The 288,358-nt window shown below is 38.4% G+C and overlaps 3 protein-coding genes across 20 annotated transcripts; 1 reads left to right on the forward strand and 2 right to left on the reverse strand.

Moving 5' to 3' along the window:
* Positions 1-16,920: 16,920 nt before the first annotated feature.
* LOC130455950 (uncharacterized) lies at positions 16,921-19,908 on the reverse strand. The gene is made up of 4 exons (XM_056808484.1): positions 19,799-19,908; positions 18,775-19,687; positions 17,906-17,970; positions 16,921-17,789 (listed from the first exon to the last, which is right to left on the reverse strand). The coding sequence occupies exons 1-2, from the start codon at positions 19,906-19,908 to the stop codon at positions 19,015-19,017; spliced, it is 783 nt and encodes a 260-aa protein (XP_056664462.1). The 3' UTR covers positions 16,921-17,789; positions 17,906-17,970; positions 18,775-19,014.
* Positions 19,180-201,476, forward strand: TFDP2 (transcription factor Dp-2). 17 transcript variants are annotated; one of them, XM_056807240.1, is made up of 14 exons: positions 19,180-19,315; positions 61,106-61,199; positions 68,230-68,296; positions 141,029-141,132; positions 151,714-151,835; positions 154,899-154,946; positions 165,723-165,885; positions 168,923-169,069; positions 172,160-172,219; positions 179,445-179,513; positions 184,363-184,514; positions 188,403-188,569; positions 195,564-195,669; positions 195,915-201,476. In XM_056807240.1, exons 2-14 carry the CDS (start codon positions 61,185-61,187, stop codon positions 196,096-196,098), a joined length of 1,404 nt encoding a protein of 467 aa, XP_056663218.1. In that variant the 5' UTR covers positions 19,180-19,315; positions 61,106-61,184; the 3' UTR covers positions 196,099-201,476. The 17 variants fall into 17 exon arrangements, with proteins under 17 accessions (XP_056663218.1, XP_056663220.1, XP_007502170.2 ...); XM_056807242.1 differs by having other exon boundaries at positions 168,926-169,069; XM_056807241.1 differs by lacking the exon at positions 19,180-19,315 and adding an exon at positions 59,490-59,628.
* A 31,673-nt stretch (positions 201,477-233,149) lies between these two features.
* Positions 233,150-265,085, reverse strand: ATP1B3 (ATPase Na+/K+ transporting subunit beta 3). Of its 2 annotated transcripts, XM_003341871.4 has the most exons (7): positions 264,141-265,085; positions 239,188-239,316; positions 238,640-238,747; positions 236,992-237,176; positions 235,622-235,672; positions 234,183-234,266; positions 233,150-233,803 (listed from the first exon to the last, which is right to left on the reverse strand). In XM_003341871.4, the coding sequence occupies exons 1-7, from the start codon at positions 264,241-264,243 to the stop codon at positions 233,639-233,641; spliced, it is 825 nt and encodes a 274-aa protein (XP_003341919.4). In that variant the 5' UTR covers positions 264,244-265,085; the 3' UTR covers positions 233,150-233,638. The 2 variants fall into 2 exon arrangements, with proteins under 2 accessions (XP_003341919.4, XP_056663778.1); XM_056807800.1 differs by lacking the exon at positions 238,640-238,747 and having other exon boundaries at positions 264,141-264,589.
* Positions 265,086-288,358: the final 23,273 nt, after the last annotated feature.

Raw genomic sequence — 288,358 nt, forward strand, 5'->3', positions numbered from 1 at the left:
ATAAGAATAAATGCAAAAGAGATAAAAGAAACAGACTTCCATGCTTTCACAGACACATGATGGGCAGGTTGGCAAGGAGCTCCACCAATGAGCAATACACACCAGTTCTTGCCTTGCTCATCACCATAAAAGAAGGCAAGGGTCAATCTACACTTGTATCATTTTGTAATTATATAGTCCCAGCTCAAGTTCTTCCTGAGTCACAGTCCTTTGAGCTCTCTAGCCAGTTAGATTTTTCATCACACCAATTATTGCTCTGCAGGTGAATGGAATGTTCAGTGAGTACTAACACCTCTCCTGAGGGCTTGCTGAGCCCTTTTCAAGGGTTCTCATCCACCTTTGATTGGCACTTTTCATCCAACTTCACCTGTGGCTCCAAGAAGGTGTAGCATGCCCATGGGCACATCCCAGTAAAACACTCAGCAGACAGGCTAAACCATGTTGAGAGTAGTCCAACAGTCCTCAAATCCCTCTGTGAAATGGAGGAATATCTTCTCCAGGCATACGAAGACTTCTAGTGGAATAGGCAGATGAGAACATTTTATTCCAGTGGCCAAAAAGGCAGCTGAAGCAGGCACTGTGGAGCACTTAGAGCTTGGTCACACATGGAAGATGCCAAAGTCATCCTCTACACCCCTGGGCAGAGAAAGTCAGGCTGACCACTTTTTGTAGCTCTGACTTGTTTTAACCCAATTCACCCAAAAGTCAAGACTTGGCCCCTTGATGTCACTGATCCTCTCTGAAAATGAAAGTCAATAGAATCTATCACTCATAACCAGAAACTAGCTCCCCCAAATTCCACATGTTGAACTGTCAGCAGCCAAAGAAAATGTGTTCTGTATAACCCACCAAGGAGAGTAAATCTGAACAGGCTCTAAGGTCTAAACCCTACTACATTCTTTCCCATCCCATCCCACCCCTATTAAAAATTTCATCTCAGCAACTCTGTTACAGCCCTTTCTTCCCCAGTCCTTTTCCCAGGGAGACTCAATTTCCTGATAGAAGAAGAAGCAAGAAATTAGGACCAAAAGCTTGCCCACATTCCTTAGAGAGGGGATTCAAGGCCAGAATTATTTCTATATGCTCCCTTAAAAATAGAGTAGGGGGTAGAGTTTTCAAGTTCAAGACAAATTTCTGATCACTATTTCTTTAATGGAGAAATGAATACTCCAAGGTTTATATCCCAGGTTTAATTTCCTTCCCATCAAATACCAGTTCTACAATGAACACATATAGCAATTAGCAAGAAACCTATTGATCTGAGTCAATAGCAAAAAGAAAAAGCAAAAATTACACAGGAGAATGTATACCAGATGATAACAGAGTAGAGGAGCTCTCAGATTGGGAATGAAGTCAGCCCAACCAAGAAAGAGTCCTAGATCTTGCCCAAGAGGAAGTTCCCTGAAGTCTCTAGAGTAACAAACAGGAGACTCTGTGGAGACCTACCTGCTCTTCTTATGTCAGCTTTTTCCCAGGGTCTTAGCAACCTGACATGGGATGGCACCATCCATCTTCTCTCTCCAAGTTGGAAGTCATAAAGAGTAGACCCAAAAGAACCTAAAGAGACCTGAAGCCCTGGAACTCCACTATCTCCCTGCTCTCACCAATTCCACCTTACCCATCATGCAGAACATTGATCTTCACCAATGAGGAGATAATCCCATACAACAGGCTGTGGGACTTTAATTATTGGAATAAATTGAAAAAAAAAACTACAGAAGGGCACTAGAATTAAGAGGGATTGGGAGAGGTCTCCTATAGAAAGTAGGATTTTAGTTGAAATTTGAAGGAAGCTAGGAAGTGGAGATGAGGGGAGCAGGCATTCCAGGAATGGAGAGACAGTCAAATGAAAATTCTCAGAATCAGGTAATGATGTATCACATGCAAGGAACAATAAATAGACCAGAGTCACTTGATCAAAGAGGGCAGGGAGGGTGTAATGCATAAGAAGGCTAGAAAAGTAGGGAGAGGGATTCAAGGGCTTGGAAGCCAAACATGGGATCTTGAAAATGACAGGGAACCATTAGAGTTTAGAGAAAGGAGGTGACATGATCAGACCTGTGCTGTAAGAAGGCCACTTTGACAGCTGAGTGGAGGATGTATTTGGAATGGGAAGAGACTTGCGATAGAGAAGACAACCAGGAGAAGATTTTGATAGTTTATGTGTGAATGATGAGGGCTTGCAGCAGAGTGGTGGCAGTGTCAGAGGAGAGAAGGGAGAGTATACCTGAGATGCTGGAAAGCTAAAATCTATTGATTAATCTTGGCAGTAGACTGGATATGGGTAGGGTAGTAAGAGAGTGACGAGTTATGTATGATATTGAGGTTGTTAGAATGGATGACTGGGAGGGTGATCCTATAGGATATCCAATTTAAAACATCTAATAGACAGTTGGAGTTGTGAGATCCTAGGTCCAAAGAAAGGTTAGGACTGGATAAAAAGTTTTAAGAATCATCAGGATAGAGATAATAACTGAATCCATGGGAAATGAGATCACCGAGTGAAATAGGAGAGAGGAAGAAGAGAAGAGGGTCCCGGACAGAACCCTTTGACTAGTGGGCATTACCTAGATGGAGATCTAGCAAAGGAAACTGAGAAAGAATGATCAGACAGGTAAGGGGAAAAAACCATACAAGAAAACGTGTTGCAAAAACCTACAGAATCAGGGAGAATCAGGGAGAATGACAGGATCAAAGGCTGCAGAAATTGAGTAATTAACAGATTGTTAGTAATTTTGGAGAGAGCAGTTTCAGATGAATGATGTTTGGAACCCAGGTCATAGAGAATGAAGAGAATGAGAGGAAAGGAAGGGGAGGCACCTACTATAGGGAACCTTCTGAAGGAATTTAACCACAACCCCTTTTGACACATATGGGACAATTGTTAACAGGGATGGATGGATCAAATGAGGGTTTTTTGAAGATGTGGGGCATGTCTGTAGGCAGCAGGGAAAAAGACAATAGACTTTAGAGAGACTGAAGATAAATTTTGAGTGGGGATGATAGAGGGGGCAATCTGCTGGAAAAAACAGAATGGAACAGGATCACATGCATGTAGAAGGGGTTGCTATAGCAAGGATAAAGGCCACCTATTCATGTGAGTCAAGAGTAAAAAAGGAGACAGAGCAGAAAACATCATAGTGATGAGATAAGAAAGAGCTAAGAAGAGAGAACTCTAAAAAAATAGCCTCAATTTCTTTTGTCAGTCAATAAAGATTTGTTAAGTAAGTACCCTCTGTAGTAAGCACTGGTGATATAAATACAAATAAAAACAAAGATAATCCCTGCCCTCAAGGAGTTTACAATCTAACTGGGGAAGACATTATAAAAGGCAGTTGAAAAGTGGAGAAAGGAAAGAAGAGTAAGAAGAAAATGGGGAGAAAAACTGTTGAGCTCCCTCCTTAAATAAAGGTCCTGAAGCTCATTCAGAGGGGCAGAGAGTACCAATGAGAAGTGGGTTCCAGGAAGATTCAATCTTGTGGAAGGATGAGATTATCCAAAGATGAGGTTTGTTTTTTTTTGGAATGGAAGACATGATGAAGCCACAAAACAATGAAATAATCCCAGCTGTTGGGATTATTTAGGTAAAATATGAGGCAATTTTCTATCTGAGAGTGTGGGGAGAGTGGGAGTTGTATGAGATAGAATTGAGTTTGTTATTCTCATAATGATCATTCAGCTTACAAAGGCTTGATTAAGGACCCTGAGACCAGCTTCAGAGAGAGACTGATGAAGGACAGAAAGGGTTGTTCCCCTTACCTCACCTGAACTGGATTGGAAGAAGCTACAACTCAAGCACAAGTGTTTTGGATTGTAGCAGGAAGGATGACTGACGGGGAGGGAGAAGGAGGCTTGTGTTGGCACTTGTATATGTTACCTATTTGCTGCCTAGTCAGACAGCACTTCTTAGCCCATCATTGAAGTGTCCTCTTTCATGAAGGGGAATAAATAATTGCCTCTTTTTACTCCTACCTTCTGATTTCAGGTTTTGTTTATTTGAGTGAGCCATCATTTTCATCTGACACTGAGTCATGGGAATTTTGAGGAGGGGTCAAAAGATTTGGGAGAATTGCTTTAGTAATTAGGAAAATGTGTGCCCCCCCCAAAAAAAGAGGTGCCAAGGGCACTGCAAATACAAGGACCAAAAAAGGGTCCTTGTCCTCAGAAAGCTTAAATTCTAAAGGAAGATAGATATAATATGTACAAAACCAAATAAATACAAGGTAATTTGAGGACAAGGAAAACTCTGATAACTGGAGAATCAGAAAGAGGTATTACTTGAGCTAAATCTTAAAAAATAAGTTTTTATTGATATTATTTTTTCTTACATCCCGATAGTTATCCCAAGGATCTGTTCCCCTCCCCTTCAGAGATATCCCATATGAAAGAGAAGGGGAAAAAAGTCAACATAACTAATCATACATTGAAAAAGTCAGAAAATATGTTCAGTGTATACCTGTGGACCTTCCATCTCCACAAAAGGATAGGTTGGGAATATCCTCTCATATCTCTTCATTTGACTTTTTATTGAGCTTTATAACTTTGTTACAGTTATTTTTGCTTTTTTTGGGGGTACAGTTGTTCATTCTATTTACATTGTTGAAGTTATGTAAATAGTATTCCCTTCATGAAGGGGCATGTTGGGGTTGTCTTCTCATGTCTCTTCTTTTGAGTCAGCTTGAGCTTTATAATTTTGTTTCATATACTGTTGATTTTTCAGTGTGATATTCTTTCCACTTACATTGTTATAGTTGCTGTTTGTTGTTTTCTTGGCTCCATTTACTTCCCTCTACATCAGTTCATATATATCTTCACATACTTCTCTGTATTGATCACACACATCATTTCTTACAGTACTGTAATATTCTATGTATTCATGTACCACAATTTGTTTGTTTATCAGTGCCCTAATGGATGGGCATCTTAGATATCACAAAATAGTGATGATATAAATACTTTGGAGTATATGGGGACTTTATTCTTATCAATGGCTTCCTTGGGGTTGTTAGAAAGAATTTATTTAGTTTTCACTCTGTCTCCTTAGGAGCAGAATTCCCAGGTTAGAGGAAGTTACATAAATCTTATTCTGTCTCTTTAAGAGCAGAATGTATATGATTTCACTTTGGCTCTTTAAGAGGTGGATGATAAAACCAAGAAAATCAGTTAAGAAAAGATTCCATTTTCCTCTGGCTTCAGTGTGAGAGGAGTTTGAGGGTGCTGGGTCAGTTTTCTCTTTGTCAGAGAAACTGGCAGTTTAAGGTTTGGAAAGTTTGATCTGAGATACTGAAGTGAGGAGTTCTTGACTGAGAGGTTCTGTACTTCTCAGAACTCTGAGAGAGGAACACTGTCTGTATCCCTGTGACAGGCAGTTTATAACTGACAGTTATTAGAAGAATTACTTTAAGGAGTTTGTTATTGATTTACTGTTTGTCTATTAGTTAAGATAGATCATGAATTTTAATATTAGTTTAGACAGAATAGTGAAGTTAGGTCTGCTTTGTCAGACAAGAAAATTTCTTAGATATAGAGTTTTTAGAGATCTTAGTATAGTATTAAAATTTAAGACACAATAAAAGAATTAAGAGATATCCTATCCTATTTCCTACCTTCTGTTTCCTATCCCTACTTCTCCTCATAGAATAAAGAGTGTTGGTGGTATACCAAACTGATCTATGCAAGTTTTATCAACCTCTACCAATAATATATACCCATAATAGGATATAAACCTAAGAATAGAATCTCTGGTGGAAGGATACAGACATTTTAGTCACTTTATTTGCATAATTCCAAATTGCTTTCCAAAACAGACTCTAGCATTTCACTTTCTTATCTACTCTGTTATTCTTTTAAAATTTTTATTGGATAGTTTAAACCATTAGTTGAGTTTATGTTTTCCTCCATCTGTCTCTACTACTTTTTATGCTATTATCCCCCCTTCCCTTTGGGATTATACTCATTAGTTACTTTTTTCTCCTACTTTTATCTGGTTAGAGACTTCTTCCACCCCCCAGCCCCCAATTCATACATTCAAATGTGAATAAACAATCAAACAAAACCCATGGAAACTAACAAGATTACCAAGGGGAAAAGTACAGATATAGAAGAGGGTCAAGGGTAAAGTAATGAGGAATGATCATACTTTAGGTGATAAATTATAAATTAGTAGAAGAGACTCTATAAAGATGTTGGGTATATAGGAGAAAAACCAAGTGAGAGCAGTTACTTCAGTGATGAAATGGAAAAAAAAGAATATAATAGTATCTAATGATTCCAAAACATCTAATGGTGAAGAAGGAGGATTGAGAAAATGCTAATGGAGTGTATAGACAACAGATCATTGGTGTTAGCAAAGAGCTGGAAACAAACCAGATGTCCATTGACTGAGAAATGACTAATCAAATTATGGTACATGAATGAAATGACATTATTATGTCATAAGAAAAAACGACTACAAACTATTCAGAGAATGGGATGATATGAATTGATATAAAATGAAAACAAGATCAGGAAAACAACATACACAGTGACTATAACAATGTAAATGAAATAACGAAAAGTAACTATTTTAAACATTGTTTAATTATAATAGCCAAGCTTGGCTCTAGAGAAGAGTTGAGAAAATGTACCTCCTTCTCCTTTTTGCAGAAATGGGAGACTATGGTATTGGCTATAACACATACATCAATTGCAATAGATGTTTTGGCTAGTTTTACTTATTCTTTTTTCCCCTTTTCTACAAAGGATTGTTCACTGTATAGGAGAGTGTGACCGTGAAAATGTGGGTTTCAAGACTGTGAATTGCCAAAACTGTAAAGATAATTTTAGTGTCTTGATTTTTATCAAAAATAAGTGGTCACCATGGGAAAAATTCCCAAATATGAAATAACCAAGTCAACTGGGTTTTATGGAGATTTTAATTAATACAAATGAAGGAATTAAGGGAAAGGAGAGAGACAGAGTAAGAGGAAATAGTAGGAAAAGGCCTAGGCCAAATAGCCTAGGTCTTAGCCTTAAGAGAGACTAGTCAGTCTTTAATCACTCACCACAAGATCGTTCCAAGCAAAACTCTAGTGTTCAGAGAGACCCTCCAATTCAGCTTCCAAACTCAACTCCCTAAGTTCAGAGAGCCAGCTCCTTCACACTACCTCCAAAAACTCCAACCCCCTGAACTGGGTTCAGACAGCAACTTTTAAAGAGAAATTTATCTTATGTCACCTCCCCTAAATTGTCACATCTACCAATCACAGTAGATGTTTTTCACAGGATTGTCCATTCTTAATTCACATCTTCTTTTGTTAAGCCTTCCCTGAGTAAACTAAAACTTCACCCCTCTTGCTAAGCTTGCCCTTTGTAAGTTGCTTGACATTTTAGTGATTAATTTAACCTTTATAGGTACTTAGCACCCTTTTGTATTAGATCTAAAAATAGACTTAGCTTAAGGGCTTTTGCCTCACTATAAGTATGAGTTGGGGACTTTTCATTGTTCAGTAAGGAGTTTACAACTTTATCTTCCCCTAAGGTATGCCTAAGTATGGGTGGAGTAATATAAAGTTCTCAATACATTCCTGATTAAGTACTTTCATTTGTTACAATAAGGAAATAGCCTTAACCAAATCTTCTAAGGTAGAGTCTGAGCAGTTTTAAGATTCACAAGAGGAATATACTCAGAAATTAAGGTGATTTTTTAAATTAAAACATTAATTTATTTAATTAATTAAATTAGAATATTTTCTCATGGTTACATAATTAATATTCTTTCTCTCCCCTCCTTCCTCACTCCTCCCAGAGTTGATGAGCAATTCCACTGGGTTTTACATGTATCATTGTTCAAAACCTATTTCCATATTATTAATATTTGTAATAGAGTGATCATTTAAAGTCAACATCCCCAACACCCCCAATCCCCATCAAACTATGTGATTACAATCATATATTTTGCTTCTGCATTTCTGTTCCCAGTTTTTTCTCTGGAGGTAGATAACATTCTTTCTGTTAAGTCCCTCAGAATTATCCTGGATCATTGCATTGCTGCTAGTAGGGAAGTCCATTACATTTGATTGTGCCATAATGTATCAGTCTCTCTGTACAACATTCTCCTAGTTCTGCTCCTTTCACTCTGCATCAATTCCTGGAGGTCCTTCCAGTTCACATGGAATTCCTCCAGTTCATTATTCCTTTCTGTAAGATAGTATTCCATCACCAGCAGATAACACAATTTGTTCAGTCATTCCCCAATTGAGGGACACCCCCTCATTTTCCAGTTTTTTGCCACTACAAAGCGCATGATTATAAATATTTTTATACCTATATTTTCCCCTATTATCTCTTTGGGGTACAAACCCAGCAGTGGTATGCCTGGATCAAAGGGCAGGATTTTAAAGAAAAAGAAATAGTTTTAAAGTATCACTAGTAATATTGGAGACAGTAATTTAAGTACAGTGATGATGATGGAAGTCTAATTATAAAGGATGTGAGAAGTGAGTGGGTGGTAAAGTTGAGGTTGTGGTAGGACACCAGTCCTAGAAATTTTGCCTTAGAAGGGAGAAGACATATGGGATAATAGCATGAGGTAATGGTAGTTTCAAGTTAAAGTTATTTTTTAAAGATAGAGAAAATAGAAGCATGTTTGGTAAATAGCAGATCAAAGGCCAATAGAAGAGAAAACTTTGAAGATGAGAGGAAGAAATTGTTGGAACCAGATCTCAGAAGAGATATGAGGGGATGGAATCAATAATACAAACAGAAGGGTTGGAGAGTCATGGAATTAACAACATGGTGGTATAGATTTCTACATAATTTCCCAATCCCCAAACCTCAAAACAAGAAGAAATGCATTGAAACTATATTAAAACTGAATCAGTAGAGTAGTTAAAATACCTCTACCTCATAGAAAATCTTAAATGATGGTAGAAGCCTGAACTATTTTGAGCTCTCCACTCACTTTAGTCCCCCCAACCCACCTTGCATCCCAGCTATAGCCAATAACCTAAGGAGCACTCTTGAGTTTTAGATGAGAATTGTCATAGCTTCTAGCCTGTTCTTCATGGCAGTGACTTGGTCAGGACCCTTCATATCCCTTAATAGGTAGAAAGTATTGATTCTCCCCATCCCAGAAGAGGAAAACTGATAATGTAGAGTTGAGCTGGGGGAGAAAGGGACCTACACAACTAATTGTGATAAGTTTTTTCCTGGAGTTTACACAGGGAAGAGACCCATTTAGACTCACAAGAACTTCATGATCAAGGAAATGAGAGACAGCAAACTTGGGAAGTCTATGAAAGAGAAAAAAAAAGTCTTAGAAGGGGAGTGATCAGCCAACCAGTGAGGAGGAAAAGCTAAAACAAACTATTGGAAATAGAAAACAGGGTGAAAAACAAACAAAAAAAGCTGAGGGATAAAATTGGGGTATACAATTAACAAGAAAATATATTAGCTAAGGAAAAATAAGCAACATCTCAGAAAAGTCTAAAACACAAAAAGTATTATGCTTTAAACCAAAGTGAACAAAAACCCCGCAGTTAAAAGAAAAAGAAGATAATTACATAAATTTCTCAGAGGTAATGAAATACCAATAAATTATTTAATGAGTTAAAGGATAAATTAACTTCTAAGAAAATAATTTAAGATGGAAATTAGGTCAGAAATCATAACTCTCAAAGGAAAAAATAAGTAACACAACTGAAGTGAAAGCTTCTTCAAAATAACAGAATTTTAAAAGGAGAATGAAATTCAAAAAATAGAAGTAGAAGAAAATTTGGTAGAAGAAAAACAAAAGACAATTTTGAAGAAGCACATGAGTTCTATAAAATTCAGAGTTACTAACTTTGAAGACATGAGGCTTAGAGATAATTCAAGGTCACTGAGGAGAGTGATAAACCAAAAACCTTGAATCTATATTATAGGAAATAATAGAAGCAAATTGCTCAGCAGTTTTGAAAATAATGATTAATAGAATCTACATATCACAGACAGAAAAACAATAACAATCTGGTCTTGAATCTCCAGCACTAGAAAGGTATAAAAATACAATTAATAAGGAATAAAATGAAATCTCTTAAGCTTGTAAGGCAAGGGAAAGCTATTGTTTGACTCAAAAGATGAGAGAGCATGGTGAAGGGAACAATAGGAGTCTTATAACAAGGTTTGTTTTCAGAAGTCCACCTTTTTTGAGCAAGGCTTATATTTCCCAGTAATGTGGTAGTAGTCTCTCGGTAACCGAGGATGACGATTGTCTTTGTGCGTTTTTGTGCACAAAGACACCTGTGCGTGAAGATTTAAGTGGAAAAGTTGATGCACAGAGACAGTCCCACTCTCTCGGCCTTGGAAGCCTGGGTCCAGTGGCACGAAAAGTCGTTACACCTGGAGACTTCCTCAGCTGCATTGGATGGCCGTGTTGTCTTTTGTGCTCCAACGCGCCCTAAGCACTCCACAGTGCTTTGCTGCATCGCCATCTCAGCTGTTGAATCTTCTTGTTGGTTTCTTCCACCTGTTCCGCCGAAACAGTCTTCACATGCTGGGTGAGCAAAGCCCTAGTTCACCAGGGGTCCATGACGACCTGATGGCTACCCTCACAAGGTTTAGCCGACCTGTCGAAGCTGTTGCCCGGGGTGTGGCCGCTGCCCCATGCTAGCAGCTACTGGGAGCCACAAGTGAGAGCTGGGTGTCAGGTGGGGGTCAGAGGCTGGAGAGCTGCCCTAGGAGGGCACGACAAGCCCTCCATACCAGAGATACTACCCCTCCCTGAGCACCCTGTACACCCCTCCCAGTAATGTATTCAACACAATAGTGGGCAGGAATTTTTCTTGCCTTTCTTTGCTTTCCCAGACCTTGGGAATGACTGGCGCATAGTAAACAGTTAATAAATGCCTAGTGAACCCCTGAGGTTTTACCTTACACCCTGCAAATTGGCAATGATGACCAAAAAACATGGGAATAGTCAATGTTTGAGGGGTTATTGGAAGATAGGCACACTAGTGCATTGATCATTTTGGAAATCAATTTGCAATTTTCAAATAACATGACTAAAATTTCCATACCTTTTGACTCAGAGATTCCACTACTAGGCTTATACCCCAAGGAGACTGTTGATAAGAAATTCTCATAAATACCAAAATATTTATAGTAGCACTCTTTGTAATAACAATGAATTGGAAACAAAATAAATGACCTTAGATTGGAGAATGGCTAAATCAATTACACATGAGTGTATTATAAATATGATAAATATGTGGAAAGTGGCATGGGCATTGTACCCCCAAAACTCAGGCAAACTGTAAGCAGGGAAATTCCTTTGCTCCCTTCTGTCCTTGTGGCTCCTAACTCAATACCATCTGATAACTTCTATAAGACCCTGAGAGAATTATCATCCTTGGACTGTTCTTTAGATTTGAGATGGTCAAAGAGATGAGACACCTCGATACCATTAGACTATATCACAACTATGAGGGTCTTCAGGCAGACTCCAGTCCGATGACCAAACCCCCGTACTGCATGCCTGAGTGTTTGCCACTTTAGAACCATGACACAGCATCATGTCCCCACTGTTGTAAAGAGTATATAAGCCCCAAAATTGATGGATTCTGGGAGCAGCCTTTCATCTTGCTGTTCCACCTATACTATCCTCCTGGCCATTCTCAACATTACCTTCTAAATTAATAAATTTCTCCTTTTATTTTTAAGCTAAGTTTTGGAGTCTTGCATTCTTGCAAAAGATATCCTTCCTGAGCCCTGGGGGTTCAGCTTTATGTACCCCACAACAGAAGGAACCTCATTAATTGATGAAGAGTAAAGTAGGCAAGATAAAAAACCAATGACTACAACAATGTAAATGAAAAGTACAACCAAAAAAATCCAAAAGGGAATGTTGCAAAATTATAAAGAACAAATAGGGGGGCAGCTAGGTAGCTAAGTGAATAGAAAGCTAAGCTAGTTTTGGAGATGGGAGGCCCTAGGTTCAAATTTGTCCTCAGATACTTCCTAGCTGTGTAATCCTGGGCAAGTAATTTAACCCCAATTAACTAGCCCTTGTTGCTTGGAACTGATCATTAGTATTGATGCTGAGAGAGAAGCTGAGGGTTTTAAAAAATCAACAAGCAGGGGGGCAGCTGGGTAGCTCAGTGGATTGAGAACCAGGCCTAGAGATGGGAGGTCCTAGGTTCAAATCTGGCCTCAGACACTTCCTAGCTGTGTGACCCTGGGCAAGTCACTTGACCCCCATTGCCTAGCCCTTACCACTCTTCTGCCTTGGAGCCAATACACAGTATTGACTCCAAGACAGAAGGTAAGGGTTTAAAAAAAAAAATCAACAAGCAGGTCATAAAAGATTAGAGAATAAATTTTCAACTTAGCCCTTTGCAGCAGTAGAAGGTCCATCAGTGTTGTACTTTGCAGACAGTCTCAGATATTTTCAATGTATTGATCAATTATACTAATTTTTTCTCTTTTTATGTTTTTTAAAAATACTTTGTTCTATAGAATGGCTCTCTGGGCAGGGGAGAGGGAGGGATACTGGGGAAAATTTTGAGAACGTATTATCTCAAGATGTTAATAAAAACTTATTTAAAATAAATGCATGTTGACTTAACATATTTAATTATCTTTTATGTGCACAACACTATACTTATAGCAAAGGGAACTTTAATAAAAACTATATCCAAATGCCAACTAATGGTCCTATGATACTGGGTTGATATGTTAAAATGTGATTTTCTACAGGAAATAATCCACTAGTATCAATGTTGCTTCTTCTCTGAATCCCCACAGAAGAAGAACCCATGCAGCCTTGGTCACTGAGTAAAGAGGCAGCCCACGTAGCTCAGTAGATAGTGTACTGGGCTTGGAGTCAGAAAGAAGACCTGGCCTCAAATCTGGCCTCAAACACATACAAGCTGTGTTATGGCTGGGCAAGTTGCTTAACCTCTATTTGCCTTAACCTACTTACGAGGGAAATGACAAAAAACCTCCAGTATCTTTGCCAAGAAAGTCCCACGGACTGTATCCATAGCATCATGAAGAGTTACACATAATTGAACAACTTGTCTTTGAATAACAATGCAGTTTTGTCATTCAATAACATTCTACAAACATGTCAACAAATATTTGTATACTTACTACTGCCTTGGCAATGTCTAGGTGCTGTATGGTTTCTTATACAAATTCTATCTTCATTTCCAAATATGCTCCTTTCCATTCCCCTGCCCAAAGATCCATCTTTTATGATTAAAATATATATTTTCAAAAGAGTTTTGTGTTTTACAGAGAGGAGAAAGGATTTAGAGTCAAAAGAAAAGGTAGTCTTCGGCAAGTCATTAAATTTTTTACATTTAAAATATTTTAATATTCATTGTTTATTTAAAATTTTTTTAAACCCTTACCTTCCATCTTACAGTCAATACTGTGTATTGGCTCCAAGGCAGAAGAGTGGTAAGGGCTAGGCAATGGGGGTCAAGTGACTTGCCCAGGGTCACACAGCTAGGAAGTGTCTGAGGTCAGATTTGAACCTTGGACCTCCTGTTTCTAGGCCTGGCTCTCAATCTACTGAGCTACCCAGATGCCCCCTTAATTTTTTAAATTTAAATTTTTTTTAATTTAAAGTTTTTAAATGCCCCCTGTTTAAAAAAATCCAAGTTCCAAATTCTCTCCCTTCCTCTCTTGGATACCTTTTCCATCCATTAATCAATATATCAATTATACATGTGAAATAATGAAAAACTCATTTCTATATTAGTCATGTTGGAAAAAAAGGCAAGAAACATTATACTTCAATCTGCACTCAGACTTCATCACCTTTCTCTGGGGGTAGATAGCATTATTCATCATTGTGTTCTTTGGAATCGTCATGGACCATTGTACTGATTTGAGTAGCTAAGTCTTTCACAGATGATCATGATTATATTGCTGTTATCATATACAATGTTCTCCTGGCTCTGTTTCCCTAACATCAGTTCCTGTAAGTCCAGATTTTTCTGAAATCATCCTGCTCTTTATTCCTTATAGCAAATATAGTATTTCATCACAATCATATACCAAAACATGTTCAGCTATTCCCCAATTGATAGGCATCTTGATCTTGGTAAGTCACTTTATTTGCTCTAGCTGGATTCTTTATTTGAAAAATGACAATAGTCTGCTATTATCCATTTCACAGAATTAGGTTCAAATGAGGTAATATAATAATATATATAATAAAACTTAAAGGAACTATACAAATGTAAGTTTCCAGAGAAAACTTACATTATATGAAATAAATACAAAGCAGAATATAATAAAACTTCAGATTAAATATTATCATTGATAAGTTTCTTGCTAATCATTTTGGCACTCATTTTAGGCATTCTTATCATTTTGTGCCACCCTAAGATCTACTTTGCTACTGCTGAGAAGGATGAAGGTTCTCATTGTAAGGGAGAAAAGACTCCCCTGAGCAACTTTGTTTCTCAAGGCAGGCTATCTGTTATTTTCTCACTCTGTACCTCACTGAAGGTTATTGGATTGTAAATTGCAAGACTGAAAGACCATAAACAAAATAGCTCATAGCCATCTTTTCTTACCTCTTTTGTTTAGATATCAGCTTTTCAACAAATGTTTATTGAACTCTTTCTGTGTGCAAGTTACTGTCCTAGGAGCTGGAAAATATTTGTGAATCTGCGCCGTCCCTGAAGGCACTTGAGTTCTGATGGGAGAGATAATATCTAATTGCATGTATACACATAACTTCTACCAGACACTGAAGTACATGGTAGTTTTGTGAGGGAGTGAGAGCCTGAGCATCTGGTGAGAGCAGCAAATACTTCTTGTAGAAAGTGCTAATTGAGCCCTCATCAGTTCAGAGAAGTGGTGAATTGTGAAGGTGAATCCAGCAGAATTCTGTTTTGAACATAAGTTGGAAATATCCATGTAATGTCCTGTTTGAAATGTCCAGTAATCAATTGGTAATGTGGGACTAGAGGTTAGGAAGCAAAGAGGAAGGAAACAAGCATTTTAATCTCAAAAAGAACTGGGATACACATGGGTTGACTAGTAGAAAACATTACTATACTTTATTCAGTATAGGTACTATTGATGCCTATCTGATTAATTTTAAGTAGAACTGGTTAGATATGGATAATATATTTCCTATATTTATGAGGTATTTAATTTCTCATCTCTAGGATCACAGTTAAATGGACAAAATACTAAGCTCGGTCTGAGAAGTCAGGAATTTTTGTTAGTAGTCAGGCGAATTCAAATAAGTCATTCTCTCAGCCTATAATTGTTCTTCTATAAAATGAAAATACTTATTCCACTTAACTCAACAAGTTGTGAAAAGTGCAGTAAATAAACCACATAAAAATCTGAGCTATACTAAGGTTATAAAAAATCTCTTCTGTCTCAAAATATAATTGTTGATTGGAGGAATAAGGAGGAAATGAAAAAGGCTTTTAAGGTAAAAGGGAAAAATCCTTTTTGTCAAATCATGAAATTGGTTTTTGCCTTCACTGGGTCAAAATTGGCACTGTAGTACGTATTTAGAAATTTTAAAATATTTTTCTTGGAGGGTTTTTAGGGTCTTAAATTACATTAGTAAGTCATCCTTTACCTAGGAAAGATTGTTGTGAAACTAGCATCTACAGGTTTTTATGGAATACTCTCGTCAGGTCATGGAAATTTACAGTTAGATTATACCACTGATATACAGTGGATGGAAATTTTGCTACATAATACTATTCGTTTTGTGTTATGTCTGAGAATGTTATGCAGAAGATGTTTATGTTATTTTTATTGTCATTTTGCTTGAGTATTGGGTTTAACAGATTTTGAATGAGACTAAGGCACAAGCTTGAATATACTAATCATTAATTTCTCTTAGCCTACCTTCCCTTCCCTTCCCTATTCCCCCTTTTCCTTTTTTTCTGTTGAAGGTCCCATCATCCTCCCAATCATCTGTGTTGTAATTTCAGTCATCAGCCCTCATTTCTTTCTCTTTAGATACTGAGGATCTGACTTCCACATTTCTTCTTTCTATTCTTTTTCTCCATTCTAAGTATCTTTACTCTTGTTCAAATCTTTATCATAGGTCACGACACATTTATTAGTCTACTAATAAGTTTCTCTGCTGCCAGTCTTTCCCATCTCCAATCTATTTTCCACAAAAATATTAATATGGCCATATCACTTCTTTGCTCAAAACCCTTTAGTGGCTCCCCATTACATTTAGTACAGAATACAAACTTCTCTGCCTGGCATTTAAGGTCCTCAACAATCTGGTCCCACTCACCTTCTGTAGCTTTGTTTCACATTATTCTCCTTCCTGTTTTTGTAATCTATGTTCCAGATGAACTAGTCTATTTGCTGTTCTCCAAATGTATTTTTCTTTTGCCTGCCTTCCATGTAAGTACACAAGCTGTCATTCATATTTGGAATTCACTCCTTATCCAAACCTCTCAGAATCTTTATTTTCTTGCCATCTTCTCTGTGAAGGAAGTCTTTCCTAATTCTCTCAGTGATTAGAAGTCTCTTCCTCCCTAAATTCCCAATTTGTATACATGTTGTGTTTTCCTAGTGCAATGTTAGCTCTTTGAGGCTAGATCTGATAGCCTCTTCAGCATTTTGTACAATGCCTTTCACATAGGGAAATTAAAAGTGCTTGTTGTATTGAATTGCTTTATAGATGTTCAGCAAATTTTTGTTAATGAAACTAAAGAATGGTTATTTCAGTATTTGGGTATTTCAAACTTATTCAAAGTGGTATTAATTTGACATTATTTAGATTTCAATTCCCTTCACTTTACCTCTTCATTCTACTTCTTAATGTTTCGATCTGGGAACTGTTTTATGAAGTAGATTGATAAGCTAGAGCTGCCCACAGAGGGCATCCAGGATAGTAGGGGAAACTCAAAAACAAACTTTACCAAACAAAACCAACCAATCAAAAAACTCAACTGAAGCAACTGGTGGTATTTTAGTCTGAAGAAAAGAAAACATGATGGATGTGAACTATTTTCAAAGATCTTAAAGGCTGAGAACAAGGAATTACATTTATTCTTCTTGGCTCTGGAGGGCTGAACTAGGAAATGAGAGAGAGGTAGATTTCAGCTCAGTAGAAGGAAGAATTTTGTCATCTTTAGAGCTATTGAAAATGGAATGGGCTATCTCTGGCTGGGACTGAATTACCTACCACTAGAATGGTTCATTTAAGAGGCTGGAGGGCCCCTCCAGTAATAGAGTAGAATTTTTGTCTTAGATAGCTTCCAAGGTCTTGCCCATATTTGAAAGTCTCTGATTCAATTATTTAGGATGTTGTCTTCAAGCCCTTTCTCGGAGGAAATTTAGTGCAGTGAATGAAGACTAATTTTTTTAAACCGTTACCTTCTGTCTTAGAATCAATACTGGGTATTAGTTCCAAGGCAGAAGAGTGGTAAGGGCTAGGCAATGGGGGTTAAATGACTTGCCCAGGACCTTCTGGGCATGACTCTAAATCCACTGAGCCACCCAGCTGCTCCAGGACTAAATTCTGATTTTTTTTTTTAATATTGTCATTCCCATTAGAAAGTAAGCTCTTTGAGAGCAGGGATCCTGTTTTTTTGCCTTTCTTCGTATATCTATCTACTTAACACACAAGCAGAAACTTAAATGCTCCCTGGCAGCTAGGAGTGGGGCTGCAGTAGTGGATGGACTGCTGCAACTGGATTCAGGAAGACCCAAGTTTAAAATCTCACCTCAGAATTGCCCCTGGGCAAATTATTTAAACTTCTGTCGGTTTCAATTTCTTCATTTGTTAACCAGGAATAATAATAGCATTCCTCTCTTAACTGTTATGAGGAACAAATGAGATATTTGTAAAGCGCTTTGCAAACCTTAAAGTGCTTGATAAATGTTAGTTATTGCAATTAATATTGTTGATTAGATTCCCCAGCTTAAATATTACCTTTGAAGTTTACGAGTTGGGTGCCCCACAAATCTCGACGTCATCTGAGATGTCAGTTTCTTAATCTGAAAAATAAGGGAGGTTGGAGTAGGTTCCTTCCAGCTTTAAATCTGTGATTTTAGGATTTCTAAGTAAAATCTCCACGAGATCTTGGCTCCCTCCTGAGCATTATGACTAGCCTTCATCCTTAGTCCTGCCAGCTGTGTCACATCGTGAGGTTATTTAATTGCAAACTAGCATCTGTGCGGTGCTTTGAAGTTTGCAAAGCGCTTTACGAATATCTCATTTTACTACCCTGAGAAGTAGGTGCTAATAATTGTTCTCGTTTTACAAATGGGGAAATTGAGGTAGACGGGTTAATTCTCTTGACGAATATGTATACATAGAAGGGGTTTTCGGGGGGGTGATTTCTCTTGCCAGAGTAATACCCAGAGGGAATACTGGGGGTGAATTCTATTGCTCTGGCAATTTCCATAGCGAGTGCACACGAGGGTACAGGAGGTGCATTCTCCTGCTTCAGTAATTCACAAGGGGGTATCCACAATGGGATTAGAACTAGGGTCTTCTTGATTTCCTAACTCCAGGTCCAGAGCTCCGTCCACAGCGAGGTCCCTCCTCCTCCTTTCTTGGAAAGGGATGGAATTTCCAACAGGAAATCTGGTCAGAGCAAGTAAGAGCCGGCCTCCTTCAGGCCCCACCCACGGGCGGGGTTTACTGGCTCCAACCCCAGTGAGCTATACCGCAGGCTCCTCCCTCTCCTGCTGTCACCTCGTGGTTAAGGCTGGGCGGGACGCTCGGCCCCGCCCCACTACCCTCCCCGTTACCCCCCCGCCCTCATTGGGGAGAAAGGGGGCGGGGTTTGTTTATACCCTGCACGCATCGCCAGCCAGACCAATCGGCGGGCAGTGGCGCCTGACGTCACTCAGCCAGGCGTCCAACCAGAGCGGGCAGTGCCCAGCCCCCGCCAAAGCTCGCGCGGGGGAAGACTGAGAAAGAGAGGGAGAAGAGTCCAGGCAGGGCTGGGTGCGACAGTCGGCGAGGTTAGGGGAGCAGGTGGGCCTAAGCCGGCTCGGGCCGCAGCAGCTGTTCCCATCGCCTGGTTGGGGGGGCTAGGAGAGTTCGGGGCAGGGGCGGGGGCAGGGCCGCGCACAGGCGCGGGAGCGCACGCGCGCGCGGGCGGGCACGAGGCTCCTGGCGGCTGCGTGCGCACGGCCGGCCCGGTCTCGCAGGCTCTCGAGCTCCGGTGCCTTCGCCCCCGGCCCCGGGGGATGAGTCCGCAGACCGCCCCAGCCGCCCCAGTCCAGCCGAGCTGCTGCCGTTCCAGCCGCGTCTGGTCGTTTCCTTGCCCTCTTCCCATCGCGGGCCGGACGCATCACCCTCAGGCCATCTTCTCCATAGCTACGCCGGCAGGTAAAGTCCCCCTTCCCCCTCAGGACATGGACCTCGCGCGGCAGCGTCGTGGTGTCGCTGTGGGTGGGTCGGAGCCAGGGGCTGGGGGAACGAAGCGCCTGGCTCCTCTTACTCTTCCCTTCTCGCAGCGGTTGAGGAAGGGACGGTTCTGAAATCACCGCCCTCGAGGCTGGGGAGTCCCCGCGTGCCCTTCGTCCCCTCTTTATTGCCACGCGCGCTGCTCCTTCCTTACATTCCCGCAGCGGGACGCAGGGACCTACGTGTGCGCGCGCGCACGCGGGGGCTGAGAGCTGGCCCGGGACCCCCTTCCTTCGGTTGCTGGAGAGAGCGACTTTCCGGGCATTTCTCGCATAACAAAAGCAGTGATGCCTTCTGGAATGAAGGAACCCAGCCCTTAAGATTTTCCGGCTCCTTTTGCACTCTCTTGTGGTTCTCTTCCCCTCCCCCAATCATCTTCCTGTGAGGACACTTCTCCCCACCAGCGAATCTTGGAGCGATCCTCCTAGAAGTCTCTTGTATGTTCCCTTTTTTGTTAAGACCACCAGTTGTGGGCATTTATCCAAACTGAAGCCTTTCGGCGTGTTCCCATCCATGCTTTCCTTTTCAATTTATTCCTGTGTTCAGCCCTTTTCCCAACAATTCTAATTGTTCATTTTCTTTTCCTTGAAGTTTGATCTTAGAATTCAGAGCTTGAAGGGACCTTTAGATTATCATAAAATTAAGATCTTGAAGTCTTAAATCTTAGTCTGCCCCCACCCCATGGAAAAGAAATCAAATGTTATCAATTTTAAGACATTCTCTGAATTCTTTTTTCCTTTTGCTAGGCCATTCCAGATTCTCCCTAAATATCACTCAACCTTCAAAATATCTCAATCCTATGTTCCTGAAAAAGTTAACAGCTCATCGACCTCCCTTTAGTATTGTATTCATAAATCTAATCTCTTTTCAAATTATTTCCTGTACCAGTTGTCATTTTGACTGGTCTCAGTCATGAAGGGTGATATTCAGATCCATCCTCTTTTACAGATGAGGAAACTGAAGCCTTGAGAGATAAAACAACCTGCTTGCTCAAGGTCACATTGCTTAAATTACTGCTAGAATCTTCAGTCTTCTGATTTCAAATCTGGTACTCTCTTCATCTGAAAATAATTTTAAAGTTGTAAAAGATTTAGAGGTCATCTGTTCCATCCCTTTAGGGTACAGATAAGAAAACTTAGGACCAATGAGGTTCAGTGAATTGCCCAAGGTCACACAGGCAGAAAGTGTCAAAGCTGGCATTCAGGGTCTTTGAATCCAAATCTAGTGTACTTACCACTGTTACATACAATGTCTTAGATAGTATATCGGCTAAAAAAAAGAGTAAGCTTCCTATGAAGCTTAATCCTAGAATTTAGAGCTTGAAGATCACATCAGCTTTCTTCTTCATCATCATGGAAAATGAATTAAGTGTTATTTATCCATACTAAAATGCCATAAGGTCTTAGTGGTGTTCTCAGGTAGCAAAGCAAATGCCTAATATTGTTAGGAAAGGAAAATGCATATTTTTTAGAAGCAAACTGACTTTTCTTATACTTGATACGTATGATATGTATTTTCTGAATATATATGGCTTGTATTTTATGATTATGAAAGTTGGTATTATAAAGTGTTTTCACATTTGTGAATGAAACTTTAAGCTTGTAGATTCTTTTGTAGCCAAAATAAATAAGTTTTTGCCAGTTACTTCATGGTCTTATGTATGGAACCAGAGTTTGGCTTTATGTTTTTACAAACATAGCAACCTTTTCTCTGATTTAGCACTACTGTTTTTATTTAAAAATAAGTCCCTTGAGTCTTAAAGGCTCAGTAAATTCTTCCTTTATTTTCTCTATTGATGTTAGGAGCAAACATACATTTATTTGAAGGAAAGGAAATTATCTAGATGAAACCCCTTATTTTACAAATGAGGATGCTAGCCCAATTGGTTTTAATTGTTTAGAGTCAAACTGATAGTGTTATGTTATTGTAGCCATGTAATTTGTGTCTATTTTTAAACATGGCTATGGGCTCTTTGGACACCTGTAGATTTTTTCCTTTGTAGTCAGGATTTTAAACCCTTAGACAATGAACTCTCAAACACAATCAGAAATTGAGATACATAGATAAAATCTCTGTTGCCTTAATGAATGGAAAATGGTTGCATATTATTAAAATTAATAAACAGGGTAGGTCATGGTGATACAAATTCGATTAGTAGAAAGCATTTATAATTAATGCCAAAAGATTCTTTAATAAGTGTTGATTTTATAACATGCATTTGGAATTAGTTTTTTGTTTTTTTCATAAGATTGCATTTCCTTGGTTGGTGTTGATTTTGTAGAATGCTATCTGATTATACCAACCCTTAAGGAGTAAAGGCCGTAAGAATTTAGTATTAGGTTTTGAAAGTGTGAGTTCTAAGCAAACTTTAATTTAGACACTTACACTAATTTCTGATTGGGGTATTATCTTAAATATTTAGGTCTTAGAATATGTTTGGTGTTTTTGAAAACTGACACTTCCATTCATTTTTTGAGGCACATATATATATGTATATATATATATTTTTTTTCATTGAGAAGAATGATTTGAGTAATATAGATCAATTCTAGGTTATCCGTAGTTGTTTATGGCCAAATTATCTGCATGAGCAACAATTTCTTTGGGACATTATCACCTCTATTTAGCATATTTCTTGATACTATTTTTTTTTTTTTTGCATCTCATTTCAGTCTGAAGTTTAGGAGAAGTAAGGAAGGAAGGGATAGAGTTTTCAGAGTCTCCCCTTTGAAACCAATGTATTGCTTTCCCAATTCCAGGGAAAATGTATTTGTCGGACTACAAACTTAGAAAAATGACTTCTTTCTGTTGGCTTCGATTTTATACTTAGAAAATTCTGGGGAGCATCTTGGTGGTTCAGTGGAACCAGGCCCAGAGATGGGTTCAAATGTGGCCTCAGACACTTCCTAGCAATGTGATTAAGGGCAAATCACTTAACCCCCCATTGTCTAGTTCTTAACAACTCTCTTGCCTTGGAACCAATACACAGTATTGATTCTGAGACAGAAGATAAGGATTTTTATAGAAAAAGAAAAGAAAATACTAGCAGAATCTAAGATTGATTAATAAGAAGTTAAGCAGAAAAATTCAATTCTACAAGATTTTTAAAATTTAACAGACACTAAAAATTAGCATTTCTATTTTCAAAATCGAATAAGGGAATTATTATATACAGCTTGTTTTCCTTTGAACTATATAATAACTGCAACATGTAACTTTTAATGCTGTCATTGTTTCTGTTTCCTTCTGTTCTTGTCCCTGTGTTTTAAAATGCTTCACTGACTCTTTTTTCCTTTTTAACTTTCCTTGCCTTCCACTCTTTTTCTTCTCCTTCCCAAACTCCTCTCCCCAGTTGAAATAAAGAAAACTCATGTAACAAATATGCATCATGAAACAAAACACATTCCCACACTGACAGTTTCTAAACATCCATGTCTTATTTTGCATCTTGTGTCCATCACTTATCTTTCAGAAGGTGGATTATATGCTTCATTGTTGACCTTCTGGAATCCTGGTTGTTCATTGAATTCAACAAGTATTTATTAAGGATCCCTATGTGCTAGGGCACTAATGCATGGTGTTAGGAAGGAACTCATTTTCTAGTGGAGGAACATCATGTGCAGATAAGTAAAGGATCAGTAAATCCAAAATAAAATTTTTTTCCTCCCTAGAAGTATCACTAACACCTGGGGGAATCAGAAAAGGCCTTCTATAGGAAATGGTACTTCAAATGAATCTTGAAGAGAATTAGGGGGGGTTACATGAAGTTGAGGTTAGGACTTAGAGCTGTGATGGTGAACTTGAGGCATGTGTATCAGACAGGGCACACAGAGAGCTCTCTGTGATCACATATCATCACCATGTGGAGCTATTTCCTTCCCACTCTCCACTGCCTCCCTGCCACTCTGCCCAGCAGCCCCCTGGGAGTAGGAGTGTTTACTCCTCCTCCCCCTTTCTACATAGGCTGAGTCCATTCCTTACTTCACCTGCCCCCTTGCCAAGCAGCCCAGTGGAAGTGCTTCTTCCCTCCCCTGTTTGGGGTAAGGGGTGGCAGGGTGTGCCTAGCACTTGGTCTGGGGTGGGGCATGGCATGTGCAGTCTCCAAAAGGTTCTCTATCACTGACCTAGAGCATTGTAGGCATGTCAAACATGGGTAATGTTTGCTTGTATGTTTGGGTATAATATGGAATCAGCTTGAAGATAGGTTGAAAATCATCTGTTCCGTCAGAGGAGGTGAGAGGGATGAAGACCAGGGATGAAGACAATTGTGGTATGACTAGAGAGAAGGGATTTAGATGTGGAATTGAAAGGCTGGAAGCTGATTAGCAATGAGGTGGTGGTGAAGAAGAGGTCAAAAGCAACTGAGGATTCCAACTAGGAAAACTTGAAGAATAGCAGTCCTTTTATTTTATTATTATTTTTTAATAGCAGTTCTTTTAAAAAACTAGGTTAGTCAGGCAAGGGATGAAAGGAGGAAAGATAAATTCCGTTTTGGAAATGTTGAATTTGGGATGGCTTTGGGATGGCTAGTGGAGATGGGGGCTTGATATATAGATTTGGGAGTATAGAGATAATAGATGAACCCATGGAAGTGAGTGAGATCACCAAGGAAGAGTAGAGTGAGAGAAGAAGAGTTCAAGACAGACCTCAGAAAAACAGGTTAAAAGGGCTAAATATCATTATATTTCATCCTTGGTTATGTCATCAGTATAGCTGTTCTTGTCTTTTCATAAATTGTGATTTTGTCAGATGTCTATTAAAATGTAAAATATAAATAAATTCTGGATTATCTAATTTTGTTGTTCAGTCATTTTTCAGTTGTGCCAGATTCTACATGACCCGATTTAGAGATTTCTTGGCAAAGATACTGGAATGATATGGCATTTCCTTCTCCAGCTCAATTTATAGATGAGGAAACTGAGATAAACAGGCTTAAGTGACTTGCCCAGGGTCACAGTAAGTATCTGAGGCTGGGTTTGAACTCAGGTCTTCCTGACACCAGGCCATCTATCTACCCAGAATTTTCCAGAAAAAAATGAATTCTTTGTGCTTGTATCAAAAGCAATATTAGCTAATCATAATGTTTTTTTTAAAAGCTATTAACCTTGCATGTATTCATGTCTATAGGTATCCTGCTATAGCAGATAAAGTGCTAAACCTAGAACTGAGAAGACTCAAGTTTAAATTCCACCTCTGACATTGATTTAGGCCTGTGATTAAATTACTCTGAGCCTTAGTTTTCTCAGGAAAAATGGACATGGTGATAATTACTTACACCACAGGCTTGTTATTAAAATCAATTAAGAGGATATATGTAAAGCACTCTGTAAAGGCTAAAGTGCTCTGTCAGCTATTTTTAATAGGGCATATTTCAAGTTTAGCTATATTTTAGTAAATTGGTTGAATTATGACTTATGAGCTATATGACCTTAATGTATGTACAATGTTCAATAGGTGACAAATGGCCTACTTCACATGACTACTCTTAGGCTACTCAGACTAATAAGTATTGTGAGTATTAGGCACTAGTTGCCTCAATTTGCCAACAAACTACTATTACAGATCAGACATGTTAGATGCTGGGGATGCAAAGACAGAAATGAAAATCTTTGCCCTTAATGAACACATTTTATCAGAAACATACACACATGTGTATGTACATACATACATGTAAATAAATACTAATTAATTTTTGGAGAGGATCCAGAAAGGCCTCATGTGGGAAGTACCATTCAAACTGAACTTGGAAGAAAGGTAGAGATTCATTTGTATTATGTGGACAGAACAAATTCTGTGTTGTAGTCTGTTCTTTTGACTCTAAACTAGGTTAAAGGGAAAACATGTTCAACAAAATCTTGGTCAAACTTTAAACTGGAATGAAAAGATTTATCAGCTGGAACTGGGAAGAACAAAGTAGAGCATAAAAAAATGGGACAGTTAGATACTTAACCTATTGGACACAAGATGGAAAGATGCTGTTGCTGATAAGGTTTTTATCCATACCAGCAGGTATAACTGACTGGTGGAAATGTGAGCAACAAATTAAGATAAGCAGTAGTAGTATCTTTCATCTCATTTACTGTAGGAAATAGGATAGAAAGAAGACTTGGGATGAGGTGATCAGTAAGATGCAGGACTAGATATTTTTTCAGATCCTTACCACCTCTCCAAAATAGGAATTCTGTGCCAGAGATAAAAACAGTTTTTGCTATCTCCATAGTCTAGGACACCAAGAACCTGAACAAGGTAAAAATTTGATGAACTAATGGCAAAGAAGTCTAGTCCCTAACCTCCAACCCACTCGATCAGCTCTCTCTTAACAACTCAAAAGCCAATTCCCCAGTCCCCCAAATCCCCGATGTTGAAGAGATTCAAACAGCCAAAAATTGTTCCATTTGTGACAATAGAAATCAGTTGTCAAGGAGTGGTAGTTATCTGTGATACCTCAGAGCTCAGTCTGAGAACTTAGAAAGGAAAAAAAGGAAGCACTGACTATGTGTTAAGCATTTTGTAAATATTATCTCATTTGATCCTTAGAGCAACCCTGGAAATTAGGTACTGTTATCCCCATTTTACAGTTGAGCAAACTTGGGTGGACAGATTAAGTTCCTTGCCCAAGGCCATATAGCTATCAAGTGTCTGAGGCTGGATTTGAACTCAGGAGTCTTTATGAACCAAGTTCCACTGCTCTATTCACCGTACCAAGAAGAATTTATGACTTGCATAGCATAAATAATTTGCAGAATAAGAAATCTTCAATCCATGATAGCAAGTCTCACCAAAGAAACAAAAGAAGACAACTAATTGGGAATGCAAGTACATGAAAGTGAAGGACAATCTGGAAGAAGAGAAAAGCATATTGATCTTGAAAACAGGATGAATAGACTGAACATCATAATGTAAAGAAATACTACAAGAAAACTGCCCAGAACTTGTGAACACAGAATACAGTGCCAACCAAAATCCATAAATTACCATCAGAAAAAAAAAGGCATTAGCACTATGTTGCAAATTCCAAGACTGATAGTGGTTAAATTAAATTAACCGATTTTGTGCTAAACAACAAATCTGCAAGTGACCAGGAGAAATAGCTGCAAATATAAAGGAAAGAAAATGAATAACACGAGACCATTCTGTGTCTACCAGAAACCTACAAGAGGAAAATGGAGTAAGATGTTCTGAATAGCATAAGAACTCAGGATGCAGTTCAGAATAACCTACTCTGCAAATTTAAGACTAACTATAAATGAAGAAAAGATGGGCTTTCAAAAGAAAAAAAGGATATTCAAAAAATTCCTAGGGAAAAACCCAGAACTCCAGAAGAGGTAGAAGGGGACAGAAGTAGAAGATAGAGGGGAATCTGTGTTGTCCCCTACTCAAGGCAGAAACTAGCAATGAAGGGAAAATAACTCCTGTAGCTTCTCAGGAAGAAGAGAAACTGTAAGAGAGGGGTGAAGAGACAAAGGGGAGCCTAGGGTCAGGAAGGGGGCACCTTTTTTTAAACCCTCTTTTAGAGAAGAGAAATCTCTTATATAGAGGTAGGGGAAACTTATCATGGAAATCATCTGCAGGGGTTTGGTACTTAGATCAGATCTCTTACCTCATTAAATTCACAACTTCTAGGGACAGCTGACACCTAGAAGAATGGTAGGGCATGGCCCCAGGGAAGAGATTTTGAGGCAAATGGGAGAAAAATTGATCAAGGGGAGGGCAAAGATCAATATGAACTAATTGTACTTATCTGGGGCTTGGGAAGATGCATATCATGAGCAGTCAGCTTGCTGTCTGTCACCTGCAGAAATTCATTTTTTTTTAAACCCTTACCTTCCTACTTGGAGTCAATACTGTGTATTGGCTCCAAGGCAGAAGAGTGGTAAGGGCTAGGCAATGGGGGTCAATCTGTCTCTAGGCCTAGCTCTCAATCCACTGAGCTACCCAGCTGCCCCCAGAAATTCATATTTCTTAGAATGAGGTGCAACAAAAAAGGGAGTCAGGAAAAGATCTATAATTTCAAAACACCCCAAATTTGTTTAGAACAGGGAACCCCAGATAGATACCTCTAAGTGTCAATTCCATGAGGAATACAGAGTAAAGGACTAAGTTTTAAGAGCTATGAATTAAGAAGTAAAAGTCTAGAATAAACTGAAATGGAAGATAAAGATGAATAATAAAGAGAATGAGGGAAAGACATTCTTTTCAGAAAACAATTCACAAAAAAGTTTTTTTTTTAAACTAATAAACAAAAATTGAAAGGGAAAAGAGGTGGTGGTGGGGATTCTACTTCAATATTTAACTGAGAGGGAAAAGACCATGAAAAAATTAGCTAGATAAAAAAGAAAAAGGAAGAACTAATAAAATTTCAAAACTAAGGAGGGGGAGGATATCAGAGGATGAAGGGAAGAGAGCCTGTGGGTTGCCTTAAAATAGATTAAGATAACTGAAGAGATAGTCTGTGTTTACAGAGGAAGAGGTGCAAATATTTATTTGGGAAAAAAATTCCATTATAGGAAAGGAGAATATAAATCTAATTCTTATGACTTTAAATGTGAATTGGCTAATTAACATGAACAATATTGACTGATTAGATAAGAAAAGTAAACCACACAAACTGTTGCTTACAGGAAACACTTTAAAAAAAACAACAAAACTCTTACCTTCTTTCTTAGAATCAATACTGTGTATGGGTTCCAAGGCAGAAGAGCAGTAAGGGCTAGGCAATGGGGGTTAAATGACTTGCCCAGGGTCACACAGCTAGGAAGTGTCTGAGGTCAAATTTGAACTTAGGACCCCCTGCGCCTCCCTGACCCCCCCCTTCCCCCCTCCTCCATAGGCCTGGCTCTCAATTCATTGATCCACCCAGCTGCCCTCCAAGAAACACATTTAAAAACAAAGGTATATACAGAATTAAAAAAGAGGTTAGAAAACAGTTTACGATGCATTGTGAGTTCAGAAAAGCAGGAATTGCAATTAATACTTTCAGAGAAAGTAAAAGCAAACATTCAAAACATATAGAGGGATAGACAAGGAAAGAAACTACTTTATGCTGAAAGGAACCATAGAGAAATTAATATCAGTATTTAATTTACTTGCTCCAAATACCTTAAATATTGAAGTTCCTAAAAGAAACATTAACTGAGCTACAAAAAGACACAGTAACATAGTAGTGTTACTTATCAAAAGACTCTTTTAAGTTTTAGAGAAGCCTAATAGAAGGATAAACAAAAGAGAAAAATACAGTTGAATATATTGCTATAGAAACTAGAGCTTAAAGACGGATAGAATCTTTTAAATGAGACTGCTAAAGAATATATGTATTTCTCAAAACTATATAGAGCTTTTACAAAAATTGTCCATGATTGGATCATAGAATTATTGCAAATACAAAAGGTGAAAATTAAATACAGCTTTTTATAGACCATAGCACAACAAAAGGGAGTAATCAGTTCTCCAAGCACAAATAAAACACACAGACCCAAATGTAGATTTTAAAAATGAAATCTTAAATAATTAATTGGTCAAAGGATAAATCATAAAAACAATAATTATGTGAAAGAAAATTATGATGAAACAGAATACCAAAATTTCTGAGATCCAGCAAAAGCAGTCTCCTAGGGGAAAAATTATAAACCTAGAAGCAATTCTATTAGCAAAATAGAAAAAGTTAAATTAATTAACTGAATAAGTATTTAAAATAACTAGAAAGTTACAAAATAAGCCCACATAAATCATCAGGATTTTGATATATTACTTGACAAAGTCTAGTAAAAAAGAGATATACTTCATATCACAGATAGAATGAAATACTTGAGAGTATATCTGCTGAAACAAACCCAGAAACTATATGAATGTAATTCTAAAACACTTTTTATACAAGGTCAGATCTAAATAAATAGAGAAACATAAATTGTTCATAGATGGGCAGAGCCAGTATAATTAAAAAGACAATCGTACCTAAACTAATCTACTTCATGTGTGTCATCCCAATCAAATTACCTAAAAATTATTTAGAAAAAAATAAAATTCATTTGGTGGAAGATTAAGAGATCAAGAATATCAAAAGAATTAATGAAAAATGTAAAGGAAGGAGGGCTAGCAGTACTGGATTTTAAATTATTATAAAGCAGTAGTGGTTTTTTTTGCTTGATTTTTATTTTTTTAAATTCATTCATTTTTAACTCAAATGACATAAAAAACAATTTTTAACTTTCATTTTCTTTAAGTTTGAGCCATATTCTCTCCTTCCCTCCCTCTCTACCTCTTTCTTTTTTAGAGGCAAGAAATATGATATAGATTTTACATGTATAATGGTATAAAACTTCTTTCCATATTAGTCCTTTTGTAAAAAAAAGAACTTGAACAAATGAAAGAAAAGTGAAGAAATGAAATGAAATATTTTATGTCTTTCTGCATTCATATTCTTTTTTTCTGGAGGTAGATGGAATTTTTCATCATAAGTCTTGCGGATTTTCTTGGATTGCTATATTGCTAGGAATAATTAAGTCATTTGTAAATGTTACTGTGTAAATTGTTCTCCTGGTTAAAGCAGTAATTGTCAAAACTATCTTGTGCTGGCCAAGAAATAGAAAACTTGATCAGTTGAACAGAACAGACATACAGCAGATAGTAGTAATAGATTATGGCAACCTTGTATTTGACAAAAGTATAGATCCAGGCTATTGGGTTAAGAAATCATTAGTAAAAATTCCTGGAACAACTGGAAAGAAGTTTGGCAGAAACAAGCTATTGACCAGTATATTTTACCATTCACTAAGATTCACATCAGATTATGGAGAAGAATTTATTAGTCAAAAACAGTTGGGGAGCACTGTGAGATATAAAATGGATACTTTTGAATACATTAAAATGAACCATGTTTGTACAAATAAAACAAATGTTACTAAGATTAGAAGGAAAGCAGAAAATTGGGGGGAAATTTTCATAGACAACCTCTTAGATGAGGTCACATATCTAAAATATATAGAGAACTTTGTCAAACTTATAAGAATGAGTTATTTCCCAATTCATAAATGGGCAAGAGCTATTGGTATATGAAAAAATTCTCCAAATCACTACTGATTAGAGAAATGCAAACCAAAACAATTCTGAGATACCATCTCACACCTTCTGTTGGAGGGGATATGGAATAATGGGGACACTAATAGTATATTGTTTGTGGAACTGTGAACTAATCCAACCATTTAAAAGAGCAATTTGGAATTATAACTAGAGAGCTTTAAAACTATTTGTCTTAAGACCCAGCAATGGTATTGTTTCCCAAGGAGATCAGAGGAAAAAAGAAAAGAACCCATTTCTTCCAAAATATTTATAGCAATTCTCTTTGTGGTGGCATAGAGCTGGAAATCTAGGGGTTGCCCATAAATTGGAGGATGCCTAAACAAATTGTGGTATATGATTGTGATGGAATACTACTGTATTGTAAGAAATGAGCAAAAAAAATTTTTTTCAAACTTGGAAAGGACTAGGTTATTTCCAACTAGGCAGAGTGTTCTAAATTTTTGAGAGTAATTTGTATGGAATGCTTCTGTTTGTTTTTCAAAATTTTGATATCCTTCTATGACTCCATTAGGACCAGAAGTTTTTTCTTTGGTAATTCCTTCACAATTATTTCTATTTCCTTTTCTGAAGTTAGTTTTGATATTTTTTATTTTGAAGGTATTCCTCTATTTCTTTCAGAATAGGTTCTGAGTTTTTATTCTGATTTTGTTGTGATTTCACCTTGCTCATTTGCTGTTTTGTTGACTTTGTGCCCCTTTTTAATCAGATTGGCTAAAGGTTTATCAATTTTATTATTCTTTTTCAAGAACCAGGTTTTAGTTATATCATATCTTATAGTTTTTTGTTTCCAGTTTATTTCTACTATTTTTAATAAAATCTCTTTTGTCCATATTTTAGGTTTATTTGTTGAATTTTCTAAGGTTTAACAAAAAGTTAATAGAATTTATTTCTAGGTATCTCAGTTCCTCTTTCCATTTCCTGAACCATAGAAGACATTATCCAGCAAAAAGATATGTCTATATAGGTTATATCTTTCATGTTTCCATTTTTCAGTTCACTCTTGGGAAGTGAACATTCATAAGTTCTTCAAATATTAAATCTGTAGCTCAATGTAATGTTCTAAATAAAGAATAAAATTTTGCACAGTTCATTTATTATCATAAAATAAAATGAATTAATAAGCAACATGTTCTGTGTCAATTTCAGGTCTGGTTGTATTTTCCGTACCAGTCTTAAAAAAAAGATTGTTTTCATTCATCATTCACACTTTTATTAAGTGTGTATTATAGTGAGAGACTGCATTCAAGAAACTTATACTTTTTTGGGAATATAGTAATTATACAAATAAGCAAACACTTTAAGATAATTTGAGGAGAGAAGAGAACACTAACAAGGAGGGAATTCGGAAAAGACTTCTTCAGTGATTACTAGTTGAACTTTAAAAGAAGGTAAGGATTTTGAAAGACAGAGGTGAAATCGAGAGGGTAGGAGATAACTGAATTCAGGCCAGAGCTTGTAGATTGGTTTTACTGCAACAGAGATTATGGGAACAGAATTTATGTGAATTGAGTTTGGAAAGGTAGGCCAGAGTCAGATTGCTAAAGCTTTAAATCCCAAGCTGAGAAGTTTGCATTTTGTTCTTGTGTCAGTGGGAAGAGGACTGACATACTTTGGGAATATTAATTTGGCAACTGGAGAATGAATTGGACAAGGAAATACTTGAGGCAAGGGAACCATTGCAATAGTTCAGGGGAAAAGGGACTAAAACTTGAGGCTGCTATCAATAAGAGTTGAGAGAATGGGACAGCTGGATAGTATAGTGGATAGACTAAAGTATCTGAATTGACATCCTGCCTAGATACTTATTAGCTATGTTAGCCACTTAATCTGTTTGACCCTCTAAGCCCCATTTCAGATCTATGATATTATGAAGATAGAAGAGAGGGTTAGTATTAGAATTAATAAGACTTGGAAGTTGATTTGATTGTTTTAAGGGGTGGGGAAGAGTGAAGAGTTGAGTGATTCTTTGGTTATAGAACTGGGTAACTGGAAGTATGGTGGTACCCTAGATAAAAATAGAGAACTTTGGAGGAATAATGGTCAGAGTTTGGAATTCTGGTTTTGATATATTGAGTTTGAAGTGGTTTCCTCTTTGACATCTAGGTAGGAATGTCTAGTAAATATTTGGTCATGGGTAACTAGCATTCAGTAGAGAGAACAAGAACCATCTGCATTGAATGAAGTGCTAATTGGATTCATTGAAACTGAAGAGATCACTGGGATAGGGCAGGGGTTCTAATCTCTAGTCCAGAAGTTTGTGGGTAGATTTCAAGGGTGGGGTTTCATGAACTTGGATGAGAAAAAAATTATATCTTTATTTCAGTTGCTTTCTTTCCTGGTCTTTTAAAAATTGTTTACAAAAATTATTAACCTACACGTGGGATTCTGGAGGTAGATGATGAATGGGGAGCTGGGGAGTGTTTGAACAAGTAGGAGGAGAACCTGGAGAGTGGCAGTGCTAAGGAAGGTGTTAATTTATAGGATGTGGAAGGGGGTGATAACAATTTCAAAAGTTAGAGTTGTTAAGAAGGAGGAGGACTGAGAAATTACAACAGCATTAGCAGTTTGGAGATCCATAGGGGGTATTGAAAGGAAGCTCAGTGGATTGAGAACCAGGTATTGAGACAATAGATCCTGGGTATACATCTAGCTTCAGACACTTCCTATTTGTGTGGTCCTGAGCAAGTCACTTAACCACTATTGCCTACCCCAAACTACCTGTCTGCCTTAGAACCAATATACAGTATTGATTCTAAGACAGAAGGTAAGGATTAAATAAAAAAAAATCCTTAGTTATTTTAGAGATATATCTCTTTTAATTCTACTGGTCTTCCATTCTTTAAAAACAAATTTGTTAAAATCCTAAAATATTTCTCATTACTTTTATTTTCTTCTTGCTTCTCAACCTCTTGTAGTCTGGTATCCATTCACAACTATACCAAAACTGCCTTCTGCAAAATTTCTAATGATAATTCTATTTCTAAAATGAAGTTGAGAAGACCTAGGTTTGAATTCTGCCTTTGATGTGTGTGATCTTGGGCAAATCTCTTAACCAATTTGGACCTCCATTCCTTTTTTTTTTTTAAATGAAGAGATTATAACGAAGTGACTTCTAAAGACCCTTTTTACTAAATTACTATTATTTTGTGATACAGTTTCATCAAACTGATGTTAATTTTTCAATTTCTTTTTTTTTAAAATCTTTAACTTCTAACTTAGAATCAATGTTATGTATTGGTTTCAAGGCAGAAGAGTGAGTGGTTAAGGGCTAAACAGTGGGGATCCAGTGATTTGTCCAGGGTCATACAGCTAGATAGTGTTTGAGGCTAAATTTGAATTCAGGACCTCCTTCTTGTCTCTAGGAGTGACTCTCTATATACTGAGTCACCTAGCTGTACCCCTATTCATCAATATTATTAATATCTAGGGAAGGACTGACAACATACAAACATCTCTGGACAGGAGCAGCTAGGTGGCTCACTGGATAGAGAAATTAGAGGTCCTAGGTGGACCTCACATATTTCTTAGCTGTGTGACTCTGAGAAAGTCACTTAACCCAGTTGCCTAACCCTTATTGCCCTTTTGCCTTGGAACCAATCCTTCATATTGATTCTAAGATGGAAGATAAAGGTTTAAAAACCCCCCCAACATCTATTGACAAAGAATGAGAAAAAGAATAAGGAACAGGCTAAATTGGAGGGAATCAACAGAGGAAGGCATTAGCCTAAAGGAGGATCAGGAAAGGCTTCTTAAGGAGAGTATATCTCTAGCTAAAATTCAAAGGAATTCAGAAAAACCAGAAGACATGGAAGAAGGGAATTTTAAGTTTGGACATAGCAAGTAAAAAAGCCCAGTGTCAGGTGATGGTGTAAGTGAGAGGAACAGCAAGGAGGATGGATCATAAGCAAGGAGTCAGTAGATCACAGAGTAGATGGGAGAAGGGGTATTTTAAGAAGACTGTAAAGGTTGGGGGTGGGTGGGTCAGGTTATGTTAAACTTTTAATGCTATACAGAATTCCTTTCTAACCCAGTAAATGCCAGGGGAAAAATCTATTAATTTTTATATTATTAGAGTATTCAAAAGGACCTTGTTGTTGTCTTTTTTCAGTAGTGTTTGCCTATTTGGTGCCCTCTCCCCCTTTTTTGGGGCAAAGATACTGGAGTAGTTTGCCATTTCCTTATCCAGCTCATTTTACAGATGAAAAAATTGAGGCAAATAAAATTAAGTGACTTTCCCAGGGTCAGTAATTGTCTGATGCCAGATTTGATTTTAGGTCTTCCTGACACCAGTCCTTGAACTCTATTCCCTGGGCCAGTTGGCTGCCCATTGAAGGAATCTTAGAAATCATCTAATACAATCAAATTTAGTGACTTGGTAATTATTACATCACATAACTAGTTATTAGTAAAGCTAAAATAAGGAATCTAGTGGTTCTTTCCATTGTGCTTTGCTTCTTCCCTTCAACCAGTAGTTATTGATGGTCTCTTACCAGCATGGCCTCTGATTTTAAGGGGCTTATAAATTAATTTAGTAAGGTAGGTAAACGGTTAGAAGTTGAGATAGAATTTGGGAAATGTATAACATAGAAACAGAGTGCTCTGAGATTTCAGAGATTCCATGAAAACACTGGCATGGTTAAGAATTAAGATGTAGGTAGTTAACATACTAAACAATGTACTAGTTTGGTGCTTCCAATCTACCTCTTGACTTCTTTCTTCACCCCAGAGTTTTTTCCATTTGTCTAGGAGGACCATTTCCTGGACTAGAACTGGCCACCCATGGTATTCTCCAGTTACAGTGGCCATCCATGAGACCAAACCAGTCACCTCAATACCTTCTTCAGCATTTTTGTTAGAATCCCCAGGACCAGATCTGAGCTGCTTGCCAATTGGCTTCTATTCTGACCTCTAAAGACTTCTTCAGTTACCCACTTCATGCTGCCACTTTTTGCCTTCCTCTTAGACTGTCCAGAATACTAGAAGATGAGGCAGATCTCCTGGGGAAACCATATAGGATATGGTTGGACCCTGAGGGAACACCTTAAATAGTCTAATTGCCTGTCTCTTTCAGTGGACTGTTCACTAAACACTAGTACTCTGCATGAATTCATGCTTCTATGGTTGGCCTACTTCAGCAATTTTGAATCTCTAGCTGCCAGTGTGTAAACTCTGTTTTTCCATTCCAGTGCCTTTTCTTCCACTACCATTCCTTTCAACTCTACACCCTATATCAGTGTCCCATTTCTAATTCTGCTGACTTCCACTGTGTTTTCTGGAATGCCTTTTCTATAACTAACAAAATGTTAGATCTGGCAATTAAGAGATTGTTAGTAATTTTGGAGAGGGAACTTTAAATTGAATGAGGTTAGAAGCCAGATTGCAGAAAGTTTTAGGAGCAAGTAATAGGAGAGATACCGGAAGCACCTCACGTCAACAGTTTTCTCAAGTAGTTTAGCTAAAGAGTAGTAGTGATGGTTGAACCAAATGAAAGTTTTTGAGTTGGAGGAGATATGGACATGTTTATAGTCAGCAGGAAAGGAGCTAGTAGATATGGAGAGATTGAAAAGTCTATAGAGAATGGGGATAATAGTGAGGGCAATGTGCTAGAGAAAATGGGAGAGGATGGGGTCACAGTATCTTTTCATGAGAGTGAGTAGTGAAGGAAGAAATGATGGGAGAGGGTGACAGAGGTGTTTGAATTATGTGAGATGAGGAGGGAAAAAGTGAAAGCTCTTGGAAATGGCTAAAGTTGTGGCTTTGTTTTGTTTTCTTGTTTGTTGGCTGAAGGAAGAAGAGATGTATTTAGCTGAGAGTGCCAGGCTTGAGGACAGATGAGATTTTGAACAGCTGTTGAGGAAAATGCGATAATTTCAATCAGTGGCTAGGGTGGAGTGGCAAATAGAATGTTTGCTTTATTACAGTGAAGGCCTGGTTCAGATTTTGTAAAATAAATTTGTAGCAGATGCAGTCAGCATGGTTTCCTGATTTCCTATAACTCCATTCTGCAGGAGGAAGAAATTGGGTGGTAGAAGTAATTCACAGTTGGGGTTGGCAAGACCTAGTTGGTGATAGGTTAAAGGGGTAAGGGATTTGAGACTAGAGGATAGTGGAGAGTGGAACTGGTTTACCAAAGGGTTGAGATAGGGAAAAGAGGAGAATGCAGTGCACCTAGGAAAGGAGTGATGGTGTGTAAAGAAACAGAGGAGTAAAGAGGATGGAGATATGGGGAGGAAGAACAACAGTTAGGGATCATCAAGTTATAGGGAAAGATATGTTGTCATCTGCTGAAAGAAAGGCAGGGTTAGCTTCAGTCAGGAAAACCTGGGTTCAAACTTGCTTGTGAAACAAAATGACAGTAACTTTGAGATTTAACTTTTCAAAGACCCAGGCAATTCTCTTAAAGTTATAAATTGCAGGAAAGGCACAGATCTTTGAACTCCTAATGATATTATAGATCTTGTAAAATAATTGTAGAGGATGACTTTAATATTTAGCAAACTTCTGTAGCATATTACCAAAGAAATGGCTGGTAACCACTTGACAGGCTATCATGATTTCATCAAGAACAGGTTATGACCATTTTCTTTTTCAACAGGATTAATTAGACTGATAGATTAAATGACTGCTATAGACAAAAATATAATGAGATTTCAGTATGACATTTGACAGTCTTTTTGGAGAGAGGGGCAAGTTGGAATGAAGCAAATTAAAAGATAGTATAATTCGTGTTGAAACTGGTTGAACAACTAGATGTAAAGGATGGTGATTAGTGGATCAGTGTCACCCTAAAGGAAGGTCTCTAGAGAATTGTTGGAAGTTTCTATCCTTGGCCTAATTCTGTTCAATATTTTAGTGAATTATTTGAATGGCTGATCTAGATGGCATGCTCATCAAATTTTTGGATGATAGGAAACTAAGACATAACTAATATACTGGATGACAAAAATAATTCAGAAAAAATTTCACAGACTAGGATAATAGGTTAGATCTTGTAAGTTGTAATTTGGTTAATAAAATTAACTGCATGTTCAGGAATGGAAGAATAGCAAGAAATGCACATAAAAAAAGATGTAGGACTTTTAGTGGACTACAATTTCATTATGATTCTGCAGTGTGACACGGCAATAAAAAAAAAATCAATGAGATCCCAGGCTGCTTTAAGAGAAATGTAATTTCTCATCAGATTTGGTAGCAAGGAATAGGGGGATGATTTTGTGGTCAGGAAGATAGGAGTGGTTTAAGTTTTGCCTCTAACACATATGTACTAGGTAGGTGACAATAGGCAAGTCATTTTAGCTTAATATCTCAGGATCTAGAACTGCTTTCTAAAACTTTTTTACAGAAGAATGACTAGCTTTTATTAGTAGGGTTTCTAAACCAGGAAATTCCACACAGTAATGAAACTGTAGGTCTAAACACCTCCCCCCCCCCCCCCCCCCCCCCAGTCCAGAAGATACTACCTATCCTGTGGTCTTGAGTTTAGTTCTGAGTGCAAGAGAGGACCTTAGCAAACAGCATGTTCAGAAGATGTTGACCTAGGATACTGAGGAGGCCCAAAAAAGTGACATATAAGGACTGACTAAAGTAATTAAGGTTTTTTTAGTTGTAGGAGGAAAGACTTCATTAGGAAATAATTGATATCATATATCTGAAGTGTGTGGTGTTTTTGTTTAATGAAGTGTTTAGACTTGTTCACTTGGCCTTTGGAGAGCAAAATTGGAAATAGTAGGTGAAAGTTCTATGGTGGGTGGGGACACATATAAGCTAAATAGAAGAAAAAATTTCCGAAGAGTGATATCCAGAAATGGAGGAAAAACACTGTCTTGGGGAAGTTGTAACGGACTAGATAATTTTTGAGATCACTTCCAATTCTGAGGATTGGTGATTCATTGTAAACAAATTTCCACTTTTCTTATTTCAGAATTTTCAGTGGATATATATTTAGACAAATCTGATGTGGAATCCCTGCCTTAGAATCGGAAATGATAGGGACATAACCAAGAAAAAAAGAACAAATGTGGTTAGTATTGCAAGTCTCCCTGGTTCCAAAGGGTTGAAGGCACACATGCTTAGGGGCTATGGTAGCAACTACATCTAGTGTTTTTAGTTTTCTTCTGTTCACTCTGAATCCAAATGATTGCTTTCTCTGATTTGATGTTAATTTTCTGTTTTTCCTGCATTTCTTAAAATGACCTTGATATATACCAGGCCTGTGTTGTCAGTATTATTCTGAAAAGTCCATATAAGTCAACAAGCATTTATTAAGTGCATTCTTTGTGCCAGGCACTGAGATTGATTGACATTACCTTACTATGTTTGAATTTACAGGCACTTTCTTGATGAAGTTTTATGATTATTGCTTCCATCTAATTTTTATTTCTTCAGACACTTTATAGGAAAGGATTCCCTGTTTCATTTAGTTTTCTGCCTGTTGTTACCTCATTTGCTCAGGCTGGTACTTTGTTCACATTTGATATTGGAGCAAAGTGAGTCATTGATTATTCAAACAATTTTTAAAAGGAGGTTCAGTTAGGTTTAGCATAGAAAGAGTATTCAACCAAGATACTCCAGCACTTAGCTCTGATAGATGAGGATGTCCTGTGTTTTGCATGGAAATGTGTCTGATCAGCTCAATAGAGCTGGAGATTTTCATAGTCTTGGATCAGCTACCACATCTAAGAGCCAAGTGCTTAGGTCTTTGTGCATGGGCTGTCTGTCTTATGTCCCTCACTCACTTGGAAGCTACTTTAGTGTGACTAAAGGCTTTCTAAAAGCTGCTTCTTAGACTGCTGTCTCCTGAGTCCTGGGCCCTCAGGCCAGTTGAATCTGGGTGGCACCTTTTTTGTTGCCTTTTAGGGAAAAAACAACTCAAACTCTGTCAATGGTGTTTGGTCCCATCACATCATTGTATTTTTTATTTTGGGTGGGCTTATTACTCAGGTAGGAAATGAAAAAATATTCAGAAATTACTACTGCATTTTGTATCATGTTGCATTTTGCTTAAAACGATCTGTTTTCTTCTTGGTTCTTTTAAAACCATTTATATAGCATTTTGAGATTTGAAAAATACTTTGTTTTGTTCCTTTTAATTCTCACAAACAACCCAGTAAGGTGGATACCACCGTGATCCCCATTTTTTATGGATGAGGAAATTGAGACTGAAGTTAAGTGACTTGTCCAGGGTCTCACAAAGAGTAAAGGGTTCAGAGAGAATTTGAATTTAGTCTTCCTGACTTCAAGTCTAGCATTCTATCCACTGTACTATATAGTTGCCCCATAGTACATTTTAGAGGTGATTATTATTCCAATATCGGTTGTACTTTTTGGCTTTTTAAAGTCTTTCCAACTTTGTGAAAATCTGGAGAAGAAAGACTTGGCATAAACATGATAGCTTTTTGAACATTTGAGAGGAGATGTGATTATATGTGGCTTTATAACATCTGACTAGGATTTCATTACACGATAAAAAAACCAAAAAACTTTATAGCAGTTTGAACTACATAACATTGGATATGTTGTTTGTGTTTCTCAACACTAGAAGTGTTCAAGTAGTGGTAGCTCAGAATTATATGCTACTTTAAGGTTTACAGAGTGCTTTCTTTACAATATTCCTGGGAAGTAAGGGTAATAGATGTAATCTTCTAATTTTACATTTGAGAAACTGAGACTATGTAAACTTAGGTGACTTGCACAACTAATTAAGAGGAATTCATTAAAGTCCTTTGTAACTCTAGAATTTGCAATTGTATAAGTATGCATTAAAGTATTTTTTTATGATTTAAAAATTTCTATATTTAGGTATTTTTAAGTGAGAAAAAAATGGTTTTCTAGCCACATTTTCTATTTACATATCTTTGTTGTTAAATAAAGCTTTTAAAAAACCCTTAATGTGATTCATGTTTTTAAATTTTTTTATTTTTATTTTATTTTTATTTATTTTTATAATTTTTTATTTTAATAACATTTTCCACATATGTTTTTTAGTTATATAATCCATATTGTCTCCCTCAATCTGGGTTATATATGTATTATGTGATGCACTTTTAAGATGTCATAACAATAAGAAATGCATATGTAAATTTAGGGGTTTGGTTAAGATTATATTTAAGATAATCTTTTTTACCTTCCATCTTAAAATCAATATTATGTATTGGTTCTAAGGCAGAAGAGCAGGCTAGGCAGTGATGGTTATGTGATGTGCCCTGGGTCACACAGCTAGAAAATGTCTGATGACAAATTTGAACTAAGTCTACCTGTTCCTGGCCTGGCTCTCTATCTATTGAGCTACTAGCTGCCCTCCCAAGACCTTTTCAGTGTTAAAACAGTTTAAAATCATAAATGCCACAAAATAAAATTGCTTTGCTTCAGAAGCTTTATAGGAAAGGATTCCCTGTTTGATTTATTTTTCTGCCTGTTGTTACTTGTTCAATCATTTTAAACCATTTATACTTCTTTTGTGAAAAATTATAAAATACTGTTGAAAACAGTGTCTCTATATCTAGCTTAACACTTAAACTTGTTAGAGGTGGGACTCACTCATGCTGGTACTCTGTTTATGATTAGAAATAAAGAAATTAAATTTGAAGTCTACAAAGATAATTACAAATGATTTTAATGGGAGTCTGAGATACATGTCTGTAATGTTAGAAGAATTATTTTAAAACTAATAAATCTTTGTATAGATACTGTGTGGTCTGTTGGTTTTGAGTAAGCTTTTGAAAATATGCCTACATGCCTTTTGGCATTTTTCTTTTTCAAAATATGCCAATGTTTTGTTTTTAGATTTTGTTTCTTTCCTAGTTGAACACCAATAAAAGTAAATGATTAGCCTTTTGAGGAATAGTGATAAAAGATGACTAGGTACTTGTATATTCCTCATTGATTTCTTTCTTAATTTCTCTCTTCCCCATATTTATATTTGTTAAACAGTTTAGAAATTTAATTTTTTTGTATACTCATTTTAACTTTTAAAACTGTTAATGTGCTTATGAAAAATGTAAGAATGTGTTGCATGTTGGGATAGAGCAGGCAAGGTTTTATCTTGACAAACATTTGGTTAATTAATCCAAGAGCTGAACTGGCCTAGAAATTTTGACCCTGTTAAGCAACATATGTGCAACAGGTGGTCTAATCCATTTAGGCCCTGAGCATAAATTAGAGGTTTAAAATTTGGTTTGTACTGGTTAATAAAAGAACCTTTTTGTTATGTTCTTGGCAAGGTTATAAAAACCTCATTTTATTCCAAACTAGGGTGATCTTCAATGTTGTTTCTTTCTGACAGAAGCATATATTCTTACCTTTAGACAGAGATGTTACTTTTTAAATGTAATACATAGTTAACTAAAATATGAAAATATTCTAATGTTTTAAAATTACTTTGGATAAAATGAGTTAATAAAAGTGATGTTTTTTGAGGAGGGCAGATAGAGGAGTGGGAAGTAAAATAAGTGTACAGTTATACTTAATTTAGGCTGTACTATATGTTAACATATATCAAATTGAATTTTTCAGGTAATTCAAGCTTATCCATTTAAGCATTTAGAAATTTCAACATTTTAATGTAAATATTTCTAAATTTCAATTTTTTAAAAATTATACTGAACATAATTAATCTTTTCTTGATAACCCAGGATCATGATTATGAATATTTATTATGGTAATGTCCAATTCTTTATCTTCAGCATGTCAACTCTAATATATCCTGCTCTCTGACTCTAACAAATCTTTTAACCCTCTCTTCATTGTACTTTTACCTTCTCTAAGCTGGTAGCTCAATAATGAAATTTGTTAAAAATTGTAGGCTAAATATCAGTTAGAAGAAGCAAGGCCCAAACTCACTTTTTCAGTGGAGGTGTTCTGACTGCTACTTTAAGGAACTCAGACCCTTTTCCCTACGGATTTAAAGCTGTGTTCTAGAGTAGCAGTTCCTGAATGTTTTGGTCTCAGGACCTGTCTTTACTCCTAAACGATACTGAGGACCCTTGAAAAACATTTGTTTCTGTGGGTTATATCTATTGGAATTTAATGTATTAAAAATTAAAATATTTTAGCATTATTATGAAAATAGTTTCACCCTCATAAACACCCTGAAAGGACCCTGGAGACCCCAGGTGTTCCCTGTTCCCAGTTGTTTCACTCGACCTGGAGAATGTGGAGCATTGTGTATTTTTAATTCTCAATTATCTGATATGATCAAGTAGTGGACATTCTGATTAACAGAGTTAGTTACCACATATAGTATTTATATATTGCTAATTTTAAAATAATTAAAATATTGTAAGATACTTAGCACTGAAAATAATTTGATCTTTCTTTGATGGTTCAGAATGACCTTTCTTATCTTATGGTACTCAGGAAATAACATTTATGTTTATATATTAGGTATATACTAGATATCCATTATTTATAAAAGTTCTGATTGATAACTTGTTAACTAGTTTTTGTTAAATACAATCAGCAGTTGGGTAGAGTTTGTGTCAGTTCTGATTTTTCTTTTTATCAGAAATTAGCCAACTTTTTTACCTAGTTTAAGAAAATATAGACTAGCAATATGTGGTAGGACCATCCTGAATATTTGCCTTTTTTAGAACCACTTACTTTTATCTGTTTCCTCTAATATCTAGAATGAAATTAAGTGAACTCTACTTATAGTAAAATGTTTTTCATGGTAACACTTTGAAAATTAATAATCCATTATTGTAGTCATTTCTGAAAATATTTCACCTTGAACCCTCCTTTGTAAAAAATAAAAACAATCAATCAGAAGCATCTGATGACCTGTCTGATAATATATACAGCATCCATCCTAAGTGGCTTCCTACCTCCTCTGAGAAGGAAGGTATCTCCAGAACAGTCATAGTTTTTGAATTACTTACAGTTTGACTACCTGTGTGACCACATTTACCAGTTCATAAAGTGCTTCCCATGGTTATTTGGACTCATTATGTCATTAAAAAAAATTAAACCAGAATTTGAATACACTAATATTAGTCCCCCCCCCCCCCAGATATTTCCCAATTGATTGGCACTCACCTTGTTTTGAGTTATTTGCTTCTATTAGTGGGAATTCTGTGAAATATTCTGTGAATGATTTGGATCTTTTTTTTCTCTTTGACCTTCTTGTGGTCAATTGCTTCTTTGCCTTTAATGTATTATTCCAAATTGATATCCAAAATGATTGAATGAATTAATAACTCCACCAACAATTTATTAGTATTCTCTAAAACTGATTGAATTCCCATTTTGTATCATTCTTGCTTTTTTGTGAGGTAGAACTTGAGGGTTAATATGTGTATTTCTCTTAAAATTTGTTCATATCCTCTGACTATCACTCTTGTTATACTTGTGTGTTTTTGTATCTTGGATATTGGACTAATCAGTGATATTTGATGCAACTATTTCTCCTCATTAGTTTATCTTTATTTTTCATTGGTTATATTGTGCAAAAATTTTAAATTTTGTGTAATCAAAATTGTCTCTTTTGACCTTCATGATTACCTCTATCCCATTTGCTTCAGAATTTCCACTCTTCCCCCACCTGGGAAAGATACCTCTTGGCAGTCTCCTTTGATTTTTTTTTAAAGGACTTTTGTGGGCTTTTGTTCCAAATAACCAACAAGTATTTATTAAGCACCCACTATATGCTAGGAACTGTGCTGGGTGTTGGGAATATAATGGCAAAAATAAAACAACTCTCACCCTCATGTGGCTTACATTTATCAGAGGAGCCAACATATGCATATATAAGAATACATAAGACTTATACAAAAGAGTTCTAAGAAAGGCCCTGGCAGTTGAGGGGACAAAGAAAGGTCTTCTGTAGGTTGTGTTTGAGATAAAACTTGAAAGCAGCCAGACATTATAAGAGATACAGGTGAGGAGGAAGAATATTGCAGACATGGAGAGGATAACCAGCACAAAGGACTGGAGATGTGATGTAGAATCATATATATTCTCATCTCTTTCTATTTGGAGCTTATAAGATACAATTTAAGTTGCCGTTTTAAAATCTACCAAAACTAGTCTAGTTTTTCAGGCAGTTTTTGTTGGATGAGGAACCTTTCCCTCACAATAACTTAGGTTCTCATTTTTAATAAAACATTTGATTGCTGTGTGTGTTTTTAAAAATTGCTTCTAGTTCTTGCTTATCTAATCTGTAATTTAGATTTTTTTTGCAACTCCAAAAAGGTCAGTGAAAGTGAAAGGGGTATAATTTCTTACCAATTGCTACCCCATAGGTTATGGAGTGCTATAAATGGGATCAGCATTTGAATATCTCTTTTATTACATCTTTATTTAGAAGGATATAAATTTATTATACTAAATCAAGACAATATACAAAAAATCAATTCTTATAGAAGTTTATTTAGGGAACTGAAATGTTTTTAAGAATTTAAATTCTATTTAGGAACTTTTTTCCCTTTAGAAATGATGTAGAAAGTTATTAGTTATTAAATGTGTTTGCCTTTTGGATATGGCACCTTTGCTTGATTTCGATTTCCCCTGGTGTCTTTTACAATAGCATTTTAAGGTTTCTGTATCCCGTGTAGGTAAAGCTAGATATTTTACTATCCAAAGGTTTTTTTAAAATAAATCTTTAGTGTGCATTTTTTAATGTGTTTGTTTTCTTACCTAGTTTCTCATTATAGCTGTACCATCTTGAAAGCAGAGTGATTCAAGCTGCCAAGTAGAGTAGTGATTGGGAATAAAAAAGGGTCTACATTTTGGGACCATCTGTGTGAGATGCATTGTTTGAAACTGACAAGAGGTCATGGCAGATGGTGAGGTCATGAAGTCTGGCTTTTTGAGTTGGACAAAAAGTGTTCATGAAGCTGGAAGAAGAAACCCAACTGTTTTTACTGGTGTTAAAGCTTGGTGACAGAGCGGGGTTTGAGCCTTGACAAAGCATTCTGCATCAGTGCACATGACTTCATTTCATCTTTCAGAAATTACTAGTACCACTCAAAATGGCGACTTCTTAAAATCTGGATTTCATTATACTTTTACTGTCCAGCAATTTAAAGCATTAAAGACCATCCAAAATTTGTCTCTAAAGACATTGTAAAAAATATCCCTCAGTTTTGAAGATTAAAAAAACTACATAATCTTATTAATTAGTATTCTAGTTCTGTTGGTATTTTAAGGTAATATAATAATTTAAGACCATATAAACCATTATTGAAAAAAACCCAATTGGTTGTATTTCTATATCAGTTTTTATTTTTTAAAAGTGCCAACTAAAAGTTCACCCATATTTCCTGTTTTGAAATTAAAGGTTAAGTATTGAAATTCCTCAAATTTAATGTTTTAGTCAACACTTAAGCTCTCATTTTGTACAGAGAACTGTGCTGATTGCCGCAGAGAGATATAAATAACAGGTAGAATTTAATTTTTAATGAATGTGATACAACATAAAAATTGATAAGCTTTATTTTAAATGGTAGTTAATTGTGCCTATGTTCCAAAGATGTACTACATTAGGGAGTTGTTTCTTTTTTTTTAATCTGATGATAAAACTTGCAATTTTGAAGGGTTTGAAAAAAAAATGGGGAGTGTTAGGCATTTATTTTTCAGCTCTTCTAGATGGTAAATACTTTTCTTTATTGTGATTATATTTGAATACAGTGCTAGTCCATTAAATTTAATTTAAAAACGTTTTAAAATTATTTGCATTTTAAATAAAGTTTCTACAGGAATAAGAACATCTTTGGAATATAGATCTGTGACTATAACAATTGACTCAAATCTTATGTGTTAGAATAAGATGAATAACAACAGATCTTTAGTCAATTCAATTCATTTATTAAATGTCCATTATGTACAAGAATGACACAAATTCATGAAGTGTCTCATATTATTAAATAAGATTCTGAAAGCAGAGAAGGGAGACAAATAAGAAGGGGTGAGATTTAAGGGTGAGGAAAAGAGAGTTTTCTTTCCTTAGATTAGAGAAAAAGAACTGAAAAGGGAAAGTATTACCTTTAAAGAAGAAGAGGTAGAGTAACAAAATAGAAGAAAACATAAACCTAACTTTCATATCTTTAAATGTAAATGTATTAAATTTTTAATAAAACAAAAGAATGACAGATTGGATAAGAACCCACCTTCCCCAATCTATTGCTCACAAGAAACACACCTAAAAAGCAAAGACATACACAGAATGAATATGAGACTATAGAACAAAAGTTATTATGCATCAAAGGAGTCCAAGAAAGCAGGAGTTGTAGAAAAAGTTTTGTAGTATAGTTTGAGATCTGGTACTGCTAAGCCATTAAAAAAATTGATTCCCATAATATTCTTGATGTGGTTTTTTTCCTCCAGACAAATTTTGTAATTATTTTTTTCCAGCTCTATAATTCTTGAGTAGTTTGATTGCTATGGCACTGAATGAATCAATTGTTTTATGTAACACAATTTTTATTATATTGACTTATCCTGCCCATAACCAATGAATATTTCTCCATTTATTTAGATCTGTATTTCTGTAAACTTTTGAAATTATGTTCATGTAGTTTCTGTGTGTATGTCATAGGTAGACTTCCAAGTATTTTATATTGTCTAGTTATTTTAAATGATATTTTTCTTTCCAACTCTTCCTTCTGAATTTTGTTAGAAATATGCAGAAATGTGGGTGAGTTGCGTGGTTTTATTTTATATCCTTTAACTTTCCTGAAGTTGCTAAATTTTCAATTAGTTTCTTTAGTTAACTCTAGGGTGTTCTCTTAATTATTATCACCTGCAAAATGTAATAATTTTGTTTACTTTTTGCCTCTGCTTTTTTTTTTAAACCTGTACCTTCTGTCTTAGTATTAATTCTAACACCAAAGAGTGGTAAAGGCTAAGCAATTGGGGTTAAGTGACTTGCCCAGGGTCACATAGCTAAGAAATGTATAAGGTCAGATTTGAACCCAGGCCCTTCTAACTATAGGCCTAGCCCTCTTCCATTGTGTTACTTAGCTGTCCCAACATGTGCATATTTTTTAAATTTCTTTTTCTTTTTTTTAATGCTATAATTGGCATTTCTGTTACAATATTCAGTAATGATGATTTAACGAACTTCTTTGCTTTGTGAACCCTGATCTTATTGGAAAAACTTCTTACTTATTCTCATTGCTGATAATGCTTTTTCTTGGTTTTAGATAGATATTACTTATCATTTTAGGAAAGCTCTATTTATTATGCTTTCTAGTGCTTTTTAAAAATTAGAATCACAGCTTTTGTCAAAAGCTTTTTTTATCTTATTTAAATAATGATTTTTATTTTTATGATTTATGATTTTATTATGATTTGTGATTTTTTATTAATATGGTTAGTTTTTCTAACATTGAACTAGCCTTGCATTCCTAGTCTAAATGTAGCCTGATTGTAGTGCATAATCTTTGTGATATATTGTTGCTATAGTATTTTTGCTAATATTTTATTTAAATTTTTTGCATCAATATTCATTAGGGAAATTATACTGTAATTTCCTTTTTATTGCTTGACTCTTCCTGATTTAAGTATCAAAATCATATTTTTGTCAGAAGAGTTTGGTAGTGTGTGAAGTGGAAGTTTTAAGGGGTGGGTACCCTCTCAACCTGGAAGCTATTTCAAATGCAATGCTTTATTTAGAGAGAAAGAAAAACAGTTGGCCAAAAAAAGACTCCAGCTAAATACCTTGGTACCTTGATACATGGGCACCTTAAGTCACAAGCAATTTGAGATACAAGTAGTCACGATTGGGATTTTTTGCTTTAAGTTAGTGGATATTTGAAGCATGAGCTTTTGCCACCCTCTGCTAGATAGCCTGCGGATGTTCAGTTTCACAAGTTACAGGAGGCTGTCTCATTTAGTTCAGTGTTTTATCTGGCCATGTGAGCATCTGTATTGAATTGCTTTTGCTTTCTTCTTTATTTTTGTCTTTTATTATCAATTTTTTGGGCAAATTTCTTAACTTTTAACCATAGGTCCTGATGACTGAGGAATTGAAGGAGTTACAGCAGCAGCAGCATACAGAGAAATTTTTGCGAGGAAATTAGTGGGGAGGAGCTTGAGGTAGATGAGGTAATCAGTACAAATGAGATTAAGGAAATATTGAGGATTTGGGAAAAAATTAAACAATTTTTTGAAAAGACACATCCATAAAAAGTTGTAACACGTCGTGTGTTGGAACTGTATAACAACACTTGTTTTACACATTATTGAAAAGTTCTGAAAAGGAGGAAGAAAGAAACTTTCATGGAAAGGTTTTTTTTGTTGAAAAGGCCACTAAGTGAAATCGAAGAAAGTATGACAAAACAGTTAAAATTCAATAAAGAAAATGATAATTAAGTAAAATTTAAAAATAGCAATTAAGTTTAGCAATAAAGTTACATATCTCAAGTAATGTGTAAGGTCAATTTTGCATTTAAATGTAGCATTATGTGTGTAGAGAGTAAGTTATGTTAAGTGATAGAGCATGAAATTAAAACCTCTGCCAGCATCTTTGCCTGACCTTGACGGTAAATAACATTTCATAAACAAGTTTATTTCTTTATATTCTCTCTTATTATCTACAAATATATTTATTTGTGCATATTTTCATATTTAAAAGCATATAAGACAAAAAATTCGCTGTTTTTTTTTTTTTGGTGCCCGAACAGATTAATTGCATTTCCATTCATTTAAATGGGGAAATTCAATTTGACACACAAGCAAATTGAGACATGAGCTTGGCCATGAAACGATTTAAACTTGTGTGTCCAGGTACCGCGTACAACCCTTAGGTTAAATGACATCATCCTAACTTTCTCCCCAGTCACTTTTCAGCCTTCCTGAAGGGGACATCCTACAAATTAACCTTTTTAGAGTCCAAGTCAGGTTTTAATCTGCATACTACTAACCCAGAACAGTTTATGATACACTTTGGGTGCCAGGCTCATTGGGAGATTGCTACCACAGATATGTCACTATTGTACTTTTTTTCTTTGGCAGTCACCCCTTTGAATGCAAATTGCAGAGTCTGGGCTAGTAAGAGGTGAAGGGACTAAGAATGCAAATTAAAACAGCCAAAGGTTGCTTGTGAAAGGAACTGGGGAAGGGAGCTGTAAGACTGGGAAGAGGCTATTTGCTTATTAGCCTCTGGTTCATAAAACAGTTTAAACATTTTAAAAATACCAATTTAAAAGACACATCCCAAAACACCAGAAATACTTTGTAAAGACACTGGTTGTTTCTGATAGTAAAGACATAAATTGTTAGTCTTACTCAGGCCAAAGGTAATTAAAGAGTCCTTTGTATTCTGAATGAGGTGGGCCAATCTTGTCCTGCAAGGGATGCTGTCTTGGAGGGACCAACTTTACTAACTTATGTTAGGGTCCTAGGTATGTTCATTTTGGAGATATTAATATTGCCAATATATTTGAGAATAACATACTAATTTCTTATTCTACACAGGATCTCTCCTTTACCCATTTTTTTCACATAGTTTATGTATTATTAGAATTAAAAAAATATTTGGTAGAATTCACCTGTAAATCCTTCTGATTCTGGGTTTTTTTCTCTTTGGGAGTTCATTTATAGCATGTTCCATTTCCAAGATAGAGTGATTTATTCTATTTTCTTTTCTGTTAATCAGGGTAACTTAAATTTTTGTAAATATTCATCTATTTCATTTAAATTATCAGTTTTATTGTTTATTATTTTACCAATTACATGTAATAACATTTCCACACAAGTTTTCCAAAGTTATCAGATTGAACTTATCTTCCTCCCTCCCTTCCTCCTCCTCGTACTGGCAGGTGATTTGAACTGGGTTACACATGTATTATCATTCAAAATATATTTCCATATTGTTCATTTTTGTAAGTGAATAATCTTATAAAACCCAAACCCCCCAAATAAGCCCAAATAAATAATTGAAAAATTGTATGCTTTTATTTGCATTCTGACTCCAACAGTTTTTTCTTTGGAGGTGGATAGTATTCTTTGTCATAAGTCCCTGAGAATTGTGCTGGATCATTGTATTGCCAGATATAACTAAGTCTGTCACGGTTGATCATGCCACAGTTTTACCATTCTTGTGTACAATGTTTTTCTGGTACTGCTTGTTTCACTGAGTTGCAAACAGTGGACTCCACTACTGCAATAAGTTCACAAACATGGAGTTAAGAAGCCAAAGTATGACAGTAGTTTATTCTTTTGGGAAAGGGACATTCCTGGCTTTGCATGCTTGAGGAATGTCAGAGTATTGAGTTCAATGACCCAATTTATATGGTCTTCTAATCATAGAAACTTCCCTCCCCACTTTCCTTCCTTTGTTCTGGTGAGATGCCAGTCATAACAGGAATCTTCTTTTACATCTTTAAAAGACAAATGAGTACTCCACCCCTCAAGGCCTTTGAAATTTGAAGTAGACAGTGTAAGATTTAAAATAGTTGTTTGGCTTAAACTGTAATAATTAAAATTGTTGGAGACATAAACTGTAAGAGTTAAAATGGTGGAAGATATAAATTGTGATAGATATAAGAGAGGGTGGTGAGTAAATTTGACCCCAGAAAATATGTTTCACTACAGTGTCTTGGTTTTTAAATCAAATATAAGCTGATCGCCAGGGAATATATTCCCAAATTATGAATATGTCCAAGTCAACTGGGTTTTATAGAGAATTTAATTAAAATACAATGAGTAATCAAAGAAAGAGAGAGAGAGAAAAAAAGTATAAGTATGAAGGACCTTAAGCCAACATGGCCTAGACCTGAGTCTTAAGAGAGAGAGAATCAGTCAGTTTTTTATCACTCACCACAAGATTTGTCTTAAGCAAGGATGTCTGGGGAACAGTTTCCCCAGAGGGAGTTCCAGCCAGAGTCAGCCTCCCAAGGGACTTCTTCTCAAGAGATCTTCAAAGGGCCTCCTCCAAAAGGATCTATCTCCAAGTAACTAAGGATCCTTTGCTCAAGAGATTCCTTTTCTTATATAGGGTTTTTTTTCCTATGTCACCTCCCCTAAGTTCTTCCATCTACCAATCACTGTAGATGTTTTCTAAAAGACAGCCCATCTGAATTCCAGCTAAGTCGATTAATCCCCTCAGTAAGTCTAAACCAGAGAAAGCACAGCTGAGTCGACTAATCCCATCAAGAGAAAACCTGCCCGACCTTTATAGGTACCTAGCATCCCATTGTATCAATTCTAAAAACAGGGATGGCTCAAAGAACTCCCTGCCTCATCATAAGCATAGGTCCATGTACTTTCATTGTTTAGCAAGGAGTTTTCTCCCCTAAAGCAGTCTTAAGTATGGGTGGAGTAGAGGTCCTCCCATTGCAAGGAATTTTCTCCCCTAAAGCAGTCTTAAGTACCGGTGGAGTAGAGGTCCTCCCATTTCTGATCCTGGCGAGTTCTCACATCAAAATGGGGAATGTTTCCAGTAGGGAATTTGGTCGAATGGAGGATTCCTCAATGTGAAAATTTTTAACATTTCACAAATCTGAGAAATTTCAAGATTTACAATCCCCCCTGATGATCATTGGGAGACTAGTCTCCCCATTGGTCATTTAACATAATCAATTTGTAATCCTAAATGCATTTCTAACTATAGATATGCACGATATTCAAATTTCTAAGAGGAATTAGAATAGTGGGGGAGGAAATAGAAAAGAAAAAAAAGCAAAACCAATGTTTTGCTAGGCGCATTGACAGAAAGCCAAATTAGGGGCAGTCCTTTTTGGCATAAATGTGTACATTTACAATAAATGTTCAAAGTTCAGTTCAATCAATCATATTCAAAGTTCATTCTTGATCTTCTTGATGAAGTGTAGGTTTTTCCGGCATCTTTCTGCAACAATTCATTCTCTGGATTTAGAAGTTTCAAGCTTCTTTCTTGAAGATCTTTTCTCGAACAAAATCAAAATCTTGAATTTTTATAAAAGTAAAATATTAAACAAAAAAAATCAAAATTCTTGGATTTTTATAAAAATACAATCTCAAAAAAATTCAAAAATTCTTAGATTTTAAATTAAAATACAATCCCCCCTGAAGTAGGTGTTAAAAAACATCAAGTTTAGCTCAGAATGCAATATTCAGTTATGGGGGTGTATGAGTCAATTATCAAAAGAAGAGAAAAAACAAAAACATAAGGGAAAAATTCAAAATATAGGTCCTTGTATAGGTCCAATTTAAAGTAATTTCTATCCCACAAGTCTGTAGGACAGAATGCAGTAATATTTCATTGAGCCATTTGTAGCCAAGACTACAGGAAGTTGCCATAATATAAGAAGAGAAGAATTAGAATTCTATTTTGATAGGGAAGCGTCATTCCCTCGTCTGATATTTTTTTTTCATTCTCAGGGATATAGGGAGCCAGCAAAATAGTCAAACTTTGTACTTGTATGAGTACTTCACAAAGAGTGTAGATACAAGGAAGTCCTATGACTTAACATATGTCAACGTCGCAACCTTGAGTCTCACATTAGTATTTCTTGTGTGCTCCTTGTTTTTTATCCCATTTTATGGAATCAGATACAAACATTAATCACAGTCCTATAATATTTTATCAATAAATGGCAGGTTCCCATAGTTTAAAGCTTTTGGGGTATTGCATTGACATTATAGCAAGAATATATATATATATGTGTGTATATATATATATATATATACACACATATATATATATTAAACTTGTATTACTGCAGAAAAATAATATTTATATGTACCTTTAGTACAAGAAATGAGAAAAAATCAAATATTCTGATCAAAAATAAAGAAAAGAAATAATAAAAAAATAAGGAAAAAATCAGTAATTCAATGTGTTCTCAAAAAACAGTATCCATTTGTCTATGGATTATTATCTCCAATTCATATGATAGGACACAGTCAATCAGTCTCAGCAGAAGATGCTTTCTTCACATGTGAGCAGTGAAGTCAAGAGTCCTTTTCTCCAATCTTTATAGATGTTGGAGTAGTTAACAATATTTGGAATGGTCCTTCTCACGAAGGCTGAGTTGCTCTAGTACGCTTGAAATTCTTAATATAAACTTTGTCTCCTGGGTTCAGGTCATGCAGAGAAAAGTCTAGTGGTCCAGCTTGTACTGCAGCTCCAGATTCATTAAGTTCACACAGTTTATGCTGTAATTCCTGTATATAGGAAGCAATAGTAGTATCTCCCCCTAATAGTGAGGTATATGCAGGGGGAAAAGGTTTAGCCTGTATAGGCGGATGTCCAAAAAGCATCTCAAATGGTGAGATATGTGAGTCTCCTCTAGGCCTGCTTCTAAGATAAAATAGGGCCAGAGGGAGAATTTCAGGCCATTTTATTTATTTATTTATTTTACATTTTTATTTGGTCATTTCCAAACATTATTCATTGGAAACAAAGATCATTTTCTTTTCTTCCCTCTCCTCCTCTCTCCCATAGCCCACGTGCAATTCCACTGGGTATCACATGTGTTCTTGATTCAAACCCATTTCCATGTTGTTGGTATTTGCATTAGAGTGTTCATTTAGAGTCTCTCCTCAGTCATATCCCCTCCACCCCTGTAGTCAAGCAGTTGCTTTCATTGGTATTTTTACTCCCACAGTTTATCTTCTGCTTGTGGATAGTGTTTTTTAGATCCCTGCAGATTGTTCAGGGACACCTCATTGCCACTAATGGAGAAGTCCATTACCTTCGATTGTACCACAATGTATCAGTCTCTGTGTACAATGTTTTCCTGATTCTGCTCCTTTCGTTCTGCATCACTTCCTGGAGGTTGTTCCAGTCTCCATGGAATCCCTCCAGTTCATTATTCCTTTGAGCACAATAGTATTCCATCACCAACATATACCACAATTTGTTCAGCCATGCCCCAATTGAAGGGCATGCCCTCATTTTCCAATTTTTGGCCACCACAAAGAGTGCAGCTATGAATATTCTTGTACAAGTCTTTTTCCTTAATCTCTTTGGGGTACTGTAAACCTTGAAATTTCTCAGACTTGTGAATGTTAAAAATTTCCCCATTATACTGGGAACATTCCCCATTTTGATGAGAAAACTCCTTCCTATGGGAGGACCTCCACCCGTACTTAAGACTGCTTTAGGGGAGAAAAAATCCTTGCTATGGGAGAACCTCTACTCCACCCATACTTAAGACTGCTTTAGGGGAGAAAACTCCTTGCTAAACAATGAAAGTACTTGGACCCATTCTTATAATAAGGCAAGGAGTTCTTTGAGCCATGCCTGTTTTTTAGAATTGATACAATGAGATGCTAGGTACCTAAAAGGGTTGGGCAAGTTTTCTCTTAATGAGATTAGTTGACTCAGCTGTGTTTTCACTGGTTCAGATTTACTGAGGAGATTAGTTGACACAGCAGCATTTTTTTCTGGTTCAGACTTACTGAGGAAATTTGTCGACTTAGCAGGAATTCAGATGGGCAGTCCTTTGGAAAATGTCTACAGTGATTGGTAGATGTAAGGACTTAGGGGAGGTGACATAGGAGAAAACCCCCTATATAAGAAAAAGCAGAATCTCTTGAGAAACAATCCTTTTGGAGGATCTCTGATGAGGATCGCTTGGGAAGAATCTCTTGAGAGAGGCTCTGGAGAAGGGAAGCTCTTGGAGGACAATCTCTAAGGAGATCTTGCTGGAGCTCCTCTGAGGGGACTCTGTCCGTCTGGAGGCTCTGGAGAGAGGCCCTTTGGAACAGTCTCTGGCTGGAAGGCTCTTTAAGGAGGACTCAGGCTGGAACTCTCTCTGGTGAAGTCAGCTGAGATGAAGCTGGCCTGGTGTCACTAGAATCCTTGCTTAGACAGACCTTGTGGTGAGTGTTAAAAGACTGACTGACTGATCTCTCTCTCTTAAGACTCAGGTCTAGGCCATGTTGGCTTAAGGCCCTTCATACTTATTTCCTTTTTCTCTCTTTCTCTTTTCTTTAATTCCACATTTGTATTAATTAAAATCTCTATAAAACCCAGTTGACTTGGGTATTTGAATAATTGGGAATATATTCCCTGGAGATCACCTTATATTTGATTTAAAAACCAAGACACTGTAGTAAAACATTTTCTGTGGTCAAATTACTCACCCTCTCTTATATCTATCACAATTTATATCTTCCACCATTTTAACTCACAACAGTTTACAACATCACTCTTTTAACTGTTACAGTTTAAGGCCTTCAACCATTTTAAATCTAACAGTACAAGCCCAGTAGTGCTATGGCTGGATCAAAGGGCAGACAGTCTTTTATTGCCCTTTGGGCATAGTTCCAAATTGCCCTCCAGAATGGTTGGATCAATTCACAACTCCACCAGCAATGAATTAATGTCCCTACTTTGCCACATCCCCACCAGCATTCATTCCTTTCCAGAGCTGTCATGTTAGCCAATCTGCTAGGTGTGAGGTGATACCTCAGAGTTGTTTTGATTTTCATCTCTCTGATTATAAGAGATGTAGAACACTTTTTCATGTGCTTATTAATAGTTTTGATTTCTTTGGTTGAGAACTGCCTGTTCATGTCCCTTGCCCATTTATCAATTGGAGAATGGCTTGATTTTTTGTACAATTGATTTAGCTCTTTGTAAGTTTGAGTAATTAAACCTTTGTCAGAGGTTTTTAATGAAGATTGTTTCCCAATTTGTTGCTACCTTTCTGATTTTAGTTACATTGGTTTTGTTTGTACAAAACCTTTTTAATTTGATGTAGTCCAAATTATTTATTTTACATTTTGTGACTCTTTCTATGTCTTGCTTGGTTTTAAAATCTTTCCCTTCCCAAAGGTCTAACAGGTATACTATTCTGTGTTCACCTAATTTACTTATAGTTTCCTTCTTTATGTTCAAGTCATTCACCCATTCTGAATTTATCTTGGTGTAGGGTGTGAGATGTTGATCCAAACCTAATCTCTCCCACACTGTCTTCCAATTTTCCCAGCAGTTTTTATCAAATACTGGATTTTTGTCCCAAAAGCTGGGGTCTTTGGGTTTGTCATAGACTGTCTTGCTGAGGTCATTTACCCCACGTCTATTCCACTGATCCTCCTTTCTGTCTCTTAGCCAGTACCAAATTGTTTGGTAACCACTGCTTTATAGTATAGTTTGAGATCTGGGACTACAAGTCCTCCTTCCTTCGCATGTTTTTTTCATGATTTCCCTGGATATCCTTGATCTTTTGTTCTTTTAAATGAACTTAATTATGGTTTTTTCTAATTCAGTAAAGAAGTTTTTTGGTAGTTCAATGGGTATGGCACTAAATAAGTAAATTAATTTGGGTAAGATTGTCATTTTTATTATGTTAGCTCGTCCCACCCATGAGCAATCAATGTTTTTTCCAATTGTTTAGATCTAGTTTTAACTGTGTGGAAAGTGTTTTGTAGTTGTGTTCATATAGTTCCTGTGTTTGTCTTGGCAGATAGATTCCTAAGTATTTTATATTGTCTAGGGTGATTTTAAATGGTATTTCTCTTTCTAATTCTTGCTGCTGAAATTGGTTAGAGACATATAGAAATGATGATGATTTATGCGGGTTTATTTTGTATCCTGCAACTTTGCTAAAGTTGTTGATTATTTTGAGTAACTTTTTGGTTGATTCTCTAGAATTCCTTAAGTAAACCATCATATCATCTGCAAAGAGTTGTAGTTTGGTCTCCTCATTGCCAATTCTAATACCTTCAATTTCTTTTTTTTCTCTAATTGCTACTGCTAGTGTTTCTAGTACAATGTTAAATAATAGAGGTGATAATGGGCATCCTTGTTTTACTACTGATCTTATTGGGAAGGCTTCGAGTTTGTCCCTATTTCAGATGATGTTTGCTGATGGTTTTAGATGTTTATTATTTTTAGGAAAGGTCCTTCTATTCCTATGCTTTCTAGTGTTTTCAATAGGAATGGGTGTTGTATTTTATCAAAGGCTTTTTCTGCATCTATTGAGATAATCATGTGATTTTTTTCAGTTTGCTTGTTAAAATGGTCAATTATGTGGATGATTTTCCTAATATTGAACCAGCCTTGTATTCCTGGTATGAATCCTGCCTGGTCATAGTGGATGACCCTTGTGATGACTTGCTGGAGTCTTTTTGCTAGTATCCTATTTAAGATTTTTGCATCTATATTCATTAGTGAGATTTGTCTATAGTTTTCTTTCTCTGTTTTTGACCTGCCTGGCTTTGGGATCAGTACCATGTTTGTGTCGTAAAATGAATTTGGTAGAACTCTTTCTTGGCTTATTCTGTCAAATAGTTTGTATAATATTGGGATTAGTTTTTCTTTGAATGTTTGATATAATTCATTTGTGAATCCATTTGGACCTGGGTATTTTTTCTTAGGGACTTCTTTGATGGCTTGTTCAATTTCTTTTTCTGATATGGGGTTGTTAAGGTAATTTATTTCTTCCTCTTTTAGTCTAGGCAATTTATATTTTTGTAAGTATTCATTCTTATCACTTAGATTGCCATATTTGTTGCCATATAATTGGGCATAGTAGTTTTTATTGATTGCCTTAATTTCCTCTTCATTAGAGGTGAGGTCTCCTTTTTCATCTTGGATACTGTCAATTTGGTTTATTTCTTTCCTTTTTTTAATTAGACTCACTAGTATTTTGTCTATTTTATTTGTTTTTTTCAAAGTACCAGCTTCTAGTCTTATTTATTAAATCAGTAGTTCTTTGACATTCAATTTTATTAATTTCTCCTTTGTGTTTTAGGATCTCTAATTTAGTCTTCATCTGAGGATTTGTAATTTGTTTGCTTTCTAATTTTTTAATTTACATGCCCAATTCATTGACCTCTCCCCTTCTTAATTTGTTAATATATGAACTGAGGGATATAAATTTCCCCCTGAGTACTGCTTTGGCTGCATCCCATAGGTTTTGAAAGGATGTCTCATCATTGTCATTTTCTTCATTGAACTTATTAATTGCTTCTACGATTTGTTCTTTAACTGGTTTTGGAGAATCATAGTGTTTAATTTCTAATTAATTTTTGATTTACCTCTCAATTTTCCCTTACTAATTATCATTTTCATTGTGTTGTGATCTGAGAAAGTTGCCTTTATTATTTCTGCTCTTTTGCACTTGTTTGCAATGTTTTTATGCCCTAATACATGGTCAATTTTTGTGAATGTACCATGTGCTGCAGAAAAGAAGGTATATTCTTTTTTGTCCCTATTGTGTCCAGTTGTGTTGCTGGATGTGCCCTGAGGCTAAAACCTCTGGAATGGGGGGGGGGGGGATGTCTCCACTGCTGTAACTATGCCTCCTGCTCTGCGCTTTGCATTTCTCCTCTATCTGCTTCCCTACTGTCTTTGTTGGACACTCTGAGTCTGGCACAGCTTTGTCTACAAGGTACTCCCCCCAGACCAGCGCCTTTGCCTGCCCAGACATTCCAGCTCCTGCTTGGAGGCTTAGCCCTTTAGGTCGGGGAGGGGTCCTGGGATCTTCCTTCTTCCTTCCCCTTAAACCCAAGTGTTCTCACATTCTGGCTTTGGGGGTGTGTACCTTTTAAATTGAGTCCAGCCAGAGGTTTCCTTGACTCTGTCTTGTTCTTAGGTTTGATTTTCAGTCCCCTAGGAGCATTTAGTTTGTAATTGGTGTAATATGTATTTGGAAAGATGGGGAGTATACGAAGAACAGGGGATAACGAAAGGTTTGTAGCAGGGTATGGAAGAGTTGAGAGGAGAGGGAATATTGCTCAGTGATGCAAAGGAGAGAGATGCCCCCTGCCGAGAGGAAGCAGCAGGGGTCTGATAGGACTGTTTGTTGTTGAATGACTGAACTTATGTTAAGCTCCCTCTATGCCCCAGTAAAGGTAGTCCACTTTTTCTGACTGGGAATTCAACTAAGATAAAGTTTGATAACCAGTTTGGATTTTAGAGGTATCATGAAAGAGGGGCAAGGGTCATCCCTAAATAACATTGGAGTCTTCCTCAGCTTTGCAGCTAAGGCTTGACCTCACTGGCTGGTGGATGGTTTCTCCCACTCCCATCTACTCTATATCTGTGTTAGCTTTGTCAAATTAAAAAACTTAACAGTAGACAGCAAGCAACCAAGGAAAGTTCTAACTTTAAGAGCTGATTGGGCCTTTGTCTTCAGGCTGAACCGAGAAGAGGCACTCCAAATCCAGACTGGGAAGCCAGGGAGACCAACCGGCAGGAAGGAAATGCTAGTCACAAGACCCAACTGCCACTCCCAGTTGCCCCTTTCCCCACCAACTGTCAGCCTTGTTTCTTTTCCACTTTGGTAAGAAAGGGTTTTCAGAGGTCTGAACGTTTGCTGCCTAGGCACTATGCCGCCATTTTGACTGCCCCTCAAGGAAAAATCTCTCTTATTCTTGAAACATTTGAGTTGCATCAAATGATCCATCCAGTTTTAAAATTCTACAGTAGGCCTACATTGCCTAAGAATATTATATTTAGAAAATTCTGTATTTAAGAAATAAAAAAAAATTTCCCCAATTACATGCAAAAAACAATTTTCAAAATTTGTTTTCCAAAATTTTGAGTTTCAAGTTTTCCCCCCTTCCTCCTCCTTGAAATGACAAGCAATTTAATCTAGGCTACACATGTTCAATCATGTAAAACAGTTTCATATTGGTAATATTGTGGAAGGAAGATTTCATATTTTTAAAAAAACATCGAGTGAAAAATATGATGCTTTGATATGCATTCAGCTTCCATCAGTTCTTTCTCTGGAGGTATATAGTAGAAAAATATGTATGTATTTTAAATTTACTTACCTTTCTAAGATTGTTTTTTAAAGTTAGCTGAATATTATATTTGGCATTTTTCTGACTTAAGAATTACTTTGTTAATCATTTTATCCTGAAGATCCATAGTTTTAGTGTTAATATTCAAAACGCTATTGGCTCCATTAATGATCCTGATTTCCAGGAATGCCGAATTCTGATTTAGGTATGGTTCATATCTACTTTTGTGGTCTTTGCAAATATGCAGTAGAGTTGTGAATAATACTTATTAGCTTTCTTTAAATTTTTTTGTGGTTATTCTTTCAAAACAAATAAGCTATTTGAGACATTTGAATCTCAGAATGGGGAAACTCACAATTGGTGAATAGTTTGTGATATCCTTAGATCTTTCATATAATCCACTATCTTGAGCATGAAAACATAACAAATAAAAAGTGAAATAATACGTTTTTTTCCTCCAAACCAATCTTAGTCTTTAAGTACCAATTCTAATTTTGTAATTCTAAGTAATTATATTTTTTTAGCTAATGTCTAGTTTACATTACATTGGTTTTATCAAATGGAATCATAACAACATTGAATGAGCTTACACTCGACCTTAAAAATAAAGAGTATCTTCTATACTCTTATCCCTTTCATTATGATTTAGATCAGCAGTTCTCAACTTCTTTAATTTGTAGCAATGAGAATACATAATGCATATCAGGTATTTACATTCCGAATCATAACTGTAGCAAAATTACAGTTTTTGAAGTAGCCACCAGAATAATTTTTTGGTTTGGGGTCACTGCAACATGAGGAACTGTATTGCAGGGACACGGCATTAGAAAGGTTGAGAACCGCTGATTTAGATGAACTTAGGTACATATAAGATAAAGGGACAGGTTCAACTAGATTTACCAAAACACACTTTATTTTTCTTATGTTTCCTAGTTTCATTCGGACAGGGATAAAATGTTTTAAAAATATTCTCAAGATCTTATGTTTCTGTACTTCTTTTTCATTTAACAGGATGTTTCTTTTGAAGTATTTTTGAAGATGAAGAATTTTTTTATGCTTTTAGAAAAACTAAAAAAGACTCCAGTCTGACATGACGACAGAAAATGTAAGTTTTAAACAATTTATTTGAGATTGTACTGTCCCCTTCTCCCTGATGGTCTACTCCTTATAAATTGCTGTCAAATGGCCACCTTGCCCACATGCCAGGTTGATGCCAGGTAGAAGGACCTTGTACTGGGCTTTAAGGGCTTCATTTTTGCTGTTCCTGGAGAATTCCTTCTGCATCATTTAAGCCCATCAGATTTTCATATTGCTTAATTTTTATTGAAAGACATGCTTAAAACCCATTTTTTCTGATTCTGTTTTCTCTTCATGAAGGCTATGTCTGGACTCTATCAGAAGGACACTGATTACCTTTCTTCCAAAAGAGCCAGTGCTCTTTTCCATTCAGAAGACCTTTTGCTTCCCTGTAGGACCCCTTGATAGGATTCACTTCTCTCTTCCCCTAGCATCTGATAATGAGGTGGATCTTCTCTTGGCCCTGGCAGGTCCCCCTGACTGGTGCTATTGATGCTCTCCCTCCCCATCTCTTCTCCAGCAGGTTGTCCCTTTTCATACTGCCTCTTCAGTCATTCTCTGCTGGCTCTTTCCTTCCTTTATTCAAAAGTGCTATTGCCTCCCCTCAGTTTATCATCCTTTATTTCCCCCTCCTTTCTCACCCAAAGTACTTGAAAAAGTCATCTGTACTTTGTGCCTTCAGCCTCATCACTTCACCTGGAATGGCTCTCTCTGACGTTCCTAAAGAGGCTTTATTGGCTGAGTCTCAGGGTTTTGTCTCCGCCATCTTCTGCTGGACTGAACTGCTTCCTTCGGAGCTCTCAGATCTTTGTGGCACTCTTCTCTGCCTTTCCCTTCCTTTGTGTTCCCCTTGGCTAGCTTCTCCTCTGTGCTGGACTGCACAGCATGCCTGCAGGCTCTGTTCTGGCCCCCAATCTCTGGCCCTCTCTCAGCTTCTTTGGGTTCAATCATCCCTCTCCCACAAGCGGCCAGCCCAGAGACACCACAAACACATCAAACACAGCCCAGGAATCCCATCGATTTCTGGTGGCAGCAGCCCCATGGGGATCTGGAATGCTTGAAATCAAGTGACTAGAGTAGGGGCGACAGAGGGAACCATCTTTTGGAACAGATGGGATGGAATGGGATCACTTGAACAGGGTTAGCCTTGGGAAGGAGTCAGGCCACTTACCCTTACCTTCCGTCTTAGACTCAATATCATGTGTTGGTTCCAAGGCAGAAGAGTTGTAAGGGCTAGGCAATGGGGGTGAAGTGACTTGCCCAGGGTCACACAGCTGGGAAGTGTCTGAGGCCAGATTTGATCCCAGGACCTCCCATATCTGGGCCTGGCTCTCCATCCACTGAGCCACCCAGCTGTCCCAAGTCAGGGCCCTTCATCATGTGAACAAGAAGTGAAGGAGGACAAAGGAATAGAGGGGACCTGAGTGATAGGGCATGAGAAAGGGGGGGAAAGAGGGAGTTCACAGAGAATGTCCTCAAATTTTTTCTGTAACAAATGGAAGAACTCTTCTATGGCGAGTGGGAGAATGAGTTGATTAAGGAAGTAGAATAGGATTGCCTAGCTGTAGTGAGAGAGGGGCCTGTTGATAATATGGAACATAAATTTGTGTTGGAGCCAGTCAAAATGAGTGCAAGACTTTCTTCATCTTTGTGTAGCAGCATGTGTGTAGGAGGGAAGGCAGTGAAAGGAAGGAGGGATCCAAAGCTGACATTTGGCAGAGCATCGGTGACATGATGGGGGGCTACAGATGAAGAGAAATGGACAGCAGAGAGTGGAATTGTTTACTAAGGAATTGAGATGGGGAGAAGAGGAGACCAAGGCTCCTGCAGGGGACATGGCTGGGAGAGAATTGAAGGTCATAGTATGGACAAAGAGTACCTTTAGGGAAAGAAAGGCAGAGGGACAGTCAAGAAGCCAATGGTCAGATAAGGGGATTTCTGGTTTCTTGAACAGGGAGCGTGGTATGTTTGTGGGTGAAGGCAAGAGAAAAGCTATGACTGTCTGTGTGCTGCTGAAGTGGGGTGGAGAATTAGGTTTTGGGGAGTGAGTAGGTCAAGGAACTGAGTGATTGGGGTACTTAAGAGGAAATAAGTATTTAGAATGAAATCTCCTAGTCTGAGAGCAGGAATTGGGGAATAGAGAAGAAGGGTAAGCTGAGTATCGGACTCCGTGAGGAAGGAGGGGAGTGACTTAGAGGGAGGGAAGTTTGTAGACAACAGCTACCAGGAGTTTGATTTGACGGGTAGCTATGAATAGCTTGAACCTCAATGCAAGAGGTTAGCGAGTGATGGAGGAAGGAGAGGAGGACCTATTCTTTGCCCTAATCAAGACTTGATGACTTTTTCAGGCCATCATCCATGTTGTAACTTTGCTTTCTTCCTTCTCCAAATTTCAGTCCAATCACTTATCCATTTCAACTACCTGCTTTCATGTTTACATAGCAACTTTGTGTGCTTGGTAGTACTAGTATAATAAATATTTCCATTTTACTGATGAAAAAGCTGAGACTCATAGAGTTTGAGTGATTTGCTTAAAGTCACATAGCAAACAAGAATCAGAGATTTGAAATTAGTTGCAACTCTGTGTTCTATCATATTGTGCTGCCACTGTTTACTTTGTACCTTCCCTTAAATGTATATATACAGATATGTATAGATAATAAATGCACACATAGAAATACATATATGTGGTATTATAATTTTAGTTTAGAAATATGTAGGTTATATAGAAATATATATGTACACACACATATATGTGCGATCTATATTATCATTTGACTGTAGGAAAGAAAGAAGGTAATTAGTAGGTATTAGGAACTTTACAAATATTGTCTTATTGGAGCCTTACAACCACCCAGGGAGATAGGTGCTATTAATAACCTCATTTTTATAGTTGAGGAAACTGAGGTAGAGAGTGCTTGCCCAGGATCACACAACTGGCAGGATTCTGAGGCCAACTTTGAATTCAAAACTGCAGGCTCAGCACCGTACCCAACTGTACTAGCATAGATTTTGGTAGTGGTTACACATTTAAATAGAATTTGCTTTGTAGACTTTATTCCATGTTACAAAAAGAGATGCATTTCATGATTAAAACATGACAGAAGAAGAACCTTTGTGTGTATGTTAGCTGATATAATTCAGTGATTATTTAATAATGCAGGTGTACAACCATACACTTTCTTCAGATTCATTATGTTCCTTAACTCTGCAGAAGCCAGGCAGTCAATAGAGCAGATGTTTAGATAAAACAGTTGCTATACAACTGTAAACTATTGGTTTTAAATCTGTGGTTTTAGCTGAGGTTTTACAGTTGATCATTTTGTATAAACAAAAGATATAGGCTGATGCTTTTCAGTTTAGAATATCATGATTTGCTACTTGTTCTGGGCATGGTCTTTGTCTTCAGCTTTCTCCTTTCAATATTTGAGGAGTAGAGAGATGACATTTTTCTTCTCAGCTTTCTTGTAAGAGAGGATAGATAAATCGTAGGAGAGCTCAAGACAGTTTCTGTGGAGCTCTCTTTGTAAGAAACTATTCAAACTGTCATCATGGTTGAGCCTCTGCATTTTTGCTTAGAGTTCTAAGAAGCTGCTTTAGACCAAGTTGTCACAGTCCTAGCCTAACCAGAATTGATGTTCTTAAATTATAGAAGTGGTCTTTATTAGGGTTAGGGGGCTATTTGAGTAATGTGGAGTGTTTGAGCCCACACATATGGCATTAATCAAAATCGTGAATGGAAGACTTTTCTGCAGAATCTTGACTATATTCATAGAGTTAAATGTTGCAAGCTTAAATCTTGAAGAAAATAATTTAAAAGCAGTAGAGGAGTAAGTAGATAAAAGCCCAAACAAACTTTTAAAACTTCCATTACTGTGATCTCAGATTTCTCATTGAACATCACTACTTCAGTTTCCTGGCAGTGCCATAAACTCAGAATGTTAAAAACAGAACTAATTTTAATCTGCCTTCCAAAATAGCCTCTCCTCACTTCCCTGTTTTGTTGTTAGTGCTACCAGCAGGATTCTAGTCCTTCAGGCTTGTAACTTCAGAGTGTCCATTTAGACTCTTCCCTTTCCTTTCCCTCTCCACATCGAATCAGTTGCCAAGTCTTGCCCTAATGCCATCTATCACCCGTACAAGCCCAGACCATCATGCTGTGTTGCCTAAACTATTATCATGGCTTTCTAGCTCTAGCTCATTGTTCAACTAGCTACAGAGCCATTTTCCTAAAGCCGAAGTCTGACAGTGCCATTCTCCTGTTATCTGTGGAATAAAATACAGGTTCCTCAGCCTGACAATGAGTGACCTTCAGGGTTGGACTCCATCACCCTTTCCAGCCTTATTTCCCATCACTCCCTAGCTCTCTAACATGAACATAGTCAGAAATGCATTCCTTCTTCAACCCTTCCTATCCAGATCCTTGTCTTTCTTCAAGGCTGAGCTGTGGTGCCACCTTCTCTTTTAAGTCTGCCTTGATCTGTCTTACCTGAATGTGTCCCTCTTTCTTCAGGTTTTCTGAGAACATTTTGTTTTGCATTGTTCCTTTGCCTCTATCATATCTTATCTGAAAATAAGCCATATTCCCTATAATATGAAGTAAAGCTTCTGGAGGGCAAGTCAAAGATATTTTTCTCCTTTGCGTTTTCAGTGTCTAGGAAAGTGACTATCCCCTTTTTTGTTGTTGTTAGAGGGAGAAGGGGAGGGATAAACTCATGATTTCATTCATGTAGAAAATGCCCAGTGAAGAAATGGCTTCACCAGTGCAAAGTCACCACCATCCTGCTCTCCTAGTCTTGATAATACCGGAGACCCTGGGAGGAGAGCCTAGAATTAGACAGCTAGTCAGTATGTGTCTTATGTAGGACTTGATGCATGTCTTCTTGGTCCAGGGAACGGTTCTTTGTTTGCTAGGCCATGATACCTCTCACGTTACATGCTGTGGGTGCTTTATAAATGTTTGTTAAATTTAGTTAGGTAGAGCAAGTAGAGAAAAATATCCATTTATGTATTATAAGGACAAGGGGCATCAATTGTGTCAAATAATACAAATATTTTTGTTATTTTTTCTAATTCAATAAAAAAGTTTCTTGGTGGTTTGATAAGTATGGCACTGAATAAGTAAATTAATTTGGGTAGAACTGTCATTTTTATTATATTAACTTGTCCCTACCCATGAACAATTAATGTTTTCCAATTATTTAGATCTAGTTTTAATTGTGTGGAGAGTGTTTTGTAGTTGTGTTCATATAATTCCTGTGTTTGTCTTGGCAAATAGATTCCTAAATATTTTATATTGTCTAGGGAGTTTCTCTTTCTAAATCTTGTTGTTGAGTTGTGTTGGAAATATATAGAAATGCTGATGACTTATGTGGGTTTATTTTGTATCCTGCAACTTTGCTAAAGTTGTTCATTATTTCCACTAGCTTTTTAGTTGATTCTCTGGGGTTCTTTAAGCAGACCATCATATGAGCTGCAAAGAATGATAGTTTAGTCTCCTCATTGCCTACTTCAATCCTTTCATTTTCTCTCTCTTCTCTAATTGCTACTGCTAGCGTTTCTAGTACAATATTAAATAATAGAGGTGATAATGGGCATCCTTTCTTCACTCCTGGTCTTATTGGGAAGGCTTAAATAATACAAATATTAAAAATTTTTTACAATAATTTTACCCATCTGTGCAAATGCACTTTAAATGCAAATATTATAGTTTTACTTTGAAATGAAAATTTTCACCTATTTAAAAATTTTTTTGTTTAACCCTTACCTTTGTCTTAGAACCAAAATATTGTTTCTAAGGCAGAAGAATGACAAGGGCTCAGCTATGGGGGTTAAGTGATTTGCCCAGGATCACACAGCTGGGAGGTGTCTGAGGTCAAATTTGAATCTAGGACCTCCCGTTTCTAGGCCTGACTCTCAATCCACTGAGCTACCCAGCTGCCCCCTTCACCTTACTATTTATACAGATAGAGCAACATAGAAGTTTATTTTGTAGGATTTCAAATCATACTTTATAAGTAAGGAAAATTAAGCCTAATTTACACAAAACAGTATAACTAATTATTGATAGTTTTCCTCCCAGATGTCCTTTAAACTCTTTGTCCTCACAACTCTCTTGTTTACTTTAACACTGTTCATTTTTATTCTCCAAGTAGTTGGAGAAAGCTCTTTCAAAACAAAGATTTTAATTACTTACCTCTTTGTTCCATGAATATGTGAACCCACAATTATAAAAGTAAATTTATTCTCATGCTTTGCATCAGACTGACATATAAATAATGCTTTCCACAATCTTACTCCAACCATGGAGTAAGGGACAGGGAGCAGTCATAGAGTATAGACTAGAAGAGAGAGGTAGCTTCCAGTCTTCCTAGCCACATCTTTACATGGGGGCTTCTTTAGCTTGTTTAATTTATCATGAATTACAAGAATATGACAATTGTATTTAAATGTGTGTGTTCAGAACACATTCCATATGTATGTGTGTGAATACTTCTATTACATCATCTGCAATATGACTCCTTTCACTAGTATAGAAGAGTTAACTGAAAAATCCTTAGTGTCAAATCTAATGTAAATTTGCCTATTTAAGAGTAATAAACTGTAGTACAATTGTAGAGCTTTCATAAAGCTATCACCATTCATTGTTATATAGAATTTTCTTCTTTTAATAAATTATGATCATTTTTGTTGACTATTCTCTCCATATTTAGTTCTGTGATGCAGGATGTGTCCTTTGGATATCCCTTTAAATGATAAGTATATATAAATGATAAATCAGTAATTTCTTGTGATTTATAGCAGAGTTCATAAAATTACCTTCACATTTTTTCTGCAATCTGCACATTTATACATAAATGCAAACCATTATGTTTCTTGGTTGTGAATGGTCACTGTGCTCACAGTTGTTATCATTTGTCTTTTTTAATCTCCTTAACAATGCCGGTATTAATAGTTTGTAATGGTGTGTGATAATCTGATGGAAGATATAAAATACTTAGGTATTGTTAATTATCCTTTTTTAAAACAGAATTTTCTTTTAAAAATACTTTATTTAGGTTGGTCTGACTTCTACAAATGGAGAACTCAAAGGATTTATAGATCAGAACCTGAGTCCAACAAAAGGTAAGGCTAGTCAAAACAAAATGTTCTGGTTTTTATGAAAAGAGCTAGACCATACCTATTTAATTTATAAGATATATCATTAATTTGAATACCTTTCTACATTATTATGTATTACAGAAAATATGTGTCTATTCATAGGAAATAACCTATATTATTGTATTGACAGAATTAGATATTACCAGTTTCTTAGAACTCCTTGACCTACTCCATTCATTCCTAACAGATTGATTCTCAAACGTGAATAATGTACCCTACCCAAGGAAGTTAGAATTAATTTCCCATCATTTCTCTTTGACAAACTAGGTCTATGAATTCTCCCTTGATTAACTCACTGGTATCACTGAAGTGTAAATTTAGAGGAAGGGGAAGGAAATGAGGATAAGTATTTATGTAGTGCCTTACACTTTACAAATGTTATCTCATTTGATCCTTATTACAATCCTGGGAGGTAGGTGCTATTATTATCTCCATTTTGTAGATAAAGAAACTGAGACTTACCCAGATTATGTGGTTTGCCTCCAGGCACATAGCTAGTAAGTGTCTGAAGTCAGATTTAACTTATCTTACTCCCTCTGGGCCTAGCCCTTTATCCACTGCACCACCAACTAGATCTAATTTAGATTTAGAGCTCAAGTAGACTTTGGAGGTCTTCTAGTACCCCTCTTATTTTTGAGATAAGGAAACTGAGGCCTAGAGAGATAATAGTGACTTGCCCCAAGATCATCTAGGAATAAGTTACAGGGAGAATTTGATTCCAGGTCCTTTAACTCCAAATCATGTGTGTTTTTCCTGCTTGCCCATGCTTCCTTGCACAGGCTCTTACTAATTGGAATAACTCAGAGGAATAGAGAAATTGGACACTTTTGGAGATTCTCTGTACTGCTTTGGGCTTTTATTAGTTTTTATTAATTAATTAATTTTCAGTAGGCCAGCTATGGCAGTCTGATGCCTGAAGACTTATTCATTCTGATAGATCTATTAATATGAGTTGTACAATATTTGCTTTGATGAAAATGCTGAAGATATCTTGATTTCTTTACATTTCTATTTCAAATTTATTATGCCTTCAATGAATTCATATGTTCTTTCTGTTTTGGGATTTAGATTGAACTTTTTTTCCCAGTGGTAATCAAAGTTAATGTTGATGTTCTTTAAAATTTATTTATTTATTTTTAATAGAATTTTATTTTTTAAAAAATATTTTCCCATGATTACATGATTCATGTTCTCTTCCTCTCCTCTAATTTCCCCCCTCCTGGAGTTGACAAGCAATTCCACTGGGTTATACATGTATTATCACTCAATACCTATTTTCATGTTACTCATTTTTTGTAACGGAGTAAACTTTTGAAACCAAAACCCCAAATCATATACCCATATAAACAAGTAGTAAATCATATGTTTTCCTCTGCATTTCTACTCCCACAGTTCTTTCTCTGGATGTGGATAGCATTTTTTTCTTGTAAATACCTTGGGGTTGTCCTGGGTCATTGCATTGCTATTAGTAGTAAAGTAGATTACATTTGATACTCCCATGGTATATAAGTCTCTATATACAATGTTCTGGTTCTGCTCCTTTTACTCTGCATTAGTTCCTGGAGGTCCTTCTAGTTCACATAGAAATCAAGAGATTCACATTCTTTATAGCACAATAGTGTTCCATCACCACCATAGACTACAGTTTGTTCAGCCATTCCCCAATCGAGGGACACCCCCTCATTTCCCAATTTTTTTGCCACCACAAAATCGCAGCTATATGTATTTTTGTACAAATATATCCTTTCTCATTTTTTATTATGTCTTTGGGGTACAAACCCAGCAATGGTGTGGCTGGATCAAAAGGCAGACAGTCTTTTAAAGTCCTTTGGACTTGATTCCAAATTGCCTTCCAGAATGGTTGGATCAGTTCACAAACCGACCAGCAGTTCTCAGTTTTGTGTCTCAATTTTGCCACATCCCCTCCAATATTTATTATTTTCTTTTACTGTCATATTGATTGAACTTTTATATAGATGCATTATGACTAAGGGAAACCCACTATTTTTTAATCCCTAACCTTTTCTCTTAGCATCAACACTACAGAAGAGTAGTAAGGGCTAGGCAATGAGGGTTAAGTGACTTGCCCAGGGTCACACAGCTATGAAATATCTGAGGACAGATTTGAACCCAGGACCTTTCATCTTCTGCCATGGCTCTCCATCCACTGAACCATGTAGTTGCCTCAAAACCCACTTTTATAAAAGTCATCAATTAAGAAATTTATTCTCTCAATGACATCTTTTGCCCCATTGAAGAGAAAGATGCTGATGATAGGTTCACTTACTCAGCAATAGATCTCTCCTCTTGTTTAAGCTTCTGTCCTACTCTCAACTGCTTATTCAACACGTCTCCACCAGAATGTCCTGCTAATCATATCAAAATCCAGGATGTCTGAAACAGAACTTAATTTTTTTTCAGAAGTGATCTCTGGCCTTCCCCTACCTCCATCACCTAGTCAGAGAGAACCTTGTAGCTGTCCTCATTTCTACCTCCTCAACTCATATCTAAGGCATCACTGCAGGTTTTGTCTCTTCATCTCTCACTCTTTGCCTTCTGTTACCACGGTCACTCCCCTGTTGTAGGTGCTTATCATACCTAGGATCATTGCAGTCTGGTTTCCCAATTGAGATTATCCTACTCCTGTCAGATTAGTCTTCCTAAAAATATTGCTCTACTCTCTGCTAGCTTTGAGGCTGTGCTTTGAGATTTACAGAGTGCTTTATAGTCCTCATCCTCTCATTTGATCTTTATTAGATCCCTGTGAGTTAAGTACCACAGATGCTATCTTCCTTTTTCAGCTGAGGAAAATGGAAATCAGAGGAGTTTAGGGCCTTGCTCGTGGTTTTACAGTTGGTGCTCGTGGTTGTGAGACTTCTTTCTCCTCTAAGAGGGTGACTCCTGATGTCACCCTGTATTGTTACTGTTTACCCATTACCACTTCATCAATGGGGGGGCTGAAGAGACTTCTCCTCATTTTGGAGTCAGGGCTGAACCCTAAGGGGTAGGAAATCAAAGGATGGGACAGTAAGGGACAGGCTCTGGGACTTGTCTCAAGCGACCACGTCTCCTCTTCTCCCTGAGAGTCTATTCTGTGCCCCCCACCCCCTGACGACCCCAGCTTCTTTTATCTGCACTTGGAGCCTAAGCACCACCTGAGTGCTCATGGCAGCTGCTGCACAGGTGCAGCTGGGAAAATAATTCCTTCCCACGGGGACCCCCCACAGCAGAGTCTCCCTGTCCCCAGATCATGTGGTATTGGCAGCAGATGGGCTTCATAGGGAGGGCTTTGAGATCTGGGGCAGAGATTGGCAAGAAAGCTCCTCCTCAGTTTGAGTGGGACAGTCTTACCAGAGGAGCATGTGTGGATAGATTGTGATCTGCTTCTCACATCTCATTATATTCTCTTTCTTTTTTGGAAAATGACTTTATTTTAAATATCAGATAAGGTGAGCCTTCCCATATACCATGTAGAACAAAACAGGAGGATTGTACATGGAACGGTGACTCTCTTAATTACAGTTTACTTTTCCTTGTAAGTATATAATAAATTCAACAGGAAAATTTCAAAGCTGCCCTGCTTGCCTGTTTCCTTCTGACCTTTTTGTTTTCATCTTTGAATTGAAAATTAAAAAATTGAAAAAAATCTTTTTTTTTTCTGTGCAACTTTATGTCTCCCTTTTCTTTTCTCCTGCCCTAATTGAAAAAAAGAAAAAAAAGAAAAACCTTTGTAACAGATATGTATAGTCAAGCAAAACTAGGTCTCTCCTCAAAGATACTGACACCTTACCTATGCATATTGACTCCATTCCATCTCTGGAGGCTGGTAGTGTGCTTCATTGCCAGTCCTTTTGGAATCCTACGTGGTCATTGCATTGATATCTTATGTTGTTCAAAATTGTTTTTTCTTTATAGGTTTGAGGTTATTGAGGCAGCTGGGTGGTACAGTAGCTATTGGACTTGAAGTCTGGAAGGTCTGAGTTCAAATCTGCCTAAGATACTTACTTGCTTTGAGATCCTGGACAAGTCACTTAAATGACCTCTATTTACTTCAGTTGTAAGATTGGGGATAATACTAGCATTTACCTCTCAGAGGTATTATGAAGATCACATGAGAAATTATTAGTAAAGTGGTTAGCCCTCGTGCTTGGCCTGCTACCTACTATTATTATTTTGCTGTTATTATTATTAAATTGTTCTCCTGGCACCACTTACTTCATTGCATTAGTTTGTACAGTTCTTTCCAGCTTTTACTGAAATTGTCCCATTCATTTTTTTCTATTCACAAAAGATATTACATTAAATTCATTATTGTAATTTGTTTAGCCATTTCCCAGTTGAAAGATACTTTCCAGTCCTGGGTTACATCAAAAATAAGTATCTATATTTATTTACTTATCAGTCCTTTTTTTTTTACTTTTTATATCTTTGGAATGTGAGTATAGTAGTGGTATAGCTAGAACAGAGTTTAGTGATTTCGAGCTTAGTTCCAAATTGCATTTCAGAATGATGTGACAGTCAAAAGAGTGGTTGTCATAAACTGTGACCGCGAAAATATGGTTTTAAGACAGTGTTTTGTGTTAAATCAAAAATAAAGTGGTCACCATGGGAAAAATTCCCAAATATGAAATACCCAAGTCAGCTGGGTTTTATGGAGATTTTAATTAATACAAATAAAATAATTAAGGAAAGGGAGAGAAACCGAGTAAGAGGGAATAGTTGGAAAAGGCCTAAAGAGAGACCAGTCAGTCTTTAATCACTTACCACAAGATCCTTCCAAGCAAAACTCTAGTCAGAGAGACCCTCCAGTTTAGCTCAGGAAGCTCCACTTCAGCTTCCAAGGCTGCATTTCCCTTCATAGGCCTTCTGGCCTCCTTTTAAAGAGAATTTTCTCCTATGTCACCTCCCCTAAGTTTTCACATCTACCAATCATAGTAGACATTTTCACAGGAGTGACCATTCTTAATTCATACCTTCTTTAGTTCTCAACTTCTCTGGGTAGACTAAAACTTCTGAGTAAGTTCACACCTCTTTGCCCCTTGCAAGTTACCTGACCTTTTAGTGATTAATTTGACCTTGTTAGGTACTTAGCACCTTTTTGTATTAGATCTAAAAATAGACTTAGCTTAAGGGTCTTAGCTTCACTGTAAGTATGGGTTAAGTACTTTTCACTGTTCAGTAAGGAGTTCACACCTTTATCTTCCCCTAAAGTATGCTTAAGTATGAGTTGAGTAATGTTAGAGTTCTCACATTCCTGATCAAGTACCTTCATTGTTTAAAATGGGGAATGGTCTTAACCAAATGTTCTAAGGTAGAGTCTGAGACTCTTTAACATTCACAAGTCTGAGAAATTTTAAGATTCACAATGACTAGATCAATTCTTAGCTCAATTAATAATGAATCAGTGGATTTGTCTTATTCCTTCTTTTAACAGTTGTTATTTTTGTCTTTTGTCATTGTTACCAATCTGATTGGTATGAGATGGAACTTTAGAGTTGCTTTAATTTGGATTTCTCTAATTATTAATTATTTGTAACATTATGGTCGTTAATAGTTTGGATTTCTTTATTTAAGAACGTCCTGTTCATATCTTCTATATATTAGGGAAATAATTTTGTTCTTGTAAATTTGAATTCAATCAGTCAATAAGCATTTATTAAGCATTTACTACATTTCAGGCACTGTTCTATGTGCCAAAGACACAAACTAGATCTTACTCTCAAAAGAATTCTTTATGTATCTTGGAAATGGTGTCTTCATCAGAGAAATTTACTACTAATATTTTTCCTCCATGTAATTGTCTCTTCTAATTTTAACTACACTGAATCTATCTGCATAAAAACTTTTTATTTGTGTAAGCAAAGTTGTCCATTTTATTTTCTTAAATCCTCTATATTCCTTGGTTAAGAACTCATAGCTGTAAAATATAATTTTCCTAACCTGCTACTCTAATTTGTTTTGTAACCTTTTGTAATTGTCATGTACCCATTTAGTGTGAATATCTTGGTATATGGTGTAAGGTATTGGTCTATTCCTAGTTTCTGCTAGATGTTTCCAGTGTTTCTAGCAGTTTTTGTCTAATTGTTATATCATTCCTCATTGCCCCTCTCCCTACCACTCTCTGCAGTGTTGTGAACTTCTTTGTTTCTTTCAAGGGCACTATTTCTTTTGAGACACCTAGATCCACAACTTCTCTCTCACTCTTACCCCCACACTTTGAATCTATTTTCCAAATCTTATTGTTTCTACCTCCACAGAATTTTTGTCTTCTGGATTGATTCATGCAATTGCCACCCTAGTTCTGGTACTCCTCATAATTTTTTTCTTGAATTTTGAAAAACTTCCTCTTTGGTCCCCCATTTCAAATATTTGCCCTTACCAATCTATCCTCCATACAATTGCTGAGGTGATTTTCCTAAAGGGCTGGGCTGACCATGTTGTTTCTTCACCACTAAAAATTACAGTGGCTCCCTACTGACTTCAAGATAAAATGCTATTTTAGCTTTTTTTTATTGCAAAGGTGCAGATCTCAACCTGTCCTGATATGTTCACCCTTTGACTCATATTCACACCTTTCCAAAACAGAAACAAGGGAGAGTTTTATAAGGGAAGGTCTCATCAAACACTACTCTAGAGTGCAGTGCCCTCAACTAAAGGATACTCACTATAGTTGTTAGGTTATTGGGGGGATATATATATATATATATATATATATATATATATATATATATATATATATATATATACTGTGGTAGCAGGAGAAATTTTCCCAGTGAGACCTTTACAGCTGCTGCAGGTACTTGAACATGATTAGCTTATAACTGCCATGGAAGGCCAACAATGGGTTCACAATTGGAAGAGGTTGAGAACTGGCACTGAAAAGGGAGGAGATGGAATATGAGAATGTTGGGAGCTAAGTGGAAGTGTGGTTGTATTGGAATCAAGGCTAGTTCATGGGAAAGGTGGAGTGATCCATTTCTGCACCCTCTGATAAAGGTACACTCTTCAGGGTCAAACAATGGACTCACCAACTTCTATGGTACACTGGTTTCTAGTATAGAACCCAGCCAGTCTGTAATGTAGAAACCAGCCTCATTGCTCTGGCTCTTGCCTGCATAAACGCTACACTTCAACCATACTGATACATTTATCATGCCTCCAATGGGATTTAATTTCTCCTACTACTTGAAGCATCTTCTGTCTACCTGTCTACTTATCTTGAGTCTGTTCTTTTGGTGCCAGATTGGGTTCTGATTCCTTCATGGTGCCTTCTTCAACTAACCCTGGCTCATTAGGTGATATTTCCTTTCTGTGAACTCTAGTAACTTTTATTACCTGTACTACTTATTTGGTAATTAAGATAGCCTGTCTTATATTGTAAGATTTAAATTAATATACAATAATCCAAGAATTATATTTTATGAAGTTTATTAATAATTACTATATATACATACACACATTTTTATATTTATATATATATATATATACACATATATATGTATATATATATATACACACACCCTGTCTTCCCTATTGGATTGTAAGCTCCTTGAGGTTGATGTTGTATATGCAAACTCCATCTACCGTATCTACCATAGCACATTACTACAGTTAGCTGGCAGTTAGTAATTGTTCATAATAGTAAAAGTTGACTATACATCATATTGGACAAAATGGAAGGTATTAATGTTAAAGAAGCTAGTAAATAAATTATTAAAAAAAACTTTACTCAGTTAATAATCATTTATTAAATTCCAACTATGTACCAGGCACTGTGCTTAGCATTGGGACTTCTAAAGAGGGCAAAAGACAATCCTTAAGGAACTCTCTAATGGTGAGACAGCAAGCAAAAATAAAGGATGGACCTAGGCCTGTCACATTGGTGAGGAGACACAAACATGGAATTGTATGGGTAGTGCAAGGCCTTGATGAAATGTAAAATACCTAGTCAGAAGCCCTGCAAACTGATTTAAGAGCCTCTGAAGAGACTATAACAGCAGTTTTTCATATTTCCAAGTTATTATTTTGTAGGAAATGATACCTGTCTCATACCAAATTTATTATACATTAAATACATTTTATTCCCAGCTTTGGAAATCCCATACAACAGGCATTTTTACCTTGGGGTCTGCAGTCCCCAAAGGGGGGTGGTACATGGGTATATTTCAGGGAAAACTGTAAAATGGATGGGAAAAAATATATCTTTATTTCTATTAGTCTTTAACTGAAATAAGTCATTTTCTTCAAGTATTAATGCTATTCTAAGATGTCTTTAGCCTCTATCAAACTGCCTAAGAGATCCATGACACAAAAAATGTTAATCACTATGCTGGTGTCTAGAAATAAGTCAAAATCTAATCTTTAAGGATTTATCAGGCTAAAAGATGTGAGAAGAGAGAGCATATCTCCCCTTTCAGAAGAGACTAGGCTGCCCCAAGTCTGGATTGTGTGCATAAGGCCACAATAGAGGGCTGCCTTCATGAAGAAGGGAGCAAGTCTCATTTTCCTTTCTTTTGGTTCCCAGGTGTGTTCAAAATGCTAGAGTTGTAACCTGCAAATTTTGAAATATCTTGTAATTTCTTTTGGCTCATTCAAGATGCCATTACTCAGCCTCTCTTTGGAACTATACAGTTTGCTTTTGCCTACTATATTTGTTACTACTTTTATGGTTTATAAAGGATGTGTTTAGTATCTCTTTCACATTTACTTAAATTTTTCAGTGTCTAGTACAGTTTATTTTTTGACAGAGGAACCATATAATGCTGAAAAAATTATATTCTTTAACATTTCAGTTTAGAAGGTAACTTCAAAATCTAAATGTTCCTATGGTATGTTCAATTCTTTATTTTCTTTTTTGTCTCTTTCCTGGCTTTGTCAAGCTCGGAGAAGCATTCAAGATTCCTATAACTATTGTTTTACACTTTTGATCACTTTGCAATTCATTTAACATTTCCTTGATATATTTTGATGCCCCTCTATTTGGCATATTTGCCCTTAGTGATTGGTATTGTTTCATTGTCTGTGGTGCCTTTAAGCATAATAAAATTTCCATGTTTATCTTTGCATTGTGAATATTTATTTTTTCTTTGCTTCATAAAACAATTGGAGCTCCTTTTTAGGTTTCTCCTAACAGTTTTCTCCTATTCTCTTAAGAAATGTGAAGAAGAAATCTTTATATTTTTTAAAAATCAGCCACAAACTTTTATTTCTGACTTACTATCTGGGTGACTTTGGACAAAGCATATAATTTTTTTCCACTTTGATTTCCTTATATAAAATGGGAATAATAGCTCATACCTTTTACTTTTAAAAAATCTTTTCATTTTTATTTATTTATTCATTCATTTATTTGTTTGTTTGTTTATTTATTTATTCATTCATTCATTCATTTATTTATTTATTTATTTATTCATTTATTTGTTTGTTTGTTTATTTCTTTATTTCTTTCTTTGTTTGTTTCTTTGTTTATTTATTGTGAGGATCCAGTGAGATCACATGCCCAGTGCTTTACAAACTTGGATTTGCTGTGCTGGCTGCTATAGCTATCAAGAGGAGGAAGAAGAATGGCAGTGGTAGCATTAATAGCAATTTCACTCCTTGAAGGCTCAGGGAGTGAATATCTTTCACACAGTAGTATGCATGTGATCCTGAATAATTTGGTTTGTTGAATTGAATTATGTGAAATAATTTTCTCTTTATTACTTTTAATGTTTTATTGTATTTTTTTTTAATTAAAAACCCTTACCTTCCGTTTTGGAGTCAATACTATATATTGGCACCAAGGCAGAAGAGTGTTAAGGATTAGGCAATGGGGGTCAAATGACTTGCCCAGGGTCACACAGCTGGGAAGTGTCTGAGGCCAGATTTGAACCTAGGACCTCCCATCTCTAGGCCTGGCTCTCAATACACTGAGCTACCCAGCTGCCCCTGTTTTATTGTATTCTTACATATAACTTTTACTATGAATTGAGGTCATTTATTTCTTTTAGAAATGTATCTCCAGTTTTAGAATGGAAATGAATGGAGAAAAAGTATTTAATTTTTAATACCATTTATTTTAAAGTAGAGCTTCAGGAAGTATTAGGTACAGCTATACTTTTTTTTTTACTTCTAAGATAAAATTTTTATATAAAACATTTTTTCAGTTAATAGTGATGCCGAACTGAAGTTGCTACTTCTATTTTGCCTTACCAGATTTCATTTACCTAAGTATTAAAATTGAATTGACCCTGTGTAACATAGTGAATAGCGTGCTTTATTTGGAATTAGGAACCTAGTCAATCCTTATCTCTGATGCTTAATCTATATATAATCATGGGTAACTTAACTTCTTTTTTTTTTATTTGGTCAATTTCAAACATTATTCCTTGGTTACAAAAATAATTTTCTACCCCCCCCCCCTTCCCCATACCTTTCCCGTAGCTGATATGTAATTCTACTGGGTATTATATGTGTCCTTGATCAGAACCCATTTCCATGTTGTTGGTGTTTGCACTAGGATGTTCATTCAGAGTCTACATCCCCAATCATATCCCCCTCTACCCATGTAATCAAGCAGTTGTTTTTCTTTGGTGTTTTTACTCCCATAGTTTTTCCTCTGAATGTGGATAGTGTTCTTTCTCTTAGATCCCTCCAAGTTGTTCAGGATCATTGCATTGCCACTAATGGAGAAGTCCATTACATTTGATTGTACCACAGTGTATCAGTCTCTGTGTACATTGTTCTCCTGGTTCTGCTCCTTTCGCTCTGCATCACTTCCTGGAGGTTGTTCCAGTCCCCATGGAATTCCTCCACTTAATTACTCCTTTGAGCACAATAGTATTCCATCACCAACATGTTACCACAGTTTGTTCAGTCATTCCCCAAATGAAGGGCATCCCCTCATTTTCCAATTTTTGGCCACCACAAAGAGTGCAGCTATGAATATTCTTGTACAAGTATTTTTCCTTATTCTTTCTTTGGGATACAAACCCAGCAGTGCTATGTCTAGGTAAAAAGGCAGACAGTCTTTTAGTACCCTTTGGGCATAGTTCCAAATTGCCCTCCAGAATGGTTGGATCAATTCACAACTCCCACCAGCAATTCATTAATGTCCCTACTTTGCCACATCCCCTCCAGCATTCATTACTTTACTTTGCTGTCATATTAGCCAATCTGCTAAGTGTGAGGTGATGCCTCAGAGTTGTTTTGATTTTGTATACTGCAACTTTGCTAAAGTTGTTGATTATTTCGATTAGCTTTTTGGTTGAATCTCTAGGATTTTTTAAGTAGAGCATCATGTAGTCCGCAAAGAGTGATAGCTTGGTCTCCTCATTGCCTATTTTAATACCTTCAATTTCTTTTTCTTTTCTAATTGCTACTGCTAGTGTTTCTAGTACAATGTTGAATGTTAAATAATAGAGGTGATAATGGACATTCTTGTTTCACTCCTGATCTTATTGGGAATTCATTTAGTTTTTTCCCATTGCAGATGATGTTGGCTGATGGTTTTAGATATATACTGTTTATAATTTTTAGAAAAGACCCTTCTATTCCTATACTTTCTAGTGTTTTTAAAAGGAATGAGTGTTGTATTTTGTCAAAGGCTTTTTCTGCATCTATTGAGATAATTATGTAATTTTTGTTGGTTTGCTTGTTGATATATTCAATTATGTGGATGGTTTTCCTAATATTGAACCATCCTTGCATTCCTGGTATAAATCCCATCTGATCATAATGAATAACCCTCATGTTCACTTGCTGGAGTCTTTTTTATAATATCCTTTTAAAGATTTTCGCTTCTATGTTCATTAAGGAGATTGGTTTGTAGTTTTCTTTCTCTGTTTTTGACCTCTCTGGCTTTGGAATCAGTACCATATTTGTGTCATAAAAGGAATTTGGTAGAATTCCCTTTTCACTTATTATGTCAAATAATTTGTATAGTATTGAATTAGCTGTTCTTTGAATGTTTGATAGAATTCTCTTGTGAATCCATTAGGCCCTGGAGATTTTTTCTTGGGGAGTTCTTTGATGACTTGTTCAATTTCATTTTCTGATATGGGATTGTTTAAGAATTCTATTTCTTCCTCTGTTAATCTAGGCAGTTTATATTTTTATAAATATTCATCCATATCACCTAGATTGCTATTTTTATTGCCATATAATTGGGCAAAATAGTTTTTATCTAAATTTTATAATGTTTGGTTTAAGTCTCCCACTAATATGGTTTTATTGTCTATTTCTTCCTTCAATTCTCCTAGTTTCTCCATTAGAAATTTGGGTGCTATATTATTTGGTGCATACATGTTGATTAGTGATATTTCCTCATTATCTAAAGTCCCTTTTAACAAAATATAATTACCTTCCCTATCCCTTTTGATCAGGTCTATTTTTGCTTTGGCTTTATCAGATATCATCATTACCACTCCTGCCTTCTTTCTGTCAGTTGAGGCCCAGAAGGTCTTACTCTATCCTTTAATTCTGACCTTGTGGGTGTTAACCCGCCTCATGTGTGTTTCTTGAAGATAACATATGGTAGGGTTTTGGATTCTAATCCATTCTGCTATTCGTCTACATTTTATGGGTGAGTTCATCCCATTCACGTTCAAAGTTATGACTGTCATTTGTGGACTCCCTGGCATTTTGATATCCTTCCCTGGTTCTAACCTTTTCTTCTTTGGCTCTACCTTTTAGTCCAGTGATTTACTTTAAATTGGTCCCCCTTATCCCTTCCCTTGATATGTTTCCCTTTTTAGTCCCTCCCTTTTTGTTCCCTCCCCTTTCCCCCCCTCTTTCCCTCCCCTTTTGTTTTCCCTCTCCCCCTATCCCCCCTTGGTTTTCCCTTCTCCCTACCCTTGTTGGGTAAGATAGAATTCAAGATCCCAATGGATCTGGATGTTTTTCCCTCTCAGAGTTGATTTCCCTGAGAGTAAGGTTTAAGTAAAAACTCTCTTCCTCTCCTTCTTATAGGAGTTTTCTTCCCCTCCCCTTCCCGTGTGAATCTTTGTGTGAGAATGATTATTCTATTTGGTCTTTCTTTTCCCCCTATTTACACATTACATTTTCCCCACATGTTAGTATACATAGATTGATATAAATGTAGTCCTTATAGAAGAGAGTTTGAGTAAAAGAAGAGGATAACATTTTTCTCCTTTTCCCTTTCCTTCATATTTACCTTTTCAGGTATTCCATGCTCTTTGATTTTCGATATCGAACTTTCCACAGAGCTCTGGTCTTTTCATTGCAAAAAGTTGGAAATCTTCTATTTTGTTGAATGCCCATACTTTCCCTTGGAAGTATATAGTCAGTTTTGCTGGATAGCTGATTCTTGGTTGAAGACCCAGCTCTCTTGCCTTTCTGAAGATCATGTTCCATGCCTTACGATCATTTAGAGTAGAACTTGCAAGGTCTTGTGTGACCCTGATTGGCATTCCTTTATATCTAAATTATCTTTTTCTGGCTTCTTGTAGGATTTTTTCTTTTGTTTGATAGCTTTGGAATTTGGCAATTACATTCCTGGGAGTTGTCTTTTGGGGGTTTAGTGTAGAGGGTGTTCTGTGAGCTCTGTCAGTGGCTGTATTGCCCCCTTGTTCTAGAATCTCTGGGCAATTTTCTTTGATTATTTCTTGTATTACGATGTCGAGTTTGCTGTTTATTTCTGGCTTTTCTTAAATTATCTCTTCTCCCTCTATTTTCCAAATCTGTCACTGTGTCAGTGAGATATTTTATGTTCTCTTCTAATTTCTTTTTTTTAAAAAATATATTTTATTTGATCATTTCCAAGCATTATTCATTAAAGACATAGATCATTTTCTTTTCCTCCCCCCTACCCTCCCACCCCCCATAGCCGATGCGCAAATCCACTGGGCATTATATGTTTTCTTGATTTGAACCCATTGCCATGTTGATAATATTTGCATTAGAGTGTTCATTTAGAGTCTCTCCTCTGTCATGTCCCCTCAACCGCTGTATTCAGGCAGTTGCTTTTCCTTGGTGTTTCTACTCCCACAATTTATCCTCTCCTTATGAATAGTGTTTTTTTCTCCTAGATCCCTGCAAATTGTTCAGGGACATTACACCACCACTAATGGAGAAGTCCATTACGTTCGATTATACCACAGTGTATTAGTCTCTCTGTACAATGTTCTCCTGGTTCTGCTCCTCTCGCTCTGCATCACTTCCTGGAGGTTGTTCCAGTCTCCATGGAACTCCTCCACTTTATTATTCCTTTTAGCACAATAGTATTCCATCACCAACATATACCACAATTTTCTCAGCCATTCCCCAATTGATGGGCATCCCCTCGTTTTCCAGTTTTTGGCCACCACAAAGAGCGCAGCTATGAATATTTTTGTACAAGTCTTTTTGTCCATTATCTCTTTGGGGTACAGACCCAGCAGTGCTATGGCTGGATCAAAGGGTAGATATGCTTTTGTCGCCCTTTGGGCATAGTTCCAAATTGCACTCCAGAATGGTTGGATCAGTTCACAACTCCACCAGCAATGAATTAATGTCCCTACTTTGCCACATCCCCTCCAGCATTCATTACTTTCCTTTGCTTACATTTCCTTTCCTTTGACTGGAAGTCCAAAATAGTTTTTAATGATTGCCTTAATTTATTCTTCACTGGAGGTGAGTTCTCCCTTTTCATCTATGATACTGTTGATTTGGTTTTCTTGTTTCCTTCTTTTTATTAGATTGACTTTGTACTTTGTCTATTTTGTTTGTTTTTTCAAAATACCAGCTTCTACTCTTATTTGTTAGTTCAATAGCTCTTATCACTTTCGATTTAATTAATTTCTCCCTTAATTTTTAGGATCTCTAATTTGGTTTTCTTCTGGGGGGTTTTAATTTGTTTGCTTTCAAGTTTTTTGATTTGCATGTCTAATTCATTGACCTCTGCCCTCCCTAATGTGTTAATATATGAACGGAAGGATATAAATTTTCCCCTGAGTACTGCTTTGGCTGCATCCCGTAGAGTTTGAAAGGATATTTCATCATTGTCATTTTCTTCAATTAAATTATTAATTGTTTCTCTGATTTGGATTTTGGAGAATCATATTATTTAATTTTTTATTTAATTTAATTTATTTATTTATTTAGTTTCCAGTTAATTTTTGATTTGGCTCTCCATGTACCCTTACTGATCATTATTTTTATTGCCTTATGATCTGAAAAGGTTGCATTTATTATTTCTGCTTTTCTGCATTTGTGTGCCCTGTTTTTATGACCTAGTATTGTAAGATTTAAAAGAGTTCTTGCCATAAACTGTAATATTTAAAATAGTGGAAGATATAAATTGTTGTAGTTATAAGAGTGGGTGAATAAATTTGTGACCTCAGAAAATATGTTTCACTACAGTGTCTTGGTTTTAAATCAAATATAAGGTGGTCACCAGGGAAATATTCCCAATTATGAATATACTCAAGTCAACTGGGTTTTATAGACAATTTAATTAATAATACAATGAGGAATTAAAGAAAAGAGAGAAAGAGAGAAAAAGGAAATAAGTATGAAGGGCCTTAAGCCAACATGGCCTAGACCTGAGTCTTAAGAGAGAGAGATCAATCAGTCAGTCTTTTATCACTCACCACAAGGTCTGTCTAAGCAAGGATTCTAGTGACAGAGTCTCCTCAGAGAGAGTTCCAGCCAGAGTCCTCCTCAAAGAGCCTTCCAGCCAGAGACTGTTTCAAAGGGCCTCTCTCAAGAGCCTCCAGAGGGACAGAGTCCCCTCAGAGGAGCTCCAGCGAGACCTCCTTAGAGATTGTCCTCCAAGAGCTTCCCTTCTCCAGAGCCTCCTTAGAGATCTTCCTCAAAAGGATTTTTCTCAAGCGACCTCTGCTTTTTCTTATATAGGGGGTTTTCTCCTATGTCACCTCCCCTAAGTCCTTACATCTACCAATCACAGTAGATGTTTTTCCAAAGGACAACCCATTCTGAATTCACCGCTGGGTCGACTAATCCCTTTAGTAAGTTTGAATCAGAAAAAACCCTGCTGTGTCGACTAATCTCTTTAGTAAGTTTGAACCACAAAAACTTCTGAATAAGTTTTCACCTCTTTGCTCCTGGCAAGTTTACAAGTTGCCTGACCTTTAATAGGTACTTAGCACCCCATCTTATTAATTCTAAAAATAGGCATGGCTTAAGGAACTTTTTGCCTCATTATAAGTATGGGTTAAAGTACTTTCATTGTTTAGCTAGGAGTTCTCTCCCCCAAAGCAGTCCCAAGTATGGGTGGAGCAGAGGTCCTCCCATTTCTGATCCAAGTAGAGTTCTCACATCCAAATGTGAAATGTTCCCAGTAGGGAATTGTTCCAATTGAGAATTCCCCGTTGGGGAAATTTTTAACATTCACAAGTCTGAGAAATTTCAAGATTTACAGTATATGGCCAATCTTTGTGAATGTGCCATGTGGTGCTGAGAAGAAGGTGTATTCCTTTTTGCCCCTATTTATTAATCTCCATATATCTATTAAGTTTAGTTTTTCTAAGATTTCATTCACCTCTTTTATATCTTTCTTATTTATTTTTTTAATTTGATTTATCTAAATTGGATAGTGGTAGGTTAAGGTCTCCCACTAGTATAGTTTTACTATCTATTTCCTCCTTCATTTCTACTAGTTTCTCCTTTAGAAATTGAATGCTATACCATTTGGTGCATACATGTTGATTAGTGATATTTCCTCATTGTCTATACTCCCTTTTATCAGGATGTATTTACCTTCCCTATCTCTTTTAATCAGGTCTATTTTTACTTTGGCTTTGTCAGATATGATTTCAACTCCTGTCTTCTTTCTATCAGTTGAGGCCCAATAGGTCTTGTTCCAACCTTTAATTCTGACCTTGTGAATATCTACCCACCTCATGTTTGTTTTTTGTAGACAACATATAGTAGGATTTTGGATTCTAATCCACTCTCCTAGTCATCTACGTTTTATGGGTGAGTTCATCCCATTCATGTTCAAAGTTATGATTGTCACTTGTGAATTCCCTAGCATTTTTATATCCTCTCCTACTTTTGTCCTTTCTTCTTTTGCTATATCCTTTTAAACCAGTAGTTTACTTCTAATCAATCCCTCTAATCCCCTCTCTTGATATGCTTCCCTTTCTGGTCCCTCCCTTTTTGTTCCCTTTTTTTTAGGGTCTATTAAGTTCCCTCCACCCTCTTCTTCCCTCCTTTTTTGTACTCCCTTCCTATCCCCCCTTTAGTTTTCTCTTCTCACTTACCCTGTAAGATAAGATAGAATTCAAGATCCCAATGGATCTAGGTGCTCTTCCCTCTCAGAATTGATTTCACTGAGAGTAAGGTTTAAGTATTAGCTATTAGCACTCTCTTCCTTTTTCTTATAAGAGTATTCTTCCCCTCCCCTTTCCATGTGTATCTTTGTGTGAAAAAGATTATCCTATTTATTTTATTTCTTCAAGTATCTCTTGGTACCTTCTTTGATTCTTCCCCACCCTTTCTCTTTATTTGCATATCATCTTATAGCCCTTAATGCCCCAATCTTTTCCTATGAGTGATTCTTCTAATTACTATAATTATGAATACAATTTTGAGAGTTACAAATAACATTTTCCCTACATATTAATATGTATAATTTGATCTAATTGTTGCCCTTAAGGAAGAGAGTTTGAAAAGACAAAACAAAACATTTTCCCCCTTTTCCTTCTCTTATTTACCTTTTCATGTTTCTCTTGATCTTTGTGCTTGGATTTCAAACTTTTCACATAGTTCTGGTTTTTTGTTTACAAATACTTGAAAATCTTCTATTTTGTTGAATGCCCATACTTTCCCCTAGAAGTATATAGTCAGTTTTGATGGATAGGTGATTCTTGGTTGAAGACCCAGTTCTCTTGCCTTTCTGAATATCATGTTCCAGGCCTTGCAGTCCTTTAGTGTGGAAGCTGTCAGGTCTTGTGTGATCCTGATTGGTGCTCCTTGGTATCTGAATTGTCTCTTTTTGGCTTCTTGTAAAATTTTCTCCTTAGCTTGAAAGCTCTGGAATTTGGCAGTTACATTCCTGGGAATTGTCTTTTGGGGATTTAGTGTAGAGGGTGTTCTATGAACTCTTTCAATGTCTGTTTTGCCTCCTTGTTCAAGAACATCAGGGCAGTTTTCTTGGATGATTTCTTGTAGTATGATGTCAAAATTTCTGTTTTTTTCTGGCTTTTCAGGTAGACCAATGATTCTCAAATTGTCTCTCCCTCTGTTTTCCTGATCTGTTACCTTGTCAGTGAGATATTTTATGTTTTCTTCTATTTTGTCAGTCTTTTGATTTTGCTTGATTAATTCTTGCTGTTTTGCCAGATCATTGGTTTTTAGTTGCTCAATTCTGGTCCTTAAGGCCTGGTTTTCTGCTTTGATTTTTTGATTTTCTGCTATATTTTTTAAATTTTTCTTTTTGAACCGTTTCCACTTCTCCTACCAGTAGGCTTCTATGTATTTGATAAGCTCCAATTTAAATTCTTCCAGAGCTTGTGGACAATTTCCATTTTTTAAGAAGGTTTTGTCTGTATTTGAATTTCCTTCTGTTTTTCCTCTGTATCCTGGGTTTTTCCTCCATAAAAATTTTCAAGGGTCACTGCCTTTTTTTTTTCTCAGAGATTGTTGGTCCTGTGTGCAATTTGCCATCATGGTGGATGTTTTACCTTCCCTTTTTAGTTAAAAATCTGAGTGATCTGGGCAGGTTCTCTGTGTATGGAGTTAAGGAGCAAGGATTTTGCCTGAGGGAGGCTCTTGAGTCTCTGCAGCCTCTGCTGTTCGCAGCCTTTGCTGTGTGCTACCTTCTCTGGAGCGCCCACAGTCTGTGCTCCCCCACCTGCCAGGGTTTTAGGTGTAGCTGCTCTCAGGGGTAGATCTTTGGTGGTCCTAGTCCATTCCCAAGGACCTAGAGGTGTCCCTTGCTCACTCTAGTGGTGCCCCTTGCTCACTCGCTGATTCTGCGGCGTGCAGGCTCTGACTCTTGTCTCCATAGGTGGGATGGGGGAGGGTAGATCGGCTCAAGTTTTGCTAGGAGCTTTTTCACCCCCTCATAGTGTGGAAATGCCCGACTCCCACGTACCTTCAATGCTACGCCCTATTATAGAGTTCCTCCGTTCTTATGAGAGTGTTTTTTTTTTTGTCTTTTGAGGTAGTCTATCGGTGTATGCTAGGGAGAGGAAGCGTCCCATGTCTAGACTGCCGCCATGCTTACCTGGACGTCTGGTAACTTAATTTCTCAGAGTCACAGTTTTATCATCTTTAAAGTAACATCATAATTATACTACCTATTTTACAGGATCATTGTGAAGAAAGTGTTTTGCCAACCTTAGATGGAAAGGACTTCAGAAAAGTCATGTAGGTCAACCCCCTCCTGGTTACATAAATCTATTCTCAACTATATGTGGTACTATTAGTCTCACATATTTTGACGTACTAAAAGAGTTCTATGTTTGTTTAAATAGGATTTCAACTTTTGTCTTAGGATAATCTTAAGAATCCTTTGTAGTCTTGTGTTGTGCAGGATACTTTTGGATTTTATGTCATTTTGTCAGATGAGCCCACAAGTAAGTACAAAGTTTTTTGTTTATTCTATATGAAATAAATGCAAGGTTCTATTTAAAGAACCTAAATGTTAAACTTAAACCCACATATATTTTCTGTGGACACCATTTGACTTGATTCTGAATGTAATTTAATATTTTTAGCTTATCTCCTTTTTTCTTTGTGTCTATTTTTGTTTAGGAAATTTGTTATGAAATTTTACTTTTACGAAACATTTCTTAGGCTTTGGTCTCTCTGAGTTTGTTTTTAATATATTTAAATATCTTTCTGGTTTGAAAAAAAGACTTATTTCCATAATTTCATTTTATCATGAGCTATACATAAATATACATTATTTTTCCATAAGAGTCTGGGTTCATAGTTTTTTCTCCCCAGATTCGATCTTTCTTTCTAATTCACCTTCCAAATGAGGAATTTTGTTGGAATTAGACAGAAATAATCAAATGTAAAACACTTTTTTTCTTGTTAGCTTTTAAACATTGAAATTTTAAGAGTCCCTTGAATTTAAAAAAGAATGTTTCTAAATAAGATCTTGGTTACCCCATCTTTTAATCTTCCTGTTAACTGCTTTTGCAATTTGTATTTGTGGTTTAGTAGAATTACAAAATATTGATGCTCTCAGAAACCTTTGTGCCTCTTTTACTGAAGGTTTTAGAGTTAAAAAAAATCTTTGATGATGGTGTACAGTTGTTCTAAGATGAGGCAAGTAGGATTTTCCATCTTAAATACACTAATATTTTGCATTCTTCTCTATGATGGTTATTGTTAAATTGCTTCATTTTCAAGTGATTTTCCTAAAGTGAAAGACTGGCCATATAAATGTCAAGGACTCAGTATTGATTCTAGAATTAAATATAAGCTCTTAACCTGATGCCCTTCTGCCCATCTAAACTTATTTTATATTACTCTCTCATATTTTATAATCTAGAGAAATTTGACCTCTTGCTGTTTCTCACACAGGAAGAATCATTTCCTCTCCATGCCTTTGCATTGACTGATTCCTCATACCTGGAATGTCCTTCCTCTTTACCTCTGTCCTTTTATTAGGTGTGCCTTCAAGTATTGTGAATACAAATAGAAGTAGAAAGAAAGCCCTCACTGGGCTCAAGGAGATTGCCTTCTAAGGAAATAAGACAATACATAAAAAGAAGTTGAAGGAGAAGCAGGGGACTTGATAGAGGAAATCCTGAGTGAACTTGGAGATTTCTGTGATATGGCTAGCCTGGGTATTCTCTTTAAATAGGAACTCCAGGAGAAGCCATCTATTCTGAGGGGGAAGGAAGCAAGGACAGAGAATACTTTAAGGTGTGAATTCTAGGCCTGGGGTGAGGCTTAGACTGAAGAGCTGGGGCATGAAAATGAGGTCTATCATGTAGCCTGGAGAGGAATGAACCTCTTAGAGTTTCTATTTCTAATTTCCTACCACACTATGTTCAAGAAATATCTTGATGAAGCCTTTCCTGATGCACCTACCACGGTCCCCCACCCCTAGGGTTCTCCTTCCAAACACAATGTACTTTTTATTTGTTGGTGTACATGTTGTCCCTTTTGTACGAATGTAAGCTCCTTACGAGCAAAGACTGCTTCATTTTTGTAACATAATGCCTGATAACACATATTGAGCACTTTCTTTTTGATGAGCTGATTGATTTCTAGCTCTGGAGGTGATAACTTATTTTTAAAAGATCTTGAAGTGAACCACTCCCCTACTTGTGAAAATACCATAAACTGAATCTCTTCTTAGAGGAAATGATACACATAGTCTTGCGTTATTTCAACATCCATAGTTGGTAAGTCAACTTGTAACCCTTTAGAAAGATTACAACAATTGAAATTAAATTTATCTTTTCTCATTTGACTTCTTGTTTTAGGAATGGAATTTAGTTATCTCTTACCACCTTCTTTTCCAGCCTAAACATTCTCAGTTTCTTCTACAAGTCTTTACCAGGAATGAACTTAATTTAATAGTTTATTTGGTAACATTTCAAACTTATTACTGTATATGCTATATAACATGGGAGTTTATATGATATTAGCCATATTTTCATAAGTGTTGTACAGTGTAAAAGTGAAACCCACTGATGACATACATCCGGTAGGGAAATGGATTGCCTTTCAATTTAATGAGTTCTATTTTATAGGATGTCTTCAACTGGAAGGTGAGAATTTTTTTTTTTTGACAGGTGAAAGGTAATATTTTAAAAGACCTTCTTGCTTATGTTGAAATTTTGGTTAGATAATCTCTAAGGTCACTTTCAATTCTGAAAATCTGTCATTCTATGAGTAAAAGGAAGTTAAGGCTTAAAGGGAAAAGTGTTGGTTTGGAGTCTGAGGACCTGGTTAAATACCTGGTTGTGCTTCTTATAGCTTATGTGACCTGGTGCAAACCATTAAACTGCCCTGGAGCTCAGTTTCCTAATTTGTAAAATAAATGTTTCATGAGATAGATCTCTAAGATCTCTTACATTTCCAAATCTATGATTTTAAATAGAATGATCATAAGACAATCCTTTAACCCAAGTCTGACACATGATTATGTTGTGTTGAATAGTGAAAAGAATATTGATTTTGGAGTCAGAAGTCTCACAGTTGGATCCTGGCCCTGTCATCTGCTTTTTTGTGTGACCATGGGAAAGTTTCTTCTTGTAGGCCTTAGTTTTCTTACTCATCAAATGAGAGAGTTGGATTAGAGACATCCTTATATGTATTCTAACCTCTAAATCCTGGGATTTTATGGAAAGCATCAAATAAAATGTTCTTGATTTTCTTTTTATCTAAATACCTTTCCCTTCATGTAAATACCCTTAATATCTTTTTAGTCTTTTTATTTCTTATTTTCCTCTATTTACTCTGTTATCCAGAACTCTGGCTTTCATACTGTTCATTTCACGTGATGCTTTGTTTCTCAACTCTGCGTTTTCACTGGTTATCTCTCATGCTTGAATTCTTTCATTCTTCTGTTCTGTTTCCTCTGGCTTTCTTAGTCCTGGATAAATTCCTGCCTTCTGCAAGAAGCCTTTCCCAGTCCTCCTTACTGCTAGTGCCTTCCCCTTAAGATTGTCTCCAGATTATTATTTGTATCTTATTTGAGCACAATAGCTGTATGCTGGTCAGCTCCTTGGAAGTAGGGACTGATTTTGTATTTCCCCAATGCTTAGCACATAGTAGGTACTTAATAAATACTTGGTGACTTGGCTTGAATTATTTGCATTGTAGCTTTTGAAAGGCATCTAGGAAACAAAACCGGAAACCACAAGTTATAATTGCCTTTATCAGTGTAGCATATGTTATATTATCTATATTTCTAAGAATAATTATAATTCAGTTAAGGAATTCTTTGTTGATTATCAGTTAAAGTAGCCTGGCTTTGTGAGTAGCATAAAGATTTCTTAAAAAATCATTGAATAGGTGCTTGTCTCATATCTTTTCAGTATGGTGTTTAGATTATTAATAGAATTTTAAAAAAAATCAGTCAACAGATGTTTTTTGTTCAGTTGTAATAAATTGCCCAATTTGTACTATTTGTTTGATTTTGGTGGTTTTTCCTCTGTCAGTTAGAAAATAGCTCTTATTAATCAGGAAGTATTTGATAAATGATAGATTTCAGATATTAAAAAGTCACTAATAAGAGTTTCCTGGGGGCAGCTAGTTGGTTCAGTGGATTTAAAGCCAGGCCCAGAGATGGGAGGTCCTGGGTTCGAATATGGCCTCAGACATTTCCTAGCTGGGTGACCCTGGACAAGTCACTTAACCCCCATTGTAGTCCTTACTGCTCTTCTGCCTTAGAACCAACCACAGTATTGATTCTAAGACAGAAGGTAAGGGTTTAAAGAGACAGACAGAAAGAGAGAGAGAGAGAGAGAGAGAGAGAGAGAGAGAGAGAGAGAGAGAGAGAGAGAGAGAATTTCCCAAAGCACAAGTCTGACCCAGTTAGTTATTCCCCTACTCATTAAATTCTAGTCTCTCCTAGTGAGTCCATGTTAAAATACATTGTTTGGGCATGTAAAGCCTTTTACAACCTGGCCCCAATCTGCCTTTCCAGACCTATTACATGTTACTCTCAATCAAATACACTGGTCCAGCCAGAATTGCCTTTCTTACTTTTCCTCATCCATGACACTCCACCTGCTACCTTTGTGCTGAATATCACCCAGGCCTGGAAGGTATAGCTACTTAGCGCTGCCTCTTAAACTCTCTAGTTTTCTTCATGACGCAGATCAAGGGCCACTTTCTGTATTCATCTTTTTCTGATCTTCCCAGATTCTAGTGTTTTCTTCCCCAAATTATCCTGTATCTCTTTTGTGTATACCTATGCATATATACATACATATTTATTATACATAATGTGTTCATTGGCTAGATTGTAAGGTTTTTGAGAATGAGGACTATTTCACTTTTTTCTTTGTGTCCTTAATTCCTGGCACATAAGAAGGAGCTTAACAAATACTTATGATCAGTTAAGAATAATGATTAAGGTTATGTCATATACATAAGCCTAGTCCTTCCAGAAGCATTTCCTGTTTATCAGTGAATGAGAATTTAAAAGGTTCAAAATTTAGAAAAAATTAGGGATAGAAAGGGCAGCTAGGTATCAGTGGATAGAGTGCTGGGATTTAAGTCAGGAAGACTTAAGTGAAAACTGACCTTAGATATAAGCTATATGACCCTAGGCATGTCACTTCACCCTTTTTTGCCTCGGTTCCTTCATCTTTAAAATGAGCTAGAGAAGGAAATGGTAAACTAGTTCAGTATCTTTGCTAAGAAAATCCCAAATGGGGTCACAAAGAGTTGGACACAACTGGAAGACTGTGTAATTGGAAATCTTTATTCCTTTATTTCCAATGCTCATTAATAAATCTTATAAAATATAATATTTTTATTATTTGAGATTATGTTTAATTTTTATAAGACTGAACAATCACAACAGAACTAGAAAGAGATCATATTTTACAAAGTGGAGAAGCTGAGAATTTGTGTCTTGTTCAAACTCATACATCAAATAACTAGAAGAACTATGTCACCTTTTTCTTTTTTTACCTTAACTTTTTTCCTATTATATGTACTTTTTACATATTTTTTCATTTATTACATTTAGGTTTTTCAATTACATGTGGTAACAATTTTTGACAATTGTTGTCTGACATTTTGTGAATCAGATTCTCTCCCTCCCTCCCTAAGTTGGTAAGTAGTCTGATATGTTATACCAGTGCTTTCATGCAATATGTATTTCCATATTTCCCATGTCCTGACTGTAGACACATATCACATATATAGTAAAAAACTCATGAAGGAATTAAAGGGAAGGATGGTGTGCTTCGATTTGCATCCAGATTCCAACAGTTCCTTCTTTGGCTGTGGATAGCTTTTTTTTTTTTAATGAGTTCCTTGGGATTATCTTGGAATCTTGCTTACTTTTCTCATAATTGTTTAGGCTTTTACAGTTTGTTATAGTACAATATTTCTGTTGCTGTATATACACTGTTCTCTTGGTTCTGCTCACTTTATTTTGCATCAGTTCATATTAGTCTTTCCAGGTTTTTCTGAATTTATCCTGTTCATCATTTCTTATAGTGCATTAATTTTTAATTACAACTAGGAACCCATGTCTTCTTTATGTATAGAAATTTCCCCTCAGGATTAGGGTTAGGGTAATATTAAAAGCCCATTGAGTTAGACCTTCAGAACATAGCATCTTTGAGTAGAGTGCCAGGCCGGGAGTCAGGAAGACTCATCTTACAGAGCCTCAGATATTTACTAGGTATGTGATCCTAGTCAAGCCACTTTGCCTCAGTTTTCTCATCTGTCAAATGAGAAGGAAATGGCAAACCACTTCAGTATTTTTGCCAAGAAAACCTCAAATGGAGACCTGAAGATTTAGGCACAGCTGAAAACAACTGAACCACCACCACAACAACTTTGACAAGGATTGCCCTTGAACAATGATCTTGTGCCTAGAATTAAATAAAAGTCTGAGGGTAAATGTTATTATGGTAAATGGCTTTTGATGATTACAAGATGTGTTCTGTTATAACAAATATTACCAAAATATATTACATTTAGTTATAAATCTTTACTAGTGGAATTACACTTGTCTTATACTACTAATTTTCCTAATACTATGAATAGAAAACCATGTGCCTTTTTAGTTAGGCCTGTGAGATTCCCTAGGAATTGGAATCAGGAAGAATGAGTCCTTTGAAAACAATCTTCTAATAAATATCCTTATCCTTTTATTGATACTTTACAAATATATCGATCTGGGCATTTAAGGATACATTAAGAAAGCTGACAGTATGACTTTACATTGTTTATGGAGGTATACCCAAGATATCCTGGTGACAGCAGCCTTAAGGGAATGAAGATTCTGCATGATCAGAGAAGCAATAGCCATCTCCTGGAGACTGCTTTTATTCTACTGAATTGCTGGGTGCCAAGATACCAGCAAAGGAGTTGTCAAAATGCAGTCATTAAAACAAGCACAGAGCTTTGTGTCTTGGTGTTATATGTCTTTACACTTTACCCCCTTCTGCCTTTATAACCTTATTTTTCTGCTTCTACAAAGTTAAATTGCTCCTGCACTACTGCCATATCTCCTCTTTCTGCTTCTAACCAGATCAACGTAGGTTGACTGAAACCCACCACACTGTTCTATTTTTCTAGAAGATTGCTTATATCTTTTTTAGCTCTTCCTAATAACGTACAAAATAAACTTCAGAGAGAATGCCTTGCACTATATCCATAACAGTATATTTGAAGAAAATGCCTTAATTTATGAAGATTTAATTTAAGATACACAAAGATGTAAAATAATTCCAGTACACTGGGCAAAAGTTAAAATCAGAACAACTTAATTAATCCCTAATGTCACCTATGTAGGCCTCTATATAAGCCCTTTCTCCTGTTGGGATTCACACTAAACATTTCATATGTCTACACTAAGAGAAAATATTTAGAATTCATCTCCAATTCTTCAATATTACCCTGATTCTAGGTCTTCTTTCTGGAGTGGTAGATATAATAGAAAATTTCCATACAGCATGTGTAGGCAGATCATAAGCTTAAAATGACTGTTGCTAGGATCTAAGAGTAACTCAGAGATTGTTTGAAACTTTCTTATTAGTAAGACTAATTAAAGACAAGATGTTTATCAGCATTATAGGAACTGATATAGGAACTTTCAGGCTTTAACTATTCATTAATATAGGAATAAAAATCACCACTGACATTGCAAACATGCAGCCATTATGCTGACAGTGGTAAAGAGGGACTACGTTCCAGGCATGGAGGACAGCTTTTGTAAAGAGCTGGAGGCTGAGGATGAGAACATTCCCATTAAGGTGTAAAGAGATGGCCAGTTTGTATCACAAAAGGTGAGTGTGGGGAGAGGAGGAGTAATGGCTAATGAGTCTGGAAAAGAGATATGTTGGTCCACATTTGTAGAGGGCTTTACAAAAATCTAAATAAATTTATATTTTATCCTAGAGGCAATTGAAAGCTGCTGGAATTGACTAAATAGGGGAATCACAGTCAGGTCTATGTTTAAGGAGAATTACTCTGGCAGCAATGTGTTGGATGGATTAGAGTGGGGAAAGACTTAAGTCTGAGAGACTCATTAGGAATCTCTAGAAGCATAACTTTGGAAACAGCAGTTTTGATTAATTGATGAAGTCAGAACCTAGATTGTAGAGGATTAAAGAGAAGAAGCAGAGGCAGCAGACATAAAGAGCTTTTCCATGGAGTTTGGCTGAGGAAAGGCAGAAAGACATCATAGACTGACTACTGATTCTGTCATCCAGGTTTGCTCTGTCTCCAGCTTCATCTTATCTTTATTTTTTTTTATGCAAGCTGTGCATAATAGAATATCTTGGCTTCATATACAATCCTCTTCCCCCTCTCCCAAAAGCTAACCTTTATATGTTAATATAAGTGCCTCACAACTGTTATTTCATTTGAGCCTCACAAAAAACCTGGGAAGTAGGTGCTATTATTATTCCTATTTTACAGATGAGGAAACTGAGGCAAATAGATCAAGTGACTTGCCCAGGGCCATGCATGCCCTTTGTTGTTCCTTGTACTTGACACTTTATTTCCAGACACCATTAATTTTTTTTTTAACCCTTACCTTCCATCTTGGGGTCAATACTGTATACTGTGTATTGGCTCTAAGGCAAAAGAGTGGTAAGGGCTAGGCAATGGGGGTTAAGTGTCTTGCCCAGCATTGCATAGCTGGGAAGTGTCTGAGGCCAGATTTGAACCTAGGACCTCCCATCTCTAGTTCTGGCTCTCAATCCATTGAGCCACCCAGCTGCCCCCCAGACACCATTGATTTTTAATGTCTCTCCCCTCTTTCTCCAGTTTTCTTCTACATCTCTACTTCTGGCTTCCTTCAAGTCTTAGCTGAAGAAGCACTTTCTGCAAGAAACCCTTCCCAGTCCTCCATAATACCCTTGATTACCTTCAGTTTATCCTGTGTGTCACTTTTCTTTTTTCAGGGGCATCACTATTATTGTTTGATTTTTCTCTCCCTTCTCAAAAAGAACAATACAAAGACCCAAATGTCTTATGTTGTAACAAGTAAATATAGCTAAATTAAATAAATATACACATAGGTCATATTAGAAGATCTTTGTCTCTTTCCACAACTATAATATATTGCCTCTCCATTAAGAAGTAGAAAGCATCATCAGTCTTTTGGAGTCTTGTTTGAAGTCTGCATACATAAGAGTTCTCAAGTCTTTCAAAGATATTTTTATTTAACATTTTGTAGTTACTGTATAAACTGTTTTTTCATATTCTACTTAATTCATTCTATATCATTTACTTATAGACCATTAATCTATTGGGGCATGACTTTTGCCCTTATATATTTTTTGGATTTTCTTCTATGTTGGATTTTTTCTGTCATTACCTCTTTTGCAGTTTTCTTGGCAAAGACATTGGAGTAGTTTGTCATTTCCTTTTCCAGCTCATTTTACAATTAAAACCCTTACCCTCAGTATAAATTTATACCCTCAGTATAAATTTTAAGACAAGAGTGACAAAAGCCACTTTTGTGATTTCTTAAGGTGCTATAATATCCAATTATATTTATATGCAATAATTTGTCCAACTTTTTCCTAGTTGCTAGACTTTTTTTGTTTCTAGTTACTTGTTGTAACAAAAGGTCTATAAATGTTTTTTGTACATATAGATGCTTTACTTCTTTGATTTCTATAGAGTATAAATTAAGTAATCATATCACTGGATCAAAGGGTATTTGGAATTTAGTGAGTTTTTGAATAGAGTTCCAATTTTTCTCCCATTATGGATGGTACAATCCACAGGTCTACCAACAGTGTCTTGTGCCCGTTTTCCCACAGCCTCTCCAACAATTGTAATTTTGCTTTTTTTATCATCAAAAATTGTTCAGTTTGTTGACACTAAAGATATAACATGTAACCTTTGAGTTTTAATTTATGTTTCTCTTATTGGTGATTATGAGCATTTTTTCATATTGCTCTTGATAATTTGCATTTCTTTGGACTACAGGCTATTTAAATCATTTTTAAGACAACAAAAATGTCACAGCTTTTTTTTATTTTTGTCTATACTTGAATCAATTCCCTATGTATCTTAAGAGAGCAAACTTTTATTAAAGAAGTTTGGTGTAAAAATTTTTGCCCCAGATTATTTGTTTATTTCTGATATCAAGTGCTTTGGTTTTGTTTGTACAAAAACTTGTTTGTTTTATATAATGAAAATTGTTCATTTTATCTCCTGTGATAAAAGATGTTTTCTTACTTGATATCCCTTGTTTATGATAATCCTTATTTATTCTTGACCCCACCAGGCAGAATTAGGAGCAATAGACAGAAGTAACAAAGAGGAAAATTTAAATTTTATATAATGAAAAGCTTCCTAACAATTAAAGCTCTGCCAAGTCGAGAGGGCTTCCTCTGAAGAATAACAGGTTCACCCTCATAGATTTTTAAACAGAAAAAAAATGAGTCTTTGTTGGATAGTAGAAGGGATTCTTTCTTGGTTCTGCATTGGACTGGCAGATGTGTGATAAGCCTATCATAAGGGTAAGACTGGTGTAATTTGTTGTTGTTTTTTTAATTTCTGACAAGTATATAAAAACTGTTTTCTCATTTAGGAGTTGTAAAGGGCTTATAGAAATACACAAACTTAAAAATTTAATTAAAAAAACCTCTACTTTTGATCATTCATTCACTTTGGCAGTTTGTGGTAGACCAAAAAAACCTCTCTGATTTTTTTGGGGGTGGGAGGGGGCCTCCATGTGGTCCATAGGCTTCATTTGTACCAAAATTCCATTGCTCTAGATCACTGATGACGAATCTTTATAGAGGGACGAGTGATGTCCTCAGATGCATGTGGAGAGGGGGAGGGGAGCAACCCAGCCCCGCATCCCTCTGGCTTTCTGTAACAAACTCTGGTGAACTCTGTGCTGGAACATGCCCACATAGAGGCTCCAAGTGCCCTCTTCTGGCATGCATGCCATAGGTTTGCCACCATGGCTCTAAACCCTTCATTCTCCTCTTTCCTGGACTTTTATGCTTTATTCTTTTGCAACTGGGGCCTCACCGATCAGTCTTTAGTAACTTTGAGCCCATGACATCACATACGAAAAACCTGTAGTCCTCATCTACATCAGGAAGCTGTCATGGTATGAAGAGTTAGGACCAGAATTGTCTCTCATGTTAATTAGGAAGTATTAATAGAGAACTGGTGAAGCAGCATGTGCTTCATGCAAAGGTTGCCTTTCTGCAAGACTAGGGATGATTTTTCTTTCTCATCTTGCCTTGGCATGAATACTATCATCTCTGAGGTTCTTTTAACCTCATTGGTTGTGATCTTTTTTTCTTTTTGCTTTTTCTGTTATGTTCTCACATCTGAGTTTTTCTTGTCTACCTTTATGTTTTCCGAGTTAAAACATAGGCCCAACTCATGTGGTTTGGAATAGGGGAAATGCAGATGGGGGTAAAGAGACCTATATATTGGTATAGTCTCTGCCAGTGACTTGCTATAAACCTTCCAGCAAGTCATTAAACTTTCTGATCCTGTTTGTTCATTTGTAAAATATTGGTAATGATCCTCATCTTACCTAATGCTTTGGGTTTTTTTTTGTAGATTAATGAAATATAGATGGGAACATGAATTAATAAGTGAAGCATAAATTGTGAATTAAGTAAAAATTGGCACATCATTGTAAAATTATTTACTTTCGTTTCTGTTAGATTTAATTCTAAAGTTTGGTCAGAGACCATACTTGATCTTAGAGTTCTGTAGATTTTTTTCTTCTGCAAAACAATATTTAATAGCAAAATGTTTATAGAAAAAGAACTTTCCTTATCTACTTGGCATATGTTGGACGTTCTTTAGTTAGAAGCATAAAACCCCATTGAATGATTCTTAATTGTTTTTAATTGACATTTTCATAGAAAACTTTCATGTCATTGATTCCCTATGTAGAAAAATCTCATCCTAGTATTTTCTCTGAATGATTTGGTTGTCAGTTTTATAAACTGATAATAGCATTACCAACTGTACATGAAAATTATGTGAGAGGTCACTTTGGAAGAGGAAAGCCTTGACATAAATTTTTTCAGCTTGGTTATTTAGGAGAAAAGATCACTAAAGAAGCCTACATTTGAAATCTACTGTAGCAATAGATTTCTGCAATAGAAACCTACTGTAGTAATTATACTACAGTAAATATAATATGTATATTTGGGTTGTTACTTAGGAGATTTTAGAAAAATATTTATCATTCCGGTCTAAAATTCTTGTATGAGTTTTTTCATATGGAAATGTTCCTTTTTATAAAGGATTTATTTATACCATTTGCTTTTCTCCCTTGTTTAAGTTTTGTTTTCAATTAGCTGCTATATTTAGCATTTTAAGTACTTTATAAGCATTATGTCTGACAGTCCATTATCAATCATCATCAATCATCAAATTGCATACCTTTATTTTGCCATTTTCCCTTCAACCATAAATTTCTTATAGAGAAAGGTGATAGAAATTAAATGTAATCAGGAAATAGGAAAAGTTTATAGATACTGGAAAAAAAGCAACCTGCCCTATTTTAATTTTTCCTTATTATCTTTTCCCTTACAGATTTATGAGTATGTGGAAAATAGCGTATGCTAAATATTCAATAAATATGTATTGATTATTTGATTGAATAAATCAATTGATGAATTTGTTATAAGGTCTATAGATATTTAATACTTAAGGGAGATATAGTAATTATGCCACAATAAATATAATATGTATATTTTAAAATCTTTACCTTCTGTCTTAGAATAGATTCTGTCTCAGAATAAATATTAAGTATTGATTTGAAGACAGAAGAATGGTAAGGATTAGTCAGTAGGGATTAAGTGATTTGCCTGGGCTCACACAACTAGGAAGAATCTGAGTTCAGATTTGAACCCATGTCCTCTCAGTTTCAGACCTGGCCCTCTTCCACTGTGTTCCCTAATTTCCCCCAGTGAATAGAATTTTTTTGTCAAGTATTTTGCAAACTTTTAAATGTAATTTGTTTTTTTATAATGTTAATATTTATTGTTTCAAAGTACATGGAAATAAAGAAATTGGAACCAGGTACAAAGTGGCTACATAGTACTTCTATATCCCATGGAGATGCTAAGATTAGAAGATCTAAGCTATAGATAAGCCAACAGGTCTTCTGTGTAGTGGTTTGTTTTAGTTTCAGCAATACTATAGAAATTCTTATAGGAATTAAATTACTGAGGGCTTTGGGAACAGTCCAGTACTAGTCTTTTGATGCTCCTAGGGAAATAGCCTTCCTGGCAGCCAGGATATTTGTGTATAATCTCCCTTTACTTTGACCATGTTGCTATTTATTCACTCATCAACTTAAAAAGCCATAGTCGTTTTCTGTTTATCAAGATAAAAATTACATACATCCAGGTTACTTCTCACAATATTCTTTCCCGTTAATGGGTCATTTTTCTTTTGCTGTTCTTGTTATCAAATGAAATGTACAGAACAAACATTCCTTTTCCTTCAGAGAATTCCTTGAAATTCCATGTTTACCATCTTCAATGTGATTTACTCACTAACATGTTGTGAAGAAATTCACTTTATAAAAATATTTACCACTTGTCTGTAATGCAAATATTTTAATTGGGGGCTGACCATACATAGTTACAGAATTTCCATCTGTGTTGAAAATTCTGCCATGGCTTCTACATTTGATAGTCTTCACTCTAGATCAGTGATGGCAAACCTTTTGGAACTTTTTAGGGATCCCATGCCATGCCCCACCTACTTACCCCTGACAGTGTGCCCTGCCCTGGCCCCATTGCACACCATGTGTTCTGGGGCAGGGCCAGGCTCCCAGCTGGCCAAACCAGGGGCCTGCGCATGCCCACAGGGAGGTCTCTGCCTGCCATCTTTGGCACGCATGCCATAGGTTCACTATCATGGCTCTAGACAAGAAAGCAGAGGATGTGCACGCTTACTTTCTTTGTATTATTAACATAATTTAATTTGACTATGTAGTTCATTGCTACATAAGAGGGATATAATAGTTACATGTTACCAAGTGTTTATGCCCAGTGATTTGCAAATCTTAAAATGTAAGTTGTTACTATTGTTCATGTGCACATGGGCCCTTAAATAAATGAGCACACTACTCAGTGTTTTTCCCAGTCATGACTGTGTCTACTTTGCTATCTCTACACTAATTTCTCTCCTTTTCTCCCTTTAGGATTCCCTACAAGGGAGATAAAACATGGCTAATTGAATAATTTACTCTTAGAAATATAAAGATCTTTCATAGATATCTAATCAAAGACTTCTCATTTTATAAATAAATATTAAATTCACTCAATTAATTAATGACAAACCTTGAAGAAAAGACTGGATCTTCATGTGCCCAGTCCACAGTTCTTTGTATTCTAACATGTCAGAGTACCTCCTCTTGGAATCTATGTACAAATATATAATATGTAATTTAGCTAATAATTTATGAACTAATTAAAATGAAAAAATAATTTTAAAATTACTCATTTTTATTGGCTGCACTCTTTGGATTCCACTCCACCATCATCATAGTGCTAAGGTTCCTCCATCCCCCAATACCTTTCCACCCTCTACTATTTAACTTCCTTCCGTCTTTCCTTTTTGGTATCCTTAACACTTAGCTTAGTATTTGGCACATAGTAGACACTTAATAAATGTTCATTGTCTTATACTCCATTTCTCAAAAGCTAATTTCAGAGGGAGGAATTTATTTTTGGCAGATTAATTGACTTTCATTATATCTATATCTGATGATCAGGTCTTGCCATTTATCAGCCAGGGATTAACATCTCACCTTTGTCACTTTCTACCTTTGTGACTTGTCCAGTCACCTAATTTTCTTGAGTTTTAGTTTCCTCATGTAAAATGAAGGTTTTGTATTAAGTGGTCTTTAGGGTTCCCCTCAAGGTACTTCTAAATCTGTGATCCAAAGCCAGTGTAGTCCAAGACTTTATATTTCTTTAGTGCAGGAAGCCTTTTAGCTGAAGCAAATAAGAGATCATTTATATGTAACTCTTGTAAGTTATGATCTTAGAATATTTTTTGAAACTCAAAGAAATTTAATATAGTCCTAAAACTTACAAAGATCTGTCAGAATTTGAATCCAATACTTTTAAACTCTTAAGTCCAACCTTATTTGTTATATCACACTACCTTTCAGTCAAATAGGTAATTGTTTTAAATCAGATAGGAGTCATAAATATGGCTAGGATACACTACTTGAAGTCAATAAACATTTTATTCAGCCCGTATTCTGTGCTAAAGTATTAAGCTAAATGCTAGGGATACAATGACAAAAATGAAGCAGTCTATAGCCTCAAAGAGCTTTTTCTGTTGAGAAAGATCTCATGTACAGATACAAGTTGGGTATTTTTTTTGGGGGGGGGAACATAACCTTGGTTTTAAAATGTTTTAGGTTTTCTGTAGTTCAGGGAAAGCAGTAATCAGTTATCAGGAGTTTCATGGAGGACATAGAACTTGAAGTGGGTCTTGAAGGATGAATAAAATGTGGGTATATAGAAAGAAACATAATTTTAGAGTTGGAAGGATTGCAGAGATAATATAGACCAACCTTCAGTAAGCAGGGACTCACTAGATCAGGATGTAGCCCATTCTACTTTGGAATAGCTTTGAGAGGAAATTTTTAACCTTGAACCTTTAATTGCTTTTTTGTATCTTCTCCTTTTGCTTCTAATTCTTCCCTTAACTGTCAGTTAGAGTAAATTTTATCTCCTCTTGGCAGCCTTTCAAAAACTTCTAGAGTCACGGTCAGCCCAAGTCTTTTCTAGGCCAAATACCTCTTTCAGATAGCACAAATTTAAGGGTCTTCAATGTCCTTGTTCTTCTCCTCCAGAAATTTTCCAGCTTTTTAATGTCCTTCCTAAAATGTGATACCTAGAACTAGATGCAATGTTCCAGATGTGATCTGGGGGCAGAGTATAATGGGATTATCACCTCTTTAGACCAGGATACTTCCCCCTCTCTTAATGTAGCCCAATATTGCATTAGCTTTTTTGTCTGCAATATCACACTTTTTTTTTTTTAAACCCTTACCTTCCATCTTGGAGTCAATACTGTGTATTGGCTCCAAGGCAGAAGAGTGGTAAGGGCTAGGCAATGGGGGTTAAGTGACTTGCCCAAGGTCACACAGCTGGGAAGTGTCTGAGGCCAGATTTGAATCTTGGACCTCCCATCTCTAGGCCTGACTCTCAATCCACTGAGCCACCCAGCTGCCCCACCATATCACACATTTGTGGTTTTTCAGATGAATTTTTCTTGAGGTTGGTCTCCCTCACCTTGTTATTTGTGAAGCTGATTTTTTTAAACCGCAACAAAAAAAAAATTTACATTTACATTTATCTATATAAAATGTATTCTTGTTAGTTTGGGAAAATGGTAAAAAAAAAGGTAAAAAAAATCCCAAGTGTGACATCAAATATGCTGCCTTTCCCTCTTAACTTTATTGCCATATGCACATTTGATAAGCATGCCATCTATAATTTTATTCAATGTCATTGTTAAAAATGTTATAGACACCACAAGACCAAACACAAATTTATGGGATACTCCTCTGGAGACTGCCTTCTCAAGGGGCATTAATCATTACTTTTTGAGTGGGAAATTCATCCTGTGTCAGTTCTGTCTGATAGTATAATTGTTTATCTGCATCTGTCCTTTTTAAAACCTTCCATAAAATTAGTGTGAGAAACTTTATCAAATACTTTGTTAAAATCTGGAAATCTATATGATTTCCCTGATCTGTTCATGTAATAACTTACCATAAAAGGAGAGCTTTTCCTGATGAACTCATTCTTTCTCTTTGAGTAACAGTGTGAAAAGATCATCAACTATCCTTTTAAATTATCTTCTAAGATTTTCCCAAGATTTCAAGTTAAGCATAGAGGCTTAAAAGTTTGTAAATTCCATTTTATAACATATTTTTAAAAATTAATCACATGTTCTCTGGCAGTCCTTTAAACTTTCTCATTCACTATGATCTTCTGAAAATTCACTGCAACCATACCTAATAGTTCTGTTTCTATTCTAGAATGAAACGATGATTTAAATTGTTAAAGTCAGACAGGTAGGTATGTCCTTGCTGTAGATATATTTGGATATCAGATCCCTCTTAGCTGTTTTTGTTTAGTCCTTTCCAGTCCAAAGAGTATTCTTTCAGGCAGAAGGGGAAAAAACTGAAGAAAAACTGAATTTGAAAGCTCTACCTTTTCTTAATTATAGTTCAGTGCTTAACATAAAGCCTGGCACATGGTAGGTGTTTAAGGAATGTTGATTAACTGACATCCATCATCTCTCTATCCACTGCCCCCTCTCTGCAAGGTGGCTGAACGATAAAAGCAAGAGGTCCTTCACACTTGGATACTTAGCTTTCTTTTCTTAACCTGGCTTTTGCATTTCTAGTATTAGTCTTACAATACTATACTATGCTTTAAAGAAAAAAAAATTCTTAACCTTTTGCCTTAGAATCAATTCTATATATTGGTTCTAAGGCAGAAGAACTGTAAGGGCTAGGTAAAGGGGGTTAAGTGACTTGCCCAGGGTCACCAAGCTAGGAAGTGTCTGAGGCCAGATTTGGACCTAGGTCTGGCTCTCGATCCTCTGAGCTACCTAACTGCTCCCCATGCAGTGCTTTTGTATTTATGCTTTGTTACTTTTCTTTACTTTAATCTTGTTGATTGGTCAGTTTTGGTCTCTTTGTACACCTACCCTTCTTACTCATCAGAATCTTTTCTACTCATATTTTCAGTATTTCATATTAGAGCATTTGCTCTTCATCAGTCTTATCAATAAGTGTTTAGGTACCTATTATACTCCAGGCACTGTGAGGAAATAAATACAAAGAATGCAACAATCCCTGCTCACAACGTGCTTACTTTCTAATGGGAAAATACCAAGTATATACTGAATAAACATACCTATAATAATAGCTGCACCTAAAATAATACCTATAATATGCATATATGAGGTAAATATAGGGTAGTTCAGGAAAGAGGGCGTGAGCACTGAGGAGGATAAAAGGCCTCAGAATATAGGAGGTGTTGCTTAAGCTGTGTCCTGAAAGAAGTGAGGAATTCTGTGAAACAAAGATGAGGTTAAGAGTATATCCCAGACATGGAGGACAGCTAATGTGTTAGGATAGAGACGGGATGAGTGCCATTTATGAGGGACAGAGAGGATTACATTACATTTTGGCTAAAATGCTAAGTACCAGAAGGAGAAATACAGGTTGGGGCCAAGTTGTGAAAGGCTTTTAAAGCTAAACAAAAGAGTTTGCATTTTATTTTAGAGAGAACATGGAGCCACCATTGTTTGTTAATTAAGAAATGACATGGTCAAATTTGTGATTGAGGCAGGCAGCTAGTGTAGCTCAGTAGCTTGAGAGCCATGCCCAAAGATAGGAGGTCTTGGGTTCAAATCTGGCCTCAGGTATTTCCTAGCTGTGTGACCCTGGCTGAGTCACTTAATCCCCATTGCCTAGCCCTTACAGCTCTTCTGCCTTGGAACCAACTCACAGTATTGATTCTAAGACAGAAGGTTTTTTTTTTCTTTTTTAGAATTTGTGCTTAAAGAAAATCAATTTGTCAACTATGTAGAGGAGAGATGGGAACAAGGAATGGCTAGAGGAAAGGAGACCAATTAGAAGAAGACCATTGCAATAATCTAGGTAAGAGGTTGTGACCTCAATTAAAGTGGTGACTGTGAATATAGAGAAGAGATTGGATGGGAGAGATGTGCATGTAGAAGAAGGGGCTAACAAATGAATGACTTAGTGGAGTAAGGGAGAAGAAAGAGATAAGAATTGACACTTAAGTTTACAGACTTGAGAGACAGAAAAATAGTAGCACTTTTAGTAGAAACAGGGAAATTTCAAAGAAGGTTGGGTTTAGTGGGGAAAGGTGATGAGTTCTCTTTTGGATATATCCAGCTTGAGACATTATGAGGTATGCAGTTTGAAATGTCTAAAAGGCATTTTAAAGCTCTGATTAAACAGGGGCTTAATCAAGAGTTATGTGCAAAGATAGGATGACTAAATTCATGGGAGATGATGAGATTAAGAGAGAAAGTAGAGAGAAAAAAGAAGGGCTCCAGGAGAATGCCTTGGGGATCACTCAGTTATGGAGTTTGTTATGGCCAATGGAGTTAGAGAGGTAGGAGGAGAACCTGGAGAGAGCAGTATCATTAAATCCCAGAGAGGAAACACTGTCCTGAGTAGAAGAAGGTGGTCAGTAATACCAAAAGCAACAGAAACTAAAGTAGGGAAGGGGGAAGAAAGAAGAATTTCTTAAGCTGCTATGTGCCAGGTACTATGCTAGGAGCTTTATAAATATTTCATTCAATTCTTGCAACACTGTAAGGTAGGTGCTATTGTGAACCTTATTTTAGAGGGAGAGAACTGAGACAGACAGAGATCAGTGATGTGCCCAGAGTCACACCACTATTAACTATCTGAGGAGACATTTAAACTCCTGCCCAAAGCCCTATCCACTGCACCATCTAGCTGCAAGATCAGGGAATTGGATCATTAAGAGATGATGGTAACTTGGAGAGTGAGAGAAAGCTTTTCAGTTGAATGATGAAGATCCTGGCCCAATTACAAATGGTTGAGGGGTGAGAGAAGATAGACAGCTTTTTTAGGAGTTTGAGAAAGAGAAGGAAAATATAGGATGATAGTTTAAGAGGATGGTTGAGTCCAATGAAGGTTTTTTTAATGAATGATGGAGAGTTGGGCCTATTTGAATGCAGTAATAAGTAAGGAATAAGTTGATAGAGGTTGAGAATTAGAGATGACAGTGATTAAAGGAACAATCTGTAGAAAAAGAGGGGAGACAGTGGGAAAGGACATTATGTAAAGGTCTTGACCTTGACAAGCAGATGGACCACCTTAATATCAGAGACTGCATTTCCATTTGTAGGATTTTTCATCCATGACAACCTACCTAGCCTTTCTTTGAACCCCTTGAAATCTGCTTTTCTAAATCTTCAAGAATCATGGAAAAAAAAATGCGAAGGAAGGAGGACTTGCAGTCCCAGATCTCAAACTATACTATAAAGCAGTGGTCATCAAAACAATTTTGTACTGGCTAAGAGACAGAAAGGAAAATCAGTGGAATAGACTTGGGGTAAATGACCTCAGCAAGACAGTCTATGACAAACCCAAAGACCCCAGTTTTTGGGACAAAAATCCAGTATTCGATAAAAAACTGCTGGGAAAATTGGAAGACAGTGTGGGAGAGATTAGGTCTGGATCAACACCTCACACCCTACACCAAGATAAACTAAGAATGGATGAATGACTTGAACATAAAGAAGGAAACTATAAATTATGTGAACACAGAATAGTATACATGTCAGACCTTTGGGAAGGGAAAGATTTTAAAACCAAGCAAGACTTAGAAAGAGTCACAAAATGTAAAATCAATAATTTTGACTACTTCAAATTAAAAAGTTTTTGTACAAACAAGACCAATGTAACTAAAATCATAAGGGAAGCAACAAATTGGGATACAATCTTCATAACAAAAATCTCTGACAAAGGTCTAATTACTCAAATTTACAAAGAGCTAAATCAATTGTACAAAAAATCAAGCTATTCTCCAATTGATAAATGGGCAAGGGACATGAATAGGCCGTTTTAAAGAAATCAAAACTATTAATAAGCACATGAAAAAGTGCTCTAAATCTCTTATAATCAGAGAGATGCAAATCAAAACAACTCTGAGGTACCACCTCACACCTAGCAGATTGGCTAACAAGACAGCAAAAGAAAGTAATGAATGCTGGAGGGGGATGTGGCAAAGTAGGGACATTAATTCATTGCTGGTGGAGTTGTGAATTGATCCAACCATTCTGGAGGGCAATTTGGAACTATGCCCAAAGGGTGATAAAAGACCCTTTGATCCAGCCATAGCACTGCTGGGTTTGTACCCCAAAGAGATAATAAGGAAAAAGACTTGTACAAGAATATTCATAGCTGCGCTCTTTGTGGTGGCCAAAAATTGGAAAATGAGGGGATGCCCTTCAGTTGGGGAATGGCTGAGCAAATTGTAGTATCTTTTGGTGATGGAATACTATTGTGCTAAAAGGAATAATAAAGTGGAGGAACTCCATGGAGACTGGAACAACCTCCAGGAAGTGATGCAGAGCGAGAGGAGCAGAATTAGGAAAACATACACAGAGATTGATACACTGTGGTACAATCGAATGTTTGTACCACTTCTCCATTAGGGCCAATGCAATGTCCCTGAACAATCTGCAGGGATCAATGAGAAAAAACACTATCCACAAGCAGAGGAAAAACTGTGGAGGAAAAGCAACTGCTTGATTACAGAGGTTGAGGGGATATGACTGAGGAGAGACTCTAAATGAACACCCTGATGCAAATACCAACAACATGGAAATGGGTTCGAATCAAGGACACATGTGATACCCAGTGGAATCGCGAGTCGGTTATGGGAGAGGTGGGAGGAGGGGGGCGGAAAAGAAAATGATCTTTGTTTCCAATGAATAATGTTTGAAAATGACCAAATAAAATAATGTTTAAAAAAAAATCTTCAAGGATAAAATGGTATAAATCACACTTAGTCATAAGGTATGATTTTTGGATAAATTACTTAGTCTGTTTGATATGATTTTGATTAAAAGTTGGCAAAATACAGCACACATTCCTATTAAAAACATTAGAAAGCACGAGAATCAGTGGAACCTTTTAAAAAATAAGTAGTACCCACCTAAGTCAATAGTAAGCATTATCTGTAATAAAGATAAGATACTAAGATCAGGAGTGAAGAAGGATGTCCATTATCACCAGTGTTATTTAATACTGTATTAGAAGTACTAATTATATAGCAATAAGACAAGAAAACATAAATTGAAGGAGTAAAAATAGGCAACGAAGAAACAAAATTATTATTCTATTACTAATAAAAAGAGAAACAAAATTAAAAGACTTTAGAACTTGGGCAATGCAGTGATCACTTCAGAATCAAATTGGAGGGTGAAACATGCTTCCTCATCTCTTGCCAGAGATATGTAATAAAAGTAAATGTAAAGTATACACATTTTAAAATCTATTTTTCCTTATTATTTAGGATAGGTTCTACTGGGGAGAAAAAGTCATTGGGAAAGACTAAAAATTAATAAGACTTTTCAGAATTAGAGGAGAAGATTGATCAGGCAAAGGAGTTTTAAATGAACAGTATCATGTCAGCCTTTCAGCAACTGCAACCGTTTAGAATATATAATCCTGAGTGCAGAATATATTAGATTCCATTGTTAATGGCCACACATTTTTCTACTTTGTAACCTATTTCAAAAGTTTACTTTTGTATTAGTTTACAACCTATTTGAGGACAGGGTTTTTCTCAATCCTCATGCTCCTTGGTGTCCCTTCAACCTTTGACTCTGAGAATCATTTTTTTCCTTTGTATTCTCTCTAGATTTTGGGATACCTCTCTTTCCTGATTTCCTTCCTACTTCTGATTGCTCATTTTCTTTTGCTTTTGTTGAATCCTCCTCCAGATCATGCCCTCTAAGTGTAGCTAAAGCTGAAAGGGGTCTTAGAAGCCATATTAGAAATACTCTCATTTTACAGTTGAGGAAGCTGTGGTTCTGAGAAATTATGTGATTTGGCCACAATCATATAGAGCTAGTAATTGTTAGCATCATGGTTTGGACTCTGGCTTTTCTACCTTCAAGTCTAGCACTTTAACTCCATTATACTTTGCTGTTTCTTAAGTAGAAAAATTGTCTTGAGGGATGATTAGAGTTGGATTGAAAGAGTGAAACTTAAAATGTTAGTAGAAATTACTGTGAGATAGTTCTCAATATACAAAGAAACTTCTTTTTATTGATGACCAAGAAGTGGAAGGGATTAATTAGCCTAAGGTGCACATGTGTGTGTGTATGTGTGCATGTGTCTGTCAGTCTTTTGGTCTGTGACTGTGACTGTATAGCGTCATTAGTGCCCAGTCACTAGTAGTGTCATGGATGTTGTTATACTTGGGACTCATATTTTGGGTAGGAGTTAGGCTGGAAGATTGAACCCTGAGACCTCAAAAAATATGGTTAAGGCAAAATAATAAAGAAGCAAAGTAGAACAGAAGCAATTGGGCCCTATGTGCCTTTATTTTCTTGCTTACTGACTTGCGTTGGTCTATTTTAAGCTACACAAAATGAATAAAAGCTATGTTAGTGGCGCACAGGAAAAAGATCAGCCAGAGAAATTCCCTTTGGCTGCTTACCATTGTAAAAATAAATTGGTGAGTTATAAAAATAAAATATTTAGATGGAAAAACTGTTCAATATAGGTTCAAAACTTCCAAAACTATTTGGATAGTTTTGATACATGTAATCAAAAGTATCCTTAGTGATGAAGTGAAGCTTAAATGTGAACTTCCCTTCAGGGCCAGGTGCAAGGATGCTAAAGAGACTTATAAAAATAAAATTTTATTGAAATATATAAGGATAAAGATGGATTTCTAACTCTGAGAGATTCTAAATCCACCCAAATAAACTCCCAGGTTCTGCAAGGAACCACTTCTCCTGTGTTTCACAGGCTACACTAATTCTTCCTGATCTGACTAACCCAAATTTATACTCTCTAAATAAGAACTACCACTATTATCCTCATAATTCTTAACTTCACCTTCAAATTATAAAATAACAAGGGCTAGCTGGTTGAGTCTCAACAAGAATCAAGTTAGAACTCTGATCCTTAACAGACTCAGAGTCCAAACCAAAGACCATGTTTTTCTTTGGTCTTCTCAGATATAAACCAATCTATAAAAACCACAATAGCTATTCACTAGTGTTTCCCAAGTTGGGAAAGGAAAACACTGAGCTCCTTCAGATCTTTCCCTCAGACAGAGAGAGAGGAAAAGATGTTACATCCTCCAGCCCTGAGAGAGTCTCTGAAAGTGTGTCTGCCAGCTGCCCAGGATCAGTCCCCAACTGCTAGAGAGAGTAATTGACATAGAAAAACTGCTATAACTGTCACATCTGAAATCAACGCACTCTCTCAGCTCTGCTTCACACTCCAGTTCTTTCTCAAACCAGCACTCTACTTCTTATCCTTAAACTAATAAAACAATACTTATTTTCTAATATCCTTACTCCATGGCCAGTGCAAAAATGTTTTTCAGAGGACTATATTTTATATCTATATCTAGTTAAGAAGGGATAAATACCCGTGTTCTATTAGAGTAGTACTTTCTAGGAACTTTCAAAGGCCAGATATTGAAATTTATGACCTGGTAAGATCTCTTTGATCTATAAAATTCCTGAGTTTTTAGTTGTAAGTTCACACTGCTTAGTAACATCCTAATTATTTAATTAAAATATTATTAGCAAAAAGTTATCTCTTCCTTTCTCTTACTTTTTGCATGCCTGCCATCTCTTCCTGTATTTATGTAATGAAGAGAGGGGGGTAGTTTATAAATATTGCCAATTTTACAATATGGTTCTCTGATTTTGAAAAGAAGAAATCATGAAAAGGACCTTAAGAGATCAACCTGATGGTCAATTTTTGTTCAGTACATAGCCAGAAAACTAAGATCAGTAATGGTTGTATATTTATAATTAAGGACATACTCAACATATAGAAAAACAAAATAATAGATGTATGAAATATTAATTGGTGTTCTGATTCTCCCCCTGACAGATTATATTATTCTCTCCTTCTTAGTGGACAATTTTCATAACTGCTGTGGCCAAAAAAATTAATTACTTGATTGCCAAGTTTTTGGTAATGACCTCGAACTCAGGCTAGTCATTGGACAGTAAACATATAGTATGTTACTGGAGTCAGTTGATCTTCGTAGGACAAGTCAGAGCTGGCAATGTCTTTTAGAACCTAGTAGAAATTGAGGCAGATAGACAAACTAAAGAATTTGGAGCTTATGTTGTAGTCCCATGGAAAAGAGGGGGGAAAAGAGCACAAGTAAGCTGTTCATAGTTGATATCAGAAATGAACATGTTTGTTATTTTGGCATAGAAGCAATGCATGCTATCTCAAAGGGGCAGGATCAAAAACATTTTTTTTTTAAAGCAAGAAAGCTAGGCAGTTTTTTAGGCTCAGAAAGTGCCAGGCTTCTAAAGTAGTTTTTCATGGTTTCTGTATGTTTCATTGAGTAACCCTTTGCTTTCAAGTTGCATCAAGGTTTCCTGCTTTGAGTTCATCTCTGAACCAATGAATATCCTGGCATGAATAATAACAATCTTCATGAGTAAGTTTAATCTATAGATTTTAGTGCTGTGCTGTTGATATTCAAGTAATTTTAAAATAATGTTGGCCACATTTTAAGTATGTTGATTGTATTTTTAATATAATTAGTCATTTTAGTCACTATTTAGGAAAGGAGAAGTCTAAATGGAAACAGCTGAAATTGGGGGCCCAGATATTATAATGCCTATTCTCAGAAGAACGTTATGTTCATATCATCACTGGTTAGGAGTTTTATCATTGTTGGAAAGTGTTTACAGATTTTTGTGAAATATAGCTAATATTTCCCTTGAGCATCTTTTTGGTATTCTTGTGAAGTATTTTAAATGGATCTCTTCTGAACTCGATTGCTTAAGTCTGACATAGTCTCAAGTTTCCACTGAATGGTAACAAAGACTGTAGAGTGTTGTTGGTACTGCAGTGAGAGGCATGCTTCCTTAGAACAGGTAAGAGAGCATTTTGTTTCACACTGCTGGTTAAGTTCTTGATATGGTTTTGTATATATTCTTTAATAAACAACAGCTTTAAACTGGTGAATTGGCAGTAGCATACTGAATTCAAGACATTCCTAAATGTTGCAGTCAGGGAAACTACAGTGTATTGGGAGTTGGGGGAGGGGTAGGGGAGACTTGGCTTTAGTTTGTCACTCTCATACTTGATAAATTAATAAAAAAGAAATCTTAGAAATATTTCTTAGCCTAAATATATGACAGTTTGGCAATGGAATAATTAAATAATAATTCATGTGATTATTGGTTGGGAAAACAATCCAAATTGTTATATCATACAGTTTTTACTTTCATTTCTTTCTAATAGTTAATAAAATGAACTTTGCCCCTCGCAGGGGGCAAGTTTCTGTTTAAACTTTTTAATTGCAAAGGATAAAATGTGTTTTTTGATGGTCACTGGAAATAAATTTGATACTTTAAAAATATTTCAGCATTTATAGATGTTTCATTACCATTTTGTAGTACAATTTTCTTAAAAGTGTTTGTGCTTTGAAAATGTCAGCTGTATTCTAATGAAGCTTAGGCATTGTTTGCTCATAAAGGGGCTGGTGCATTCCACAGCTTTATGGTTTATTATGAGGCACAGTGTGAGAGTGTGGGTGGCACCATTTGGTGTCTGCCTCTTGGGCCAGTGACTCCCATTATGTTAGTTTTGGATTGGCAAAGAAAATAAAGCAAACAAGGTCCTATATAGACCTAGACCTTGTGAACAAAAATGTCAACTGTGAACATTTTTTAAGACATAAAGCCTGAATGTATGACAATTTAAATGAGTTGGCCATTTGAAGAATACTTTTAAAGTCCATATTTTAGGAGCAAATAGTATTCTGGCAGCCACATCACTTGCTCTTCAATATAATGTATGACTTGTTGGACAACTGAACTTTTTAGATGAATGTTTATTGAGAAATCAGCTCTTTATTGATCAGCATAATAAAATTTGAACTAAATTAGTACATTTAAAAAAAGCATTTATTTTAAGGAATGTAGCCACTGAGGTTAAAGCCCTTTCAGTTAGGAAAGCCCTGATGGGGAAAAAGCAACAGATGTTTCTCTTCTGTTACAATTGGGGTTGTTTCATTCAAAACTCACAGCATCTTATGTGGAGAATGAGGGTGGATAATAAATCTGACTTAATGAGTTTCTTAAGCTTAACAGAACCATTTAAAAATTATTTTACTTACTAAAATTGAAATTTTTCTTAGGTAAATTTTGAGTAATTTATTTGCAAATGGATTTTCTTTCCAGAATAATGAATATATACTTATTAAAATTATAGCTTTTTAGTTGAATTTTAGTAAATATTGGATAAAAATGGATACAGTGAGACATAGGCTTATTCCAAGAATCTTTGAGTAAACCTGTCAATGTTAGTAGAGATGCTATTAGCTTGCCTCTGGAAAGAGAGTCAGTGAGATAGTTGGATGCTAAGATGATGGCAAGAGAGAAATTGGAAGTCATAGGAACAGAAAGAAGGATTTTAGAGGCAATATATGATAAAAACATAAAATAAGATTTATATTGGAATTAGGGATTAAAGAAAATGTTAAAATTCCCTTTTCCTACAGTAAAATAAAGAGAAATATGCTGTTGTAAAACATCCTGAAGCTTTAATTTTTAGAGGTTTGTTGTTGAAGAAGCAACATTATATATAATGTACACCAGATACTACATTAATATTTACCAAATTATTGATTATTAAACATTATACTTTAAACTTAGCCATTTATTTACCAATAAAAAACCTAGGAATTTTCTATATTATGATTCATAATTCAATATTTCTGTTCAGCATTTGTTCGTGTGCCTTACATATTGCAGTTTGTATGAATTTTAACATTCTTAGAAAAAGAATCAATGGTAGGGGGGGACAACACACAGGAAATGTCAAAGGCTCCATTTCCAGAGATATTTTTTCAACCTATATTATTGCATTTGAGAACTTTAACCATTTTTTGGCTTTGATCATTGTTTTAGCTAAAATTCAGGTATTTAAATAAAATTATATAAATTATATAAAATTCAATATTTTTAAGTTTTAATTTTTTAAAAGAAAAGTAACATCATAGCTTTCTTGGGAGAAACATAAAGATATGGCACATACAGTTTAAGATATTTTAAAATATTGCTGTATTTTAAACACACTGATTGTTATAAGTTTTGATCAAATAATATACTGTTTAGGGTAGAACAGAAAGCCTTAAAAAATGGAGGAAGTAAAGCTTTTCTATTTTATTTCTTTTCTTCTTACAGATACTTTTCATTGTTAAGATTAAAGGCTTAAAATGTTAGCTTTGGATCCAGGGACCTTAGAAATGATTTATTGCAACTCCATAATTTCATATTACTATTCTTAGAACTCAAGGTTCTTTGGTAGACTTAGTTTTGATTTCAATTTCCCCCTTAATTTGAGCCCTTTGGTGGTCCTAAATGATGCATAATTATTCCATTTTCAAAAGAGTTAATTTAAAATTTGTTTTATCTTTAAAAATGATCTAGAATAAAAACAGTTTTGAAATGTATTTCTTTTGACATCACCTCCTTTTGATATCCCTAGTAATATACACTTTTGCTGTTTGAGTACATTACTGTCATTTATGTTTATAAGTACAGACATTATAATATTAGAAAACAATTCCAGCAACAATATAAAGAACTGAGAATATTTAAATTTCAATTTAGCAAAACATTAATTTATTATGGCAGTTGTCAAAACATTTTTTTACTCTTTAGAAGAGGATTTTTATGACAGTTGTATTTTAGACAGTGTTCATGTATATTTCATTCCTTCTCCCAAAACATGATTTCATTGCTATCTCACTGAGGTTAAATAGATAGCAGCCTCTTCACACAATGATAATAGATGGTTTTGATGAGTTACCCTGGCCAAAAAACATTCACCACCTGGTGGCTAACCCTCTTGGGAAGAGGCTTGTGGCTCTGTAGAGCAGTACAGAAGTGATATTAGCTCTGAGTAGGTTGGAACAGCAGATTGTGATCTTGTTTTTGTATTTATGTTATATTTGGCATATATGAAATTTTAATCAATTCCTTGTATTTTGTACATATTTTGAATTAAGTTATGCATTCATTCTACTTCCCTCTGTACACTAGAAGCTATTTGAAAGGAAATGACTCTATATTTTTGTATTTCTAGGATCTGGCTTAATATATATCAGTTGATTAATCTATTGGGTATTTTTTTTTAATTCAAAAAACATTAAGTACTGCTATGTTCAAGAAGACTGCTAAGTGTCAGCAATAGAGATAAAAATGATATGGTTTCTGCTCAGAGAGTGTACAAAAATAGTCTTATATTTTTTCCTCTTGTTTTAAATAGGGTATCATTTGGGGGGGGCATTTTTTGGGAAGCTCTAAATTTCTCCTTGTTCCAGTCTGTATTTCATTTAACTGTCAAAATGATCTTCCTAAAGCCCAGGCATGACCACATCATTCTTATTCAGGGAACTCCAGTACCTCCCTGTTATTTTCAGTATCCAATAGAAAACTCTTTGTTGCTTTTAAAGATCTTCATTATCTGGCCCGTTTGCCTTTATTAGTCTTCTTATACCTCAGTGCTCTGTGCTCTGGTGACAGTGATCGTTTGCTGTTCCTTTCCCATGAAGACTTCCATTGACTGTCCCCTATGCCTGAAATCTTCTTTGTCCTCATCTCCATCTTCTTCCTGGTTCTTCATCCTGGTACTTCCCTTCTGTTGTCATTGTTTTTCAGTTGTGTCTGACTCTGTGACTCTGAGCTCTTCTTGGCAAAGATACTGGAGGGGATCTTGCCATTTCTTTTTCCAGCTCATTTTACAGATGAGAAAACTGAGGCAAATAAAGTTAAGTGACTTGCCTAGGGTCACACTGCTAAGTGTTTGACTGCAGATTTGAACTCAAGAATCAAGGAGTCTTCCTGTCTCCAGGCCTGGCACTTTAGTCACGGTGCCCCTTCCCACTATGTGCCCAGGCAGAGGAGAGCCTTAGTTAATGCTAATTGATTCAATGTCTTAAGCAAGATGGTTTTTCATATCATGTTCAAATTTGGAATAATTGCACTTTCTGGGGACTTGTCTAGTTGAGTGGATTTTTATTCTTTTTTATGAACATGTATTAAGAGAATGAATTAGGCCTAGAAGCTTAGATGTGGACCCCATGAGTTGTAACTGCTGGTTATCATCATCAGCTGAGTATTCCTGATGTCCAGGAGTGTCCACCCCATTGTCTTCAGGGTAGCTATATTCTTGGCATTCTAAATTATAATTCCTAATGAGCTTTCCTATGGAAAGGTTATGTCACTGTTGCTTAGATAGAGTTGGAAAGTACTAACTGTAAAAGTGTTACAAAATAGATTTGTGAGTTACCCTGGGAATCTTTTTATAGAATTTAAAAATAGATTTTTAGAGAGCAGTACAGTGCAGAGAGCCTAGTATCTGAGGGCTGAGGTTCAGATTCTGACTCTGCCACTTAATAACTAGAGGAGTTTAAGCAAACCATTTTATCTCTTTAGGCCTCAGTTTATTATTAGTTTATTAATGGAGTGGATTATAGGATCTCTAGGGTCTCATCCAGCTCTAAGCATTTGATCCTATGAACTTCTCAGTAAAGTGGGATATGTTTGTTTTAATTATTATTCTTGATGCTTCCATCCGTTGTGGTAGGAAGCTTGCCTCCTCTTGTTTATTTCCCTGACAGCAACATGAACAATTTATGTTTATGAAACTTTTAAGATACTTGATTGAATTCTGTTGGAGCACAAAGGGTTGTTTTTGTCCACATTAAGGTATAAGTGAGATTTTTAACTATTCTCAGTCTTACTTGCAAATTCATATGGAATTATATATAACGCTTAATGATGATGACTTTGTTATTAGTTGTAGGGGGGAAAAGCCATTCTGTAGCCTTAATTCTTCTGTAGAGCCTCTTGTCTTCATCTTGAGGGTTTTAAAGTTTAAATCCATTTTTGGAATTCTTCTTCTTCTTTTCATCTATACTACTCATCAACTTGAGTATTTTTCTGTAAATATTGGGGAAATATAATGCCCATGAATAGACTATCTCTAACATGGCTAAGGGTAGTTTCCCCATGGAGGAACTGTGGTATTTTTCACATGAGTGATTTCTAAAGCTAAGTCCTCTGTGTCTGTTGATAAGAGTCAATTCTGATCCCTCTAGTCTCACCCAACCCTCTTGATCTACTCTGACCATGCAGACTGTTGGTGGGTGATAACGTTCTCTGTTTTCTGCTTAGCAGCCTTTTTCTGTGCCTAGACAATTGCATGTGTTCTATTTGGCAAACATACCTCTTGCTGTTGTTTATTAATTGTTCACAATATGCTACACATGATATACAACATTCTGGGCTATAGAGCATAGTTTTATCTGAGGAACTCAAGAAAAAAGAAGGGCAAATATAGTTCTTGCTCTTTTCTAAATAGGACCTTTAGAGTGGGGTGAAGTTTAACAGTGTGTAACTGACTGTTCTATGAATAAACATCTTTTTATGCCTTTAATTTGAGTAGGTTTCCCGAAGGAAGTAAATTTTTGGACAGAAGTGAGCAGGAGGAGGCAATGACTTAAGAGAATTCAGTGTCAGATTGCTTTAGTCATAAGGAAGAGACAGACAGTAATTATGAATGTATGAGATAGATTGCACTGACATGGGAAAACTTGAATGAAGACAGATGGAAATGGGAATGAGAAAGCTGTGAAATGAAATGCTTATGTAGGAAAATAAAAATTTTAAATGACATAAAGGCAGACATCATCTGATGATAGTGGAAGAAGCAAAGATAATAATTATATTTTAGTGCAGAAAGTCAAAAGAGTATTTCAATAAGTGATATGGTCCAAGTCACAAATGAAAGATTTTGGCACGACCTCTTTGGACAGATGGAAGGAAATGAGACTCTGGAAATGAAAAGACCCAAATTAAAAATATTATAATAATCCATGTATGATCTTGAAGAGCTGGAAGGGACCTTAGAAATCCTTTCTTCCAGCCCCTTCATTTTATAGATGAGTAAACTGAGACCTTGAGAAGCAAAGAGATTTGTCCAGGGTTGTGAAATCTCAGGTATGTAGGCAAAGAAAATTTTTATCTTTGTTTAAATATGAGAAGAATGAAAAATTTTAGGACATATAATATTTTATATAATTACAAACTAACATCAACAAACACATAAATATATGAAAAAGTCTGGGAAATGGGGGTTCTTTATGAAATTATGAATCCAATATACAGTGCTTGTTTCTTAAAGTGTATGTTAACTTTAATGTGATAATGCTTATTATTGCCTAGTTGTCTGTGTCCCCTTTCTGAACTTTCTTCTACTGTCTTCTATGTGTTTTTAATGATTTAAAGGTTTTTTTAGAAAAATGTTTTTTTATTCATGTTTGCAAAACTGAGTGCAAAGGACTTTAGATTGTAGTCAATGTAAGGTGTTAATTTTGGCATCTTGCTAAAAATGAAAAGCTTGAAGCAGAAACTAGAAAAGCTATTCTGAAGAAATATGCTCATCAAAGTCATGGGAAAAGTTAGTATATTCTATGCAAGAAATGTTGGGGAAAATAGCATAGGAATTCATTCAAGGTAGGGGTTCTATCACTCCAAATTCAAACACCCTAAGTACTTGAAGGTACTAGGAGTCCTGTATACCTTATAGTAGTAATAGATTACCAGGACTTTGCTTCCATACCTGTAATATGCAGAAGCCTGTCTCACTCTCCTCTTGAACCCTTTTCTTTACACTTTGGAATCTTAACAGCCTTCAGTTCCATAAAAGAGCTAACCAAAGACTTATTAAGCCTTAAACTATAACCAGAGACTAAAGACCTTTTTCTTGGGGTAATTCCCATTGCTCCTAGGCTATTAAAACTTTTGAAAGAGCTAAAAATAAGCCCCTTCATAAGCAAGATCTCTTAAGATAAATCTTCTGACTTCTAGGCATTCTCAATTGTTTCTCTGTGATTTTCTGGGTAACTTATCCTAGCCTTGCACTAGAATGTGTTCTAATAACATAGAACTGTATAGATAAAATCCTAAGAATTTATTTTGTAGAATGTTAAAAAACCAAAACAAACGAAGCTGGAGAGAACTTAGTGATCATGTATAATTAGATGGTGTTCTCAAAGATGAAACTTGAAGGGTTAGAATAATTAGCTGTAAAAATTGAGTGAATGTTTTAATTGTTATTTTTTAGAATGAAAGACTCAAATATGTTGATATATAGAAAAGAAGGGGTTAGAACTTTTGAAAAGTCATTTATCTTCTTTGCTTTCCCAGGAAGTGAATAGCTGGTTACCTAGTTAGTATTGAGTAATAGAATTTGTTTTTCTAGACTATATAGTTTATGCTGCCAGAATGATGAATTCCCAGCAAGGGTTAGAGTCTATCAAATGAGAACTAGGGAAAGCATGTTTGGCAGGAGACTCATCGATCTGGTCAAAATAACTTTAAATCGAAATTAAGAGAGAGGCAGAAAAAATGTCAAGATAAAGCTAATATTAGATAGTATCAGAGGGCAACAGGTATGAATGACAGAGAAAGATTAATAGTTGAGGATGATAACCAGTTTAATTCCCCAGAGAAAGCAGCAGGGAAGAGTATTAGGAATAATGTTTAGAACTTCGTATTTGTATATTTTATTGTTATTGTTACTGTTCAGTATTTTCCAGCCACATCCAACTCTTTGTGACTCCATTTGGGGGTATTCTTGGCAAATATGTTGGAATGGTTTGACATTTTCTTCTCCATATCATTTTATAGTTAAGGAACTGAGTCAAATAGAGTTAAGTGACTTGTCCAGAGACACACAGCTAGGAAGTGTCTGAGGCCAGACAGAGCCATCAGACTTCAGGCCTGACATTCTCTCCACTGTGTCATCTAGTTGCCCTGTATTAATACGTGGTATTGACAAATGTTAATGCGGTGCAATGGAAAAATTTACATTGGTCAGAAGGAACATAAAGAAAGGACAAGTAAGTAACACTGAATGTCAAGAAGACCAATGTTGACATCTACCAACCTGCCTAGTGAATGAGCAGAAGCCTAGTGGTGAATCTTTAGGTGAGAATAGAGAGGAATAAAAATTATATTTTTATGAGTGTGACCTGTAGATTGACTTCAACATTTACAGGAAGGGTACTGATATTTTTAAAATACGGAATGCAAAACTTGGACAATGGAAATATTTAGTGATAGAAGACTTTAGTTGTCCCAACATTTGTTGGACTTCTGCTTCTACTAAAAACAGTTTCTATATTATAGTCTTGATTTTTCTTGCTGACAATTTTGTTTTACAGAAAAAAAAAATAGAAATCCATGAGTGAAACTATTCTTTGGACCTAATTTAAAAATTTTTGGGGAATAGCCACTGTCATTTCACATATGAAGCCTTTAAGAGAATTTGGAGCGTAGTAAAATTATCAAATGATTCTATATTTAGAGTAGAGAGAAGCTTTAATGGATCATAAAGAAAGTCATGAATTTAGAACAAGAAATGAACTCAAAAAGTTCAATTCCTTCATTTTACAGATAAGGAAACTAAAGGTCAGATACATGAAATAACTTGATACACTAATATTTGGCATGGGCGGGATTTTAATCCAATTCATTTAATTTCAAATCCAGATTAGATTTTGGGAAATTGGATTTCAGTATTTGCAGAGAAAAGATAAATATGATCCCAGTGGTGACAACTATAACAGGGTGTGATATGTTCTAAAAGAGATAAGAGATTCTTAAATGAGAAATTCTGAGAATATATAAGAACCCCAAAGAGAAAACTGAGTGGAAGGAATCTAATGAAACCAATATGGTTGCCCAGAAAATACTTTGATGAGCTTAGATACAAAAGTAACATTTACTGAATTACTTTTTATGAAAGGAAGACATAACATGGGAATATATTTAAAAGTGGTCCAGACCTGTGAGAACATCTGGAAGACTAAATCCCAGCACTGGTTGAGGTTTGCAGAAATAAATTCCAAGGACAATTAAAGGGCTTTAATAACTGTGCTTGAAAGGAAGCAAAACAAATAAGGATGGGATAGGCCTGTGGTTTGGGGCAGATGATATAATGTTAACAGATGACAGAGAAAGCAGAACTGCTTAACTTCTATTTTGCTTCTGTCTTCTATATTAAGGATAATGATCTACAAACTGGAAAGATAGAACAGACATGATTAAGAAGAAGTTGAAGCTCAAGATAGGTGAGGATATAGTAAGCAAGCACCTAGCTGCTTTAAATGATTCTCCAAGCTCAGGCGAATTACATCCCAAGAAACTGAAAGAACTTGCAGATGTGATTGTGGAACCATTGTCAGAAATCTTTGAGGAATCATGGACATTGGAGGAAGTGCCAAAAGACTGGAGGTGGGTGAATGTTGTCTAGATATTCAAAAACTTTAGGAAAGGATGGATTTCAGAAACTAAACTGCTAAACTTGACATTGATCCCTGGCAAAGTTCCAGAATGGATTATTAAACAGATGGTTTGTGATCACTTAGAAAAGGAAAATAATGATTCTTAGGAATGAGTATTGTTTTGGGCCAGAATATCATGTTTTCAAACTAGAGGGAGACCTCAGAAAGAACATAGTCCAAACTTCTTATTTTATAAATGAAGAAACTGAGGTCTGGAAAGGTGAAGGGATTTGACTAAGATTATAGATAATAAGTAACGCAAACCATGTAACTTCATTTTATTTTTTTTTATAGAATTAATTGTTTAGTAAATTGGGAGTCCTGTAGGAATGATATATCTTGAGTTTACTACATTTGACCAATTTTGTCAAGATGTCCTTTTTGCACAAGCTTACGAAGTATGAGCTGAATGATAGTTACAGATAAGTTGGCTTAGATGGCTGAAGAATTGTTCATGATAAACATTTGTTAATGGGTTTGAGTCATTTTGGAATGATACTGTGAAACTTCACGTGACCTTCTCCTGTCCAACATGGATTCATAGATTGTTAGAGCTCACAGGACCTTGGATATCATCTAGTACAGCCCCATTATTTTATAGATGAGGAAATGAAGTCCTAGAAATGTTCAGTGAAGAGTCCAAAGTCAAATAGGAAATTACTAGAATAGTTGAGTTGGTAACTCAAGTCTCCTCACTCTTAGTCCCATGCATTTTCCACTACACAATGTTACTACCTCCCTGACATTTTGTGTATCAGTGACTTGCATAAAGATACAGAAAGCATGTCACTCAGCTTTGCCATATACAAAATTGAGACGAATCACTAATCCTCGTAGGAAAACTTCCACTATTAGTACTGAACAGTAAGTGATTTTCAATTTAGAATATCAGAAATTTTCTGAATCCCTTACTGGTCAGGCAACTATTATGTGTTGGAGATAGGACTTGCGCCCAGTTTTTCCTGACTTGAGTCTGGCTCCCTTGCCTCACCATCTTTGGCTGCGTGAATAGAACTGTATCATGTACTGAAGTGATTGCATATGGATGTTGTGTTTAGTCATGAACACCACACTGTGAGAGGAATATTGAGACAAGCTTTTGCTCCATAGACTGGCTAGGACCACAGGATGATGGTAGGTAGAGGGCTCTTTATGCCACCAATGGGAATTCCATTTTCCCATAATCAAGGGGAATGTGATCAGGTTGATGAAAGGTCTGAAAATCACTGCAATTTGAACCTAGGTTTCTAACTCTGAATCAAGCACAACCACCATCCTTCCCCAGCACCATTGAACAAAAAAAGTGATTTTGGACCTTTGAGGAAGAAAATGAAAAATATTAGGATACCAAGTAGCCTTTTTTCTTAACATCTTGCTATGATTTTGATCACAAGATTACAGTTAGGTGGTTTTTAGGAGATTGAGCTTTGGCTCTGTAGTAAGGAAGGTCCTGCATTTGAATTCGGCCTCACACACGTATTAGCTGTGGGTCCCAGCTGATTGTTTAATTTCTGTTTCCCTTAGTTTCCTCATTAACTGGGATAATAATAGCGCCTACTTCCCAGAGTTGTCATGCAGATCAAATGAGATAATATTTGTAAAATACTTTGTAAACTTAAAAAGTGTTATATAAATGCTGATTATTAGTTGAACAAATTCATTAAAATTCATTTAATTAAAAGTCATTTAATTGAAACAATGATTTACATTTGTTATTGGTTATTGAGGAGTGTGACAAGGAAATCACTTTAAAAGACTGATATATATTAATTTAAGGTTGCCAAGGAATTCAGCTATGTAATTCCTAAATGAAAACTCAAGTCAGCCGTCAGCCTTTTATAGAGTTTAATTACAAACAGGAGGAAGAAAGGAATTAGAGAGAGAGAGAGAGAGAGAGAAAGGGGAGAGAAGGGAATAGGGCTTAAATACCCCCTCTGTGTAGGCTGGGCCAAAAGGCCCAAGCCCTTAGATAGCTGGGGCAAAGAAAAGAGATCAGTCCCTATTACTCACGTGACCAAAATGGAGAAACAGTCTCAAAGGCCCCCACCTTCAGCTTCCTTCAGAGCAAGCTTCTCAGAGCACACTCCAACCACTCAGACAAACTTCTCAACCGCCACCCTGAGTCTTCAGACCCCTCTATCTTTAAGGAAACCATCCAAGTTCCCTCCCCTCAGTTCTCACATCTACCAATCACTGTCCATCAATTTCCCTGTGCCAATGGAGGCTCTAGCTTAACCCAGGACCGCCCAGAGGTCTCTGGCTTTGCACATGTCTGTTGAAGGTCATATTTTCAAATGATTAAATCTTTGATCCTTTGCTACAGCCCTTCCTAAATCCTGTTAACCTGAGTAGGGTAGAGATTGGAATAATTAAATTTTGATCTATGCTGCAGCCCTTCCTCAATCCTGTTAGGACTGAGTAGGGTGGAGATTGATTTCAAGTATCTCCATTGTATCAATTCTAAAATCAATCATGACTCAAAGAAATTCCTGTTCTAAGCTTAAGCATAGGTCAAAGTCCTTTCCATTGTTCAGCAAAAGGATTCTGTCCTAAAGTAATCTTAAGAAGGGAGGAGGAGGAACCTCCCATGCCAATGGGGTTCACATTCCAATAGACTATCAGTAAGAAATTTTCCAAGTATGAAATTTCCCAATGGTGAAATTTCCAACATTTATAAGTCTAAGGAATTTTAAGGTTTACAATCCCCCCTGATGATCATTGGGAGACTAGTCTCCCCATTGATCATTTAACATAATCATTTTGTAGTTCTAAATTCACTTCTAACTAAAGATATACACAATATTCAATTTCCTAAGAGAAATTAGAATAGTGAGAGAGGAAATAGAAAAGAAAAGAAAGCAAAACCAATGTTTTGCTAGGCGCATTGACAGAAAGCCAAATTAGGGGAAGTCCCTTTAGGCATAAATGTGTACAGTTACAATAAATGTTCAATCAAAAGTTCAGTCCAATTAATCACATCCAAAGTTCATTCTTGATCTTCTTGATGAAGTGTAGGTTTTCGGCATCTTTCTGCAACAGTTCATTCTCTGGATATAAAAATTTCAAGCTTCTTTCTTGAAGATCTTTTCTCAAACAGAATCAAAATCTTTGAATTTTTTTTTCATAAAAGTAAAATCTTAAACAAAATTCTTGGATTTTTATAAAAATACAATCTCAAACAAAAAAAATTCAAAAATTCTTAGATTTTAAATTAAAATACAATCCCCCCTGAAGTAAGTATTTAAAAAAAAATCAAGTTTAGCTCAGAATGCAATGTTCAGTTATGGGGGTGTATGTGTCAATTATCAAAAGAATAGAAAAATAATCAAAAACATAAGAAAAATTCAAAATAGACCTTGTATAGGTCCAGTTTAAAGTAATTTCTATCCCACAAGTATGTAGGACAGAATGCAGTAATATTTCACTTAGCCATTTGTAGCCAAGACTACAGGAAGTTGCCATAATGTAAGAAGAAAAGAATTAGAATTCTATTTTGATGGGGAAATGTCATTCCCTTGTCTGATTTTTTCCTCAGGGATATAGGGAGCCAGCATGATAGTCAAGCTTTGTACTTGTTTGAGTACTTCGAAAAGAGTGTAGATACAAGGAAGTCCTACGACTTAAACATAAGTTAAGCGTCGCAACCTTGAGTCTCACTTTAATATTTCTTGTGTGCTCTATTGGCACTGGTTTACAGTAGACAAACCTTTTCCAAAATGTTTTCTGTCAAATCCCTGTGTTTCACTTGATGTTAATAGATCTGTGAGAAAATTTCAGTATTGCAATATTTTCCTCTCAAAAACATCAAATACATTATGTATTTATATTTTTCTGTTTCAGTGGAATCATTACCTTATCAATAAGGCAATTTCCTTGGTGGTTACAGATCACAAGTTGTGCATGCTATTTCATACTATGATTGTTTTCCCACAGGCCTCCTATAGATTGAATTATTTATGTGTTAAGAATATTGATTACATGTAGTAATTTTTCAGTTTGACATGAATAGTATCCTCCTATTTTGGTCCCAAATGGCCTTGACTTTTTTAGCTTAGCAATATGCTGTCCCCCACCCCATATTCCTACAAGTCAGCCATTTTATAGTCTTTCAGTATATTTCTGGACCCAAAATATACCATAACCAAATTAATTTCCATTCTTTAAGTAAATCACAGTTGTTTGAACAAATCTCCTACTTCTCAGTTGATCAAGTTGGTATTATTCAGACATAGTTTGAATTATTTTTATGATAAATTATAAAATTTAAGTAGTCCATATGACAGAACACAAAAATATTTTGTATTGAGTGCTCATAAAATTGTAATATAGTTGATAAGAGTTTTTGCTAGTTTTTGAGGCTAGTGAATAAAGGAGTTGCTAACTCTTTGGTGTTAAAGCCTTCCCCCTGATCCCCAAGTGTACAGGCTGCTTTAGATTAAGTTCAGGGAACTTCCTAAAAGCAAAAGCCCATGGTTCCAGAAAAACGCAAAGGTAAAAACGCATTGTCAAGATCATGTTCTGAAGGGGTTATGAGCCAGGGCCAGCTTCTTAGGAAGAATACCTAGCTGGGGGTTCATTTCTATTAATCTGACCAAAATTTTAAGTGATTGGATTTTAAAAGCCTTTTTGGAGGCCTCCTTCAAGTACAATAGGAAGGAAAGGAGCCAAAACAGTAGAATCCTGGTTATATTGGTCATGTTGACTCTTCTACTCTGTCCTTTTGTTTCTCGATGTATTTATACTTATAGAAATTCCAGTGGAACCTTTTAGCTGGTTTTGCAGCCTCTGAGTTGTTGTTACTAATAAAAACCAAATGCCTAAGATGCTGATCTTTATTTGAGGTTCAGCAGATATGGTTGGCAATCTTTTTAAAATATGGATTATGATATGAGGTTCCCCCTTTTTCCATTTTGTATAGAATCTTACACTCAGAGACTACTACTAGTGCTTTGTAGAGACTAAAGCCTTAGTCATCTTGTACTGTAGTGTTATCTTGATATTTACCCTTGAGGTGTTTACTCTTACTTCTAAAGTAGCAAGGAGGGCATTATCTCATAAATTGAATAACAGAACCAAATAATAAAAAAACAACACCCCAAGGTGTGATTAATACTAAGATTATAGCTTCCAGATAACATTTTGATGCTCTCATATCCTCTTCAGCAGCACTAGCTTTTCCTTTCTTTTTTCATTTTTCCCAAATCTGGACAGAGATATGGGTATATTTCTCTCTAAATTGGTATCTAGCTAAAAGAATATTCCTAAAACATTACCGTATCATGTTACTTTCTTGTGTAAAATTCTCCAGTGACTCTCCCCATATAAAGCCCTTGGGCTAGCATCACCTACCTTTCTATACTACTATTATTTTACTCACATTCACCTACTCTACCTTCCAGACAAATTGGCCTACCAGTTTTATTTGTTTTTGTATAAAGAGATTTAATTTCATCTGTTTTGACTCTGTGATTTTCCTGGCCCACTGTCCTTTATTCTAGAACATAGGAGTATTTCATGTCTATTTTCCATCCTTCCTTTGTTTCACTATTTTGGGTTTCTGACAATTTAGTTCAGAGCCCAAACTTGTGTACTACATCTCCAAGTTAGTTTGGGAAATTCTGGACTCTGTTGTCCCATTTCCAAGTCTACGATTCTTGGTTACAAGTTTTGTTTTCTTCACTAAGTAGGTAGGTAATTGTGCTTACCACACATACATTCAGTACTGAGAGCTTCACTTCTCTGAATTGGTCCCATGTCATCTTAGCTTTACCTTGTCATTCACAGATATATTCTTTTTTCAGAGAAACCCCTTAGTCTTGATTCCATCTCACAACTCCATCCATGACTTTGCAGACTGTCTCTTTACTTAGAATGTACCTTCTCTGTATCTTCAAGGCCCAGCTTGGATGCTGTCATCTACACCAGGTATTTCCTGATTTCCCCAGTTGTTAGTTTTCTCTTCTTTCTCATTATTCTCTTATTTTTTTTAATATGTTGTGTCCCTTACACTTCTCAGAAGAATATAAGTTTCTTTCTCTTTTTTTAAACCTTTACCTTCCATCTTGGAACCAATACTCTGTATTAGTTCCAAGGTAGTAGAGTGGTAAGGGCTAGGCAATGGGGGTTAAGTGACTTGTCCAGGGTCACCCAGCTAGGAAGTGTCTGAGGCCAAATTTGAACCCAGGAACTCTTCATTTCTAACCCTGGCTCTCAACCCACTCAGCCATCTAGCTGCTTCGAGTTTCTTGAGCTAAGGGTTTGTTGGTGGTGATGTGCAGGTTTTTTGGTTTGTTTGTTTGTTTTTGTAATTATATCCTCACACCTAGCACAATCTTTTACATATAGTGGCTGCTTAATACAGATTTGTTCAGTTGAACTGGGATAAATCTGGAGGGCTATTTTTTTGTGCCTTCAAGCTCTAGCCTCAGCGTTTTTTCATAATATATGCTTAACAAATTTACTACGAAGGATAGTTAATGTATTAGCTTACAGAATCAAAATACAAAAAGTTCTTTATAGACTAATAAAGACTTTATAGACTATAGAATAAGTTTACAAGCAAACCTAATTTTTAAAAATGTAAATTTAATTTAATTGCTAATTCAGAAAACAATCTGATTAAGGACTAGATGGCAGAATAAAATATGTTATCTAGCTGTAATATTTAAATCAATATCAATAACTCCAAGTATTTTATAAAGTTTATTAATAATCACTAGAAGTAGAAGGAATAAAAAGGAATTAGAAGTATAAAATCCTAGTTATCTAACAAAAATAAGACCACATGAATAAGTTCTCCTGCCTGACTCAAAGTCAGCATCTACAGCCATGATCAGGGGAAGAGAGCAAGAGGACAGAGCTACTACACAAAACTTATATCCTCCCTATGTTAGCATGTAATGTGAGAAGGAACATGGTAAGCTGGGATTTAGAGTCCTGGAGAGAAAAATCTAATTATACATAACTTATAATGATTTCTTGTAAAAAATAAGTTAGCATCCTAATTCTTCATTTGTTGCAATTTCAGTATGATCAACAATGTGATATGTTTTGCCAAGAAGCCAATACTTTTTTGGAGATTATTAACATTGTAGTAACAGACCCTGAACTACCTTGGTTCTGTTTTTTTCCTCTTTTATCCTTTATCTCTGGAATATCTCCTTAATTCATTTCAGCAAAAATTCATTACCATGTGCAGACATGGTGGTAGGTGCTGGAGATGTAAAACCAAAATCAAACCCTGCCCTCAAAGATCTCACATTTTCACTAACTGTTGCAGGGATCCCCCTTGGCTCATGCTCCCATCCCAGATCAAAGTTTCTAGTCTATGTAGCCAGAACAGAACAAACAAAAAGGCAGTGGACCTAGGACCATGTTACAAGGAGCTGGATTGCCTCAGAGGGTGAGGATGAGGAGCCCCAGTGTCCTTACTGTTAGAGCATGGTTCTTTTGCCAGACTCACTAATGAAGGAATTACCTTACTTCCTCAAAACAAACATAGCCAAAACATGACTGGTACTTACAGTCTTTTTGAAAATGCCTACTGTTCAGGCTATATACCCAATGGGGGAAAAAAACCCTCTTCCCAACCATGTGGTAGGAAAACTAGAACCAGTTATTTGTCATATGTTATTTGTGTTGTGTAATATATGATGTAGTACAAGCCAGTATCTAAATTTCTTATCTACTTAATCCTACCTAACTAATCCCTGTTTTCAAAATTCTTCTAACTAAATTTCTATGCTAAAACGAATTCCCCTTAATGACTATTCTATTGACTCTCATGTGATTTTGTGTCACATGTCTCTGTCATTCAAAATGCAGTCTTTTCTCTGCTTACTACACCAACATGTGGTAGGACAACTAGAACCAGTTATAGAATGTCCACACATGCTTCATGATTCTCCCAGAAGCTACTTTCTAGCATCTTCTATGTTGATGATTCCATTTTAATAGATCAACATGTGTTGTACCTCCATTTTACTTTTACATATATGGGATATCTTTCTGAAATAGCAATGGGAAGGCTTGCATTTGGAAATATAGGCAATGTGAAGGCAAAAAAATCAATAAAAATTTAAAATATGTGTTTTTATATATCACATAGGATATGTATTTTGTATATGTATACACACACACACACATATACACAAACATGTTGTTGCCCTCAGCTAAATTCTTAGTTTCTAAAGGGCATGTATATTTTGACAATTTTCTTTGTTATTCTAGTGCTTGAAACATACTAAGCATGTAATATATGATTGATGATTGGAGGTAATGGCTTTAAGAAATTTAGTGGAGTTAGAATGCATTCCTTCCTTATCTCTGCCTCATGTTCCTCTCTTAGTTTAGGATATAAACTAAGGTATATTTAGCATAAATCTTGATTTCTCCCTTAACATATAGTGCTTTTCCTCCTATAATTCTTTATATTTTACTACTTTGGTGGTTATATACGAAATTACATTACATTTATGCCATGTATATTTGCTATTTCCCCATTAAAAAGTAAGCTCATTGTGAGAAATAGTAATTTCATTCTACAGAAGAAAAACATTTGCTTGATCACATGGTTCAATGGGGATATTATTGGGGATGTAGACTCTTAAATGATCACTTTATTGCAAATATTAATAATAAGGAAATAGGTTTTGATCAATGACACGTGTAAAACCCAGTGGAATTGCTCGTTGGCTACAGGAGGAGGAAGGGAGGAAGGGAGAGAGAACATGAATTCTAAATTAATTAAATACATTTTTAAAAATTCTTTCATTCTTTATATTTGTAACCTTAGTGCCTAGGACAGTGCCTGGAATTAGAAGTTGAATATAGCATGGGGATTGGATGAAGATTAAGGGTGTCTGAGTTTTTAAGCTTGGATGATCAGAAAATATGGTCTCTTCAGCAGGAAGAGAAAGGACAGGTGTTGAGAGGAAAATGAATTCTAATCGTACATGTTGAGTTTGAGTTGCCAATTGGATGCTAGGTAAAGATGCCCTGTAGTCCATTAGTGGTATAGGATTGGAGTTTAGGAGAGAGATTAGGGATGGATATGTGGATTTGTTAGTCATTTGAAATCAAATACCCTGTAGAGAGAGAAGTAAAGTGATCATAGGGCATTGCCTTGAGAGACACTCACCTATAGAGAGACGTGTCTGGGTGCTATGTGTTGAATTAGCAATAGAGACAGAAAAGGAATGGTAAGAAAGGTAGGACAAAAATCAAGAGAGTTTTATAAAGAGACCAATGGGAAGGGTATTTTTGTACATATAATTGTTACTGTCTGGAATGCCCTTTTTTTCCTTTTTATCTATTTAAAATTCTGTGACCTTGAGTAAGTCACTCAGATGAAAACCTCAGTTTTTTGTCACAAAAATAAAAAGGTTTTAGTAGCTCTGAAATTTTGTGATAAGATTCCCTGTAAATTCTTCTCTGATTTCTCCAGCTTTTAAATATGTATTTATCTATAAGCACACAATACTTCATTTTATATTGTGTTATTCTCAAATTATTTTCTTATGTATAAATCTTTTCTTGTACACAGTTATAACCCAACATTTAAAAAAGAATGTAAAATTCTATTAAGAATTAATTCCTATTTTCAGCAGGCTATGATATACTCTGAAGAAGGAAATTTTTTTAACCTTTACCTTTGTCTTGGATCCAATACTGTGTCCAGGGTCACCCAGGTAGGAAGTGTCTGGGGCCAGATTTGAACCCAAGACCTCCCATCTCTGGGCTTGGCTCTCAACCCACTGAGCCACCCAGCTTCCACTTAAAGTAGGAAATTCTGATGAAATAATCATAAATGATTATTATAAAGAAGAAAAAGAAAAGACATAAAAAAGACCAGTGTGGCAGTACAAGGATCTTTAAGAGATCATTTAGATTTGAAAAAGATAAACAAAAATAGATACAAGAGTGACACAAGAGGGCAGCTGGGTAGCTCAGTAGATTGAGAGCCAGGCCTAGAGATGGGAAGTCCTAGGTTCAAATCCAGCCTCAGTTGTGTGACCCTGGGCAAGTCACTTAACCTCCGGATTGCCTAGCCCTTACCACTCTTCCGCCTTGGAAGGTAAGGGTTAAAAAAAAATTTTTTTTTAAGTGACACAACCCTATAATGATCCTTTTCTTTCTTGATGGAATTCAGATAGAAACAGACAAGTCATTATTCTGCTGTATTTCCTTTATATTTAATGTCTGGAGGACTTGTTGCTCAGGTGGATAAAATGACTACTTATTTATAAGCAAATAAGTGTATTAATATGTCAGTTTATCTTCTACAGACTCATTAAAAGCATCTTTGGGACAGCTCCAGTAGTCAGGATGACAGAGATGTTATGTCCCATTCACAAATGGCTTTAATTTCTGCTTTAAGTCTAGCATTTTAAGGGCTTTTCATTTCATATAGTCTAGAAATTGTAAATATTAAAATTGGTGTGATAACTATTAAAATCATTTGCATTAATTTCTGATGAATTAGTATTATGTTCCATCAGTTTGGGGCTGTTGTTCTCTCTTTTGGTGTGCCAATTCTACTTTAGATTTTATTTTCTTTTAATTTTAAAACCCTTACTCTTCTGCTGTGTGCTGGTTCTAAGGTAGAAAAGTGGTAAGGGCTAGGCAATGGGGGTTAAGTGACTTGCCCAGGGTCACACAACTGGAAAGTATCTGAGGCCAGTTGCCCCCTAGATATTATTCTTAAATATTTTATTTATCTTATTCTTAAAGATGTTTGGGGAAGGGACTTGTATATTTGTAGTGTAGGGAATTTCCCATTTATTAGTTTATAAAAGATAGCAAGTTTCTATTTTTATTGTTTAGTCATTTTTTCAGTCATATCTGATTCTTCATGACCCTTATTGACATTTTCTTGGCAAAGATACTGGGGTAGTTTGCCATTTCCTTCTCATTTTACAGATGAAGAAACGGGGGCAAACAAGACTAGATTTGAACTCAAGCTCTCTTGACTCCAGGACTGGCACTCTATCCATTATGCCTTTTGGCTGGTGTATCATTTTAGCCACCTTAATTGTGTGTTTTTTAGATATGTGGTAGATGATAAATTTTTGTAGTCTGCAGTAATATATTGCACAGTTTCCACAATATTTTTTTTGCATAATCTTCATTGATTTATAAGTCTAGGCTCCTAAGGATAAACGTTCTATAAATCCTATTGGTAAGTGACTTGATCTCAATCACTAATATAAATCCTTAAGTTTTCATAATCAAATCTGTTTATCACAACATTTATTTGAATCCTATTTATCACCATATTTGTTCATATATAGGGTATATATGAGATATCATTGAACTCTTAGATCTTAGTAAGTTTTATTGGTTCCTTCTAGAGATAAATCAGTTTTATTAACATTAAATGAAAACAGTGGCATATACTTACTGTCAGCCTTTACTATTGTTTTCTGAAGAGAAGTTTGATTGTTCCAAATTTTGTAAATTTTTAACTTGTTAATTAAGTGTTTTGTTTTGTTTCTCTCCTTTTCCTTTTTGAAGGAAAAGTTGCAGCCTTGGGGTGATGAACCTTGGGTTCTCAGGAGTGTATGGGTTTGGTTTAGATCTCCTCTGCGTTTTACTATGTCAGAAGTATGCATTAATATGGCAATTGCTTAGGTGATAATTGTTTTAGGTGTTAATTGCTTTAATTGTGGTTCTTGTAAAGTTTTGACTTCTGGATACCAATCAGTATATGTATATGTATACATACTGTATATATCAGTATACATATATCTTCAAGTAGAGTATAACAGCCCAGGGGACTTTGCCCTAGATCAGACCATTTTAAGAGCACTGAAAGCTTGCAGGTCCCTAGCCTGTTCCTGAGGTCCTGGAATAGCACAATACTTATTACCCACCAAAAGTAGCAATAGCTAGCTTAATACTTCCTCCAGAAGTGCTGCAGATGCCAGCCATAACTATTAAACCTCTGGAAGAATGAGCAAACAAAAAAATGATAGTGAGCTTAATTAAAAATTAAAAAATAAAAACTCCTTACCTTCCATCTTAGAATCAATACCATGTATTGGTTAGGCAGTGGAGATTAAGTGGTCTTGTCTGGGGTCACACAGCTAGGAAGTGTCTGAGGCAATATTTGATCTTAAGAGCTCTCATTTCTAGGCCTGGCTTTCAATCTACTGAGCTCCCTAAATGCCCCCTATAATGAACTTTTCTTATGGCAGGGACACAGGATACAAAAAAGATAAAGAGTGCATTGCTGGTGGAGTTGTTAATTGCTCCAACCATTCTAGAATACAGTTTGGAATTATGTCCAAAGAGCTTTAAAAGAATGCATGCGTACCTTCTGATCCAGCAATACCACTACTAGGTTTGTATCCCAAAGAGATAATGATGAAAAATGTTTGTACAAAAATATTTATAGCCGCACTCTGTGGTGACAAAAAATTGGAAAATGAGGGGGCGTGCCCCTTGATTGAGGAATGACTGAACAAACTATGGTATCTGATGGTGATAGAATACTATTGTGCTATAAGGAGTTATAGATAAGCTGCTTGATTTCCATACAAGCTGGAAAGACCTCCAGGAATTGATGCAGAGTGAAAGGAGCAGAACCAGGAGAACATTGTACACAGAGACTGATACACTGTGGGACAATCAAATGTAATGGACTTTGCTACTGATAGCAACTCAGTGATCCAGGACAATACCAAGGGACTTATGAGAAGGAATGCTATCTTTAAAGAAAATAGTCCAGACCTCTTAGAACTAGAGGACAAAGTAGAAAGAGGAAAAAAATCTACTCATTACCTTCCTGAAAGAAAAGACAAAATTAAAACTCCCAGGAACATTATAGCCAAAACCTAGGCTTCCAGGTTAATGAAAACATACTGAAGCAGCCAGAAAGGAAGAGTTCAAACATTGAGGAGCCATAGGCATGATCACACTTGATTTATTAGCCACCACTTTAAAGAAACAGAGAACTTAGAATATGCTATTCTAGAAGGCAAAGGACTATGGCTTAGAACCAAGAATAATTTTCCCAGCAAAACTGAGTATAATGCTATGGAGAAAAAAAATGTATAATTAATGAAATAGAAGACTTCCAAGCATTTCTGATTTAAAGACTAGATCTGATGAGAAACTTTCAAGTACTAATATGAGTAAAGAGAAATATGAAAAGGTAAATGTGTATGAACAATGATAGAGGACTATTCAAGATAAACCACTTATTTCGAGTCAAGAACACATGTGATAACCAGTGGAATCATGTGTCGGCTATGGGAGAGGGAAAGGCGGGGGGTGGGGGGTGGGGGTGGAGAGGGGAGGAAAAGAAAACGATCTTTGTTTCCAGTGAATAATGTATGAAAACGACCAAATAAAATAATGTTAAAAAAAAAAAGATAAACCACTTATATTCAAATATAGGAATTTATATTTTCGCCTCCGAACTCTATCACCAAGGTTTATAGGGGGAGCCTAGGATCCAAACCCTGGGTTACAGAGAAATGTTATAGTTGTGATTGGTTTCTATGATCTTTGAGGAATCTTAGAGAACAAGATTTTAACTTGGTAAATATTGTCCAGATATCCAAAAAGTCTCAATCTATCATCATGACATAGATTCAATCCTTTGTTTTGTAAAACCCTGTCCTGGCTGATTCTACCATTCTGGTAAGACTCTAACTATGGCCCTGGTAACAATTTGCTTTCCAAGAATAAAGCCTATCTAAATATAGAAAAGCCCATCACCATTAGGCTAATGAATTAGTGATGATTTATTTGATCTTGGTAATTTGTGAGGAAAGAAAAATAAATGTGAATACAGGCTTTTGAGACCCTTTTCATTCTTTGTGACTATAGCAGACTAGCAGAGAAGGAGCAAAATGTGCTGAAATTATTAAGACCATCTATAAATATTAATTTATTGGTCCTTTGAACATAAGATCCTTGCTTAGTGACTAACCCATGGACTTTTCAGTAGATAACCTGAATCATATCAGTTGAGACATTCTTATCCACAAAAACTTGTCTAAGAAACCTCCATTTTGGTGCTTTTGTATGGCCGGAATCAAATGAGATTACATGTAGAAAACTGCAAACTTTAAAGCACTACACAAAATGAATGAAACCAGAACACAAAAGGAAGTTGACATTAAATGAAAGTATGGCTCATTGGTTCTTCTTGAAGAAACAAATGAAGACACTAGTTTTGTAGTGATTCCAAAAGTAGCAAGAAGAAACATAATTTAAGGGGCTCTTTGGTTTTTTCCTATTTCATTCTTCATATACATTTGAAAAAGACTATCGTGGAAATAAATGTACCTTATGTACCAACCAGTATTGATGATAGAGGCAAAGGAGACAGGGACATTCTTCAGACCATTCATTCTAGGACCCTCCAAATTAAATCAAGATATTCTTTGATATTTGATGACTTCACTGCGAAGGTAGACATGGAGAAAATAGAGCAATATTTTGAAAAATATAGTTCAGAAACTCATTTCTAATGTGATAATCACTCCTGAACAATTTCATTATGTATAGTGAGATTATTTTTTTAGGAAAAAAATAAAAATGCAAAACCAGAGAATAAAATGAGGAAAAGATTTTACATTCTATTTTTTAAAAATCCTAGATCTAGTTGAATGTTATTGAATTTTAAAAATTGGAAATGGATGTTAGAGACAGATTTTGACAAAAATTATAACATCATCATACAAAAGTTTAACTAATATATATCAGTTGCCATAATGAAAAGACCAAAAGAACTCAGAAATGGCTGTCAAACATTCAAATTCCTTTCCAAAAGGATAGAGGTGACAGTCAAGGTTAATTCTGGCTTAGAAAATAATTATAAAATCTTTTGGTGAAAAAGAATAGTTGAAAAAATATATTTCCTTCCCTTCTTTGCAGAGATGAAGAGCAAGATGTTGAATATTACATGTACTGCTAGAAAATTGGTTCACTGAAGTGTTAGCATAAAGTTAGCAGAAACCCAACTACCTACCTTTTTCTCTCCTCTTCTTTTTTTTAATTCTTTGTTACAAAAGACATGACTCTCTAATAGGGGAGGAGAAACACACACATTTTAAAAATAATAGTGACAAAAGATTAAAAGTTTTTAATCTTATGGAGAAAAAGAATGGAAAACTATGAGCAGTACTTCAAGAAATGTTGAGAAGTAATAGAAGGGGAAACTTAAAAAAAAACAACTTGATGAGTAATCCAATAAGCAAAATTATTCTATAGGTATTTATCGATGAAACTAGGAGGAAAATAATGACAGAAAATGGAAAAGATCATTAAAAGATACACTTTTCATCTTCTGTAATAATGGAGTCATCTTCCTAGATTCAGATGTACTGAACAGCACTGGCAAATGCTTAGTATTGTCATTGGCACTAGATGTCACTGAATGGCAATGTAAAAGCAACTAGATGAAATGTAGCATACCCAGAGGAAACCTGTGCTCTGAAATAACATTATTTGGGAGGGTATGGAGGTGGCATCATTTCTCAAAGTGTATGGTAAAGAAAGATTTTTGGGAAACCATACTAAATGCATGGGAATATCAATAACTACAAATTAATGTTTGTTTTCCTGTCTGTACAGAATTTTAATAATAATCTATACATGTATCAAGCACATCCTTAATGGGTTGATTAGAAGGGAACACACATAGGCTTTTACAAGTGATGTTCCAAAGGAGATCACATTTTTACCATTCTATATATAACTAATAAAACGATATGTAAGAGTTCAAGATCCTTCCTGTCTAATGGTGATGGGCTTTTCTATATTTAGATAGGCTTTATTCTTGGAAAGCAAATTGTTACCAGGGCCATAGTTAGAGTACCAGCACGGTAGAATCATCCAGGACAGAGTTTTATTGACTTAAACAAAGTATTTTGATTTGATAAAGCAAAATGCTTTAAAGGCTCTTCCAACCAGTTGTCTCATACATATTTCAAAATAAAGCAAGATTCTTTAAATGTTGTGACAAAAATACTTTGTTTAGCTCTACAATGATTATTTAAAAAAAACCCAAACCTTATCTTCCATCTTGGAACCAAGGCAGAAGAGTTTCAGGGGTCAGCCAATGGGGTTTAAGTGATTTACACAGGGTCACATAGCTTAGAAGTGTGATGTGGTAATGAAAAAGATAATATGATCTTAGGCTATATTCATAGCATATTAGTATACAGAACAAGAAAAATTCTAATCTTACTGTGCTCAGAGAAATTGCCTATAAATACCATTGTAAAAAACTACTACTTTCATTAAGTAACTGTAACGTGTTAAATAAGGTCAGGACTTGTAAACTCATTTGTTATACAGTATTTCTTATTTGTATTATTCAACTTTATAAAAAGAAAGGTTTTTTTAGTCTTTTCTAGTCCCAAAAGAAATAGTCACTAAATAAGGTGAAAGTGTGTTTATGTATATGCATATACATAATAGTTTCCAAGTCTTTATATATAGTATTGTATTTATTTGATCCTTATAACAACTTCCAGGCCAGGGTGGTGCAGTGGATAGAGTGCTGGACCTGAAGATAGAAGGATTCCTCTTTCTTAGTTCAAATCCAGCCTTAACCCTTCCTAGCTGTGTGACCCTAGGCAACTCACTTAATCCTGTTTACCTCAAGTAATTCATCTGTAAAATGAGCTGAGAAGGGGATGGCCAACCCCTTTAGTATCTTTGCCAAGAAGACCCCAGATGAGGTTAGGAAGAGCTGGACGTGACTGTAACGAAGGAACAAGGCACTGTGAATATTAGTATCTCCATTTTAGAGTTGAGGTAACGGAGGCTCAGAATAGGTTCTGTCATTTGTCTGTGGTCAATCAGCAAGCATTTGTTAAGCACCTAAGTGTGAAGGGACTGCTAGGCACTCAGATACAAAGACTGACGACAAGAAGAACCAGTCTTACTGCTAGTCTTAGCCAAAAGGAAATTCTAAACCCTGATCTCTCTTGAATCCAAGTTCATTGGTCTTTCCACTCTATCACTTTGTAATCATATTAATGGAAAAGGAATTCTATTTTGAATGGCCTTTGAGTAAAGACCTTGCCGGTGTGAGTAGTTTGAAACAAACACCTGAGTTCGGGGAGGCATTTTGTAAAATGAAGGAACAGAAAGAAATAAACTGTAGATTCATAATTTTGTCTTAATAATCTGTCCTATAATTTTTCTAGAAATTGGTATTAAGCTCATTGGGTTCTGCTTTCTTCAATTCATAAACTGCATCTCTTTTCAAATTTGAACATTTATTTATCTCTAGTCTCCTACTATCTTTCCTGTTCTTAGTCTATGCTGACTGAATTGTGGCACTATTTATAGAAATGAGGAAATATAAGGGACTCTGGTTTAGGACCATTAGAATGAATTCAGTTGAGTCATACTAATTTTGAGGTGATTGATGGAGACTAGAACATGAAAATACCTAGTAGATAATTAGAAATATAAGATTTGAGACTTTAGTGAAGCAGCTAGGTGGTGCTGGATAGACCCCTGGATCTGAAATCAAAAAGAGTTGGATTAAAATCCATTTCAATGCATTTTTTTTAAATTTTGTGGACTGCACAAATCACTTAACCTCTTCCTTCCTCAGTTTGCTCATTTGTAAAATGATGACAATAATTGTATTTACCTCAGGGCTATAAAATAAGGTATTCTGCAAACTTTAAAGAGCAATATCAGTGCTACATGTTACTATAACAATAGATGATTGGTCTGGAGTTGTAGCATTTTGATACTGTCAGCATAAAAATAATAGGTAGATCTTCTATAAAGGAATGAATTTTCTAAGAAACATTGTGAAGAAGAGTCTTAATTAAATCATGAAGTGCTAGTAAAGGAGACAAAAGAAGGGGTCAAGATATAAGATAGCCAAAATATTCCTTTGTCAGAGAAGTAAGGAGACTTTAAAATGATGGAGAGTGGTTAATTTATTGCAATGGCAGCATATCAGAATAGTCCACACAAAAAAGTCCACAAAAAAAGAAAAAAAATGTATTAAAAATGTTCAACATTATTTTTTTTTATGGGATTGTACTCCTAAGGATTTAGCAAGCTGAGATTCAAAAAGGACTTGATTTATTTTATTTTTCATGATTAGGTTTGGAAAAGCTAACTTTCATTTGGTGGACTGACATACTTTTGCTACTGGTGGACAGACTGATTTTTCCTCATACTCACTATTCCTGTTTAGAGACTACTTGAATTACTCTTTTTGGAGTTGGGATTCTCTTTTTGTTAGTTGTTGGATTTTCCTGTTGTTTCCTTATAGAATATATACTTAAAAAAATAAAATAAACTTCAGTTAGCTTGTTTTGACAGTTTTATGTAACTGTACTTCAAAAAATTACAGATACTTCTAGTTTGGCACAGAAAAAGGGTTGGAAACAATTGATGTTTATATTCAGAATCATATGAAATTTCAGAAAATAATGAATTTTTGCTATTTTTTTAGGTAACATTTCACTTGTTGCATATCCAGTTTCCAACACGAGTTCAGCAACAAAAATTTTACCAAAAACCTTAGGACCAATAAATGTGAATGTTGGACCCCAAATGGTAAGCAAATCATGACTCCTTAGAACTTAATATGATGCTTGATTAAATTTTTAAAAGAACATTGTTAAAAATTTAATTTTTATTTCTATATGATGTATATGAGATTTTTTTTTTGTTCTGTTATTTTTCTTTCCTGTTTGTGGAATTTTTCTTTCCAGTCTGAGCTTATCAGCAGTTGTAGATTATGTAAGTGTAATGGTGAGGTCAGAGTTGCTTATGAAGTACTTTTCTTCCTTTTCCAGTTGTTCATTTAAGTTGGTGACTTTTATTCAGTTTTTTTCTTTATGATCCCTTTTGTCCTTTTCTGATAACCATACAAACAATATTTAATGCTACAAATTATATATAAAGTTGAATTTATGGGATATAGCCAGAAAATGAATCTATATTTGGACTTACTACTACTTTAAACGTTTTTGTATGAAAAGATGTTTAGAAAATCTAGATTAGATAATTCATCATTTAACAGTATTTAAAAAAAATAAAAGTAAATTTACTTCTCCAAAGACATTAAACACACATTAAAAATTAGCACTGCTTTAACAGAAAGTTAAAAGGATGATTTGGGGCTTGTAAAATTTTGGTAATGCCACATAAACTTTACAAATTATCTAGTCCAATCCCCTTATTGTACAGATGAGGAAATAGAGGTATAGATGTATATGACTGATCTGTAATATGAATTTATGGTGTGTGTTTGTGTGTGTACACATAGGTACACATGCACATACGTGCCTAAATAGCCCTCCTACAACCTTCATGGCCACTCTTGACCCTGTAAGGAATTTAATTAAGAGTTTGGCTAAAATATATGAGAATTTTCAGAGAATACTGTGGTCGTGGATTTAAAAAATTAATATAGCCCAAGTCAAAATGACTTTTAGCAACTTTTATTTACAAAGAGGGAAAGAGTGAAAGTAGAGAAATGTAAAGAGAGGGTAGAGTAAGAAGTCTAGCTTATCACCCTGAATGTTGCTATGGTTTCTGGCTTAACCCATGCAGGGCTCCTTAACTCCTCAGCCTAAGGGCTTGGTGTTGAATTAAGCAAGGGTTTCACCTACACAGGGAGGCCTCTCTGGTACTAAATCTCTCCAGAAGCCAGGAAAGGAGGGTCAGCTTTTTTCCCCTCACCCAATCCGAAGTCCAAAGGGAGAAGATCCAAGAGCAGTCTTACCAGAAGCAGTTCAAGTCACCAGCCCTAGGTCCTTCATGCTGAAGATTCAGGCTAAAGACCTTTTGGACAGGAAGTTCATCATCTTTTATAGTCCTTTTATTATGTCCCTTCCTGTCTCTTTCTCCACTTTATGGGGAACCAATTACAATCTTTAAATTTTCTTAGCACTGCCCCAGGGGCAGTTAGTCACTTCTGAAGGTATTACTCACTTTAATAAGTGGTTTGTGAACCACTTTGCTTTTGGTTGATTAAATTTAAAAGTAGGTAAGGGGAGAGTCAATCTCATCTTCACAACCCCTTTCTGCTGCCACTGAGAACTGACCTCCCCATTTTTTTTTCTTTCTCGAGCAGATTCTCCCTCTGAAAATGGATGCCCCCATTTCCTCCCCTTCCCTAGTGCTTTGACTCTCCCCTTGCTTTATTCCCTGGCAGGGGTGAATTTTAAGTAGCAGATAAGAGTTGGGGATGAGATGTGGGAGGAAGGCAGCCCAGAGAGAACATCTTGCTCCTGCCATGCTCCTAGTCTTCTCTGCTTAGTCCCCCTTGCCCACTTGTCAGCGCCATCATTGTTCAATTCAGGTTAGGGCAAGGTTGAAGGAAAACTGTTGGAACATGAAGGGCAAGGAGAGAGCTGAAGGAGAAAGAACATGAGGCTAAATGGAGGGAAATGTATTACTGGCATCCAGCATTCTAACAATGAGGGCAGTTTCCTTTGAAACATCATGTATACTTTAAAACTTAAATTAATTGAGTCTGACTTAAAGTATTCTTGATAAAATCTCCTTAGATCTTTAGGATCATCATTTTCTTGTGAGATATTTCTTAACCATCCTTTTAATAAAAGATTCAATAATTTTGCTAGGAATTGAAGTAAAACTGACTGGCCTATAATTTTCAGTCATACACTTCCTTTGATATTATTTACCTACTTCTCACATTCTCTTATGATCTTTCAGAAATAATTGGCTATGTCTCAGTAGTAATTTCTCACTGTCTTAGTTATGCTGTTCTCATTTAATTTTAGTAGTCAGATTTTGTTTCATATTTTTCACATAGGGGAAGCTGGGTGGCTCAGTGGATGGAGGGTCAGACACAGAGATGGGAGGTCCTGGATTCAAATATGGCCTCAGATATTTCCTAGTTTTGTGTCTGAGCAAATCACTTAACTCTCATTGCTTAGCCGTTACCCCTCCTCTGCCTTAGAAACAATACATAGTATTGATTCCAAGATGGAAGGTATGGTTTAAAAAACAAACAACAACAACAACAAAAACCTATTTTCCACGTGTCTGTCATCTCTATTGGCTAATTGTCCTTAAATGTTTTCTACTTTGATGGTGATGGAATGATTTTATGGGGCAGTGGGTGGGACCCATCTAGTCATGAAGATGGCGCTGTGGCCCACTCCAGCCCTAGAGGACACTGGGCCAGGGACCTCCCCTCTTCCAGTCCTCTTCTTTGGGAAACAGAGATATCACTAGAGAGCCCAGGTCCCCAGGAGCACCTCTGTGACTGTGCACAAAACCCTGTCAGTGTGAGAGCAGTGTGCAGACGCCCGTCGTCAGGCTCATCTGCTGTAAAGGTAGAGTGAGAGAAGCCACAAACAGTCTGACACCCCAAGGCCTGGGCCTCAGGGATTTGTTGAGATTCCTGGATTGGGTCGGGGAGGGATGGAAGAGATAAAAGGTGGAGAGAGAGCAGCCCACGTGCTGCCACCTCCCTCCTCTCCACTCTTTGGTGATCACAAGTCTTCGTGAAAATCCAAAACCATGTACAGAAGAGAAACTAGTAACACTCAGAGGAAGGGAAAAGTAAGTCACATGTAAGGGAAGCCCACATTCCACTGACACTGTAACACTTGGCGGTGCTCAACACATTATGTGGTGGAGAGCCAAATCAAATCATTGTGTGATGGAGAGCCAATTTCTATAGGTCATTTACCTTGCTCCACTCATTTAGCAAAATTTCTTTTAGAGTCTATGTTAAATATGGTTTAATGGTTTAAATATGGTTAAGTATGGTTTTGAGCAGATTAATTCATGTTTGAGCAATATTTAAAAACTCATGCCAGAAGCATTTGTGTTTTGTTCTTAATATTTTACATACTGTACTCTTCAGCTTTGCATTTTAAAGTGTACAACAAATAAAACTTATTGTTCTCTTCCTACTTTATTAGTTGGAAGAAAGGGAATATTTGGAAACAATGGAAGTCATATGAAAATGGTTATAGGTTAGGCAGAATGTGGGCCTATAAAAAAACACTCTGAGTCTGACCTTTGGGAAACCATTTTTAATCATTTTGCTAGTGCTGGCCGTATTGACTAGGTGTGAGGATCTGTAACAGGGGAGATAGCAGGAAAAGTGGCTGAGAATGGCCTGGAAAGTGGATGAAAGCTCTCACTGGATCCAAGAAACCTCCCTTTTGAGGAGGTGGGTTTTACTGTTGGACAGCTCTCACAGAATTACTGGTGAGTTTAGGTAAGTGAATGCTTTGGGAAAAGCTCCGGTATCTGAAGGACACTGAGTGAGTGACATGGGCGGATGTTCGGTCCCCAGCCCAGGCAATGGCCTCCTCCCCCCATTCCAGCTTCTCCTGTGATTTAAGGACTAAACAAGGACATCTTCTTTTTTTGATATTTTTTGGGTGAAAAAATGAAAGGAAAAACATTTAGAAGGCACTCTCTGTGTGCACTGAGCCTGGAGGATACCAACAGAAGAGGGCTCCTCTCTGACCTCACCCACGCACTATTGCTGTCGCCTACCCTGCTCCTGGCCATTTGTATGATCTTCCTGAAGGGTAGGGCTCCCCATAGCCCCCCTCTTATTCAGTGAACCCCCTTCCTTGTGGGATCAAATGTAAAACCCTCCCTTCAGAGCTCGGGCCCTGCCCAGCTTCCGTGATTTGTTCCCCCAGTGACACTCGCCTCCTTGCTGTTGTTTACTCAGAACCTCCATCATCTGATTACAGCCACCGTCTGTTGGGCCTGGATTTCTTTCTGTCTTCTTCTCCGCCTCCCAGTTCCAGCTCAAAGCTTCCCCTTGGCCAGAAGCCTTTCTTGCCCCTCCTTGGTGACAGTGCCTTCCCTCAGAGATCCCCTCCAGTTCAGCCTGCCTGGACCTTGTTTTCACATCGTTGTTTCTGCTATCAGAGCCTGAGAATCGCTTCCACCTTTCTCTGCCTTGTTCCCACCTCCCGCTGGCTTCAGGCACTCCTGACCCGACTTAGGAGACGATTCATAGAAGAGGATTCTGGCCATCCTAGCACCACGGGTGTTTTTCCTCCTGAAGCCAAGGTTCTGCCTTTCTTACTGTAGATGGCAGTAAGACCCAAGAGTCAGAGAGCTGGAAAGCCTCCATGCAGCACTTAGCACAGCACATCCTGAATCAGTACTTTTCATTCATTTGTACAATCAAGCAATCTCCTGTCAGCTTTCAAGTTATTATATTTTGGCCATGTGTATCTTTTATGTTATTTAAGCTTAGAGATCTGAGGAAAATTCCAGTCATTTTGCTTGGCCTGGCCAATATCAATATAAATGAATTTTGAAACGAATCTCAAACATGAAACTCAAAAATGAATGAATTTTTCTATTTGGTTTTGCTTTTATAATGAACATCTTCCTGAAATTTGAACTCAGAAGAATTAGTATGATAAAATCTAACTTGAAAGAAAAAAAGGAAATAATCCATCTCTTATCCTCATGATGCTTAATACTGGTTGCCCTGTGTACCTAGAATGTTCTCCTTTCTTAATCAGCCTCTTAGAATCCCAAGTTTATTTTAAGACTTAAGTATTACCTTCTGTGAAGCCATTCCGACTCATCACCCCCGCCTCCAGTCCTTTATCCCCATCCTCATAAGTTGCTAGTTAGTACCTTTCCCCAAAAAAGCCTACCCTAGTATTTTTGCTATAGCTGAATATGTATGGGTCTGGCCACTCATGATTCCACTAAAGGAATTTTTAGAGCTTGTAAAGTAGCAGGGTTTAGTTGCAGAATAGGACAAGGTCACTTAGAAAGATAATTCATTTATCATCATTTTTCACTGTATGAGATTTTATGCCAAGTGACTAATAATTTCTGTTGTATGGCATGGTAGTAGAGTATGGGCCTAGAAGCAGCAAGACCTGAGTTTAAATGTGTTGTACTCAGATACTTATTTGTTGTGTGACTGGGCAAGTCATTTCACCTCTGTTTGCTCAACTATAAAATGGGGGACATATAATACCTATCTCCCAAAATGGTGGTTGTAAGGATCAAATGAGAAAATATTTGCAGAATTCTTAGCACAGTGCCTGGCACTTAGGTGTTTAATAAATGTTTATTTTCCTTCATTCCTCCCTCTTTCCTTCTTTTTCATCCCGTTTCTTTCTCTTCTTATTTCTTACTTACCTCCCTGCTTCTCTTTCATCTTTCCCTCCTTCCTTCTTATCTCCTTCCTTTCTCTTCCTCCCCTCCTTAATTTCTTGTCCTTCCTTCCTTTTTTCTTCCCTCCCTTTTATAAGAGTTTTCAGTAGTAACTTCTTGGAGAGGTTCCTATAGTCCACAAGTTCTTGTTTGGTTATGTATTTTTGTGTGCTTATATGTGTACATGTTTCAGATCTTGAAAATGAAAATACATGTATAGAAATTTTCAGTTAGTGTGAATAAAACAAGCACACTGTGTTGCACCCTGGGAATACAAAAACAGAAATGAAAACAATTCTTCTTTAAGGAGTTTACATTTTATGTGGAGATAGAGACAGATAGTTTGAGAAGGGAGCTGGAGGAACCAAGAAAGGTTTCAGTTGGAGGTGGCACCCAAGTCAAGCCTCAAAAGAAAATTTAGCATGGGAGAGGCAGAAGTGAAGAGTGGAAACTCCAATCAGGACAGAACACCATGTGCAAAGCCTCAGGAGTGGAAGATGAGATGCCAGATCTCAGGAACAGCAAATATTCCTGTTTGGTTGAAAGGATGTAACGTCATGATGGAAAGATGGAGGCTGGAACTAGATTGGAAAGAGCTTTCTAAGTCAGGATTTAGCATTTGTACTTTATTCTAAAGTACAAGGGGATACTTGAAGAGGGGACAGCTTGTGACTTAGGAACATTGTTTTAGCCGAAGTGCAGAAGGTAACTTCAAGAGAGAGGAGAAATGAGAGCCTAATTAAAAGACTCTTTAGCCCAAAGTAATGACATAGCATGTTTAATCAGAGCCCTGAAATTAAAGCTCATGACTTAGCAAGTGCCCTTTCCACCAAATTCCCAGTATAATTTAAAATCCAATGTTTATGTTATAACTCGGGGATCTCTGTCCCAATCTCTGGGCCGTCTCTCCTAAATTCACACCTTTTTTTTTCCCTTTTCCATACGTGTCATATCAGCAACTCTGGATGAGGAACTCTTCTACTAATGTGAAAGGGTTCTTCTTTTTAACTTGCAGTTTTGAAGCTTCTTGAAGTAAAATGGCTTGTCCTGGGTGGCACTATATGTGTCAAAGGTTCCAACTGGACATAGGTCATCATGTTTCTCAGGCCAATTCTCTGCCCATCACATTTCTTTGCTTATTTTTTGAAAGGACAGAATATTTTTTCACAAAGTAAAAATAGTACATATTTGAATATGTAATAAGTTAGAATCAAAGGAAGGCATAAATAAAAAAATATTCTAAACACTTGTTTTACCCAGTGGTTTCATTTTCCTTTCTTTTAGACCAAGAGTTCTTTACTTTTTTGTTTGGCTTTCCTTTAGCAATCTGATGAAGCATATGGACCCTTGAGAATTGAATGATGGAGGGTTTTTTATTTTTAGTCTATTTTATTTTATTTTATATTAAATACTTTTCCATGGTACATGATTCATGTTCTTTCCCTTCCCCTTCTTCTTCCTTCTCCCACAGCTGACTGGGTTATACATGTATTATCACTCAGTACCTATTTCCACATTATTCATTTTTGTAAGAGAGTAATCTTTTAAAACCTAAACCCCACATCCTGTACTCATATAAACAAGTAATAAGTCATGTTTTTCTTCTGTGTTTCTACTCCCACAGTTCTTTCTCTTGATGAGGATAGTGTTCTTTCTCATAAGTGCCTCTGGGTTGTCCTGGGTTACTGCCATCAGTAGCAAAGTTCATTACATTGGATTGTTCCACAGTCTCTGTGTACAATGTTTTCCTGGTTCTGCTCCTTTTGCTCTGCATCACTTCCTGGAAGTCGTTCCAGTTCACATGGAATCCTTCCAGTTCATTATTCCTTTGAGCACAATAGTATTCCATCACCAACATATACCACAATTTGTTCAGCCATTCCCCAGTTGAAGGGCATCCCCATATTTTCCAATTTTTTGCCACCACAAAGAGCGCAGCTATGAATATTCTTGCACAAGTCTTTTTCTTTATTGTCCCTCTAAACCCAGCAGTGGCATGGGTGGATCAAAGTCTTTTAGCGCCTTTTGGGCATAATTCCAAATTGTCTTCCAGAATGACTGGATTAATTCACAACTCTACCAGCAGTGTATTAAGTGTCCCAATTTTTCCACATTCCCTCCAACATTCATTATTTTCCTTTATTTTCATATTGGCTAACGTGCTAGGTGTGAGGTAGTACTTCAGAGTTGTTTTAATTTGCATTTCTCTAATCAGGAGGGATTAGAACATTTTTCGTGTGCTTATTGATAGTTTTGATTTCTTCATGTGAAAATTGCCCCTTGGCCATTTGTCAATTGGAGAATGGCTTGTGGGTTTTTTTTTTTATGTATAAAATACATAAGATAATAGAACTAATGATTGAAAAACAGTTATAAAATATTGTTTAAAAACAAGTTCATAAACCCCAAGTGAAGAACCTTTCCTCTAAAAGACCATCTAGTCTTGTGGAGAGAAAGATGGTCATCATAATAGTGTGTCTCCATTCACCTGAAGAACTTTCCCACCTGACCCTCCCCCTCTGACTCTGTGTTATCTCCGCTGTTTTAGGGAAAATGTGGCCACAAATATTCATTTGCTGAAACATTTCTCCCCCACAGACCCCACAAAAAGAGGGGGGGTCTTTCTTCCATGTGAGGGTTTCTCTTATTTGACAATTCAGAGCCCCAGCAGTCTTCCCATCCCAGGCGGGGGTTGGGGATCCTGTAGAAGTGAGGATCAGTGACTTAGCCTTTCTGCATCTGTCTCTGGCCCAGATGTGGAGGGTCAGGAGGAGCCCCAGGGCACTGCCTCATTGCAGGAGGCCTTCTGAGGAGGGAACTCAGAATGTCTAAGCCATTCTTGGTTTTTAGATTAAGCAACGATCATAGTAATGATACTTTATATTTCTAGAATAATGACCAACCTCTACAGAGTCCTTTAAGATTTGCCAAGCAAAATTCCTTGCTGCCTCAAGAGTAGCCCTGAGCTGCACCATTTTGTTGTAAAGATCAAATCAAAAGAATATTTAGAGGACCCTAAAAGTGCAGAAAACACCATCCACGTGTTTGTTCTCCTAGTTCTGTCATTTTATATATTGACTGGGCCAGTGAGGAAGCCCCCATGACTAAACTCTGAGTGGGCCATTGAGCATCACTCAGGCAGCTCCTGCCTCGCCTCCTCCGACACCTTATTCCATGTTCCAAGACTTCCCCGAAACCCAACAGGTTTATTATATCTTTGGAAGTCAGTTTCACAGGACCTAAAAGGGGCTACCAGTTTGTCTGTGTATGCCAGGGAAGCGCAGGCAAGCCCTGGCCTCACTTTGCCATGTCTCTGCCACTTGGGCACAGGGTCCTTGCGTCATGACTTTTACCATACGGGGTCCTTCCAACAGTTCTGTCAGCTAGTCAGCCTGGCTGTTATCATCCTCGTTTTTACAGAGGGAGAGCCTGAAACCCAAAGAGATTTTGACTTCATGCGTCTCAAAAATAGAAGATTTGAACCTAGCCAGACCCCAGATTTTTTCATTCTAATAGTGTTCTTTCTATTGCACCCTGCTAATGTCTCTCAAATCAGTCTCCCTTCAGCCATTTCTTACTGCTGTATCCTGAGAAATGAATTACTTTGCAGCCCTGAGCTTTACCCAAACATTAAATGTTTTGTATTTTTTTTTTAAAACACTTGGATGGTTAAAGGAAAAAGGTAGGTTGTGTTAACAATTTCAGGGATAATTTCTAGAATGCTTTAAAGATTGAAAGTACTTGTATAGAACATCATGAGAGGTAAGCAGGGCCCCTTCTTCATCATTATTTTGAAATGAGCAAGCAGGCCTATAAAGATATGGGGAGATAGCCAAGGTCCCCCTCTGCCAGGAGGATCCATGGGAACACTTGCTCCCACGTTTCCTAATTCCAGTCTGTTTTCTTTCTTACAATAGATGATGCTGCCTCTAGCCTTGGATTGTTTTCATAAGGAAATTAATAATGTAGGAAATCATGATGAAGAGATCAATTTTGAGCCATTTTTGGCTGAAGATGAGGCTTTGTGAAAAGGAGGTGAACAGAGATTAAAACTGGAAAACAAGAATGAACATTTGTGCCTAGGGAATAATAAATAGATTTGATTTGCCAAAGTAGAGGGAAGAAGAGTGATGAGGATTTAAAAAAAAAAAGTATTTGAGAGGGGCAGCTGGGTAGCTCAGTGGATTGAGAATCAGGCCTAGAAACAGGAGGCCCTGGGTTCTAATGTAGCCTCAGACACTTCCTAGCTGGTTGACCCTGGGCAAGTCACTTAGCCCCCATTTACCATTCTTCTGCCTTGGAACCAATACACAGTATTGAATGAAAGACAGAAGGTAAGGGTTCAAAATAAAAGTATTAGAGAAATACTAATTGCTGAAAGAAAGCCAAAAGAGGGAAATTCAGACTATTATAGTAGATAAAATATCCAAATAGGGAGGATTTGTCACTTCAGCTGGTGTGACACATGGGCTTAAGGAGGAGGGTTCACACAGAACTTTTGTATTTAGCTATCTGCTGCTACTTCCTCATGATTAAGAATTAATTTGAAATTTCAGAAATTCTTTCTCTTTATTTCAGTTTTACTAGTTTTCTACTGTTTTAGGTTTATTTTTTATATTAATTTTCCAAACCTCTCATGTTTTTCTAACTTTCATGTTGACAATTTAAAATAAAAGCCCCGCCAAACATTTTATATGTGTTCTGACATTATATAAGCCTAGCTTTGGTAAATCAACTTGTGCAACAACCAGATTTCACAATTAGTAAATGAAAAGATTTCACATTTCTAGATTTTATAACATATTTAATCCTTCAAAATTGTGACTTACTTGTTTGAACTTGTATTTTAACTGAAGTTAAGTGCTCTGTTCATGAGAATGAGATTCCAAGTCTGTGTTGCCTTTATTCTGTTTTGTAATAATAATGCATCCTCGTTACATGGTTTTGTTTAGGTTCTTTTTTGTGCCTAAGAATTTTTTCTATTATTTTTATAATTTACAGATTATAAGCACACCACAAAGACTAGCCAGTTCTGGGAGTGTTCTGATCGGGAATCCTTATAGCCCTGCACCAGCGATGGTCACTCAGACACATGTGACAGAAGCCACTGGCTGGGTTCCAGGGTAAGGCCTTTTTTGGGGGAAGTGGAATGGGGGGTAGGTTTACAGGTTTGTTTTTAGTTTTGTAGGTTTTTGTTGAAAGTACAGTCTTGACTTTTTTTTTTTGGCACTCTTATCTTCCAGTGTTGCCTTATATCTCTTTAGTGCCTATTGACCAAAGGGGCATGTTCCTTTTGGAATCATCAATCTTTGAAAACACTGTAAACAAAATGTGCAGCAACATCCCCAGGTGATTTTGCCCAGAATTTTTTCCTTTATAAGTGGGCTGTAGAGACTCTCTCCTCTTCCCTCCTTTGCAGCCAAGCACAAAAGGGTGTGAGTGTGTTTGTGTTAATACAAGAGCCTGATAAAATTCTTCATTTTAGTATTTTCTAATTAGTAAAGGAGGGCAATACCTAGAGTGCTATACTGGTAAGTGAAATAATTTTTTTGGCTCTGAAAGTGAATAGTTACCAAGAATAAAATCATTACTTATCATAGAAATGTAAACTTTTAACTCTTTGGCTTACTTGTTTAAAAAAAAAGTTACATGTTTTCATTGATGGAAAACCAATTTACTGAATTGCAGTTTCCCTCCCTGTCCATTTCCATTTTCTACTATTAGTAGTATCATTGCATCATAGGTTTAGAATTGGAAGAAATCTTAGACATCATGTTGTCCATTCTCTTTATTTTATAGATGAGGAAAGGAATCTGTTCCAGTAATATAGGCCTTTTCATCCAATCCAGTACTCCATTTTTTTAAACCCTTATTTCTGTCTTAGAATTGATCCCAAGAATTGGTTCCAAGGCAGAGTAGTAAGGGCTAGTCAGTTGGGGTTAAATGACTTTCCCAGGGTCACACAGCTAGAAGTGTCTAAGACTGTATTTGAACCCAAATCCTCCTGACTCCAGGTCGCCACCTAACTGCTCCTGCAATCCAGTACTCTCAACACTGTTCTAGGCTAAAGTTATATCAGCTGAATTTAGTAATATGAGTGTCTTTTTGTAAGAAAACCAAAAAAGGAATTAGAAAGGCAGGTTATAAGTAAATTTCTTGATATGGCTACTCTGTTTGTTTTGTTTTTTTTTTTAAGATAAATAATTGGAATAGAGTTGTCTTTGTCAATTCCTAGTGACTCTAGCATGGCTTATTTCATAGTAAGAACTAAATAAACCAATAAAATATTTCTTTGAGAGATTTATATGTATTAATGAAATAATACTAATAATGATGTTTTAAACTTGTTGGGGATAGTTATAAATGTCAGATTTCTGTTATTTAAAAAATCTTATACTAAAGGATTAAAAAAAACTAGCTTCCTTTTAAAAAGTTCTCTTTAACAGACAAGTTTAGAGTAAATTCACTGGCCAGTGTTAGTTACAGAGAATAGATAATGGGATAGAGGTGACAGTGTGGTTTGATTTTCCTGAATTGCTTTTTCTGGTTGTAAAGGAGGATTCCATGAAGGGTAGGCTTGCTGTGAGATAAGCTTTTTTAAAATAAAAATTTTTATTTAACTATTTTTCCAGGGTTACATGATTCATGTTCTTTCCCTCCTCTTTTCCTCTCCTCCCTCCCAGAACCAACAAGCAGTTCCACTGGGTTATGATGTAACATCGCTCAATACTTATTTCCATATTAATCATTTTTGTAATAATCTTTTAAAAACTAAAATTCCACATCCAATACCCATATAAACAAGAGAAAAATCAAATGTTTTTCTCCTGCATTTTTGCTCCCACAGTTGTTTCTCTCAATGTGGATAGAGTTCCCTCTTAAAAGTCCCTCAGTATTGTCTTGGGTCACTGTGTTGCTATCAGTAGCAGTCCATTATATTTGATTGTCCCACCATATTTCAGTTTCTGTGTACAATGTTTTTCTGGTTCTGCTCATTTTACTCTGCCTCAGTTTGTAGAGGTCTTTCCAGCTTGTATGGAAATCAAGCAGTTTATCTATCATTCCTTTTAGCACAATAGTATTCTATCACCATAAGATGCCACAGTTTGTTTAGTCATTTCCCAATTGAGAGAGAGCCCCTCATTTTCCAATTTTTTGTCATCACAAAGAGTGTGGTTATAAATATTTTGTACAAACATTTTTATTTATTATCTCTTTGGGGTACAAACCTAGTAGTGGTATTGCTGGATCAAATTGTGAGACAAGCATTTAAGGCATCAATGTATATTTTTAATGGCAAAAATGTTTCCTTTATGCTGAGTTTTCCACTTGAGCTATATGGTCAGTAGATTTGACAACTGGAGCTGTTCCTCCAATGCATTAGGGGAGGCTTTTGATAGTTTGGATTCTGAACTTTTTAAGATTTTAAGTTTTTAACTTTTAAGTTTAACTTTTTAAGTTCTTAAGAATTAAATGACTAAATGCTAATTTTCATGTTTTCTGAAAACTTCACAATTATAAATAATTTTAGGGTCCTAGAAAACTTTTGTTTTCGAATTCCCTGATTAAATACTCACTAGGTATTTTTTATTTTTTTGCTGAAGTGTTAAGTGTCAAACTTTGATGAATACTAGGGCAGATAGAGTAATAGCCCGGTTTATGCCCTGGAAGAGGGCTCTTCATCATCTCTTGCATAAGACTTGTTTCTCTCCTATTGACCCAATTCTGCTGTATAATGGGCTGGGTTAGAAGATTTAGAATAGTGAAAGTTTTCTATTACTATTCTTTGCAAATCTCTATTGTATTTTCTCTCCCAACAATTTACACAACCCTTTTCAACCTGTAACCTTAATATTTCACTGATACCTTGATTCATATAACATAGTATTTACATAACAATTTTTTTCTCCATAATACTATAACATACTAAAATTTTGGCTGAAATGCAATCATTCAAATACTTTACCTTTCAATATTTTTGAGCCTTGATTTATATAGTATAATTCATTTGTCCTAGTGTTTATTTACCTTATCTATTTAAATGAAATCTGACGCGAAACAAGGACAAAATAAATCTTCTGCTCAGCTTAGTTCAGTTACATTTGAACATGTTATGTTTATTTTGGTCCAAAAGAATTAGATAATTTTTTTATTCTTTTAAAATCTTATCTCTTTTTTCCCCTTAGGGACCGAAAACGTGCTAGAGAGTTTATAGACTCTGGTTTTTCAGAAAGGTGAGTAAAAGTGTAGGGGGATACTTAGGGTGTGAAGGCATGGTAGATGGTAGAGAGCGGGAGCCTAGGGTGGACCCCAGGCCAGATTTCAGAAGCAAGCAAGGGGGAGAACAGGCTAGTCTTTCTTCCCTGCTTTCCTTGTTTCTACTGTTGACCTGCCCTTCTCTTTGAACTTGTGGTAGTTCACTGCTCAGTTCAAAACCTGGTTTTCACCAGGCTAGCCGCCCATTTGGGGGGAAGCCATTGATTCACCCCATGAGTTGTCCTCATCTCTAAAATGAGATTAAGAGTAATTTTTCCACCTAATCCCAAGGTTGTTATGAAGAAAGCACATTGTAAACCACAGATCGCTATGTAGATGGGAGCTAGTATTGTCTTATTTACAAAAAAGAGAACCACCAATAGTAAAAATATTCTTCTAAATACAAGAAAGTTGATTTAATGTTATACAAAATAGAGGTAATACATCTTTTGGCAAATCCACTTGCATATTTTTTAGATATTTGGAACTTACTGAAATGTTACATATTTTATAAACCATTTTTGATTGGAACTTTTTCAAAATCCGTTATACTTCCTATTGTTGTTCAGTTGTGTCCAACTCTTTGTGACCCCATGGGCTATATTGTCCATGGAGTTTTTCTGGCAAAGATAATGAATTAGTTTGTCATTTTTCTCTGTAGGGGACTAAGGCAAACAGAAGTTGACTTGCCTAGGGTTACACAACTAGTGTGTCTGAGACTAAATTTAAACTCAGGTGTTCTTGACTCCTAGCTGCCTTCATTTTACTCCTTACTTCTTTTAAAAAAAAGTCTATGAAACATAGTCTCTTTGTGTCAGGATTATACACATGCATTCCATAAATATATAACACCTCCTCTATATAAGGCATCATATGATTCTTTATCATATGATTCTTTAATGCTATATGTCCTTTTATGCTGTTGGAATACCTAGATTTTCTTTAGGATTAGTTTGTGTCTTTTTTTGATTCCTTCTTTGCCAACAGCTATGACTTCAAGGTTCTTCCCCCATTTCTCATTGTGTCACCTAAACTTCTGTTGCCTGAGATGCTAGAAAGTTTTTATAAATTTTGTTTAAAATCGTACATTGTTGATGAGTGAAAGCCTAAAGGAATTCCTATTGAGTAAATTGTCGAACATTGGTGCAGAGACTTAAACACATTGATTTTGCTGTTCAGTGATGGGGGGTGTGTGTGTGTGTGTGTGTGTGTGTTCTATTTCTTAGTTGTGTTTTGGATAGTCAGTTAAGAAAGAAGTTAATGTAGTTGGATAAATGTTTTCCCCCTGACATGGATAGTCTTTTGGAGTTCAGACTAGATTTTATAAGATAATGTCCTTATAAAAAGAGATAGTAACTGGAAGGAAAGTGCCTCTAATTTTAGGTCAACAATCATTTAGTCAGCATCCACTGTGTGCCAGATACTTGATTAAGTACTAAGATTACAGACACGCATAGTCCTTGATCTCCAGGAGCTCACAGCCTGCAGACCAGAATTGCCTGGGATGAAGAGCAGGAGGACCTTCTGACCCACAGTGTGATTCAAGCTAGGACTTGGAGGTAGGGGGAGCCACAAGGTGGAGATGAAGAAGAGGAGGGCGCTGGGGGACAGCCAGGAAAATGCACCAAGTCCAGAGATGGAGCACTAAGGAGACCAAAGTCATTGGCTGGCAGAGTAGGAGGAAGAAGACTAATAGCTAATGACTAAAATGTATATCATATTTAAAGTTGAAAGTGCTTCACAAATGTCTCATTGGATCTTCCCTGCCACCTGAAGATAGGTGCTGTTAGTATCCCCAATTCACAGGAGAAAACTGAGTCGGGCAGAGGTTAAGTGACTTCCCCAGGATTACACAGTGTCTGAGGCTAGATTTGAACACAGTTCTCCTTGGCTCATGTCCCATGCTCTATCCACGGAGCTATCAGGCAGCCTGAAAGCCTGGTAAGGTAGGAAAAGGTCAGGAGAGCTTTGAAAGTCAACTAGGATTTCCCCTCAGAGCTAGCTGTCGTCAGAGCTATCGCTGTCTGTGGATGGGAGGATGGGATTGGCCACTGCAGCACTTCAGGAAGATCAGTCCGTGTTGGCCTGCACCCGAGGAGGGAAGGGGGGCCTACAGGAGAGGCGACCCAGAGTCCCAGAGGCAGACCCAGGGCTGCGGCTGCCACCGTGTCCTACCTGGCCAGGAGGCAAAGGGGAAAGGAGTTCCCTTTCAGCCCCCATGTGTCGGAGACCCTTAGGAGCCTAGCAGTTCAGGATTTCTGACAGGCTGTGACAGGCAATGGGGAAGCAGAGAGCAGGAGAGGTCTCGGGGCCGGGCACAGCTCTGGGACGCATCTGCCTAGACATAGACAGCCTCTTGAATCCAGGGGAAAGGATGGAGTGACCCAGAGGGGGAGCCTTGGGAGACTCCTGGTGAAGGAAGGTCAGACTTGTCAAAAGGAACCAGGCCAGTGTCTGCCCCAAAAACATAGAGAAAAGAGAGTTTCAAGGAGAAGAAGCCGATAGATAGCTGGTGTCAGACACTGCAGGAGGCTTGAGAGTGAGGATTGGAAAAAGGTCCTCCTAGGTAGCAAAATGCCAAGATGATTGCTAATGCGGGAGAAGGAGGGAGGAAGCCATTAGCAGGAGGTAAATCAGCTCTTGGAATGAAATTAAGTCATTTGAATGAGAAGCACCTTCGTATGGGAGACTGCTTAATAAGTAAATAAAACAGTTTTCTCTTGCTTCAGAGGAGATTCCTGTCAAAGAGCAGCCAAGGGTTTCATTTCCAGTCCTCCATATCTGAATCAGTTTAGAGCAGCAGCATCGAATACTTACAGCCTATTAGCCTGACCGACATTCATTATTTCAGTGAAAGTCTTTGATCAATGAAGGTCCTGCTAATCCAAGGATAGACAGTACTATCACGTCCAAGGGACTCTCAGTCATGCCAATGAAAGTGAAGAACAGATTCTCTTTGTAGCTTTTGTACATTGTACATGGACATTTATACGTGAAAAAAACATTTTTATATTGGTCAAGACTCCTCTGGCAGACAAGTCATGAGCGGAGCAGAGGCCCCCTGTTTAAAGACACAACCAGATAGACGTGCATCTCTGTACACACCCAGAGGCACGCATATCCCACAGTTAGTTGTTGTAAGATGATTAATGAGTGATATCCGACTTGTCTATATGTTAAAGAAAAATAATTGAGCATCCTGTTCATTTACAACACGCACATTCACCTCCCGAAAGCTCTGTGGGAGCAATAACCATGATGGTAGCTGTGCCTTCCACCTGGCATTACTTTGTGTAAATGGCTTTCCTCTCCGTCACCTCATTTGAACCTCCTCAGATTTCTGTGGCAGATGCCATAAAGGTAGGATGACCCTAATTTGGCTGAGAGAAAATGGAGGCCCCAGAGAAGATGAATGTCTCCAGCCAAGCTAGTGGCGGAGCCCTGGCTTGCCCACTCCTCATGCCTTCTACGACACCATATTGCTTTTCTCATTATTGCCATTTTATTTTTCCAAGTAAAATTTCAAGGGTTGTTGAATTGAAAGCATTGGAAGCTTCTTTCCAATCTCCTCATGCCCCATATTGTAATAGAGATCAGTGGGGGTCACACAGAGCATCCTTCACCCTGGTCAGTAGAGATCAGAGGTGTCCAGCCCCTCCATCGAAGTGCAGCCCTTTGTTCCTGGTTCATTGCACAATGGCCATTTCATGACGGTCACAGTCAGGTTTAACAGAATCTGAAAAGCATTTTTCATGAACATTGCCAGTCCAGTCTAGGGTCTTCCTGGTTTTGTGGAGGTTTTCCCCATTTTTATGTGTCATATGTGCACTTTCTTGTTTTTGAAGTGACCTGTGAAGGGCCAGGTAAAGGAAGTGTGTTGGGGCATCTTGTCGGGGTTGCCTGGGACCTTGGACAGAGCTCTGCCCTCCTTCTGCATGCTCCCATGCACATGGACATGCGGATGTTCCCCGACCGGGGGTGTGCCGGCTTCTTTCAGACCTCAGAAGCGGGTGTCAGGGAAAGGGTGCTCAAGCTGTGGACACATGGTCTGGTGTGAGAGACACAAAGCCCTCGACCTTTCTTACTCCTTCTGGGACCTCGGACAAGCCATGGAATTTTCTGAAACCTCAACTCATCTCAACAGTGGGGTTAAAACAGATATTTTCTGCTTATGTGGAGCCAGAGCAAGAAGGGCCCTTTGAACACATTTAGGCCATTTCCTTAACTTTATGGGAGGAAACAGGCCAGAATCTTAAAGGATTTACCCAAGCTCACAAAACAAGCCAGGAACTGGCAAGTCAGGATTGGAATTCAGGTGTTCTGACTCAAAAACCCTCTTTCATGGGAACATAATGCTAAGCAAAAGGTAGTTCCTTAAAGAAAAGCAGTTTTATAAACAGAAATACATCTGAATGCTTCCTTCTAGTGCTTTTCTCTCCTCTGTTCTGTTTGTTTATATATTTATTTATAAAGTATTTTCCATGATTCCATAATTCGTGTTCTCTCCCTCCCCTCTTCTCCCAGAGCTGACAAGCAGTTGCACTGGGTTATACATTTATTTCTCTCCTCTCTTGATTCTTTTCCATTTTTCTACTCTATTGCTTGCTTGTGGTACCTCCCCCATTAAGTAATAAGTGCCTGCCTCTCACATAATAGGGACTTGATAAATGTTTTTTGAGTAATAGCTAATGACTATATTACTTTTTTGCACTGTCTCATTTATTATTAAAGAATTATGAAAGAATATTGAGATTTGGGTCATCTAGCTAGAGCTATATAAATATGTTACACATATTACCATTTTTATAATCTGTTGACCAATGAGTCATCTTTCTTTTCTATTTAACCAAGTTGGAAATCATCCATAGACACTACATATAACAACTTCTGTTTGGTTTTCCTAAAAATTTTATATTGTAATTGTGAATGTTTTGTATTCCCTACTAAATTATATTCTAAGGACTTTAAGTGCAGAGATGATATCTTATTTAATCATTGTGTACTCACTAGCACCTTCTAGGCACAATGAACATGCAAGACAAAATATTTAAAAATTAAATTGAATTTATCATTGCATCTTTTGTACAGAAATTTTTGTGTAATAGGGTTCATAGTATCAACAAGGAATTTTAATGTGTTAGCTGAGAAATGAAGATAAAATAGAGGCTAAGTGACATATTTGCAGAAGTACCATTGTGTAATGGAAGTAACATTGGATAGATCCCAAAACCTGGGTTTTCAGTGACTAGTTGTGATCACCTGCTTGGGCCTTAATTTCCTATTTTGTCTAATGTAGTGGTTAGATTGTCTCTAAAGTCACTTTCACCTCAATGTTTTGTGACTATAAATTATATTTAAAAAATTAATTACAATAATGTCTGTTATAGCAATTTTCTGCTTGTAGAAAAGGTCTTTAGATTTGCCCAGAATTTAAGCCTTGTTGGTGTAGAAGTGACAGAGAGAGAAAGGGGTTTAAGTAGTGAAAAGATTGATTTTACAGAGGTCGGTCTGGCCACATGCTAGGAACTTCATGACCCAAGATTCTAGAGTCTGGAGAGAGGATTTGAAGGGAACACCAACCAACTGAAGGGCTTCCTGTTCCTTGGAGCCGAGAGGAGAGGAGGTAGCTGAGCTCTGCTGATCCTGGCGATACCAAATCTAACAGTGAGGTTGAAGGGAAACCTTTGGACTTTCTTGCGAGTACCTTTTCTCATCAAAGAAGATTTTGTATAATATCCAACCTGATAAAGACCTCGTTGTCAAGAGGCAGTTGTGGTGTGAGACCTGAGCCAAGCTCAGGGCCTGGCCCAGCTAGGTTGAACTCAGTCATTTAGGGTTCATCCCTGTTCCATCTTAAAAGACTATTACCTCTTGAAAAACCACCTGGGAGGATTTTATAGAGTCAGGTAGAGTCAGAGAGGGTTTGGGAAATTGGCCAGAGATAGGAAGGGCTTAGAAAGCATCAAGAAAAATGAAGATTTTCCCATGTGGGGAATATAGAGGGAGAGGGAAGTAAGAATTCATAGTGTTAGGGAAAACCTCGTTCCTTAAATCCTCCCTTCCTAACCTTGTGTTTTGTTTATAATAAATCCTTTACTTTTATACCTACAACTTGGAGGTTGTAGGCCTGGTTGTGCACTAGTCCCAGTAGGTAAGGCCATTGGCCTTATTTCACTGAGGGGCACTGAGGTATTCCATCCATTTCAGCGTGCCCTATTGTTTCAGCCTGGAATTTAAATTGCTTAGAAGTTAATTTAATTTTCTACTCCCCTTCCATTCCAGCCTTATCTCATCTACATGCTCTACACAGTGTGCACCAGCCAGTGTCTGACTATACCATGTAGTTTAGCCAAGCCTAGACTGGACACATGTTCCCTTCTCAGTGTCTTTGCCCACCCTGCTCCTTGGACTTGAGACACATCCCTTGAAACCCCTTTCCCTCCCCCCCTCCCTCCTTACTTGAGCTTGCTGATCATCACTTTTCTAATGCATTAATACCCTACATTAGGGTTATGTGCGTTTCTTCTCTACTGTACTGTAAGTTCCATGAGCACAGCAACTCTATCTTGTCTACGTTTTATACTGCTTCTATCCTGTCACAGAGGACTCTGCAAGAGTAAGTCTTTAATAAATGTTGACTGAATGAACAGACCTACATAGCTCTGGACTTGCATTTATTGAATTTTTACATCTCTGGGTTACCATTTGAATCATCTTTTGTAATATATATGAGATACTTTCACAATTTAATCACATAAATTACTTATTCACCTATTCTCAAATTGTAAAGAACCATAATTCTACCCAGGAAAATTTTTTCATTCCAAATTTTCTTCTAATTTTTACTTTTGAATTTTGGATCAGTCTTTAAATCATCATGGTATTTAAGGGGAAATTGATGGTTCATTTCTTCAGTATAAAAAGTTCTTAAAGTATTGTCCAATTCTAAATTTGGTATTAAAAAATACAACTTTTATGCTTTCCAGAAATCTGTATTTTTAGAACAAGACATTTAGAATTGTGGTAAGCTATCAACTCCTTGAGGTTTTTGTGGATGGTCTCCTCAATTCTGGTCAGTTCAACATAGCAAAAGGAACTGTAGCTGCTGACACATAGGACCAAGATAGCAAATTGTATAGAAAGTGACTGCAGAAAGTGCCTTTTATTTAATGTCATTGCTATTCTTAAGTTGCCTAAATGAGATTATGATTTTATATTGGTTGTAAAATACAGCACAAACATAGTGAATAAATGTAATTTTGCAATTTACTACAGTAAATCTATGTTCACTTAAAAATTCCTATATTATAAGGCATAAAGTTTCAGTTAAGACTAGTATTTCAAAATGAATAACCCTCTTTATGGCTTTGCAATCATTAGCTTGTTCTGTTGCTGAATTGATACTAAGACAAGTTAGAATGGACAGACTGCCTTATGCATTTAAATACAGCTTTAGTAGTTGGGAATTCTTAACAATCTTACCATATTTGGGACCAAGTTGAAGAGAAAGCTATATTTCAGTGTTTCTTATTAAGAAGCAGATGTATAAATGCCTTGTAACCAAAGTCTCCTCTTTCAGTCCTAAGTGCTTTTCATTGCACCACAATGCATTTATCCCCAAATGGATCCTTTGATAGACTAATTTTGTTTGTTCTTTAGCAAGTCTTAATCTCTCTGGCCTTAGTTTTCCTTTAGCATAGTACTAATAAGTGCTTTATAAGCATTTAAAAAAAATAATGACATTTAGAATTGTTGGCAGTGCTTTATCCAAATAAAGTATTGGATACATTATAATGTAAATAGCCACACGAGTGACAATCATTCCTTCTGAAGTATAAAAAAAGATGAAAATGATTTTATCTTTTATGTTTATTTTTCATCGCTTTAGCCAGTTTTATAGATATGATTTTATATAATTCTGAAGTGTTCTCTCTAGATGAAGACCTTTGTGGTAGCTCACAACATTTTTACTATTATATTTTGTGATAAGGGACAGCAAGTCAACATTTCATAGTAAAATTTCTTTCTTAACGATGCATCTGTCTTTCAGAACAATATTTTCCAAGGAATTGAAGTAACATTCAGCTTCCTAATGTCATTTTTTTTTACCTAGTGACCAGAAAGAACTCTAGAACTGAATTATTGTAATATCTAAGTGCTATAGTTTGCCACTTGACAGCTGTTGCACTGTTTGTATCTCATTGTAGTAATATGTGTATCAAGATGTTTAATTAATTTTAAAGACTATAAAATGGGAGATTTTTGAATAGCACAAGTCATTTCAGTTTAAAAATAGCCCTGCTATCTGACAGAACACTAAAAATGTTGCATTTTGAGACTAGTATACCTAATTATCCATACTTATAGATAAACTTGGTCAAGTAATTCAAGAATTTCATTTTAGTGTACAGTTGGGAAAAGCCCTAAAAATATTTAAGAATTATTTAGTAACAAAATAAACTCAATACATTATTTCTCTTGTTAACCTCTTTGAGAGAGATGGTAATAGTGGGAAAATAGATAAATCATATCTAGTCTATCTTTGAATAGTCAAGAATTTGACTATTCACATAATAAACCACTGTGCAAGGATACTTTTAAAAAAAATAAGCCCATAGATCATAAATTTACCTATGATTTTCCTTTTATCTTGCATAAGTAAGGATCATTTCACTCATTGTCTTTATTTCTAGTATCTAATATCATGCTTGGCACATTAATAGTAAATAAAAAAATAGTAAATAAATGCAGATTGATTGGTTGCAGATATGAATATACATCAGTATCTGTATATGTATGTATTAATGAATAGTCTAAATCTGTAAAAATGTTCTCATAGCTAGTCTTCCCCATCCTGTGACAGTAGAGGAGACAGGGAGCCCTTTTCTTGGCCTTCATACCCTCCTGTAGCATTTTCCTCTTTATGAGCTAACTGACAAAACTGGCTAATTAGAATCTTAGAAGGTAAATAAGGGTCCCAAAGAGACGGTGGTTTCTGACCTACGCTGATGTTTTTAAGGAGGAGTCATAACCTGCAGTATATAGATAGGAACCTTGGTTTCCTTATTCGATACTATTAGCTGCCTCTTGCTGTTTTACCTATGTCAGCTCTATGAAAGGTAGACTCAGTATTAAGTGGAAGGAAACCCGCGTTCTGGCTCGCTTTCCTGCAGGAATAATCTGAATTTTTTAGATGAGTCAAATAAGACAACTAAAGATAGCCAGAAAGAGTTTAAATGATGAGCTCACATAATGGAGTTAAAAGATCAGCAATATTTACATCCCGGTCCTCCTAATAAGTATTAGCTGAATTTGTAAGCTGGGTAAATTCAATTCAACAGACATTCATTAAGACCCTCCCATGTACAAAACATTGTGCTTGACTATCTTTTAGCTTTTTCACGTTAAGCCTAGTTTATTGATAGTTGTTGTTTAAATGGCTCAAGTAGCCACATATGAAAATATCATCAAATTTGTGTACTGCAGGTTGGACACTATTATGGCTCTGTAGAAAATCAGTTTTTGGCCAGAGCTGATAGTATTCTTACTCTGGTACCATGTTCACATCTTCAGACACGTGCTAGATTCTTTAAAATTCAGTCTTTGCTTCTTTGGACCATTTATTTAAAAAGAACACATTTGAGTAATAACTTTACAATTTATGGTAAAAGTCTGGCTGTGTTTTGGCAGTGCTTTTTCTGATTTTGATACAGATATGTATAGTTTTCTTCAGTTATTATCATTTTGTAGAACTGTTCTAATCCAGAAAACAACCAGTGCTATCTTCTGTGTCTATATTTTCTTATTTGAAGGAATTATTGCTTTCTGCCTTTAATCAAGTGAAAAAAATGTGAAACGCTTTTGCCAACTTTAAAGCACAAATTGTTAATAACATAGTTAAAGAACAATGTTAACTATCATTTAATTGAAATAAATATTCTTGGAAATATAACAGGTATTAAATGAATACTTGTTGATTAATTGAAATACTTGTTGTCTTTGAATGACTGACAAGTGATGGGCAGACCTATCACTGATGATACTCAGTAAAGTCACAGTTATTACTATTTCATTATCTTGAAAAGAAAAAAACCAGGATTGGGAAATGCTGCTGCCCTGTTGCATTTCTCAAGGAAAAAAAATGTAATTGCCAAGAGAGTAAGATTCAGGAGACAAATAGGCCAATTCTCATTTTTAATGTCATAATTTTGTTTTTAATTTTAACTTTTCAGTATACTGCATTTGTTCTTTTAAAAATTAGTATTTTCCTTATATTTGTTCATTTTATTCCAAAATTAGTAAAATTATTGAAATAATGTTGTTGAGCTGTTTCACAACTAGATTTCACAAAGTTTTTTGAAGATGAAAGTATCCTTGATCAAATCTTAAAGGCCAAGTAACTTAAGCCAAACGAAACCCTAGACAGAACATGAGAACTTTTGTCATCTCTTTTAAAGTTAAATTATATATATATGTATATTATATAATTAAATAATAATAATGGTACTTTTAATTACCACATTCAAAACAAAAAATCTTTATATTTTGAAACTGACTAAATTGAAAGAAAAATTTCTAGAAGTAGATAAATTGGATTTAAAAGAGAAATTTTTCTGTTATTCCATGATAGGTTTCAGAGTGATATCAATAAGATTATATTATAATAAAACTGAATAGATTTCTCCAAAATGAAAATCCTTTATTTTTTTGCCCAGCATGATGGGTTTCTTTAAAAAATATTTTTTTCTTTATAGTAAAAGAAGCAAAAAAGGAGATAAAAATGGGAAAGGCTTAAGACATTTTTCAATGAAAGTATGTGAAAAAGTTCAACGCAAAGGAACAACTTCGTATAATGAAGTGGCTGATGAGCTGGTATCAGAGTTTACCAATTCAAATAATCATTTGGCAACAGATTCAGTAAGTAAATCACAAACTTGACATTGAATATGGTTGCTTTAGAAACAATATTACCTCTTTTAAATTATATCAAATTTAGAGCGATCAGAAATAATTGAGAAAGCTAGTTTTATTTTCCTTAATTTCAGTATTCTATATAGATTTTTAAAATAATTTATAAAATTTAGTTTTCATTTTGAAATCAACGTGTCTTTAATTTTTCATTCAAAAATTTAGAAAGCCAAAAAGGTACTTATGAACAGTTTCTGTGTGTGGAAGTAATGAATGTTAACACTGGATCCCTGATCACAAACATTGATATATGTCTCCTGTTATAACCCACTAATTTTTAGAGTCTTCCTCTTCTTCCTGAGCCCTTTGAATCTTAACCCTTGGATAGTGTCTACTGTGAGATGTAAAAGGTTTACCAACATTCTTCAGGGAGACAGATGGCAAGAAAGGAATATCTTTAGGGAAAATGGAAGCAGTGGAAACCCAAAAAGTTATGAACATGGAGATCTTGATGCCACAAGAAAGGTTCCAACTATGAAGAGCTACATGCATGCGTGCTCACATCCATGTATACATCCATCTACACACACACACACACACACACACACACACACACACACACACGCATCAGTGAGATGTTGGTATTGAGCAGCTGAATATTCATTTTCCAGAGTAGCACTTTGTTCTCTTCCCCACTCTCAAACACTAATGTAGAGGGCTTATTTTTTGTTTATCACAGATTCTGTTAACAACAAATGTCTTTTGGCAGAACTGGATAAGTTGCTCTATGAGAATTTGAAGTATTCCTGGTTTTTAGATTAGAAATTTTTTTTAGAAACTATGAAAAAAAATTAAAGAACTAGGGTATATATTTGTCTAGCAATCATGAGCAAACCCCAAGCACAAATTAACAATAATTGAACACAAGTTCAAATATTTCTTCACCTACTGCCAGAGCTTGCTCTCTTTAACCTCAGATTTTCTTTTTAACCTTTACCTTCCATCTTAGAATCAGTACTTTGTATTGGTTCAAAGGTAGAAGAGTGGTCAGGGCTAGGCAATGGGGGTTAAATGACTTGTCCAGGGTCACCCAACTAGGCTGTGTCTGAGGTCAGATTTAAACCCAGGACCTCCCATTTCTGAGCCTGACTCTCAATCCACTGAACTAATTAGTTGCTCCCTAACCATAGAACTTTGAAAATTATTCTAAGATCTTTTTAAGAGCCACAGAATTTATGTAAAAACATCTTTTTAAACCATACAATTGAGGTGTGTATGTAGTATATGCATGCACGTTATTAAAGAATATTTTAAATGAATTTTTAAACAGTTTCTGAATTAATCATCAATTGTTTTCTTAGAATGTTAAATACATTTATAGTAATATGAATAACAGTACTAGGATTTATGTTTGAGGCATAGCATCATTAAAGGTAATCTTTTAAAAAGTCTAATGATAGTTTATAGTAATATCAAATGATGAACAAAGGAAAAATTGCTCTTTAGATGTGTGATAAATTGAGAAGCTATCAGCATAAATTGAAAACCAAGGTTTTTTTAAAAAGTTTTGACATTAATTTGATGAGTGAATTGGCACAAATTTCATAAGCATTCCCAAGGCGTGCCACTGCTCATGTTGGTCACATGGGTATGGAGAGAACTGTGATTAATCCTATCACTAGCTTGGACTGCTGTTAGAAGGGCGACCTGAGTATGCAAAGAACGGAGACCTGTCTTGTACCATTAACCACCCATACCTGGCCACAGGGCTGGGTTCTGACTCACAGGCTGAGCAGTTCATCTGTGATGAAAAGAATTTGAATCTTGTGGAAGTTATATTTAGTTAATATTAAATGAATAGATTGGTTTTTTTAAGTAATTGTGTACTACTGCCAATACATACATTTTTTATAAACATATTATACTTAAAAGTATTGATTAGCCTATATCTGCAAGGCTGAGTAAAATTGTTATGTGGGTTTGGAGTAAATGAAAACGTATGCATGTTACTAGATAGAATACATTAGACGTGTGTACACATCACCCATGCCATGTAGCGATACACACATGTATATATATATGTGTGTGTGGGGGGGCATATGAATGTGAATATATACGTGTACCTAAATGTGTATATATGTGTGCACACTTCATAGTCTCAAATTTGCCAGTTGCTTGGAACCCATTTAATAAAAAATGTTTGGTGACTAGCCACTTTGACAAAAATACTTTCAAACTCTATTCTTCTATACTCCTAGAAAGACAAACTTGTGACAAGATCTATTCATTTAATATTTACTAAAATTCTAACTTCTTCAAGTGCCCAAAGAGTGGATTGCTCATTAACTAGATTTCAGTATCTTTTGTTTTTGTAGCTCCTTTACTTTTGAATGCATTTCTCCCCCTTCTAGTCATTGAATAACCTCTAGTAACAAACATTCAGTAGAAAAGGGGGGGGGGTGAGTTCAGTTAAATCAACCCCTACATGCAGCACCTCTGACAACATATATCATATTCTACACTCACCTCCGAAAGAGAGGACAGAGGTATCTCTGGGGACAAACTGAGCTGTTTGGTACCTTAGTGATCAATTTCAGTTCTGTTCTATTTACATGGTTATAGATCTCACATATAATATTTTTTCCTGGTTCTGCTTGCTTCATTCTATATCAGTTCATAGAAATCAAATCGTCTATGCTTCTGTAAATTCTTCATATATGTTTTTTCTTAGCATAATAATATTTCAGTGCATTGATGTATCACGGTTTGTTCAGGTGGTTCCCAGTTAATAGGTACATAAAAAGTGTTGCTCTGAATGTTTGCTCTATATTAGACAATCCTCCCTTTTATCCCATTATTTTTGCCTTTTCAATTTTCACAAATAAAAATGCTTCATGGTTTTATCTCAGTTCTGTGAAGCTTTATTGTTTTCCATTGTAAATTTTCACAGATTCCTTTCCCTTTTGCCAGTGTCATATTGTTTTGTCACCAAAAATACAAATTCTACCTTCATTTAAACTTCCTGGCTCAATGAAATCTTTTTTAGCAGGCTTATGATCAGAAGAACATTAGGCGAAGAGTTTATGATGCCCTCAATGTGCTAATGGCAATGAACATAATTTCAAAGGAAAAAAAAGAAATAAAATGGATTGGGCTTCCTACAAACTCAGCTCAAGAATGTCAAAACTTAGAGGTAAGAGCAAGAATATTTTTTCAGTCATTTCATTTTATATTCTCTTATTTGGGAAAGATTAATTGTCATCTAATTTTAAAATATATTTTTTTAATTTTCTTCATATTTTGTATAATTTTCAGATATTTAGAAATTATTTATATTGAATTTTGAAATCTGTAAGAAATACCAGCTGATTTTTTTATTTTCATTGAATTTTTTTTTAGATACTAAGGAAATGAGTTATGGTTGAATAAATATTATTCATTTGTAAATTGGAGAAAATAGCATTTTCCTCACAGGGTTCTTGTGAGGATAAAGTAAAATGCTTTGAATACTTAAAGAACTATATACATGATAGCTGTTATTATTGTTAATTTGCTACCATAAATTTTTGTTAAAAAAAAAAAAGACATTTAGAAATCAGACAATTGACATTTCTTAAGCACTTACTATGTTCCAGTCATTGTGTTAGGTGCTGGAGATAAAAATACCATAAATGGAAGAAATCCTTATTCACAACAAGGTTATAATTTGAATGGGGAAGAAAATGAAAATACAAACATATGTGGGGAATAGAGAATAAATGCAAATGAATACAAAGTAATTAAAAACAAAGTGGTTTAAAAGGTAGGAATATATTAGTTGAGGGAATCAGGAAGCATTTAATATATGAGGTGGTACTTGAACTGAATCTTGGAAAAAAGAGGATTCTACAAGAAGAGGATGAGTACAGGGGAGAGAGGTTTAAAATAGAACATTCTAAAATAATAGCAATGTAATCTAAAAGTTAGTAATTTTGAGAATATCTTGAAGTATTTCTGGTTTCTTTTTAGCAGTATTTTTAAAATTCTGAAATTAATGAATACTGCCCCCCAAAATCAGTATTTCCATATATGATGTAGAAAAGAAAATGTAAATGTCATATGTAGAATTGTGAATTTTAGTATGTATAACTTGCTTTTTTAAAGTCAATTTATTACTTTCAAAATTGTTCTACTCATCTGTGTTTTATTCTGAACTTCCCTCTATTCTATTCCCTCTGTGCATTTTTAAAAGCTGCTTTTAGTGACCCTCTTTCTTATTTTTTTCTTTTTTGGCAAAACTATTGCTATCTCCCCATCTCTCTCCTAATTCCTCTTCCAAATGAAATAAAGAAAAACAGTTCTCTAACAAATATATATAACAAAAAACAAGTCCAACACCTACACATTTTTCCAGGTCCAAAAATGTATGTTTCATTCTGTACCTTGGGTTCATCACATCTATCACTGGAGGCGAGTCACATGCTTTATCATCAGTTCTCGAGTCTTGATTGGTCATTGCACGCATCAGAATTCTTTCAAAGTTGTTTTTCTCTTCAATTATTTTGTAAATTGTGTATACATATACATATACATATATATATATATATATATATATATATATATATAGAGAGAGAGAGAGAGAGAGAGAGAGAGAGAGAGAGAGATTTCTAGTTTACCTTTCTGTGAGTCAGTTCCATACAAGGCTTCTCCAATTTCTCTGAAACTATCCCATTCATCATTTCTTTTAGCTCAGTATCAGGGTTTTCATATACAATAAACTGTTGAGCCATTACCAGTTTATGGTTCTTGACTACAAAAAAAAAAATAGCTGCTATGAAAAAAATAATTTGTTTTCTACAAAAGGGTCCTTTCTTTCTTTGATCTCTTTGCAGTATGTATAGTTTAGCAACTTTGGTCATAGTTCCAAATCATTTTCCAGAATGACTGGACAAATTAACAGCTCTGCAATCAGTGTACCAATATGCCCATCTCCTGCAGCTCCTCCAAGAACTGTCATTTTCTTTTCTTTTTTTTTCACCTTTGCCAATCTGATCATATGAAGTATTAGAAATGTTTTAATTTTCATTTATCTAATTATTCATGATTTGCAGGATTTTTTAATGTAGCTGTTAATAGCTTGGATTTCTTCTTTTGAAAACTGCCTTTTCGTATCTTTTGACTATCTATTAAGGAATGGGTTATATTGATATAAGTTAGCTGTATCTCAATACTTTATCTCTTCTTGGAAATGGAAACTTTTTCAAAGAAATTTGTCACAGATTTTCTCCCCAGGGTAACTTAAGTGCATTAATTTTATTTGTACAAAACCTTATCAGTTTTCTGTAATAAAAATTGCCCATTTTATCTTCTATAATTTTCTTTTGTTTATGAATTCTTTTCCATCTATAATTACAAAAAATATTTTTCTTTGTTCTTCTAATTTGTTCACAATATGAAATTTTATATTTAGGTCTTTCATCCATTTGTAGCATATAGCATGTGTGTGTAGCAAGTTTAGATATATGGTGTGAAGTGTTGGTTGACCTAGGTCTAATTTCTGCCACACTACTTTCTAGTTTTCCCATAACTTTTTTTTTACTAGTGAGTCTTTGTTCCCATAGTTGTGGTCTTTGGGTTTATTGAATACTATTTCACTATGATCATTTCATTTTGTAGTGTACTTGATCTGTTTTACAGATCAATTTTTCAATTTTTTTAGCCAATTCCAAAAAAGTTTTTAAAAAATCATTACTGCTTTGTAGTATGGTTTGAAATCTGTTAGGATTCCTTCCTTCGCATTTAAAAAAATTACCTCCCCTAAAAGTATTAACTCTTTTGTTTTTCTAGTTCTCTAAAGTAATCCTTAGGTAGTTTGAGATACATATACATATGTAAACATACATACATATAAATATACATGTATTTGTAGATAGATAGATAGAATTAAATAAGCAAATTTAGGTAGTATTGACATTTTATTATATTGGTACAGCCTATCCATGAACAGTCCACTTATTTGGTCAGTTTTTATTTTTGTCAAGAGTGTTTTGTACTTGTATTAATGTAGTTTCTTAGTGTGTTTTGGTAGATGTACTCCTAAATACTTTATAAAAATCTGTAGTTATTTTAAATAACTCTATTTTTTCCTGTTAGATTTTGCTAGTAATAATATATATTATGAATTTTATATATAAATGTGTGTGTGTATATATGTATATAAACTTGAAGACTTCCTGTGATTTTGTTGTTCAGTTGTTTGTCATCTCCATTTCTTTGTGAACCCCCCCCTTTTTTTTTTGCAAAGGTGCTGGAGTGGAAACTGAGGCAAACAGGGTTAAGTGATTTAACCACAGTCACCCAGCTAGTAAGTACGAGGGTAGATATGAAGTAGGAAAAATGAGTCTTCCTGACTATTCCCCTGGAACACTATACACTGTGTCATCCCCCTTTAAAAATTTAAAACACTTACCTTTGGTCTCAGAATTGATATTAAGTATAAACTCCAAGGCAAAAGAGCAATAAGGGATAGGCAATTGGAGTTAAGTGACTTGTATAGGGTTATGAACCCAGGACCTTCCTTCAGGCCGTATGCTCTATCTACTGAGCCTCTTAACTGCCCTTTTGATAGATTTCTTGTTATAGGGGACTCTCTGCTTCCTGAAGGAACTGATTCCATTCTCGGGAGAGCTTTAATTTCTAGTTAAATTTTCTATGTGTTAAGATAAAATAATGTGCTTCTAATTTCTTCTTAATTTTGTCTTCTGAAACCAACCAGAATAAATTCAGTCTCTCTCTTCCCATGAAAATCCTTCAAATATTTGAAGATAAAAATCATATCCCCTTCTAAGTTTTCTGTAGGTTTTTCAAGAGTTCCTTCAGTTTAGAAGTTTGGAACTTTATGATAATTTCCCCAGCCTATAGGGATCTTTTTAGATTTTCGGTATAGTTGTCCAACTTATTACCTATACTTCACAATTTTATTTCTTCTCAGATTTAATAAACTTGCCATCCTTGCCTTCATCCATGTCCATGGTTGAAATGTAGAATGGAACAAGGCTATAAACAGATCCCTGTGGCGTCCTGGCAGAAGTCTCTCCTCCTTGCCTGGCCTACAGTAGCTGAACATCTGTTAATCCACACTCATTAGGTCCAGCCATTTAGTCAGTTTTGAATCCATCTCATTGTACTATCATCCAGATTGATCTTCTCCATGTTTTCTGCTATATTTTTAAAAATTAGATTTTATTTTCAGATCTCCATTCTTTCACCGTGTTGCTTTGAGAAATTTTACCAGGTACTTCATTGAAATAATAATAACAGCAAGAATAATATAATTAACATTATGTGTCACTTTCAATGTTTACAAAGCACTTTACAAAATATTGTCTCATTTTATGCTCGCATTGACCCTGGGGGATAGTAAGGGGTAAATTTAGGGTCTTGACTAATATAGTATCCTTATGGTCACCAGGGATTAATTCAAATCCCAAATAAAATACTCAAGTCAGTTTGGAAATTTTATGGTGGTTAAATTAATATAGAGGGAAGGAATTAAGAAGAAGAGAGAGGGAAAAGGGTATATGATTTCTCCTGCCTAGCCTGAGCCAAGGGGAGTTCAGAGACCTTCCAGCCACGAGGCCTCCTCTGATTTGAGGGGCCTCCTAGGAGGATGGCATTTTTAGGAAGGTAAAGGCAAAAAAAAGGAATCAGCCTAAACTCCGAGAGAGCTCAGAGAAGATGCCTCACCTGACCTACAATATTAAGCTTCTCCCAGTTACTTTATCAAGGATGCTCACTGCCAAACCCAGACAATACCTGCAACCACGCCAAGATGCTCAGCATGCTGCCACCAGCCACCTCTCTGCCACAAGAGCCAGAGCCACCTCTCCATGAAAAGAGGCCAGAGAGAGGAAGTGATGCAAAATATATAGACCGTTTTTACATCACTTCCTGCGTCTCACATGTACCAATGGTAGCTTATGCTTGACTTAGGACAGCCCAGGGGTCTGTCAGTTGTTTTTGATTTGTTGTTTGCTAGCACATGTCTGTCATAGGCCATCCCTCTCAACACTTAATCCTTAAGTAGGGGTGTAGACATTCCTATTTTGTTAGACTAAGCAGGATGGAATAAATCTAAAATTCACAGGTAGATGTGATTATTATTCCAATTTTAGACATGATGAAACGGGCATCACCAGGTCCAGTGATTTGCCCAGATCCACACTGCTAGGAAGAGCCTGAGGCCAGATTTAAGCTCAGGTCCTCCCGAATCCCTCTAAATATGGGTACAGATAGTCCCACAGGAATGGCCCCTGTGTCCATGAGCAGGCAGAGAAGTGTTTAGTTAATGGACTTTTTTTGTTCTGGGCAAAGTCATCAAAAGTGTGTGCATCAGCTTCTGTCCTAAAAGGTGACATGGTTTTCACTACTCTTATACCAAGAAATACGTCCCATAAAAACCAATTTTTCTTACATACTGTCTTCAAATCTGAATTCATCCTATATTCCATTTGGTCTCTGTCTGTCTCTGTCTGATCAATTAAATGTAATAAATTTCCACATAAATTTTCTGAAGTTACATGATCCAAATCTGATAAAATAAAACATATTTCCATATTGTTCATTTTCATAAGAGATTCCTCATATAATACCAAAACCCTCAAAATAAAAATATAAATAAACTAGTATGAAATTCAACATTTATTTCTCTAGATAACATTCTTTGTCATAAGTTCCTCAGAATTGCCTGGATCATTGTATTACTGAGAGTAGCCAAGTCACTGTTGGTCATCGTATAATATTGCTGTTACTGTGTAAAATGTTCTCCTAGTTCTGCTTCAGTTCATGTATAGCATTTTTTGAAATCATCTTGTTTGTTGTTTCTTATAGCACAATAGTATTTCATAACCATTACATACCACAGTTTGTTCTGTCGTTCTCCAGTTGATCGACATCCCCTCAATTTCCAATTCTTTACAACAAAAAAGAGATGCTATAAATATTTTTGTACAAATAGTTTCCCCTCCACTTTTAAAATCTCTTTGGGATACATACCTAATAGTGATACTGCTGGATCAAAGGATATGGATTACCTTATAGCCCTTTAGGCATAGTTCTGCCAATGACGTGTCCTCATTTTGCCACATTCCTTCCAACATTTAACACTTTCCTTTCCTGTCATATTTATTGACTAATCTGAGAGGTGTGAGGTGCTACCCCAGTTATTTTAAAATTTGCATTTCTCTAATCAAGAATGATTTGGAATATTTTTTCATATGATTTTTGATAGCTTTGATTTCTTCATCTGAAAAATGCTTATTCATATATTTTGACTATTTGTCAGTTGGGGAATGACTTGTAAATTTGACTTAATACTCTATATATTTGAGAAATGAGACCATTATCAGAGAAATTTGTAATAAAAGTTTTTTCCCCAATTTGTTGTTTCCCTTCTAATCTTAGTTACATTGGTTTTGTTTTTAATTTAATATAATCAGTTACTCATTTTACCTCTTATAATGCTCTCTATCTATTGTTTGGTCATGAAATTCTTCCCTTCTCCATAGTCCGACAGGTAAACCATTCTGTGTTCCTCTAATTTACTTATAGCATCACCCTTTATGTCTAAATCATAAACCCAACCTGACCTTACCTTGGTATAGGGTGTGATATACTAATTGGTCTATACCTAGTTTCTGCCATATTATTTTCCATCTAGTGGGCTCTTGTCCCCAAAGCTGGGATCTTTGGGTTTATTGTACACTATCTTGCTGAGGTCATTTACCCCAAGTCTATTCCATTGATCCACCCTTCTATCTCTTAGCCAGTACCATATTGTTTTGATGACCATTGCTTTATAGTACAGTTTGAGATCTGGTACTACTAGGCTATCATCCTTCACATTTTTCATTAATTCCCTTAAAATTTTAATCTGTTGTTCTTCCAGATTAATTTTGTTATTATTTTTTCTAGTTCTTTAAAATCATTTAGTCTCTTTAGATGTTTCCCTTTCTTCCGCATCAGTATCATTTAGATTGTGCCATAACCATTTTTTGCTTAAATTTTCCATTTTTCTTGAATAGGAGAATTTCAGCTTCCATTTTAGTCCTATTGGATCATATTTGTCTTGGCTGAACTTTTTTAAACTCATTCCCATAAAAAGCTGAAATTCTCCTATGCACAATTAAAATGTAAGACATCTATTCATTCTTACTATGCACCCACCCCTTTTAACCAATTTTAAAATCTTTACTTTCTGAGTATCCATTTCAAGGCTGAAGAGCAAGTGGTGAGGGCTAGGCAATTGAGTGGGGTTGCACAGCTAGGAAATTTTGGGGCCAGATTAGACCTGAGGATCTTCTGTCTCCAGGCCTGGATCTTTATCCCCAGAGCCATTTAGCTGCCTTCTGCACTCTCTTGTTAAAATAGATGTCTACAAAAATCTTTTCAGAATGAAACTTTATCATAGCATGTCTCTTAAATTGGTTTGGGGATAGATTGACTCCAGTGGCCATAAATATTAGATGACTGGAGCTAATTATATGGCTGTGGAGGTAATTAATTGATGTTTCTCTCAGCTCATTTTCCCCAGCAAATCTAAAATAATGTGTGGCCAACCTTCTATGTCAAAAACAAGAAACTGTGACACGTGAACATTAAAAGCTCTCTTTCCTGAGCTTCTCTTGAGTTGACAGCCTGTTTCTCCAAAGACGATAACCAAAAAATCAACCCCCCCAACCCCAACTCCTTTATGAAGATTTCTCTTGTCTCCGGAGGCTTTTAAACTGACTCGTGTTGGCAAACTCAGATAATCAGTTGATTAGAAACCCTCCTCAGCTAAAAATGATTTTTTTCTATCAAAAGTGAGATTGGGAATATAACGATCAGATATTTTGATATTTAATTAGTAGTGGTAGTCTCTCAGTGACCAAGAATGACGATTGTCTTTGTGCAATTTCATCTATTGCTGTATCCTCATGTGGCTTTGGAGTCCAAAGGCTGAGGCGCACAGTTTGTGGCACACGGGGCATAGAACGCCAGTTGTTACAGGAGGTGCGGTTCTGACCTGGTGTCGGCGTTCACGCGCAGCGGCAAGACGTCGACGTCGTTCATCTTCAAAGGTGGTGGCGGCATGGTTAATGTGGATTCGCCAGCTGCTTCTGTCAGAGGCAGCGAGTTCTAGTTGCTTTGGTGTAATGCCAGCCCACTTCAAGTTGGACTTTAGCTGATCCTTGAATCTTTTCTTTGGTCGGCCTTGTTTCCTGAGTCCAGCTGACAGCTCACCATAGAATACCTGTCTTTGTATTCACTGTGGGTCCATGCGGATGACGTGTCCAGACCATCGTAGCTGGGTTTGGAGGACCAGGACTTCGATGCTGGTGGAGTTGGCTCTGTCGAGGACTTCCTGGTTGGTGATTCGGTCCTGCCATCGGATCCTCATGATTGACCGGAGGGAGCGTTGGTGGAATTGCTCCAGCTGTTTCATGTGCTTCCGGTACAGTGTCCATGTCTCACACCGTACAGGAGTGAGCTGAGGACCACTGCGTTGTACACTTTGAGCTTCGTCGCAGCGCTTACACCACTGTGTTGGAGGACTTTGGAGCGCAGCCGCCCGAGTGCCTGGCTGGCCTTTTGGATCCTGGCATTGATCTTGTGGTCTAGGGACCCGTCGCTGGCGATGGTGCTGCCCAGGTACTTGAAAGTGTTGATGTTAGAAAGCTGCATGCCTTCGATTATAATGCACAGCTGGTTTGTTGGCCTCCCTGGGGCAGGTTGGAACAGCACCTCTGTTTTGCTGAGGCTGATAGTCAGGCCAAACAGTTTTGTTGCGGTAGAGAACCTGTCCACAATGGTTTGGAGATGATTTTCTTGGTGGGCCATGAGAGCACAGTCATCTGCGAAGAGAGCTTCCAGGATGAGTCTCTCTGTTGTCTTTGTTTTTGCAGTCAGGCGGCAAAGGTCGAATAGTCAGCCATCCAGTCGGTATTTGATGTAGACGCCCAGGTCTAGATCCATCACAACATGTTGTAATACTTGGGTGAAGTATAGGTTGAATAGTACCGGAGTGAGGACACAGCCTTGTTTCACACCATTGGAGATGTTGAAGCGATCGGAAGTCTCTCCACCAGATAGGACTTCCCCTGTCATGTCAACATAAAAGAGCTGGATCAGTTTGACGAATTTTGCTAGGCGACCGAGCTTGCTGAGGATCACCCGCAATGCGTCCCTGTTCACTGTGTCTAAAGCCTTCATCAGGTCTATGAAGACAATGTAGAGACTCAGGTTCTGCTCAAGGCATTTTTCCTGCCTTTGCCTCACCGTGAAGACCATGTCGATGGTGCTGCGATCTGGTTGGAAGCCACGTTGTGATTCAGGCAGGTTCTGCTCTGAAACAGATGACAGGAGTCTGTTGAGTATAATATGGGCGAGGATCTTTCCAGCAGTGGAGAGTAGTGAGATGCCTCTGTAATTGTCACAGGCTGCTCGTGAGCCTTTGTTCTTGTATAGGGCTACGATGGAGGCATCTCTGAGTTCTGGGGGCATGTCTTCCTCTTCCCATATGCTGGTCAGCACTATGTGGAATGCCTGGAGCGCCTTTCCATTTAAGGCCTTGTACACCTCGGTTGGGATCCCGTCTTTACTGGGTGCCTTGCCTGCACTCATTTGTTTAGTGGCTTTTTGGACTTCCTCTATTGAAGGAGGGACCTCAAGTTGTTCAATGGTGCGATTTTGGGGGATCTGGTCAAGGGCACTTTGGTCGACTGAAGAGGGTCGGTTGAGAAGCTGACTGAAGTGTTCTTTCCACCTGTTGCTGATGCCTTTTTTATCTTTTATGAGAGTGTCACTGTCAGAGGATAGCAAGGGAGTGGTGGTGGGTTTTAATGGCCCATAGACAGTCTTGAGGGCACTGAAAAATTGTTTGTAGTTTTTCGCATCAGCAAAACGCTGGATTTCTTCTGCCTTTTTTCCCCACCATCGGTCTTGCATCTTCCTGATCTCACGCTGTGCCTTGGCTTGGAGAGACTTGAATTTGTCCTTTTTAGGAGCAGAGTTTGGGTTATTTTGCCACTTCATAAAGGCTTTGTTCTTTTTGATATTTAATTAGAGCAATGCAAACAAACAAATGCCTAGCACAGAATAGTCCTGGGACTCTCAGAAACGCTCTTTGGTGTAGCTTTGGAAGAGAACTAGGTTTGTGAAGGGAAGGACATGGAAGGGATCCTCCAGAAAGGAAAGGTGGACCATCTTACCTGCCTTCCACTCTTTTGGGGAAACCGAGATGAAGAGAAGCAGGTGCTGTCCATGAAGGGGGGGTTTATCACACAGAACTGGCTCTTAGATTACATGAGAGACAAGTGATATCCTCTTTCTCAATAGTTTTGCCCGTGTAGGTAACTTGGATGTCTGCTGTCACACTTTTGGAAATTTTATAATCTACTCACTGCTGAAAAATCTTAGCAGCAGCCCTAAAAGGTTGGTGGCCCTGCCCTATGCTCCTCACACTTAGCTGGGACCTGCAGGGGGGCTGAAGCGCACCCTTGTTCTTTTGACTCATTATGCTGACCTTATTTGTCATCTGTGTTTTACAGATTGAGAAGCAACGGCGAATAGAGCGTATAAAGCAGAAGAGGGCTCAGCTGCAGGAGCTGCTGCTGCAGGTATGGAGTGTGGCTTGTCTGGCGGGTGTGTGTGCATATGCACTCAGTTTCCAGGTCCTCTTTTCCTCCCTACATGCCCGTGTAGTGGGTGCAGGAGCTTAGGGACCCAGAGGCATCTCAGCCTTTTTCTTGTATAGGGATTAAATCTTAATGGTTTGACTAAAATATATGAAGATTATAAATAGTAATGGTGGTTGCTGATTCAAAGTAATATTACTCAAAGTTGGAATGACTTTAATAGCTTTTATTTACAAAAGAGGTAGAAAGGGTGAAAGCAGAGAAATACAAAAGGATAGAGAAAACATTAGCCTATCTAACTAAATAATGCTGTGGTGCTCTAGTGCTCAACTCATCCAGGACTTGTTGACCTTCAACTGGAATTAAACTCTATCCAGAAGACAGGAAGGGAAAGCCAGTTACCCACTCACCCAAGTTCCCTCCAAGAGGCAGGTCAAGATGATGACTCAAACTGAAGGTGACTCATGAGACCAACTTCCTTCCTTGAGCCAACCTTCTTCTTGAAGGGCAACTCCTTCTTCAAGCCCACTTCTTGGAGTGGACTTTTTTAGCCCCAGAAATTCAGAGTCTTTTATAGTGGCTTCTTGTCCCTTCCCCTTTTCACAGTGGCTAATCAAAGCTCCCAGATTGCCCAGGGGGCAGTGTCTGTGGGAACCACTTCTTCTGGAGAGGTGAATACTAGTCAAAAGAGATTCCTGGCTGATTGAGGTGTGAATTCTCATTTCCTGGCTGATTGAGTTGAAAGGGTGGAGAGAGCTCCTCCACCTAGTGCTAAGTAGGGTGTTCAAGGTTTTGTTGATTCAATTCAAAAGTAGACAAAGGAAAGTTAATCCTATCTTCACAATCTAGTGAGGGGTACTTAAGTTATTGTTAACCAAGTGTTAACTCAAAATAAAGGGAATAAAGGATTCCCTTTCACAAGTGTAAACTCAGAGAGAACAAAGAATTCCCTTTTACACTTGGTAGGAGTCTGGTCTTAGACAAGGAGAAAGGAATCTGTTTTTGACCCCTACCATCTGCTAGTGTTCTGGGCTCCTTTGCCCTCTAGAGGCCTCTGCTGACTACAGCATAGACATAGGTGAAGCCTCGAAGTACATTTCTTTTCTAAATAAATTTAATATTTAATAAGAATCCCTGTATTTGTAATTGTTTTCATCACTGCAGGGGAGCTTAAATGTTTTTTGAACATAATAGAACCTTTGTATAAAATCATGTGAGTTTGAGAGTCACAGGGTAATTGGACCAAAGAACTTTTTTTGTATTTGATGATTATGATTGTAAAAATGAACTTTGAACAATATAATAATGCCATTTTCTTGACAATCAGATAAAACTTCAAAAAGAGCGAAGAGGGTGTTAGCCTTTTGTCTTTTGTTGTTACAGTTGTAACCTTTATTATTGGTTGCAAATTTTTAAAATATATATATATATAATTTAGGATTAAAATATTTGATTTCTGAACTGTTTCACTAATCAGTTATTTTTCTGCATGATTAAATACTCTTTACTGTGATTTATTTCTCTTTTAATTTATTGAATTTTTCATAGTAATACCTTACATTTAAATAGTGCTTTGAATCTTATAAAGCACTTTCCTCACAGAAAATCTATGAGATAGAAAAGAGTAAATATTATTGCTCTTTTTTTTTTAATTTAAATTTTATTATTATTTATTTTTGGTTACAATACTCACTTTATTTCCCTCCCTCCCCTCCACCCACCCTTCCCGCAGCTGACATGCAATTTCATTGGGTATTACTTATGTCCTTGATCAGAACCTATTTCCGTGTTGTTGTTTGCACTAGGATGTTCATTTAGAGTCTACGTCCCCAACCATATCCCTTCAACCCATGTATTCAAGCAGTTGTGTTTTCCTTCGGTGTTTTTACTCCCACAGTTTTTCCTCTGAATGTGGATAGTGGTTTTTCTCATAGATCCTTCCAAATTGTTTGGATCACTTCATTGCCATTAATGGAGAAGTCCATTACATTCAATTGTACCACAGTGTATCAGTCTCTGTGTACAATGTTTTCCTGGTTCTGCTCCTCTCACTCTGCATCACTTCCTGGAGGTTGTTCCAGTCTCCATGGAATTCCTCCACTTTATTATTCCTTTGAGCACAATACTATTCCATCACCAACATATACCACAGTTTGTTCAGCCATTCCCCAATTGAAGGGCATCCCCTCAGTTTCCAATTTTTTGCCACCACAAAGAGCGCAGCTATGAATATTTTTGTACATGTCTTTTTTCTTATCTCTTTTTTTTTTAAGAGGAGAAAAAGTTCACAAATGCAAAAGAACTAGCCCAGTGTCAGGACAAGGCTTGAATTTAGTCCTCCTGACTTCAGATCTGGTTCTCTTTACACCCAATTTAGGATTAGGGTTAGAATTTCTATCTCATCTTATTGAATATTTTTAGCAACTTTAAAAATTCTTTCTACTTCAATTTTTTCATCTTGTATGTATGGCATAGGTAAATTCTACAGAAATTAAATTAATATTCCAAATGACTTTTACTCCTTCTGTCTATTTATTTGGTTTTATGTCTCCCAAGGAGAGAACATAGGAAAACAGAGAAAAAATGAAAAAGAGGACTAATTATAGATAAAAAGCAGGGTTGAGGAAAGAAAGTGTTACTTAGTCCCTTTGCATTGTGCTAATAAAACCTTAATGAAGTTTTGTAGAGCACAAGATAAGGACTTGATCCTGAGTGAAACCTGCTTTTCACTGGTTTAAATCCTTTTATTCTGAGGTCTGGGTAGATAACTCATTTGGCCGTTTACTACACTTCCAGATCTGTGTGACGGAGCAGCAGGCAGAAATAACCCCTCCTATAATATGTCTCCCTTCTCCTGGTGCTAGGATGGGCTTGAGCTCCTTGGCAGCCCCTTTCCAATTACTCCTCCTAAGTTTCACTTTTCCATTCCATTCCCTTCTTGTGGGTCCTTTTATTGTACGGCCATTCAGATGTCTGATGATTCCCCTTCCCTTTGACCCTGGGGGCCATTCACAGCACACACAGACTGACCAGACTACAGGTCCTTTGACTAGAATCCACCCAAAAGCTAAAGCCAGGCCCTCCCTTCAGACTCTGACATTCAGAATTGTTTAAAAGGGCCTGCTTTAAAAATCAGCCGGCCCTCAAGGGGCTGCCTTAACAAAGACCTCTGCTGCGGAAGGGACGGGGCCTGAGGAGAGACGGCCATCCTGCCACTGAAAACATGATTGCTTTTTTTAATACTACAATGAATAGACTCGAAAAGACAGAACAGTGTAATTTATTTGGCAAGCTTTACAAAACATTTTTCTAATGACCCCTTAGTGTAGACAGTGTGAGGAAGAGGCTTCCTCTGAGGTGGATGGGGCAGGCCGCCATGGTGGCCCAGACTGGCCCTGTCCCTTGGTCTGGCTGCTGTAGGACCATCAGGCTAATGGAACAGACAGTGCCCTAGAGCTCCTGATAGTCCAGCGGCATCTGGCTCTCTCAGTCCAGAACTTAAAGGAATGAGCAAGCCCTTCTAGCCATCTACTTACCACATGTTGAGCATCAGTCTGTTAGGATCTTAACAGATATAACAAATGTCATCTCATTTAATTCTCATAATAATGTTAAGAGGTAGATGCAATTACTATCTCTTTTTGCTGATGAGAAAACAGAGCCAAGCAGAGACCCAATGACTTGCCCAAAGTTTCACAGCTAGGAAATGCCACTGTTTGGATTTAAGCTCTGTCCTCCTAACTCCAGGCCAGTATACCATCCTCTTTGCCATCTAGCTTAGCACAGTGCCTGGCATCTAATAGGTGTTAAATCAAGGTTTATTTATTAACTCAATATTATTTGACTTCCTTTTAAAAAATTTAGATGCTATCATCTCCTTTTGAACTTACAATGTGACTAAAATAATTTAAAAAAAAATTTTCCCCTTAGAAAACCTGGCTATTGAGCTGGTTCATTCTTCTCTAGTCACCTCTTGTGGCAAGTTCACCTTGTTACAGACATATCCATGTAGGTGCCTTAAAGAATGGATAGCCTCTAAATCACATGAAGTCAGAATTACTCTGTCCCATCCAATGATTCCATTCATTTACTGTGTAAGGTTTAATTTAGGGTTTTATACTAAATATGAGAGTTATAAAGTAATATTGTGGTTGACAATTTTAAAATATTATAGCTTAAGTCAAGATGACTTTTAGGAAATTTATTTACAAAAAGGTAGAAAGAGTGAAAGTGGAAAAATGTAGATAAAGAGACAGATTCTAACAAGCCTACCAACCCTTCTCTATTGAAGTTAGGCTCAGCCCCAGCAGGGCTTCCCCAAGTCCCTTGTCTATGTGGATTTCCCAGTAATCCTCAGCCAGAGGTCCTAGTGGTGTCTTCAGCCAGAATTCTACCAACACAGCCTCTTCCAAAGCCCAGGCAAGAATTTCAGCCACTCGCCCAGCAAGCTGACACAGGACCCAGGGAAAAGATCTCCTCCTAGCCAAGGCAGGGATCTCAACCCTTCACTCCATCTGGAACCAATTTCTCCAAAGGCTTGGAAGGAAAGACCCTTAGACCATGCTGGTCTCTTCTTTTTATGTTCCTTTTTCCATGTCACTTTCTTGTCACTCCCCCTTCTTCACAGAAACCAATGGCAGTCTTTCAATTTGCCTAGCATTGCCCAAGGAGGGGGGCAGTAGCCTTTGGAGGTGTGAACTCACTCTAGTAAGTGACTTGTAAACTCTCTTAGGGTTAAGTATGGGTACTTTAAATTCTTGATTTTATTAGCTAAAAATAGACAAGGGGAGAGTTAATCCCATCGTCATACTGTTATTCTTACTTTATACAGCAAATAGCTTTTAAAAATCTGGTGCAAAGGAATCGGCAAAATGAGCAGCAGAACCAGGGCCCTCCGGCTTTGAACTCCACAATACAATTGCCTTTTATCATTGTCAACACAAGCAAAAGAACTGTCATAGACTGTAGCATCTCAAGTGACAAGTAAGTGGGGGAGGGGCTGAGGTTGTGGGGGGAGTGGCAGGGATGGCCCATGGCCTGAGCCTCCTCTGAGAATTCTCTCCCAAGCATCTCTGCCCAGCCCTAGCCGCCCTACTGAAGCCCTGCAGAGAAGGGGCTCAGGGACTTGAGGCTGGAAGACACAGAAGGGGCTCAGGGACCTGAGCAGGGGCTGGAGGACACTGATGGGCAGCCTGGAGGGAGGCAGGAAGGGGTCATGTAACATATGTGGCATGTGGGGGAGAAGAGGTTCCAAGAAGTGACAAACCCTGAGCCTGAAGTGGGGAATCTTTAGGCAGTGACCCTGAAATGAAGGGGACCTTGTGGGAGGGATTCCTCGCACCCAACCCATAGATATGACTAGAGCCCAAGTCTTCTGTGGCCTTGGAACTGAATGGACTTCTATTGAATGACAAACCGTGGTGGGCCTATTAGGGGTAAATTTGGATTAGGTTTGGCATAAAGATTTCCTAAGTTAAGGGATAAGAGAGAACCATGTCAAAATGTCTCCAGCCCAGTTTGGAGTTTGGGCAACAAGGCCTCTGCTGGCTTCTGAGGCTTCTCTGCAGCTGGAGTTTTGTACTTGGCACTGAGCTCTCGCTCTCTTGGGTCTGAGCTTGGCCCCAGAAGCAGCAGCCTCCTGAGCTCCCTGGCTTTTCCCCATGGAAACCTTTTGGGAATAGCAGAGTGGCAGTTGGAAAAGAGAGAGGTTACTGTTTGACAGTGGCTGAAGAGTAAAAACTGACAGCAAGAAGAAAAGATCTTTTTCTCTGATCCCTGTGAGGAAACAGAGGGCAGGCTCTGGCCCGTTCAGGCCATTCCTGCTTCAACCCGATTCCACCATGGCTGGAACTGGCAGTACAATCTTTACTGAAACATCCTGAAAACAGTATTTTTAAACTATATGTAATTTTAAGTAAGGATTTTGGACAAACGCTTAATTTAGATAGAAATTTTGGGATAAGTTAGGATAAGAAGTCAGCATAGGTTTGGGGAAACTCTTTATCCTTGAACCCTGTTATCTCTTATTTCTTTACATCTGTAACATATTAAATATATATTATATATATATATATATATATATATATCTGTCTCCTAAGTCATCCATTGCACAGGTCTACAAAGTAGGCCCAACACTGTCACATTGGCCCTTATCTACAGCAATTGGCATCACAATACGACAGTAAGGACAAAGAAGATAACTGGGTCACAAAAAGATCTTAACAGGCTCCTCTCTGAAAGCAGGAAATGGCTTGGTTTCATTTTCTCTTTTCCCAGCACCCATGTGTGGGGCAGCCATTGAGTCGATAAATGCTTGTCCATTTAAGTTGAAGGGAATTTGATGCTATTGCAGATGGGAAATGTGTCCCTGGCATCAGAGGAATCCAGCCTGGGACCTTAGGTTCATTTTGGAGGCATCGAATGCTCCTGTAGCCTTGTCCCTAGTTCTCCCCATGATTTTATTTTACTCTTTAGTTTTTCGTGACCTCTACTGTGCACTTATTCTCAGGGCTGGGGTTTTTAGGAAAGCTAATGAGAAGGAACAGAATTTTTAAAAAGAGAATATTCTTAGGGACAACAGTAACAAAATACTTGACAGATTGCCTGAAAATACACTGTAGTAATTGCAACCTAAAACTACTCCATATGAACCTATATATTGCTTCCATGTCATATTCATAGATAGGATCTTTGTAACTCTGCTGCTCCCAGGAGAAACTATGTATGTAGACTCTTCCATTTGAATCTTGATGGTCAAGATTTACCTTTTCAGAATCCATTTAGTAAAAAACACTGCTCCGAAATGAAGTCATTAAAAGTCACAGAGAAAGCAATTCTAAAATTGTTAGCAAGTTTCTCTTTGGATCTGTCCTTTGAGATGCTGAACAGCTAAATTAACCTCTTTTTTATAACTATGATAATAAGGCTTAAGAAGTTTCACATCTGACTAAAGTCCATCCTCACTATTGAGGCCTTTTGTTCCATGTATTTTCAGTGCTTGACGTTGATGGGGTTCATAGAGTCAACGTAGTAAGAGCAGCCCAGATTATTTACTTATCGCCACCTACCAGACTGTCTTTAATGTGAACATTTCAGAGTGTTGGCAAGATTAAAATGAGCCATTTGAAATTAATCTCCTTTCAGTAAGAATCTTTCAAGAAAATTGTTGTCAGGTTTTGGAAACCATCCATCACCAGTCTGCTCTTCGTGGCACGGCGGCCCCTATAAAATAACGTCCCGTTGGATTCGTCCTCCCAGCGGGTTTGAGAGTGAAGGAACTTTGAACCTAAGGAGACGGTTGTGTTCTCCTTTCTCCAGTTAGCAAGATTGTCATGTATGTGAATAGCTTTTTAACAATGGTTCTTCAGGGTTTAGAACAAGGCTTAGAAACCTGCTGAAGCCGTTAGTCCTGCTCAGTCCCTAAAATTTTGTTTTTCAAGCATATTAATGGATGACTTTTTAAAACCCAACATATGTTTTCCCCTAAATGAGAAAGAAAGTATTTTCAGCAAATACTAAATGTAGAAAGTATACACTTTGAGGGCATGTAGATGACTGAGGGAATGGCTAGGCCTAGAGGCTAGAGGTCCTTGGTTCAAATATGACTTCAAATGCTTCCTAGATGTGTGAACCTGGGCAATTTACTTAACCTCAGTTATGTACTCCTTATCACTCTCCTGCCTTGGGACCAATGCTCAGTGTCAGTTCTAAGATAGAAGCTAAGAGTTAAAGGAAAAAGTAGAAAAGAAAAGAAACACCTTTAAACATTGATACCTATCTACTCCCTCCTCGTTTTCTTTGGATTTGCCTTTTTGTAAACAACATTTTATGCTACTTTTTTGCAATCAGCATTTATTTGACTTTTACGTGTGGAAATTTTACCTAAATGTGTAACTGTGCTATTGTAAATTTTTATGTTCAGTTCGGTCAGTGATTTTTGGTCACCTGCTATGTGCCAAGCAAGCACTATTAATTAATTGTCTTTTGAGGATAGGATGTACTGTGGACTCTGCATGACACTCACAGAACTAATCTCTGCTTGTGCTTCTCTGTAAGCAAGGGTGTCCAGTTCCCTTGCTTCTGGGAGAATATGGTCCTTCCATACAGACAGAGCTAAAGAACTGGATGCTTTCATTCAGGCCCTTTTACAGAAACCATGCTATACCTCTCCCCGTCTGTACCCCAGAGATAGAGCCCAAGAAAAAGGGCCTGTGTGGTCATAGCATGATGCTATGTTACTAGTGACAAGAGTGAAGAAAAACAGACCCAGAGTGAACAAGTAGAGGAGAATTCAATGATTAGATTTTTTATATGTTTATAATTATGGGGCAGCCAGTGCTTGGCTTTTGAAAACAAAAAATACAAAGTACAAAAAATTTATTTTTATCAGTTTGCAGGTCAACTGACTATAAATTACATTGAATAGTAAAGGGGGTATACAATTGCCACCATCCTCACTATTTTTATTTTGTTTTGAAGGATATATTATTTTGCATAAAATTTATATTTAACATAGTGTAGCTTTTACAAAGAAATATAAGTACTGGGTTTGGAATAAATAAAGTTCCTTACCAGAACAAAGTTTCTACCTTAAATTTGAACCAGTTTAATGAGCACAAAAGAAGGTGGTTTATACTTATTTTCCTTCAAAGGAAAGTTGTTTTAATTGAGAAAGTGTATATCATTTAAACCCTGCAGAGCTGCTGGTTCCATAACCCAGCAGAATAATTCTCAGCACTGTGAATTTTAACAGAATTGTTTTTATTCCTTCTTAATTTATATTTCCATTGTAATATGCCTTGTATAATGTGCAAAATGAAAAAAAAATCCCATACCTAAAAAATTCTAAAATAAACTTTTTCTCTAATGCAGGTTCGAGTATCTTTTTAATTTTGACAATACTTTTGAAATCCACGATGATATAGAGGTGTTGAAGCGAATGGGAATGTCTTTTGGCCTGGAAACGGGCAAATGTTCACTTGAAGACCTGAGAATTGCTAAATCGTTGGTGCCAAAGGCGTTAGAAGGTTATATCACTGGTAAGATGTTATAGAATAATTTACCCTGAAAAGACTTCAAAAGCCAGTAACTTTCCCACGCCTTTCCATCATCCTGTTATTAAACAGTTTATGAAAGATAGCAAGAGCTCCCTAATGAATGATATTAAAAAGATGGGGGAAAGGATCTTTGATAAAAGAAATGGTAGGATTTTTGCATGAGAACAAATTTTTAAAATCTTAAATTTGAATAAATGAATGCCTGAGGGAGGCTGGAGTTGAAGTTTATACAATTGAAAAAGATAAATAGAAAAAGGATAAATACAACTTATTTGTTGTCCACACTTTGAAAGCTTATGTCAGTCAATTTGACAATGACTTAGATTTTGGTAGATGGGACTCAAAAGAATGGTCTCAATCTTTTAGTGTACAAAAATTTTTTTAGTCAGCAGATTTCTTTGAAGTAAGCAAATGGTGGCTATAGGATCTTAAAGGTCTGGTTTTCAAAGGAAACCTGTCTCTCTTAAGGTTAATTTTTGAAAGTAATTTTTAAAACAGTAGCTCTTTCTGAAATTCTTTTCTTACAATCTCATTAATTTAGGATTTGACTAATTTAGAATGTGTGATAATTCCCCAGCGAGGAAGTTTATCTTGGGTGTTATATGAAGATAAATAATTTGAAAAACTAATGGCAAAAGTAAGCTGTTTAAGAGAACAAATTTTATATATAATAATAATGATAACTCTTTAAGTTTTTGAGAATGATTTCTGTATGTTGTCTCCTTTGACCCTCAATACCTTCATGTGAGGTAGATGGTCTTCTTATCTCCATTTTACAGATGAGCAAACAAAGAAGGAACCAAAAAGTCCCTTGCTCAGGGTTGCCTGGCTAGAAGTGATGTGGGGTGGGATTCAAATGCATGTCTTCTGAGTCTCTGTCCCTCTCCACCATGCTGCTTCTTAGTACTCCTAGCAGCATCCCAAGCATTCTGTGTGCTGCCCATCATTTGTCCTTCATCGCTTCATTGTTCAGAGTGGTGCCAGCACTTCCTGTAGAATCACTGTATTATATTGCATTTTCAGTGTCCTGTAGTTCCAAACTAACTCCCTCTTGCTTGCTCCAAGAATTTTAAGTACAATTGGATGTAGATAAGTTCTGGCCTCCCATTCTTCTCCTGGTATCTGAACTCCAGGTGTTAGACTTGGCTTCCCTCCCTCCCTCTCTCCCTCTCTCCTTCCCCCCCTTCCCTCCCTCCCTCCCTCCCTCCCTCCCTCCTTTCCCTCCCTCCCTCCTTCCCTCTTTCCCTCCCTCCCTCCTTCCCTCTTTCCCTCCCTCCCTGCCTGCCTGCCTGCCTCCCTGCCTGCCTCCCTGCCTGCCTCCCTCCCTCCCTCCCTCCCTCCCTCCCTCCCTCCCTCCCTCCCTCCCTCCCTCCCTCCCTCCCTCCCTCCCTCCCTCCCTCCCTCCCTCCCTCCCTTCCTTCCTTCCTTCCTTCCTTCCTTCCTTCCTTCCTTCCTTCCTTCCTTCCTTCCTTCCTTCCTTCCTTCCTTCCTTCCTTCCTTCCTTCCTTCCTTCCTTCCTTCTTTTCCTTCCCTTCCTTCCTTCCCTCCCTTTTCTCTCTTTACTCCTGGATCTGACAAACATTTACACTGGGTTATACATGTATCAATGTTCAAGACCTATTTCCATGTTATTCATATTTGCAATAGAGTGATCATTTAAAGTCAGCATACCCAATCATATACCCATTGAACCATGTGATCAATCACATGCTTTTCTTTTAGATTTCTGCTCCCACCGTTCTTTCTCTGGATGTGGACAGTGTTCTTTCTCCTAAATTCTCTGGATTATTCTGAGTCATTGCATTGCTGCTAGTAGAGAAATCCATTATGTTCGATTGTGCCATAATGTATCAGTCAGTGTGTACAATGTTCTCCTGGTTCTGCTCTTTTCACTCTGCATCAATTACTGGAGGTCATTCCAGTTCACATGGAATTCCTCTAGTTCACTATTCCTTTCAGCACAATAATATTCCATCACCAACTCATACCATAATTTTATTCAGCCATTCTCTAATTGATGGACACCTCATTTTCCAATTTTTTGCCAACACAAAGAGCACAGCTATAAATATTTTTGTACAAGTCTTTTTCCTTATTATCTTTTTGGGGTACAAACCCAGCAGTGGTATAACTGGATCAAAGGGCAGGTAGTCTTTTAAACATCTTTGGGCACAATTCCAAATTGCCCACCAGAATGATTGGATAAATTCACAACTCCACCAGCAGTTTATTAGTGTCTCTCTATCTCTTGCTTGCTCTTAAATTCTTTCCTTTCCCATAGATCTCTGATAGGTATACTATTCTATATTCACCTAATTTACTTATAATTTCCTTCTTTATATTTAAATCATTTATCCATTCTGAATTTATCTTGCTGTAGGGTGTGAGATGTTGATCTAAACCTAATCTCTCCCATACTATTTTCCAAGATGTTTTTGTCAAAGAGTGGGTTCTTATCCCAAAAGCTGGGGTCTTTGGGTTTATCAAACACTATCTTGCTGAGGTCATTTACCCCAAGACTTGTCCTTTCTTGATCAGAACAATACTAAAGCTCATCCCAGTGTTTTCCTTGCAGTGGGAGAGTGGTTTGTCCTGGCAGCCGGCTTACTAGAAGGCATTTTGGTTATTCTCAGGTGGCTCCAATGTGAGCAAAGGATGTTATACTCTGCATTTTTAGTTAGGAAAGAAACATGCCTGCTGGCGCTGGGCAGGGGAGAGGGGTATTTAGTTATTACTTTAAAATACATAGAGCTGCAACAGACACCCCAACAGCTCTTCAGATAGTCTGTTTTTAGTCCTTTTTCCTAAATAATTCTGTTCCCTCTGGGCTCCCAGTGGTATTGCTGTGGTGCTCTGCCTCTTAACCACAACCTGAGCTGGCACCCTGGCTTTTCAGGAGTCCTTTACTCAATACACCTTCAGAAATTCACTCTAATTCACTCTAATGTGTTCTACGTCAGAGGCAGGCAGGCCCTGTTGTTTTGACTTGTTCCTGACCTCTTCTACTGACTGGGATGACCTTTGTAGCTCTGAATTTTTACAAAATTCTTGCTTTTTTTATTGTAAAAGGACATGATAGTTTGTCAGTCTGCCTTTCTAAATAAGCTTCCTTTTTGATTTTTAGAAGCACCACAACAAAGGAACAGATTTGTCCTAGAGCATTGCATTCACGAACCCTGACACAAGCCATTTAGCTCTATAGTCTTATTGTGTTGTTATTTTTCAAAACAATGGTGAAATGTGGATTTAGTCATATTTTCATAAGATGGTAGACTGAGAGCTGGATGGAACCTTTGACCTCCATTGAATCCAATTCTGTTGTTATTCCAGGGAAGAAACTGAGGCCCAGTGAAGTTAGGTGACTCACCCCAGGCCAAGATTCCAACATAGCTCTTCTGGCCTCAAATCCAGCCTTGTCCACTCTCCTACCTTTGCCACTTGTAGTTTAGCCTCCTCAACAAGGAAGTCTTTTTGGCTAAAAGTTGCTGTAAATCTCAGTTAGTAGGAACGGCTTGGGAGGCCTGGCTTCAGTTCATTTGCTCTGTACAGACTTGTTTTTATATAACATACCAAACGTCAGCTATTCTGAGTCTTTAAGTCGTATGCTTCTGTCTGGTTTATTTTATGGGAAAATGAGGTTAAAATTAGTGTAGTCATCTTGTTTACCTGTCCTACATGGAAGAAACACCCACTTGGTAAAACAGGAACAGTACATAGAAATAAATACTAATTATATACACAGAAATAGTCTATAGATCTCTTTGACATTTGTACGGTGATTGAAGTCAGACTCAGACAGACAGAACCAGAGAATTTTTGGCAGATAAAATTTTTAGAATCAACTTTTGATCCATGTTTTACCTTACATCAGAGATTGATTTTTCTTTTTGGGGGGGAAAAAAACCTTACCTTCTGACTGGTTAGAGCTAGGGATTTGGGGTTATAAATGACTTGCCTAGAGTCACACAACTAGGAAGTGTCCAATGCCAAATTTGAACCCAGGACCTCCCATTTCCAGGCTTCACTCTTTATCCACTGAACCACCATTCTGCCCTAGAATGGTCTTTTCTACATTTGTCGAAAAACCTTTCTATACCCAGATTTCTGCGTAACCTCACCTACAATTCATACTTCCTTTCTCTTGATTTCATCTTCCTCACTTCCATTCCTCTAGTCAAGAGAGTGTCTAGAAGAGACTTCCAAGGAGCAGTCCCAAACTGAAGGGCCCTCTTTATATAATGGAAAGGGATGCTGTTGAGGAAGTGAGCTCCAAACACTTTGCTGTACGTGTTGATGTATTCCTATTTTAGAAAGGCACAGCAAGGAGAGCAAGTAATTAGAAATGAAAAGTTTCTCATCAATAGTCTACATTTCTATAGTGTTTTCAAAATTCTTGGCTCACAGCCCTATGAGGTTAGTAGGAGTGTTATCACCAGTTTATTGAAGAGGAATTGGACTCAAGAAATAGGGTGACTTTTTTTAGAAATTGAATTTCTCAAGACATACAGTGGTTTAGATTTGAACACACAGCTCTTGATTTCATAGCCAAGATTCTTCCTGTTTTGCTACAAAGCTTTTCATTATCAAGATTTTTGGTAATGGCACCTTTGATATCTTTTTCTGGCATCCTGATAGAATGCTTAAACACAAGCTTTATTGTAGTCAACTGTCTAGGTGGTCAGCCTTCCTTAAAGTGCCTTTTGTATCATTTCACTTTCTTGTATTCGCTTCAGAAAAGCTGGTTTGGACATTATTGTTTATTTTTAAAATGTAAACCAGATACAGAAAGAACTATTTACCACTTCTTAAATTCAAACTATTCCTCAAACCAACCCATCATTATAAATGCCATTGTAGCAAACATTATTGAAAGCAAAATAGCTTTAAAGTCCCCAGCAAACTATCCACTTTTTTTAATTGCCCACTTTTTAAATGCAGTATTCTGTAGAAAGGCATCTACTAAGCCCAAAGGACCTCTATAATACCTTTGAGTAATCATTAATTATTCACATTAGTGTAATTATCCATATTGATTTGAGGATAGCTTAAAAATTCTAGAATCTGCCAATGTGCATCCATCTTTGTACTAGAGTTCTGCTTTTTAATTTGAAAAGTTTAACCGTTCTTGCCTAAAGCTTGACTTTGCAGATTTATTAAATGATATCTATCATCATTTATTACAGAAGAAAATTGTAGTCCATGCCCAAAGCACAAAACAACTGAGAACAGTACCACAATTCCCATTCAAGCGAAAGTCAGTTGTTTTCAGGAATGCTCATGTTCAGTAACAAAAAGAAACTTATTTACAGCTTTTTTTTGTTGATAAATATAGATGGCATTTAATGTCACAAGTAAGAGTGTTTCCAAGATGGATATCAAGGGCTATCATACAAAAATTTATTGAGGAAGTTTCTTTGCAAGTGTAACTAAAACTTGATGTTACACAAATTCATTAACTGGCGTTTGCCAGTTAAATTCTTGTGTGTCAACTAGCTACTCCATGAGTGTTGGAGTAGCTTGAGCACTTGAATTGCTATAGAAAATGGTCTCAAACAGTGACTGCAAAAGTCCTTCTTTCCATCATTTGAGGATGATTTTTTTTTACCATTTTTGTGGAACCCTCAAGGGAAGGTTGTTTTCCCACTTAATACCATTTGTATTTATATCCATTATATAAAAACACTCTTTCATTCCCCAGCTTACATCCTTTTCTCACTGACCACTTGTATAGACTTACATAAAATACTCAACCCAATTGTACCCTCATATCTACCTTGCCAAAATGAGGGAAGCAGAACTAGATTATCTTCAAGGTCTCTTATAACTTTATCAATCCATGATTTTCTAATTATTCTCATAAAAACATTACATATTTATAGTTATGAAGATTTTAATGGTATTTGAGTTTGATCAGGAATACTTCCTTTCTCAAATTATATTGTATTTGCTATCATCTTACTTCAGTAGGTTGTGTCTTGAGTGTTGGAACCATTTAATTTTTGTCTTCGGGTTACCCAGTTCCAAGCACTTAGAAAGAACATAAGAAATATTTCAAGACTTTATTGAATATTTTTATAAAATGTATAGTATTAAAAAGAAGGGAGGAAGAAATTAATTTCTAGTCCTATCAATTCCATGTCTCTTAATCCCTTTATCTAAATATTTTTTTCTTTTTAGTCTGGAACTGTGATTTTATTGATATGAGGAATTATTTCCAACATGATGGAAGGCTGTCCAATGTATTGTCTTAAAAAGTTGCCCAGGCCATCACCTCTACATTTCCTAAGGAGAAGTTGAGACTTAGGTCTTCTTTACTACTCCCTGACCTACCCTGCCTCTCTAGTATTTGTTTGCTTGAGTATTTGGTTTTCTTTTGTTACTTCAAACCTTTTAAAGCTTTTATCATTTGCTTTTTCTCTTCACCTGCTCTGGCTATTGGCACCATTGTTCATTCAGGTCTTTCTTTGGGGGAGGAAAAAAGAATGGAACCAATATGGAAGCTTGACTGTATGGAAGCTTGAATCAGTGATTCAACTTGCTTTCTCTGAGAATAAGCTATTTCTTACTAATGCATCAGTAGTCATAGAACTGGCTGATATTTATTCAGTAGGAGTCTTAAGTTTGACTACAAAGAGACTTTTAAAATCTTCACTTTTCTTACATTTAGAATTTTAATTTGTTTCTTTATGTCCCCTATCCGAACTACTACCTATTTTTTTCCACTATGAAAGAAGTGAGTGAATGGCAGAGATCTACAACCTGCCCCCCCAATTTAATCACCTCCTATAGACTTTTGTAAGTGCTAAAAAAAATTAGAAGACTTTCTCAGAGAAATGACAGGTAGATTTAAGAAAACCTCTTAGCTGCAGTTAAGACGAGGTTTACAACTTACTTTTCTAGCCATTTTTAGAACTGTAACAGTATTATCCATGAAATTTGCATCATATGTACTTTCTGTCTTTGTGGGTTTTTTTAGATATGTCTACAGGACCTTCATGGTTGAATCAGGGGCTACTTCTGAATTCAACCCAAACTGTTCCAAATTTAGATATGACTGGTGGTACCACTTTATCGCAAGCAAGGTAAGCTTCCAAAATATTCATGTGTAAGCTCTAAAGTATGCACAGAATAGGCGGCCATCTTCTGTGTAGAGAAACAGGTCTCTATTACAACTTTAGAAAAATTTACATTAAGAAGCTCACTAAAAAGATGGATCTGAGGGTCTTGCTTGGGTTAAATTTACATTTATTCTTTTGTAAATTTATCAAAACTTAAATATTCTACCTGGGAATTAATGAATATGTGTATTCTTTTAATTATTTAATAGTGTAAACCAAGGGTTTTGTTTGGATGCTGAAGTGGCCTTAGCAACTGGGCATTTCCTTGCCCCAAGCAGTCAGCAGTCCAGCAGTGCCACATCCCACTATTCAGAGTCCCGTGGTGAGACCCCCTGCTCTTTCAACGACGAGGATGAAGATGAAGATGATGAGGACCCTTCATCCCCAGAATAAAGACAGTAGAAAAGCTAAATTTTACAAAATGCTGCTCGTGTGTGTTTTTAGTGTGAGCTCTTATTCTTGATGTGATTGCTTCAGCTCTTGCCTTTGTTTGCCCTGTGTATTCGGTGACAATAAATGAAACAACTCAACTAAGTGACATCAAAGTTAGGATGAAAGTTAACCTAGTGCAAAAGAAGACTCTGACCCTGCAAAAGCACTAGGACACAGCGCAAACAAAGTGTATTCTCCTCTGACTGAGGTAAAGAAATCCCTGAAGACTTGGCAGAGTGGATGAGTTTCAGCTACTTGGTAAGATGTGGGACTACTGTCTCCTCCCACATCCATAGCATCCTGCTCAGAATCGACAGTGCGACAAGGAATGTTCCTTAGCTAAAATACTTATCATGCTTATCTCTTTTGGCTGTGCTGTTTTTAAATGCTGAGATGCATATTTACAGTTTTGCTATGTTTTTTTGAATAAGGTACCTAGAATGTTTGTTCATTTGACTCTAGAAATCAAAGTCTTAAAGTAGTTTCAAGTGCTGGCATTTCTTGAAATAGCGGAAAATCCATGTGATGATGTGAGTCACCGGCCTGCTGCGTTAGACACTTGTCAAGGAGGTAGGAAGACCAGCTTCTATTTGAGTGACACTTCAGATGTCGTTTATCATGTTAAAAAACTGGAATTAGAATGGCTAACCGATGCTAACAAAGCAGTGTAGGTTTTGTCAGGTGAGTAAGGACCTATTAGGCCTATTTATGGAAGATGAAAGAATTTCAAAGAGCATTTCCATGTATATATTTGCCAGCACTGCCTTTTTGCCAGTGCCTACAATGTTGGAATTTTACAGGGAAGAAAACTATAGAAATAGCTTTATTCCAACTATTAACCACTGCAGTTCAGGCAATTTTTTTTTTCATTTAAAGCAAGAACAATAGAAAAACAACCAACCCAAGTTTTGAAATGCTTGCTTACATTTCATTTGACAATATTGTCGTGTCTATGCGTGTCCCATCTGTGGAACTGAAGCAAGTTGCTTTCAATTTTATCTTAAAAGAAAATGTCTCAAAATACTAATTGGTGAGCCCTACTGCACTTTTGCTACTTACTGCATTTCGTTATAAATTGCATCTCTTGGGAACTGGCCCATATTTTGGTTTCATGGAAACTATATAGGATGTTAAGAACTTCCAGATAATTGGATTTTTAGGTAGGGTGTTACATAGCCAAAGATGCTATTAGGAATATTACATCATTGAATTCTTCTGTTTAAAAGGAGGGCATGGAGGAGGGAATCTGTAATCAAAATTGTTAAAGGTTGCTCATTTTTTAAAGCTGGGAAAAGGCTCAAAATCAAGGCAAATTTCTACCTTTGTTCCTAGGAATCCTGTAGCTGCTCTCCCTTCTTTCTACTCTCCATTCAAATCTAATCTGAAATCCAGGAAAGCAGTAAAATGTAAACCATTTAAAATCACCGTTAACCTCTACATATGTTTCTAAATGTGTTGTCATCAGAAAAGCTAAATTCACTAGTATTTTGGCAGTTTGAAGAACTCAGATATCAACTACTTATTGTACCCACAAAATCCTCATCCTGATATTTAATACACATAAAGTGAAACTGTTTTAAGATGGAGAAATACCAAGGCATTGTGGTATATGTACCATGTGGCTATCCAAAATATTAAAAATTAAGTAAAACCCTCCCCTGTTTAAAATAAAAAAATATAAAATGATAACATCAAGATTAATTTGAGGGCTATAAATGTAGTAGTAACTGTTTTTGAAAGGCACAAATAATGAAGGGAAAAGTCATTTTTAAAATGTTAATTTTATGGGGAAGCAAAGGAATGAATCATTGAGTGTTTTCTTTGGGGACTTAAAACTTATAAGTTCTTGTTTCTTTTAGCCCATTGTAGGTGTTGAACTCATTAGATAAGAATTGGATACTTCATAGTAATCTTAAGAAGGATGTTTTGTAGTGCTGGGAGCACCTAGAATGGCCTAAAGTCTTTATCAAGTCTTAGAAATCTCACGAACAAGGGCCTAGAGCATCAGCCTAGGTTCACGTAAGACTATATTCTGCCAAGTTTACATAATCACTATAAGCTTTAGCTAGTTTAGGGGGTCAGGAAGAGAGAAGATGATGATCTGTTAGTTTTATTGTCTTGAATAGAGAATTGATCTCAGCATGAATTTGGGAAGAGACCTCCCAGGCAGGTCTAACTGGACGTGGCCATAATGCTAGCAGGCTGCATCAGGCCCTGCACCCAGTACCTGGTGGATCTGTACTGCATGCTTCTGGGACTAACCATTTGGCTGGGGGTGGGGGGAGAGCAGGCCACAGGAGAACTAGGGACAAAAAGCTGCTGCTTGCAAACAGCATCCAGCTATTTAGACTGCATGAAAACAGACCCTCCCAGCCCCTTCACCCCTAAAGAAAGGTCTGGGGGAAGAGTACAGTGCAATCAGAACCTAAAAATGACTTAACAGTTGTCCATTTTCAGAATTAATTCATGTTCCCCCTTATCTGAGGAACCCGCCGCCTCATCCTTTCCTTCTCTGCCTCCAAAATGGGGCAGCCTGGCTTGAACAAAATTGCTTTCATTTCCATCAAAGAGACTAAGAGCAGCTCATGTTCACAGTTTGCCCCAACAGTGCCAAAAGCCACATCTTCTCAACCGATTGCACGTTTATTGAGGCTCTTAAAAATAAAGCACTTGGTTGACTATCAAGCCTCCCTGTGTTTCTGGAAGCAATAATTCTTTCACCCACCTTTTAATACCATGTGGAACTTGTAGCTTTGAGGTCTAGCACACCCTGGCAACCAACAAGAGAGCCTTTTTGAAATCCTTTCGAGCTGGCAGGGACCTGAGAAAGCACCTGGTCCTTCCCCCTGATTTAAAGCACACACGGCCAGAAGAGAAGGGCGTCCTAACCAGGGTCATAAACCATCGACTAGAGCCGGAAGGGACTTGAGTGGCCAAGACCAAGCCTCTTGTGTTACTGATGTGGAAACTGAGGCAGAGCTTAAGGGATTTGCCCAAGATCACACCACTTTCCAGTGGCAGCGCCAGAGGTTGGCTGTGGGTCTCCTGGATCTTTATGTCTCTGAGATCATGTTGCCAGGCTGGGAAGAGGCTAGCTGGGGGTATGTGGGAGAACGATGTTCTTACCGAACTCCCCATAAAATACTTGATTGGGGGAGAAAAGGAAGATGGTAACTAGAGCATATTTCTCTGGCTCCCTTTCAGTACCCAGGCTTCGTCCTCCAGAAGGGCTGCCCTGCTTTGGTCGGAGAGCCGGCTTCCCTCGGTTGGGGGGCAGGGTGCCCTCTAGAAGGAGCGCAGAGTAGCCCCCCCCCCCCCGGCTCCCACCCCCCAGAGAGGCCGGACACATTTGGGTCCTGGTGATCTCAGGCGGCTTTGGCTTGAGGAAGCCTTCGGGCCCGACCTCGTCTTCTCGGGTGGGTGGGCCTCCAGGGCGGCCATGGAAGACGGCGGGGCCGGCCGTGGCCTCGGTGCTGGCCGAGCACCCGGAGCCAGGCCGAGTGTCCTCGGCAGACGCCCTGCCACCTTCTATTCCTTCTCTTTTGTCATCACGAGAGCTTTCCTTAGCCTGTTAGGGAAAGGAATGACCTGCACCTGGGCCGCTGTCCCTGCCCGTGTCCTGAGCCCCGGCTCGGCCACTCGCACTCGGGCCTCTCTCTCCAAGCGCCGCCTTTGGCAGCCCAGAAAGGATCCGGATACATCGGGCATCTGTCTCGCTCCTTCAGGACTGTTTGAATGGCCTCCTTTAGCCAGGCAGCCTCACCACGCAGCGCGTGCCCGAGACCCTGGCAGGGTGCCGGGGCAGTTCTGGAGGCGGCCGGCCCCCAGAACCAGGACCGGAACCCACAGAATCTTCTTTGAACTTCAGATGTGATTGGGGTTCCCAAGTCCCGTGGATGCCTCTTCAGGAGCGCTTCTTCCTGCTGTGCCTGGAGAGAGCTGTGGCCATGGCGGGCTCCTGGCGTTCGGTGGGACGTCCTCTGCGATGGTCAGGCCAGCCATCCCCTGGCCGCAGCAGCGCCCCCTAGTGTAGGAGTTCTCCCGGAACCTCTCGGTGGTTCTCTTTCCTCCGGACGGAGCTTTGGGGAGTGACATTTGTACTGTTTGGCCTGAGGTGCCTGGGAGCGGGCTTGGTCAGGGGGCTGGACAGGCTGGACGGTCTCCTGGGGGGCGCTGCCGTTTAGGGATCGGGGCTGTCGTGACCCCAAGGGTGGCACAACGCGGGGAGGCCAGATAGTTCTGCCTGGTTTTAGCTGAAAGGAAATCACACCTTCGCCTTCCTAATGCGTCCCTTGGTTCTCGGCCTGCTTGAGAGGAGACAGGCGGGCATGAGCCTTGGGTGCGTAGAGCTCTCCCGGGGAGCCCGGCGATGGGAGCAGCTCTGTTCTCCCCAAACGGGGGCCGGGCGAGGACTTCCCACCCGCGCCTCGTGCCCCCCAACAGGCACGGTCAGCCATCACAAACTCTGCCCCTGCCGGGCGGGCCTAAGGCAGCTTCATCCCCTCAGTGCCTGGCCTGGCCCAAGAAGAAGTGAAAGCTGCCCCGGCTGCCCCTCCTGCTCTGCGGCTGGCCGGCCTCCCGCTTTCCGCGGACGCCCCTTTCAGGCCATTCCTTTGACGCCATTCAGGATTTGGCTCCTTGTTTTGTGGCATGTCTGCAGCCGGAGCAGGACCGCCTTCTGCCCCCTTGTCCGCGCCAGCTCCCTGGGAACCTGCCCTGGATGTGCCTGGCCAGGGGGCTCCCGGCACCCCCCAGAGGCGCCGCTTTGTTGCTCATCTCCACCGTTCACAGGCCGCATCTGCCTGCCAAAAGCCTCCCCCAAGACGCCCAGTGACCGTGTCCCAGGACGCTTCTGCAGGCCTGCTCGGGGCCGCCAGCAGACGGTAAGGCTGGGCCTTCCTCCTGCATTTGGTTTGGACATTCACTCTGGAATCACGGAGGGCAGCGCCCCTGGCCGCTCTGCCTGAGCCAGAGGACTACAAGCAAGCTCTACTTTCCTGGTGAGGTGCCGGTGGGGGTGTCGCACAAATACGAACTGTGACTTTGTAAATAAATGCCCTTATTTTTTTATGGAGATTTTATAGAAGAGGCTATTTCTGTACATGCAACTAACCCAGGTTTTCTGAAAGTGATGCAAGGGAAGAGCAAACTTATGTCCTGCAGGGCTGTGTCTTGCACAAAGTAGGCGTTTGATAGGCATTTGTTGACTTGTGCAAAAATGGAATATGGCACCTACAGTGTTTGAAAGTTGTGCTTATAAAGAAATGACGACATCACAGTGTTCTATGACCTGAAGGGAAGAAAAGCTGTACTGTAGGAAAATAAATGATTTTAAGCAATTTGGGTTTGTGTTATTATTTGAGAAGGGATACAAATAGTACATTTTAGATATCTTTTTAAAGTTAATAATATTGGAAGTAATGATGACACCTTCTTGTTTCTTAATGGGAGAGACTCTTCATTTTCTCATACCCCAAAACAGCAAGATCAGGAGCATGACGGACCTTTTCCAAAATAAAACCTTTCTCCTCCGAGAGATCTAGAGGGGATTGTCCCCTCCTCGTATTAGTGAAGGGCAGGAGTTCTTAACTGGGGTCTCACCTTTTTTAAAACTATTTTTTGATAACTAAATTTCAATATAATGGAGTACTTTGTAACCTTATGCATTTAGAAATATGACTCTGGGAAAGGGCCTTATGCTTCGTTAGATTTCCAAAGGGATCTATGCCCCGCCCCCCCCCACACACACACACAGTTAAGAAAGTCTTTTCCTCCCCAAACTTTAATTCCAAGTGAAAATGCCCATTCTGGGATAGGGTTCGGCCCTCTTTTTCCATAGTGAAATACCCTATTTTTGAGAAAGTGAGGTTCAGATCCTTCTCTTTAGCACTTCCGGTTAATCCTAGCGTCCCCCAAGAAGCACATTCCAACACTCTTCTTTCAAATAGATGAAGAGATACCTGTTTTTATAACAGAGTAACCGTTGCATCCAGGCTGTAACAAATAATTGAGCAAAGGTTAATCTGGTAGTGAGCAGATCTGAAAAGGCACGCCGGAGTCTATCCTCCTAAGCCCTGCACCCAGATCACTTACTTTTGACATAACGTGCGCCCTGATTTGAAACGATGAAGCCATTGCCTTCGCTCGGGCTTTCCCTTCCGCTGTTTAGTAACACACCCAGAACTCTAGGCTGAGGAGAGGATGTGGTTCTGTGAATAGTTTTAAATTTTATTTCCTCATAAATGTTTCTCAAGTACTCTCACTTTGTACTTTTTAAAAGGCCGTTGAAGTATTAGTGAGGACATTTCTGGGCTTAATTTTCACACCTGCTAGAAAATAACAAGGAAGAGAATAGCTGACATTTTTTAGAGCTCTTTTAATGATGAGCCTTGTGTCAGCTCTGACAAACATGGGAGGTATTTTGCCCCAGTTTTACAGATTAAACTGAGACACGGGTCACATAACGAGTAAATGCCAGAAGCTGGATTAGAACCCAAGTCTCCTTGATAAGATTCACCAACCTATCCATCCTTCAATGCCTTCTAGTTCTATAAGTCCATGCTGAGTAGGAGCGAATGAAAACAATCTACTATTCACATCACAAGAAATGTGACGGGTTCATCAGTTTCTGGGTGGATAAAAGTTGCGGGAAGGAGCTTGCCTTTTCAAATGCTGACACGAAGGATCTAGCTTTGGGGGCTGTTAAGCCACAAATAGAGAACCTTTCTGGTGGGAAGCCACCCAGGTAAAACAAGCATAAACTCCAGATGTTCCAACCTTGTATCATCTTCAAATCAATCACAGCTAATCTCCACAATCTGGGCTTTTATGAAAATGATGCCATCCCTGACCATGCCTCAGGTCTAGCCAGGAGCTTTGTTGAGGCTCGTTTTCCCTCCCCAAGCCTGGTGCGAACCTTCGCACATGCCTTTGGCATTTTCTGAGGCCAATTCCTGTTCCACTCTTCCTTAGACTGCTCTAGCTGCCACTTTCTCTGCCTTTCCTGTTTGAATTCTGTACAGTCTTCTACCCGAATGAGGATGATTCTCTTGTTCTTTGCCCATTTTCTTCCAGAAAGAAATCAAGGCTTCTTGATTCTCATTCTAACTCTTAGTGAAATATGCCCCCTTTATCAAAAGACTCATTCTTGGAGAGTGAAGGCTCGGGATGATCCAGTCTCATAAAAATAATCTTATTGAGTACAGTGTGGCATCTGTCATCAGTCTGCATCACCTGGTATGCAGAAGGTTCTATCGGAGTTGCAGGAGCTGTTCCCATTGTGGAATGTGCCCGAACAGTGATTTCATCCACCTCCTTGTTGTCTCCTAAAGCACTTCCACTTATGCTGTACTGAAACAGCTTCTCATCCCTCTCTGGGCCAAAGGCAGGGTCTGTGACTTACCCAAACCTGGATCCATTTAGGGTGCTGGGTTCACCCATGGTCCCATTCTATGTCCGTCCACTTATCCTGCAACATTTCGACTTCCTCCCAAGACAATACATTTGAAGTGCTCACCCCCCAGAGGAAGGATGTTCTGATAGAATGTCCCCCATCCCTGAACAGGATCGATGTAAAATGTCACTAGGAAAGCAGGCATGACATTGTAACTGGGTCGTAGCTCACCCCAGCCTGCCAGCCGAAAGCTATTTTAAGGTTTATTTATTCATTTATTTTTTGCCCATTAGATGAACTAACAAATTTCCCTGTCAGTTTTTCAGTTATAGGATCCAAATTGTCCCTCTCCTCCTTCCCTCTCCCCTCTTGGTGCTGGCAAGCAATTTAATCTGAGTTATGCCTGTATTTTCACACAAAACATACTTCCATATTATTCATTTTTTTAAATGAAAATAATCTTATTAGACCAAAATCCAAGTAAACAAGTGATGTCATGCTTTCATTTGCATTCCCACTCCAACAGTTCTTTCTCTGGGGATGAATAGCATACTTAGAAAGCTATTCTAACTAATCATTCTTGTTACTAAGGTGCTAAGCTTGGTTATTTCTACCAGACTAAAAGACCACAAATTGTCATCAGTGACCAGCAGCAAAGCACAGGTCATCTTGCCCAAGTTTCAGCTCAGAGAAAAGGTGTGTTTGACTTCTTTAGAACATGTGTCTTGTTTCTAAAAAAGCATATGTACTTTTAAAAAATGCTTACCTTCTATCTTAGAGTCAGTACTATATATTAGTTCCAAGGCAGAAAAGCAGTAAGGGTTATAATGGGGGTTTAGTGACTTGCCCAGAGTCACACGGCTAGGAAGTATCTGAGATCACATTTGAACCCAAGACCACCTGTCTCTAAGCCTGGCTCTCAATCCACTGAGCTACCCAGCTGCCCCTGAATGCATTTTTCTAAACTTACACACCAAAAAATTGAGTATTTTGATAAACGTAGTAAACAGGAAAAGAGCACTATCCTGGAAGTGAGTCTGTTGGGGATAGCTTACTTTTCCTCTTAAGCATGTATTAAGTCCAACATTACTTTCAAAGCTGTCCTCTGATTCCTTCTGAGCTTCCTTCAGTTCTCTTCTGGCGTCTTTCATTTCTTTTTGTCACATTTCAATGACCCTTTTGCCCAGACTTCTTGTCCATTTTCTTTTTTAATTTATCCCAAAATTAAGTAAAAAAGAAAAATAAAGCCTTTATAACAAATATGCACGTTCCAGGAAAGCTGATTTCCACGTTGGCTAGGACTGAATAGATCTGACTCTGCATGTTTGGATCACCACCTCTGGGAGGATCTGGACCATTGATTCTGAACTCATAGTCGGTCACTGTGTTGATCCGGATTGTTTCTTGAATCATTTAGTTATTGTTCTTCACGTTATTACCGATACAGCACTTTGTTCTGAGGTACTAGTTTCCTACCATACCTTCCCTTCTCAGCCATCCTCCTCAGACTCCCTTTCCTAGGCTACAATCGCCTCCTGGTGGGTCTCCCAGCCTCAAGCCTCACCCCACCCCTTCCCTCCATGAAGTGATCATCCACGCGGCTCCTCTGCTTACTGCATCCCCTGCTCCCTCTGGGACGCGGGCGGCGCTATTTCTCCCACAAGGTGGTCCTCTAGAGTTTGTCCATTCTGAAGAGCCAGTCTGAAAAGGCCTCCTGGTCTCTGTGGAGATCTCCCCGTCCCTAAGGAACCGTAAGCAGGCTCTACTCTGGATGCCTTCCTTCTCCCTCGTCCCCGGTACACTTCTCCCTACCCTGAAAGCCCAGATCCCCCTGCCGCCTCCTCCCTGAGGCTGGTAGTGACCCGCCTTCCCCCAAGCTCCGGGAGAACGCCCGGGGGTCCTCTCCGGCCACCCTTGAGCGCGCAGCTCCGGCTTCTCCCCACTAAGGTGCTCGGGTCACCCCCAAAGGTCAGGAGGGCCTTTTTTAATGCTCTTATTCCTGAGGCCTCCCCTCCCCCATGTCATTCAACATCAGTCTAGTCAATATCTCCGCAGGATCTTTTTGACTTCTTTCATCTTTCCTCGGTATTCCGCACTGGTTGGCTTTTACAAGGGATGATTGACCGAGAACTCTTAGCAGGGACACAATTACCGGAATGTTCGCATGAATCCTGGGAGAGTAGACTCAGATGGGCCAGCAGTCACCTCACCTGCCCGCGCAGGGCTCTGGCTTGGGGGTGGGTCAGGGTGGCTGAGCTGGATCTGACCGGTCGCTCCTCTCTGGCTCCGTGGGTGACTGCAGCTGACGGCACTTCGGGGCCTGGATTTGTTCCGATGGTTCTTCCCACCATTCAAAGCCCAGAATGTCCTCCACCGACCTGGTCCATCCCTGCTACCGATTCCCCTCAAATCAAGAAAGCGTGACCACGCGGTCAACAGAGCAGCAGCGCCTGGTGACTCCACCGCCATGCGGCCACGGCTCCTTGGCTGGCAGCTCCTCCCATGTCTTCCTCCTTCCTCTTGGCTGCCATGGAGAGGACGTTCTTTCATCTAGCTCCGCTCCGTAGGAAGGACACACTGGGTTCTGGCTCCCCGACCAGCCAGAAGGCTGTCTGTCCCCGTCCCGCCACCCCCACCCCCCACCCTGCCCCAGTGGACTGGAAATTCGCATCCAGCCCTCTTCAGCGGATATTCGAAGAGGCTCTCCAGAGACCAGACAGTTATGGCCTCCCGTGGCCCAGCCCTGTTCCACGAGTGTAACGATTTCTGTTTTCTTACCTTAGAGGTTGGGGTCTCTTTATCCACCGGTTCTCCACACAGTAGGGACTGAACACATAGCGTGAATGCTGTCCTTGGGCAGCAAATGCTTTTTAATTGACGATAATGCTGCCCCAGAGCTTTCCTGGATTTTATTTTGAAATCCTTCCTTCCATCTTAGAAGCAGTATGGAAGTAAGGATCGTAAAGTCTATGAATTGGGCGTCAGGCAGAAGAGCGGTAAGGGCTAAGCGATGGGGGCTAAGCAACTTGTCCAGGGTAACTGGAATGGTCTGAGGCCAGACTTGAACCCAGGGCCTCCTATCTCGGTCTGACTCTCCATCCACTGAGCCACCCTCCCTCCCTCATCTTCTAAAAGAAATTCATCCCTGACTTGTGTTGGCCGTGACATGTAGGGCTTTCAGCTTTCGGCTCACTATTTGGGATGGGCCAGCAAATCTGTCCATGCAAAGACCCAGACAGTTAGGACTCACTTGGCAGGAGAAACAAAGCATGTCGGAGGGAAAAAAAGTGCTGCCCCCACCCTGCAGTGCTGGTGGTTTCTGAAGTCTCTCCCTGTAGCCTAGAGCAGTCCCATAACTCCATCCAAAATGCTTCCTCCCCCAGACATGAGAAAGTTCGTCTTGGCATGTTGTTAAGTGTATGAGTCAAGAGCCTGTGCGGCACCCTTTACCTGTGAGGTGCCCACCGTGACTGCGTGGAGCCTGAGGAAATGCCAACACCAGAAGCACATGGCTCTGATGAGGACGGGAAAGAAATGGGACCTTCGGCTCCAGCCCAGTTCCAGATTTACCTTAGCCAAGCTCAGCCTTGGAGACCTCTGAAAAATCAGACTGGGGGGCTTAGGTTATTCCCACCCAAAGTAGCCTCCCAGGAAGTCTTAGAATACAGCTCAAATAGAAAATTCATTTAGGCTTCTCTGGACTCAGAAAAGGGTCCTCGGCTCCCCCAGCCATAGAACAGTTCGAATCCCATCCAGGCCACCTTTACCTTGACACCCATCCCCAAGAATATGCAGAAAGCAAAGGAATTGTAGCTTCTAAAAGATTTCTGTGATTTTTTTTATCCTCTCGTGAATCCCAGCATCCCCCTTAGTTCTGTTTATAATCCTTTAGCCTCCTAATGATGCCCAGTGTTTGGACTATCCTCAGAAAGGAAATGAACTTGGGAATACTAGAAAATGGGCATCTCTTACTTCCCTGGCATCCCACTTTTGCCAGAGGGGTGCATACAGTTGCATAGCCAGTGCAAGATTTTCTGTAAGGGCTTGAATGGCCCTTGAAAGGAAACTAATTTGAGATTGCTAGAAGGTAACTCCTTTCCTATCATACCTACATAACCCAATAATTCCCAGAATAGCAGAGTAAAAACTGCTCCCCTGTGCAGGGACATGTGCATGATCCTTTTCTCCCCAAGAGTTTGAGAACCTATTGAGGAGAAAACCCCCCATTTGCTCTCTAGAAAGATTTTGCAACCGAGGTTCCAGAAACTCTTCACAGTCCATGTTTTTTATCCACCATTAGTGGCCTCATATTCACAGACCTAAGCCAACGTTCACCTCTCTTTAAGCTCTCCAAATTGGTTAGGCAACGTACCTGATTATCCCTATTGAACCAAGATTCACAGGAGAGAATGGAACCTGGTAATGAAGAGATTCTAATCACCCAGAAGTTGTCCAAGACCAAAGGGCTCGAGCCAGGAGAAATGCCTTTGTATGGGTTTTGGTTTTCCTCTCTTACAGTGGGGGCTGAGATGTGTCATTGACATGTAGGGCATAATAAACCTAATAATAATTTTTTTCCCCAACAATGATTTGGTTAAGCAAGATGTTACCCATTAACCAACATGGTTTAGAATCAGAAGAGACGGAAAGACCTTGTGGTCTAAAAGTTGTCAAAGGATGGCCCGAGGCACAAAGTTCCTGGTAAGATTTATCTGTGAATTGAATTGTTTGGAATTATTTGCAATTGCATTTGCAACCAATCTGATCAATGAATCAACATTTTTGAAGCATCTACTTTGTGCCAGGCACTGTGCTAAGCACTGGGAGTTTACAATCTAATGGGAGGAGACAATTTACAAATAACTATATACAAAACAAGCTTTAGACAGGATAAATGGGAAATCATTAACTGCGGAAGGACAGAGGAATTGGGAAGGGTTGGGGAGGGCTTCTTCTAGAAGGTGGGATTCTTTTGGGGGCTTAAAGGAAGCCAGAGTTAGTAGTCAGCATCCCTGAGCCCCCCAGCTCTCCTTTAGTAAGTCTACATTCTTCATGGCAAAGAATAATACTATGCTTAGGGATGGAGTAGGGAAAGCCTGAGAATTGCTGATCTAGTCTAATTCCTTCACATTGGTCAAGTGGAAAGCATGTTATTCTCAAGATCACTCAGAGAATAAATTGCATAGATACATTCTGGTTAATGAAGCAATAAACATTCATTGAGCAACCAATGTCCTCGCCACTGGGGACGCAAAGTCAAAATCGGAATAACCCACCCTTGGCTTCAAGGACATTCTGCAGCAGGAATATGAAGTCCTCAAGTGCTCTTTCCCCTCCATCTCTGGGGCCACCATCTTTCCTCCAACAAAGAATTTATCCAACTGAAAAAGTTGACTTTGAAGTAAGGAGGAAGTTCTCAGGAACATTCCCCTACGCTGTATCACATACAATTAGACATAGGGAGAAACTACATTTTTTCCCAGATTCTTTCAACCCCAATGTGAGCTAATTTGACCTTTCCTTTTGGCATTGCTCTGGAAAAGAACTTGGTTAAGTAAATTAGCATCGGAGGAGAGGATGTGAGGATGCTGTTTTGCCCACCTCAAGTAGACTTTTCAAGCGGATGATCATCCTACATTTATTAGACAATAGCTAATCACCAACAAGCTTCAACTCTGTTTCAACAGGTCCTGGCCAGTTACTGTATGTACCTGAGAGCAGCAGGACAACCCTTTGTTGAGAATTTTCTCTTGATTCCAACTTTTCTAATTTTCTTTGTAATTTCGAACTTGGTCAGTTAGATAGGAAATGGCCAGAATTCATGCAGACATTCAGATCTCTGCTGTAAAAGGCACTTGGGGCTGCCATTCCATCCTGGCCACATGGGCAAGCACAAAGATGCCTCTGCCATAGGTCACTCCAGCCTTTTGTTATTTTAGTTGGCTTTTTGCCCTTTTCTTTTCCTGGTTGTTTCCGGGATTTGTAACAAACCTATCAAGGCCAGCATGAGCCTAGAGGAACTTGATACAATCACATTTCAGAGAAATGAGCTCTGGACCTTCACATAGAACTGTTAATTTGGGAATTGGAGGACTCATGGACGCTCTGTGGAGTGCAGGTAAAAAGGGAGAGAAGAAGATGCTGAGGAAGGCAATAAAAAGGAGCCTAACTTCTGGATCCTTCCCAGGTTCCCAGGGCACTCCCAGAAATGGGGAAAAGAAAAAGAACAATGGACTGGAAGGCATCTTGGCTTGATTTGCAGGAAACACAAGTATTTAACATAAAAGGATGGTTAAATGAGTTCTCTGATTCGCTCCATAAACTTGTTGGGCAGTGAGCTTTTCCCTTTACTGGAGTATGTCCCTGGGTGTCTCCTGGAGGAGAGAGTTCTGCCAAGATGAACCCATTGATTAGAGCTCTTGGGAGCATGGACTTTGCTGGGGGTGAGGGCGTTCAGCCTTTCTGCTGGCCAATCACAAACTTGAACCACCCCTCCCATTCTTTAGTAGTAGTAGTAGTATTTTGCTCTTTGGAGAACAGACCATAGTTCAGCAAGGTTGTACTGTGGTTAGAGTGTTGGGTCCAGAATCAGAAAGACTCAAGTTCAGACCTGACTGCAGGCACCTTCTAGCTGGGTGACCCTGGGCAAGTCATTTAACCTCTTTGCCTCAGTTTCCTCAACTGTAAAATAGGGATAAATAGTACCTACCTCCCATATTTGTTATAACAATCAAGTGGAATCTTTGTAAAACATATGGTATAATATAGGGCACATATTAGGAACTTAATAAATGCTTATTTCCTTCCTGAATCCTTTTCCCCAATAGAACCAAGGGGCACCGAGTCCGCGGCAGGGAGGCTTTTGTCTGCATCCTTCGCCTCCTAGCACTTAAAAGGGGCTGGTTGAATTGTGCTGATTTGGGTTCCACAGCCTTTTAGTGGTTTTCATCTCCATTATTACAGCCATCATTCTCTTGGCTCTGTTGTTTTCCGGATACACCACTTAGTATCGGAGTCTTGTTTTTCTCGAATTCTTCATATCCATTGTTTCTTTCTTATGTTGCCAAATAGTCAATCCATATAAATGAAGCTCTCTCTCTGTCTCATTTCCTGTAGAGGCTAATCCAGCCTTCCCCTTTCCAATACCCTGTGGACCTCCTGAAATTTCATTCTTACGGTAGATGATATGCTTAAAAAAAAAATCCTCATCTTCTTTCTTAGTATCAGTTCTAAGACGGAAGAGTGGCAAGAGCCAGACGCATTGGCTAAGTGACTTGCTCAAGATCACACGGCTCGGAAGTGTCTGCGGCCAGATTTGAATCCAGTTCTTCCTGACTCCACGCCTGGCACTTTACCCACTGTGCCGCCCAGCTGTCCCTATCGTAGGCTCTACTGAGAAAATGGTGCCAAAGATGCTTTACGTCTCTAAAATTCTCAGAAGCACCATTCGAATGACATTCTTCCAAGTGGCAGAGAACGAAGCATGTTTGCTTTATGAAGGTTATATGACTGAGGTTTATGTATATTTATACACACATATACCATACTATATAAATGTTTGTGTAACATAAGAGTCATCAGAACTTTTCCTTAACAAGCACAGGAATCTCCTGACCAGAAGTCATTTCCGTTTCCATATGAAAGCAGAAGATTTCCATTTGGATCAGTGGTTACAGTTGACATCAAAGATGTAAACAGAATCCTGATTAATGGCTTATTATTGATTAATCATTGATTAGCCACTAGGCAGCTAGGTGGAGGAGGGACTAGAGCTTGAACTTGAAGTAAAGAAACCCTTAAAAATCTGGCCCCAGACACTCATCGGCTGTGTGAACCTGGGCAAGTAGCCTCTCTGCCTCAGTTTCCTTGCCAGTAAAATTGGGATAATACCTGCAATGACTACTTCTGAGAGAGCCAGCATGAAGGACGTGCTCACTGGGGCTGGAGTACAACAGACATTGGACTAAAAGAATCGGGTTGAAAACAGAGCTATCGGCTCAAACATCACCTACTAGATTTATCTTTTTAAAAAATGGATGGCGGGAGCATGGCTCAGTGGATAGTGCCAGGCCTAGAGGTGGGAGGTCCTGGGTTCAAGTTGGGCTTCAGACACTTCCTAACTGTGTGACCCTGGGCAAGTCACTTAACCCCCATTGCCTAGCCCTTACCACTCTTCTGCCTTGGAACCAATATACAGAATTGACTCTAAGTCCAAAGGTAAGGGTTCAAAAAAATTTCATGGATATTAGGCAGTTGAGCAAACTTGGGCTGAGACACGACTATCAGATGGGTCTCTCCCTAATGCAAACATTTGATAATAGAGAGAACTCCTGGATGTGAGCAGAACCCTGGAGGACCTCCGAGGATGGACATTAACACTAGCTTCCTCAGTTTCTTTACTGGTAAAAGGAGGGAGTTGGACTAGAAGACAATGAAGGACTCTCCCATTCTAAATCTGTGATCCCAGATGTGTGGACATGGACCCACTAGACGGGTATCCCAAACTCAGCTTAGTCATGACGGCCACCAGTTGGTAATTCCCATTCCTGTAGAGTCTCCAACTGACATACGGTCATTTGTTCATTGGCTCAGTGGATTTTCAAGGAGAAAGCAGCTCTCTGGATGCAGCAGGGGAAAGAGGGAGCAGGCACAGAGCTGCCCTGGGAATTCTGGCTTAGTCTTACAAGAGAAGTTGGGATACTAGAGGTAGAGAGGAGGAGGATACCTGAAGGCTGGCTCTGGCCTCCAGGAAGCAGAAGTGTCATCATTGTCCCACTGATTGTCGGCATCCTTTCCACCATGAACAAGCAAGGGGAGAAGCACTCAGAAGACAGTCCCCAGTCAGACCCTTTTCCCTCTGGGCACTGCCTAGAGAAAGCCATCTGTGATGCTGATTGTTATTTGCAGGGAATCTGGAACAGCCCCATAAAGAAAGCTAATGGAAAGTCAGAGGTCTGGGTTCAGATCCTACTCGGGAAACTTACTTGTCTGTGGATCTCCTTGACGATCCATTTTTTCACCTTTAGAATGAGTTTACCCAGATGACTTCTGAGATCCCTCCCTGCCAGTTCGAGTTCATTCCTAATGTCTCCAAGTCCTTGTGGCATTTCTTACATCCTTCCCTTCCTCTCTCCTCAAGCCAAGAAAAAGGAGGCAACAATGCATGGCTGATGGAGAGGCAGCCTCAAAAGCCAGGGAGACCAGGGAGACTCTGAAGCTGGACCTCTGGCACAGGGGAGTCCCTTTGATCAATGAAATTGCAGATCCAGTCCTTATTTCCACTTGTCGGGGGGAATCAGTCACCCTCTCACAGGTTTCAGACACAATTTCCTCTAGTCCAGAAGGAAAAGATAAGCCATGAAAACAAGGCTGCTAGACACTTGATGTCTCCTCATTTTTTGAGGGGGTCCAGACCTGCAATTTTACCCAAGTAGGGAATTCCCAAGGCAGAAACCCCTCCAGTGATACAAAATCTCTAAGACTTAACAGTCTGGCAGAGTTGCCTGGAGCAATGAGAAATGGAGTGGCTTATCAAAGGTCACACAGCCAGTCCTGATCAGAGGCATGACTTGAACTCAGATCTTTCCAGACTTCAAGGTTGGCTCCAGAGTAATACAGTGTTTACATGGTGCTTTAAGGTTTGCAGAGCCCTCTCCATCCATCATCTCATTTGGTCTCGGGTAATAAATCGGTCATCGTGTTCTGACTTAAAATAACAAGATTTTGGATTCACCCTCTCCCAATCCCTGACTGGCCCGTCACCCCTGTCAGCTCCATCGTAATTACCTCACTGGTTCAAACTTGCAACTAATGGATTTTCTGTGCCTAAATGTGGGCAGCATCTTGACAAGAGGAGACTTGCTTAGAGTCTGGTGAATGGAGGAAGAACGTTTTTACACCTTCAGGGGTCCCAGGAGCCTCCATTCAAATATGAGAGGGCAGACAATCACTGAAACTTGATCTGTAGCACCCCCACCTTCCTAGAAGTTCTCCATATTTTCACGTGTTGCCTCATCTGTCCTCCCAGCATCCTGGGGAAACAGAGGCAACCTCACAGGGGCAGATAAACCCAGGAGTTCCGATTTCTGCTCCTTCTACCTGAGTTGGCAAGAAGCTGCCTCACCCTGTCTCCTTTCCTGGATCATCATCTTACCCAGACTCTTGGCATGAGCTCCATCACGGCCTCTCTACTCTACATCGGCTCCTTTGCCTTTCCTTATGATGTGGCTCCATCACTGCTAGGGCTGCATCTCCAGGTTCCCTGAGTCTCTCCCTAAGTGTCTCCACTGCAGTATTTCTCAAACCAAACGGACTGCCTTCTTCTCTAAGGCAGCCACCCTCCTCCCACCTCCCTCTTCTGGGGAGATGCTGGCAGGGTCACCCGCATTCACAGCCTCCCCATCATTCTCAAGTCCCCACTCTTCTCCTTCCCCATAGCAAAGCAGGAACATCTTGGGAATATTCCATTCACAAGCCCCCGGGCTGGCTCTTAGCTGGACTACTGTAAGAGTCTCCTAGTCCATCTCCCTGCCTCCAGGCTCTCCCCTCCCCAGTTCATCCTTCACACAACCCCCAATGGAGTATTCCAAAGGTAGAGCTGAGCTCACCCTGTGGGTCAGAGACCTTCCCAGCGCTCCATTGCTCCAGGAGAAGCCATGAATGCTTTTGGGTGGCGTTTAAAGCCTTCCTCACTGTCGCTCCAACCTACCTTTCCTTTCACCTTTTTTCCTAATACTCCTCCCTTCACACACTCCAGGTTCCGGACTATATGGTCCTCTGGCGTTGCCCAAAGTTTCTGTTCCCTCTTCCATCTTGAATGCATTTTGAGCAGGTTGAACCCAAGCCTAAAATGTGCTCCTTCTCCATTGTTGCCTCTTCATTCTCTTCACAACTAAGTTTGGAGAGGTGGGCAGCTGAGTGGCTCAGTGGATAGCTAGGCCTAGAGATGGAAGGTCCTGGGTTCAAATCTGAACTCAGACACTTCTAGCTGGGTGACTTGGCAAGGAACCCCAAATTTACCCTTGTACCATGGGAGCTTGCCTTCAAGAAAACCACCCCATGGACCCTTTCCCCATCAAGTAGCCTGGATAGGAGAGGCGAGTGCAATCAAGTCTGAAGTTTACTTTTTGTTTTCTTTCTCCTTTTGTATCTAGGCTAAGCCTGGGTACCCCAACTTCTGGCTTCTGTTTCTAGGCTTCTCCTAGTCAGTTTAGTCGGTGGCTAGTGCGGGTTCCAAATGAGTGATGGCTCCCCCCTTCTCCAAAATCTATATAAGCATCCTGCATTCCGCAGTTTGGTGCAAGTCCCAGGAGTGAGTTGTCTTCCCAGTTTAATCTTTCTGCCTTGATTAAAGGCCCTTATTAGAACTTATTAGAATTACTTGGGTAGTTCTGGGTATTTTCAGGTCAACATATCTGGGGGCTTGTTGGGGATTTCAAAGTCTCCCACCAGGCTGCCTGCAGGAGTGACCCTGGAATGCATGGACTGCAGGAACTCCTTGGGCTCCAGTCCAGCTTCAACCAGCTTTGGGGAATGAGCTCTCCCCATCTGGACTCAAAGAGCCATTTATTTATTTATTTATCCATCCATTCATTCATTCATTTATCTTCCCGTAACCACTGGCGTCCCAGGCCCCGTGTGCCACAAACTTTGTGCCTCAGTCTTTGGACTCCAAAGCCACATGAGGGTACATCAATAGATGATAATGCACAAAGACAATCGTCATTCTCTGTCAGAGAGACTACCACTATCCATTCATTTATTTGTTTATTTATTTATTTATCCATTCATTCATTTATTTGATTATTTATTTTTTTAAACCCTTTCCTTCCATCTTGGAGTCAATACTGCACTGTTTCCAAGTCAGAAGAGTGGTAAAAGCTAGGCAATGGGGATTAAGTAACTTGCCCAGGGTCACACAGCTGGGAAGTGTCTGAGGTCAAATTTGAACCCAGGACCTCCTGTCTCTAGGCCTGGCTCTCCATCCACTGAGCCACCCAGCTGCCCCCAGAGCCATTTGTTTAGCTGGAGTCCTTGTTGGCTCTTTAATGGGAGCTGCTGGACCATTTTGGGGCCCATTCAACAAATCCTGCTGAGGGCTGGTGGCTTTAGATGATGTACCCTGAGGTGGCCGTAGGCACTGGGCCTTTCTTGGGGACCAGACGTGGCCGCTCTGACCTCAAAGGGCAGCTGCGGGGAGAAGAGTCTCATGTCTGTGTCTGAGTTACCATTTGTTGTGGTGAGCGTGTATAGGTGTGCTTGTGTGTGAAGCAGGATACATGTCTCTCCTCACCCTTTTCTTTCTTTTTTTTTACTTGCCAGTCTTTTTTATTTTAATTTTTATTTGGTCATTTCCAAACATTATTCATTGGAAACAAAGATCATTTTCTTTTCCTCCCCCCTCCCCCCACCTCTCCCATAGCCGACGCACGATTCCACTGGGTATCACATGTGTTCTTGGTTCGAACCCATTTCCATGTTGTTGGTATTTGCACCAGAGTGTTCATTTAGAGTTTCTCCTCAGTCCTATCCCCTCCACCCCTGTAGTCAAGCAGTTGCTTTTCATCATTGTTTTTACTCCCAGTTTATCCTCTGCTTGTGGATAGTATTTTTTAGATCCCTGCAAGTTGTTCTGGGACATTGCATTGACCCTAATGGAGAAGTCTCTGTGTACAATGTTTTCCTGGTTCTGCTCCTCTCGCTCTGCATCACTTCCTGGAGGTCGTTCCACTTCACATTCATTATTCCTTTGAGCACAATAGTATTCCATCACCAACAGATACCACAATTTATTCAGCCATTCCCCAATTGATGGGCATCCCCTCATTTTCCAATTTTTGGCCACCACAAAGAGCGCAGCTATGAATATTCTTGTACAAGTCTTTTTCCTTATTATCTCTTTGGGGTACAGACCCAGCAGTGCTATGGCTGGGTCAAAGGGTAGATATTCTTTTGTCGCCCTTTGGGCATAGTTCCAAATTGCCCTCCAGAATGGTTGGATCAGTTCACAACTCCACCAGCAATGAATTAATGTCCCTACTTTGCCACATCCCCTCCAGCATTCATTACTTTCCATAGCTGTCATGTTAGCCAATCTGCTAGGTGTGAGGTGATACCTCAGAGTTGTTTTGATTTGCATCTCTCTGATTATAAGAGATGTAGAACACTTTTTCATGTGCTTATTAATAGTTTTGATTTCTTTGGCTGAGAACTGCCTGTTCATGTCCCTTGCCCATTTATCAATTAGAGAATGGCTTGATTTTTTGTACAACTGGTTTAGCTCTTTATAGATTTGAGTAATTAGACCTTTGTCAGAGGTTTTTGTTATGAAGATTGTTTCCCAATTTATTGCTTTCCTTCTAATTTTAGTTACATTGGTTTTGTTTGTACAAAAACTTTTTAATTTGATGTAGTCAAAATTATTTATTTTGCATTTTGTGACTCCTTCTATGTCTTGCTTGGTTTTAAAATATTTCCCTTCCCAAAGTTCTGACATGTATACTATTCTGTGTTCACCTAATTTGCTTATAGTTTCCTTCTTTATGTTCAAGTCATTCACCCATTCTGAGTTTATCTTGGTGTAGGGTGTGAGGTGTTGATCCAAACCTAATCTCTCCCACACTGTCTTCCAATTTTCCCAGCAGTTTTTATCGAATAGTGGATTTTTGTCCCAAAAGGTGGGATCTTTTGGCTTGTCATAGACTGTCTTGGGGAGGTCATTTACCCCAAGTCTATTCCACTGATCCTCCTTTCTGTCTCTTAGCCAGTACCAGATTGTTTTGATGACCACTGCTTTATAGTATAGTTTGAGATCTGGGACTGCAAGTCCTCCTTCCTTTGCATTTTTTTCCCATGATTTCCCTGGATATCCTTGATCTTTTGTTTCCTCACCCTTTTCCAGGGGGAACTAGGGGAGAGGAGGTGTCCGGTGCCCAGGAGAGATGCAAATAACAGCAAGAAAGATTCTCGTTCAGCGGCTGCCTCTGGCTCTGAATGGACTTGATCTGGAGTCGTCCATGTCAGCCTCTAATGTTGGCCACCGTCCCAATGATGGATTCCCCACCTGGGGAGAATCTGCATCTCCCAAAGGAAAGGTCCAGGACCCACGGCTCGTCCATCCTTTTCCTCACCGCTTGTAGAGCGTGGAGAATGTTGCACTTTTATCCCAGGGAGTCGCTCTTCCTGGGATCTCGAGGCGTGGCTTCACCATTCTTAAGCCACCTTCTTTATTCGCGTTTCTGCGCACCCCACAAGCATTCTGGAGGGCGATAAGGGCAATCCGGGTTTGGTGAACTGCAGACCGCACTGGTGACTGCAGAAAACATTTGGGAAAATACTTTATGACTAATGGTAAAGGCCGTGAGCCCACGTGCCTCTTGGAAGACCAAATGGGAGACGGTTGGGATGTGGCTGGTGCAAGAGGGGGATGGACAGCTCCGAGGAGCCCTTGGAGCCTTTCCGTGGATGCTCTGAACGGAAACAACTCCCCTTGCAGGAAGAAAGAGAAGGATTCCAAGGCGGAGAGGAAAAACCATTCTGGGGAACTCCGTGTAGCGACTGACTTTTTAGACTGAGCTACGTGAACACCTAAGAGACTTTGCGGTGCAGTGACATTAGTAAGTCTAGACTTAGCAATGTCGCCTATACTTATAGATAACAAATAAACATATACTTATATCAACGTATTATATGAGTATATGCTTAAGACATTCATAACCAATGGCTTTATGTTGTATGATATAAGAATATATAACACATATTAGCATGTATACGTAAATATGTTTACATATCAGTATATATAACATGTATATATTAGTATATATAATTCTACATAATATATTAACATATTTATATATTATATAATATATTAGTTGTCAATATTTATATATTTGTATATATACTAATATATGCTTATATATAAATATGTACTATTTACAAGTATATACTATATTTATACATAAGTATATTTGCTTATACATATCGTATTTATTATATATGTGCATATTTATATGCTGGCATATTATTTTATATTATATATAATGCTATATATAACTATGCATAATATATTTATATATTAGAATATACATAATATATACTATTTTATATGTAATATAATATTGTATGTGCATTGCATGATATATATTGTATATGTATGTAATATAATGGGTACAATATACAAAATATGTATAAGTATACATGATATATTTATAAGGATATGTACTAATACATAACATTTATATATTGGTATTTATACTTACACATCGCAGATTTATATATTAGCACAAAATTACACATATATTTCATTAGTATGTATACTTACATCATAATATATGTTTGCTTATATAAATATAGATTGATATAAGTAGATATAAATTACTCATCTGTACAATTATAGTATAAAACAAGAGTTTTAAATTTGCTTGAAATGTCTTAAATCTGCATCACAATGTGATTTCAAAGAGCTCCCTCAATAATAAAAACGAGGAGAGGCTAGAGCCCCTTCTACAGAGCTGCGATTGCTGCATAGAGCCACGCTGAATAACTGAGACTCAACGGCAGCTCTGAAACACTCGCTCTTCAGGTCTTCAGTTTACTGATTCGTACACTGAGAAAAAAAGCTTAATTTGACAGCGACTTAAATCTAGATTCTTTGGGGTTACAGAGTAAAAGCGGGCTCTGGTATTCCTTTGAAAATTAAGGATTTTCTGTCATTTTGATTTTAATTGTCCAAAAGGCAGAGAAAGACATATTTATGGTAATAGAGACGTAACATGGAATCAGGTTGGTGTAAGGCTCAGAAGGACCAATTAGGCGTTTTGTGCCGCCATGAACCCATGCGAGGCTAGCTGTAAAAACCATCTGTCGTTCCATGGATATAAGTGGTTATGAGTTGGCATCTTTTCATTTTAAGAGAAACTAAATGTGACTAATCTCTTGATCATATTTGCTTAATTGGGGGCACAATAATTTACTTACATTTGGAATTTTTTGACTTAAATAGGAAGTCCATTTATAGATTTTTTGGGAAACTAATTAGCTTATAGCAAAGGAAGTTAACTGCAGGCAGCTGAGAGTTGTGCCTACACTAGCAATTAGGGGTTGTTGGTTGCTGTAATATTAGGTATTATAATTTCATGTGCTCAGTTCTGGTTTAATGGTGATCTTCATCTTTTCCTTAATCATGCTGGTACGTCTTTGTGTTTTGTGGGAATTCTTATGGATTCTGCTTTTCTGAGCAGAAAAGTTTCCCCCATAGTGACCTAATTTTTTTGGAGTTTCTAATGTAATTTTCCAGAGTGCAACCATTACATAGATATAATAAAAATATATATAATGTAATATTTTAAAGGTTACTCTGATGACTGCTTTTATGTGTGTGTGGATTGGCTTTCTCTCATGTTATACAGCTTCCATTCTCTGATGAATGGAGCCACTGGACAGGCGGTTGTTGGAAAGGATTTTCCCTTCTGGGAATTCCCAGGGACGCCCCGTAGCCAGTCCTTGAGGATGGTAGAAAGTATTAAAATGTTTTGAGGTGGAATTCGCTAGATTCCTTATTGATCTTTTTGTCCTGTTTCAGAGAACTTGGTCAGAACACTGGGGCGCTAACTATTCCATCCCTGTCATTTCTTAGGGAGCCAAACCTCCCCGACAGTGTTGCTCCACAGCTGGGACCTGAAGGAGTCCTTGGAGATACCTGTCCCAGGACCCCTTCCAGCCAGTGGATGTAGGACTTCGGAAGGCTCCTCATATGGCTCAGGATCCTCTTTGTTCTCTCCCTTCTTCCAATTAGTTTTCCTTCCACCCTTGTTCCAGAGCCAGCTAAAGAGGCTGGACTTGCCGGTTTCCCCCAGAATTCTAGTGGTCTCTCCCCTCACGAGTGAGGTCCCTTTTCAAGAATGGCAACTGGATACAAAAGTCCTAAATCGAATCAAATCGATGTAGTGAGAAGACTACAACAATACGCCACAAATGTTATACATTGTGACCAAATGGGGTTGATGCCAGCAATGCAAGGACAGCTTAACAGAAGGAAAACTATCCACATAATCAATAGGATCGTATCAGTAGATGCAGAAAAAGCCATTTGAAGTTAAAATTTATAGGAATGTCATGGAAAGAAATGCTGTGAAATGAATTGGTCTGTGATGTCAGTGGCCCTCTGACTGGGTGTCTCCTGGGAGCTGCAGGTGTAGTTCTGTCCCTGGGAAATCGGAGAGGGTGCTCGGCTGGATTGGTTAGATGGAACTTCAGTTTTATACCTGGCAAGTTCTGAACACAGACACGCATCACAGCCAGTTTTCATGTGGCATTAATTAATATTCCATACTAGGGGAACACCTCTTACTTCTTGTCCCTCTTTTCTCTTGGCATGCCAAGTTTTCTGTAATCACAAACATGAATACAGTTGCAGATAAATGGATGTTGAAACATACAGAAATCAAAGATGGAAGTATATTGAATTTTGGTCATTTAAACAATCAAGTGGATGAATACCATTTGTCATCTTCCTGGTACTTGTTATGAGGCCTTTAAAAACATGAGGTTATAAGAATAATTGGAAAATGTTGTAGTAGTTTGTGCATAAATCTATTTAGTGGAGATTCAGTGAAGTTAATTTTTGGTTAAGTTAATAAAATTATTAGTAGAATATAAGAATAATTGGAAAATGTATTCGTTTGTGCATCAATCTACTTAGAGGAGATTCAGTGAGGTTAAATCAGTAAGTTAATAAAGTTATTAGTAGAATATAAGAATAACTGGAAAATGTAGTATTTGTGCATAAATCTATTTAGAGGAGATTCAGTGAAGTTAATTTTTGGTTAAGTTAATAAAGTTATTAATAGAATATAAGAATAATTGGAAAATGTATTCGTTTGTGCATCAATCTACTTAGAGGAGATTCAGCGAGGTTAAATCAGTAAGTTAATAAAGTTATTAGTAGAATATAAGAATAACTGGAAAATGTAGTAGTTTGTGCATAAATCTATTTAGTGGAAATTCAGTGAAGTTAATTTTGGTTAAGTTAATAAAGTTATTAGTAGAAACACATGACCTATGATCTTGGTATCTTAAAGACATCCAATCCCGGAGATGTGATATTTACTTGAAACAAATTCAAAAGGCTCTGAAATAAATTTAAATAATAATAGTTCATGTAAGGGAAATGTCCAGTCCATTTGAGTATGCTTATGGTGGTTAAATAAGCAAATGAGAAGCTAAAGGAATTTTCTTTTTAGATCCTCAGCATCTCATTCTCCAGAAGGGCAAATGAGAAGTTTGACCTTAAATTTTAATTTCTGAATTCTATCACTTCACCCCCATTGCCTGGCCTTTATGTTCTTCCGCCTTGGAACCAATTCACAGATTCGACTGTAAGATGGAACACGAGGGCTGGAAACCAACCAACCAACATCCGGTCTGTGAAATCTCGCCGGATGTCCTCGCTGCCTTGTTGGGCCTCTCCCGACTTCTTTGGATCGTTTCTCTCCTCATTGATATTTGCTAATCGATGCAGAGTTTGTATCCGGGGAAGGAGGAGGAGGAGGAGGAGGAGGAGGAGGAAGAGGAGGAGGAGGGGGGGGGGTTGTTTCTGGAGGATGGGACCATCTCCTCCAGCATGTTTGCCAAGTGATTTCCTTCAACACATCTGGGCCAAAAACATGGGTAAAATGTTCTAAGGAGCAGAGTTGGGTTTAAGAAGCACATTTAGTCATCTCTAATCAGATTGTCTGTGGGTTTCTGTTCATGTACGAGTGGGCAGACCCCGGGGGTTTGCAGGGCTTCCATTCACCAGGCAGCCGCTGGCATGGTGGAGGCAGAGAAAATCGTCCCGCGGATGGTCTCCTTCCAAAACAGTGGGGCATGCAGGCGTGGACTGGCCTGGCGAAGCTGGTGCTCTCTGGAGAGTTTTGGGTTCGGATGACAACATTTAAGTAAAACAGATTTACGGCTACCAACGATTTCCTTTTGGCCCCAAGCAAAGCTTGTTCCACAAACGTGTGCCAGTCCAGGGGCTGGCAGCCTCCTGTAAGACAGCTGGCGTGCGCTGGATTAAGTTGGATCATTTCCCGTCCTCTGCAACTACGACAGGCAAGAGTTGGTGAAGCCCAGCCATTCCTGAAGCAGGTAGGCACGAGCCGGACCTGCTACCCAGATGGAGCCACTCTCCCCGCCTCCTTGTCCCACCACACACAAATGTGCACGGAGTTGGGGGCCTGAGAGCGTCGAGGAGGGGAGGACGAGATTCGCTGGTTACTTGCCACGTCTGCTCTGTAGATTGGGAGCACAAGACGGTCACGCGCGAGTGACCCATCCTTTTTTGCTCAAATACTGTTCTTGCCCTTTCCCTGTCCCCTGTAAAAATTAGATTATATCTTAATAATAAAAATATTCTATTTTAGGAGGTTATTAAATTAAATGATCATCAGAAATCAAGGAATAAAGAGAATACAAAATAAAAACCACGGGCCCACAGCTGGTTAGCCATTTTCAAAATTCCCACCTTACCACCATCACCGCCGATTGCTACATCATGCCCAAAGAGGAAGAGCAGGACTTCCCCCTGGATATTTATTCCCCGTCTCCAGGAAGTACGTAATGACAGGAATTCAGTGGGCTCTTGGGAAATGTAGTTCTTTTTTTAGGGTGCCAGATTTTCAATTATACACTCCCAAAGGGGTGCTTCTGGGGAAGGGGAGAGCTTTGTAAATAGTTCAAATCAGGATTGCTAGGAAAAAAAAAAACATGGTTTAATAAGAACATTGATCTTGACTCTGCTCAACCACCATTTTTTCCCATTTCCTCTTTTTTCCCCCTTTCTCTCAATAACATTTTGTTGCATTGTTAATGCCAGTCATGACATTGCCCAGGGCAAAAATCAGAAAATGAAGAATAAGCTACCTCTCTGCCCAAGACAGGAAAATGGAGTCCTAGGGCGTAGGATGAAGCGTTCCCCTCTCATTTTACAGATTTACCCAAGAGATTCTCAGGAGCAGAAGAGAGGACACGTTAGAAATTTCAGCGTCAATTTGCTAGGATCAAGAGGTTGGGAAAGCAGCCGGCTGAGTGGAGAAGAGATTGGGTTTGGCAGGGGGCAGGAGACAAGGATTGACTGCTCCCTCTTCTAGTCACACTTGCCTTGGGTTCATCCAGTTCTCCATTTTTAAACAAGGCGGTTGAATGAGATGGCCTTGGAGCTCCCTTCCAGCCAATGCCAAAAGTTAATAAAGTCTGAGAAAATTCCAAACTGAGGGTAAAGGGGGCTGGTGGGAAGCAGAACAGTGGATGAAAAACTAGGTGAAGCAGCATTAGATAATGTTACCCTGAATTCTTGTATTTATTTTTTTTATTTATTTTTTTTAAAATATATTTTATTTGATCATTTCCAAGCATTATTCGTTAAAGACATAGATCATTTTCTTTTCCTCCCCCCCACCCCCTATAGCCAACGCGTAAGTCCACTGGGCATTAGATGTTTTCTTGATTTGAACCCATTGCTTTGTTGATAGCATTTGCATTAGAGTGTTCATTTAGAGTCTATCCTCTGTCATGTCCCCTCAACCTCTGTATTCAGGCAGTTGCTTTTCCTCGGTGTTTCCACTCCCATAGTTTATCCTTTGCTTATGAATGGTGTTTTTTTCTCCTGGATCCCTGCAAATTGTTCAGGGACATTACACCGCCACTAATCAGAAGTCCATTACGTTCGATTATACCACAGTGTATTAGTCTCTGTGTACAATGTTCTCCTGGTTCTGCTCCTCTCGCTCTGCATCACTTCCTGGAGGTTGTTCCAGTCTCCATGGAACTTCTCCACTTCATTATTCCTTTTAGCACAATAGTACTCCATCACCAACATATACCACAGTTTGTTCAGCCATTCCCCAATTGATGGGCATCTCCTCGTTTTCCAGTTTTGGGCCACCACAAAGAGCGCAGCTATGAATATTTTTGTACAAGTCTTTGTGTCCATTATCTCTTTGGGGTACAGACCCAGCAGTGCTATGGCTGGGTCAAAGGGTAGATATTCTTTTGTCGCCCTTTGGGCATAGTTCCAAATTGCCCTCCAGAATGGTTGGATCAGTTCACAACTCCACCAGCAATGAATCAATGTCCCTACTTTGCCACATCCCCTCCAGCATTCATTACTTTCCTTTGCTGTTATGTTAGCCAATCTGCTAGGTGTGAGGTGATACCTCAGAGTTGTTTTGATTTGCATCTCTCTGATTATAAGAGATGTAGAACACTTCTTCATGTGCTTGTTAATAGTTTTGATTTCTTTATCTGAGAACTGCCTATCCATTTCCCTTGCCCATTTATCAATTGGAGAATGGCTTGATTTTTTGTACAATTGATTTAGCTCATTATAAATATGAGTAATTAAACCTTTGTCAGAGGTTTCTATGAAGATTTTTTCCCAATTTGTTGTTTCCCTTCTGATTTTAGTTATATTGGTTTTGTTTGTACAAAAGCTTTTTAGTTTGATGTAGTCAAAATTATTTATTTTACATTTTGTGATTCTTTCTATATCTTGCTTGGTTTTAAAGCCTTTCCCCTCCCAGTGGTCTGACATGTATACTATTCTGTGTTTACCCAATTTACTTATGGTTTCCTTCTTTAGGTTTAAGTCACTCACCCATTTTGAATTTATCTTGGTGTAGGGTGTGAGGTGTTGATCTATTCCTAGTCTCTCCCACACTGTCTTCCAATTTTCCCAACAGTTTTTATCGAATAGTGGATTTTTGTCCCAAAAGCTGGGATCTTTGGGTTTATCATATACTGTCTTGCTGAGGTCGCTTTCCCCCAGTCTATTCCACTGATCTTCCTTTCTGTTTCTTAGCCAGTACCAAATTGTTTTGATGACTGCTGCTTTGTAATATAGTTTTAGGTCAGGGACTGCAAGGCCCCCATCATATGTGTTTTTTTTCATTATTTCCCTGGATATCCTTGATCTTTTGTTCTTCCATATGAACTTTGTTATGGTTTTTTCTAAATCAGTGAAGAAGTATTTTGGTAGTTCAATGGGTATGGCACTAAATAGATAAATAAGTTTGGGTAGGATGGTCATTTTTATTATATTGGCTCGTCCTATCCATGAGCAGTTAATGTTTTTCCATTTGTTCAGGTCTAGTTTTAGTTGTGTGGCGAGTGTTTTGTAGTTGTGTTCATATAGTTCCTGTGTATGTCTTGGGAGATAGATTCCTAGGTATTTTATTTTGTCTAAGGTGATTTTGAATGGGATTTCTCTTTCTAGTTCTTGCTGCTGAGCTGTGTTGGAGATATATAGAAAAGCTGATGATTTATGTGGGTTTATTTTGTATCCTGCAACTTTGCTAAAGTTGTTGATTATTTCAATTAGCTTTTTGGTTGAATCTCTAGGATTCTTTAAGTAGACCATCATGTCATCTGCAAAGAGTGATAACTTGGTCTCCTCCTTGCCTATTTTGATGCCTTCAATTCCTTTATCTTCTCTAATTGCTACTGCTAGTGTTTCTAGTACAATGTCAAATAGTAGAGGTGATAATGGGCATCCTTGTTTCACTCCTGATCTTATTGGGAATGCATCTAGTTTATCCCCATTGCAGATGATATTAGCTGTTGGTTTTAGATATATACTGTTTATTATTTTTAGGAACGACCCTTCTATTCCTATGCTTTCTAGTGTTTTTAATAGGAATGGGTGTTGTATTTTATCAAAGGCTTTTTCTGCATCTATTGAGATAATCATGTGGTTCTTGCTAGTTTGCTTGTTGATGTGGTCAATTATGTGGATGGTTTTCCTAATGTTGAACCAGCCCTGCATCCCTGGTATGAATCCTACTTGATCATGGTGAATGATCCTTCTGATCACTTGCTGGAGTCTTTTTGCTAGTATCCTATTTAAGATTTTTGCATCTATATTCATTAGGGAGATTGGCCTATAGTTTTCTTTCTCTGTTTTTGACCTGCCTGGTTTTGGAATCAGTACCATGTTTGTGTCGTAAAAGGAGTTTGGTAGAACTCCCTCTTTGCTTATTATGTCAAATAGTTTGTATAGTATTGGGATTAACTGTTCTCTGAATGTCTGATAGAATTCACAGGTGAATCCATCAGGCCCTGGGGACTTTTTCTTAGGAAGTTCTTTGATGGCTTGATGGATTTCAATTTCTGATATGGGATTATTTAAGAATTCTATTTCCTCTTCTGTTAGTCTAGGCAGTTTGTATTTTTGTATATATTCATCCATTTCTCCTAAATTGGTGTATTTATTGCCATATAATTGGGCAAAGTAATTTCTAATGATTGCCTTAATTTCCTCCTCATTGGAGGTGCTGTCCCCCTTTTCATCTTTAATGCTGTGAATTTGCTTTTCTTTCTTCCTTTTTTTAATTAGATTGACCAGTACTTTGTCTATTTTGTTTGTTTTTTCAAAGTACCAGCTTCTTGTCTTATTTATTAAATCAATAGTTCTATCACTTTCGATTTTATTAATTTCTCCCTTAATTTTTAGGATTTCTAATTTGGTTTTCTGCTGGGGGTTTTTAATTTGATCGCTTTCGAGTTTTTTCAATTGCATTTCCAATTGATTGATCTCTGCTCTCCCTTGTTTGTTAATATAAGCTTCCAGGGATATGAATTTGCCTCTGATTACCGCTTTGGCTGCATCCCAAAAGGTTTGAAAGATGTTTCGCCATTGTCATTTTCCTTGATGAAATTATTGTTTCTATGATTTCTTCTTTAACTAAATGGTTTTGGAGTATCATATTGTTTAATTTCCAATTGGTTTTAGATTTGGTTTTCCATGTACCATTACTAATCATTATTTTTATTGCCTTGTGATCTGAGAAGGCTGCATTCATTATTTCTGCTTTTTTGCATTTGTGTGCTATGTTTCTGTGACCTAATGTATGGTCAATTTTTGTGAATGTGCCATGTGGTGCTGAGAAGAAGGTGTATTCCTTTTTGTCCCTATTTATTTTTCTCCATATGTCTATTAATTCTAATTTTTCTAAGATTTCATTCACTTCTTTTACCTCTTATTTATTTTTTGATTTGATTTATCTAAATTTGATAATGGTTGGTTTAAGTCTCCCACTAGTATGGTTTTATTGTCTATTTCTTCCTTCAATTCTCCTAGTTTATCCATTAGAAATTTGGGTGCTATATTATTTGGTGCATACATGTTGATTAATGATATTTCCTTGTTGTCTAGAGTCCCTTTTAACAAAATATAATTACCTTCCCTGTCCCTTTTGATCAGGTCTATTTTTGCATTGGCTTTATCAGATATCATGATTACCACTCCTGCCTTCTTTCTGTCAGTTGAGGCCCAGAAGGTTTTACTCCATCCTTTAATTCTGACCTTGTGGGTGTCAACCCGCCTCATGTGTGTTTCTTGAAGACAACATATGGTAAGGTTTTGGATTCTAATTCATTCTGCTATTCGTCTACGTTTTATGGGTGAGTTCATCCCATTCACGTTCAAAGTTATGATTGTCATTTGTGGACTCCCTGGCATTTTGATTGCCTTCCCTAATTCTAATCTTTTCTTCTTCGGCTCTACCTTTTAGTCCAGTGATTTACTTTGAATCAGTCCCCCTTGTCCCCTCCCTTGATGTTTCCCTTTTTAGTCCCTCCCTTTTTCTTCCCTCCCCCTCCCCCCTCTCTTTCCCCCCCTTTTTGTTCTCCCTCTCCCCCTCCCCCCCTTGGTTTTCCCTTCTCCTTACCCTTGTTGGGTAAGATAGAATTCAAGATCCCAATGGATCTGGATGTTTTTCCCTCTCAGAGTTGATTTCCCTGAGATTGAGGTTTGAGTAAACCCCCCCCCCCTCTCTTCCTCTCCTTCTTATAGGAGTTTTCTTCCCCTCCCCTTCCCATGTGAATCTTTGTGTGAGAACCATTATTCTATTTGGTCTTTCTTTACCCCCTATTTATACATTACATTTTCCCCACATGTTAGTATACATGGATTGATATAAATGTAGTCCTTATAGAAGAGAGTTTGAGTAAAAGAAGAAGATAACATTTTTCCCCTTTCCTTAATATTTACCTTTTCAGGTATTCCTTGCTCTTTGATTTTCGGTATCAAACTTTCCACAGAGCTCTGGTCTTTTCTTTGCAAAAAGTTGGAAATCTTCTATTTTGTTGAATGCCCATACTTTCCCTTGGAAGTATATAGTCAGTTTTGCTGGGTAGCTGATTCTTGGTTGGAGACCCAGCTCTCTTGCCTTTCTGAAGATCATGTTCCATGCCTTACGATCATTCAGAGTAGAACTTGCAAGGTCTTGTGTGACCCTGATTGGCATTCCTTTATATCTAAATTGTCTTTTTCTGGCTTCCTGTAGGATTTTTTCTTTTGTTTGATAGCTTTGGAATTTGGCAATTACATTCCTGGGAGTTGTCTTTTGGGGGTTTAGTGTAGAAGGTGTTCTGTGAGCTCTGTCAGTGGCTGTATTGCCCCCTTGTTCTAGAATCTCTGGGCAATTTTCTTTGATTATATCTTGTATCACCATGTCCAGTTTGGTGTTTATTTCTGGCTTTTCTGGGAGTCCAATTATTCTTAAATTTTCTCTTCTCCCTCTATTTTCCAGATCTATCACCTTGTCGGTGAGATATTTTATGTTCTCTTCTAATTTCTTGGTGTTTTGGCTTTGCTTTATTAGTTCTTGCTTTAAAGCCTGGTTTTCTTTTACAGTTTGTTCAAACTGGTTTTGTAGATGCGTGAATTTCTTTTGCATTATTTCCCACTTTTCCTCCCAGAGAGCTTCCATCTTTTTGGTCATTTCTGATTCAAATTCTTCATGGGTTTGTGGAGAGTTTCTATTTCCTTTGGAAGATTTTGGAGAATTTTCTTGTATATCTTCTTCTATCTGCTCTGTATTTTGTATTTTGGCTCCATAGAATGTGTCCAAAGTCGCCCCTTTCTTCTTATTTTTCTTGGTATTTTGGGGCTTCTGTGCTTCTGTGGAGTTTGTCATCTCTGAATGTGGAGGATTAGCTTTTCTTATCTCTGTCTGGTGTTCAGAGGCTTTAGTCCTGGGCCAATGGTTCTATGAGCTTTCCCTGGGTTAAACTGAATATGCCTCACTGGAACTGGAATGGAAGGGTCGGACCACGAGGCCACCCCTCCCCCCCCCCCCCCCCCCCCCCCCCCCCCGCTCGCTTTCCGGAAGTTGCCTTCAGAATCGCTGGCCGTGAGGCTGTTTCCTTGGCCTGCGGGGGGGATGGGCTGCAGCTTCCCCTAGCTCTGAGGGCAAGGACTTTCACTGAGACTTGGATAGCAGGATCCAGCCCATGAGGCTGTCTTGCCCGCCCTGAGGGTTGCTGTTGTTTCGACCAGCTCTCTGCAGCGGAAGCCCCAGGCAGTAACTTTCACTGGGACTCGGGTAGAAGGCCCTGAGGGTTGTTGTTCCGAGGACCCTGCTCTCTGAGCCCGGCCGGGTCGGGAGCCTTGGACTCTGCGCTCCTACCCCTTAGGTCCAAGTGATCTCGGGTTCTGGCTTTTAAGGGGAGCCGTACCTTTTGAACCGGGTCCAGGTCCAGGAGGAGGGTTCCCAGGGTCTGTGCTGTTGATCGTTTTGAATTTCGGCGCCTTAGGAGCTTATAGTTTGAGATCGGTCGGGAAGGGTTTTCCGGAGATCTGAGCTTTAGCTTTCTCTAAGCCGCCATCTTAACCGGAACCCCACCCTGAATTCTTTCAAGCCATACTAGGTTTTTGGAGGCTCTTGTCCTCCAGGAGAAGACACTTCCATGTTCTAAATTGACTCATTAAATAAAAATTTCAAAAATAAAATAATAAAAGTAAACTTATTATCCAATGTTCAGAAAAAAAAAAGACACTTCCAGTAATACAAGGGGGTGGTGGTGGGTGGGTAGTAAAGTTATTTAGGAAGGGCTAACTGGAGGAAGAGATCTGGGTCAGTTTTGAGCGGGGGTATGAAGGCAGGCAGGAGACGATGGGGAAGGCTCCATATAAAAATAGGAATGGGGGGAAGGACGTGGCCCAGACTGAATCTGTTCACCTTTTCACAAGTTCTGATGGGTTATTAATTATTGAAATGGGGGCCAACTGGCCCACCTGTTTCCTCTATTTTAGTAGGCATTTAAATAAAACAGCAAATGGGTTGCTTGAAGCTTTCAGTGATCCAGGTATTGCCCACAAGTCAAATTGTTTGGAAAAGACTAAGCTTTCCTGTCACTTAGAAAAATCCATAATTTAAAAAAAAAATATGATCTAAAGAGGTTAAATGAGGTGGGAAGGTGGTAGCAGAATGGTTGAATTAATTCCTGACCTGGGGCAATTTCTGTTTCTAAGCACACCCTCATCTTTTCATCCCTACTTCCTCTCTGATTGGGTCTTAGATATGGACCGACACCAGCTCTGACCAGCTTATTTTTCTACTCTTTAAAAGATACTCCTTGAGAAAACACATGGAATTGTCATCTCTGGGAGTGGGGAGGGAAGAGGGGAGAAAACAGGAATCATGGAACCATGGAAAAAATTTTAAAATAAAATTTAAAGAAATTTAAAGAAAAGGTACTCTCCAGGTCCTCTTCTCAAAGCATACGGGAAATCCCTAGAAAGAGGGCTGAAGGAAACTGTGGGGAAAATGGGGAGACTCATCCAGTTTTTCCTGTGTGAGAGATCTCTTGTTGTAGAAGCTTTCAGAGATGGGGCAGCTGGGTGGCTCAGTGGATTGAGAGCCAGGAGTGGAGGTGGTAAGTCCTGGGTTTAAATCTAGCCTCTTTCACTTCCTAGCTGTGTGACCCTAGGCAAGTCACTCAACGCCCATTGCTTAGCCCTTTGGAAACAGTACACAGGATTGTGGAAGATGGAAGGTGAGGGTAAAAAAAAAGCCTTTGGAGGAGACAGGGTAGAGAGCAAAGACTGAAGCTATTTAGAAGGCTAAAAACATGCTGGGATTTTGTTTCAGGTCGTCTTCTGGGTCTGGGTCGCCTCCTCAAACGGGGCTGCGAGGTGGGCATCCCCCACCCCAATCCCACGGATGGTCATCCCCTCCTGGCTCCGCTTGTGATTGGCTCGTCCGCCCTGCTTCCGTCGTGGGTCCCTTCTGCCCCTGGGAAATGTCTCCCAGAGCCCCTTCTTTGGGGGGGGCGGCGGCCGGGGTTTCTCACGGTTCTGAGCAGGGAGCTCCCCCCCCGCCCCCCGAGAATAGAAGTGTCCTGCTTGCAGGTCCTGCCTCTTTCTGCTTGTGTCGGACTCTTCAGCGCCCGTAAACGCTCATTACCAGGCTGTCCCCCGCCCGACCTGTTGGTTGGCCAACATCTGGGGCTCCCGTTTGTTTTCTGGCGGACCGTTGGGTGGGTGGCACCTGCGTACGGACTCCGGGGGGCTCCCGCTCCTCTTCATCACCTCGAGAGGTTCCGCAGGGTCGTGTTTTCGAGGTCCTCCCGCACATCCTTCTCTGCTCGCTTCCACGTCTCGCTGTCGTCAGGGCGCCGAACAAGGCTGTGCTAGGAAGTCATTGGAGGACTCTGGGGGATGCTCGGAGTCTGCATCGGCTCGGCGTCCTCTTCCAGGGAACGGTCCCGTGGCAAAGGGTTAAAAACGAAATGCAGACCCGAGTCCAGGGTGGAAGGCTCGAGGAAGGGGAAGGACGAGCGGGACAAGTTACGAGAAGGGCTTCGAGCGCCCCGGGCCCCCCCCCCCCCCCGCCTGCCCCAGAGGGGGGCTGCGCTGCCGGTGGAGAGCCGTGTGGAGCCACCGGGAGCGACTAAGGGAGCGCAGATGGGACCGTGGCTGCAGGCTCTCCGCGTGCAGGCTGGGAAGGGCTCAACGCGGGGTGCAGGCGGAAGTGCGTTCCCCCACGTTTGGGGGGGACGGCGGGGAGAATGTGGGAGCATTTTTTCATGACTTCTCATGGATAACGGCGTCTCCTAATGCTCGCCTTCTCCATGGGAGGAGGAAAACTCGGAACTGAAAATTAAAAAAAAAGAAAGAAAAGCAGGAAAGCCGGTGAATAGGGATCATCCAGCGTTTCCTCAAGCTTCACTGAAGAGCGAGCTCCTCTCTACAGCATCGTTATGATGATAGTTTTTTTTTCATAAACTCTTCCCTTCCCTCCTAGAATCAATGCTATGTATTTGTTCTAGAGCAGAAGACAAGCAAGGACGAGGCAATGGGGGGGAAGCGTCTTGCCTGGGGTCAAACGGCTAGAAGTATTAGAGTCTGGATTTGAACTCAAGACTTCCAGGTCTGGCTCTCCAACCACAGAACCGTCGAGTGTCTCTCCCCCCCGCCCCCCAGCTAATTTATGGTTTTCCCTGTCTTTGGGCCATTTTTACATAATGATTAAGTATTTAGTCCAGTCTCCAACCACCAAAAAGCACATCAGATCCCAGAACCCCGAGGCATTGTGAGTGGCGGGGGCAGGCTCCTCCCCCAAGCCTACAACCCCCCCCCGGCCGGCCCCCACACGCAGGTGAGCCCGGGGGCTCCCGCCAGTGCAGACCGTGCCGCGGCGTCCTTGCTCCCCGGCTCGAGGCGCCGGCCCAGGGGTCGCCGGCGGGCTGCGGGGAGTACGAGGAAGGCCAGCGGCCTCGGCAGAGGCACCCTTGTGAGCGTGCGGCTCCCCGGCCCCGCTCCAAGGCTCGGCGCCACAAACGCACGCCGAGCCAGTGTGTTTAAAATCCATTTTATTGATCTTCCTCCTCACACACAGAACTTAAGGCGTCTGCACGCGTCCCAATTCTGGCAGAGTTCTGGCGGTCGGGCGGTGGGTCAGGCAGGCACCTCTCTCCTTGGTCCCTAGGTGGGTGGGCGGGCGGGCGTGGAGGTGAGGACAGCACGCCGTGTGGAATCAGCACAGTATGGACAGAGCACAGCACAGGAAGCTTTAGAGACACTCGGACAAGACCACCATTATTGTACGTTGAGTCGGCTATTTACAGGCCCTCGGAGGACACGTCTAGGTCTGCGCGCTGGTCCCCTGGGGCAGGCAAAGGCAAAGGCAGTTACTGGGAGGACATTACACATTAGAATCTGGAAGCCCATTATTACGCTACCCGACGTCCTGCACCACCCCAGCTTCTCCCACGGAGGGGCTCCGATTCTAGACCGGCAGGCCCCGCGGGGACACAGGAAGACTCTGTGGAGGCGGGCTGCTCAGCCTAGTGAGCCAGGGTGACTTTGAAGGCGATCCGTCCCAAGAACTTGTCCCGCTCGTCCTGGTTCTTCAGGTTGGGCGACCCTTCCACCTTGCACTCGATGCTCGCCTCCTCGGACCCGGGCTGAAAATTCACCTTGAGAGCGACCAGCGGCTGCAGATAGTTCTTCTGGCAGAGACAGACAACAAGGCGTGGGCACGAGGGGAGGACGCCGAGAGGGGCGCCCCCCGGGCAGAGGGGCTCAGGGCCCTCTCCTCCTCCTCGGACACCTCCCCCATCCCCCCCTTGGGTAAGGCCTGTCGGGGTCCCGGACGATTCTAAGCCCAGCCTGGGATGGGGGGGCATTTGTGGGCCACCACAGAGAAGAGCTCCAGGAGGAAGCCTCTAGCCTGACGGTGACACGAGCCCCTTCTTCACGGGGGCCCCTTGAGACCAGAAGCCAAGGGCAGAACAGAGCGTGCCCGGCAGAAAGCCGCGTGACGGGAGGCTGAGAAAACCCTAGACGACGTGCTATAAAGGCCAAGCGAGCGAAACCCGGCATACTTACATGCGCTTTTTTCCCATAATACGGAAAATACATTAAGTCAATCTTTCCAGCGTCTGGGAAAGTTACTAGGTTGACTCTTTCCTCCTAAAGTTTAAAGCACAAGAAAACCACGTCAGCCCAAGAAGAACGTGCCCACGCCAAAGTCATTTTCATCATAGGGACATGGCAGGAGCGAGGAGGAGGCGGCCGGGCGGCCAACCTCCCGATGGAAGTGCCGCCCGTCCCACGGCGGGACGGGACGGCCGGAGGGGCGGGCTGGCGAGGAGACACGACCCCCCAGTAGCCCAGAGTGAAAAACGTGGCTGTGAAAGCAGAGCCGTGGGGGCCCCCGCACGGATCAGGAACAACTCGCTCGGGTTCTAGGTGCTCTCGGAGGCGGCGACGTTCTGAATGGATTCCCAACTCTAGTCTGCAATGCCGGGTTTACAAACACCCAAAGATCTCCGTTTCATCGATCCAAACGTCTGGATCTCGCCGCAGCACCCACACAAAACCACACAGAGAAAAAAAAAAGCCGCCTTCCCCGGGGCCCCCCCGAGAGCCTCTGAGTGTGGGGGTGCCAGAAGGCCCACCCGGGCTGGAGCTCCCCACTCTCAACAAATCCGTTTTTCTCCAAATTTCCCACAAATCTAAGATTTCGGTTTTACAATGTCAGTATTTTGTCTCACAATATAAACAGGGTCCCCCCCCACACTCATGTGGCTGCTTTCCCTTCAGCAGGCCAGGCCAGCACGTTCTCTACATCCAATCACGACCCTCAGCCCCAAGTTCTACTCCTTTTACCCAGCTGAGCCCCATTCAACACACCAGAGACTTTTAGTGTTTGTTCGCTAGACAGCACGCTGGGGACCAGAAGCTTACGGTCCTTTAGTGGGAGGGGAAAAAACATATATGTCTATGTCTAGATCCAGGAAAGCCATTCTTCCTCTCCCCATTGGGGGTGGGGGCAGTGCCATCCAAGAGGAAATGGGCTTCAATTGAAGCAGACAGAATGCATATTTGAAATGAGGGCTGGTTGCAGAAAATAGATATCTTTGTCTCACTTGGATTTGTAGCATGAAGAAAAAAACAAAAAGATATGAAAACTATGCAATAAGTTTGACTCAAAGCCTACGAGGGAAGGAAAAGCCAGTGTAACGTACACATACCAACCACAGGCAATAGTCTGCATGAACCTGGGGAAAATCAGGCTTCAACTCTCAGGCCCAGGGAGTTCCAGCGAGGTCCGCAGCCCCTGGTCCCACAGATGCCGAGCCGAGCCTGGGTCTGGGCCCAGGTGTGGCTCCACACTCCCAGGCTCTTTCCACAAGGCCTTTCTCATCACCAAGACTAAATGAATGGCATGCTATTCTCTAAGCAACGAACTAAAAGGACAGACACTTTTCAGATTGAAGGTAGTTCTATGGAATTTTAAACACTGTTTTCAAAATGATACTAACCTTAACATGACACTGTATACTTGGATTTCCTTCAGGTTTTAATCCAATTATCTAAGGTTAAGAGAAAATGGATTAATTTTCATCCTATGTATAAAACCATAGTTTCACCATTTCCCCAATATAATGTAACCCCTTTATGATGCTGGGGGACAAGTGAACATTAAGTCATGTAAAGAAGATCTACCACACTGTATTTTGAAATCCTTTGCAAACCATTTTACTCTTTGTCTAGGCCTCTTTATTCATGCTTGCTATTTCCCCACCTCCTGGAATATGCCCAAGTGGTACATCTGTTTCACCTGAAAATTCTGGCAACTTGGAAAATACGAAGGCTTTATGACCCCCTCCCTCAACACTCCTGAGTGCAGCCTAAACCACACTAAAATGCAAGCGAGAAACCAAACAAGCTAAAATACAGTCGGCAGAGATCCTTGGACTGAAGCCATGGGGCTGCTCCTCCTTTGAGTTAGACCCCTGCCCTCGCGCCAACCCTGCAGGGTGCTCTCTGGGCACACCCGGTTTATGCCAATCACAACACGTAAAGAGCTTGGCAATGAGGACAGCTTCATAATGAATTATCACACATTAGTAGATTACTCCTGCCGGTATATATTTCTCAAATGATTTATTCCTCAAATCACTACATGAACATTTTGGAAAGAAGTTAGTATATCTCAAGACATTTCAAATGGTATCCAAACAGGAGGATCAGCCTAGACACAGCAGTGGTTATCCTCTGGGGTTGCCATTATTTTGAAGGGAACAAAACTGCTCCTTTCTAAGGTCATGCCCAATTTACTGTTGTTAGCAATGAAAACAAATATACTGTAGTGTCATGGTACATGAAACCAATAAACACCAAGGGTCCCCGCTGCAGATCACAGCTGCTAGGATCACATTAACAATGTTCCTCCAGACGACCAGAATGAAATTCTGTCTGTACCACATTTATTATATTTATCTGGGTTCTAAAAAACAGACTTTCAATTATTAAATAGTGCAGAAAAATCTGAATATACTCACATTGTGATTTAAACAAAGAATTTGTCATTTGAAATGAATCTGACTGTTATAAATAAAATCTGCAAACGCATTAATGTATCACTTTAGTTTACAGAGTGTTTAAATCAAAATAAACCAGTAACAATGTAAAAAAAAAAGGGATCTCCATTATTAATCTGCAAAAAAATAATTCTCATAGGTCTAGGTATCATTTCATTGTTTTGCTTAAAACTTAGGATCACTCATTTTTCCTCTAAATCAACTGAGTCATAGAATCTCATTAAATTCTGGAAGATGGTAGCTCAAAAAGTTGAAAAAACATCCAATAGTACATTGCTAAAGCTCCCAAACCCTCAACACATACTTACTCGATTCATTTTCAAAATTACACAAGGACTTCCTTCATCAAAGCCATAACTGCTGTCATTCAATCCAGAGCAGACTTGAAGTATTTTAAGAGAAAATTTACAAGCCAGTTTAGACCTGCTCTTTTGTTCAAAAAAGATTCCACTTTCACATTCTATGTTTTTTTCTTGCATACTGTCTTCATATTCTTATGGGGAAAAAAAGAAATAACTTTATTATTTGCACATCAACTATCTAAAGATGAACAGATTTTGTAGGTATGATAATTTTAGGGGAAAGATTTCAAAAGACCAATTTCAACGTTAATTCATGTGCTTATCTTATCTTTTTTAAAACTATAAGACTATTTCTTGAAATGTCTTTGCTATTAGGACTACAGCAGACCACTGAAGTTCAGTTTTTTAGTGCTTTCCTCATGATCGTGACAAAGTTTTATGGATATATGTATGTGCTATCTTCCTAGTCTATTTTTCAACTACTGCTTGGTTCATTCCTAACTCTTTCTTGTTATCCACCATTGAATAAAAGATGGGTGGTGGGACTGCGCTGTCATTTGTCCTTCATTGCCACCTGATGAAGAATGTGATGACTTGCAGAGAGAATAAATATAAAATAGTTAAAAGGGAATTAAGGGGCAGGGAAGGAACTAGTAATTGCTAGATAAGGAAAGTCTCATGTGGGGGTCCTTGGTATAGAATTATAATGATAATTTGATGTTTAATTCTTTGAATATTTTTTTCAAATCATGGGTTCTTAAGCTTGGGCTCCCAAGGGATTGGTGGATTTCTGAGAGGAGTGCCTTTGAACTTTTATGGGAAAAAACTATTTCTTTATAGTAATATAATTGGGTTTCATTTGTAATCTTATGTATTTCACTTTATGCATTTAAAAACATTCTAAGGAGAGGTCTATAGGTATCAAAAGACTATGGGGGCCTGATATCACCCCCAAAAGTTCAAGTAGACTGTTTTTTAGGAAAGGGTAAGATTTAATGATTAGAATCTTCATCATCATCATCATCATCATCATCATCATCATCATCATCATCATCATCATCATCATCTTCATTTTCTTTTCTTTAAAGCCAGCCACACGAGCTTTATTTGCTCCTATATGGAGTTCTTAAATAAGAATATCTATTTACTTTGAATTCTCATATTGACTTGCTCATCTATGTTCTTCCAAATAGTACTGGCAAGAACAATCAATACAAAAAGACAGAAACATCCAATTAATTTATGAAAATTATGCCCCCCTTTATGTTTTGTATCTTGCCTGATGAGTCAAAATTATTTGGAAAATACCATTTGTTACCTTTTATTTCCTTAAAGTGAAGTAGAGCCCCTCTTCTCTCCATCCCCCGCCCCCTCTCTCCTTCAAGCTAGAGAAGAACCAGTTAAACTTATTAGAGATTTGAGTTTGCATTCTGGAGTGATGGGAGGACCTCAAAAGCTGAAGGAAATACTTGTCCAGAGTCCAGGCCTTCCTGGATGTTAGAAGGAAAAGTAGCTAAGACTCTACAGGGGGCTTCTAGAACTTCCCAAGTCTTCAAACTTCTAGTGATAGATACACATTTTCACTTCTGAAGGAAATAAAATTTGAACTAATTCCTTTGACAAATAAAACACATGTATAAGAAAATAATCTCACTCTTTAAAAAGTGTCCAAGTGCGGTAACATAATGTTCATAGGAGGTTTTTTCAGAGATATTGACAAAGATCTCCAATGCATTCATTGGTTTGGGGATAATTGAAAGCCCTGCAGAGTCAAAAGATTAAAAATCAATTTTCACCTCAGAATTTTAATTACCAATTAGACCAAACCCCCAAAGGCCCTCCAGGCATACTAATTCCTGCCCCTCCTCCAAAACCCACCCACTCCCTTGACTTAAAGGGCATTGACCAATGCTGGGAGAAAGAGAATAAGGCAGGCAAATGTTAGGTGACTTGTGCAGGGCCCTCTTCTTGACTCCAGGCCCAGCGCTTTCTCCAGCGTGAACTAGCCCAACAGAGTCAAAGCGAGCACCAACAAGCCCACTCCCCCGCCCCACCCTTATGTTACTGGATATTAATTCCTTGGAACAAACAAATTCCAAGGAACAAGCCTCCCCCTCCCCCATGTCTAAACCACGTTCTTAGAAGAAGACATTTTACAAGAGAACGGTCAGGGAACACGGTGAAAAGGCTGCGAGGTCCCACCTGGGGAGGCGATCAGGTCCTGATACTTTGGTGTTTCATCACTCAGTGTCTGCAGCATCACCCACATCATGAAGGTGAAGAGAGCAGCAAGGAAGCCATAGAAGACCACGTAGAAGAGAAAGATCAAACCTGCAACGGGATACACCAGGCCTTGTCACCCTGCTCCAGGCACCAAGGAAACCCATCCAGAGAGGCCAAGCTATGGATGCAGCCATGCAAACAGCCAGTGTTTCTAGGAGACCTTCTCCCCAGGGACCCCCCTGCCCTCCAGCCCTCCAAAGCCCCAGGGGCTCCCCGGCCAGGCCAGGACTGACCCAGCCCCAGGCAAGACCCCAGACAGGAAGCTGCATTAAATGCAAGAAGAGCCGACCAAGCTCCCTATTCTTGGTCGTTTTTCTCTTTTCACACTGGATGGGGTCTTGGTAGATACCAGGTCAATCATCCATTTCTGGCCCTGGAAGCAACATGGCTCAAATAACTATAGAATCAAAGCTCTAAAAGTAACAACGGTCATTGCAGGAGGTGGTTTGTAAGTGTTATTAACATGAGGTTAGTGTTTTATTTAAGTGAAAGCTCAAATGATTTGAATGAACACGGTTTTTCCCAGTGAAGGCCCGGTGCTAGTCCCAGTGGAAGGGCTGGAGCTGGAGCTGGGGGGGTTCACCAGGTCTATGGGCATGCCCGAGGCACTCTGTTTCAAGAAAGGATGAGGTGGCTTAAAGCAGTGTCTTCTTGAGTCAGAGTTACACTTTTACCAGAAGATCAAAATAGGGGGAAGAGGCTAGCAGAAGAGACAGCAGAACCGTCCGCAGACAGCATCGCTCCCTACCACATAGCAGCAGCCTGTTTCAGAAAAAAGAAAAAGGAAGACCCGACTCAAAGAAGTCATCATGTCAGCAGGAAAGAGTCAAACAGAGCTCACAGGCCCAAGGACCAAGCAAGAGAACACACATTTCTGAAGTCCATTCATTTGGATAAAAATAAGGTAGATGACGAGGAAAACTTACCTGCATTTTGAAGAAAGTCTTATCACACCATTTCCTAGGAACTGATGTAAATCTCCAAGTATTGGGGCTTGGCTTTTGGAACCACCAGATTAGCCTCCCTTCCTCCCCCCACTTCTCACATGCATTTTCCATTTTATAGGCTTCTCTGGTCCCCAGGGCAGGCATTGCTAGTAAAGGTGTGAATTGTTTCAGCTACTGGAAAGCAATTTAGAAGGATCCTCAAAGTGACTAAGTTGGGCCTGTGCCCTTTAAACCAGCAATGCCTTTTGTCAATTTGGAAATCTAGAGATCCCCAGTGTATTTAGTCGGGAGGTAGAAACCCCAGGTTTTGACTTTGTCACAGGAGAATTTCCCCTTGAGGGAAGGTCCCACCTTCACCAGACAATAAACATCCACTTCAGCTTTGGCGCAGTAGGTAGAGCATCGGTCTTGCAAGCTGAAAATCCCAGTTTGATCCTGGGAAGGAGGGTGTGATATACTGGGAAAGGCTTCTGGAGACAAAAGAGCTACTTGATTTGGGATGGGGTCTACCTCCCACCTGAAGTGGGACCTTCCCTCAGGGGGGAAATTCTCCTGTGACAGGTCAAAACCTGGGCTTTCTACCTCCCGACTAAATATACTGGGGACTTCTAGATGTCCACGTTGACACTTTATACCAAAGAGATCAGAAAACAGAAGAATCCCCCTGTGCACATTTTAGGATTTTTCTGTCATTTTGCATTTGTTCTTATACCTTACTTTGACATATTTTAAGTTTCTAGCAGCTCTTTTTGTACAGGCGCGGCACAAGGCTCACAAGCCAAAGGAAATACGAAGGAAACCGTTTCTGAGAAACCTGGGCAGATTTGTATGAACAGATGCCAAGTAAGGGGAGCAGAACCAGGAGAACAATTTATACAATGACAAGACTCTAAAGACAAAGAACAGGGAAAGATTCAAGGACTCGGAACAATGCCGTTACCAGCCACAATAACAGAGGGCTGAGGAGGAGGTAAGGCTACCCCTGCCCTTCAGACAAAGGATGGACAGACTCAAGGTGAAGTTCGGGACATAGTTGCAGACAGGGCCAATGCGGATATTTGTTTTGTATATTTGCTTATTTGTTACTAGGTCTTTATTTTTTCTTCTTCTTCCAGTGGGAGGAAAGGAAGGAGAAAAAGGAGGGAGAGAAAACGCATAGTTCTTAATTAAAAAATATTTTAAAAATAAATTTCATATTGAACTTAGGGAAAATATAAGAAACCAGAGAAGATATCATAAATCAGAAAAATATCTTTAAAAGACAAGATATCTGGGCATAGTTGAAATGTTTTAAAGTAATATTAAAGGACATTCCAATGTGTTTTTGCAATATAAGTATAAAATGTATCAACTGGCCTTGGCCTTGCTGCAAATCTTTATATCTTTTCCCTAAATTGAGTTTTTGTTTTCTGAAAATAGCAGTCTTGACAAGACCAAAAAACACATTATAATTCAAATGATTTTTACGCCTTACTAAACATGAAAACCATCCCATCAAAAAACAATAATGACTTGATCAAAGGACTGTGCCTTCTGCTAAGATAAAATACCCCCCCAATAACAGTAAATCATAAAAAAAAAATCCCAAACCTACTGGTTTAAAATGAATAATTACAGCTCTCAACTAAATTGTAACGATCACTTTTACCAACAGATAATCTTCAAATAATTGCATAGACTTCATCTGGGGGTTTAAGATCAATGTGGGGACAGCTGGGTGGCCCAGAGATAAGAGGTCCTGGGTTCAAATGTGGCCTCAGACACTTCCTCGCAGTGTGACTTAAGGCAAGTCACTTAATCCTGTCAACATGGAAATATAGAAATCCCCAGTTTTACTTAGTTTAAAGGTAGAAACCCCAGGTTTCAACCTTGTCACAGGAGAGGTTTCCCCCTGAGGGAAGGTCCCACTTCACCAGACACTGGACATCCACTTCAGCTTTGGCTCAGTAGGCTCAGTAGCATCAGTGGAAAGCTGAAGGTCCCGGGATCCTCAGTAAGGAGGGTGTGATATACTGGGAAAGGCTTCTGGAAACAAGAACTACTTGACTTTGGATGGGATCTGCCTCCCACCTGAAGTGGGACCTTCCCTCAGGGGGAAAACTCCCCTGTGACAAGGTCGAAACCTGGGGTTTCTACCTTTAAGTAAACTGGGGATTTTTATATTTCCATGTTAAACCCCACGGCCTCATGCTTAGGCTCTCTTGTCTGAACCAATACACTGAGGTAAAGGTTTAAAAAAAAAAAAAGGAGATTGCTGTGGATCTGCCTTAGGCAGCTCAGCAGCCAGCAGGGACCCAGGGATGTGGAAGGTAAAGTACACAGACAACCCGCAGGACTGAAGAATGCAAAAGCAGATCCGGGTCCATACAGATCTCAAAAGGTTTCAATCATTCAGGAAATTTTTTTAGAAGGTAAATAAATTACGAGCTACACTAAAATGCGGTTTGATGAAGCCTTATCCCAACGTTTTTTCATTCACAGGCTATCTGCTCAATGCCCATTTGGGGCTCCGGCTCCTGTGCTGGCACCAGCCTGGCACTCATCCCAGTAGCCTTCCAGGCCATGAGCAGGGGGGGAGGAGAACCCGGCCAGGTCAGACCAGAAGGGAGAAGGGAGAGCCAAGAGGAGATGGTGGATCCACATTTTAGAAATTCTGAATATTCTCAAGTATTCTGATGGAAAAGGCTTACTCAGGAAATGCCTCCAATACTGGTTCCTTTTAAATCCCTGAAAAGTTGTCCTCCCCGGCTGCCCCCTCCCCCCATGTTGGCCTCCAGCTAGAATCCCACCAGGTGAAAGATTTCCAGCTCCTTCCTGAGCAGATTTGCTTCCATCTTGTTCACACTCCTATCCCTTCCCTATCAGTCTGGGAGTGCCTTGTTTTTGCCCTTTGTATCCCCATATCTTAGCACAGTGCCCAACGCCAGGAACAGCATGTTAACTTGACCATCATTCCTGGAACAGAATTCCTCTTCACTTCCACCTTTCAGAAGTCTTCGATTCCTCCTGAACAGGGCCTTTCCAGAGCCCTTCCTTCTGGCTTTTCTTTAGAAAGGGCCAAAATGGTAGCAGCGATCATTTTTACAGAAAATGTATCAACTGTTGGTTAAGTAAATCTTCAATTCAAAAACTGTTATTTTTTCCTTTATAATGTGTTTTTGCATTTGATGTGTAAGTACAAAAACAAACAAGAGTCACACACTGAAAAGTTGGAAAACTTGCTCAACCAGACCATCATGCTGAGAATTAACAGCTCTATCAACCTACCTCTCAGCAGTAGGCTAAGAAAACTTCCTTCTTTCATATCCTTCCTAAGGCAGGGAAGTAGTTAAATATTTCCCCCCTAATTTGTTATTGTTATTGAGTCATTTTAGTGGTGTCTGACTCTAGGTGACCCCATTTAGGGTTTTCCTGGCAAAGACAATGGCATGATTTGCCACTTCCTTTTCTAGCTCATTTGACAGATTAAGAAACTGAGGCAAACAGGATTAAGTGACTTGCCTAGGATCACACAGCTAGTAAGTATCTGAAGATAGATTTGAACTCAGGAAGATGTCTTCCACATTCCAAGCCCAGGACTCTACCCGCTGTGCTGTCTATCTTCCTGAGACGCTCCTCTCTCCCCTAAGATTTAACATCTATTTATTAAAAGGTACCAAGACCCAAGCTGGAGATGAAAAGACAAAACCTAAAATTCATCTCTCCCCCCCACGGAGTGGTAAACAGGGGATACAAACCTAAGCAGATAAGAAAATGCAAGACAGAATTCTCTCAAGGCTCAAATCAACAACCAGGTCAGGCAGGCCAAGCAGAAGTGAAGGAGAAGAACACCTGGAAACGGTGCCTACAATCAGATTATGAAGGGTGAGAAGGCTACTTTATCTTCTTATAGGCAACCGGCAAAGCTAATGGAGCCTGAGTGAACAACTGGCCACAAGTCACAAATAGGAGAGGGGCTATTAATTGTCAGAGAAGACATTAATAAATTACATACAATGGTTAAAAACACTATTATAAAAGTTAACTGGAAACTTGACATTTTATGGGGCAGGTGAGGAGCATGACATAGTAATCCAAAGACATTAAATCCAATGCTACTGTATTGGGTTCTGTAACACATTTTAATATATACATTTGATTAAGTGAGCCCAATACTTTGAAATTTAAAATTCAAATGAAATGAAATCAAACTGACTTATACTGACAGATCTTCATCTACAATGAACATTCTCATTGTCTAGTCCAATAGAGGAGAGTCAGGAGTGCCGCTTCTGCAGGCCTCTTAATACCCAACTAAGGAACTGTCCAATTTTCGTTCCAGGCCCACTCTTCTCCACCCACAAGTCGATGAATATGGAGTTTCCTGTTCTCTCACTAGGATGGCCTTCCATTATCTTCTCTGGGGGTATAGATTTGTTTTATTATTACTTTTAAATAGTTATATAAGGCGTTAAACGTGTACAAAACATCTCATTCCATGTTACTACAATCTTGTAAGACAGATGCTACTAACCTTTTACAGTTAGTTGAGGGACTTGCCATAGGGTCAAAACTAATTAAGAATAAGAAATGATTCAAATTGAGGTTTTGAATCTCACATCTCCTTCCTTCCTTCCTTCCTTCCTTCCTTCCTTCCTTCCTTCCTTCCTTCCTTCCTTCCTTCCTTCCTTCCTTTCCTTTCCTTTCTTTTCTTTCAAAATCCTTACCTTCTACCTTAGAATCAATACTGTGTACTGGTTCCAAGGCAGAAGAGTGGTAAGGGCTGGGCAATGGGAGTTAAGTAACTAGCCCAGGGTCACACAGCTGGGAAGTGTCTGAGGCCAGATTTGAACCTAGGACCTCCCATCTCTAGGCCTGGCTTTCAATCCACTGAGCCACCCAACTGCCCTCTCTTTTCTTTTTTGCTACCAAACAGTAAACCACATGTTGACTAACAATAAACAAAAAATAATGACAAAGTCAACAAAGGAGTCAAAGATTTCTTTTGGGATCTCCTCTATCGGATCATTAAGTCAACAATCTGAGGTGTGTGGTGGTGGTGGTGGGGTGTGTGTGTGTGTGTGTGTGTGTGTATGGTGTAGTCTGAGTAGAGAAGACTTTCTTTTTACTTATTCTACTCTTAAAATGGGGTCCTATAAAAATTCACCCAAGTACCCTGTACCATGACAACTTACCATGGAAGGCAATAGCCTCCAAAAGTTACCTTACTCTATAATCACTCCCTTCTAAAGAGCACAATATCCTTCTTGTAATAGGTATTTAATAATAGTTTTGTGAGATAATCCTATTTCTTTCATTTTAATTCCTTATTGATACTTTTAAAGTTGACTGTTATTGCTCCCCAGTCTTATAATGTTCATGGAATATTTAAGCAAAAGAAAACCTGTCAGCAGCCACATTTGACAGTACTGTCAGCGCTCCACTCCTTTCCCCTCCTCACTTGACAACTGAAATTGTTTCCTCATTAGCCCTCTAGAATCTGATCCCTTTTAGAAGGTCCCAGTCCCCCGCCTCTTTTAACGGCTGTTCACTGAGCATATGGTGCTCTTGGTTTTGCTTCTTTTGCCCCTGAATCAATTCATAAATGTCTTCCAAAGTCTCTCTGAATTTGTCAAAGTGCAACAATATAAACTGATATCTGTGACACCACCTTTTTTGGTTTCAAGTTTTGATTCTGGTTACCACAAAGTGTGCTTTGCGGCACCTTTATCTCCTTGGGTTATCTGCTCAAAGAGGATCAAAATGTCCAGCATTTTTGTTATGCTTTTCAAAAGCAGTCCAAAATCCAACCCATAATCTATTAGTGAAACCCATTCCTTTATCCCAAAACAGCCACTGTGGAGCTACTGAAGAACTGTGAGTTCCAGACTGGTGAGCCCCAAGTGGTGAGAGTAGATCAGCTGCCACCCACCAGGGACATCTGAAGTCAAGGGCACCTACAAAGTTTAAATCATTAAGAAAAGTAAAACCAGATCATTTGAAGCAATAATCAAAGTAACAAGATTCTAAATACAATAGCCAAGTGTGGATATTGACCTTTGAAGTCCACCCTAACCGAATTTTAAACAGCGGTCTTCCACATTCTGAGGCGATTCATTTTAAAAAACCAAAACCAAAACTAAACTCCCTTACCTTCTGTTTTAGAATTGATGGTAAATACTGGTTTCAAGGTAGAAAAATAGTGAAGGTTAGGCAATTGGGGTTAAGTGACTTGCTCAGGGTCACACATCTAAGTGTCTGAGGCCAGATTTGATTTGATCTACTGTCTCTAGGCCTGGCTCTCTATCCACTGAGCCACTGAGCTGCCCTGGTGACTCATTTTTAACTGATTATACCTACACACTAAGCACTATAATTTTTTGGTGGCAAAAACTGACATCAGGATAAATAATAGCCAAAACTTTTTATTTCAGTCCCTCCCCTCTCTTCATTCTCACAAATGTCTTCTGACCTGTTAAGAATCTGGGGAAGAACTCAGTATCATTTAATAAAATTATTCAGTTTTCCCTACCCCAGGTGCATGGGGATCTGGTGCCTGGAGTACTGTGAGGGCCTGATGTTGGGTGGGCGATGGGGAATTGGTATGTGAAGCAGGTTGGTACTGAGGGAAATGAGGAAGAGGAGAGTTGGGGAAAAGGATTCTCCTAGTATCTGAATAAATCTGGTGACCTAAAAATGGAAAATGAAAAGTGAAACACTGCAAAGAGACTGCGCAAGTTTTCCTCCCACTAAGACAGCAAATATGACCTAAGTCAATGACACCCATCTATACAACAGTTAAGAAAAACAGCCAGAATCTGGGCTTCTGTGCCGATGCAAAGCCTTTCTTTCCCAAGGCATGACATGCTCCAAACAAGGGAGGCCAGGCTACTGGATGGTCCAGGGCTAAGCAGCATCAATCAGCCAGAGGCACCCAACGGATCTCGCCCTGGTCTCCTATGAGCTGTCTAAACTCCTGCCCTGCTCAGACATCCCAAGAAGTCTCGTTGGTTCTGGTCGCCACATTTTTTGTTAAAGACACGGATAAGCGAGGAGTCTAGGAGCCAGAGATTCTCTGGTCAAGCTTTTACCGGAAGAAGACCAAAGATAAGAACAACGACTCAGTCTACATCAAAATACCTGTAGCTGTACCTTCCATGATAGCAAAGAAAACAAAGTAGATACAGTTGATCAGGGATGGCTAAGTAAACTGTGGTATGAGAATGTAATAGAATGTTACTGAGCTATAAGAAGCATTTAATGTGAGAAACACAGAGAAACTTGTGAAGACCTGTATGAACTGACAGTTTCTACGACAACTACAACGATGTACCCATCCCCATCCAATCAAAGTGGATGAAAAATTATCCACAAGAAGAGGGAAGGTCCACAAATGTTGCTCATGGCACATTATTTTTAAACTTTTCTGATGTATTGATCAGTTATGCTGATTTTTTCCTCTATAAAAAAGTACTATTTGTGGTATGGGATATTTCTTTGACATGGGGAAGAAAGCTTCAAGAAACAATAGAGATGTAAAAATCAAAAGACATCAATTAAAAACTTATTTCTAAAAAGATAAATCAGTTGAAGGAATGGGGGATGATGGGAAGGATTTTTGGGGAAGCATGACAAGTATTTCAATAGACTACAAGCTTCCTGAGGGCAGAAACTGTTTTTCAGCACTTAGAAAATGCTTTTCAAGTCTATGAAGGATCAGCAGAGGATATAGGAACTTTCCTCTCTGGGGCAGGATAAGGACCAATGGATTTGAGGTAAAAAAAAGGTCAATTTGCTCTTAACATAAAGAACTACCTAATAAACTCCCAAAATGGCACAGACTACTAACTTTAAGAACTGAAGATTTGTGACCTCAAGCAAAAGCAAACTGGCCAATGATGGCATACTTCTTAAGGTTTGGGTTAGACTAAATGGCCTCTTCTACCTCTGAGTGTGTGTGAAAACATGATCTCTTTATCCCCTAAAAGCCAGGGTATAAACTTCAAATTAATCTCAAAAAATCATTTCAAGAATATCTCCAAGTGTTGGGGTTTTCTCCCTCTCTTTCTTTTTTAAGTATATTTAAACTATTGCCATAACAAAGGAACTCTGTTGGCTCTTTTAGAATGACAGCTCAATATGTGCTCTTCTTTGCAGCATCTCCTAGGCCTGCCGGTCTGCAATCTCTCAGATCCAAATCCAGAACACTTGTCCATTTGAAGAGAGGCAAATCTCAGTGCAGACCACATCTTGGAACACAGGCAGAAGATGGCTATTAATGAAGGCTTTGAGAATTGTAAATCTCTAGCTTTTAAAAATAATTTTAAAATACTGAGTTTAATATTCAAAAGAATCATTTTCACATAAAACAGAAAAGGAAAATTACATACAAAAATGAATAGTCTTTCTCTTTAAGTATAATAAATTCAACATACTACTTTCCAAGCTGTCTGGCTTATCTGTATTTTCTTCTGACTTTCTCTCAGTTCACTTTTTGCATTTAAAAAAGTGCCTTAACAACTCTCTTATTTTCTTTTCCATCTTATCACTAATTTTCCTCCATCTTTCTCCCTTGGGCCCAAATAACCCCATTAAGAGAGGAGCTGGGTTTCATGGTTCTTCACCATTCCTTATCATAATTGGTCATTTGGGGCCTTGCTCAAAAGTCCATAGATCATTGAAGGTCCCCACCCCCACCCCAAGCTGTTATCAGTGAGACAGTATTTTTAAAAAACAGGATAGGTGTTTATTATACACGTATCAATTTATATCTCCACCTTAATTTCAACTTTTTTTTTAAACTGTTACCTTCTATGTTAGAATCAATACTATGAATATTGTGTATTGACTCTGAGGCAGAAGAGTGGTAAGTTCTGAACAATGGAAGTTACTTGTCCAAGTTGCACAGCTAGGAAGTGTCTGAGGCCAAATTTGAACCTAGGACCTCCTATTTGTAGACTTGGCTCTCAATCCATGGAGCCACCTAGCAGACTTCACTTCAACCTTCTTTTGCAAGACCAGTTGGACCCCTTGAATCTAATAGAATATATCAGTAAACAAAGGTAGAACACGAGGGCTGTGACAGATTTAAGGGATATCTTATCGAACAGGCACCGAAATCTAAGGAATAAAAAGGATGGACATGGCTATTTTTATCAAGACATTTTTGAATGCCATTCAATTAAAAAGTCTGTGTATATAAGAGACTGCAGTTTCATGTTCAACTCTTTGATGTTCTATTCTGTATATATGGAAACGCCCATTTTTATAACATACTACTTTCAAAGCTGTCTGGCTTATCTGTATTTTCTTCTGAGCTTCTCTCAGTTCATAAAATAAAATATTAATAAAATAAAATAATATATTAACAAAATAAAAATAAAGTTTGTTGCCAAGTTTGGGGATCTAATTTTTAAAAATGGGACCTTATTAATAATATTCAAAAGATAAAACAAGTGATTTTTTCTTTATAAAAACTATATTAGTCAATTTAGAATTATTCCCAGTAAAAATTATCTGCCTTTGTGACACTACCCTCCTATTGGTTTTTAGCTAGAATTCTTTCTCAAAGGAACCTATGCTATCTATTCCAAATTTAACAAGAATACTTCATGTGGCCATCTTTAATGCCTTCCCTTCCCTTCACTAGAAATACAAAGCTTATGATGATTATTTCCTTTTTTTCAAAACAGAAATTATTAGACATGTATAAAGTGACTGCTTTTGTCACACAGTACTAACACAAGAAGAATTAGCACTCCAAAACACTTCACAAGATGGGGGTCTCTTAAGAAGTTACATTGTTAAATGTAATCCACATCCTCAGAGAGAATCATCTCCAATTTAAGGACTTGCATTTCCAAAGAGTAGAAAGGTCTAGAGACCCAAACAGAAAGCACTCTATTCGTTCTCAGAGGCAGCAGGAGTTAAAAATAAAAAGTATCGGACTTATAGTTAAAAGTTGTGAGTTTTAATTCTCCCTTCTTTCCTTCCTGACTGATAAGAGTCACACACATACAAGCTTTATGGAGCCAACATTTTCTGATTTGTTAAAAAGGGGATAACCCCTCACCCCCAATAACTTTTTTCACAGGACTGTTGTGAAAATTAAGTGGCAATGTACATGAAGCATACTGGGAAGTGCTTGATTAATGGAGACCATTCTTATTCTTACCAGGCTGCCCAGTTTACAAACCTCTGGCTGAACCAACTGTTTGGGAAATAGTACACAGCAATATGGACCAATGGTAAAAGCACCAGCAGAAGTCACATTCTAGAGGAAGAAAGGGAGGCAAGAGAGAAAGAGGAGAGAGAAAGGGGGAAGAGGAAGAGAGACAGATATGAAACTTATAATAAATTAAAAGAGACAATAGTTTTTAAAGGGAACTTTACTGATTTAAAGCTCATTTGATACGAAATATATAACTTGGATTGTTCATAACATAATTAAATGTAGCAGGCATATTTTGTAAAGAAAACAGGAAAAATATTATTGGGGAAAAGGGGAGAAAGTTTTTCATCTTGAAAAAAAAAACACACTCAAACCATCCCATATACCACCCCCCAGATAGCCTTCCCCCAACTAACCACCCTTGAGACAATCCCCTCCAACCGTGAAAGACAGATGCAGTTCTGATAAAGGGGGCTACTCTTCTCTGGGATGTACCTCCCCCCAGTGCCAATTAGTCATATAGACAAATGACAGTAAAACCAGAAATCCTTCTTGTAAAAATCCAAGATATTTATTTTAAGACATAACAGTCTAAAGAAAATGTGGTTTGACAAGCAATTTTCTCGTAGAGTCTGAGTCTCTGTTCTGGACACCAGATTCCCAAGAGGCAAAAGACTAGGCTGACTGACACAAGTTTCCTAGGAGAAGCATATGTTAAAAATTATATTTAAAATTGCAATTAGCTTATTTTTTGATGACTTGCTCCCTTCTAGTGTCTCCAGAAAAGGACCAATAAGACAATTTCTTTTTATATATCCTTTTTTCCCCATCTCTCCAAGCATTCTCTCTTCCATTCCTTTCTCATGATCCATTCATGTTTTCTTTCTTCTTATCTCAAGGAAATATATGCCAATTTCAAAGGTATCCAGAAGAGTACCTTAGTTATCTGCCCCTTTCCTGTTGTTATTTAACATTTTAATCAATGATTTGGATAAAGGCATTGATATCACACATATCGAATGGGCAGATGACACCAAGTCTAGGGAAGAAAGCTATGACAGAAAAAGCATCAGTGGATTGGGGGTCAGGCCTAGAGATAGGAGGTCCTGGGTTCAGATTTGGCCTCAGACACTTCCCAGCTGTGTGACCCTGGGCAAGTCACTTGACCCCCATGGCCTAGCCCTTACCACTCTTCTGTCTTGGAACCAATACACAGTATTGACTCCGAGATGGAAGGTAAAGGTTTTTAAAAAAAATTGGTTAACATGGTCTGACAAAATTAAATTAAATTTAGGTAAACATGAACTTATGTTTCAGCTTCTTTTAAAATTTCAATTTCAAGTACAATATAGTGTATCGACTGAAATTCTCAAGAGGCAGTATTTGATTTTAAAATTAATTATTAATTTATCTGTCAAGACAGCCTAACCTGGTCAGGTGACTCTCTTCCCAATCCAACAGGATGAAAAAAGAGCTCTTCCTTCCTTTGGCACAGGTTTATGTACCACTCAGCCCCTCTCCTGGACATCCTAAGACATCTCTCATTGGCAAAAAGCCACTGATGAGGTGGACTTACGAGGCTTCCATTACTTCATCACCAGAGGAGTGTTCTTGGTTAGAACCCAGAAGACACCAACACATTCAGCCCAGTTGAGTCCAACATGGCTGCTACGATTTGATGACTTCCCTTAATCAGAGTTAACTATGGCTTCTCAGCCCTGTCCTTAATCCTTTTATCCTTAACAAAAATGAAAGATCCCAACCCATTTTCATAGGTTGGGGGAAAACTGGAAGTCTGGAGTTTTACACCAAGTTTCAGACTGATCTTGGGAGGCTAGAGGGGAAAATTATTCACACAATGTCATAATTTTATATTATATTTTTCATAATAGAAGGTAAGGTTAGATAGCAATTTGCCTGAAAAAAAGATAAACAACTTACTAGCTCATTTTTTCCATGTAAAAACCCTCATTTCCCATTATCATTTAAAAAAATTTGTCCTTTTGGCATTTGGTAATAAAAATCAAACCAATAACCTTAAAACCAAAAGTAATCTCTACTACAAGAGATTAAAAATTAAATATTTTCATCTTTAGTCATCTCAAAATAGATGAACTAAACTGCTAGGAAAATCCCCAAATAAGCATATCTTATTTTAGAAAAACTGTTGTTTATTGTTGTATTTGTGTAGTCTCCAAATTCTGTAAAAAACATATAGCAACTGGTAGTGATGAATAGATTTCCTGGATGAATCACTGTAGTCTGACAGGATTATATTTAAAATTTTTTAAATCAATATTCATATTATAAGTTCTACTATAGCATAAAATTTTGTTCTTAGCCTTCCAGCAGGGTACTTTTCTTTCCTCAATTTTTGAGAATGCTTTCTGTAGTTTTGAAAGAATTCTGCTGTGATTCCATCAGGTGTAGGGTTTTTTTCCTTTGGCAGCTTGTTCTTTCTTTTCCTGAGATTGAAATGTTAAAGATCTCTATTTGGTCTTTTGTTATTTGAGAAGGCTTGAAGTATTAATAGATTTCTTTTGTGTTCTCAATTTTGTTAGCACATGGCTGTACAGAGCTGGGTCTCAGTTCTTTTGATTTTGTTGCAATTTCTCCTGGTTCATTTTCATTTTTTGTCGATTTGATTTTTCTGTCTTCTTCTTAATTGGATTGGTTTATTCATTTTAATAGTCTTTTCAAATAATAGCTTTCAGTTTTATTTGTCATTTTTGCAGTTGTTTCGGGATGGGTATCTAGTGTATCTGTTTCTCCTCTAATTTTAAAATATCTCCTTTTGGTAGTTATTTTAGACTTGTTTATTAAGGCTTATTTATTTGCTTTATTATTTAAAAAAATGTATATTCAGTTCATTCATTTACTCTTTTTCTGTTTAGTTCTAGGGATGATTTTTCTGAATGCTTTAGCTGCTGAGAAATTCTAGCATGTTGTATATTACCACTATTACTTTTTTCTCATATAATTGTTATTTTTGATAATTTGGGTTTTGTTTATTATTTAGGATTTCATTGCTAAGTTTTCACTTAGGCCCACATTGTTTGTTTCCAGGCTGATTGCTGTTTTGATTATGTTATATTTATTATTTGTATTCTTTTAATTTGGGTTTTTTTGCATTCCCTGTGCAACTTGATAAATGAACCATTTTTGCAAAGTTCCATTGTTGCTGAGAAATACATATATTCTCAAGTAATCCTCTTTAAAAGGCACTTAGCTCGAGTTTCTCCTTCAAATTGTCCAACTCTCTGCTTTTCCTTATATTTCTGTTGGTTTTGTTTAAAATATTTCAAGGGATATTTTAGGGACGACGATTTTAAGAACATTACTATATCTTCAAAGGAATAGTGAATTTGTTTTAAAATTTTGCCTTTTTTTCCCCCCGTGCCTGTAACCTGACTTACAGTCAAAATTAATATCCTCTATGTCTTAATCCCAAAAGCCAAAATCAGATTATAATCAAAACAGAAGAGATAAACTGTATCTTGGGTTTATAATACTTGTATGGTTTTATCCACTTAGAAGATTTACTCCTATACCACGAAAGAAAGAAAGAAAGAAAGAAAGAAAGAAAGAAAGAAAGAAAGAAAGAAAGAAAGAAAGAAAGCAAGCCCAAACAGTTCATTTCTAATGTGAAAATGTACGAGAGTTCTACCAGTACAAACCACCTTTGGAGTCCAAAACAACTATTTAGGGTAAAGAATATTTTTCAATATTAGTAATAATCAATCCAAGCCTAACTGTAAGATGGAAACAAATCTCAGTATCCTTCTAAACTTGAGTCAAAAAGATATTCTAATGCAAGCATTTAGTAGATTTAGGACTTCAAGTCATCAGTGCCTATATAGTAACATTTTAATTAAAACCATTCCTGTGGGATTTTATATTTAGAGCCATAAAAGACTCCAGAGACCATTGAACCTACTCTGTTTTACAGATCAAGAAGCTCAGGCAGGATAACTACTCATCCAAGTTCATGGAAGTTGTCAGGAGTTGTAGAATTTGACCCCCCCCCCCCAAGTTCAGCTGCCTTCCCTCTCTGCCAGGGCTTTACTACTAAACCTCCTCAAGGTTTCAACTGCATGTCGCATGATTTCAGTCAGAAGAGCCTCTGACATTTCAGGTGAGAATCCCTCAGATCCAACCCCAAGAGTGGCCCTGCGCCCTTTAGAGGGAGATCCCCTCTTCTTAGCTCCACTTCAAAGTGTGGCCAGGCCCGATCTCGACATCTTCTCCCCCTGTTGTCCTCCAATGCCACCTCCCGAACCCACTTCCCGCCATGTTTCAGAATCCAGGTCCTGCCTCCTCTGCCCCGGGTCTTTTCCAGATCTTCCGGTGCAGTGGGGGCTGTGGGCCAGAGGACCCCACGGGCCTGGCACGGGGCGATGCTGCCTGCGGCTGGGAGGAGCGTTATGGATTTAACGCTTTATCACCCGTAAGCCAAGGCTACTGAGCTCGGAGGCTGGCGGGAGAACCAGTGTAAGGTGTCTGGACCCCATCCACACTGGGAAATGACCGTGCAGGGACAGGGCCGGTCCTCAGGTCCTAATGGGCTGTGAGGAAGCTCCGGGCATGGAGGGCTCCCATTTTACAAATGGAGACCTGGAGTTCCCACAAGCATGAATGGGTTTCTCTAAGGCCCCTGAGAAAGAAGAGCAGCGGCCGCCACTTCAATCCCTCAGGATTCGGCTCCTTTGCTTTCTAGATTCCCCAGAAGAGAGGTCAAGCCTTGGGATCGAATCCGGCCCCAGGATGTTTGAGGCTGGGGACAAACCCCCCTGCTGTGGCTGCCCCTCACCCTTCGGGGGAGTGCTAGTCCTAGGGCCCTGCCCCCCCCCCCCCCATACAGAAGCGAGCTTGCTAGGTGGCGGGGATGCCCCGGTGAGCTTTCACTGAAAGAGCTCACAGAAGGGAAGCGGGATGCGGAGGAAGGGGCGCTGCAAGACTCCAGGTGGAGGGACCCCGCCCCCCCCCCCAGGCTGTGGTGCTTCGGTCCGGTCGGAAGACTGAAAATAGCACTCCACAGTCCCCAACTCGAGGTCTCTCCTCTGCAAAAGAAGCTGGGCCAGAGGGCAGGCCCAGGCCACAAGTCCGTTATGTTGCAGGAGCCTTTCAGATACAGAGCGGCCAGGTTCCTGTCCCCGGGGTGGGGGATCCCGGTGGGCAGCGCCCCTGGGGTGTGCCCGGGCTCCCAGGCGGCACAGAGAAGCATCTTAAAGCCAGATAGCTTATACAGACAGAAAACCTTGTCACCTGGGTGTCACCCGGGGCCCCCACAGTCCCGAGGGCCGCCTGAACCACCTTAAAATGTCTCCCTTGCCGCAGCCTCGGAGCACAGGCTGCCGAGGGAGCCTCGTTCTGGGCAGCAGCCAGCATTTGTTAGACGCCCGCTATGGGCCAGGGGCCCCACCAAACACTTTATAATTATTTTATTCCCCAAACAACCCTGAGGGTAAAAGTAATGATGAGTCCCATTTTACAGTTGAAGAAGCAAATGGGGATAGGTGACTTTTCCAGGGTCACCCAGTCGGCAACTATCTGGGGCCAGATTTGACCTGAGGCCTCTCTCCACCTTCCCATCTAAAGGCGGAATGGGGGACACTCAGGATCTCCACCTCCTCATCAATCAGCAAACACTGCCTAAGACCTGGGGTGCAAAGACAGAAGTGAACCAGCCCCCCCATATTACCCTTCTGGGGCTCAGACAACATGTGGGTTTGCCTGTCTACACAGCTGCATGTCTATACAATGAATCTGAGGCAGTCTGGGTAGGAGCAGGGGCAGCAGCGGAAGTTCCCTTGGAGGGGGGTCCTGGGCAGCAGCAGCCTTCTTTTTGAGCTTCCTCCATGGTAGCTCCGGAAGGCTGGAGGGAGAGCAGGGAAAGATGGAGACAGACAATGGTAAAGTGACTCACCCAGGGTTCTAAGTTTCCCGAAGGAGGCTGGATTTGAACTCAAGTTTCCTGCCTCCAGGTCCAGCACTTTCTCCACCACACCACCTGGATACCTCAGAAACACTAATTCTGACCTCTCAGCAATTAATCCATCCAAAATCAAATCCAATGAGGTACAAGAGGGTTTCATAGCCCTATTTCAAGCAAAATATCTCCAAACCAGTCTTCCCTACCCCTGTTGTCCCTTTCCTTTCTGCTCTCATACCATTTCAAACAGCTACATTAATTTTGCTAATGAGGGAGCTTTCAAGCTTTAACATGTCTGAAAATAAACCCATCTTTCCCAAACCCGCCTCTCTTCCTAATATTTCTCTGCCAGGAACACTATGTTTTTCTCAGTTACGAAGGCTGGTAATAGTCCACTTCATCCCTGCAATCTCCCTCTGATCATTCTCTTCATTACTCTTCCCTCTGCCACCTTCCAAGTTCAGAGAGACCCTGTCCTGCATCAGTTTTACTCACCCAACCAATCCCTGGCATGTGGTCTCTTATCCATCAATATGCTATGGCCAGATGGATCTCCCAAATGCCCAGTTCTGAGCATATTATCTGATTTACTCACAACTTGCCTTTCAAACACTCAGCCATCATTTAGGCTGCCTAACACAGAGCTTTACACACAGTAGATACTTAATGGGTTTGGGGATAATTTGAAGAGGACTAGCACCTTCAAAAGGTGCTATATTTCTTGGAAAAGATGAGGGTGTTCCCTACCCTCTCCACCCCAAAGTCTTAGGCAGAAAGAAAAGAGCAAGTACAGGACCAGGGATGCTCTGCTTGTTTACTTGGCTCAGGAAAGACTTAAGCACAGTGAGATGGTAAAAAAAACCAAAAAAACTGTGAAAGTGACTAGGACAGTTTTAGATTAGTAAAGAAAACAGATTTTAGTCTTTTAGTTTTTGGAGAACAGGAAAGTTAAAGGAAAGTCATTAAACTAAAAACCCAAGAGGTCAATTTAAAAGGAGAAAAGGACTAAGGAGAAGAAAGGTTCATCTCCAGAAGGCAGTAGGGCAAGTGCTATAAATTGGAAGGGGGGAAAGGGGGAAGTGAAAAAGGGAGAGAGAGGGAGGGAGGGAGGGAGAAGAGACAGAGAGAGAGAGAGAGAGAGAGAGAGAGAGAGAGAGAGAGAGGGAGAGAGGGAGAGACAGAGGAGAGAGAACAGGGAAAGGGAATTGAGAGTGGCTGTAAAATTCAGAGGTAATCCAAGTGAGAGTGGAGATTGAGGATTCCAAGCAGAAGTTGAACAAAGAAACCCAGTGAGAGTCATGTTCCAAGTTCATCACCTAGAAGAATAAGCAAATGAGCTCAAAAAGCTGTCCCATTTACAGAAACTGAAAGATGCAGTTAAGGTTCTTCCTGAAATTAAGGGAAGAAGTGTAAGGATGTGCTTCTTGGGATGCTCTGAGGAAGGTGATGCTGCCTGTCTTTCAGGACTGGAATTTTTAAGTGCTACTAGGGAAGGAATCACCTAGGAAGGATGATTTGTTTCAAAGGAGAAGAGATGAGTATTAGGAATGGGGTTCAGGACTCTTCTCAGGCTACAGAGGTCAGGCTAGGGCCCTTCCAGGTCCGACCAAAAAGGAGGACCATGACTAATATGTGCCATAAGCTCCTGAAGAGTTGCTATTGTTTTATCTCTCTCTTTGCACTCTCTTGGGTACTGTGCCTTGCACATGTTGGGCACCTCACACTGGCTGCTCTCTTAGTGCTTATAAACACAACCATGACTCCTCTCAACTTGATAAATCCTACCATGCTAGCCTCCTTGAGAAGGTGGTATATAATGGGTGCCTTCACTTCCTTTCCTCACTCTCAGCTTTCTGCAAAGAAATTGCCAAATCTTATAGCCTTTTCTCAATTCTCCTCCATCTTGTTCTCTGCAGCCTGACACAGTCAATTATGCTCTTTTCCTTGATACTCTACAGATCTTTCTCAGTCTCCTTCTGCTATAACCCTTTTTCTACATCACCCCCTCCTAACCTTGAGTGATCTGCAAGGCTCTGTCCTCATTCCTTTTGTCTTCTCCCTCCACCATTTTCTTTGGGGATCTCATTGACACTCATAGATCCATTTACAATCTTTATGCTGACGATCCTCAAATCTACTTATCCATTCCTAACCTCCAGTCTCCATCTCCAGTTGCCTATTGAGCATTTGCTATCCTGTAGGCATCTGAAATTCAATATGTCCAAAACCAAACTTACTCTTTCAAAGCCCTCTCCTCTTTCTGTTAACAATGCCACCATACTTTCAACCCTCCAGGATCACAACAGAGGTGCCACCCTCAACTCTTTATTCTTTCTCACCTGTCATATACATCTTTGCCAAGTCCTGGAGGTTCCACCATTGCCATACTTTTTATATGGGTCCCTTTGCACACCACTACCTTGGTGCAGGCCCTCCTTACTTCATGCCTACTAGTTGGTCACACTGCTACAAGTCTCTTCCAATTACAGTCTATCCCACACTCAACCATCACATTTATCTTCCTAGAGCACATCTCACCATGTTATCTTCCCATTTAACAAATCTCAGTGGCTCCCAATCACCTCCAGGATCAAATATGAAATCCTATATGGCACTCAAAACTCTTCAAAATCTATCTTCCCCCCCTCTCCCTACCCCAACCATTCCAGTCTTCTTACATCTTCATGATGATCCAGTGACACCAGACTACTTGCTTTTCTTCCAAAAGAAACCCCATCTCCTGATACTATACATTTTCATTGGCTTGTTCCCCCATGCCTGAAATGCTCCCCCTTCTCATCTCTGTCTTCTGGTTTCTTTCAAGTTCCTGCCTTCTACAAGATCTTCGCACTTTTCCCTCATGCTAGTACCTTCCCTTTGGAATTATCTCCAATTTGCCCATAGTTGTTTGCAAGTAGTCTCCCTCTTTTGATTGTGGATGCCTTGAAATCAGAGGCTGTTTTTTCTTTGTATTGCCAGCTTGACATGTATTAAAAACTAATGGACTTGTTGCTTGAGACTGGCTTTGGTGATTCATATGTGTACAAATAATGCCACTGGAACCTAGAAGAGATGAGGAAAGATGATAACTGAAGTCCTTCCTAAGGGCTTTCATCACTGCCAGCTACTGGAGATAACAGAAAAAGAGAAATTCTTATTTGGAAAGACTACCTGGTCAAAGAGACTGTCGAAGAGTAAGATTTGGATGTCTGAAGAATATTGGAATGACAGGGCTGGGGATGCCCTGACTAAGATAGATGAGCATACATTTACTTAATTTACTTAGCATCTCTCAATCTAATCAAAGGGGCTTTTGAATAAAAGGGAGAGGGTGGGAGAAAACCTCTCTGTCTCTGTCTCTCTCCCTCCTTCCCTCTGTTTCTCTAGATTCCATAGACAGAGTAGTTATAATATAGGCAAGATGGCCTGAAGTTCATAGGAGAAACTCAAGAAAGGATCCAGTACTAAAACCCATGACCTCCTATATCCATGGCTGAGGCAATAAGTAAGCAGAGGTCCAAACACAAAGAGGCAAATTTAATGTCCTAGATACAGATTATTGAGACTTGATGGAATGAGAACCATGACTGGAATGTGACCCTGGATAAACAGACCTCAGACAAAAGAAATAAGATGGGACAAATTACTCTGTAATAACCAGGACGACAATGGTTCATCTATACACCCAAAAAATGGTTAGGCTTTCTACTGAGGCATTTGTCTTCTTGCTCCCAGGATAGGTCAGCCTCTGTCTCTGACCATGGTAAGCTATGGATGGGAAGGAAGAGATCTTAGAGATCACCAGAACCAACTGTCTCATTTTACACAAGGGAATCAATAATGAGTCTGAAGGACGTTGTGACTTGCCAGAGATCATGGCACTAATTAATGACAAAGTCCAACAAGCCTCCAGGTCTCCCAAAAGCCAGGCTCTTCCCATTATACCATAGTGCCTTTATCATGCAGTTGTGCCACTGCTTCTACAAACCTACACTCTTATGGATGCTGCTAGTAGGCTCTATCAAATAAAATACTGTGTAGATGAAAATGTTTTTCAACAGAAAATAATGAAATAAAACCTAAAACCTGCAGTTTTCTGGTTTTAAAAAATAAGAAGGGTGCAGGAATAATTGAATAGCTTTGTATATTAAGGTGTTCATATGTGAAGAAATCCAGAAACCAGGCTTTCTCCTGTTAGAAGGAATGGGAAGCACCCGGGCAAAGATTAGGGAAGTAAAAAACTGAATCGATCAAGTATTTACTAAGTAACTGTGTGCCAGGCCAGATGCTTGGGGATGAGACAAGTTGAAATCAAGAAAACTTCTTATAACAATATTAAGAAAAAACCCAAAACAGTCCCTGTCCTCAAGGAGCTTAGAGTCTGATGAATTAAAGACTCTGACTATACACTACAGATCACTTGGTCAAAGAATAAAAAAGTAGACAAACCATCCATAGAACACCACAAGCCTGGCACAGAAGAATGATTGGTGAGTGTTCTTTCTGTCAAAAGCAATAAAGCTACCAACTTCTTGACTTTAAAAACACACACACACACACACACACACACACACACACACACACACACACACACACAATTTCATCCTTCAAAAGGTGGAAGAACCAGCTAAAGGAAATTCTTTCTCAATTTGATTCTTACTAACAGGAACTGGTTAATGGAATAGAAATGAGAGAAACTTTGGAAAGAAGAGAACAAAGTTGTTAGGAAAGTCAATCTGGAAGGAATCAGAAACACTCAAGGATGAAATTCTGAATAAAGAGGGAAGCAATTTTTGAAGAGGAAGAAAATGGGAAGTTGTCTGAAGAGGACAATACTGATATACAATGAACTCACTGACACATTAAAAAAAAAAAAACCCTTGCCCTCTGTCTTAGTATCATTTGAAGACAGAAGAGCAATTAAAGGCTAGGCAGTTGGGGTTAAGTTACTAGCCCATGGTCACACTGCTAGGAAGTATCTGAGGCCACATTTGAATCCAGCTTCTCCTGACTCCAGGCCTGGCACTCTATTTTTGTCCTATAGGGGCAGACCTGTAGTCAGGCCTGGAGTTGAGAGGACCTGGGTTCAAATGTGGCCTCATAAACTTCCTAGCTGTGTGGCCATGGGCAAGTTATTTGACCCCAACTGCCTAGCCCTTGGTGTTTTTCTGTCTTAGAACTGATACTAAGATAGAATATAAGGGTTTTAAGAAAAAATAAAATCTAAAAGATGTGTACAGATGAAGGAACAGACAACAGAGGATGAATGCAAAAATATGTCACCGTAAGAATAGATCCAGGAAAGCTAAAGGATAAGAAAAACAAAAGAAAGCTTTAAAAAAGTTATATTGGGAAAAATAACAATCTGAGAAGAGTTAGGACCACTGCTGCGAGTGGCTGGGATGATAACTGACAAGAAGGCAGAAATGTTTAATCTTGATTGTGTTTCCGTTTCCTCTGCCAGGTAAAGAATTCAGGATTGGAAGGGTCAGAACAAAACTAACAAAGAACTGATACTCACCGTACATACCAGGTTTGTAAGAATATGCTGAGCTGGTTCCTGACGAAGTAAGTCCCCAGGGCTCTAATGGTAGCAGTTAGGGGAGCCTCTATGGCTTGGAAAAGCTTCCACTTCTCTGGGGCTCAGTTTCTCCATCTCATTTATGAGTGTATAAGGAACCTTATGAACATCCTTTTCCAATATAAATATAATTAAGTCCTTATTTTTAGAGGGGCCTATTCAGAATAATTTAAGATTTAAAATGCTTTTCTTACAATACCCCTGTAGAAGCTATATCACTATGTCCTTCACAGGTGAAGAAACTGGCCCAGAGACTGACTTGTTCATGATGGAGAAGAGAAAAAACTAGGACTCTGAACCAGGTCTTCTGACTCCAAATCCAATGTTCCGTCCACTATATAGTGTCTACTAAGGGTAAGATTAAAGGGGGGGGGGGGGGGGAAGGGGGTAAGCTAGCAGAGGCAGACTTGAAAGCGGGATTTGAAATCAGGTCTTTCTGACTCAGTTGGAACTAATTTACCATCTTCAAACTTTTCTTAAACTTTATAGAAATGTTCTACACTCCAGGAAGTTAACTTTGCACAAAAGGTATGAAATGAAATAAAATTATAGTTCAGAAATCTGTTGGAAAGAGCCTGAATTTGGACACAGGAGGTCTGAATTTGAGTTCCAATTTGGATAATAAGTGGCCTTGCCATTTGGGCAAGACATTCTTACCCCAGTTTCCTCACTAATCAAAATGTGAGTAGGCAAGACTAGAGGATTTTTAAGGTCCCTTCTGGACCTCTAAGGAATTATGAAACTGATATTAATCTCTTCACAGTCAAAAAGACTGGTGGCTTGGAGATCTTAAAAGAAGATTTTCCAGCAAAGATCAGGAATGTCCTTCAGGGAAGAGTTCTTATTTAAATTCTTATATAAAATTCTTATTTAAATGTGGGCTAGCTATTACTTTTTAAACTGTGTAAGTCTTTTAAGAAAGCGGAAATCCAAAGAAAGTTCTCACTGCCTCTTAGTTGGTAAATACTTATATCTCCCCAAACTGCTTAAATCTGTTAAGCTGCCTCAGCCATTTCCTGGCTGTGTGATCCTGGACAAGTCACTTAACCTCAGTGACTTTGCCCTTACTGCTTGCTGTTCAGCTGATACTTGTATAGGTTCCAAGACAAAAGGTAAAGGTTTAGAAAAAATCATATAGAGCTCTATTGATGCTCCTAGTGGAGGGAAAAAAAATCTTGCTTAAACAGAAAACCAAAGAATTTAATCAAGTAAGTTGCTAAAAAGGTCCCTTAGTTTAAGCTCACGGAGTTTAAGTTCACCTGAGAACCCAACTTCTGTCATAAAAAGGGGGAACACTTTTTAATGCGAACCGGAACTACCCAAAGCCAGCCTCCTTGGGTAGATACAATGTGCTTCTGTGATTCTTCCACCAGGACATTCATTCAGCCCACACACTTAAAGCACACACATTTCACTTCTTGCTGGCCTGGGGTGCCAATGAAGAAGTCACAAGACACCGACGGGAGTGGAAATTTCCTCTTCCTCACCCAGTGGGGCCGACAGGGTCTGATTTCCCTGAATGGCTCAGAGGGCAGTTGGCATCGAAGCCTGCGCCCTCTCCCGACCGAGGTTGGCACAAAAGATGCCGGCTCAGAGCGAGCCCCCTGCCCTCTCTGGCTCGCTCTCTCTGGGCACAAGAGGGGCCTCGTCCAACTCCCGGGAAAGCGAGTTCAAGTCTCGCACGGACATGGGGGCGGGGGATTCCTTTTGCGGAACTCAAGTACCCCATAGAGGAGTTAAAAGTAACCGAGCACCCGGAGCTGCCGCTACAAATGTGCCCCCTTTTCAACCAGGGGCGAGAGCCCACCCTGGATAAACAGAAGGCAAGCCCGGTGGGGGCTGCGTAGGGGCTTGGGAGGCTGCGTCCTCCCGCCCCACCGTGTCGGGGCGCTTCCAGTAGACAGACAGATAGATAGCGGCACATGGGCCCTCCGACCTGGCCCCACGCGGTGCCCCCTCCACGCCGGCAAGACCAGGTCAAATGAATGGGAGCCCCGACCGGGTGGGAGGTGGGGGCGGGGGCCTGGTCGGCTCCTCCCCTCCCCCCTGCGCCCTCCCCGCTGTCAGCTTCTATTTTTAGCCTGAATGTAGCGGGTCCAGGAGCTGCCCTGGTGGCGCGGGGGTCCAGCGGGCGGGAGAAAGGAAGGAAGGAGGGAGGAAGGGAAGGAAGGAGAAACAGCGACAGGCGCGCTCACACACACGCCGCCCAGCCCGGGGACGCCCCCCGAGCCTGCCCCAACCGCCGCCCGGCCCCGTACTCACCCCAGCTCTCCGCGGTCCGCCCCAAGACCTCGCTGGTCAATGGGTTGTAAATGAAGTTCCTCCAATTGTCCTCCGGATTGAGTTTCTTCTCCTCCTTGGACATGATGGGCGCGCGTGGGGACAGGAGAGGTCCGTGTCAGAGCGTGGGTGTGTGTGTGAGTGCGTGCGAGTGTGGTTACGGGGAAGCCGGGGTCCGTGAGGAGGGAAGACTCAGGGAGGAGGAAAGGGCGGAGGGACCGAGGAGGACCAGGACGGGGTAAGGAAGGGGGGAGCAGGTCAGCGTCCGGCAGCGGACTGCCCAGCAAGAGCTCGCGAGGGACCAAGGGGGCTCACACGCTCACACACCCGGAGAGAATGAGAGGGAGGGAGGGAGGGAGCACCGAGGCGGTGGCACTTCCTCGCTGCTACGCGCACTCGAGCCGACTGAGCTGAAGCCAGAGCTGAGGCCACCGCTCGGCCAGCCGGGCTCTGACGTCGGCGCGCGCGCTAGCCAATCGGAGGCGGAGGCTGGGGCGCGAGCGCCGCCACCATCGCCGCCGCCTACCGCCCTCGAGACGCATCGTTGCCGGAGGCGGGCTGGCGTTCGCCCCGGGTATTGGGGAGGGGTGGTGGCTGGCCGGGGTGGTGCGGAGTAGATGTTTGGGGTAGGTTGCGGGGGCTGGGCGCCTCCGCCTGCGAGCACGCCCAAGGCAATCCCCCCTTCCCCCCAGCTGTGTCTGTCTGCGGCTCAGTCCCGGAGAGGGGAACGGATCCAAACGCGTCTTGGTGGAGACTACTGAAAAACGAGTTATTTGCAAAAATTTTTAGTCATAAACAAGAGGTTGGTGTTGCTCTCCCTCGGATTGTTTGCAAGCATGCATCTTTGGAGTTTCTTGGGTTGTGCGACTGAAACCACGCGGCTTCGATCCGATGAGAGTGGCAGAGTGCTTAATCATGGGAGGAACTGATTCTTCCTCCCTGGAAAAACCCCTCATTGCAGGCATATCTTTTCAACCCATCAAAACCCTCCTCTTGCAGAGGACCAATATTGACCCCCATGGATGCCAATGAAATTGATTTCAATGGAAGCCAAGGATACTGACTCCAAAACCACCCTGCTTCTTTTAGAGAAAGAGGTGTTCTCCCTCTAGCCTCGATTACTTTCACATTCTGTATACTTTCTAAGTTTTTAATCATTGGAAATTCCTTTTAAAGTTTAGAACAATCCAATTCAACGATTTCTTAAGCACAGGCTACCCCCTTCTCCCTCCTCTCCCGTGCTAGGTACTATCCACCAGCTAGCCTTCTAGTTTTAAATCTATGATTCAATGACCTTTCTGTGTGTCTCTGGCTCTCAGTTTCCCCCTTTGCAAAATGGGGATTTGGGGCTCGAAAGCTTCCAAGATGCCTTCCAACTCGAAATCTGGGCTCCAATGAACTTTCAAGGGCCCTGCCATCTCTAAACCTAGACTTTTACTATTGTCATGAAATAACTATTATAGAATTTACCTTAAATTGCAATTAGGGTTAGGGACTGGAAGAGATGCTCCAAAATGGTTCACTATGCAAAGCTCGTTTTAAAGTTAGTGAGGAAAGGCCCCAAATGGAACAGGTTTTACTCCAATGCAATGACATTTCTATTGTATCGTTATTGTCTACTTCCTGCCATCTTGTTTCTCAGACCGTCAAGTTCTTAATCTGACAGAAAGTAAACCCTCCAACTAGTGTTACTGCCTAAATAACACAACAGAATTTTCAAGTTTATAAAACATTTCTTCTGCTTCCTGGACTCAGTGAAGGGTGCAGGTGATTGGATCGCCTAGATCGCCTTCCTGCCACAAGATGGGGCTGAAGAACAAGAATGTTTTTACACCAGGAGAAGCATTGTCGAGCTCTGAATTTGCTGAAAACTTACTTCGAAGGAGAAATGGAGAATGGGCCGTGTCATTTTCTCTTGTAAAAAGTACAGTATTCAGAAAAGTTTACACACCTGCAATATACGCTGTGATCTGACATGGGGGAAAGGAGTTCCCAGAACTCTGGAATCTTCAAAGTTATTCAGAACTGGAAAACTGCTTTTATGCATCAAATGTCAAACTGCAATCCAATTCCAAAAGTTAATGCAATGGAGAGGGATACTTTGGAATGACTCCAGTTTCTTCACTTTGCACCAATAAAAGCAAAGACATTTTATGTTAACTTTCCTGAATCCGAACTGAGGGAAGATGAGTAAATGACTACATGAAGTTTTTGCATACAAGGAAGGGCCTAAGCAAACAGTTGATGCTGGTGAAAAGTATAATTGATTTGCTCTTGAAATTTTTTTGGGTTTGCTTTGGTTTTGGTGCCAGTTTGCAGTGTCATAAACCAACACTGCCAGAACTCCAGGAGATTTGCAGAGACATTTTGTGGAACTTGGCTTCCAGTCAGGATTAGACATAATTCAGTCCTGGGCAAACACAAACACTGATTCAGTCTTATTAGCAGTGTTTACAAAAATAGTGTTATTAAAGTGTAAATAAAAGCAAAACAGTATTGAGAAAGGGCTCTGCATTATCATCATGATTCTATTTTCAAAAAGTCTAACTACCCATAGGTAAGCTGAGGCAAATAAAATAGAGAAAATAGAGAAGACAAGCCAGAGTTTGCATTCACTCATACTAGAAACCCAGAGCTGGTGGTACAGTGGATAGAAAGCTCAGTGAAGAAGTCTTCCAATCTGGCCCCAGACTGTGTGACCTTAGGCAGATCACTTACATGTTCTATGCCTCTGAAAAATGGGGTTAACAACAGTACTCACCTCCCAGGGTCTTTGTGAAGTGCTAATGAGATAATATTTGTAAAGCACTTAGCACAGTAACTGGCAATAGTAGGTGTCACATAAAAGCCAACTATTATTATTACTATTACTACTATACATCTTCCATGTGAATTTGCTATGCTAGATATTAAGGAATATATAAGGCTGAATATAGTAAGATGAAATTTAATAGGGATAAATGTAAAGTCTTTCACTTAGTAAACAAAAATCTGAAGTCAATCACCATATTATAAGAAGGCACTTTAGCAGAAAAAAATCTGAGGATTTGAATGGATTGTAAACTCAATCTGAATCAATAGTCTGATATGGAAACCAGGGGAGTCAAGGCAACTTTAGCTTCATTAAGAAAGGTAGAGTATCTTGGATTAGGGGGGCTATGGTTTTATTGTACTCTAACTTGGACATACCACAACTCAATTCTGAGTGTCTGATTTAGAGAAGATACTGACACCATAGAAAGAAACAACCAGAATGATTTAAAGGCTTCTAGTACATGCAAGAGATAATTAGTTTAAAGAAGTGGGTATGTTTAGCCTGGAGAATAAAAGATAAGGCAGGCACATAATAGCTAGAAGAACTTAGAAGATGGAGGACATTATTCTACTTGTTCCTAGAGGAAAGGAGTGGGAAAAATCAGTGATATCTGCAAAGGAGCATTTTAAGACTTGACGTTAATGGGGAACTAAACTTCTAACATTAAGGGCTATCGAAAAAGAATGGACTGTTTTGAGAAGTACTAGACTTTCCTTCTCTGAAAGTACTCAAGCAAACTCTGGATGACCATATTGGTGATAATATGTAGAGGGGGTATTCATTCAGGTCAGGATTGGACTAGATGGCCTCAACTCAAACTGAAGAAAGAGAAGGCTCCCTCTGAAGAAGGAAAAGCATGGAGAGGAAAGGATCCAAAGAGATCTGAAGGAGAAGATAGTTGGCAAGTCTAGGTAAGTATGAAAGTAAAATGCATTGGTTACCCCAAAGAAGGGGTTAATGAGAGAAGGGAAAGAAAATTGGGTGTGGCTGTCAAATTTAAAGGTGATAAAACTGGTGTAAAGCTATAAAGTGGTTTCAAAAGAGTATAAAGGTGTTAAGAAAATGATAAGAATACTTATAAACAAACTGTATAAAAGATAAAGCTGAGGATCTTAGGCAGGAACCCATACAATGCATATGTGTGACATCTTTGCATACCTTAAGGGCTATAATTTTAAACTGTTGATATTGGGTTTTCTACCTTATTTCCTGTTTCTTTCAAAGACTTTAGCATCTTTCCATTTTCCCAATTCCAGAGTTGTTCCACTTTTCATCTCACCCTCTATATCCAGTTGGTTGTCAAATCTTGCCAATTCTATCTCCAGAACATTTCCTTAGATGCCTTCCAGTTCCCTCCCTCCACCCAAAGTGCTACCATCCTAGCTCAAGCTCACATCACCTCTCCCCTAGACTATTCCTATAGTCTCCTACCCAGTCTCACTGCCTTAAGTCTCTTTCCTCTATAATCCAACCCCCCACTTAGCTGCCAAATTGATAATCCTTGGGTATAAATTTTGCCAAATCATTCTCCTGCTCAAGAAACTCCAGTGGCTCCCAATTGCCTCTAGAATAAAACACACTTCTCTGTTTTTCTCTTAAACCTCTTCATGATATAACTCTAGCTGACCTTTTGAGATTTATTGTGTGATACTTCTCCACATTTCAGCAAAACAAATCTACTTTATACTCATACACATTCCATCTCCTATCCCTATGCCTTTGAATAGCTTATTCTCTATCCCTAAACTACATGGAGCCCTTATTTCTTCTTAGCTGCTTTAGCTTCCTTTAAGTTCAGTGCAATCTCTGCTGAATATTCTAGCAGCTAGTTGGGTCCCTGACCTGAAAGTATGCTGATTTACTTCTCTGAGTACTTGTACCCCAGAATGCAGGAGGTAAGGATGCCTAAAAACCTGTCTATGACTATGCCATTCTAAAAAAACACCCAAACCAAACCCTTATTACACCTACCATCTCCATAGCTTCTCATCCTATATCTGTTCTTCCTTTCTAAGCCAAACTAATTTTTAAAAGCTATTCTCCACTACCTCTCCTCTCATTTTCTTCTAAACCATCAGAATTGTGGTATTTGTTCTTGTCATTCAACCAAAACAGTCTTGTTCAAAGTCTCTAATGATCAGCTAAGTGCCTCATCTAATGATTATCTTCAATCCTCATCCTTCTTGACCTCTATGAAGCATTAGGCATGCTTAACTTTTCTCTCCTCCTTGATACTCTTTCCTTTACTTTCTGGGCTTTATTTCATTCATCTACTCCCTGTAGACTTATGATCCTGAAGTTTCCCTCCATTGTGCCATCAACTCCCTTCTCCCATTGTTGAGTTCCTCATAGAATCTCTGTTTTGGAGGTGGGGTCCCAGGCTTCATTTCCCTCACAGCTCTGCTTTTGACTTTCTGGGCATTGGATACCATGTCCATCATCACCCCTTCAATCACAGTATCTTTCCCCACCTCTCCAATATTCAGCTCTCTTTGAGGTTGTGTGTTGTCTTCTTCTATTAGAAGGAGGCAGCTAGGTAGTTAAAGAGAAAAAGAAGAGAGTTGGAAAGTCTAGGTAAGTATGAAAGTAAAACAGGTTGGTACCCCAAAAGAAGAGGTTAATGAGACAGAGTGATGAACCCGAAGTCAGGAAGACCCAAGTTCAAAATCAGCCTCAGATACTTCTTAGCTGGGGGATCCCAGGCAAGTCACTTAACTTCTTGCCAAGAAAACCCCATGGGTAGCTGTGGTCCATAGGGTCATTCAGAGTCAGACATAAGTGAACAACATCTCCCATTAAAATGTAAGCTCCTCAAGGGCAGAGATTATTTTTCTTTTTGTTTATATTTCTATCCCCAACACTTAGCACAAGATCTGGCAAGTAGTAAATGTCTAATAAATGCTGATTGCCTCTGACTTTCTGTCCCTTTGGCTATCCTCCCACTGGTCTGACCATTCCTTTTGAGCCTCTTTTGCTGGCTTATTATGAATATCACACCCTCGAACTGTGAATGTATCTCAAAGCTCTGCCCTGAACCCTCTTTTCTTCTCTCTCTACACTCAGTGACCTCATCAGTTCCCATCATGTCTACTGAGATGATCTGAAGATATATAGTTCCTTCTCCATCCTCTTTCCTGAGTTTCAGTCTTACATCACTGATTGCCTATTGGACATGACAAACTGGATATCCTAGAAACACTTCAAACTCCAAAAGAAAACTTGCTATATTTCCCCCCCAAACCATCCTCTCTCCCAAACTTTCCTGTTTTTGGTAGCAGGCACTTGTCATCCATCATTCCAATGACCCAAATTCTTAACCTCAGGGTCAGCCTAGACTCTTTTATTTACCCTATATTTTCATTAAATTTTGAAAACCTGCTGTTTCAACCTCTACACATTTCTTGCACTTGTCCCTTCCTTTCTACTATACAGTCAGCACCCTAGTTCAGGTTCTCATTACCTTTCTTGGACTAAAATAATAGCTTCCTAATTAAGCCTACATGTCCGTGGTATATATGGGCATTGAAGGAGGACTAGCACCTCTGATGTGAAGGCTTGCCAAGTCCTTTTCTGGACTCTTCATCCCTTTTGGTGTCCACTTGGAACTCCATTCTCTCACTTGTGGCTCCATGAAACTACAGCATGCATAGCAGCCACACTCAATAAACCATCTCCTTAGATGGGTTAACTGAGATTGAGGGCAACTGTTGGACCACAAACCTTAGGTGGAGTGTCTATCTCAAGCACCTGAGATAGTGGAGGGAAGTGAAGACTTCCCTTGGTGGGATGGGCAGATAAGAACAATTGGTTCCAATGGCCATGAAGGTGGCAGAAGCAGGCTTTGTGGAGTTCTTAGAGCTTGGTCTGACATGGTCACCCATTGCATCTAGGGCCATCACCAATAATGCATAACTGGAAGAGAGAATGAGGCTGATAACTGTGCAACTCTTCTTCACTTAAATCCTACTCGTGCACAAGTCAAAGCATCACCCTGGGATGTCACTGGTCCCCTTTGAAAATGGACAAATGACAACAACAACAACCTTTCCCTTCTCTAATCCATCCTGCAAACAACTGTCAAACTGATTTTCCTAAAGCTCAGACATGATCATGTTGCATCTCTTTCCAGACTCTAATGATTTCCTCTTGCCTTTAAGATCAAATATAAATGCCACTGATTAGGGCTTAAAGCCTTTCATAGCCTCATCCCTTCCAGTCCTTACTGCTTTCTTATATTTTGTTTCTTTCCACACTTTGATCCAGTTAAACTGTATTCTTGCTGTTCCTTTTTGTTGTCTGTTTCCCTTTACCTCATTTCCCTTACTGGACCCCTTGACCCCACCAAGGCTGGAATACATTCTGGGATCACCTATGCCTCTCAGAATTCCTGATTTTCTTCAAGTATCAACTCTAGTTCCACTTTCTGAATGAAGCTTTTCCTGGTTCCTCTAGCTGCTTGTGCTGCCCTTTCCTAATAAATTTCTGAGTTTCTGTTTTCTCTGTGGCTTGTATAGGTAATATATGTGCACAATATCTTCCTTGTTAGAATGTAAACTCTATGAAGATGGGAGACTATTTTACTTTTGTGGTCGTATCTCAAACACCTAGAACAGTGCCTACAAAACAGTAGGTGCTTAATAAAAGCCTGTTGATTATTTAAAGGGAACCCCACTATGGAAGCTGTTTCTGAAATCTGGATGTAGATTTTGGGACTGTAACCTAAAATATAAGGATGATAAGTTCCTGGTTAAGAGTGGATGACACCTTTGGAAAGCTAAGAATATTTACCTAGTGTCTTGCAAATCTAATTTTAAACTAAAAAGGGGAAGGAGAAAATTCTCCATGCATTATCTACCAAAGTACTACAGAAGTAGCAAAAATATAGGAAGAATAAAGTTGAGATACCCTGAAGTTCAGCAGATTGTTTCATACTTTTTTTTATCATTTTTTCTAGTATTATTTTATTTGTGGTTTTTCCCCAATTACTTGTAGGAACAATTTTTGCCATTTATTTCCTGACATTTTGTGATCCCAATGCTCTCCTTCCCTTGCTCCTTTTCTTCCTCCTTCCCTAAAACTGCAAGTAATCTGATATAACACATATGCTATCATACAATCCATATTTCCATATTTGTCATGTTATGAAAAAAGGCACATTATGCAAAAAAGAAAAAACTCATAAAGATGTTATGCTTCAATCTGCATTCCCTTCTATGGTAGGGGATAACATTTTTCATCATGAGACCCTTGGAGTTGTCTCAGATCCTTGCATTACTGATAACAGTGACATCATTTACAGCTGATCATCCTACAAATATTGCTATTGCTATGTATAGTGTTTTGGTTCTTCTCACTTTGCTTTGCATCAGTTCATGTAAGTCTTTCCAGGTTTTTCTGAAATCACCCTGTTCATCATTTCTTATGGCACAATAGTATTCCATTATAATTAGATATTACCATAATATGTTCACCCATTCTCCAATTGAGGGATGTCTTCTCTGTTTCCAATCCTTTGCCACCACAAAAAGTTGCTATGAATTTTGTACAAATAAGTTATTTCCCTCTTTCTTTGATCTCTTTGGGATTTAGACCTAGTAGCAGTATTGCTAGATCAGGAGGTTTGAAGTTTTATGGCCCTTTGGGCATGGTTCCAAACTGTTATCAAGAATCATTGTATCAATTCACAACTCCTCCAACAATGCATTCATGTCCCAAGGTTTCCATATCCCCTCCAAGAAATATCAGTTTCCTTTTTTGTAATATTAGCCAATTTGATAGGAGTGAAAGGGGTACCTGAGAGTTGTTTTAATTTGCATTTTTCTAATCAAGAATAATTTGGAGCATTTTTATACGACTATAGTTTTAATTTGTCATCTGAGAGCTGCCTGTTCATGTTATTTGGCCATTTGATTTAGTTTTCTAAATAGTTGATAATTGAGGCCTTTGCCAGTGACACTTGCTATAAAAAATTTCCCCCAGTTTTTTGTTTCCCTTTAATCTTGATTGCATTAATTTTGTTTGTGCAACCCTTTTTTATTTAATGTCATCAAAATTATCTATTTTATATCTCATAATTTTCTATTTCTTGTTTGATTAGAAATCCTTCCTTTATCCATAAGTCTGACAGGTAAACTATTTTGTGCTCTCCTACTTTGTTTATGGCATATCATTCTTTATTTCTAAATCATATATCTATTTTCACCTTTTCTTGGTATATATTATGAGATGTTGGTCTGTGCCTAGCTTTGGACATACTGTTTTTCCAGTTTTCCCAAATAGTGACTTGGAAATTGGGGTTTATCAAACACTAGGTTACATTTACAACTATGTGTTGAGTATCTAATCTATCCATTAATCTATTTCTTTATTTTTTAACTAGTCTTAGATTATTTTGCTGATTACCACTGGTATGGCTAGGCCACCTTCTTTCATATTTTTCCCATTAATTTCCTTGATATTCTAGCCCTCTTATTCTTCCAGAAGAATTTTATTATTTTTTTCTAGCTCTATGAAATAATTTTTGGGTAGTTTGATTTCTATGGCACTGAATAGGCAAATTCAATTTAGGCAGAATTGTCTTATTGCCATAGTTTAACCATGAGAAATTAATGTTTTTCCAGTTGTTCAGATCTTACTTTGTGTGAACTGTGTTTTGTAATTGTGTTCAGTAAACCCCCAGGTATTTTATATTGACTATAATAATTCTAAATGAGAGTTCTCTTTCTATCTCTTGCTTTTGGACTGTTGGTTCTATATAGGAATGCTGATGATTTATGTGGTTTTATTTTAGAACCTGCAAACTTTGCTAAAGTTGTTAATTATTTCAATTAGTTTTTTGGTTGATTCTCTGGAATTCTCTAAGTATGCCATTTCATCACCTGCAAAGAGTGATAGCATTGTTTAATCATTGTCTGTTCAAATTCCTTCAATTTATTTTTCTTCTCTTATTGCTATATGTAGCATTTCTACTACAATATTAAATAATAGTGGTGATAACTGGCATCTTTGCTTCACCCCTGATCTTATTGGGAAGACCTCTAGCTTATCCCTGTTTCAGATAATGCTTGCTGATATTTTTAAATGGATGCTAGTTATCATTTTAAGGAATGCTCCATTTATTCCAATGTTTTCTAGTTTTTTAATGGGAACAGGTGTTGTATTTTGTCAAAAGCTTTTTCTGCATCTATTGAGATATTCATATGATTTCTATTGCTTTTGTATTGATATGGTTGATTATGCTGATACTGAATATAATACTGAATACTGATCCAACCCTGCATTTCTCCTATAAAACCCACCTGGTCATGGTGTATGTTCCTTATGATATATTGCCTTAATCTTGCTAGTAAATTTTATTGAAAACTTTTGCATCAGTATTCATTTGTGATAATTGGTCTATAGTTTCTTCTTTTTTTTCTCTTCCTGATTTAGGCATCAACACCACATTTGTATCATAAAAAGAATTTACTAGAATTCCTTCTTCAGTAATTTTCCCAAATAAATTATGTAGCATTAGAATTTATTGTTCTTAAAAATGCTTGGTAGAATTCACTTGTGAATCCATCTGGCCCTGGGACTTGATGGCTTGTTCAATTTCCTTTTCTGAGATGAGGTTGTTTATGTAGTCTATTTCCTCTTCTGTAAATCTGGACAATTTATATTTTTATAAATATTCATCTATTTCACTTAGACTTATTGGCCTATAATTGGGCAAAATAGCTCTTAATAGTTGCTTTAATTTCTTATTCATTGATTGTGAATTCATCCTTTTCTAGTAATTTGGTCCTCCTCTCCCTCTCTTCCTCCCCCCCCCATACTCTCTCTCTCTCTCTCTCTCTCTCTCTCTCTCTCTCTCTCTCTCTCTCTCTCTCTCTCTGTCTCTCTCTCCCCTCCCCCTCCTCTCTGTAGTTTTTCCATTTTATGTTTTTCATAAAACTAGCTTCTTGTTAGCTTAATGGTACTCTTACTTTCAGTGTTATTAATTTATCCTTTGGTTTTCAGGATTTCGAATTTGGTGTTTAATTGAAGATTTTTAATTCATTCTTTTTCTAGGATTTTTAGTTGCATGACCAAATTGCTGGTATGTTCTCTATTTTATAGATGTAAGTAAGCATTTAGAGAAATAAAATTTCTCTTTGGTACTGCCTTGGCTTCATCCCATAAATTCTGGTATATTGACTCCTTGTTGGTATTCTCTTTAATAAAATTTATTGTTTCTAGTGATTTGTTCTTTGATCTATACATTCTTTAGGCTCAGATTACTCCTTCTAATTAATATCTAGTCTTTCTTTCTATAGCCCTTTTCTAAATGTAATTTTATTACATTGTGATATGAGGAGGAGGCATTTAATTTTTCTGCTTTTCTGCATTTGGTTGTGAGGCATTTGTGCTCTATTCCATGGTCAGTTCTTGTGAAGGTCCCATGTACTACTGAGAAAAAGGGTATTTTTTTTTCTATTCTCATTCAGCTCTCTCCAGAGGTCTTCTATATCTAACTTTTCTAAAATTCTATTTATCTCCTTAACTTCTTTCTCATTTATTTTTCATCAGATTTATTTAGTTCTGAAAGGGGAGGGTTAAAGTCCCCCACTAGTAAGTTTTACTGTCTATTTCTTCCTGTAATTCAAGTGACTTCTCCTTTAGGAATTTGGATGCTAATCCATTTGGTTCATATATTTTAGTACTAATGCTACTTTGTTGTCTGTGATACCTTTTATCAAGATGTAATACTTCTTTATCTTTTTTGATTAGATCAATTTTTACTTTCACTTTATCTGAAATCATGATTGCTACCCCTGCTTTTGATATTTCAGCTTTAAGAGTTAAATTAAAATCAAATACTTCAAGTATTATTTTTATAAAGTTTATTATCTGACAAAACAGACCCTTGTGACTAGGTTTTCTACCTGCTCAAAATGCCCGCTCCACCAGAGCTGCCAACAGGAAAGAAAAAAGAACTAGACAGGGAGCTTCACTCACTTTATATCCTCTCTACATTTGCACATAATGACAGGAAGTGAGTGGGGTTCTGGGAATTGTAGTTTTTGCTGGGGATCGTAGTTTTGCTGGGAATCATAATTTTTAGGGTAACATATTCTAATTTCACAATCCCCCCTGAGATCCTTTGGAAGACTAGTCTCCCCAATGGATCTTGTAAACATAATCAACTTATAAATTACAATAATTTGTGGATAAAAGGAAAAGTGAACAAAACCAATGACTGTTAGGCACATTGACAAAAAACAATTTGGGGGCGGTCCCCTTTGGCATAAGAGTATACATACAAAATAAATGTGCTACAACCCTCCACAATTCAATTTCACTATAACCCAAAGTTCATTCTGGATCTTTTGGTGCAGTGTGATGTTTCTACAGGCATTTCCATGGCACCTTCTCCAAGCAGTTCACTTCCTGGATTCTGGGAGGTAGCAAGTTTGTTATCCTAACATTGCTCTCAAACAAGAAAAACTTTTATAAAACTAGAATTTTATGACAATTATATAATCCCCCCCTGAGGATGGTGTTAACAAACACATGGATCCACTCAGGTAGCTACTGAAGCTCATGGCTTTCAATCTTGGCTGAAAAGCCATGGCAGGAGAAATGTGGTTTCTTTTCAAACTAATCTACTCAGAGAGAATTAAGGGTTATGAACCCCACTTCTGGTCGCCATAAATGTTAGAGTTAAATTAATGTCCAATACTTCAAGTATTATTTTTATAAAGTTTATTATCTGACAAAATAGAACCACATGACTAAGTTTTCTACCTGTGCAAAATGCATGATCCACCAAAGCTGGCAACAGGAAGGAAAAGAAGGCTAAACATGGAACTCCACCCAAATTATATCCTGTCTACATCAGCGCATAACGACAGGAAGTGAATGGAGTTCTGGGAATCATAGTTTTTGTTGGGGATCGTAGTTTTGCTGGGAATCATAGTTTTTAGGATTATAGATTCTAATTTCACACAGCTGAATCATAATAGATTCTGCTTGAACTCCTTACCTATTTACTATGTATATGTCTCCCTGCTTTAAATGGTTTTATTGAAAACAATATATTGTGTATTTCTGTTTTTTAAATCTACTCTGCTATCCTTTTCTGTTTTATGGATGAGTTCATCCACTCACAATCATAGTTATGATTACTAATTGTATGTTTCACTTCATCTTATTTTTCCCCTATTTATCTTTCTCTCTTTCCTTCCAGCCTTTCCATGTCCACAAATGTTTTACTTCTGATACCACCTCCCTGTTTATCCTCCCTTTTGTCCATTTCCCTTTCATTTATTCCTTCTTCCCTCCTATTTCCCTATAAAGTAAGATAGATTTCTATAGCTTAGTGTGGGTACTACTTCCACTTTGAAACAATTCTGATGAGAGTAAGGTTCAAGCATTGCTTGCCACCCTTCCCATTTCACCTCCACTGTATTGACTCTTACATATGTCCTCATGTGAGACACATTACTCCCATCTATCTCTTCTTTCTTTCTCTCAATCTGTTTCTCTCTCATCCTTTTTGTTTTCTTATATCATTCTATCATATTTAATTTAGTCCTTGCCCTCTGTCTATGTATATTCCTTCTCACTGCCCTAAAAGTGCTAAAGTTCTCAAGTATCTGAAGTATCTTAAGTATCCTAAGTACTTAATTATATCTTTAATATATAAATTATCACTTTCTTATTTGGGAATGTAATGAGTTTAACCTTACTAAATCCTTCCTTAGAATGATATGTCAAGTTAAAAAGTAATTGGTTAATTTATCTCTAATTCAATACCACAATATAGTTGGAGGCTGTTCATTTGTGTGTGTGTGTGTTTGATCATCAAATTTTTGTTCAGTTCTAGTTTTTTCATAAGGAATGCCTGGAAATCCTATATTTCATTAAATGTCAATTTACCCCTCTCAAGGATCATGCTCAGTTTTGCGGGGTAGATGATTCTTAGTTGTAGTTCTAGATCCATTACCTTCTAGAATACAATATTCCAAGATCATATTCTGGTTCTTTGTGGAAGCTGCTAGCTCCTGTGTAATCCTGACCGTGGCTCCATGATATTCAAATTATATCTTTCTGACTGCAGTATTTTCTCCTTGACCTGGGAATACTGGAATTTGACTATTCCTGGGAGTTTTTATTTTGGGATCTCTTTCAGGAGGTAATTGGTTATTCTTTCAATTTTTATTCTCCCCTCTTGTTCAAGAATATCAGACAATTTGACATGATTTCTTATACCATGGTATATAGGCTCTTTTTTTTGATCATTGATTTCAAGTAATCGATCATTTTTAGTTGACCTCTCCTTGATCTATTTTCCAGGTTGTTTCTTTTTCTACTGATTTCAGATTTTCTTCATTTTTTCATTCTTTTGATTTTGTTTTATTGCTTCTTGATGTCTTATGTAGTCATTAGCTTCCATTTTCCCAATTCTAATTTTTAGAGAGTAATTTTCTTCCTTGAGATTTTATATTCCCTTTTTCACTTGGCTAATTCTACTTTTTAAGACTTTGTTTTCTTCATTGGATTTTTATATATCTTTTACCAAGCTGTTGACTCTTTCTCTCATCTCCTTTCTCAGTCTTTCTACTCTTATTATTTGATTTTCAATCTCCTTTTTGAGCTCTTGCAGGCCTATATGTTGCTCTTCTTGTTGCCAGTTTCCCTGTGTGCTGTGATGACAAGAGTGAGGATAGCGTTTGCCTCATTTTAAGAGATTTATAAAAACAACAACAACTAAAACAATGTAGTTGAGAAGGAAGCTAATTGATCCTTGCTAGTATTGGTTGTTGAAGAATCAGGCGTTATTACCCTCTGACCCCATTGCCTGTAGTCTATAAATAAATTTTTTTCCTTCCCAAAGAGATCTAAGTCTTGTGGTATCTATTTAAGATAAAAACACAGATTTAAAGTAAAGCAGCTATAGACTGTACCACTTACCAAATCTATGATGCCCAAGATTAAAATATCTTTGCATGGCCATCTGTGGCCTCTGAATGTTGCTTTCCCCATTCAGAATGTAAGTTTCCCAAGGTTAAGGACTATCTGCTTTGCATTTGTATCCCCATTCCTCAGCACAATCCTTGATCTTTTAACACTTTCTTAGATTATGAGAAGCCACTTTTTTGGGTCTAGATCTGTGATGTCATTAGTGTAGAGGATTCCTCAATGAGGAAATTCTAATGTACACAGGCAAGTTTCCTGCAATTTATAGGCTTCCAGAATCTGCTAGGAGACTGGGGGGTGAAAATGATTTACCCAGGATCACAGTTAGTTATGTGTCAGAAGCCAGACTTGGAACTCTAAATGAAACTAAATAGACAACTCTTGGGCTTCTTAAAGAATACTATTTTGGGGAGCTTCTAGTTTTCCACCAAATTTCCCCAAAAATATGGATGGCCCAAACTAAACCCACAATAATTATTCCCAATAATTTTATCAAAATACATTAATATTGAATTTTGAGTTAACACTGAAAACACAAAGGTATCTCACTTTAATTGTACAGGCTTATCTAAGCACCAGCCAGCCTATGCTGATTTTCAAAGTTGCCTTGTTTGCCTTAGAATGATATGTCAAGTTAAAAAGTAACTGGTTAATTTATCTACAAGTCAGTACCACAATAGTGTGACATGGAGAGTTGGTAAAAAATAAATAGCCACTCTGAACCTTCCAGAACATTTTCTTTCTTCCTTTTAAAAAAAAAAAACTTTGACCTTCCATGTTAGTATCAGTATTGTATATTGGTTCCAAGGCAGAAGAGTGATAAGGGCTAGACAAATGGAGTTAATTGACTTGCCTAGGGTCACACAGCTGGAAGTGTTTGTAGCCAGATTTGAACCCAGGATCTCCCACCTCTACCCTGGCTCTCCATCCAATGAGCCACTTAGCTGCCCCCTTACATTTTTCTTATGCAGTAAGAATATGGAGCTTTAACTATGGAGAACTGATGATGGTGTCTCCAATTATATCCATCCACCAGCAAGGCTCAAAAGTTGTTTGGACCAGAGAGTGAGCCCTGAGTCACCCTCATGACAAATCTCAAAAAACCTGGCCAAGCTTGGAGAGTTTGATTCTCTCTCAGGAGAACGAAGTGTTCTTTCAGCAGCCCAGTTGAAAAACACATCCTCCAGGGTGAGTGCTCCCCATGATCCACATTTCAGGACTTGTCATGGATACTACAATGAGCGCCTCCCTCACACATTACCCACTGTCAAAAGCATCCGTGGTGAACACGAGAAAATGTAGGAATACAGTGATTCTCCCTGGCAGAATATTTGGGGGTCTGCTGTCCTGGATCCTTAAAAAGCCTACTGTGGGTCATCCCTCCAAGAACTCTGTCTGCTGGCTCACAGATCCGAGCTTGTGACTTCCCATCAGGATCTGAAGAGACATCTGGAAATTCACAGCCCAGGAATGGCTTCATCTTATTCAGATGAGTACATCGGGCTTTGGCCCGGCTCCCTAGACCATCCTGAGAGTCAGTGGCCGTATTTTCTTGGCTCAGTTGTGACGGAGGAGGAAAACCTCAACCTGCCTGAAGGTTTCCTCCACACTCTTTTCAAGCTTTGACTTTATTTAGTGGAAGAAGACTGAATGTCAAAGTGACATCATGGCTTCCTTTCTGGCAGGAATTCTAAAGCTATCTTAAGACTGAGTAAGAGAAGCCCCAGGGAGAGTTTCAATGTCCCATTAGGAAACGTAGCAGTAGTCTCCCAAGAGAATGAAGAGCATCATTCTTGTGAGGCTACTGACTGCAAGGCAATGCTGGTCTCAGTTTCCCTCTCTGTAAAACACTATATACTCTGTTTTATGAGTGTTTTGCACACAAGTGCGCCTTACCTATAACACTTTGGATGGTTCCTTTGAGTTTATGTTCTAATTTGCTTTAAAACGATTTTTGTCCATGTCTCATCTCCCTTCCTTGAGGGTAGGAACTGTGCCTCATTGAATTTTTATATCTCTTCCAGCTTCACAGATCTCGATCAAATCAAATCAGTCTTTGCATGTTATACATTATAGATGTTTAATAAACATGTATTGAATTATTAAATTGGATATGAGCAAATGTGCTCAAGTATAGGAATGGCTTCTTTAGAATTTATCTTACTGTGCTTTGGAAAATATCCAATTTTTTATAACTTGTTTCCATTTATAAGAGGGAACTAATACTACTATTAGGAAACATCCCATTTGATTTGATCAACATTAAAAATGTCCCCATGGAAATCATGAAACTGTCCCTATACTCAAGGAACTTCCCTTGGGGCGGGGGCAGAATGTAGACAGGGAAATTTAAAGTACAGGGTATCCCAAAAGTCTTAGCCCAGTTTTAAGCTTTAATAACTCCAGAAACAGAAGTATAAATGCTTCAAACTTACAAACTCATCATTGGCAAGTTTAATTAAAATTCTTTCCCACTGATTTTGTGAATTTGGAGCAACCATTTTTTATATCAATTTTAACAAGACAGAGTACTCTGCCATTTTGAATTCCCTCTGTGACAGTTTCCAGATGGTACTTCTCAGACTGGTAGAAAAAGAAGGTCTTGTTGTTCACCTTAATCATGTGATCTATTTCCATTAGATTCTTTTCTTGTGGGATCATGTTAAAACTGTCATTGATGCATCAGAACCTCATTCTTTGGATGATTTCAAGACTAGGATTGCAAGTGCAATTCTTTCAGTCACTGAGCTGCAAATTTTTACAAAGTTCAAAAATCAACCAGAGTAATGTATATAGCACAAAATGGTGGTCATTATTATTTTAATAAGAAACATCAATATTAAAAATGTTAATTAACCTTTCAAATGCTTTTTTTGGGTGAATTTGTGATATTTATACTTCTGAAGTTATTTTTATTTCTTTATTTTTAAACCTTTTCCTTTTGTCTTTTAATTCATATTAATTATTGGTTTCAAGGAAGAAGGAGTGGTAAGGGCTAGGCAACTGGCATTAAGTGACTTGCCCAGGATCACACAGCTAGGAAGTGTATGAAGCCGAATTTGAACCCAGGATCTCCCATCTCCAGACCTGACTATCTACTGAGCTACCTAGCTTTTCTTACTTTTGAAATTATTAAAGCTAAATATTGCACTAAGACTTTTCAGACACTTTGTCTACATGATAGGGATACAAGATAGGTCAATACAAAATCATTTTGGGAGGAAGAGACCATTAACAACTGGGACCATATTGAAAAAAAAAAAAAGAAATGACCTTTGAGCTCAGGCATTCCAAGCATGAAGGACAACTTGGGGAAAACTTTGTGTAGAGATGGAAGATAGCATGTTTGACATGAGAGAAGAGCTAGTTGGCAGGCCAGTTTGGATGAAAGTATGAAGGACAAAAGTATGAAATGAGTTTGGAAGAGCAAGCTAGAGTCAGTTTGTGGAGAGTTTGTATTTTATTTTAGAGGCAAAAGGAAACTACCATATATTTTCAAGATGGTCACAGGTGGATCTTGGGACTATTTGTTTGGAAAGTGTGTGGAGGGTGGATTGTAGAGGGAAGATACTACAAGTGAAGAGAACAATTAGTAGGTTATTTTTTTTTCTTTCAACCCTTACCTTCCATTTTGGAGTCAATATTGTGTATTGGCTCCAAGGCAGAAGAGTGGTAAGGGCTAGGCAATGGGGGGTCAAGTGACTTGCCCAGGGTCACACAGCTGGGAAGTGTCTGAGGCCAGATTTGAACCTAGGGCCTCCTGTCTCTAGGCCTGACTCTCAATCCACTGAGCCACGTAGCTGCCCCCTTAGTAGGTTGTCTTAAGAGTCTAGGTGAGAGGTGAGAGAGGACTTGAACTAGGGCAGTGATAGTGAACCTTTTTGAGATGGAATGCCCAAAATGGCAACTCTCATGCCATGTGGAGCTGCCCCCTTACCCCAGACAGAGGAGGGAGGAAGTGCTCCCATTGGACTGCTGGGCAGAGGGGCAGGTAATGGGAGAGATGTCCTCAGCCCCCTCTGGCACACGTGCCATAGGTTTGCCAACATGGAACTATTGTATTGGTTCTGTAATTGGAGAGACAGATGCATTCAATAATTCAAGAAAATAGAAAATGAGATTTGACACTGACTAGATATGACTTAAATAAGGGAGATAGAAGAACAAAAGATGACTCCAAGTTTTCAAACCTGGGATCCTTCAACTGAAATAGAGAAATTGGGAGTAGCAGTAGGTTTGGGAGCAATTTTAATGAATTCCATTTTGAATAATACATTTATGTAGGGCTTTATAAAAATCCTTCCACATTTGTCTTTTTATCTTCATAACACCTTGTGAGGAGGCAAGGCATGCATAATCAAGCAGGTAGGTGGTATATACAAATGCTAGTTATTATTCATTTAATGAATAATGGTAATTGGGAAGCATTTATTAAAACAAATAAAAAACCATTTAATAAAATAAATAAAATGTAATACAAAATGGACAACTAATATTTCTAAACAAGTATTGTTGTAGTAAGTAAACGTTCATAACATTCCATGGCCCTCTTGCCTCTCTTTCCAAAATCCTTAATTTATAATATACAGCCAAGAAAGATCCATTTCTTTTTGAGGTTGTCAGCATTGTTATAGGAGGACCCATGGAACAAGACCAAGTTCCTCAACTAACTCAAATAGATTTTGCAATTGCACCTAATTTATTATTATTATTATTGAGATTATATCACACAGAAAGTGTATGAGGTGGAATTGGAACTCAAGTCTTCCTTAATCCAAATTCAGTGCTTTGCCTTGCTTCTCCTAGGCATCCTGCTGATCAATCTCAATCTCCTTTTCTGGATGTCATCCAAATCCTGCCCATAAATTATGGGCATCCCCTGAGGCTCCATACTAGCTTCTCTTCTCTTCTGTCACTCCTCTCTAGCTTAAATTGGCCAGTTCCAGCAGATCTAAGCATCATTTCTATGCTTAGAAATCTATTTATCTAGACTTAATCATCATTGTGAGCCACAGTTCAGCATTAGCTAGAAATCCCATCAGCATCTTAAACTCAACAAATTCAAAACAGGTAGGTGGTATTGTGGACAGAGTAATGTTAAAAGTCAGGAAGACCTGGTTCAGATCCTTCTTTGGACATTAATATCTCTGTGGCTCTGCGTAAATCATTTAGACGATGTGAGCCTCAGTTTCCTTATCTGTAAAGGGAGGGTGTTAGACTAGATGACCCCAGGGGGGTTTAGAGCCCTGACCCTGAGATATCTGAAGTGGTCCCACCCCCCAGGGACATGAGGTTTAATTGAGATCATTTGTATAAAAGACTTTGCAAACTCTAAATGCTAGTTATTATTATCACCCCTATTTCATAGAAGAAGAGGCTGAGGGTCAGAGAATTTAAACAACCGGTTTGGAGTTCTGTGGTTAAGGGCAGGGCTGGGACTAGGATTCAAGGGTTTTGACTGAAGCTTTGTGCTCCTTACTTTGCTTGAGGACCAAACAGGAGGAAACCAGCTTAATCTGAAGGACGAGGCATTTCCAGTGCCTAAATAAAGAATTCTTACCAAGCAGGTTGTGAAAGCTTAGCATGACTCTAAAGGAAGGTTCAGGATCTCTCTGGAAGATCAAGGGGGAGAGGGTTGATTTTGCCTGCATCTGATCTAGGTTAGGTGTGCTTCCCAGTGTACATCCAGCTTAGTCTTTTAAAGGAAGAGATTCTCAAAGCTCGATTCTTTGCTTTCAAATAATAGTTTGGACAAAGGATAATCACAGAATCAGGCCACTAGCATTATGAATTAATTGTCAGATATCTTACAGTTGGAGAGTGCTTTGTACTTTTCAAAGTGCTTTCACAGATATTTTGTCATTTGCCTCTCATGATCCTTGTGAGATGGTTATAAGTTTGTTTTTTTAAAAACTCTTACCTTCTGACATGGAATCAATACTGTGTATTGGTTCTAAGGCAGAAGATGGTAAAGGCTAGGCAATGGGGGTTAAGTGACTTGCCCAGGGTCACACAGCTAGGAAGTTTTGAGGTCACATTTGAACCCAGGACTTCCCATCTCTAGGCCTGGCTCTCCATTCATTGAGCCACCAAGCTGCCCTCCAAGATGGCTCTCAGTCTTGAAGGCGGAGGGGTAGAATTAACAACCCCTAATCAAGTAGGCATGATAATTTTGTGAATTTACTCTAAACTTTTAAGGTATTTTTTCTTACAAGAAGTACCAAATTTTATTCACTTTCTAAGATGATGGTTTTGTGTTTTATTCAGTAAATGACCAAGTGAGAGAATTGATTTACATTAAACCTCAAGAAGAGGTGCTACTGTTGAGTAGGGAGAATGGGGCAGAAGGAATAGTTACTTTTTCCATTAAAGGAAGAACCTGCCCCTTACATCTCAGACTCTATTATCTGTCTGTTGTCTGTCTGTCTGTCTGTCTATCTATCTATCTATCTATCTATCTATCTATCTGTCTGTCTGTCTGTCTGTCTGTCTATCTATCTATCTATCTATCTATCTGTCTGTCTATCTATCTATCATCTCTCTATCTACCTATCTATCCATCCATCCATCCATTTATCTATATATATATCTATGTATCTGTGTATCTATCTATCTATCCATCCATCTATCTATCTATCTATCTATCTATCTATCTATCTATCTATCTATCTATCTATCTATCTATCCATCCTATCTGTTTGACTGTCTATCTATCTGTCTGTCTGACCATCTGACTATTTACAGCAAGATGGCAGAGTGGATAGAGTGCTGGACCCAGAATCAGGAAGACTCATCTTCTTGAATTCAAATCTGGCCTCAGATACTTAGCAACTGTGTGCCACTAGGCAAGTCACTTACCTCTATTTACCTCAGTTTCCTTATCTGTCAAATAAGCTGGAGAAAGAAATGGCAAAGCACTCCAGTATCTTTGCCAAGAAAACCCCAAATGGAGTGACAAAGCATCAGACACAACTGAACAACCACAGCATGTAGTAAATTTGAAATAATTTTTTGATAGAAGAACTAGCAAAGGGGAACAGGAAAGGTGTCACGAAAGGAAGGGGAATGGAAGCTGATTCTTAATAGTAGCTACAAATTCTAAGTGGCAGCGTTGAAGAGGGAGAGAATTCCAGGCTTGGAGAAGTCTATACTGTAGTAAAGGATTTTTTTTCTTTGCCTTCAGCTTGCCCTGATTAAATCCTTTCCTACAACACAAAGCCCCAGAGACAGGAGATGGGATGTCGCATAGGAGGAACAGCTTAGGGGGAATCTGGGGAGCCCAGAGGACAAAAACTGTGGAACAAGTTTGTCAGGGCAGATGGAGCCAGATTGTGAAAGGATTTTAAAGTCACCCAGGAGAGCCAGCATTTGATTCTAAAGACAAAAGGAAACTCAGTGGAGCTTTTGGAGCCAGGGAGAGTGACATGATCAAACCTGAGCTCTGACAGCCGCACAGAGGCTGTAGGGGAGATGGGAAATGCTTGACAGGGAGACCATTTGAGAGGGTAATATTTGACATGAAGGCTTGAACTAGGAAAGTGGCTTTGTGAGTAGAGAGAATGGAACAGACGTCAGAGAGAGAATGAATGAGACTTGGCACGTCACGCTTCTGGCTTTTTTTTTTTTTACTTCTCTGACTTAGTCTCTGCCTACTTTGATCTCTTTTCTTTCCCTCCTTTTCCTTAAATATGGACATTCCAGAGGTCCTACAGTTAGCCGTCATTCCTTTCTTCGCATTTTCTTATGCAGTGGTGTTATCTGTTCCAGTGACCCTCGCAATCATATCTACTAGAATGCTTTATGCATGTGCACACATGCATGCATGCCGCACACCGACCTACATATACCTGCAACACATCTACACATAGGTATACCTGTTATATGCACATGCATGCATTTGTGTCTACAAGAATCCATACATTTGCAAACGTTTATATGAAATCCCAGCTATTCTCCTGAGCTTCAGTTTCTGCATTTCTAATAGGTATTCTAGGGGCAATTTGAACTTAAGATGTTGAGGCAATTGGGGCATAGTGGTTAGAGTACTGTGCCTGGAGTCAGGAAAACCTGAGTTCAAATATGACCTCAGATATTTATTAACTGTGATATTGGGAAGTCCCTTAACTTCTATTTGCCTCAGTTTCCTTGATTGTGAAATGGTGATAATAATAGTACCTATCTTGTGGGATTGTTGTGATGATCAAATGAGATACTGTTTGTAAAAAGTGCTATATACAGGCGTATTATTCCCTTCCTTCCTCCTCCCAAACCAGACTCATCAGCTTTTTCTCCAAAACAGAACCCCATCTTCCAGACCCCTGTTGTCTCTCAGCCCTTGATTCAAGGCCCTTTGCATTCTACCCACAATTTCCCCATTTTGCTCTATAGCCTACTGATCCGCATACTTTGCCTTATTGAAAAAAAATGAGTTCATGAATAATTGCTATTCCTGGGTTATTAGCATTAGATTGGGGAGTCACCAGAACCTAGTTTTAGAGCTAGAAGGGACCTTAGTCAGACAATAAGCATTTTAAAGTGCCTACTATGTGCCAGACACTGAGTTAGGAGCTGGAGTTAAAAGAAAGCTCTTTTCGAAGAGCTCACTAAGGGAGACGCTATGGGAACTCCATATTGGATGAATTGGAGATCATCACCAGAGGGAAGGCACTGGGATTAAAGGGGATGGGAAAAGCTTCTTTGTAGAAGATGGGATTTTAGTTGGGACTTCAAGATCAGGGAAGTCAGGAGTCAGAGAGAAAACAGAAAAATACAGGCATAAAAGGCAGGCAGGGCAAATCTTTCAGAGTTGGGAAATGGAAAGGCTTATACTGGGACAACAAGGCAGCCAATGTCATGGAATTGAAGCCAGGAAAGGTAGGAGGGGACCAGGTTAGGAGTAGAAAGAAAGAAAAGGAAGGAAAAAGGATGGAGGGAAAGAGAGAAAGTGAGATGGAGAGAAGGAAAGAGAGAAAGAGAAGGAAAAGAAAGGGAATAAAGAAAGAGAAAAGGAAGGAAGAAGGGCAGAAGGAAAGAGAGAAAGGAAGAAATAGATGAGGGAAAGAAAGAAAAGAAGGAAGAAATAGATGAGAGAAAGAGGGAAGAAGAAAGAAAGGAAGGAGAGAAGGAAAGAGAAATGAAGAAAGAAATAGATGAGAGAAAGAGGGAAGAAGAAAGAAAGGAAGGAGAGAAGGAAAGAGAAATGAAGAAAGAAAGAGAAGAGACAAGGAAGGAAGGAAGAAGGAAAGAGAAAGAAAGAAAGAGAAGAGACAAGAAAAAAAAGGAAGGACAGAAGGAAAGAGAGAAGGAAAGATGGAGAGAAGGAAAGGAAAGAAGGAAGGAAGGAAGGAAACAGCGTGTTTTGTCTGCATTCAGACTCCATTAGGTCTTTCTCTAAAGGCAGATGGCATTTTTCATCATGAGTCTCTGGGTTTGTCTTTGATCA

The sequence above is a fragment of the Monodelphis domestica genome, chromosome 8 (genome assembly GCF_027887165.1).
Source record: "Monodelphis domestica isolate mMonDom1 chromosome 8, mMonDom1.pri, whole genome shotgun sequence".
NCBI lineage: Eukaryota > Metazoa > Chordata > Mammalia > Didelphimorphia > Didelphidae > Monodelphis > Monodelphis domestica.

Excerpts from the sequence above, each read along its gene's own strand:
- LOC130455950 (XM_056808484.1), bottom strand. The coding sequence starts at position 19,908 with ATGGATGGGAACACGCCGAAAGGCTTCAGTTTGGATAAATGCCCACAA. Across the intron at positions 19,688-19,798 it reads GGAGGATCGCTCCAAGATTC|AAGGCATCACTGCTTTTGTT; the intron begins GCTGGTGGGGAG and ends CCTTCATTCCAG.
- TFDP2 (XM_056807240.1), top strand. Across the intron at positions 169,070-172,159 it reads AAGAATGTCAAAACTTAGAG|GTGCTGGAGTGGAAACTGAG; the intron begins GTAAGAGCAAGA and ends TTTTTTGCAAAG. Across the intron at positions 179,514-184,362 it reads TGCAGGAGCTGCTGCTGCAG|CAAATAGCTTTTAAAAATCT; the intron begins GTATGGAGTGTG and ends TACTTTATACAG.
- ATP1B3 (XM_003341871.4), bottom strand. The coding sequence starts at position 264,243 with ATGTCCAAGGAGGAGAAGAAACTCAATCCGGAGGACAATTGGAGGAAC. Across the intron at positions 235,673-236,991 it reads TAATTTTGAAAATGAATCGA|ATAATTGGATTAAAACCTGA; the intron begins GTAAGTATGTGT and ends TCTTAACCTTAG. Across the intron at positions 233,804-234,182 it reads ATTATGGGAAAAAAGCGCAT|AAGAACTATCTGCAGCCGCT; the intron begins GTAAGTATGCCG and ends TGTCTCTGCCAG.